General features: G+C 48.9%; 21 protein-coding genes and 3 non-coding genes across 63 annotated transcripts; 12 read left to right on the top strand and 12 right to left on the bottom strand.

The window, feature by feature from the left end:
- Window positions 1-2,757: 2,757 nt before the first annotated feature.
- On the bottom strand, window positions 2,758-7,011 carry LOC114801911 (galectin-9-like). Its single transcript, XM_029000416.1, has 10 exons — window positions 6,885-7,011; window positions 6,703-6,791; window positions 6,242-6,449; window positions 6,000-6,119; window positions 5,892-5,903; window positions 5,778-5,810; window positions 5,647-5,679; window positions 5,425-5,513; window positions 4,198-4,354; window positions 2,758-3,463 (listed from the first exon to the last, which is right to left on the bottom strand). The coding sequence occupies exons 1-10, from the start codon at window positions 6,918-6,920 to the stop codon at window positions 3,317-3,319; spliced, it is 924 nt and encodes a 307-aa protein (XP_028856249.1). The 5' UTR covers window positions 6,921-7,011; the 3' UTR covers window positions 2,758-3,316.
- A 1,100-nt stretch (window positions 7,012-8,111) lies between these two features.
- On the bottom strand, window positions 8,112-33,410 carry ksr1b (kinase suppressor of ras 1b). Of its 10 annotated transcripts, none has more exons than XM_029000186.1 (20): window positions 33,031-33,410; window positions 21,639-21,779; window positions 15,344-15,491; window positions 14,664-15,162; window positions 14,006-14,148; window positions 13,574-13,637; window positions 13,405-13,488; window positions 13,257-13,318; window positions 13,058-13,164; window positions 12,781-12,949; window positions 12,493-12,534; window positions 12,044-12,092; window positions 11,865-11,958; window positions 11,393-11,793; window positions 11,167-11,263; window positions 10,932-11,065; window positions 10,722-10,853; window positions 9,904-10,039; window positions 9,685-9,818; window positions 8,112-9,196 (listed from the first exon to the last, which is right to left on the bottom strand). In XM_029000186.1, the coding sequence occupies exons 1-20, from the start codon at window positions 33,262-33,264 to the stop codon at window positions 9,121-9,123; spliced, it is 2,946 nt and encodes a 981-aa protein (XP_028856019.1). In that variant the 5' UTR covers window positions 33,265-33,410; the 3' UTR covers window positions 8,112-9,120. The 10 variants fall into 10 exon arrangements, with proteins under 10 accessions (XP_028856019.1, XP_028856021.1, XP_028856023.1 ...); XM_029000188.1 differs by having other exon boundaries at window positions 8,112-8,943; window positions 33,031-33,409; XM_029000190.1 differs by lacking the exon at window positions 33,031-33,410 and adding an exon at window positions 22,868-24,066.
- A 4,132-nt stretch (window positions 33,411-37,542) lies between these two features.
- Window positions 37,543-48,130, bottom strand: wsb1 (WD repeat and SOCS box containing 1). Its single transcript, XM_029001625.1, has 9 exons — window positions 47,776-48,130; window positions 47,160-47,328; window positions 45,220-45,491; window positions 44,395-44,526; window positions 43,311-43,411; window positions 40,149-40,321; window positions 39,780-39,893; window positions 39,166-39,273; window positions 37,543-39,070 (listed from the first exon to the last, which is right to left on the bottom strand). The coding sequence occupies exons 1-9, from the start codon at window positions 47,813-47,815 to the stop codon at window positions 38,908-38,910; spliced, it is 1,272 nt and encodes a 423-aa protein (XP_028857458.1). The 5' UTR covers window positions 47,816-48,130; the 3' UTR covers window positions 37,543-38,907.
- A 911-nt stretch (window positions 48,131-49,041) lies between these two features.
- Window positions 49,042-65,096, bottom strand: cuedc1b (CUE domain containing 1b). 3 transcript variants are annotated; one of them, XM_029001692.1, is made up of 11 exons: window positions 64,914-65,096; window positions 55,352-55,877; window positions 53,781-53,908; window positions 53,464-53,590; window positions 52,531-52,750; window positions 52,365-52,412; window positions 51,916-52,005; window positions 51,738-51,831; window positions 51,583-51,641; window positions 51,415-51,484; window positions 49,042-51,157 (listed from the first exon to the last, which is right to left on the bottom strand). In XM_029001692.1, coding segments are annotated over exons 2-11 (1,128 nt in total). In that variant the 5' UTR covers window positions 55,643-55,877; window positions 64,914-65,096; the 3' UTR covers window positions 49,042-51,156. The 3 variants fall into 3 exon arrangements, with proteins under 3 accessions (XP_028857525.1, XP_028857526.1, XP_028857523.1); XM_029001693.1 differs by having other exon boundaries at window positions 51,415-51,481; XM_029001690.1 differs by lacking the exon at window positions 49,042-51,157 and having other exon boundaries at window positions 51,411-51,484.
- Window positions 65,097-68,217: 3,121 nt separating this feature from the next.
- On the top strand, window positions 68,218-72,038 carry LOC114802377 (GTPase IMAP family member 8-like). Its single transcript, XM_029001231.1, has 7 exons — window positions 68,218-68,438; window positions 68,535-68,607; window positions 68,698-69,396; window positions 69,484-70,185; window positions 70,751-70,857; window positions 70,951-71,608; window positions 71,692-72,038. Exons 2-7 carry the CDS (start codon window positions 68,586-68,588, stop codon window positions 71,883-71,885), a joined length of 2,382 nt encoding a protein of 793 aa, XP_028857064.1. The 5' UTR covers window positions 68,218-68,438; window positions 68,535-68,585; the 3' UTR covers window positions 71,886-72,038.
- A 1,487-nt stretch (window positions 72,039-73,525) lies between these two features.
- maml2 (mastermind like transcriptional coactivator 2) lies at window positions 73,526-105,967 on the top strand. Of its 5 annotated transcripts, none has more exons than XM_029001714.1 (6): window positions 73,526-73,726; window positions 73,841-74,388; window positions 94,167-95,408; window positions 103,049-103,198; window positions 103,598-103,709; window positions 104,223-105,967. In XM_029001714.1, the coding sequence occupies exons 2-6, from the start codon at window positions 74,032-74,034 to the stop codon at window positions 104,993-104,995; spliced, it is 2,634 nt and encodes an 877-aa protein (XP_028857547.1). In that variant the 5' UTR covers window positions 73,526-73,726; window positions 73,841-74,031; the 3' UTR covers window positions 104,996-105,967. The 5 variants fall into 5 exon arrangements, with proteins under 5 accessions (XP_028857547.1, XP_028857549.1, XP_028857548.1 ...); XM_029001716.1 differs by having other exon boundaries at window positions 73,526-74,388; window positions 104,223-105,028; window positions 105,442-105,967; XM_029001715.1 differs by having other exon boundaries at window positions 73,526-74,388; window positions 104,223-105,028; window positions 105,437-105,967.
- Window positions 105,968-107,079: 1,112 nt separating this feature from the next.
- Window positions 107,080-123,355, bottom strand: mindy4b (MINDY family member 4B). Of its 2 annotated transcripts, XM_029000165.1 has the most exons (13): window positions 123,092-123,355; window positions 113,609-113,715; window positions 113,494-113,518; window positions 112,797-112,970; window positions 112,180-112,299; window positions 110,760-110,857; window positions 109,412-109,577; window positions 109,275-109,340; window positions 109,123-109,193; window positions 108,538-108,610; window positions 108,256-108,432; window positions 107,715-107,895; window positions 107,080-107,644 (listed from the first exon to the last, which is right to left on the bottom strand). In XM_029000165.1, the coding sequence occupies exons 1-13, from the start codon at window positions 123,317-123,319 to the stop codon at window positions 107,502-107,504; spliced, it is 1,629 nt and encodes a 542-aa protein (XP_028855998.1). In that variant the 5' UTR covers window positions 123,320-123,355; the 3' UTR covers window positions 107,080-107,501. The 2 variants fall into 2 exon arrangements, with proteins under 2 accessions (XP_028855998.1, XP_028855999.1); XM_029000166.1 differs by lacking the exons at window positions 113,494-113,518; window positions 113,609-113,715; window positions 123,092-123,355 and adding an exon at window positions 113,083-113,471.
- clrn1 (clarin 1) lies at window positions 122,347-126,364 on the bottom strand. Its single transcript, XM_029000170.1, has 3 exons — window positions 126,087-126,364; window positions 124,726-124,905; window positions 122,347-124,028 (listed from the first exon to the last, which is right to left on the bottom strand). Exons 1-3 carry the CDS (start codon window positions 126,337-126,339, stop codon window positions 123,763-123,765), a joined length of 699 nt encoding a protein of 232 aa, XP_028856003.1. The 5' UTR covers window positions 126,340-126,364; the 3' UTR covers window positions 122,347-123,762.
- Window positions 126,365-128,403: 2,039 nt separating this feature from the next.
- On the bottom strand, window positions 128,404-130,521 carry gpr171 (G protein-coupled receptor 171). 2 transcript variants are annotated; one of them, XM_029000168.1, is made up of 2 exons: window positions 130,011-130,521; window positions 128,404-129,443 (listed from the first exon to the last, which is right to left on the bottom strand). In XM_029000168.1, the coding sequence occupies exon 2, from the start codon at window positions 129,408-129,410 to the stop codon at window positions 128,409-128,411; it is 1,002 nt and encodes a 333-aa protein (XP_028856001.1). In that variant the 5' UTR covers window positions 129,411-129,443; window positions 130,011-130,521; the 3' UTR covers window positions 128,404-128,408. The 2 variants fall into 2 exon arrangements, with proteins under 2 accessions (XP_028856001.1, XP_028856002.1); XM_029000169.1 differs by lacking the exon at window positions 130,011-130,521 and adding an exon at window positions 129,577-129,744.
- A 90-nt stretch (window positions 130,522-130,611) lies between these two features.
- On the bottom strand, window positions 130,612-132,979 carry gpr206 (P2Y purinoceptor 14). Its single transcript, XM_029000167.1, has 3 exons — window positions 132,907-132,979; window positions 131,879-132,276; window positions 130,612-131,283 (listed from the first exon to the last, which is right to left on the bottom strand). Exons 2-3 carry the CDS (start codon window positions 132,274-132,276, stop codon window positions 130,638-130,640), a joined length of 1,044 nt encoding a protein of 347 aa, XP_028856000.1. The 5' UTR covers window positions 132,907-132,979; the 3' UTR covers window positions 130,612-130,637.
- Window positions 132,980-135,127: 2,148 nt separating this feature from the next.
- trnag-gcc (transfer RNA glycine (anticodon GCC)) lies at window positions 135,128-135,198 on the top strand. The gene has a single exon. It is a non-coding gene; the product is annotated as a tRNA-Gly (tRNA).
- Window positions 135,199-136,140: 942 nt separating this feature from the next.
- mfsd14a1 (major facilitator superfamily domain containing 14A 1) lies at window positions 136,141-144,300 on the top strand. The gene is made up of 12 exons (XM_029001198.1): window positions 136,141-137,302; window positions 137,380-137,481; window positions 138,122-138,184; window positions 138,262-138,389; window positions 138,481-138,595; window positions 139,403-139,621; window positions 141,081-141,194; window positions 141,299-141,370; window positions 141,460-141,572; window positions 141,657-141,754; window positions 142,465-142,619; window positions 143,346-144,300. The coding sequence occupies exons 1-12, from the start codon at window positions 137,222-137,224 to the stop codon at window positions 143,538-143,540; spliced, it is 1,455 nt and encodes a 484-aa protein (XP_028857031.1). The 5' UTR covers window positions 136,141-137,221; the 3' UTR covers window positions 143,541-144,300.
- Window positions 136,195-136,267, top strand: trnar-acg (transfer RNA arginine (anticodon ACG)). Its single transcript has one exon. It is a non-coding gene; the product is annotated as a tRNA-Arg (tRNA).
- Window positions 136,578-136,649, top strand: trnag-ucc (transfer RNA glycine (anticodon UCC)). Its single transcript has one exon. It is a non-coding gene; the product is annotated as a tRNA-Gly (tRNA).
- A 562-nt stretch (window positions 144,301-144,862) lies between the features above and the next one.
- On the bottom strand, window positions 144,863-152,716 carry sass6 (SAS-6 centriolar assembly protein). Of its 2 annotated transcripts, XM_029001196.1 has the most exons (17): window positions 152,546-152,716; window positions 152,325-152,385; window positions 152,087-152,166; window positions 151,852-151,956; window positions 151,596-151,767; window positions 151,042-151,119; window positions 150,850-150,969; window positions 150,534-150,725; window positions 149,896-150,090; window positions 149,679-149,768; window positions 149,430-149,609; window positions 148,282-148,363; window positions 148,070-148,203; window positions 147,833-147,964; window positions 146,135-146,235; window positions 145,920-146,014; window positions 144,863-145,349 (listed from the first exon to the last, which is right to left on the bottom strand). In XM_029001196.1, exons 1-17 carry the CDS (start codon window positions 152,608-152,610, stop codon window positions 145,267-145,269), a joined length of 1,965 nt encoding a protein of 654 aa, XP_028857029.1. In that variant the 5' UTR covers window positions 152,611-152,716; the 3' UTR covers window positions 144,863-145,266. The 2 variants fall into 2 exon arrangements, with proteins under 2 accessions (XP_028857029.1, XP_028857030.1); XM_029001197.1 differs by lacking the exon at window positions 147,833-147,964.
- A 473-nt stretch (window positions 152,717-153,189) lies between these two features.
- trmt13 (tRNA methyltransferase 13) lies at window positions 153,190-157,760 on the top strand. Its single transcript, XM_029001727.1, has 11 exons — window positions 153,190-153,327; window positions 153,432-153,481; window positions 153,556-153,622; window positions 153,705-153,767; window positions 154,679-154,748; window positions 154,841-154,947; window positions 155,024-155,191; window positions 155,273-155,345; window positions 155,439-155,513; window positions 155,592-155,928; window positions 156,520-157,760. Exons 1-11 carry the CDS (start codon window positions 153,190-153,192, stop codon window positions 156,698-156,700), a joined length of 1,329 nt encoding a protein of 442 aa, XP_028857560.1. The 3' UTR covers window positions 156,701-157,760.
- On the bottom strand, window positions 156,749-160,646 carry lrrc39 (leucine rich repeat containing 39). Of its 8 annotated transcripts, XM_029001736.1 has the most exons (9): window positions 160,462-160,646; window positions 160,159-160,352; window positions 159,979-160,084; window positions 159,726-159,882; window positions 159,503-159,639; window positions 157,530-157,675; window positions 157,305-157,457; window positions 157,086-157,228; window positions 156,749-156,955 (listed from the first exon to the last, which is right to left on the bottom strand). In XM_029001736.1, the coding sequence occupies exons 2-9, from the start codon at window positions 160,284-160,286 to the stop codon at window positions 156,882-156,884; spliced, it is 1,044 nt and encodes a 347-aa protein (XP_028857569.1). In that variant the 5' UTR covers window positions 160,287-160,352; window positions 160,462-160,646; the 3' UTR covers window positions 156,749-156,881. The 8 variants fall into 8 exon arrangements, with proteins under 8 accessions (XP_028857569.1, XP_028857568.1, XP_028857567.1 ...); XM_029001735.1 differs by having other exon boundaries at window positions 156,749-157,228; XM_029001734.1 differs by having other exon boundaries at window positions 156,749-157,228; window positions 159,726-159,869; window positions 160,159-160,308.
- A 2,547-nt stretch (window positions 160,647-163,193) lies between these two features.
- dbt (dihydrolipoamide branched chain transacylase E2) lies at window positions 163,194-168,385 on the bottom strand. Of its 2 annotated transcripts, none has more exons than XM_029001826.1 (11): window positions 168,250-168,385; window positions 167,924-168,056; window positions 167,777-167,852; window positions 167,442-167,623; window positions 167,240-167,367; window positions 165,584-165,830; window positions 165,130-165,296; window positions 164,929-165,006; window positions 164,444-164,635; window positions 164,171-164,242; window positions 163,194-163,981 (listed from the first exon to the last, which is right to left on the bottom strand). In XM_029001826.1, the coding sequence occupies exons 1-11, from the start codon at window positions 168,298-168,300 to the stop codon at window positions 163,814-163,816; spliced, it is 1,494 nt and encodes a 497-aa protein (XP_028857659.1). In that variant the 5' UTR covers window positions 168,301-168,385; the 3' UTR covers window positions 163,194-163,813. The 2 variants fall into 2 exon arrangements, with proteins under 2 accessions (XP_028857659.1, XP_028857658.1); XM_029001825.1 differs by having other exon boundaries at window positions 168,151-168,337.
- Window positions 167,724-172,743, top strand: rtca (RNA 3'-terminal phosphate cyclase). 2 transcript variants are annotated; one of them, XM_029001828.1, is made up of 11 exons: window positions 167,724-169,196; window positions 169,305-169,396; window positions 169,965-170,108; window positions 170,276-170,399; window positions 170,511-170,569; window positions 170,643-170,784; window positions 170,899-171,020; window positions 171,098-171,156; window positions 171,387-171,481; window positions 171,623-171,727; window positions 171,814-172,743. In XM_029001828.1, exons 1-11 carry the CDS (start codon window positions 169,152-169,154, stop codon window positions 171,910-171,912), a joined length of 1,086 nt encoding a protein of 361 aa, XP_028857661.1. In that variant the 5' UTR covers window positions 167,724-169,151; the 3' UTR covers window positions 171,913-172,743. The 2 variants fall into 2 exon arrangements, with proteins under 2 accessions (XP_028857661.1, XP_028857660.1); XM_029001827.1 differs by having other exon boundaries at window positions 169,296-169,396.
- A 4,065-nt stretch (window positions 172,744-176,808) lies between these two features.
- On the top strand, window positions 176,809-201,678 carry cdc14ab (cell division cycle 14Ab). Of its 12 annotated transcripts, XR_003751645.1 has the most exons (17): window positions 176,810-177,323; window positions 177,461-177,536; window positions 179,053-179,100; window positions 180,391-180,483; window positions 183,164-183,243; window positions 188,703-188,769; window positions 192,261-192,323; window positions 193,128-193,215; window positions 193,515-193,745; window positions 194,277-194,415; window positions 195,044-195,203; window positions 195,288-195,385; window positions 196,783-196,830; window positions 197,498-197,629; window positions 198,280-198,667; window positions 200,157-200,260; window positions 200,397-201,678. XR_003751645.1 is itself a non-coding variant. In XM_029000401.1 (16 exons), exons 1-16 carry the CDS (start codon window positions 177,010-177,012, stop codon window positions 198,803-198,805), a joined length of 2,037 nt encoding a protein of 678 aa, XP_028856234.1. In that variant the 5' UTR covers window positions 176,809-177,009; the 3' UTR covers window positions 198,806-201,678. The 12 variants fall into 12 exon arrangements, 10 of the variants coding, with proteins under 10 accessions (XP_028856234.1, XP_028856238.1, XP_028856231.1 ...); XR_003751644.1 differs by having other exon boundaries at window positions 176,809-177,323; window positions 198,280-200,260; XM_029000401.1 differs by having other exon boundaries at window positions 176,809-177,106; window positions 177,233-177,323; window positions 198,280-201,678.
- Window positions 201,679-202,511: 833 nt separating this feature from the next.
- On the top strand, window positions 202,512-203,836 carry gpr88 (G protein-coupled receptor 88). Its single transcript, XM_029000408.1, has one exon. It carries the CDS (start codon window positions 202,575-202,577, stop codon window positions 203,529-203,531), a length of 957 nt encoding a protein of 318 aa, XP_028856241.1. The 5' UTR covers window positions 202,512-202,574; the 3' UTR covers window positions 203,532-203,836.
- Window positions 203,837-205,404: 1,568 nt separating this feature from the next.
- Window positions 205,405-213,476, top strand: vcam1b (vascular cell adhesion molecule 1b). Its single transcript, XM_029000924.1, has 10 exons — window positions 205,405-205,584; window positions 205,660-205,938; window positions 206,385-206,666; window positions 207,209-207,469; window positions 207,566-207,841; window positions 209,892-210,170; window positions 211,051-211,362; window positions 211,828-212,106; window positions 212,762-213,022; window positions 213,204-213,476. Exons 1-10 carry the CDS (start codon window positions 205,536-205,538, stop codon window positions 213,353-213,355), a joined length of 2,430 nt encoding a protein of 809 aa, XP_028856757.1. The 5' UTR covers window positions 205,405-205,535; the 3' UTR covers window positions 213,356-213,476.
- A 5,540-nt stretch (window positions 213,477-219,016) lies between these two features.
- slc30a7 (solute carrier family 30 member 7) lies at window positions 219,017-234,026 on the top strand. 2 transcript variants are annotated; one of them, XM_029001260.1, is made up of 11 exons: window positions 219,017-219,198; window positions 219,801-219,902; window positions 220,867-220,980; window positions 221,103-221,190; window positions 223,014-223,143; window positions 223,343-223,513; window positions 223,723-223,767; window positions 225,845-225,980; window positions 232,155-232,245; window positions 232,490-232,639; window positions 232,943-234,026. In XM_029001260.1, the coding sequence occupies exons 1-11, from the start codon at window positions 219,119-219,121 to the stop codon at window positions 232,988-232,990; spliced, it is 1,155 nt and encodes a 384-aa protein (XP_028857093.1). In that variant the 5' UTR covers window positions 219,017-219,118; the 3' UTR covers window positions 232,991-234,026. The 2 variants fall into 2 exon arrangements, with proteins under 2 accessions (XP_028857093.1, XP_028857094.1); XM_029001261.1 differs by lacking the exon at window positions 219,017-219,198 and having other exon boundaries at window positions 220,872-220,980.
- A 95-nt stretch (window positions 234,027-234,121) lies between these two features.
- dph5 (diphthamide biosynthesis 5) lies at window positions 234,122-241,522 on the bottom strand. Its single transcript, XM_029001262.1, has 7 exons — window positions 241,171-241,522; window positions 239,807-239,931; window positions 238,699-238,807; window positions 237,157-237,277; window positions 236,421-236,460; window positions 234,851-234,954; window positions 234,122-234,766 (listed from the first exon to the last, which is right to left on the bottom strand). The coding sequence occupies exons 1-7, from the start codon at window positions 241,303-241,305 to the stop codon at window positions 234,531-234,533; spliced, it is 870 nt and encodes a 289-aa protein (XP_028857095.1). The 5' UTR covers window positions 241,306-241,522; the 3' UTR covers window positions 234,122-234,530.
- Window positions 241,523-241,731: the final 209 nt, after the last annotated feature.

Below are 241,731 nucleotides of genomic sequence, written 5' to 3'. Positions count from 1 at the left end.
TTGAATGAAATGACCTGGTTAGCTCTTTTCATACTGCTGCACAGAGAGTATTAAATCAATATAAAGTAATAATGATGATAATGCATGGCGCGGATATTTTCTTTAGTGGGGGTTGAAACCAAATCCGAAAACGCTTAGAAGAGGCAGACTTGGCAACATTCTGGTTGCCGCCCGATGCGCATGCGCAGTTCCTGTTTGTCCTTGTCGGTCTTGAGTCTGATCGGCGCATCGTTCTGGATTTAATGAACGTCTCAGCATCTTCAAATATCTGTGTATATTGATTGTTGCGTAAGATTTCCTTATTTAGAACAAAAAAATTCAAACCGAATGTTTGCTTGTGTATTTCCTTTGATTGAACGAATGAACGTTTCCAAAGTGTGAGTTTATTCACACGCACACCCACACATTGGTCATAAAAAATATATATTTTATATATATATATATATATTATTGTTTCCCCATAATAAAAGTGCATGCGTGGGTGCATACAGATGAATGGTGTATTTCACACATTATTGTTTTGTGGTCGGACATAATAATCCTCAAATTGCTTAATGAAACAACTGACACATAAATACATGCATCACATGGGTGATAAGAGATACAGAAGTTAATACATACATTTTTCATTATATTACTTATATCATCTTAGGTTTGTGGTTATACTGAAGCTCTTGCTTCTTCTTTGTGGCTCCACTGCTCACTCAGGGTGATGGGTTAAATGCAGAGGACAAATTTCACTGTATGCATCGTGTGCTGTGCTGCTGTGTATCACATGTGACAATCACTTCATTAAACTGTAGTGTAAAATATGCATATCCTGTCTTCTGTTAGCATAACGAAAAAAATCATCTTGCATATTTTTCAGAGTTCAGATTTAATTTTGTAGTCAACCTGTATACACTGAATTCCTAAAGTTCTACCTTATTTCTTACATTTAAATTTTATATTTTGTATCATATTAGTATTTACAATTTGCTTTGGTGCAGGGACTGCATCTAATTTCAATAAAGATATTCTGATTCTCATTCCACAATTCATGCGCAGAAGTCTTTAAACACAAAAATGCATACACATTACGCACAGAGTTTTAATGCTGCAGGACATTTTGCAATATGAAAAGATTATTTCATAAATGTGCTGCAGGTGAGCACCACAGGTGAGCACCACAGGCTAGCACCACAATGACAAGGATTAGGCCGATGGTGGCATCAGTGGTGAGCATGCTGCTGGGCACGGGCCACAAGTCTTCATTCATGGTCTGAGAGCATTCGTCTCACCTATTTTGGACATGAGTTCTAGTTCTATGTAATGGTAGTGCTGAAAAGAGTACATATTTTTTCCTTTGTTAATGTAATATGTATAAACTGTCAGGATTTTGCGTAGGAATATAATGATGCACTCAAATTTGATACAGTTCACGGTTTATGTTCACTGCATGATTACAAATGATCTAAACTACCACTTTTATCTAAACTCAAAAAATTGCAATTTGTAACAAAAAAAACCTCTGTGTGTGTGTATGTATATATACAAAAAGTAGTGTGTGAGGACGTAACCTTGCACAAAAGACCTCAATGGCACCATGGCGGCTCAGGATTCGAACCCCTAACCTTCCAATTTGTGGTTCCCTTCCTTACCCGCCAGACTACCACTGGTGCCCACTTGTCTGGTCAGGCAAGGGACTGGTGTGCAATGACAAACTCTGTGCAAATGCGTGCTTACTAATGGTTTGGAAAGGTGAGTTTCATTTTGTTACATTTTTTGTCTCACTAAAACATTTTTTTTCATCATGCAATCCATTTTACGATGATAGTACACATTAAGGTGGTAGAAATATTATCCACAATCACATACACTGGTGCCAATGTTGACAAATGGTGTGCAGAAAATGCCACCCAAGGTGTAAAAGCAAAAGCCGAATCTGATCTAGAGTTGAGCATTTGGTACATCTATAAATTACGAATATTCCACAAAAGAGATGTTAGCATCTTCTAATCAGCGTTGTCACTTGTCAACGCCCCTTTACCCAGCCCCTCCCCTCTCAGCTCCTTGAACTAATCCAGACCCACCAGTGGGTGGCACTGCTGCACCAACATTCTCGGCAGGGTTTGAGGAGGAACAGTTTCTCACACGAGCACATGCCGATTCTTCAGTTGCACTTCCTCTGTGTGGAGTTGTTTTCGTCCCCATCTAACCTCTTGAGACATTTGACTGCATAAACATCTGCATATACTTTATGGAGAACAGAGCAGGTCATGCCCGTGGCTACCGTTAAGGACACCAAGGTCACGCCCTCAGTATTTCTTCATCCACTTTCATTTAATTCTTTCATGAAAAGATAATTATATGTGCATTAATGCTGCCGGTTGGCCATTATTTGAAAAATCCTGGCTACGGCCTTGGCGCAGGTTTGTATTCTTATTGATGGGGCAGTGGTGGCCTAGCGGTTAAGGAACCGGCCCTGTTATGAGAAGGTTGCCGGTTCGATTCCCGATCCGCCAGGGTGCCACTGAGGTGTCACTGAGCAAAGCACCATCCCCACACACTGCTCCCCGGGCGCCTGTCATGGCTGCCCACTGCTCACTCGGGGTGATGTGTTAAATGCAGAGGACAAATTTCACTGTGTGCACTGTGTGCGCTGTGCTGCTGTGTATCACGTGTGACAATCACTTCACTTTTACTTTTCACTTTCACTTTAAACTGAATCAGGGTGAAAAAGCATGACATGATTACAAAGAGCACGATATACAGCGGTTAGATGTTGTATGTTTTTAATTGTGAACTGATGCTATGGCAAAAAAAAAAAAAAAAAATGTAATCTTCAAAGCGAAATAAAATAAGACAGGTACAGGAGCACAACCAGGGTTGCCCGTAATGGAGAACGCAAGGGCAGGAAAACAGAGAGTTTAGCAGAATTTTAACAATTTTAACTGAATAGACTGGCTTTGTAGAGCGGCAGCGCACTGTTACAGATTCCCAATCCAGTAATTTGAGTCATTATTTGACATTTTAGGTGCAAACATTACAAATAGAGAAGTAAAAGCTCTGATAAAACACAAACTACAGATCCCATAATACAGTGCTTCAGTTGCCTTGCTGAATGTTGAATATTTAAACTGCAGCTAAATCTGTGCAGGAAAGTCGCCAAAGTCAAGTTTCCATGTCTCCAAGGGGGCTCAGTTTGTCACCAAAGTGCGCACTGCATTATGGGACCTGTAGTTTGTGTGTTATCAGCATGTTATAGAGCCGGGCAAAAATAATAGATCTTTTTAAAATGATCTCGAAGGATGTGGCCGAGTTTTACACATGTGGACTAAGCCATCACCGAGGTCAAGCTCAGGTCCCCGCTCACTTCCAAGACATCAATCTCCTGCAGGTTGTGGTGGCGGTGGTCGAAAGAGTGAACCTGGGCGCCATTCAGCATCACACTGTAGCCCTGAGGGTTGCAGATGACTGTGATCTGAAACACAAATAGGCTGTGAGGAAAAAATCTGACCACTTCTGGACCAAATACAGTCCCAGAAGTACCGTCCATCACCAGCCACTGCTGATTACTATATTAATAAGAAATGGTCTCTGACAATCGACATCATTTATCAGACGCCCTTATCCAGAGCGACTTACAGTCAGTAGTTACAGGGACAGTCCCCCCCCCTGGAGACACTCAGGGTTAAGTGTCTTGCTCAGGTAATAAGTGGGATTTGAACCTGGGTCTTCTGGTTCATAGGCGAGTGTGTTAGTCACTAGGCTACTAGCACCCACAATTGAACCCACATTGGCTGATGGGCCAGATAATCAACTACTGTGAATTTGTCCAGTTCGATCAGTGTTACTGTTTTCATTACAAAATGGTTTTCTAATAATCGATCGAGTTCTTCTTCTTAATCATTCCATCATTAACTGATATTTCCAGCTAACAGAACTGCCCGTTTGCGGTCACCATGACATTAAAATTCTAAGGAGGAAGTGTGATTCAGCCAAAGAAGTTAATCATGCAGCAAGAGGAAATATGTCAACAAAACCCATCTTTCATGGAAACAGGCAGCACATTCAGTCGGATTTCGGGAAATATCGCTTGAAAAGTTTACCAGTCAAATCCACAACCGAGGATCTGCTGGTGACGGCTCGTGCGCCCCCCCATCAGCAGCAAAATACATGAACACATGCAGGCACGGGGGGAGTTAAAATGTCTACCGTGAATGCATTTCCTCGGTGGAACGGCATCCCGCCCCCACGCTCCTCTGGACCCCATACCCCGCCCAGGAAGCTGTTGCGCACCACCACGTTCTCGTCGAAGCGGGGGTTGTAGTGCAGCACAATCCCAGCCCTGGACTGTAGGTTTACAGAAAACCTGACGGAAAGACAAATGTAAGTGAAAAAGTGAAAGTGAAGCGATTGTCATTGTCTAACACATCATATCGAAGCATACTGTGTGCGGGGACGGTACCTTGATCAAGGGGACAGGGATTTGAACACAACCTCCCAATTATGAGTCTGCATCCTGACCCGCTAGGTCACCATTGTCCCCAAACCGGAAGTGTCTGCTTGCTGGTTTTCTGTATGTTGGAGAGGAGGAACTAACCTCCCACCCAGAACCTTTTGTTGGTGTGTAATTGATCCCGACACCCAGAAGATGAACTTTAATTATGTTTTTGTGAACATCGTTTAAAAGGGGAAGAGCTTCTAGGTGTGATTGACAGCTCTCACACACCCTACTTTGCACCCTACTCTACATTTAGGTTTATGGCATTTATCAGATGCCCTTATCCAGAGCGCCTTACAGACAGTAGTGACAGCGACAGTCCCCCTGGAGACACTCAGGGTTAAGTGTCCTGCTCACGGACACAATGGTAGTAAGTGGGATTTGAACCTCGGACTTCGGCGAGTGTGTCAGCCACTAGGCTACTACCACCCTACCGCCCTCCTGTCAATACGTGACCCAGCGTCCATCTATATCAGCGCTATAATTAGTGTTCTGTCAGGTGAACTATTAACGTTGGTCATCACCGGTTCCACCTTAAACACCACAAACAGATCTGCAGCCTGTAAGCGAAGCCACAAAATGCATTGCAAGCATGTGAAGACCTTTTATATAGTAATGCAGCAACTTCTGCTTTGTGGTTAATGGTTGGTAATGGGTGGTAATATGGTTAATGGGTGGTAGTAGCCTAGTGGGTAGTCTGGTTCCCAGACCCAGGTTCAAATTCCACTTACTACCATTGTGTCCCTGAGCAAGACACTTGACCCTGAGTGTCTCCAGAGGGGGACTGTCCCTGTAACTAGTGATTGTAAGTCGCTCTGGATAAGGGCGCCTGATAAATGCTGCAAAAAATGCTGACAGTCTACATTTACATTAAGGCATTGGGATTTTATGAAAACACATTAGAGCAAATTAGAACCGGGTTCGAGGTCCATACAAACCTTTTAGCAGTGGGGTTGACGACACCTTGAATGTTGATGGTCTTCCCAGAGTAAAGTCCACCATTGATGATGGTTTTATAGGGCACCGCCTGTCATAAAGAGGGTCACGTGACATTCACGGCGCTCTTTATCCTTCTTATATTTTTGCGCTTTTTGAAAATTGCTTTTATGTATAGCACAACAATATTTTGAAGCAAGATTTCTTTATGCATAAGACCTTACATAGGCTGCAGGTGGTAGGAACGGAGGTGGATACTGTGGATAAAAGCACAGGAGAACACACGCAAGCCAGTGAAATCTCTCACTATTCATGAATGTACATTGAAATGATGAGCAAATCTTTGGCCACTTACTGGATTGCTTTGCGGAGGCTGGAAATATTGTGGCTAACAATTTAGGGGAAAAAGGGTCTTAGCTGCAATGGATTCGTCACGAGAAAAGTGGTGATTAAATGAGTTAATACTCACAGGAAATGCTGCCTGCGAAGGAAAAAAAAAACGGGAGGGAATAGATAAAGACGGCTTGAATAAACTCAGTAAAGACGCCCGCAGACAGTTTAGTTTTAACGCGCTTACCGAAGGGCCCTGGAACACTATGGAGTTCACCTCCACCTTTCCATCCACCACGATTGTGTCCACCGTATTGAATGGGACGCGGTGTCTGAACTCCATGAAATGGTTACCGTTTGTAGCTATCTGCAGGCAGAACGGTTTGTGGGCACTGTGACATGCTGCTGATGCGTCTTGAGCGTTAATGGCCAGAAAAAAAGGGCTCCACACGTTTTTGGCTGAAGAAGGCCGGATTCCGCTCCTCGTACCTTGTACGACTCCGGGGTCACCAGGATCATGAGGGTGAAGGGGCACCCTTGAGGAAAAGGTGACGGGGCCTTCCTCTCCTCCGACCCCCAGGAGCCCTGGAAGGCGTTGGCCACCACGTATCCAGAGGGGCCACTGTCATAGCGCGGGTTGCAGTGCAGTGCTATGACCGCCCCAGGCCACGAGCCACACTGCAGGTTCACATGGAACCTGGCGCGTTCGGAGCGGGAGAAGAACATGCATTTAAAAAAAAAAAAAAAAACTGAGCTGGGGAGGCGTCTTTCCACTTACAGATGTGAATAATGCATAAACTCTGAACTAATGCATCAGTAAAAGTCATTCCAAGCAGCAATGTAAACTAGAGTCGTCTTTATAAGCAGGAAAGCTGAAATCTGAGGTCATATTAAAGCGACAAAATGAATTTAAAACTGTAAACTGCAGCGGTTGATGTGTTATTTGGCACCTCTGCGCCCCGGGAAGGACTCTGCCCGTCACCACCACGCTTCTCCCGTCCTGCAGACCTCCCACGATCGAGCCCGTGAACGGGATTTTCTGCCGATAAAAAAAAAAGCCCCGTTTTTTTTTGTTTTTTTTTTTTACATCGTTAATAAACGCCCCGACGCAGCAGCGGCCGCCGCCACCTACCGGGTTGTAGAACGGGCCCTGCGGGAAGAGCGCCATCGCCGCCGGCCGAGGGGGGACAGGCGCGCCGCGGCGTCCGCTTTCACTTTTATCCACGGGGGACGCGGGGGGAGGATCCGACCGCGAGACAAAACTTAACGAACGTCGTGATCGGTCACTTTGTAACAACTCTCCACTCGTCATTATAACAAATGTTTCCATTTATATAGTCCGCCATCGCGGAAACCGGCGGGGAGTCCAGTTAAAACGTGTTAAAGCCGAGAGAACGAGTTGTTTTTGGGGGGTAGTAAAACGTTGTGGGTCCTACTGGGGCGCGTCGTGCAATCGTGCAAAACTTTTTTTTTTTTTTCACGTCAAGTTCACAAACGACGCATGAAATAATTGACTTAGTCGGTGTATTTATTTCTTCTCCTTTCAGGACCCTCACCACCCCTCATACGGCAGCAGTCAGAGCGCTTAATCCACCGCCATCACCGAAAAAAACCTGATAAACTCAACGACAATGCACTTCCTCTCGAGTCATTTTGCAAGTCTCAGCTCTTTTTGCACATGTTCGTGTTGAAATATCCAACTGATCCACTTACAAGCATCCTACACGATGCTGTCCAGTTACGTCCTGTTCGATCTGTTCATAGGACATAGAGATGACCTGTACAATATATTAGTTTTAGTTAGTATAGTTTAGTGTGTGTGTATATATTATATATATATATATTTTTTATATAATTGCATGATTTCAATACACGATATACAGTGTATACTGTCATACTGACAATAAACCAAATCTTGAATCTTGAATAATAAATCCAGCCCATTCGTGACTTTCGTCTGGCGGTTGTGGAGACCAAGACGGAGCCATTTTGAAGAATCCAATGCAAGAAACATACTTGTTGTATCAGGAGAAAGTGAAGTATGTTGGATGATTCTGTTTTTTTTTTTAATGTCATCATGAAAAGCCGCTGGACGAGATGCTCATGGACACGAGTGAATGATAAGAAGATGTTCAGCATAAAACCTTCAGGACCTTCAGGGAAGCGTCCCCGTTGTCCAACCTAAGAAGACCAGAGTGTGAAAGGCTGCCATCAAATGTTTTATTACATAGTCTTGTGTCTTCAGTTTTTTTTTTTTATGATGAAAGCGTGAAAACGTTTGGCTGGTGGTGCACATTTTCATAGCAGGAAACCTTGCACACCCACGTCAAACCACAGACTTTTTTTTTTTTTTTTGGCTTTTATTATTTTCCAGAGGAACACACACACACACACACACACACTGTACAAAAATAAGAATTCTCAAGAAACATATAAAACATTTTTAACCAATTGTTAATTGTACACTGTTCAATAGCATTTACACGTGAAAAAATATCGGTATAAAGATATCTGTACATCAACAGAGGTGGAGTACCTAACTCAAATTTTTGACAAATACAGCAAATGTGTGTGTGTGTGTGTGTGTGTGTGTATGTATGTGTGTGTGTGTGTGTGTGTGTGTGTGTGTGTATATATATATATATATATCTTTAAAAAAAAACATTCATACAAAACCAGAGAGAAACGGGGCTGTAGCTATACATTAAATAAAACCGGCATTTATAGATCCTATTTCGTTTCATCTCATCACGGTGAGAGCAACACTCGAGCACAGCAGACCTCCGCAGCATTCCCTCGATCGTCCCAGTACAGTACATTCAGCAAACACACACACACACACACACACACACACAATGCAAACACTAACGCAGAACCTAAAGAGTGTGTAGAGGTACGTTTCGAGTTATCACTGGAGAAGAAGAAGGATTCTTGAACAGCAGTTTGGAACGAACAGTCTAGTAAATCCCAGGCACATGCAGGAGTGACCGGTCAGAGACTCTCAGACGTCCACGCGGCATCGGCCGTAGGGGCCGTGCAGAGGAGCTACACTCGCGGCGGGCGGCTACAGTGACATTCGTCTCGTTATTACTGTTGTTATGGGCGTGTTTCGTGGCGGCCGCTGGACGCGCTCGGAGGAAGCAGCTGGAGAGGGTAAACGCGAGCTTCGACACGCAAGACAGGCTTACAACCTGCGGAGGCGAGAAAGACAGCAAGAGAGAGAGAGAGAGAGAGATTAACCGAGGGACAGAGAGACACACCAACAGACCAACCACAGGGTGACCAAAAAAAAAAAAAAAAAGGTGTGAAGCAGGAACAGAAGCCACCAGCAGCTCTACAGAGAAACACACGCAGCAAAACTCGGAGCCTCATTTGGACGTGAAGGGACAGCGGGAACGCAGGCCCTGGCTGCACTGTTCCCGCAGACAGTGGTGATGCCATGGTCTTTAGGGGACAACACAGGAAGAGGGAGGAAGCAGGAGAAGCAGGTCGCCCACGGAAGCAGCCAGTTCCATTTGAGGGGACAGGAAAGAAGCCGGAGGGAAGATGGACAGGAGGGGATAAGGGCATAATTAGCATCTGTAGTCAGAATCATCTGGAGAAACAGGGTGAAAGCTTATTAAACAGAAAAAAAGAGACATCCTAAGACACCACCTATTTCACCTTTCTTCTGGACTTTAGAGCTTTTAAGCACCATCTTTAATCGCAGCGTCCGTTTAAAGCGGCAGTGTTGCAGGTCCCTGGTGGACTAAGACTGGGTTGATGCCGTATTCCACACTATTCATACATGCTCTTGCTTGGAGACGACCAACTGCAGTCACGAAGCCACACATAACAGTAGTAATATTAATGAAAGGACTAAAGATCCTCCATCAGAGCGATGGAGGCGGGTCCCGGGAGGGTCTCTGTGGGATTGGCGTTACGATACGTACTCGGACGACTTCCAGAAGTGTCCAGGGTGCGAGAGGCGGCGGTTCAGCTTGGGCAGCTTCTCCAGCATGTCGGAGATCTGGGTGAACGGCGGTCTGACCTCCAGCTGGTACGACCAGCAGGCCGAGAGGATCTCCTGAAGAGGGCAAGAGGGATCTATGTACTTCATTTGACCCCAACGAACATGGAGAAGGCGTCGTGTCGTATCTAGGGACACTTACGGTGACCTCCTTGCCCAGGCTGACCTCTGACAGGACTCTTTTTATGCTGGTCCCACTGCCCACTAGCCAGATCAGGGACTCGGCAGGCTGCTTGGTGATTGGCCAGTCGCGCGCCTGCAGTTCATACCAGATTGTTCTGGGGAAAGACACCGGCCAGGTTAGTAATGATGAGAATCTCCACAGAAATGAATGTGTGTTATTGTAATGGCAGTATCTGTATGGTTGGTTATATTGTACATTGCATTGTGAGAATCAAGGTGACATTCTGAATACATTACATATATATAGAAAGCTCTTGACCTGGAATAAATACTTAATAATTATTTATCAGTGTTATTAAGCCGAACCCAAACGAACACAGAGAAGCAAGAGTATTTTTGACATTTAAAAATGCATGGGGTCTCTTAATAAAATATATGTTTCACTGTGTACACGGTCGTCCTCATGTTTAAAGGAACGGCCCCGTAATCAGAAGGCTGCCAGTTTGAATCTCAATCCGCCAAAGTGAAGTGATTGTCACATGTGATACACAGCAGCACAGCACACGGTGCACACAGTGAAATGTGTCCTCTGCATTTAACCATCACCCTTGGTGAGCAGTGGGCAGCCATGACAGGCGCCCTGGGAGCAGTGTGTGGGAAGGTTCGAATCCTGATCTGCCAAGGTGCCACTGAGGTGCCACTGAGCAAAGCAACGTCCCCACACACTGCTCCCCGGGCGCCTGTCATGGTGCCCACTGGTTAAATACAGAGGACACGTTTCACCGTGACACCGTGTGCTGGGCATCACAATGACAATCACTTCACTTTCAGTCTCACCCAAAAGCGTAAACGTCTGCAGCTTTGGAGAAGGGCAGGCTGTCCTCGTAGCTTCCAGGGGTCATCCTCCGTACGATCTCGGGGGCCAGGTAACAGATCCAGCCATGAGGCAGCTTCAGTTCATTCTCACGCCTGGCAAACACGCATATTAACAATGGCGCCATGAAAGAATACACAAAATCACGGGGCTACTTCATGTCATGTTCGTACCTTCCTTCCTGCACGACTCCAGACATCCCAAACAGGCCGAAGTCGGTTATGACCACCTTGTTACTGTCGTAAAACACGTTCTTGGACTTGAGATCTTTATGTACGATTCCTTTGGCATGAAGGTACCCCATTCCCTAAAAAAAAAAAAAAAAAAAAAAACACACACACATTCACCGTTCGACACAACTTGTCCCCGGAAACAGCCGAAAGCCTCGAGGTTTGAGCAGGTCTGTACCTTTACAATCTCCTGGGCGATCTGTCTGGTCTTGTTGAGGTCAAGGGTAAACTTGGAGTCTCTGACAGCCGAGAAGAGCGTCCTTCCCTTACAGAAACTAACCATTGGGATGAATTGGACAACACAAGTTATATTCCTCATACACATATGTAATAAATGTATATATAAATGTATTCACGTATAGGTGTATATAAATAAATACATAAATAAGGAAAGCACCACCGACCTGGTGATGATGGCCAGCTGCGGAGGGTTCATGCACGCCCCCATGAACAGGACCACGTTCTCGTGTCTCGTCTGCCGGTAGTTCATCACCTCCTTCTTGAAGAGTTTCAGGTGCTCCTGGATGGTGCCGTCGATCTCCATCAGCCGGACCGCCACCTCGCCGTGCCAGCGGCCGCGGTGGACCTTCCCCCAGCGCCCCTTCCCGATCAGCTCCCCGAGCTCCAGCTGGTCGAAGGGCACGTCCCACTCCTGCAGGTACACGCTGGTCTGGCTGGCCTTCCGCGAGATGGGCCCCCGCCAGCGGCTTCCCCGGCGGTTCGGCACGTCCTCCAGTTCACCGACATCGCTATCTTCTGAAGCGTCTTCCCCGTCCCCGTCGCCTCCCCCGTCTTCCTCTTCCTCCTGTAATACCGCGGACACACGGGGTCAGATCACGAATAAACTGCAGGCCAGATCCTCCTGGCAGGACTCACCGCCACGGCTTCCTCCTCCTCCTCCTCCTCCTCCTCCTGCTCCTCCTCCTGCTGCTCGTGGTGCTGCAGATCCGCCTCGCTCTGCTCCGGCTTGCTGCGGCAGACACACGGGCAGTTTCAGCACACCTGTAGCCGACCAGCGCCCCCTACAGGGATTGGGTTTTAATGTGAGCGCTCACCTCGGGCTGTGGTAGGTCTCTGGATGCTGCGCAGAACAACCGGACACGTCTGCAATGGAGCAAAATTATTTTACGTTTTTTTTCCCGGTCGTGTCATTAAAGGTCACATCTTTAGAACAGGGACAAGAAAGCAAACACCAAAACACAGACAGTAACAGACCCTTACAAATGTCCACACACACACACACACACACACACACACACTACTGTAGTACTGTAGAAGCATGCAGGAACTCACACACGCTACATTCAGTGCACGGTGGTACAATATTCTTTTAGGCGTGTCGGAGTGGGCATGGCCATCTTCTAAGCCCCACCCATAAATAAATAAATAAATAAATAAAAACTAATCACTAACTAAAAAAGAAGAAAATTAAACACACACACACACAAATTTAGCGGTGGGAGCAGAATTTAAGCCTCTCACACAGAGAACACCGTTAACTCACCGGGGAAGATAAACTGCTGTCTAGGCTGATAGTAGAAGACAGCTAACGTTTTGGGCGGATGGGGAGAAAGGTGTTGGAAGAGAAGAGTTAGGAGGCTGTTAACTTTGCCCTGTCGCTATGAAACCCTCTCTCTCTCACACACAGACATACACACACACACACACACACACACACACACACACACACACACACCGGCAGAAAAAACCTCACCAGATGAGGCCGAGCAGTCGGAGTAGACGATTAGAACGACGTTAGTGAAATGCGGATCTCCAGCACACTCCAGCTCACCTGGAAAATGGAACCTGCCATCGCGACCACCTTTGGGGGAGGGGTTAGGGGGTACCGGGGGTGGGGTCACGTTGCTGGTGTTGAAGGGGGCCGGGGATGAGGGCGTGGAGGATGTGGTGGAGGAGGGGTTACTGCTGGAGTCCAGCTGGGTCGGCAGAGGACTGGGTTCCTGAGACACACACACACACACACATTTATGAAAGTCTGTTAGCCACGCCTACATTTCACACTTGAAGTACAGAAAAAAAAACACTCGCTGCAGGCAATAAGTTCAAACCTTTTTGGTGACGACCTTGGGCAAGGTGCCGAACTGCTGAGGGTCGGACGGCCGGTCGGCGGTGGTGGTGTTAATGTCCGGGACAGATTCCGTCCGCCTGATTGGAACTGTATGAGGAAAGCGTTAGCTGCGTTGGCGCCAACCTTTCTGGCCACCATCTACTTTCGGTTTGAGGACACGACGGGAGGCACGAACTCACGAGTGAGAAGCGAAATCCGGCAGGGGGGCGCGTCTTTTGTACACCTGTTGTGGCACTTTAACCTGGGCCGACCAAAGCCAAAGGTGAGAAGAATCATGACTGGACCACACATGTGAGAATGAAATGTGGCATCACTGCACGCACTCACTTGCAGTGCTTACACTTCACTCCGAACATCATGTTCTTATGGCACACTTGGCACACTTGGGACAGCCAGGACTTGGTGGAAAACCTTTGGAAAGGAAGCAGATTTGACTACTTGCGGGGAGTTGTGGGCCGGAAACCGGTGAGGATGTTAAAATCTGACGCCGTCCCACCTGTGGGTGACCGGGAGGCCGATGTCCCTCCTGACTGTCTGAGGGGAGCTCCTGTGCAGGTTGTCTACAGACGGTAGAACGGCAAAGAGCGGTGAACACCGTGCGTTCGGCCAATTACCTCCGATTCTCGCTAATCAAGCGCCAGTGAATTCTGAGTAATGTCACAATGTTACAATTACACATCACTGTTCTGGTTGATTTCAGATTTAATTAAATGATCGGCCTTATTCCGCATACTGGTATCAATATTCTCTTCGTGTACCAATAATTGGAACATTTTCTTGACTTTCAATCAGATTGATTCAATGCTGGCATATGATTATCAAGATGATAAAGGTTCTTTATATTGGTAAAATGTCGTCCCCGGAGTCCCCTCTGGTTTTTAACGGTCGAACAGAGAAGAGTCGGGGCGGCTCCAGAAACAGGACTCACTCTTGCTGTCCTCCACCAGGGTGGGAGTGCTGGGGAGGACGAAGGAGGCGAGGCCGACGGGTGTGCGTGCGGAGAGGAGGGCCGAGTCTTCGGAAACACTCCCGCCGCAGCCGTTCAGAGTGGGCCTGTTCTTTTTCCCGGGCCTGGAGGAAAGCAGAGTGCACAGACGACACACATGCACTTAGAAAAATTACACCACAATTCACCTCAAGTTTCGGCAGTACTGTAAAAGTAGGAAACATGAGTAAGAGACCGGAGGAAAGTTGGCAAGAACGATTAGATTCCGGGTTCTATCGCCTGGCTCAGTTATTCTGACATCCTGGCTGAGGTCATGCTGGAACGCGCACATTTTTTCCAAGGAATGCAGTGGCTTTCAAACAAGCAGGATAAGATGAAAACTAGAATGTCTGCTCCTTGTTTAGTAGGTTTTTTTTTATATATATATATTGTCACCACCATGACAAGCCGCTACATTTTTAAAATTCAAATCACACACACAAAAAAGTTGGACTACAGCATTCCAGTGGCACATAACTCGTCCACATTTAGACCAAAGCAGAACTAGAACCAAAATGATTATTATTATCTCTCTCTCTCTCTCTATCTCTCTCTCACACACACACACACATCATCCACTGGGATTGAAGAGTGAACGCACTTGCTGGGTGGCGGCTCCTCGATGCGATTGGCCAGCTGGGACTCGTGGCTCTTGCTGCGGGTGATGCTCGGCAGCAGCTGTGCCAGCAGCATCCGTGACGGGGGTGGGGGCGTCCGCGGGGGCTTCAGTAAATTGCGCTTTTTGGAAGGCGGCGTCACTGGGGGCGTGGCCAGGTGTCCAAAGAAACGGCCCAGCTTTGGTGACGAAGGGAAGGGGTCCATGAGGCCGTTGTGGATGTAGACCTCCGGGGGCTCACTGCAGGGCAACCCCGACACGGACACGGAGCGCGAGTGGACGATGACTGGGGTGGTGGGGACACTGACTGTGGGTGTGGCTGGTGTACCAGGGGTGCTGGGTGTCAGCGAATGGGGGCTGGGGGGTCCTACTGGGCTCATGGGCTGGCAGGAAAGTTGGTCTATCAGGACCTGAGAGGCACCGTCCCCTGCCCGTGAGGTTGGCTCTACGATCCAAGGAATTCCATCCTCCTTCAGCTCCACTCCTACAGCGCAAAGAAATGAAATTCAAACTCAACACTTTTTTCCATCTTCACCGGCCCAGTACATTTACATTTATGGCATTTACCAGACGCCCTTATCAAGAATGCCTTACAAACAGTAGACAACTCAGGGTTAAGTGTCTTGCTTGGGGACACAATGGTTGCAAGTTTTGGGTCAGCCAACCTTGTTCAGTTGCACTTTTCAGACAGGAGAGGGCAGCACTGATGCGAGAACAGTCCTCTGAGCTGGTGCCCAGCTTCTTCATGGTCTCCCTCATCTGGGAGCTGGACATCTGCAGCAGAGTCTCTAGTGACAGCTGCTCTGGTACTGCCTGAAGAAGACATTTAGAGTAAAGTCGGTAAGTCTGAACGAGCAAGAGGGCACGTTCAATATTAAAAACCATGCAATGGTAAGCAGGAAGCCACCAAGCAGGAAAAAAAATAATTATACAGATGAACGGTTATATATCAAGTTTCATATGATGCCATCTTTTCCTGCCTGAACAAATTCCTGAACTTCCTATTCCTTCTGGCACTTGGTGACTAACAGCAAAAATGAGACACAGGTCAAAGGTCTTAACCCCAGCACAGTGCCTTGCAGCTTCAGCAGTATCTGCTCGGACGGGTACACGAGCTGAGGGCGCGATGCACGGTGCAAACGCACCGCCACCTGGCCGCCGTGGCACGGAGTGCCACTTCTTTTGAGTGGGTGGAGCATGATGCTTGACTTATTTTTTAAATCAGGTAATTCCTCAAACCTCTGCTGGAACTGGAGCCAAAGGCCCAGTCAAGGGCACGCTCACACAGACCGGGTCCTATTAAGTTTCCACAGAAACACTGGTTTTACTATTCCAGAACCGGCTAGGCCACTTTAGTGTATTCGGGTCAGCGATTTAAAAAACCCTTTCAAAGGGAAGGGACACAAGCGAGCCTGCTTTGACAATACGGGACGATATTTAGCTTGAAACAGTCAACAGAATAATCAGCCCAGAATGACCGACTCAGGGGCGACAGGGGAAATGGCCGCCGGTGATTAATTCTGTTTAAAGGTCTTACTAAGACCCATAACTGACCACGCGAGCGTCTTCCCTTTCATTGCCAGTATTTACAGGTTTCAGGCGTGACAAAGATCTAAAGGGGACCAGGATTAGCCTTTCAAAGAGCAAACCGAGCCCAACTCCCCGAAACCGCATTCCTGTGCTCCCCTAACAACCGGACAAAAAAAAAAAAAAAAAAGACCCTGGAGACGTTGGGAGAGGGTTTCCAAGGTAAACAAAGCCGGCAGGGATGGGCAGAGACCATCATAAAGCTACAAGACGGCAGATAACCGGTGATAAACCACAACCAGCAGAGTCGCACGCTGCCGCCAGCCGTAGGGACGCTGGTTGCATCATTGCAGCGCCTCCAAACGAATTTCGTTCGATCCTGCTTTAAAAAGCAGATCTTTTGAACCACGAACGTAAGGATTCAAACGGTCTTAAGAGCTTCACCAGTGCACAATATCGACCGTTGCGCTAAATTAGCTGGGCTTTGTTAAACAGCAGGGTCCACCCACGACCGCCAAAGAGCCGACCCATTGGCCTCTTCTGGCATGTGTGTGGGTGTTGGAGCTGTGGTGGCCACCAAGTCCAGGTGAAGGAGGACACCACTGGAGGCTCCCTCTGCATCGGCTGAATAGTTCTTTCCTGTCCTTACCGCCCGGTTTGTTTTCTGAATCGAGAGACCGGTGCACCTGTTTCACATGAACATGGGGGATTCTTGGAGCTGAGAGTGTCCTCCTTGGACACCTTTACAGTGCAAGGAAAGCCGAGCGTCAAGTTGTTTGCCGAGGAACGGTTTCGGTTGGCGACAGAGAGGGATTGTGCAAGGTGTCAGAGGTAAGCAGCACCCCCAAACTCCCCCCATCAAAACCAACAATCTGACCGGAGCTGAGGAGGCATCTTGGACAGAAATATCTTAAAAGGTCATTGTTATGAGGTCCACCTTGTCCACGTCCACATCCGGCGGGCGGTGGCAGGTTCCAGTCCTATTTTTAGCCCTACAACTATTAACCCTTTTGTCTCGCCTGCCAGAAATAAACCTGCTGTACCAGAATAAGAAGTTGGAAGGAAAACACCTGGGCGGCCACCGCTTTCCGGCTGACAACTGATCTTCTCTCACAGGGGTTCTCCAGAGATCTTCCAACTGTTGGATTGTAGGCATCTGCTCTTAATCGTCTTGTTTAGAAGACACACAAAAAAGATCAATAACGACAAAACTGAACGGATTGAATCCAGAATTGTCTTTTTGGATGTCAGGACCCAAAAGGTCAGGTTCTGGTACCCGTTCAGCTTTTTATGGACACCAGTGACCTTGACGTTTGAGTCATCCATTAGGTGTCTCTTGGGAGACAAGGAGTCTTGCTGGGTAGGACGGGACCTTCGGAAGTGTGGTGGAATGGAACAGTCTACAAAGTCTGATGGTTTTCATCCTTTAATAGGTCCAACTCTTCTACAAGCACAAAGGCTTGTGGGTGTTTTAGGAACCGGTAATATGCACAGATGGCAGGGACAGAGCTTACATTTACAGCATTTATCAGACGCCCTTATCCAGAGCGACGTACAATCAGTAATTAAAGGGACGGTCCCCCCCCTGGAGACACTCAGGGTTAAGTGTCTTGCTCAGGCACACGATGGTAGTAAGTGGGGTCTGAAACTGGGTCTTCTGGTTCATAGACGAGTGTGTTACCCGCTAGGCTACTACCACCCTGTCGGGATTTTATGATGTGGGACCAATCAACCAAAAGTGCAAATGTTGCATCATGAGGTCGCGGTGAGCGTGTTTCTCACCATTTTAGAACATGCACCGCCGCCAGGAACCAGACCTCGGATATACACGACAGGACCTGGTGCTGTCCTATCTGGACCATGCACCAGGACGAACCCAAGTGAGAAACACACACAGTGCTCCACTTGGGTTGTAGTAGCCTAGTGGGTAACACACTCACCTGTGAACCAGAAGACCCAGGTTCAAATCCCACTTACTACCATCGTGTCCCTGAGCAAGACACTTAACCCTGAGTGTCTCCAGGGGGGGGGACTGTCCCTGTAACTACTGATTGTAGGTTGCTCTGGATAATGGCGTCTGGTAAATGCTGTAAATGTAAAAATGTAAGATTACAGCGCTGACAATGTCCACTTAAATCCTGCGCTGGACCTGGCGGGCCCATCACACACCAGGACGATGAAGTGCAACCCGATTTGGGGCATTTTTTCGGGCACTGGAGCATTTGTTATGTAGGCAGGACGCGCCGGAGAGCTCAGGAGCAGCAAGCTGGGACACGGCGCGCGGCGTTCAGGTCGAAGGAATTCGGCTCGCAGGTGCGGCCGCAGCCGCTTTAACCGCTTAACTGCGCCGCCTCACACACGCAACGTTTGCCCACAACGCACACAGGTGACCTAATGTTGGTACTCGCACACAAACACACACACTTTGCATGACGCTCTGAAAAAAACAACGAAAAAAAAAAAAAAAAAAAAAAAAACCTCCCTCCGCCACCTGCAGCCTTCAGAACCGCGGGACGGAACCGGACGGAACCGCGGAGGTGACGCGGGTTCCTTCTGGAGGACGAGGGACAGCTTCGTTTGGTGAAACACACAGCTGTAGCTCGCGAGGTCTGGGCATGCCCGTCATGAGTGTGTTTTTAGATTACATAATCTCAGACAAACACACACACACACACACACATCATGGACTTCAACAGGTGCCTGTAGACTCCCGGTCTGCATTCCAGATACGAAACTACAGCTCAGCTGAGAAACCCCCGTCCTACATGCCCACTGCATGAAAACAAGAAACAGAAACTCACACATCATCATCTAAATAAAGCCTGAACACACACACACACACACACACACACACACACACACACACACACACACACTTAATGGAATCATACCACACGCTTCTGAAAGAGTCCGTGTTACATCCTGACCCCAGAATCTCACTTTGACCCCAAGCAGGAAGATGGTAGTACCATCTGGATGGAGCTTCCAGCAGAAGTAGTGCAGTCCTCACGCTCATAATCCAGCGCCGCGAACCACCAGCCCGGCACTCCGTCCACCGCCTCGGCTCCTTCCCTCCCTCTCTCCCTCCCTCCTCCCTCCCACTCTCCACCCCCCCTCTCTCTCTCTCTCTCTCACGCTCTTTTAGTCAGGGAGCCAGGACGTCTTCTCCCCGGCATTCCACGGCGCTCCCGCGGCAACGGCGGCGGCCGCCACGCCTCCCCGCGTTACAGGCCACGCGCATGCTTCTCCGCTCGGACCCCCATCCAGCTGCGTGTCAGGAAGCCGGGGTCCCGCCTCCCGCTTCCTGGGCCAGACCGCAGCTACGCCCGACTCGCCATTTCCCAGCATGCTCTCCAGCCTCTGACCTTTCACTTCTGGGACCGGGCGGGGTGGGCCGCGCGGCAAGCGGCGACAACACAAGCAGCGGCCAAGCCGCCCGCTTTTACGGCAGAAAACGCCGCCGGGTTCAGGCAAGGTTGACGCGGCAACGGAGGGCGTGACCGACGAGGCCCTCTGATGTGCGGGAAGACGACACTCCCCGGCCCAGAGGGGCATTCCTCCCCCACCGTCCCGGCTTCCATTCCACGGAAATCTGATTCCAGAAATGTTTGATTGGGTGCCGGGGTGGTTGATCCGGTTCAGAACCAGCGCACGGCGTCACAGCAACGGCGGCGTTCGCGCCGTAATGTCCCTCGTATCGATGACACGTGGGTGTGGCACCGACAGAGACGCTTCGTGGCATTATTCAGGAGGAACGCTGAGCAACGAGCTGGTCTCCACGCGCACTTAAAGCAGACCAAAGACGTGATGGACGTCCAACTAAAACCCCAAAAACATCTACAGCCACATCACTGCACACTTCTGATTACAGCAACTGGACTTGGAAAGGAAGGTGGCCGCCCGCTGCCGTCCTGCGTACGTACCTCTGGAAAACAGCCCCGCTAAGCCGCGGATCTCGCTCATCCCCTTCCCACAATCCCCTTTTATTGGAGTCCCGTTTCGCCCTCCGGGCCGGCGTCCGCGCGTCCTGTTCGGGCCGGTCGCGGTTTGTGAGGGTAAAAATAGGGCCGGCCGGGGGAGAGAACGTGAGTCAGCACATTCCCCGGATTAGCCGGCTGTATCGGGTGTGTGTCAGGAGCCCGGCTGGACTCACACACTGTTTACGTCCCTCCGCTTGGGATGGCCGTTGTCACGGAACGCTGCGAGATTCTTCCAACCCTCATCACTTAAGATTCCTGACAAGAAATTCATTGAGAGAAGTGATTGTCGTTGTAATGCACAGCGCACGGTGACACAACGAAATGTGTCCTCTGTATTTAACCGTCACCCTTTGGTGATCAGTAGCCGGGCATGACAGGCGCCCGGGGAGCAGCGTGTGGGGACGGTGCCTTGATCAAGGGGAACTGGCGGTTCGGGATTTGAACCCGTAACCCCTTCGAGTCCACTTCTTTACCCGCTAGACCACCGCGGCCCCCAATAATGGCAGGAAGTGTGAGCACGGGAAGGTATACGTCTAGTAGTGTTGGAGAAAGTATATGAGATTATCACGCAATCACCATGTATATCTTCATGGTGACACTTTTATTATCCTGCACATGCTTCCTTACATACGAAATATGATAGAGAACATGAGAGCTGATCTGATGGTGGCTGGTATCTCGCTGCACCATCAGGGAACCTCAGATGATAACAGACCAGACCCCTTTTGGGTGGGGCTGACAATGACGACTCAAGTTCAGTGAATTAACACAATGAAAGAAATTAGATTTGTGCATTATAGTCATGTTGTGACTAAATATGCTAAACCTGATGGGTTAAATTTACCGGATGGTCTATAACCAGATCTTTGGTAGTCAGCCTATTAGGATTTAGAAGCAGGAGGACCTGACCTAGGAACTGTCCCTAGCTGCACATAAATCAACTGAACGGTTTACAACGACTGTGTTCTGTGAAGTCGTTGTTCTCTCACGATACCTGGTGAGCTACCAGGTGAGTTCCAGGTGACCTTTGACTCTGACAAAGTTCCTCGGGTATGGACTCATAAACACGACGGCGGCCTCGAACACGCACCACATGGGGAAATGACTCATTAACCATGACGCTGTTAAGGCCCGACATTTTAATTTATTACTTTACATTAGGACAATTACCAATGCTGGACCTACACGCAGTGGGCCTAATGAAGATTCTCTCCTTTACTTAAGATCCCCTGCACACATAATCCTTTTCCCAATTTAAGAAGTAACTACTTAACCAAATTAAACCCAATCCAGCGATGCGGCAGTGTAACGTAACAATCCCAGGCCGATCCCCGGCACTCTGCATTGTGAGCATATGGCCCGGCGCGGATCGTGTTTCGGCCCCTCGCCTTGTTGTGATAGCCCTAAAGTGCTCTTTCGGGGAAGACGGTGACGGGCAGAAACGACGCCGTACCTCCAGCAGCTCGGGTTTCAGGTTGATGGTGCGAAGCCAGTCGCCCAGGCGCGGGTACCTGTCCAGGGCCGCCGTCCTCTCGCCCTCGGCCACCCTGCGCTTGCACTGCAGCTGCTTGCAGATGTAGTTCGTCAGCTTCACCTGCGGGGGGCAACAGCGGGGGGCAGGATGAAGCGCATGGTGCTAATGCACTGATGGAAACCAAACAGAACTATCGAGCCGAAAACGAAATGGACAAATGACATGACCGAGGGGACGAGGCTGCTCAGTCTTTGAATATTTTATGTTGACGGTTACAGGAACATCAGAACTGCTGCTCATACTCACCCATCAGCAGCGAAACCTGCCTTCGGCATATAAATATAAACCCAACAAACTAACCGCCTCCTCCGAGCAGGTTTTGTGTGTGTGTGTGTGTGTGTGTGTGTGTGTTTGGGGGGAGGTTGTTCGTGCTTTTATGCAAATCTCCGCGGAGAAGTGAGACAACACGAGCGTAAGGAAATCCCCACGTGTGAGCACACTGTTGTGCAGGTGGGCTGTGTAACCCGTCCGAAACATGAACATTTACATTTACAGAATTTATCAGACTTACAATCAGTAGTTACAGGGACAGTCCCCCCCTGGAGACACTCAGGGTTAAGTGTCTTGCTCAGGGACACAATGGTAGTAAGTGGGGTTTGAACCTGGGTCTTCTGGTTCATAGGCGAGTGTCTTACCCCACTAGGCTACTACCAGCCTACGTCCAAAAGGCTCACGGCCCACATTTACCACGGGGGGGCCTGTGGCCAGGGGGTTAAACGCCATTAAGGCGTCGTCGGGTCATCGCTTAACAGGGCCGCATTCATCGCATGGAGATGAAGAGAGAAAGGGAAGAGTGCGGCCAAAAGTCAGGGACTTTCCGGCATTTGCACCTACGGCTGTGCATGGAAACGTCGATAACATGTTTCATTACGAAACGCCGAGTGCCACCGGGCAGCTGGGAACACAGGGAGCATTTCTGGAAGACGCACACAATGTAAATGCAATAAAGCATTATATTAATAATCATGCATTACATTTTTTATTGTTATTGATTTTAAACAGGGATATAACAGGGTAAACATGTAATGTTTCAATACACTGTAAATTATATATTTTATAACCCCCTTATAAGCCCTATAGCACCCCCCTCCCCTCCCTGACTATAACTATAAATGTATATATAAAAAAATGAGGAAGGGCCCCCACACCTGTTGAAATTTCAAGTCTGAATAACGGATTGAGTAGTGAATCTTCTCCAGGGACAAACGGGACATCGTATCTCTGAGCCACTGGGCGTGAGTGGGTGACGTGGAATCCTTCCACTTGAATAGAAGAGAACGCCTGGCCAGGAGGGTCGCAAAAAGATAAAAAACGCCGTTTAGCTGGAGTTAGACGCTTATCCTCCTCTTCAGTGATACCAAAAAGAGCGATCAGAGGGTCTGGTTCAAGGTTGCATTTCAGTATGAAAGACAAGGTTTTAAAAACGTCCCTCCCGAATTTTTCCAAATTCGGGCATGTCCAGTACATATGAATAAGAGACGCCTCTCCGCTTTTACATTTATCACAGCAAGGACCGACGTCTGGGTACAAACGGGAGAGTTTAGGTTTTATTAAGTTAAACTGTAATAAAGAGTGGCGGGCACATAAGGAGGTTGAGTTGACAAGCTTAAGAATTGAATTCCAAGTATCATCTGAAAGTGACAAATTTAAATCTTTCTCCCAAGCAGTTTTAATTTTACACAAAGGGGTGTAACTCGAACCCATCAATCCACCATAAATAGTGGATATTAGGCCTTTACGCAGCGGGATCAAACAGAGGAGATTATCTAGGATGTTTACAGCAAGAGCCTCAGGGAAAACAGATCTTTGCAGAGCTTGATGGCCTTATTGTTCCATTCCTGAAACACTGAATCATGTGGAGAAGGTTGGAAGAGATGGTTGGAGACGATAGGACTGGACAGAGAGAAGCCCAGAAGGCCGTTGTGCTTTCTGAACTGAGCCCTAATAACTGAATTGTTGATTGGTTTAATTGAGGAGATGGGTAGTGCAGATCCAAGGAGTGCAGAGACGGAGAGATTTTTTACAGACTTTATCTCCATTTCCACCCAGGCAGGCCGATTAGGTTGATTATGAAAATATGCCCAGAAGATGACAGATCGAATGTTTGCTGCCCAGTAGGAAAACGAAAATTAGGCAGAGCCAAGCCGCCGTCTCTTTCAGATCTTTGAAGTAAGGACTTATTCAATCGTGGATGTTTACCTTTCCAAAGATAAGAAGATATAATTGAATCTAAAGCACCAAAGTAAGATTTGGGAATGAAAACAGGTACAGACTGGAAAAGATATAGAAATTTAGGAAGAGTACTCATTTTAACGGCATTAATACGTCCCACCAGGGACATGGACAGTGGTGACCATTGTCCCAAGTCCTTTTTCGTTTGGCTCAACAACCTAATGAAATTTTCTTTAAAAAAGGTGTTTATGTTTCCTTGTAATAATATGTTGGTTTGGTAGTAGCCTAGTGGGTAACACACTCGCCTGTGAAGAAGAAGACCCAGGTTCAAATCCCACTAACTACCATTGCATCCATGAGCAAGACACCTAACCCTAGGTTGCTCCAGGGGGGCTGTCCCTGTAAATACTGATTGTAAGTCACTCTGGATAAGGGCGTCTGATAAATGCTGTAAATGTAAATGTAATACCGAGATAGATAAACTGATTTTTCACTATTTTGAAAGGAAAATTGTGCATACCAGTTGTTAGTGCTATATTATTTAGCAGAAATTCAGCTTACATGCTGAAAAATAGCTAAATTCATTGAGCAATGACAGTACAGGTGGCAGGGAGGACATTGGATTTGATATAAAAAGTAGAAGGTCATCTGCGTAAAGGGAGACTTTATGTTCTTCTCCCTGCCTCCAAATCCCAGATTTATCCCTACACCTGCGGAATGCAATTGGTAGTGGCTCACTGGCCAGATTAAAGAATAATGGGCTAAGAGGACAACCCTGACGAGTTCCCCGCTGAAGGCCGAATGGTTGAGACGGCTGAGCATTTGTCAGAACTGAGGCAATGGGGCTTAAATATAATAATTTAACCCAAGTGATAAAACTTGGGCCGAAATTGAATTTTTCTAAAGCCCTAAATAAATACTCCCATTCCACACGATCAAAAGCCTTTTCAGCATCCAAAGACAGGACACACTCAGGGATCCCCTCTGATGGTGTGTACAGGATATCCATAAGGCGTCGAATGTTAAAATAAGAATAGCGGTTTTTGACAAAACCGATCTGGTCCTCAGATATAATTGAGGGTAGAACATTCTCTAATCTGCAAGCCAAGACTTTAGCAAGGATTTTAACATCCACATTGAGAAGAGAGATTGGTCTATATGAAGAGCACTCTGTTGGGTCTTTATCTCTCTTTACTATGAGGGTGATGCGAGCCTCATTAAATGACGCGGGCAGCCTACCTTGCCTAAAAGATTCAGATAAAACCAAATTTTTAAGAGAGAATTAAAGCAGCTTAACGTTTTGTTGAAAATCTGACATTATTTAAACCACCATCGTCCACAGAGCAGGGGCCGTCTATAAATAGCCATAATTATGGCAAGATGTCTCATGGGGGTTCTCCACGGCTGCCATGGCAACCCAGTGACACTGGAACACAGGCGTCGCCGCCGGGAGGCAGGCCTCGGTGACATCACAGACGCGGGCCAGGGTTCACCGCAAGGCTAGCGCCGGGGCTTTGCTCTTTCTTTAACCCAGAAACTTCGCGGTGCTCGCAGGAACGCTCCACAGCAGCGGCAAGAGCCGGCCTTACGGAAACGACAGGAAATCAACCGCTGAGCACACATCCAGTTCACTTTCCACCTGCACCTTGCGTCTATTGCATCGCATTAAAATAATCCCTGGCCACTGGAACACCGGTGGCAGAGGAGAGATTTATATAAATATAAATATATATAAAAAAAATTTTTTTCATCTACAGCCCAGGCGACCCATGAAACAGATAGAAGTGTTAAGCCCAGGGCGGAGTGAAGCGTCATTAATCTTTTAAAACAGCGCTGCGACCGTCTGAGCGGGAGATGGCTGGCAGGCTGATACCTGATTATATCCCAGCATGCCGCGGGGCTGATTTAATGCACAATGAGTGCATGAAACAGCCCTCCGAAGCCAAGGGTGTTGGCTTGCACAAGACAAGGATTGGCCCAGTTCGGAGGGAGCTCTCCTGTATTCTGTGTCTATCAGGTTCTTGAATCTGTCTTCTCAGTTTCCTCCCGTCAGGCAGTGTGAGGTGGGGTGGGAGGTGGGGGGGTGGGGGTCTGCGGTGCTGCAGATGCCCATGACCCCGCCCATCCCCCAACGCTGCAAGGTAACACCCTGCTGTCAAAGAAAGGTTTCTCCTCTCCTTTCACAAAAGTAGGAAGTCAGGTGTTTTAAGGTGTGTAATAGACAAAAATGCACCAACACTGCGTGTGTGTGCATGATTGTGAGTTTGTTTTGTGTCTGCTCTGCATTCGTGCATGTATGAATTGCTGTGGGTGTGTGTGTGTATATATATATATATATATGCAGGCTTCTTTGCACGAATGGGCGTGTTTTGTGCGCACGTGTGAGTGTCATATTCCGTGCGGAACGGTCTGTTTCTACCTGCGAGTGTGTTTAAGGGTACTAATGTTTGTGTTGCATGCACATGTGAGTGTGAGTGTGGGGAAAGGTGTTTCATGTACATGCCGGTGCTTGCACACACAAAGGTGTGCAATATTGACACTGGCGCTAAACGCTTCTGTGCTCCAAACAGACATTAAAACATAAAAAAAAAAAACATGTCCCACACATATATATCCACGAAATATTATAAAAACAGGCAAAAATAGACACAAAATGTGCGGCTCCTGCATCAAACACCTCCCAACCTGAGCAGAAGTAAATGAGGCGTTGAGGACGTGGCATTCGCTCGCCGACTGATTTCCCAAATGTGCATCCTAGGCCACCAGAATCCAGTCCTGGTCCACAAGATGGAATGCAGAGAGCAAGAAGCGGATTTGGACTGAGATTTAGACCAGTGAAAATTCCCACATGGACGGTTAAAAAAAAAATCGGTCAAAGGACCTGCCAGGATTGATTTTACTTAAATAAATTTAAATTAGAAGAATTTTCACTTCAGTTCAAGTTCTTGTGGCGTGATGATTGACCAGCATGTGCTGGGCTCTTCAGACATGGTCTTGGTGGCCACCCATCTGACAGATCTTCCACATTTTTAAAATAACATCAAAGCTGCTGTCTCTCGCCAACAGGACATACATACCATGTCCTCTTTACAATTCCGGAAAATATGCCGTCCTTTCCTAAATATGGACAAAAATCCTGAAAATCGGCATACTATTATTCCGTTATTCACTTCTATTGACGGATTATTGCCAATGATGAGGGTGGGTTGGGGTGGATTCGTTCGCAAGACAAGTTTGTCCAGCAACGTTAACTGTGGAACACGCACCTGCACGAGGCTACACAAGTTCTGGCGGTTTTATGAAGGCGCACGTACTGGTGAATAGTCTGTGCCTGACTCGCCCACAAAAGGTCAAGTTTCACTTAGGAGCAATCAGACAGATCTTCAGCAACTTTCCTTAACTTGGCTACCCAGTAGGTGTGAACAGGTACGCAAGCGAAGAGCCGAGAAACCAAGAGACCTGAGCGCCGCTGCTAAACCACACTGGGGATTTCCTGACACAATTCTTCCACTGCGCCGCAACGTCTGGGCCTTGGGTCGGTGACGCCACCCTTCAGTGGGACATCTTGAGCCAAAACTGGGTTAAAGTACAAGATAATGCACAAGAGCATTGTCTGAAATGTTGTCCTCCTCACAGAGGCCCCTCCACACCAGTAGGTGGCGCTGTGACGCCCCGCTCTCCTTGTTTGCCGTCTAGTTCTCCTCCGCAGCAATTTAACCTGTCGTTGTTCTCAAGTTCATGAGAAACGTTCCGCGTAGGGAGAATTTCTTTCAACCACAAACGTGTTATCCGCCATCGCTGTATGTAGGACACATTTGGGGTTAAAGGCCAGGTTATAGGTTGGGCTGATGAGTCAGCGTTTTCACCCCAAAAAAAGCCACTTTGCCGTTCACACGAATACCTACAAAAGAAAAATTCATTATAGAACCTGTTTTAGAAAAGAACGTTTCTGGGTCCCCTGAAACGCTGTCTCCGCGTGGACACAAGGCCAGATCGGATAGAAATACATCCTTGTGTGGACGGGGCCTTAATATCAATTAAGGGAAGGAAGAGAAGGAGGGTCCGTAATTAACACAAATGAAGGTTTTCGTACCCCTGTTAGTTAGTGTCGGCTAGCCAACACGACCAGCGTAAATGTACGTCATCACGCCGGTTGAGCAGGGCTCCACATTATACTAGTACGTGGCGTAGATCAGCAGAGACTCGCATTTTCAATTTCAACCAACAGATTACGGCTTCGTTACGAGTTGGTTGCCAGGTTTACAGATTCAAATCGTATCGTATTGATGGCGAAAATGCTCCAGAGTTGTAAGTCTGGTCTGGTCTCTTCTGTGCCGTTTTGTATTTTAGATGTTTGCTGAGCTCACCAATGGAGCCGCTCCTTTCCAGGAACACAAATCGCTTCGGTTCCCTGCAGGGAGACTCTGGTTGCAGATATCAGGATCTCTATGGAGATCACTCGGCCCCTTATCAGAGAAAAAGCTAAACAAACACAGAGGGGCATCCGAGGCCTGCGGTACCAACGGGACATCCAACAAAAGGGCCTTGTCATGGCCGCCGCACCAACACCAACATCAGAGTGCACCAACACCCTCTGCACTTTATCGGGTTAAGTGTATTATTTACAGTTTATTAAAATAACTCCATACATTCCACAACAGTTTACTTTGTTTTAAGATGACATTGTTTTATATGGTGTGCACACACTGGAACACTGTAGGGTTTGTTTGAGTCACCTGGGTGATTTCGGTTTTATTTCATGTTAATTTGGTTTGCAAATCTCAGCCACCATCGTCAGGCGATGCGTTTTAAATTGTCGCCAGAGAGATGCGAACGTGGAGGAGGTGAGGAGGTGCCGAGGAGGTGAATTGGAGACTAGACTTCTCTCCTGTCCTAGTTGTGGAGCAATGGCGAAGGCCTGAGTCTGAGCTTTCTGGGTAACGCCTCTTAACTTCGAGCATCACCACCAGATGGGCACCAGACCATGAAATCATGGTCAGGACATGGCCAGTCGCTCCTCAGCCCACAATGCAACTGTGCGGGTTACTTGGTGTCAGGCAAACAGAGCCTTGAAATCGTGGATAAGCCAACGTCGACTCATTAAGCAGAAGAACAAATCATAGTGAATAATGATTTTAAAATGATGCGGTCTGACTTCAGGTGGACTTTTGAAGACGAATCATTTTTAGCACAAGTGGGTAAAACTCTGGTTTGACTTGATGCAATATCACTAGTAAAAATGCATCTGCACAAGCACCAGCAATTCATCCACCTGTTTGCTTTCAGTTCAGAAGATGAGAGAAGATCAGATAATGTTGTTTAAGAGACTACGGTGATAAGAATCAGACAAGAGCATTACGCTCCTACACAAACTGTCAAAGCAACAAAAAAACGAGGGAAAGTGTGTTCACACACTCACAGGAAAGCATCAAATGTGCATTATTATGTGTTTATTGCAAAGTGTCCTCAAGGGACAAGGTCCAAGTCATAGAAAACAAAACTCTGGAATGGACACGGAATCTGGGTGTCTTATATATGGAATAGTAAAGGATAACAGTCAAATATCAAAGCACCATGTTGAATTAAGAGCAAGAACTTTTGGACACACCTTCTCATTCAACGTGTTTTCTTTATTTTCATGACCATTTACGTTGGTAGATTCTCAATGAAGGCATCAAAACTATGAATGAACACATGTGGAGTTATGTACTTAACAAAAAGTGGAGACCTGGCCTCCACAGTCACCGGACCTGAACCCAATCCAGATGGTTTGGGGTGAGCTGGACCCCAACAAGTGCTAAACACCTCTGGGAACTCCTTCAAGACTGTTGGAGAAGCATTTCAGGTGACGACCTCTTGAAGCTCATCGAGAGAATGCCAAGAGTGTGCAAAGCAGTAATCAGAGCAAAGAAACTAGAATATAAAACGTGTTTTCACTTATTTCACCTTTTTTTGTTAAGTACATAACTCCACACGTGTTCATTCATAGTTTTGATGCCTTCAGTGAGATTCTACCAATGTAGAAAACACATTGAATGAGATGGTGTCCAAACTTTTGGCCTGTACTGTATATCAGCACAGATGTTAACAATGCAACTGAGTGCGGATACGCATACGTAGCTCGCAGCAGGTATATTTCTGGCCTAACACGTTGCCACAGGCTCTTCGTCATACAAGGAAGCCCCACTAGATAAAGCTAGGGGTGTTGAAATTAATCGTATAATCGATGCATCGCGATGCAGACGTGGACAATTTTGCATCGATGCAGTGCAGAGCATAATCAATAATATCATGATGACGTGGAATTCAATTTCAGCCTGATCTGGGAACAGCGCCACTCCGGGTAGGAGTTTTACACTGCACGTATTTTCACGTGACCAATTTGGACATTACACGTACCAAATATTACTGCTTTTATGTAATACAAAATGAAATAATACAAGGACCTCGGTTCCTCTACTTGGTGGAGATGTCGATCTGCATCAGGACCGGGGCAGACGATTAACTCCGCCCACAACATAGTGCCGTGTGCATTTAAAGGAGAACTACCGGTATATACAACTGTTACAAGGTGAGTGCGGACGTAACAAGTTTTTCTGCTCTGGAGCAAATCAGAGCGTCCACAAAGGCGTACGAGACCGTGACTCTGGTATTTGGAAACATCATGTGACCATGTAGAAAATGGCTGGGATGCATCGCGATGCATCGATATCGAGGCACTGCTAATCGTAATCGAACCGAATCGTGAGACCAGTGAAGGTTCAGTGAAGGTTCTTGATAGAGCTGTAACTCGATGGAACTCAACTCCAACATTAGTATCGATGTTTTTATCATCCTCAGCGTTGGATTTTCACGTAGTTCTTCCAACGCCTGACCCGGGGCGGCGGACACGTTCATTACAACTAAAGATTGCAGGTTGAAGGGCAGCATCTGTGATCCACCCCGCACGTCACGACGATTAACGGGCCGGACCCGCCACACGGAGGGATCCGTGTAACCCTAATCCCGCCCGACTCGGCCGCGGCCTGGACGCTCGACAGAAGGCCCTATTGTTGGCGGACGGGGAGAGCGAGCGCGGCGGTGGAAAGGCCGCGTCTGTCCGTCCACCTGTCCCCTTTGTTCGGGGGTCCGTTGACTGACGGCACCTCCGGCTCAGGTGAACGTCCCCCGCCCACCCCCTGTTTACTGCGCCGCGGCCCTCGCGCTCTGGACGTGCACGGCGACGGGAGTTCTACGTTTAGCCGGAGCCGGAGACAACGTGCAACCACAAGCACGTCAGCTATTTCTCGAACGACCGGAGACGCACAACAGCCGCAAACCAGTCCTCCGGTTCCTGTAATATTCTGCACCGACCTGTTCCGCCTTGGCCTGCACACACACCAACATTTACATAGAAAGGGAGGCTGTAGAAATCAGTTCAAGTCGGTTCTATCCCGGTAGTGGGGTGCTGGTAGCCTAGTGGGGTACCACACTCGCCTGTGAACCAGAAGAGCCAGGTTCAAACCCCACTTACTACCATCGTGTCCCAGAGCAAGACACTTAACCCCGAGTGTCTCCAGGGAAGGGGGACTGTCCCCGTAACTACTGATTGTAAGTAAATCTAAATGTAAATATTACCGTCTCGTGGAAGTCGGGAAATTCTGCAAGAAATGTATTCGATCACGTTTTGAAATGGAGGTGTCACGCCTCAGACTGTAGGCTACGTCTTGTTAAAAGTTCTAAAAACACAAAACACATGCACTTGGACCATGTTTTTGCCAGATTTCCTCTTTAAAACTGTAAAAAGTGACTCTTTGCAAACCGGATTAACTCAAGTGGCTTCAACATTTGATGTTCATCAGACGTCTTTGGATTGGACGCCATCCCTTTCAGAAGACGGATACAGATTAGGTTTAGCCCGGTTCACATTTGAGGGACCACCTTGGACTCGTGTCGCCAACAGCATAGTCATCATCATCATCTTCATCATCATCCGCCACAAGTCCGGACCAGAATGGGGCAGTGGTGGCCTAGCGGTTAAGGAAGCGGCCCCGTAATCAGAAGGTTGCCGGTTCAAATCCCGATCCGCCAAGGTGCCACTGAGGTGCCACTTAGCAAAGCACCGTCCCCACACACTGCTCCCCGGGCGCCTGTCATGGCCGCCCACTGCTCACTCAGGGTGATGGGTTAAATGCAGAGGGCAAATTTCACTGTGTGCACCGTGTGCTGTGCTGCTGTGTATCACATGTGACAATCACTTCACTATTTAAGAATTGAAAAGCAGCCTGGCGAGCAGCCTCTAAGATGGCACTGGAAACCGGCCACCTCCACCACAACGGCCACCATGCGTCTCTGGGCCTGAGGAAACGCGCAAGTGCCGTAAAAAGCCACACAGCCAGTCGCTGGAGAGCCAAAGAGCCGATAAAGAGTCAGAGACACGGACGCCTGCTGGGTCTGTCGTCAGCGGCCAAAGGAAGTGGAGCGGGAAAAAATAACGAAACCTTCACTTCAGAAGCCTCGTATCCAAGCGGAGCTCCGCCCACCCATTTCCTGTTTCCTGCCGAGGAAGACGGATCGTGAGGCGCCGTGCCTCCTGCACCTCCTGTGACGATGACAAGAGACTCACGGAGCCGACGTGTCCTGGATTTAGTGTCCAACTTATCGTCTATGACCCCGCCCCCGCCTCCCCACAGACTCCCACTCTTATTCTAGAGTCGCCCCCGGGTCCAGGGAGGACGCTTTGGTCCAGGACAGCATTTGGAAAGTGTTGAAGGAACATGACCCGAATGACGACCAAATCAGAAGACGAAGACGCATTAATTGTCTTCTTAAATAACGTCTGTCCTCTACAAGACAACTTCTCAACAAGAAAAGGGGAAAAAGGTGAGAAGGTTTTTGCCCGGTCGCTGAGGTTAAATCTGCTGAGCTATGATCTTCTCCGCAGCGTGACAGAAAGTGCTGAGTCTGAAGGTCCAGGCCCTCAGAAAGCAGGAAGTTGCTTCATGACAAGCTCTTGTCCAAGTGCAGCGAGTGGGAGAAAGTGCGAGACCCCGGCGGATTACGGCCGGCTGATCCAATTAACGACCTAACAGCCCGAACGCAACATGTCAGCATGTTCCCCTCCCCTGTCCTGTCCTCTCCTGTCCTGTCCTCTCCTCACCTCCACGGTGCGGATCTCCTGCTGGGTGAGGTCGTTGGACGCGGCGCATTTGGTGCGGAGCCCCTGCAGGCTGGAGATGGAGATGTCGATCATGCTCTGGATGAGCTGGCACTGCTGCAGGGCGGCCGCCGCCGCCGCCGGCCCGCTGACCCCGCCTCTGTCCGGCCGGTCCTCACCTGCGGCCACGGCCCCGGCTCCGGCTCCGGCTCCGGCTCTAGCAGGCGCGCTGTCCATTCCTGGGCGTCTGCGGACGCATGGCGAGCCCGCCGCGGTCCCGGGGATGGTGGCGAGCTGGGGCTACTCCGCGTTCTCCGGAGCCACCATGCTCTGCGCTGACAGCTCTCTCTGTTCCCCCTCCCTTCGCCCGCAAGGGTTCGGCTTCAGCTGTGCGAAGCATCGCGGCGCGTTGCATCATGGGAACTGGAGTTTTTTTTTTTTTTTTTTTTTTTTTTTTCGACCGGCGTCAGGCCCGCGGCTGCATTTACTGCATAAATGTTCTTTTTTGTTGTTGTTCTTGTTTTTAAGCATTCTGAGCAACTGCGGATGTTCATGATTTCCTGACACCGTATTCCAATTTAAAAAACGTAATATATATTAATATAATATATACATACAATATTTTTTTTATATAGGCATAGGACCTTCAATTCGGCTTAAAATATAGTTCAAATACACATTTCTGGGGCCACGGTTGTAGGGGTTGAATGTTTGGTAACCATAGCAACGGTGACTCGAAGAGTAGAAAAGCATGGTCTCCATAAGGGCTAATAAAAAGACGTAAAAAAAAATAAGGTAAATTTTACTGTTTATTGGGTGTCATTTCCTAACAGCTCATATTTCATATTCTGGAAGCACAGAATATCGACCAGTTTCATTTTACATCATGCAATTAAGTGCATTTTATGTAAACATTTAAAACTGCCATTAGCAGGCATGTCATGATATTTTAACTCCACAGAATGTATTTCCAACCTGAGTCATTTCCACAAGTCCTTTCACTTCTTCGGTGAACATTTCACATAAATATAAACTATTTCAAAACAAATTACAATAGGTATAATGGGGTGTAAACCAGAGCAACTGTTTCTTTTATTCATTTTATTAATTGTTCAGATACACTGATGCAGATTTTCTGTGAAAACGCTGATGGCTCTTTCTCCTGTGATCCCAGTCTCCGCCGTATCAGCTGTAACTACACACACACACAGACACACACCTTAGCAGCTCGCCGCTGCATCGACTCAGTTTTCCCATGATGTCATCTCTCCAGCGGGCCTCACAGGTGCTGCACGCTCCTGGAGGAAGCATGGGGCTCCGTGATCAGGTTTTAAACCCACGCACAGCCGATTGGCTGCCCTGAGATTATTGTAAATAGGGCATGTCCTTCGGATCTACATGAGATCCGCCCCTCTTCTGTCCTCTCATGTATTAGAGCAAAATTTGGACTGTGGGGTAGCAGTTTGGTGGCAGTGCAAGGGCCAGGCATGCAGAAACACGCTCCCGCTCTTTCCCATGGGAAACAGAGTGAGTACGGTCTGGTTCCACAGAGAAAAGCCAACCGTCTCCCTCATCTGGCATCTGGAATGTGGCCTATATGACATGATTCTGGCTTCTGATCCCAAGATGAGTGGCTTGCAGAGGTGGAATAGACCGATATGCACAAAACTGAGCTGAAATCGGGAGTGTGGGAGACTAAACTATGTTAAACATGTTTTAGTGACTAAAATGTCTAGAATTTCCTGTTCTTAAACAAGAGAACACTGCCATCTGCTGGTAGAGAACCTTCTCTAATTCTTTCTTCCACACGTGTAATATAACATAACATAACATAACATAACATAACATAACATAATATAATATAATGAATAGTTGCATGTAATATGTATATGTGTATACATATATATATATATGTGTGTGTGTGTGTGTGTGTGTGCATCTCACTGTTTTTCAATGTCAAATCTGTGTTTTAAAAAGAAGAAATATAACAAAAAGTAGTATAATATAATCTTATATATAAAACCATATCCAGCTCTTCCCTCCTTTATTACAACTTCATCAATAAAATGAAAAAAATAAATTCTAACAAAGCTAATGAGCCAAATGCAAGTTTGGATGTTCAGAAGGGCATCTTTCAGGCTTGTGCAGGAAGTGACACCAAGATTCTGAGGCCACCGAACGGGAAGTGGAAACAATTGCAGGAAGAGGATACAGTGAGCATGGACATACGTCACCGATGAGGGGGTCCAGCCAGAAACGTCCCTGAAAACATTCCTGAAATAAACTCTCCCGTGCCCTGATCTTCTTGCATGGGACATTTGTGTGTGGCATGAACGGCAGAAGTGAGAAGAGAGTCCAGCTGGTGCTGACCATCACCTCTGACCTTATCCCTTTAGGGTGCATATTATACAGCACTGTACAGTACTGTCCACTTTCTGCCATGACGGCATAAATTTCCCAGTTGTAGGACTAATAAACCATCATCTTATCTTATCATGGAGTTGTCCACGGGTGGAGCTGGTCATGGTTGGTGTTGCCTTCATGACTCTGTTGATGAACGCAGTAAACCGGAATGTGGAATGTTGTGGAATTCCGACTGTGCTCCGCCGGATGAGCTGTACCAGCTCTGACCCCTGAATCACACACTCCATATGCTGCTCTGTATTCTTTAGATTCCAAGCCTCGTGTTCCCTTTGACTTTTATCTTGAGTAAATTTGGCCTTTGTCGTTCGTACCAGAGAGATAAACTGTGATAACCTCCATATTAAATATGGTGTAGTGCAGATACCAAACAAACACTGGATCGTGTTGGTGGTGATTGATATGTACGTTTATATAGCACTTTTTTATATAACACTGACCCTAATGGGGAGTCACATGGTCTTTAAAAATAAAAAAACGTAAGATCACCACGAGGTTAAAAATACCACCAGTTTCGGCTCAGTTTTTCACAAGGACAGACGTCCTCTCGCTTTTATATTTCCGTCGAAAAAGAAAGGCCACAATCAGAGCTGTGACCTCCATGTCACACACTGACAATCCATTGTGGGTTTTTGGAGACCTCCTTTCAGGCTTTTTATTGCTGATGCAATCGGAAGACGTGCTCGTTGTGCCCAGCAGGGGGCATCATCCTGTAAAAAGGTGCTGGGCCATGGATGAGATGACCTGAAGTTCTCCAGGATTGTGCCACCATGGCCCTTTGAACTCCAGTCACATTGTCCAGGTTTCCTTTTCATGCCTGCATTTCAAATGCACGATGGAACTTTTTAAAAGGTCCCCTATTACGACTTTTATTTTTATTTTTTTGCTTGTATAGTGTTCTTAGTGATTCCCTCATACTGTATCTGAAGTCTGAAGTCAAAATTCATATTCAATAATGTCATCAACACCATTCACCAACCAAAATTCCTGGTGCAAACAGGAAGTCGTGTCAGTGTTTTTTCCAGAAAAAAATAAAACGAACCCCCTGGAGTCGTGCGTGACGTAATTTAAAACATGAATTTGTCCTCATTTTCACATCCAATCGCCAAGCAACTGCAATGCTTCGCACGTTTAGAAGGGGAGCGGCGGGAAATTCTCTGGGCGGAAAAAGCATGAGAAACGGGAGGTAACCTTTCCCCTTATGACATCATAAGGAGACAAATTCCTGATCTCTCTGAAGCGCTCTTTACACGGATCGCCATTTCTAGCCACTGCAGGACCATAGACAGGCTCGAGGAACTCATATTAATGTTAAATAATCTAACAAAGTCACATTTTCATGTAATAAGGTCCCTTATTTAAATAATTTAAATAATTCTACATGAATACAGGAGTGAAGGTTGACCACTGGCTTTCCTTCATCCCATAATGCATCCTGTGCATTTTCTACTCTTCTCGTGGGCACCATCCTCCTTCGCCCCCTGATCCAGTTCTTGTCAGCTGTAGGGTGTCTGTGTGATCAGATGGGTTTTCCTGGTTCTCAACATTCTGCCTCGTGCACAGCGATTTTTGGTGAAACGTATGGCGTTTGGAGGTTCTGTTCTCTTTGACTGGGACTGGAGGGTGGAAATCAGGATACCGTGTCCCCACACTGAAGTACAACGAGCCAGTCCATTGTACCTCGGCCCCAAGGTCTCACGTCTTAATATTTAACCTGCCGGCATTAACCAGGCCTTGTCAATGATAAGCCAGCCCGCCCACCGCCCGGCGAGGGCGCAAGCTGCTCGGTTTGGACACGGTGAGGCAACGACGAGGCCGAAACCTCAGAGCCAGATGCCACGTAAACGAAACTCTGACCTCACACCCCTACACAGATCTTCATTGCAATAATGCCAAGAGTGACACCACCATAAGCATCATCTTGGATGAATATCTTTGCGTTACAGCTTGCTTGTTTAGCTTTATTTTTATTTTATTTGTTTCTATTACTTTAACTATGCACAGGATGCAGGATTCGCTGCGTGTTGTGTTGCAGGCAACAAATAAAAATCTTGAATCTTTTGAGGGGGGAAAATAAAAAAGGAACAGCTGGAGGTTATTTGGAATAAGCTTTTATTTCAACTGCAAAAACAAAAACAAAAAAAAATACATTCGCTTCTGAGCAGATATCGGATTGCTGCGGCAGGCATTCTTCAGCGCCAAGCCACAGGCTGCGTCCTTTTATGTCTGGATCAAGCACACGAGTGATCGAGTATTGGCGAACCACGGGAGGAAAGGAAAGTTCAACACTGACTGCCGCTCACAGGTCACACAGGACCCAGAAAGCAACTTTGGCCATCAGCTCAGGTAAATGAAAGAGCAGAACTATTATTGCCAAGATTGTTTAACCAGCAAAACAGGAGGAACAGAGAGAATGGGGCGAGGAGGAGAAGAAGAAGGAGGGAAGGAAGAGAGAAAAAAAAAAAAAAAAAAAAACTCCTTCACATTCTCAACTCGCCCATCCCACATTCGGTCCAATGAGAGCTGCTTGAAACCAGCTCAATAACGGGGCACCGCGCCAAGCACACGCCCATCACTACGGCACGGTCTCGCAGCCACACTGATTCCAGCAGTTTTGTTGGAGGTAGAAAATTCAAGGGATACAACGGTGAGGCTTTTATGGAAAAAGAACCCCTGGTTGCCTAGAACCACGTCCGCAGTGATGGGACTGATGGTCTAATGAGGAAATAAAAAAAAACAAAACAAAAAAAAAAACAGAACCTTAAAGAACCCCAATTCACACAACTTGTCTCACATTACAGACAGAAGCATCCATAATACTCATCAGATATAACAAAATAAGGTATATACACATGCACACATTGAAACGCCTTTACAAATTGTTTGTACATCATAGGAAACGTCCCCGCCCTCTTTAATTCTCTCTTCTTTTTTTTTTTAAACGATGCAGGACAGAACATGCCATACGCTGGAGGTGAGCTGGCGGAACAGAGTGCAGCACTGCGAGCAGCCCGGGCGATTTCAGCTCTGAGAGACGGACGGGGAAGGCACGGTCCCTCTACGAAGGGTCTAGGCACATGCCTACAGCAGAAGAGAGTTTTAAAAAAAAAAAAAAAAAAAAAAAAAAAAAAAAAAAAAATTCCCTCATAACGTTCACACGCTGTTTCAGCCCAGGATTCTCAGTCCTTCTAAAAGGAGGAGGAACTCCTTACTTTCTTTCACATTGCCTTCGTTGAAGGGATTTTTAAATCAGCTGTTAGGGGTTTGAGCCGGAATTGGATTGGTTATTAGGTGGAAAGCAGTGGCGTCGAACAGATATTCACTATTCAATAACGAGAAAATGGACACCTCAGTCAGAAGAATAAACGTACAAAAATAAATAAATACAAAAAAATTATTTTTCTTCTTCTCCTTTCTAGAAATGATATCGAGTTGCTTTGACAGCGTGCTGCCGGAGGGTCAGATGGTCTTGTAGGCCAGGTAGTCCTGCATGCAGGACGGGATGGGCAGCGAGCGGACCTGCTGCGTGGGCATGACCCGCCTCAGCGCCATCCGACACAGGTGCTGCAGGCTGGCGATGCCGCGTGGGCACGCCCAGAAATGCGCGCTGCCGTCTCGCGACCTGGAGAGGTGGAGAGAGAGAGAGGGGACAGCTGAAGATGACAACTGGCCACAGGACGGGTCAGAGGTTACCTCCCGACACACACACACGCTTACCCGGCTGCTAAGACGCTACCATCAGTAGAGAAGGCACAGCACAGGCCGTTGGCGAGGGGGCCGACCGCCTGGGGGGATTTCTCATCAATGCACCAGAATCGCACCAGCCTGCAAAAACCCACACACAGCTGATCCATCCATTACCTGTCGCATAATCATAATTAAAAATAATATGCATTTATCTGGGGTTCTTCACATGTCCCCCCCACCCCCCCACACACACACAAATAAAAAATCCTGTATTTAAAAAAAAAAAAAAAAAAAAAAAAAAAACTTTCCTATAGATCAACAACAACTTTCTTTCTCCTCCTGTCCGTCAGCCATTTTGTAAAGTGCCAGCACGCTGTTTTTCGGGCTTTCGAGGCTCCGCAAAGTTCTCCACGCCCCGACTCTGCAACAGCAGTCCAATCAGCATGGGGGAGTGGCGCAGAAAACGGGCGCCTCGCCATGATTAATGGTGGTCATGTGGGAGCCATGTGAGCCCCGGCCATAAACAGCAGACTGAGAGAGCCCCGCTGGAGGCGTTTCGCGGCAGATACCGGCCCCCGCGCTCGACTCCCTCCTCGGCGCTAAAACCTTTTAAAGGAAAACAGTTCCACGCAAAGACGCCTCACCTGTCATCCGTGATACTGGCGACGTGCCGCCCGTCATGGCAGAAGGCCACCGAGCGCACCCACCGGTCATTCGCACCCCCCGCAAAAATGGGCGAAGGGGGCGGGAACAGATGCCTGCGGAATTAAGAGGGAGACGTGAAAACGAATTTGCAGCAATTATCCAGCAGAACGAGTTCAGAAGAAGCTAAAGAGATTAAACTATTTATGTAGAGTTATAAATAACCGGTTAACCACCAGTCCTTGTTTTTCAAGGAGGAAGCCAGATTCCACGATTCTGTTTCCAAGCCTCAACTACGTGGCGAATGCCGGCAGTCCAGCGAAAAAGCCACCATGTTGGCATCCTGCACAAGCCAAAACTCCACTCCTCACCCCAACTCCTGCAGCGCCGTGCCCAGGTGAGGGTCCCAAACGATGACGCGGGTGTCGTAGGAGGCTGTGGCCAGCAGGGCCCCGTCGGGAGAGAACTCGCACGACACCACGTCGTGATGGTGGCCCTCCAGCCTCCGGATCAGCGTGTACTTGTCCATGTCCCACAGGAAGACCTGCAAGGCAAGAGGGGCACGTTATAGACCCGCTAAAAGCCACCAAGGCGCTTTACAAATGACATTTAAGATAAAAAAAACTGAAAACACAACTCCAGCACCAAGGCTATGTTAAATATACAAACTACACACTTTTTATCTCCAATTTAATTTACTACACATTACATGTCCAGGTAGAACTGGGTTTAACATCAATTACAAAGTTAGCACTACAGCCTAAAGCATGAGAACATTTACGTTAAATTACGTTTAACTTAACTACAACAAAAGCAAAAGGTTAAAAGTAAAATATACAAACAAGTAGTAACTTAAGGTAACATAATGTTACTCCACTGGCTTCCCCTTTCAGAGTTTTAGATCACTCGAGTTTACAAAAGGCTGTCGCCGCCGGCGGTAGCCTACGAAGAGAGACAGATACTGCAAGAGAAGAGAACATTTGATGGCCAAAAGGTACACGCCTTTGGCAAACACACACACACACACACAAAATAAATATTAAAAAAAAAAAAAAAAAAGGACACACACACATGCAAAATATGTGACAAGTGCAGAAACTCCCATTACAGCCATTAAAGCTACACAAAAGCTTCCCGTTTGCTGCAGTGCAACTTGTCTTCGCTCCAATCGATCGGCCGAATTAGTGAACAAACGGAGTGTAACTGCCCCGCCCCGGCTGACGGCGGGGTCGCCCCATGTGAACTCGGTTACTTATTACGGGGCTCTCGGACGGACGTTGCACTGGAGCGAACCTCGACGTTTCATTTTAAAAAGAAGCCGCATGTCTGAGCTTTCTCCTATTCTCCCTCTGCGGAATGAAAGGACTCCCGTGCCGGGGCCGCCGCCTGCACCGCAGTCCGGCCGCGCCGAGAAACCGGTTGTTTCCAGGGCCACGCCCTCGGCCGTGTGTGTGTGCGTAATCAGTCCGACTGGGCTCGGCTCGAATGGAACCGGTTCTTCCTGCCCTGAAGCGGCCCACAAGGGCGTTCTTAAACGACGCCAAATTGACTGCTGGGACCACGAGCCCTTTTTACGAGCCGGAGAGGGACGCGCATCGTGTTTGGCGGCGCAGCTTCGACAAAGGCGGACTTTATTGGAATGCAAACAGTCTGCCGAGGCACAAAGGAGCCCTTTCAGTTCGCATTAATGCCAACAATGATCCCTCCACGGCTAACTCCATTACAAAACAGGGCTAACTGAGACTTCTCAGGGGAGGAGAAGCAAATAAATAAAAACAGATAAAGTGGGCAAAAGTGGGCATCAGGGGCCGGGCGCTACGGTTACAGGGACAGGACACAAAAAATAACGCTAAACTAGAAAAGAGACGGGAATTACCCTTACCATAAAGGTATACTTCGTTAAGCAATACGCTAGTAAGACTTTCATTATAAATGCCCCCATTTTAAAATGTACGATTTGCGGGTGTAAGTGTAAACTAGGGAACTTTTACTACAAGGACGTACATTTTACTCTACACTGCGACTACATTACAAATGAGGCTGTGAGTACTGTTTAGTGTACAGGGTGGGTCATTTATATGGATACCCCTTAATAAAATGGGAATGGTTGGTGACATTAACGTCCTGTTTGTGGCACATTAGTATATGTGAGGGGGGCAAACTTTTCAAGATGGGTGGTGACCATAGTGGCCATTTTGAAGTCGGCCATCTTGGATCCAACTTTCGTTTTTTTTTCCCCCAATAGGAAGAGGGTCATGTGACACATCATATTTATTGGTAATTTCAAAAGAAAAACAATGGTGTGCTTGGTTTTAACGTAACTGTATTCTTTCATGAGTTATTTACAAGTATCTGACCACTTATAAAATGTGTTCAATGTCACCAAGCATTCCCATTTTATTAAGGTGTATCCATATAAATGGCCCACCCTGTAGTTATTTAACATGTGTGCTCCAGGAATTCTAACATACAAATATGAATACACATTGCATTTCCGATAGTCACAGTTTATGGTGACCTACCCTCTACGGGTTAGTAAACGTTTTTTGGAAGGGTGGGGATGGGGGAGGGTGTAATATTACTAATATTGTAGATTTTATTGACAAAACTGAAGAGAGAGAGAGAGAGAGAGAGAGAGAGGGGTGTAAAAAAAATAAAATAAATAAAAATAATAAAGTACATCTGCAGACAGCTTAGGTAGACAGATATGGAGGCAGCACCTACGTACGGTTCGCCTCGCGGGCAGGCGCAACGCTGCCCCCGTGGGCAGGGGCACGGGCACAAGAGTCCTGCGCGGCTCCATGGCAGCCGTGCCCCGCGGCTTGGCACCGGCTACGCTAAACGTCAGCGCGGCGCTCCACCAAACCACTCACACACTGAGCTCTGCCAACACCTGGGACAGGGAAAGCAAGACACTTATGGACACACAACCTGACAGTTGCTAACGGCTGTTGCCAGAGAGGGGGAGGCGGGACCGCTTTTTTTATCTTTCCTAAACCCCACATTCCCACATGGCTACGGTTAACTACGCCACTACGTGCTAAAGCCCCTCCTAACCCTCGTCTCTGCCTCGATCTGGTGACGAGTCCACCAGCGAAATGCTAGGCAAACTAGGTCAGAAGCATGCAAAAAAAAAGCAGATATGCTTCAAACTGGGTTCATCCAAAGGGTATGAAAACCCGTGGACTGGTAGAGGTGCGAAGCGGATGAGCACGAGCACAGACCCGTGCATCCTGGGACTAGCTGCAGGCTACATGTGCACGGCTCATCGATAATGAAGGCGTGAGGCAAAAAGTGAGAACCGAACAAAAAACAGGAAAAAGAAAAGAACAATAAAAAAAAAAATAATAATAAAGATTCTACAGGCAGGTTTATACAGGAATATGACACCGGGCAGTATGATTGGCATAGGATCATTCTGAGCTCTCACTGGCTTGGTCATTGCGGAACTAGGCACAAGCAATGGCAACACGCACAGCACAAACCCCACCCCTTTTTTTAAGACGGCAGAGACGGGAACGGGAGGAACGTACCGCTTTGCCGGCGCCGACGGAGCAGAGCACCGCAGAGTCGGGCGAGAAGGCACTGCAGTACACCCAGTTCTGGTGGCCGCGCAGAACTTTCACCATGTTACCTACAGGGGAAGGAAGACAGAAAAAAAAAAAACAAAACAAAACGCACGGTTAATATACAACATCTACATATAAACTGCAAAAAAAAAAAAAAAAAAAAAAAAAAAAAGTTAATACAACGGTTGTAACAACATATTCTATTCTTGATGTGCACACTTATGTACTGACTACTAAAAAATGAAAAATCACGTAACTGCTTGTTCACCAATACTCAATATCTAGCAGGAGATAGATAAATAAATAAATAAATATGAGATGATTACGATAAAAGAGATTGACAAAAATTCATCATAAAATCACTGCGTGTGGTGTAAGACGCGACCTCCCATTTCAGAATTTAAGGGTCGGAACGATCAATACTGTTAACACACATCACAACATGCCGCTGCATTTCTTTATCGTCGGAAAACAAAGATTATGCGCAACTTTTTCGGGGGTAGGTCGGGGCCGCACGGCTTCGGTCGCTTTCACAACCTTTCTTTCCAGCGCTGCCGTAATTTAGGTCACCGGAGAAAAACATCTCAGATTTGGGAGGAGGAGGAGAAAAAAAAAAATAATAAAAAAAAAAAAAAACACACACACACACACACACGAAATACATTTTTTGGAGGCGGTTTAACATTCCTCAGCCGCAGGGCAACGTGCCACGTCTCGTGGTTCCGATAAGGGACTTTACGGGGTGGAAACGATGCCAGCGCGGGGATTAGCTCTCCCCTCAAAGTGCGTCTGGTTAATAAGCCGAACGTCCGAAATCCTATAGTGGGGGTTTCGCCAGGATTTACTGCAGTCCGGCGCGGTAGGTGGAGACCCCACAAGCATGCTGATTGGCCGATAGGCAGCCAGCAACACCTGGGCTTTTGATGTGTATAACAGGAAAAAGGGAATAGATCCGCGCTGATCGAGGCGGAGCAAAGATGCGAAAGTTTGCCGGGATTCGTTTCTGGTCGCACGCGGTGAAATCGACACGGTGACGCGTGGAGCTCACCGTCGTCTTTCAGGTCCCAGACGCGTAGAGTTTTGTCTCTGGAGGCCGACACCAACACAAGGCTGCCATCGGGGGCGAACGTCAGGTCCCGGACGATGTCCGTATGGTCCATCAGGTTCAGCAGAAACTTCCCTGCAGGATGAAAAGCGAACAGAGCGGCCGTGATGATGACGATGGTCGCCTGTAACAGCGTCGGTCAGGTTCCAGCTGGAACGGTGCAGGCGCCCAGGGGCCAGATATCGCGGACAAAGCGCCTCGCTGGGGGAAGAACCGCGCCTCCCCAGACGGGCGGGAGGCCGATCGCGTTACCGGCTCGAACAAGAGACGGCACGCCCCGGGCGCTGCTGCTTTAGATGGAAACAGAATAATCGCCACTTACTCGCCTGATCCGGAACAAATCCCTGCAATTTGCCCCTTTTTCCAGATGACAATCGCAACATTATCGGCTTTCCGCGTTAAGAGACAAATTAAAGAAGCTACGTGTGAAATCTACGCCACTGGGCCTGAAAAAACGCCGAACGCTTTCACTCCGGGATTAAACCGGACCTATGAAACCGTACATATGAACATATATAGGTAGTGTATTATACCGCATGGCCAAGTTGGCAGAGCGACGGTCACCGTAACCCAGAAAGAATGTACAGCCAACGGCGGCACCGCTACACGACCAATCACGTCGCAGCACAGCTGGCAATTAATGGCCGGACCGGCATTCCAAGGCGCGCCCAGCGGCCAGAGACGAGGCTATCAGGAGAGCGGCTTACATAACCCGACCCGCAAAAAAAAAACACCAAACAGGAAGCTGCGAAGGGGCGGGTTCTGTACCCGTGTAGACGTCCCAGATCTTGATGCGGCCGTTGTTGAGGCCCGTGGCGAGCAGCAGCTGGTCCTGGCCGAACTTGAAGCGGTGCCACTCGATGTTGACGCAGCGGCTCTGCTTCTCGGGCACGGACGAGCCGAACGCCAGCCCCCAGACGATGTCGCCGCAGTCGATGGTGTGTTCGCGGGGCTCGCCGGGCGCCGGCTGCCCGCTGCTGTTCTGCCGGGAGAGGTGGCGCGGACTGGACCTGCTGGAGCGCTCCTCCTTCCTCACCGAGCTGGAAAAAAAATAAAATAAAAGGTGGACCGTCAGTCTCCTTGCAGCGTCTTAATAAGGCTTTCCGAGCGCCTATACAGTACGGTATGGTGACCGCAAGAAAATCGATTCTTTGCACGTTTGAAGCTTCTTGGAGACCTCTTTTCAATCACCTGTTAAAGAATTCGGATCATTGCAACGCTACTTAAAACCTTGTAGTCGTAGTGTAGGTGTTAATACACCACTTTTTATTTTATTCCATCATTTGTTTTCTCTCTAACCGATAGTGCTGACATTTGCAAACCTATTTACATTTACATTTTACATTTACAGCATTTATCAGATGCCCTTATCCAGAGCGACTTACAATCAGTAGGTACAGGGACAGTCCCCCCCCTGGAGCAACTTAGGGTTAAGTGTCTTGCTCAGGGACACGATGGTAGTAAGTGGGGTTTGAACCCGGGTCTTCTGGTTCATAGGCGAGCGTGTTACCCACTAGGCTACTACCACCCTATTTGTTCTCTATTGTCCCCATCACTCTTGCTATAAGTATCTTGGTGACTATATATATATTCATATTTGTGTTTCTATTGTCATTGTGTAAAGATTTATTCCTCCTGTTTTTTGCCTATGCACAGTGACGTGGTTGACTGCTGCTGTATTGAATCTATCTGAAGGAGACGTGTTTTTTGTGATTCTTTTTTTGCATGTCTGTAAACTGAAAAAATGACCTCAAATATAATGAAAATAAATAACTAAATAAATCATAAAAGAAGGTGGATCGTTCAAAGAAGCTCTGTCGCATTTCACAAAAGGAAGAAAGAAAATGAACAGTCCGGTTTTAACCTCCAAGCGAGATTAGCACTCGTTCAATAAACGGACAGAGCCGATATCACGCGCTCCAACGTTTCCTGCCGAGACGCCGGCGGCCCTGAAATATTACACATTAACCTCCGGCCCGCTGCCCTCTCCCCCCGTATCGGCGCTCACGAGAGCCCACAAAAACAGGGCCGGGTGGCTGTCGCGGGCGCTAACGGGCGCGGCGCCGCCGAAGCAGCACGCTCGGCCCTATGTGCCTCTTCCGCCGGGACGAGCAGAACGGCGAGCGTCGAGACAAACCGGGCCGTGACCAGGGAGACGGCGACCGAGAGCACGCCAGACAAGTATGCGGCGCGGAGCGGCTTCGCCAGCTGCAGCGACCGTCTGCGTTCATGTACAAGTTCTACACCCGCGGCGACTCGGCTTGGCTTTGTAGTGACAATTAACCACCAAAGTATTTCCTTTTGGCGTTGAAGTTTGACACGTTTTACGACTTGAGGGCCCGTTCTGTTGTGATAACGGAACTTATATGGCCTCCAGCTCTGTGGTCAAACGTTGGAAACCGGCCGCGCCGAAACTAGCGACAGCAGAGAAGCTCATTACCAAATATTCACATTCAGGGGAGAACAAGGGACACGCGCCACACCAGAAAATACCCGAGGGACACACGTCCCGCCAGAAACCCTCTAACAGGGAACGCCGGATGCTGGATGGGTGGTAGTAGCCTAGTGGGGTACCACACTCGCCTATGAACCAGAAGAGCCAGGTTCAGACCCCACTTACTACCATCGTGTCCCTGAGCAAGACACTTAACCCTGAGTGTCCCCAGGGCGTGGGGCGTCTGGTAAATGGCGTAAATGTAAATACTCACAAGTTGGTCAGGCATTTTGACCAGGGCACGAGCCTGACAACGCGGTGTCCCTGAGACCAGGCGAAGTAGGAACCATCCGGAGCGAAGGCCACCGTCCAGGTCTCGCGCCCGGACTTCTGGTCGAAGGGTGCAGCAGGAGGTATCAGTTCCCCGATGAACTTAGCCTTACCTGGGGGGCCGAAGGGGAACGTCAATAGGGCAACACATGACCACAATAAACAGTCTGCGGGGTCGAGTGTGACCCCGTCCTGATCCTCGCTCACATTATTGATGCACCATAAAATAAAAAAAAACAGAAAGAAAGCCACGTTAAAGGCTTACTGATTAAAAACAATTGACCCGGGCAAATGGCTAAAAACGACGCGCAGGTGAATGGTGGTCTATATTCGGGGTGGCGGTGGGGGAAGGGTGCGAAGTGTGGATGTGCATCCCGCTCTCGCCGGGATGGAGGACGAGGAGGAGGAGGGTGAACGCAGAACTCCCGGTTATTCATTTAAACTTCACGTTGCATCATCATCACAACAAAAACGCCATTTTTTCGCGCTAATTACTGAGCTGAGGATTCTGGGTCCCTTCGTTCAAACACGGAGAAATGAGTCCACAAAAACCCGCTCACCTATTTCATTTTCGTTTACAAACTCTGGGAAGCTTGCCATCTAAATCGGAACGGGTTTCTTGGAACGGACGCCGGGCTGGTATCGTAAAAAATAAAATAATAAAACGGCTACGCGGCCGTCTTCCCTTCCGCTGCTTCCCTCGTCAGGGGGTCCGGAACGCCGCCGGGAGGGAGGAGGCCGGCTGGGGTGCGGCCGTGAGGGTTTGAAGACCCAAGAACGACGAGACGAGACGCGCCGAAGTCCGGCGTGAGGAAGTCGGATTGCTCGGCGGTGTCCGTCCCCCGCTGTCGCAGCGATGCCACCAGCGTCGCGCCGTAAACACAATGGCTACCGAATCACACTGCGGGCGGCTGATATTGTGGTGGGCGGGCTTCGCAGCCCTACGTCACGGGTGTTTCCTAGGTAACGAAATACCCCCCACCCCTATCCGCCAGCAGTCGTGGGTGGGCGGGGCTTGCGTGATGACGTTCCTCGTTGGTGAACGCAGGGCGTACGTGCGGGAACGCGCCTTTAGGCCACGTACAGAATATACGCTTCGTTACAGGCATAATAAATGGGACACGTAGCTCATTCAAATGAAGAAATATCCCAAATTCCGGCCCATTTTCACTACTTACACAATTCGGAACCAATTCATTACATTGAGTCAAAGGTCAAATATGAGTCAAATATGTTTCCAAAAAGATGCATGGTATGCATGTATGTTATACACATAAACAGAAACTGGGTAAGAATGGGGCCCTGATTCAATAATTACCAAAACTCATTGCACTGACACCAGCTTGCTGATGATGTAGATATTTTATTTGCTCGCCCGTTTGCTTCGGAAATTCAGATTTGGCTTGTCTCAGTTCTCTCACGTTTTTCAAAGGTCTCCATTATAGTTCCTTAAAACGGTAATTTGTCATCATTTAAAAATATGAAAGCAGAAAATTCCTGCTATGTGACTTCCTCCATTTACAATTGTTTTCTCCACTTAGCAAATGAACAGAGCCTCTGGTTCGGAAACGCACCATATTAGCATCAGGAGTTGCACATGCAGCATGCACCCTGAAACAAGTCATGATGTGGGGGTTCGTTAACTATTCCTCAGATGAAACCGAAAAATCCATCTGTTGGAAAGTGTGACATTGGACACTGCCGTCATCTACTGGCTGCGGCATGTAAACACTGACAGCGCAGCACGGAAAGAAGTCACATAAATAATCTCGCCTGCTCGGAATAACTGCAGGTTATAACACACACACACACACACACAGCCAGAAAAGGGTACACACGTTTTTATTACTTAAGGAGCTAATAAACATTTCTGAATCATAAGAAACATTGTTTCTAGAAATAACCGTAAGAACTACAATCACATTAGGGACCTTTATGCTTTTCTGCAAGGAGCATTTCAGACACTTCCTTTTTTTTTTTTCTATTGGAAATTCTGTTCCAAATGACCGGGGACCGTTAACTAAAGTTTTTGCATGAATTTTCCTCAAAATTGAAATGCACTAAAGGAGGTACATTCGCATCAAAACATCACAAGAAATACAAAACGCTGTAAACAGTTCCCCCATGATGGTTTAGTCGGGATTCTCGTTCTGGAAGCCCGTGGACGACAGGACAAAAGGACTTCCACACACAGAGCTTTCACGGAAGATCAGAATCTACTATGGTCCATTGTGATACATAAAAACATTTTTTTTTTTGGTTTGACAGATGCTTCTACAGAAATGACGTGGGTCTAAGCAAAGAAATATTTTCTACACTTCAGGGGGAGGAATATGCCTCTGTTCTGATTCTTATTTTGTCATTGTGCTAATATCAGTAATTGTGGCTAAAAAGGAGACAAAATTCCCTGAGAGGATCATATATCTGCAAGGTCACCAGGGGTTAGAAGGACAAACAGCGACTGGTCGAACGGAAAATCATACAAACGTACAGAACTGCTGTCAGAGTGAAGAGATAAGCAAGATTTTCTGGGAACATATGGAGCACCTTCCCTCCGTTCCGAGTGGGATCTATGTTTTCATGGTACCGGCTGTGCGAATTGAATGTAAACGTGGTGACCCTACTCCAATCCGGCACCACCACTTATTTCACAAGGCCGGGACGGGCGTTTAAGACGAGGGGGAAATCATTAGCCTGGACGGGGCTCCGAGTTGGTGGAACGCCACATTCTGGACCATTGCAACACTAGACGCGCCTAACTCTCCAGGCTTAGCTGATGGAAGCAGACATACCACCAGAACTGGTTTGTTGTGAACAGGAAGGTAAGTGCCGGAGGACAAAGGTGTCCAGAAAAAAAGGGCCGAAATTAAAAAAAGAAGAAAACTAGAACATGATTAACACAATAAACTCTCCACTCACATACACACCTGGGATATGTAAAATTATGGGGCGGGGTAAGAAACGTAGTCTTTTCAACATGGTGTGATGCATTAAGAGAATTTCCCTTCCCTTCACATTTCTGCTCCGCTCTTGCTGGTAAATACTAACGGCAGGTGCCTGTATTCTCTATAAAACACGTTTTAATACCGTTTTTTTTTTTTTTTTTTAGAAATGTAACAGATATGGCAGTGTTATAGATTAGTGGCTGGAACAGTACGGCCAGCCACCAGGACGGAGGGTGCATTTGTAAACATGATACGGCTCGCGTCCCGCTTCCGAACACTAATCTTCCTCATCCCGCCGACTGAAATGGCGGGCCAGTCTGACGAAACCGGAGCTCCTCAGAGGAACACGTACGCTGGCTGGAAGGCATACTCGTGATGAGTGTAGAATAGCCAAGGTAATGTAGACAACGAAAGGATTAAGAATAAATAAATGAATAATATCTAAAAAGTGTACAAAATGAGCCAACAATGGTTTACGTTACATTTGGGCTGCTATACGTCACCCCAGTGTGCCAGAATTTCGGACCTGGGTTGGCTACATTGGCCGCGATCGGAGAAAACAGACTCACCGCCATGCGCTTGGGTCGTGTCTCAGGTTAATAATTGGCCTTTCTAATGCTAAAAGGGTCTCAGAATAAATGCTAGCCTTAAAACACGCCCTGCTAAGTGAATGGGTGACAATACACAATTTGTAAACAAAGTTTAGCTTTTACGTAATAATCTAATTAAAACAACTTTTTGAATGTATATATTATCAAATTGTTATAGTACATCAAATCATAATCAAATGCTGTTAATAGTAATTACAGGCCCATGTGAAGGCGGCCGTAGAATCACTGCACTTTCCCACCCGGTTAGAATGGGGGCGGGTTTCTGGTCCCCGCTGAACCTAAAATTGGCTGGTCCAGGGTTAACGGGTGGAGCCGGAGAGATCCACTGGCCTTCAGGTAGTTCCACGGTCATCATGGAAACCACATTACATTGCCTTCGGGGAAATCTGCAAGACATAGAATTCAGAAGTACGTAAGATTGATTATACCGCGATTATCACCACTAACATCACATCAACTCCACAGGGTGAACCTTCACATCGCCAGGAATGGACAGAAAGGGATGGAGAGCAGCCAGATGCTCCTCTCAGCCATTTCTTGTTCGTGTGAGCAGAACCCTCTCCATATGGAATAACATTCAAGAACCATTCACCATTCAGGCGATGCTACAAAGCCCCCTGAGGGCACTGCTCTCTCCACTCACCATGACAAGGGCTCTTTATAGGACTCGTCCTCTTTCTGATCAACTGATCTTTTGAGCTGGCTCTCCTCTTCTAGCACAAAACAGAGGTCTGTTATTCGCTGGACGTACAAACGAACAGATGAAACCTTTAAAAAAATGTAAAAAAAAAAAAAAAGGACAGATCATTACCACAGGGATTTCCGTCAACATCGTCTAGGAGGTTGGCTGTGGAGTTGGCAGTTCCCAATCTGAGAGGGCAGTCAAGGAAAAGCACACAAAGATAGAAGAGGGAAAAAAAAAAACCAAAACAAAACCACAATTCCAATGTTAAAAACCCAGGATACGAGTGGTGCTTTAACAGCGTTCTCCTCTTCGACTTCCTCCTCTTCGTCTTTTCGGAGAATGTTCTGGCGATTTCAAACAGCTTCTTCCTCGTGGCTGCAAGGAACAGACAGGTCACTCTGGCTACACCGCGGTCTGAAGCGAGACGGACAGACGATGGGACTGCACTACCGCACTTACATTTTCCCATGAGCTTCAGCTTGTCACGGAACATGGCATCGTCCGAGACGGCGGTGCACACCTCCGTAGAACCCGAGGAACAGTGGTCACCTGCAAGGTACGAGACGCTACATGAGTACATGCAAACAGTCCCGTACAGAACACGTACACTACATAAAAACGACCACATATACATGCACAAAATCCATTTATAGATTACAAACCTGTAAAATACAGCAGAATAAATACATAATTGAGGGGTATAGGAGGAGTAACAGTGGGTTTGGAAATGTAGCTCCACTTCACAGCTGACAACACTACGTAGGAGCTGATATTAGGACATTGTGGATTTAAAGAACAATAATTCTAAATGTTAGAAATATTAGTAAGATAATGCATCATCCCCCCCAACTGTTTGTCATTGTTCCTGCAACAGTGACAATAAAGAGGATTCTACTCAGGTACCCTACCTGATGAATGGGCAGACTTGGACTTTTTGGATTCATACTTCAAGCGATCTGAAACAGAAACCGGTTCACAAATTTCTCTCCAGATGAAAGACAGTGTGACTGCATGCAAATTCCTATGATTAAAAATGACTAGTGTTGGTTATGTAAGTTTTGTGTGGATCTCTACCTCTCTCCAGGGCGACGAGGAACTCGCGGTTCCGCTGGAGCTCCCTCATGAACTCTTCATTCTGCAAGAACAGTGCAATCCGCTCATCCTCCAGGTATTGCTTCAGCTTTTGTTCGGATGTCGACCCCGCTCCCTCGGAAGCCCTACTGTCGTGGGCTTCATGCTGCGACAGTGAAGAGGAGGTGGAGGAAGATGGCTGAGTGGCGTTGCTCTGGGACCTCTGTGGGACAAAAAGGTTCATTCAAAGGAGAACCCAGATTTTATTTATTCAGGTGAAACCAAATGCAGGAATAAAATGCATAAAAATTCAAATTTGATTGGGTGAATTGCACGATGCAACATTCGGAGCATCTTCAAGCAAAAGATCTATGGATATGAACTGCCTCTCACCCTCAAATGGCAGCTCTGTGAAGCTATTCTACATTTACGAGACATCCTTATCCAGAGTGACTTACAATCAGTAGTTACAGGGAAGGCCCCCCCTGGAGACACTCAGGGTTAAGTGTCCTGCTCAGGGACACGATGGTACTAAGTGGGGTTTGAACCTGGGTCTCCTGGTTCATAGGCGAGTGTGTTACTCACTAGGCTAATCTGACATCCTGCGAAGAATTTCAAGCAGAAACTCCAAAAATTCACAAGCTCAACGGATGCGGGAATTGTGAAGTTATCAAATAAGCAGTCTTATGCTAAACTTTTAAATTAAAAGTTTACACATTTGATTTCAGTTTTAATTTTTTCGTTTTTGAGAAAAAAACATACTGTTATCACTGATAGGGCTGAAACATCCAAATTATAGTTAAATGTTTGATAACTTGAACTCTATGCTGAATCATTTGCTTCGACTATTTAGGAAAAGCAGAGGAAACTACAATTTGCATAATACTGGAATGCTGTGCATATACAAATATATGTTGAACACGCTGACAGGATCACCTGCACGCTGTCCATCTGCTGAGGAAGGATGCGCAGGAAGTCGTCTGGAAGGTTGCCGAGTAACGGCGGGTTCCAGTTCCTGTAGGTCCGAACCGGTCTGTGCCCCGGAGGCGGCTGTGGTTCAAACCTGCACGGAAAGGAAAATTCAGCTTCTGGACGTCTACACACACACACACACACACACACAGCCAATCAGCCTCCCACGAGGTACAGCATCTGGCCATGCAGTCCTCATTCACCGACAGCAGGTGGCACCAAAAAGACAATTAATATGCAAATTAAAACCTGCATTACAATGGTAAAGACCTGGGTGTTACCTGGGTGGAGGACTGCGTGGAGAGGTGGGGTACTTCCTGTCGTAGATGTGCATGTCATATGTGGGTGGGGAATAGACAGGCGGCGGTTCCTCGTCTGAGCTGTCTGGTTCCAGCGTCCGCTCCAGAATCTGGAGGAGGGTTTAGGGAACACCAAACAAATACAGAGGGGTCACTGCCAGTCAGAGAACTATGGGACGGGACGGTTGGGACGAGCCTTCCAACAGTCACCATGGTGAATATATTAAATGCAACTTTCATATTTCACAATGTGAGCCTTCTGCATTGTTAGTACACTTCTGCTCAAAGGTTAAGGATCATTTAGAAAATCACATTGTTTTCCATGAGTTTCAATAGAATAGAATTTATTACTATTTTCCTAAAATGTCATTGACAAAAGACCCCTAGTGAGAATTTTCCGGTTTAATCGGCATAACTGCTTCCATTGTAGACCTTTGAATGGTAGTGTGCATGAATCAAAATAAAGAAATGAACCAAACGTGTAACAGAACTGTACATTTTGTTCTCTTGCTGGGAAAATGGTTTCAGATCCGCAAATTATGCAAGAAGCTAATTAATCTAAATCCGTCCTAAATCCCCTACGCTGACCTCTCCTGGCTATTCTGGGTCAGCGTGACTGACCCTAGCTGGCTGTGGTTGGCTTAAGGGAAACGGTCCCACCTATTAGCTTGATCGGTGCACGCTTGAAAATGCCGTTCATGTGCTTGGCTCCAAAAAAATAAAAAAATAAATAAAAACAAAGAAATATGCATACAAAGTAGGTGACGGATTTCTAATTTAGCAGTTTGCACCGCTGTTCTGTTAGACCGATGTCGCTCTGCTGCTGAAAGGAGGTCATATCTGTCTGTGCACGCCCCTCACCGGCACGATCAAAAGCCTCCCTCCGACACGGAGCGCAGGAGGAGTGTATTGATCGCAGCGTAGAGGGAGTGTTGAGGCGTCATAAAAGAAAAAAATATATATATAAAATATAATCTCCACTCAATCACGCTTCCTCAGACACAGACAGAGGCAGGGACCAGGCTTTAATAGTCCTGCTCCAGTACTGCTCGCCTGGTCCCTCCATCTCTGAAGGTAAAAGAAAGACGCTCATCTAGACTCTTCTCAGTCTTGGCCCCTCGTGGTGGAATGAACTTCTCCTCGAGGTCAGAACAGCTCAGTCACTGAGCACCTTCAAAACGACAGCTCAAGACCTTCCTCTTTAGAGAATATTTAGATGAACTTGTAACTTTCTTCTTGTCTGACTTCTGTATAGAAACTAGAACAGAGTGAATAAAAAGATTGTATTCATAGTTGGGGGTCCTAGTGAACCAGAACTGATCATTTCATCCATGGTAACATGGAAGCACGTTGTAAGTTGCTCTGGATAAGGGGATCTGCCAAATGCCTTGAATGTAAATGTTTAATATACATACTCTGATTCTATCAAATTCACTGATTAAAAATGGTATTATGAACAAGTAATATATTGAAGTAGTAATATTATGAAGAGAATAGGACGCAGAAAGGAGAGGCGATACAAGAAGGCGAGTGGCGAGGAGACTGCCGCCGACCTCCGGCAGGATGCTGTCGTCCGAGTCGGAGCTGTCGTCCGACCCCTGGCTGTCGATGCTCATCTGCAGGAGCTGGTCGATGGTGGCGTCCACCGCGCCGTTGTTGGAGCGGAGCACGCACTCGATGACCTCGTAGTCCATGCTGGGGAACATGGTCTTGAAGTCCTCCATGGCCTGGTTGAACTCCAGGCGCCGGACCTGCCGGGGCGGGCGGCTGTTGTTGAGTTCGCCGGGGCCCGAACCCCCCCGAGAGCCCCCATTGCTGCTGCTGCGCCGGAACAGGCTGGTCATCGTCCGCGAGACCAAAACCAGATATTTCAATGCTTCTCTCTTTCGTATCCTTGTGTCGTCTGAACTCGCTCTTCGCCTTCATCCACCCGGTCAGCCTCTCACCGCGCTTCACTCGAGCCAGTCCTCTGGCATGACTTTCTCTTCCTTTTGAGTGTTGTTCAGCTGCATCCGCTGGAAAAGGTGTGCAGGACGTCCTACCTCAACCTTCAATGTCCCTGCATGAGGTCTTCAGTATCTGAGAGACAGGAGAAAACGAGGAAAAAAAATGAACAAGGGACGCACACGATCCAATACGATCATCAGATATCGATAACACTGTCGATCTACATCCAGTTAAATTGTAGGTTCTTATACATATTTTTTATATTGTAGGGTAGTAGTAGCCTAGTGGGTAACACACTCGCCTGTGAACCAGAAGACCTGGGTTCGAATCCCACTTACTACCATTGTGTCCCTGAGCAAGACACTTAACCCCGAGTGTCTCCAGGGGGGGACGGTCCCTGTAAATACTGATTGTAAGTCGCTCTGGATAAGGGCGTCTGATAAATGCTGTAAATGTAAATGGGTAACACACTCGCCTATGAACCTGAAGACCCAGGTTCAAATCCCGCTTACTACCATTGCGTCCCTGAGCAAGACACTTAACCCAGAGTGTCTCCAGGGGGGGACGGTCCCTGTAAATACTGATTTTAAGTCGCTCTGGATAAGGGCGTCTGGTAAATGTAAATGTTATACAGGCATATAAATGGATGGCAACTGGATAAATATCTCAGTTTCCTCCCCACAGTGAGACATTTTATTCATTGTAACTCGGGAGAGACAGATGTCCAAACTATGGGTGGACAATATGTCAAATATAGTATAAATCCTAATGTTGCTGTTAAATGGACAGCATGCACTTCGCTCCGCTTTCCTGGCACATCCATGTTTTTGCACGGGGACCTATTGTGAGTAGACATCCACTTTTCCCCCCGGACATGTTCACTTTTCGAGACCTGGAATTTGCATTCGACTCGTGTTTGTCGATTGCATGCCAACAGCCCGCAAGTCCTCTTTTTCACAGGCTCACCATGGTCGCCATGGTTCTGTTATTTGGCAGTGGTTTGGATATCGCATTGAGGACATTGAGCAAAACCCATTACCACAAACGGCAGAAGAAACTTGTTTCATCAGCTGGGGCAAAGGACGGCCTAGCGGCTAAGGAAACAGAGCCGAAATCCAGAAGGTTCCCAAGCTGCCACTGGGGTCCCCTTCACGTCCCCACACACTGCTCCCCGGGCGCCTGTCATGGCTGCCCACCAAGGGCGATGGTTCAATACAGGCGACACGTTCCACCGTGTGCTTCACAATGACAGCCACTCCACATCTCCACCGTCACCAAATAAAGCGCAGCCGGGCCAGAAGCAAATCACTCTGGCTGCTTAGTAGCGCTGTATTCGTCAATGAAATTTATGATTAAATATCTTCAACGTTCGATCGCACAGATGATATCACTTCCTCAATTCCTGTTCGCGCATTAATTAGCTTTCAGGATAGGTGGGTTAGCAGATGGTTGGGAGAAAATGACAGCAACCTTTGGATGAACTTCCTTTACAAACAGAAAAGAAACCAGTGTTTGTAAGAGTTAACAATTGTGAGCCACTCCTCCACAAATGCAGATCTGTGGTGCAGCAGAACCCGTGAAACTTGTCTATATTATACTTTGGTTTAAAATAAAATGTACGATGCTAAACTTTGGTCACGTTCATTATGTATGCGTTTCATTCTCTGCAATAAAGGGCTGAATTGAACGTTTATACAGTAATTTAGAGGAAATTTCAAGATATGTACATATATATATATATACATTGTGCATCACAATATATATTTTAAATATTATCTTTTGGCCTAATCCAGGTGTTGTTTCAGACTCATTTCAACTTTACTTCCAGTTGTGGTTTAATCTTGCCTGTTAAAGACCAGATGTAGATCTCTAAATCTCTAGAAGAGCTACAAATAGGACCACACAAGAGTCGGTAGAGCCCAAAACATCTCCCCCCACAGCCTCGGCTCGCCCAAAACAACGTTAAGTAACGCCTGATTACAGCTATACCACTGCCTGCTGAGGCTCAATTACCACATTTCTCAGAGATGCAACGGCGAGCCAAGCCTGCGTAGAAGTGCCCGGCGACGGAATCTTCACCCACACCCGACCCCGCAGGACTCCTCGGAGAGTTGTTCAAATAAACTACGTCGCGGCCTTCACCCAGTGCTGGGGAGAGAAGTCCCTGCCCCTGACGAACAATGCGCTGCGGTGGAGCCACGGCGTGCCCACATGCCGGTGCCAGTCCCCGGCTGGCAACAAACACCACCCTCGCCAGCCCCTTCATCTGCATGCAGGCCCCCGTCCGCAGAATAAACACGATTCCCAACGGGGGGAAAAAACCCGGATACCTGCTACTTTTACCGAGTTTCAGAGGGACATGCACCTCTTGTTGTTCACCTCGGAAACAAGCGAAGCAAGTCGATGTGCTCTCGTCCTCACTGCGCACCACAGTCCAGATACCGAGCGACCGACCGGCAGACGTCTCCTCGGGTCTTTCATTTCCTCCGTTTCCATGAAAAACAGAACCGGTCCGTTTCCTCATTTAAACGCTGCACACATCCACAAATAGCCACGACTGCCTTCCCCCACTTTTCTACTTTCCAAAAGGAACAAGGTTATTTATTTGTCGTCTCTGGTAAGATCGCTCAACTCACTGGGACTAAAACAGGTGGAAACCTGAATCAGTGTCTAACCCAGTCCCAACCAGGACAGAGAGGACTGGGAGCGTCTTACCCCGCCCGGTTTAGCGCCACAGACGTACAGTTGTGCTTAGTGCTGCACGATTAATCTAATCGCAATCGCGATGTCAGTCTGTGAGATTACATGAACGCAAAAAGATGCGATTTAAATGATTAGTACATGGATTGGATCGGATATGTTGCCGATCCATTCTCATTCTCTCAAAGTTGGCAAGCTGACTGAAGTCTCACATCTCACATCTCAGTCGTATGTGACGTGTTTGGTCACATGACTTTCAATTCGGAGACATATGGGTAGACGCCGCATGACGAGCTGCATTGTACGCCAACGTCGCCGCCATATTGCGAGAGGCTCTGCAGTGGCGTGAAGCATATACATGTCTATGGAGAGAAGTGCAAAAAATGCCTCACTCTTGTGCTGCTTGGTAAAGTGAAGTGATTGTCACATGTGATACACAGCAGCACAGCACACGGTGCACACAGTAAAATTTGTCCTCTGCATTTATCCCATCACCCTGAGTGAGCAGTGGGCAGCCATGACAGGCGCCCGGGGAGCAGTGTGTGGGGACGGTGCTTTGCTCAGTGGCACCTCAGTGGCACCTTGGCGGATCGGGATTCGAACCAGCAACCTTCTGTTTACAGAGCCGCTTCCCTGGGGCTGTACAAACCGCTGTACGCTCCAAACCAGATCCCGGGGGATTACATTTCATAGGTAAAGCGGGACAATTGTTTTGAATATATTTGGCCATTATAAAATCCCGTTTTATAAGTCTTAACCTTAGCTAAGCTAGGCTAAGCAAGCGAAGCTATGCATTCCTGTGTTCAAGTCAGCCTCCAAACAACGTTTTGGCTAAACGTAGGCATTAACTATTTAGACTGTTCTTAGCTGTTTAGTTAACTTTTTTCAAACTTTGAAGGTTTCCTAAAGAAATTCACCTCAGTTTACAAATCTTAACCTTAGCTAAGCTAGCAGAGCTATGCATCCCTGTGTTCAAGTCAGCCTCCAAACAACGTTTTGGTTAAACGTAAGAACTATAATACAGGAAATATAATCAAAACAGTTGTTTAGCCTTACCAGGGTTTGTCATTCGACAGTAATGTAAAGAGTTTTTTGTGAAAATTTTATTTTTTTTGTGATTATTTTATATTTGTAGAATATTGTATTTTGAAAGCACTGGGCATTTCAGGTTGTTATAAGTAGTTTGTATGTTTCACTTTGAAATTAAACATTTCACTATTAGTTTGCGACTTTTCATTGATATACAAGCAAGTGTCCCTCATCATATCGCAATATGTCTTTTTCCCCAAATCGTGCAGCCCTAGTTGTGCTGTATTCAAACCAGCTAAAGTAATGATGTTGAATCTCCAGATCATATAAATCCTAAATTGCTGAATTATTAGAATATTAGAAACACAGAAACATGCAACCAGTACTGGGTTGGGGGAGAAATAAGTTAAACCGCTAACTTACTATACTATTTACATAACTCATGTCATTGTGGGACGCAGATGTGCCGAGACTCATGTCACGTACCCGACTGCATCTCAAAGTGGAGAAAAACCAAAAACACAACAGGTTGTGACGACCAAAAGAGACCCTGCAGGAAAGGAAGCGACCATGTCGGCTCCCCGGCCACCGCAGGACGCACAGACCCACCGCGGCGCTGCAGCCAGTTTACCAGCAAAACCATTCTAATACTTAAACGGTATCGTTTGACAATGGCAATAATATATATATATATATATAAACTTTACTTCACCTGCTTGATGCACAACTGGAATTTAAGCAAGATACCAGTGCTAATTGATACCAAAATCAATAAACTTTTGAGTATAAATAAGTGAGAATATATAGATTTTTTTTTTTTACGTCCCATCAGCAAATGTTTGCAGAGAGTAATAATAAAACCAAAAATAGATATTATTTGAAACATCAGAGGAGTCCCAGACAAAAGAGCTGCTGATTTTTCAAGGTTTTCACTACTCAACAGCTTTCAGTTGACTGGCGTAAATTCCATATATAAAATAATCGCGGTCGCAGTGACTCGATTCCGTCAAAATTTTATAAAGTTTAAACTTGATTCAAAACAAAATGTCGTGGGTACCTCTTCCACGGCTGAGCTGATATGGCCTTGCCACAACAGGAAAACATTCATGAAAGACCCTGATGGGGACCCTTCCGTCCAGTAGAGAACCACAGGAAGTCACATTACCGCTGCACCATTTACATTTAAGACATTTGGCAGACGGCCTTCCATGTTACCATGGATGAAGTGATCAGTTCTGGTTCACTAGGACCCCCAACTATGAATACAATCTTTTTATTCACTCTGTTCTAGTTTCTATACAGAAGTCAGACAAGAAGAAGGTTACAAGTTCATCTAAATATTCTTTAAAGAGGAAGGTCTTAAGCTGTCGTTTGAAAGTTCTCAGGGACTGAGCTGTTCTGACCTCGAGGGGAAGTTCATTCTACCACCGAGGGGCCAAGATGGAGAAGAGTCTAGATGAGAGATGGAGGGACCAGGCGAGCAGTACTGGAGGCTCGGAGTATACGAGGTGCAGTGCGAGGTGTAATAATGGTCGCCCATTTAAACGGAGGAGGTTTTTATATGTTTCCCTACAATGTTAGAATATTAATCAAATAATGCAAATAAAGAAATTGGCATCAAACAGTAAATACGAAGCGCTCTCAACACACAGGCCAAGCGGGGCTGCGGGAGGAATTTCCTGTGTTTTGATGGTTCTGCCAAGTCTCAACTCTTCCCTAAAATGGCGTGAGATCGTCCGAACGCGCTCGTCTCCACCCTCAGAATTTGTCCTTTTACCGTCAAGCGAATTTGCGGTCTGATTAAAGGCGGCGACGCTGCAGAGCCAGCGGAGCAGGTGGCGTAGCCTTCTGAGATGCGGCCATGATACTGGCGGATCAGACGCACGGGACTTCCTGACCGCTTTCGAGGCTTTACATCAGCCATTCTACGGGATCAGACCTCCATCGGGCCATTCTGGAAGGTTCTAACCACCAACTACCACGAAGACCCCCAACTGTGTCTCGTCTTACATCACAACCACGTCCTCCAGATGGACATTATAAATGAACGTTAATACCACGACCATTTACATTCGTTTACATTTACCAGACGTCCTTATCCAGAGCGACTTACAATCAGTAATTACAGGGACAGTCCCCCCCTGGAGACACTCAGGGTTAAGTGTCTTGCTCAGGGACACGATGGTAGTAAGTGGGGTTTGAACCTGGGTCTTCTGGTTCATAGGCGAGCGTGTTACCCGCTAGGCTAGAACCACGACCAAATCCAGGCACAGAGACGTACCCGCCACACATTCATTGACAGTCCCGCGCGGAAGGACAAAAACACTATGTTTACAGACATAAACAAGTCAATTAATAAAACACGTTTTGATGAAAGTCCCACATGGCGCACCATTAATATGAACAAAGCCAGCACCCTGTGGACTTCACGGCTCCAGAGCGGCGCCACTTCCACGGCAGGCCGCACGTAGGCGTGAGAATATGTCCGCCGGGCCGACACGTGGGCGTGTGAATTGGCCGGCGTCGGCCGCCGTGCCGTGAATGAGTGGGTCCGTCCTCTGACTGTTGCGTAATTCCAGTCACCACACGTCCCATTCTCGTACGTGCGGGGACGTTTTCCGACAGATGAGCACAGATGAGGTCTAATCTGGCTCCAAATCCCCTCTTAAAGGGACAGTTGGGTGGACAATCCAGACGTTTTACATTTTTACAGCAACTTCCACTCGGCAATCCCGGCCGCTTCGAGACCACGATGACCGAAAGCGTCCCCTGGACCCGACCCTCCCGTCCTCGGCTCTCCATCCGACCCTCGGCACGTTCCACCGAGCGGAAGAGCCTCGCTCGCTTTTTAATAAGCCAGGAGGCACGAAACCCCTCTGGTGGGAACCACGCATGGTTTACAGGCGCCGCGTTGAAATATTAAAGACTGCGGACGGAAGCCGAGAGCTGATGTTGGGACGTTATGGGAGACAGAAGGGTTAAAAAAAAAAAAAAAAAAACGCAAGAACGTTGAAATAATACATTGTTTTCTAAGATTCGATACGCTGTTAAATTATGATAAGTGGCGTCGGTAAGCCGCCGTGGTCTTCCTCCGCTTCCAGACAGCCCTCTCGCTCCCCAGCCACCTCCAACCAGCTCCTCAGACCAGACTGGAGATATCATTTCTCCAGCGGGTCCTGGGTGGACCTCCTGCCCGAAACATCTCCTCAGGGAGGTGTCCAGGAGGCATCCTGACATTTACAGCATTTACCAGACGTCCTTATCCAGAGCGACTTACAGGGGACAGTCCCCCCCCCTGGAGACACTCAGTGTCTTGCTCAGAGACACGATGGTAGTAAGCGGGATTTGAACCTGGGTCTTCTGGTTCATAGACGAGTGTGTTACCCACAAGACCACTACCACCGATGACCAGATGTGTCCCTGCCGAACGTCCAAGCTCCTCATCGCATCTCTAAGGCGCCGCCCGGCCATCCTACGGAGGAAACTCATTTCGGCCGCTTCTCGTATCCGCGATCTCGTTCATTCGGTCACTACCCGAAGCTCATGTCCACAGGTGAGGACTGGGATGCGAATCGGCCGGTAAAAATCGAGCGCTTTCTGTCTCGGCTCACCTCTTGACCAGGACAGACCGGTTCCGCGTCAGTCCGCCTGTCGATCTCCCGCTCGCTCCCTCACGAGTGCCATCTGTGGACGCAGGTGACAGCATTCCACGTTGGCGGTCCCAGGCCCGTCACGAAACGCATCTGGCATAGCATGGACGGAGAGGACAGTGGAACTTCGCTACGCCACGCGACTCTACGAATACGAGTTCACCAAAACACAGACAATAATTCATATTCTCGCTGTAGGAAAAGAACACGATATTTAAACCGGACATGGCGGTAATCTGGCCGTTCGTTAAGGGCTCTGAACCGGCCGATCTCACCGGGTGTCGGGACTAGGACAGCCGAGCATCGACGAGTCCAAATTAGCCGACAATTGATTGCGCGTTCACGTTCATTTAGTTGCTCCATCTGGGACGACGGAGAACTCGACGCAGTGCTGGCTTCCAGACTGGCGGGTCCTATCGACGAATAAAGTGACCGTGACGACTGCAGCGGGCCCTCCCAGCGCCGGGGGGGGACAGTTGTCAGCAGGCGTCCCCTGGGGAGGAAGGGCCGAACACAAAGAAAACTCCCAGCTAACTGAAGGCTTCAGAGCGGAGGTGACGTCACACAGGCGACGCTGGAAAACATCCGGAGCAGCGTTCCAAGCGGAAGCAAATAACGCGGTCGCGGTTCGCTTTAAGGCGCACGACAGACGTTAGAAGTCACCGTCCCTTCCAGCTCGGCGCTGAGAAATGTAAATATGAGTCCCTTTCGTGGTTCAAGTTGGACCAGACAAGGAATTAAACAAATGCGAAGAAATAATCAAATGAATTGATTGTCACATGTGATGCACAGCAGAGCAGTGCACACGGTGAAATTTGTCCTCTGCATTTAACCCATCACCCTTGGTGAGCAGTGGGCAGCCATGACAGGCGCCCGGAGAGCAGTGTGTGGGGACGGTGCTTTGCTCAGTGGCACCTTGGTGGACCGGGATTCAAACCGACGACCTTCTGATTACGGGGCCGATTCCTGGCGGGTATGACATGATATGATACGATATGACATGATACTAGGTGCTAGTAGCCTAGTGGGGTAAGACACTCGCCTATGAACCAGAAGACCCAGGTTCAAACCTCACTAACTACCATTGTGTCCCTGAGCAAGACACTTAACCCTGAGTGTCTCCAGGGGGGGGGGGGACTGTCCCTGTAACTACTGATTGTAAGTCGCTCAGGTAAACGCCGTCAATGTAAATGATAAACGCCACATGCCGAGTCGCGGGGTGTCACGCCCGGCCTGCAGACTTCCGTCCCGTAGAAACAATGAGACTCTTTTTAACCTTTACATTGATTATTTCCCACAAGCAGGACAGATAAAGCTCCGAACATGAATTCTTCAAGACCACAATCGGGCACAAAGTGACAGATGAGGGTCACTGAAGGACTCCGGGTGTCCCCATGAGGAAAAGGACCAAGGACCAACACTGAAAGGAGACCCTCCACACACGTGGGGTCGGTACAGGGGGACCAGGCGTCGGCGTGAAGGGTCCCAGATCAGGTCCCGGTGGCGGCCAGCCCGGAGGGGCCACGGGAGAACTGGCGCCGACACGCCGGAGGGAAAACAGGCCGCCGGCGCGACATTTCCACACGGAACCGCGGCGCAGGTCCCGGGCACCAGGAGGCGGGCGGGCGGGCGGACGGACGCAGTGTCCGTCCGTCCGTCCGTCCGTCCGTCCGTCCGGTTACATTGTTGCTGCTGGCGGGTCACTGTAACTTTACGCGACTTTCTCGGCGCCTCTCTCTCTCGGTCCCGGTTCTGGTCCAGCCAGCTGGACGGGGACCGTGTTACTTACCCCACCGGGCAGCCAGCCCGCGTTTTAATCCGCCGCTGGTGGGGAAAGGTCGCCCCCGCAGCAGCTCCGTCAGGCGACGCAGGAGAACGCGTGGAGGACGCGCCGCCGCCGAGGGCTTCCCGGAACCTGCATGGTCTGGGTTAAATCTGGGAGACGGGAAAATATCTGTCACGGCCAGATTTTGTCGGGGGGGGGAAGGGGAACAAAGAGCCTTAAAGCCCCCTAGCGGCTGAGCGCGGAGTACGCCGAGTCCCTACAGCCAATCAGAGAGGAGAGTGGAAACAGCGCTGTTGCCAGCGTCGAGTCTCCACATCCAATCAGAGACGGTGGTAGTAACAGCGCTGTTTCCAGCGCGGAGTTACTACAGCCAATCAAGAACGGTGGTGGAAACAGCGCTGTTATCAGCGCGGAGTTAATACAGCCAATCAGAGACGTTGGTGGAAACAGCGCTGTTTCCAGCGCAGAGTCCCTGGAGCCAATTAGAGACATCAGACGAATTAGTACTGTTATCGGCGCCGAGTCCCCACATCCAATCAGAGACGGCGATAGAAACAGCAATGTTGCCAGGTCCGCCTTTTTTAACGCGACATTTGGAAATACTCAGGAGACAAGAAAAAAAGCGCATGAATCGTTTGTGCACCTTGTTTTTTTTTCCACCTTCATTTTAGCAATCCTTTTAGATAACCGAGTGTTTTGTACAGCTAATTGTTTTTGCCTTTATCATTTGTGAAAATGGTAAAATATGTAAACTGCTGATTTCCACTACCACAACCCATACGTAAAAGTGGACACAGTATTAAAAGCAATACGTACAGTAAACAAAAAGGTGAAAACATGTTCATCTAATTTTGTAGTTTTGGAATGTAACAAAACCCCCAAAACCCTGTTACTCATTGATCAAACATTTACCTTTGGCGCTTATTGGGGAATTTCCTTCTCTTTATGAAACAATGACATGACGTGTGTACAAAAAGAGACTCTGAGCAGCAGCAATACAATATTATTTTCCATCTGTAGACTTTTGCTTGTAGGAGATCGTTCATGAGTTGGGAGCGACCAACATTCAGTTCTTCTAGAACACATCTGCATATCAACATTAACACTATTACCACATTCACTGTTTTAATCAGTATTTTCTGTGTGTTTCACACTTATCGACACGTTTTAGTCCCTTCCTGAACTGCTTCAGAGTTACAGTTGGGAATATGCAAAAATAACTTATCAGAGTTGGCGTTAAGTTCCACTACTGACTAAAACCTTTGCGCAGCACTGTACACACTCCTCCCTCGTGTGGTGTCCCCACACACTGCTCCCCGGCGCCTGTCATGGCTGTCCACTGCTCACCAAGGGTGGCGGTTAAATACAGAGGACACATTTCATCGCATCACCCATGTGCTGTGCTGTGTTTCACAATTCACTTTCATTAATTCATGTTCACTATACACAGAAAAATAAAGGTACAGGTACAAAACCGTTCCTTTTGTACCTCAAAAAGTACAGGACAGGCCCTTTGTGATCTCGTTTTCAAAAAGTACGTAATTGTACCCATGAACCTCACCACATGGAAATGGTCCCAATTAACCCCAATGTACCAACAAAAATGCTTGTAAATTGCTGGATTTCAGCTGCACAGTAGTGAGAGCATAACACGATCAAGGACAAAAGTGTGCAAGGTCTTTAACCCCCAGCTCTCTAGGCAACACATGCTGCCCTTTGCAGACCACTACATCATACTTATATGTAAATATAATTTTACACAATTGTGCCATAAATGGTACAGATGACCAAGGAACAAAGTACCTGACCAAGTACCTGCGAGAATAGGTGCAGTATTGTTCTCCAGAAGGGTACTGCCCCAGCGACAAGCATCTGTACCCATGCTTCCATTTCTCTGTGTGTATACACTGTGTTCAGTATTTAAGACATTTCCCAATGTGAAGTAATTGTTCAGTTGATCTACACTGTGCACCATCAGGAGCCATGTACCATAACGAATATACAAACACAAATACACAAAGGGCTTCAGACGTTGAGGGGAAACGACAAGCCTTTTAAATTGTCTGGTTGTTTTCCCATTTCTTGCACTTTAGCGACGACCCCTAAATAGGAGGAAAAGTGAAACGTTTCAGAACGATCGATCGGAGTATTCTCTTTATATCATCTGCGCCTGTCGTGGCTGCCCACCGCTCGGCAAGGGCGATGGTTAAATTACACAAAAGGACACATTTGTGTCCACATTTGTGTCTTTCACAGTGACAATCACTTCACTTTCACTCTTAGCGACACACGCCCCCTGCAGGCCACCAGCATGCAACACCCCAGCTCCCGAGGACCTCCTGTCTCATCTGTCTCTGTGCGTGTGTGTCATGTGTCCGTGGGTCGCCTCCACTTCCACCTCTTCTCTTACAGCCGAGCAGAACCCCAAATGGACCAGTAGCATTTCTTGGACAAACCGTCACCAACCCTGCACTGACACCACTTGCAGGCTCCCTCTACCCTGGAAGGGCGTCCCTCTCTGTATCACTCCTTCCCAACGTTTCTTCCTTTCTTTCTCTCTCTTAGAGTTTTTCCTTGTGCGCAGAAGGGTCAAGTGTGTGAGGAGCTACACTCCTGCACGCTCTCTCAGATCAGCAAATGAAAGGAGACTAAAAATTCCTTCTTCACGGGGTCTCCGATTCCAATCATCTCCGTTGTTGTCCCTGGCTGGTGGAACAACCTGCCCTCCTCCACACGACTAGCCGAGACTATCACCACTTTTAGAAGCAGGTGAAAACCCTCTTGTTAAAAAAGTATTACAGACAAATCTAACACTTACACACGCACATGCATACACATTGCACAAACAATACAAAAATGTATAAATACATTATAATTTTTTTCTTCGTCTAGCACCTAACAATCTCTGAGCATGCTCTTCACTGACAAGTTTGAGCCTTATCAGGGCTCTTAGTTTGTAAACTCGATATTCTATAGAAATCGAACGAGAATTGCTGGTGTCTTCCTCTTGTAAGTCGCTTTGGATAAAAGCGTTTGCTAAATAAAGTAAAGTAAATAAAGTAAAGTAAAGTGTGTGTGTGGGGGGGTCAACTGTGGGACCTGTCAAAGCCCGTTCAGACATACTGTATGTGATTTTGGGCGATATAAGAAATAAACGTTGTTGAATGCTGAAGGCAGCTTTACCGCATGGATCACCAATTGGAGAAGTCGATCCATTCACAACCAAAGGGAAGATAAGCTGCTTTGACTAAAAGGCCCTCGAACACGCTGGCAGCCTTCACGGGCACTTTGGCGATGATCCCTAAACTCAAAGAGCGAAAGTTCCCCCGAAGATCGGCATCGCAGAAGATCCGCATCGGAAGTGCAAGTTGCGCGATTAGGACGTATTCCGTGTGGTTAAAGGAAATAAGATCGTTTCATTGTGACCGCTCTCTCGGAATATTGCACTTGGTTCATTAATTCTCTCAAAGAGAAAGCAACCCGGTACAGAACCCGGAAGACCGATCGAGAAACTCATTGACTCACACGGTAAATGATTTTTATTCACAATAGTTGACAATATCGCACAGTTTCCTGCACTAAGCCATAATTAAATGTAATGTTCACCAACTTTTACATTCTTAGGTGTTTTTAAAAAGACTTTCTGGACGTGCAATGTAGGACTCGAAACAAGAGATGGCAACTGCTGAAACACTTGGTGGGTAAAAGTAGTATAAAAACGTTCAGATTGATTGAGTATTGGTGATTTATCATTATATAAGCTGCATTATTGTCGCCACTTTTGCAGACAACCCGAGGATTGTGCTGATTGGAGGTTATGACGAGGAATGCCAAGCAGGAAAGGCTGAGACTGCGAACGCAATCCTTGGACAAGAACGTTTTCCTGCTGGAAAAAGAATTGCACAGTCCGTCCGCGCCGATGCCGAAATATGTGGGAAGCACGTCGTCGTTGTTAACACACCAGGATGGTGGTGGCATTTTACACGTAAAGACTTTCCGGAACACGATCAGGTGGAACTGGTGTGCAGTGTAGACCTGTGTCCTCCTGGGCCACACGCCTTTCTCCTCGTCGTCCCGGTGGACATGTGTTTTATAGATGTTCATAAAGCTGCATTGGAGGAGAATCTTCATCCTTTTGGTGAGACCTTCTGGAGACACACTGTCGTGCTGTTTAGTTCCTGTGGCCCACACGACGGTGATAAATTTGAGAAACACCTCCGCCGTTGGCCATACCTCCGGTGGCTCCTTAAGAAGTGTGGCAACAGGCACCATGTTCTCGATATCCGAAGTGGCGACAGTGCTCAAGCTGCAATACTTCTAGATAAAATCGCAGACGTGGTAGAGTTCAATAATGGCCGGTATTATGAAGGTGCCGAGAACGTTGCTGTTGGGTTAGAAGCTTGGAGGCAGAAGATACGGAAGAGGGTTGGGAGAAGGAGGACTGTGGTAGAAGGACGAAGAATGGCGCACAGAGCATTGCTGCAAGGTAAGAAGGACACAATGTTGTTAAACCTTTACGACACCTCACTGTACTGTTTTTATATATATTTCTGTATTTATGATGGCCTTTCAGAGATGCGGATTGTTCTCCTTGGAGCGCAGTGGGCTGCAAGGAGCTCATCAGGGAACACGATTCTCGGAAGAGATGCGTTTGAGGTGAACAGTGATTGCCTCAACAGGACAGCTCGCTGTGTGGCTGAAAAAGGTGAAGTTGGTGGCACGTTTGTCACCATCGTCGACACTCCTGGCTGGTTCTACAGCAATCCTGTACAGAAAACGGCCAACTCTGATAAACTGCAGATAAAGAGAAGTGTGTCACTGTGTCCACCAGGACCACACGTTCTTCTCTTGACTGTTCCTCTCGCCACGGCGTACAACGAATTGTACCATAAAGCAGTAAAAGAACACGTTGCCCTCTTGGGTGAAGATGTCTGGAGGTTCGTGATTGTTCTGTTCACAAGAGGAGACTGGATTGGTGACACCACAGTTGAGGAATGGATTGAAAGTGAAGGGAAGAACCTCCGGTGGCTCGTGAACAAGTGTGACAACAGATACCACGTGTTCGACAACAAGAACAGAGCTGATAATGTCCAGGTGAGAGAACTTCTGAAGAAGATTGAAGGGCTGGTGGCAGTAAATGGAGGTGACTGCTACGAGCGTGACAGAGATGAAGATATAAGACTAAAAGAACAGGAGTTGTCAATAGTGGAGGAGGCCCAGAAGATGAGGATTACTGTGCAGAGAATTAGGACCACTCTTAAAGAACTCTTTAAAGGTAAGTATAGTCATTGCTTAGAAGCTCCAGACACTTACATTTACATTTAAGGCATTTGGCACATGCCCTTATCCATTAAATCATAAATCATTAAAACAGGCACCGAAGCGGCCCATAAATGTTGCGATGTGACGTCACCAAGCAGGCGGAGTGATCGGAAGAATATTACCACTCTTCCAGCTATATGGACGTCCACAGTAGTGGGGCGGTGGTGGCCGAGCGGTTAAGGAAGCGGCCCTGTAATCAGAAGGTTGCCGGTTCGTATCCCGATCCGCCAAGGTGCCACTGAGGTGCCACTGAGCAAAGCACCGTCACCACACACTGCTCCCCGGGCGCCTGTCATGGCTGCCCACTGCTCACTCAGAGGACAAATTTCACTGTGTGCACCGTGTGCTGTGCTGCTGTGAATCACAAGAGACTTTCACTTTCTTTCTTTTCTTTCTTTCACAGGAAGTAAAGTTAGAAAGTGCACTGAGAAAGAAGCGTATGAAGATATAAGGGCGTGGCCTGTGACTAGTGTGTTGAAGAAAGATAATAATAGACGTCCTTTTCCCAATTTGAACAGGTGAAACTCACAGGCCCTCAGAAGAACGGCTCGTTGTTCTGGGTCAGAGAGGAGTTGGAAAAAGTTCTGCATGCAACACCATTATGATGAAATCAGACATCACCAAGGTGATTTATTCTTGTATTGATTCTTATTATTCGTCATTCGTGTTTCTAGAAGATAATGGCAGGCCAGGTGACTCTACTCTGGTTTTATCATAGCCTATCAAACTCCACACAACAACAAAGTGTGTCCTGCAGAAGACAAATGTTCTCGGTAAAGAACTCACCATTGTGGACACACCAGGATGGACCTCACTGCAGGATTCACCTGCGTCCATGAGGGAAGAGATGATACAGAGCGTGTCGATGTGCTCGCCAGGTCCACACGTGTTCCTTCTGGTCGTCCCTGCAGACTCCCCGTTTTTAGAATGTGAGAAAAGGAACGTATATGAACACATGGGGCTTTTTGGCGAACGGGTCTGGAGACACACAGTGATTCTGTTCACCAACGGGGACTGGCTTGGGAGGAGACCCGTTGAAGAGCACATCGTGAGTGAGGGAGCAGCTCTCCAGGAGCTCGTGGAGAGGTGCGGGAACAGATACCACGTTCTCCGAAATTCTACCTGGGGTGATGGCTCACAGGTCAAAACACTGCTGGAGAAAATCGATGAGGTGATCGTGAGAAACAGAGGGGATCACTTCTCTCTAGAAGGGGATACATTTTCCGAAAAAGAAACTCTGTCTGAAGAACAGTGGAGGAAGAGAGAGGAAGAACTCATTGACAGGATGTTGAAAGCAGTGGTTGTAAATCCAGAACCTGAAATGGAGTCATTTGTCAGAAAAGTTGGAAGCATTGATATTCTCAACGTCCCAAACAGTAAGTTTTACTATTAATTCTTAAGAATTTCCGTATTAATTCTCCACAATGACTTATTAATTAAAATCTTGTAAACATTTCAGTGAGTGAGGAGACCACATCTGAACTGGGAAGCTCTATCAGAAGTGGCTATGAAAAGGTCAAGTGGTGGTTCAGAGAGCATTATCCTGCTTCCTCTGGAATTGGCAGCGTATCTGGTGCAGAAAGTGATACTGACTGCTCGGTGGAGGACCACAAGTTGGACATTATAGAGGAGGAATCGCCAACAACAATGTAAAAGAAGGCATTCGCTTTAAAATATGCATGCCTCGTGTGTGTTTTATACTTCATTACCACTAGACACTCATCTAGACTCTTCTCCGTCTTGGCCCCTCGGTGGTGGAATGAGGTCCGAACAGCTCACTCACTGAGTATTTTCAAATGTCAGCTCAAGACCTTCCTCTTTAGAGAATATTTAGATGAACTTGTAACCTTCTTATTGTCTGACTTCTGTATAGAAACAACAACAGAGTGAATAAAAAGATTGTATTCATATTTGTGAACCAGAACTGATCATTTCATCGATGGTAATGTGGAAGCACGTTGTAAGTCGCATCTGCCAAATGCCGTAAATGTAAATGTAAATGTAAATGATCACCATGAGTAAATTTCATGTTCCTTATGTATATGATTAGATTATTTTTATATTAAGGGGCTTGTATCTTAGAGTTTTTCTAACCGCTCTCAGCATGTCAACACCGAATGAATGTGACTAAACGAGATGGCGTAAAGGACTTCTGCATGTGTCATTATGCAGCGTTGTCTCCATTACAGAGGTTTGGTGAAACGTGCCCGTTATTCACAGCAGGGGGCAGCAAAGGTCTCATGAGGCACTAATGATGATGGCAATTACTACGTTATGCACTGAGGGAGACTCGACCGACGATCCATAATCACAATCATTATAATATGGAATAAAAAAGCTTATTTGCATATCTGTGTGTTTGACTGTAGTACTGACAGTGGATGGCAGGGAAAAATAATAATGGTTGAAAATTAAATCCTGAGTTCGAGTTACAAAACCCAAATAAACAGAATCACAGACCCTTCTAGTGTTCTCCCTAATTATTTTAATATTTGATACAACGAAATGTGTCCTCTGCATTTAACCATCACCCTTGGTGAGCAGTGGGCAACCATGAAAGACGGCCGGGGAGGCACCTTCATCAAGCAGACTCATAGTCAGAGGGTTGCAGGTTCGAATCCCAAACCACCAAAGTGCCACTGAGCACGATACCGTCCCCACACACTGCTCCCCGGGCACCTTTCATGGCTGCCCACTGTTCACCCAGTCCCCAGACTGGTTTTATGGGTGCTGCAGAATTTAGACCAGGTGTAATAAGCGAGTAACAGGGCGCCCGCGGGAACCATGGGTGGTAGTAGCCTAGTGGGTAACACACTTGGGCCAGTGGCGGCCTAGCGGTTAAGGAAGTGGCCACGTAATTAGAAGGTTTCCAGTTCGAATCCCGATCTGCCAAGGTGCCACTGAGGTGCCACTGAGCAAAGCACCGTCCCCACACACTGCTCCCCGGGCACCTGTCATGGCCGCCCACTGCTCACCAAGGGTGATGGGTTAAATGCAGAGGACAAATTTCACTGTGTGCACCGTGTGCTGTACTGCTGTGTATGACAATCACTTCACTTTCACTTAGCTTTTTCACTTGCCTATGAACCAGAAGACCCAGGTTCAAACCACACTGACTACCGTCGTGTCTCTGAGCAAGACACTTAACCCTGAGTGTCTCCAGGGGGGACTGTCCCTTGTAAGTCGCTCTGGATAAGGGCGTCTGGTAAATGCTGTAAATGTAAAACGCTGCCCTGCAGTTCCCGGCCGCGGCCGCCAGGGGTCGCGCAGGGGCGCGGCGCGCCTCCCGGGTCCGGCGCGGAGCCGCACAATGCGCGTCTTGTGGCGTGAAGCTGCGCGTCCCGCTCCGCTCCGCTCCTCGTCCACGCAGCCGACGGCGGGCGACGTGCGACGTGCGACCAGTCCCCTCCCGTCGGCGTCCCGCGGAGAGTCCGGCGGGTCTCCTGGCGCCGGTGGATTTACTCCGACTCGCCGTTTACGCCATGGCAGGAGCGGTACGTGCGTTCAGACGCGTTCGCGTTCGTCCGATCTTAAACCGAACTGAAGACCGTAGCCGATAATATTTAACAACATTTAACGTCTGCTGCTGTCTTTACCCGCGGCTCCAGCGGACGGGTTCTCGCCGCATTCCAGCCCGAAGGCAGGAAAAGTTCTGGCCGGCGGCTTCTCTGCTGAATGCCGGGGCGCGATGTGAGAAGCGGCCGGTTCTGGTTCTGTCCAATATCACGCCGTTGCGCTTGATTAATTAGTATTTCTTTGTTAATTGGCGTTCGCTGAGCGTTCCAAGTGGGTTCGGGCCATGGGCGAGGCAGCCCCAGCGGTGGGAGGGTTCGTGCCCATGTTGGGGTCCATGCCCAGTGGGACCCCCAGGGGGTCGGCGGTGCCACAGCTCCACAGTGCCATCGTGGAGCGGCTGCGGGCCCGGATCGAGCTGTGCCGCCGGCACCACTCCACCTGCGAGAGCCGCTACCAGCGGGGCCAGGCCGAGACCTCGGACCGGGAGCACGAGAGCACCCTGCACCTCCTCAGCCTGGTCCACCGGGGCCCGGGCGGCCGCAAGGCCAAAGGCGGCAGGGCCGCCCCGCAGCAGGCCAACGGGGAGCCGAAGGGCCAGAACCCGTCCGAGGCGGAACCCAAGAGCTCCACGCGGATAGCGGTGAGTCCCCCGCCACCCCAGAACCACGTTTCACGCTTTTACTCCCATTCTGATGTAAAACCCCCGTCTGGAAGCAGCAGGTCGTAGGTGGTGGAGGACCACAGCAGGCCTCGCCGGCGCATCTCACCGTCCATTCGGGGTTCGTTTTAACCCGAGCATCACCACAATAACAGAGACTTTAAAGGTTCGCCCAAACTGAGGATGCTTTTTTATTTTACTACTCTTTCACTGGGGCACAAGTGGGTTTCCATGACCGATAAAAGGTAAGGTTAAAAAGGGACTTTATTTATTCCGAGGGAAATTGCTCGATGCAGCAAGAGGAACAAGAGGAATAAATATATACAATAAGAATTGAAGAGAACAGAATATTACAGGGAGGGCCATTTATATCTAACCACCTTAATAAAATGGGAATGGCTGGTGACATTCAACACATTTTATAAGTGGTCAGAAACTTGTAAATAACTCATGAAAGAATAAAGTTACGTTAAAACCAATTTTCTTGTGAAATTACCAACAAATTTGATGTGTCACGTGACGCTCTTCCTATTGAAAAAAACAAAAGTTGGATCCAAGATGACCGACTTCAAAATGGCCACTATGGTCACCACCCATCTTGAAAAGTTTGCCCCCCTCACATATACTAATGTCCCCCAAACAGGACGTTAATGTCACCGACCGTTCCCGTTTTATTAAGGTGTATCCATATAAATGGCCCACCCTGTAGCATAGTGCAAATATCAAAAATAGCTCAAACTCAATAACAATAGTAATATTAACCATATCCGCCGAAATGCAGGTGATCACGCAAAGTGACCTCGCGTTTATGCAGCGGATAAAGAGAGAGTGTGACGGGGTGATGAAAACATACAGGCGAGAACAACAACTACCGTGGTATTAACCCTGAGAAAGTCACCTACAGAGCAAGGAAGAGCTGCACAGCGTAATAGCCCCGGGTAGGAGGGATCTCCTGCGGCGGTCGCTTCTGCATTTAGAGTCTTTTGCTCCGATGGGCCATCGTGGAGGCCCATATTCCAACATTCTGCCGGAATATTGACCTCCGGGTGACCTATTCCTGACCTCGTTTGCATCTCGTCTCACGTCATAAGGAACGTGGCTTGGGTGAAGCACCCTCGATCGTAATGCACTTTTTTCTTTCCTTTTTTGCGGACAGGGGCTGATCTCAGACCAGCAGGGCGTCGCCCTGGTTCCCGCGGTTCCTCAGGCCTTTTATCTTCCAATTTTATTTGGGTCGTGATAACGCGTCTGCGGGGGGATTCACCTCGAGCGCCGTTCGAACTGCGCGACCCCCCGCGCATGAATGTTTGGCCTCGCCGAATCCATTTCCTGCCCGTGTTTGCGCAGAGCCCTTGGAACAAGCGGCTTTGTGTGGCGCGGCGGCCTCGCGGCCCTCTCATTTCGGGGGCAGTGACAGACACGGGAACCGCGGCCTTTGTGCTTTTCGCTCCCGCGGATGTGGCCGTGTGTGATACGGGTGGCGTTTTTGCTTTCGGGGTTAAAGGGACAGTTCACCCCTAATTCCCCCCCGAAAATGCGCGGCTCCCCTGCGGCCTTCAGCGTTATCAGAGTTGTGGAGATAAGAAAAAGAAAGTACCGTATTGTACGCGCAGGGGAACAGCAGCGTGACACTTTCGGGGACTTACGTGTACCTTAAAGTGGCATTTGATGGTCACATGGGGATGAAATTAGTAGACCTGGAGGTACAGGAGCCCTGTTTCTATTTTTTTAGTGAAGTGATTGTCATTGTGATACACAGCAGCACAGCACCCGGTGCACACAGTGAAATGTGTCCTCTGTATTTAACCCGTCACCCTTGGTGAGCAGTGGGCACCATGACAGGCGCCCGGGGAGCAGTGTGTGGGGACGGTGGCCCCTATCTCTCTCTCTCTCTCTCTCTCTCTCTCTCTCTCTCTCACAGTAGTAGACAGAATTAGTCAGATGGACGTCACTATCTGACTATTATATTTCACGGTTTTTGCTGTTATTGTTGTTTTCAGTCAGAGTTTGAATTATTATTATGATTATTATTGTACTCGTTGCAAGTTGCTGCTTCCTGGCAGAAGTGTCCCCGGGGCGGCTGTAAAATGGGCAGAGCGGAGAACCCAGGGTGGGGTGGGAGCTGTTCGTAGCTTCGCACGGCACCGAATCGGAACAATTAGACGGCGGGGGGTGGGGGGGGGGGCAGATCGCAATAACGCCGAGCCCGGCGGTTCTTTCACACCGCAGCGCTGCTGTACAGTTTGGTGGTGCTTCGTGCGAACAAATGGAAGTTGCATTTCATACGACCGAATTGGTCAGGTGTCCCGGCTTCCATATTCCACGGGCCATCGCCGAGGTCCGCTGCCTTTTTATTGCGAGCGGAGGTGCGCAACTCCCCCACGGCGGCAATAACAGGCCGCCAACGGGGGGGTGGGGGGGGGGGAATGAAAGGGAAAAGTGCATCGCGAGGCAAGTTTTCCAGAAACTCCGGCAGCCGGGGCGCAGCGCGAGGAAATCAAAGGCATTCCTCTCTCGTGTGTCGTGTCCCTAATAGCAGCGTCTTTGTGAATCGCCGCACAGGCCGCCCCGCCCGTCCCATCCGGCTCCCCTGCACCCACCTCATGTTTTATTCACACCCCGAGTAAGGGGGACGGGGGGGACGGGGACAGGGGGGTGCTCGGGCCTTTTGAAGCCTCCGCCGCGGCCCGCACCTCCACGGCGGCGGCTGTTCCGGGGGAGGCGGGGCATCCTCGCCTTGATCCGGCGACCTGCTCGGCCCCTGTGGGGACCGAAATGTATCCCGGGCGATCGAGTGTGCGCCGATCGGCCTGATGTGGGTGCCCCGGCTCGCATGCGACTGATGTCAAGTCTTGTTTGTAGCATGCAGGGCACGAACCAATCAGATAACGTCGCCGCGAAAGCGCGGTAATGCATTTGGCAACGGTGCGGGTGTACAAAGGCCGCTTTCTGTATCGCGGTTAGAACGCGCAGCGCCGTCAGATCCTGCAAACCGTGGCCCTCTTGTATAAAAACCAGCGGCGCGGCGAGGGGCCGAAGACGAGGTCCGTTCGCGCTGTGTGTGTGTGTGTGTGAGAGAGAGAGAGAGAGAGAGAGAGAAGAGGGCGAGAGTGGTAGGGGTGGGGTTTCAGAGTGTGCGGCTCTCAACATTTTTTTTTTTTCGACGAGTGCTGTGCTTTTGTCAGACTCGCCTGAAATCGGACCCTTGTGGGAACCTGTAGCTTCAGGTGCACATGGGCCCAACGCTCCGGCACGAGCATCTCGCCGTAAAACAACCGTATCAAAATCTGCTCGCGATGCCAACGTTGGAAAGATGTCATTCCGTAAAGAGGTTTTTGTTGGTCACATGAACTTCTTTATTTCGCATAATGTTGGTAAGTTGGACCTTAAACCGATGGTCAAGTTGCCCTTTTGATTGAATGATTATGTGGACTGACATTTAAACCCAGAATGAAGTATCAAATGCACAAGCCCAATATAATATATAATAAAAATTATTTATATGTAAGGACAGTCAAGCGATTAAAAAAGTAATCAAATTAATCAGGATAAATCCTTAAAATCGTAAATGAGGCCATGCCCGAACATTTACAAGCTAATAAATTTATGGTGAACAACAACTGGTTGCTACTCCTGTGCTCCCTGCACAGCATTAGTAAGGGTGGCAGTAGCCTAGTGGGTAACACGCTCGCCTGTGAACCAGAAGACCCAGGTTCGAACCCCACTTACTACCATTGTGTCCCTGAGCAAGCGCTCTGGATAAGGTAAATTAAAATAAATGTAAATTAATTTTTCACAGTGATTTATTAGATGATTATTACGTAATTTCCTAGGCTGGTTAGATTTGTCAGTGGCCACGTAGTCATGAAATGGTGAAAGACTGGCTCCGGGTATAATAATGATCACTCGATCTGATCAGTTCTGGTTCACTAGGACCCCCAACTATGAATACAATCTTTTTATTCACTCTGTTCTAGTTTCTATACAGAAGTCAGACAATAAGAAAGTTACAAGTTCATCTAAATATGCTCTAAAGAGGAAGGTCTTGAGCTGCCGTGTGAAAGTTCTCAGTGACTGAGCTGTTCTGACCTCGAGGGGAAGTTCATTCCACCACGGAGGGGCCAAGACGGAGAAGAGTCTAGATGAGCGTCTTCATTTTACCTTCAGAGATGGAGGGACCAGGCGAGCAGTACTGTGTGTGGCTGTTGTGAAGGACTTCTCCACTCCGACAGGACCAGATTTCACTTGAAAGGCTTTGAAATGCGCCCCGTCCCACCCTCCCCCCCCGGCCAGGAAGTGGGAAAGTGGGCTCCTGAAGTCACTGACAAAAACCTTCTCGGCGGAATGTCGGGTCAGATTAGGGGGCTGCGAGCGAGATCAGAGTTCAGGCGTGTTTACATTGCAGCTCGGGATATTTCTCCCGGTCCCGGCCAAACTGCCGAGGTTCCCAGGCTCCGCCGGCGCAGCTCCCTCTTCCTTCCATCCCGCCGGCTCCACCATCGTCCTCTCCTGTGGTGGAGATCCAGCCTTGTTAAGGACACAGCCGCTTACCGGCTGGGATAATCTGTTGCTGACAGACTGATGTTCTTAGATTTCTGGCACTCATCAGACGCCCTTTTCCAGAGCAATTTGCAGTCGGTAGTGACAGGGACAGTCCCCCTGGAGACACTCAGGGTTCAGTGTCTTGCTCGGGGACACAATGGTACTAAGTGGGGTTTGAACCTGCTCTGTTCTGTTACTACCATGCCACGTTCTTCACCGGTTGAGGGTCTCACCACGCTGGATGCTGAACGTCCAGAGAGGGTCCTGAACATCCTGTCCCCAGTGGACATGCCGCTTTACCCTGGGAATGATCACGTTGTGGAAAACGGAGATTTATTGAATATGGTTGGACGATGGCTGTGGGGCGTGAAGGTGAGCCTGTACGGTCAGTGTTCTTCTGGGAAACCCTGGGTTCCTTCACCTGTTGGATGTGTTGGAAAAATGTGCTGAACCCACGGAAGCGCCACCCGAAAACAAGATCTGCTGCTGATGTTTTCAGAGGTCTTGGGTCTTGAGTGGGTCAGAAGAGTCTTGGTGGCCGAATGCTTCGCCTGGACAGATAGTTGCTCGCGTTTATTCTGTGTTATTCCGGTTTTTCCTGCACCGGCGGCACGTGGAGGTTTACCCTCGGCGCCGCTCTCGAGAACCAGCTTGCTGCCAGCTTGTTATTTTCCTCTCCTGCCTATGGGGGACCGCTGGATATCGGTTCCCGTCAGGAAAAAACAGCCCGACTTGCCTACCCTATTGTCTCCATTGTCCTCTGCCTTACTTTAGTTGTGAACGTCCCAAATGTCTGTTTATTTAAAAAATTGCAGAAATTCTCTTACTATCATTGTATAAACACAGCCATGCCATCTAGAGTTTGTCATGATTTAATGACTTGTTCATGGCCATATGTTGTGTATTCTCTTTGTTGGCACATCGATCAATATACAGGGTGGGCCATTTATATGGATACACCTTAATAAAATGGGAATGGTTGGTGACATTTAACACATTTTATAAGTGGTCAGAAACTTGTAAATAACTCATGAATAATGTTATATTAAAACCAAGCACACCATTGTTTTTCTTGTGAAATTACCAATAAATTTGATGTGTCACATGACCCTCTTCCTATTGAAAAAACAAAAGTTGGATCCAAGATGACCGACTTCAAAATGGCCACTATGGTCACCACCCATCTTGAAAAGTTTGCCCCCTCACATATACTAATGTCCCCCAAACAGGACGTTAATGTCACCAACCGTTCCATATAAATGGCCCACCCTGTAGCTAAACTGTTATTGGTGTCTTGATGTTTAAGACAGCAGATGACGGTGATGTTTTAAAAAATGATGCTCAAATCAAGGCTTCAAAGATTTTACTTCTACTATAAGGCAACGTGTCACGTCCACGAGCTGATGAGGGAAGGAAGCGCAGAGACGGGACATTCTGGCAAACAGGGATTTATTACAACACCAACAAAACCAGGCACGGCGGCCGAAAACGGGGGAAACAAAGGGCGTGTGGCGATTGCCAGAACTCAAAACGCTACCGAACAGTTGCCGGGTCCACAAAGAGTGTCACAGCCGCTGATGGGCGGCTGCATGGCGCCTTTTAACTGCTGTCCTGACGGCTGCAGCTGCGGCCAATCCTGACACAATGCGTTTTGGACATTGGTAAAAAATAAATAAATAGATAACAGAAGAAAAACCCTGAAGTGTCCGTATCTAAATCGGAATCCTGCGCCAGCTGACTGAAACTTGAGATGGCGTCCGACTGACCGCTCGAAACGCGCCTCGAAGCGAAGAGCGGCGTTTCCTCGCGGCGGATGCTCACTGGGTCCACGGCTCTCTCTAATAAACAAAATGCATCGTCATTGTGGCGTCCCCGTAAATAACGCGTCCGCTTCTTCATCCGCATCCCAGGAATGTCCGCGCCTAGCGGGTAACACACTCGCCTATGAACCAGAAGACCCAGGTTCAAACCCCACTTACTACCATCGTGTCCCTGAGCAGGACACTTAACCCTGAGTGTCTCCAGGGGGGGACTGTCCCTGTAACTACTGGGTGGTAGTAGCCTAGTGGGTAACACACTCGCCTATGAACCAGAAGACCCAGGTTCAAACCCCACTTACTACCATCGTGTCCCTGAGCAAGACACTTAACCCTGAGTGTCTCCAGGGGGGGGACTGTCCCTGTAACTACTGGTTGTAAGTCGCTCTGGATAAGGACGTCTGATAAATGCCGTAAATGTAAGAAGCGGAAACGCATGATGGATATTGCCCTGGCATGTTCCATTCCTGACAAGTTTGATATTTGCACTATTCTACTATTTTGTTCTTCTTCAATTCTTATTGTATATATTTATTCCTCTTGCTGCATCGAGCATGTTTTCGACAAAAGAATTTCCCTCGGGATAAATACAGTTCTTTCTTATCTTATCTTATCAGGGCTCTTAGTTTTGTAACTCAAAATCTATGGAAACCAAATGAGAATTGCTGGTGTCTTCCTCTTCCTCTAAAGTATTAGTTTTTGAGTCGTTTTGAGAACCAATTATCATTTTTTTTTACCTGAAATGATATAAACCCCCTTTAAATGGACTTGATACGTGATCTTTCACAGCCATGGACCAGTAGATAAGCGAGGTGACGTTTTGTTCTACCTGTTCTATGGCCGACGTAACAGCCGAGCTACAGGAAGCGCCCGTCAGTCCGGGGTCACCGCAGCCCCGCCCATCGCGCCACCCGGTAGCCGGGGTGCGCCGCGAAGTGGCCGAACACTGAGGGGTTTGTTGAGGTGCGGGTGGCTGGAATGTTTGTGCTGGTGCGGTGGGAGGCGTGTGACACCGTGGGTCCTCTCTCCGGCGCCTTGCTGGCCCCCTCATGGCACCGTGACTCATACACACACACACACACACACACACACACACACACCTGCAATGATCCAGTGAGGTCAGTTTTTTTTTTATTTTTTTTTTATTCAATTCTGCATTTCTAAATCCAATATCGGTCGGCGTGGGCCGCGGTTCCCCCTCCGAAGTCGTTTAACTGCTGACGCATCAGAACCAAAGATCTGCTGAACAGTACAATTCTGGAGAAGAGTGGAGTGGTTCTTGTACGGTGTCCTTCCTTAACTCTTTTAATATGTTGTCTTAAATATTCTCTGTTTTACTCAACCCCTTGTTTAATTCAAATTTCTGCATATTTTATTTCATTATATTTTTCTTTTGTTTTGTTCCTGGTAATTTAACGTATTTTTTATTTGAATGTACAGCACTTTGTTGTGTTGAAGTGCTTTATGAATGAATATGGTGTGGTAGAAAGCAGCGTGTGGGTGTGTGTTATCAGGGTCACTCGTACGCATCCCTGTCCCATACAGGAAGTGTGACGTGTCGTGACGTCATCACCATCATGAACCAATGATGCTTGTTCATATGGGAATTATCGTCTTTTGCAGAAACGTGATGAGTGTGTGTGTGTGTGTAAGTGGAAATGGAACATTCCTTTCTCGCTCCCGCTCTTCAGTACCCCCCATCCATCTCTCTCTCTCTCCACCCACAGCTTCCTTCCTGTTCTTTCTTTTTTTAGAGTCCATTGGATGTTTTTTTTTTTCCCCTTTCCCCCCTCCACATCCGGCAACAAAGAGAGTGTTGTGCCGTGTCCTAATAACACGGCTCGTCGTCAAATATTTTCATTTTCAATTCCTCGAACGCGGCGCTGTTCCTCTACTGATTACGATTTCCAACGGGAACGTGATCACGATGATCTTACTTCACCAAATTCACCACGGCCTGTTATGTACTCATCATAAATGATTTGCCTGGAATTCTCCTCTTTTGGGCTAGTTGAGGTCGTCACGTAGCTGCAATGTGAATATGGCCGTGTACATGTTTCATGCTGTCGAGTCGGGGCTCACCAGTCATACATAAACCCATCGGTTTTAATTCATAATTTATTATCATATCATTTTATTATCATAGATTACAAATGCTTTACAGCAGTAACAGAACTATCAATATATACCAAATGAATAATTCTTTGTATTTGTGCATCTAAGAAATCAATAAGACTGTGAAATTTGTTTTGGTTCTTTAACTTAAGATGTTAAAACTAGATTACTAGTTTTAGGCAAACACGTAAATTACTTTAAAAAGAAAATTGCTTTCAGGGTCGTGGGTGCTAACGTTGCTTCTCAGTTAGCCCGGAGGGTGGACTTATTGGAAGCGTGTAGATGTGTGTGAGCTCTGTTTATTCGGAGCCTCCCGCCACACCCTGACCCGCCGCTCACTTCGAAAACCTTCCCAAGGTGCGCGTGATTCAGGCCGCCGTGCTTTCTAACCACGGGCCCGGGGTCACGGACAGGTCTTCTGACAGTTAGACCACGTTTTCCATGAAGGAAACCCGGAGTAGAACACCAAGCACACTTGTAGGCACGCCCATCAGCCACTGCGTTCAAACCCCTGAGCGGTGATGTGAACAACATGGACTAATGTGTGTTGAGTGACTTTTGATTATTGTGCTACACAACCTGGTCAGAGGGTATTCCTGGGCAACATCTGAACTGGTGACATGCATATGCATGGTGACTAGAGCATGGACCAAGATCAGCTCTTCATGGATGGCAGCAGGATAATCGATTTTTTTGAGGAACCTTTCCCCAGATCTCAGAGTGATGGAGCATCTGTGGGACGTGCAGGGAACACTGGTCCTCACTGACACGTTCATTAGCAACTCTTGTGCTGTGAACAGCTGTAAGTCTGTTTCCTGCAGCCAGGTTGAGCTCATGGGTCTGGTGAGGAGGAATGGTTGGCACGGTTTGTTCACACACTCTGGACCATGGAGCAGAAAGAACAAAAGCATCTGCCCAGCTGCTCTTTACTCTGCTCTGGCATCCATTCACAGTAACATCAAATGTTCTGCTATTTATCTTCCTGCTAAAAGAAGACATTGGCTTGAAATGCTAATAAAACATCTACAAAATATCAACATGGTGAGACTCAAGTGGTACCAGCTTCGTGGTCATCCTCTGAAGAACCAATCATCTGGATACCAACCAAGCTGAACCTGGCCCACTCAAATATGCCATAGCCATAAATCTCGAAAGTCTACGGTTCTTCACTCACAAGCAAGTACAGATACTTGTGGTGAAGCAGACTCCGGTAATTGTTGAAGTACCGACTGAACACACAGCCCTGAAAATTCTGAAAGTAAAAAGAATCCTGTTGTATTGCCAAAGCAAAGCAGACCTCGTGTCAAATTCATGCAATTGTAAAGGGCCAGAAGGTTCATTTAATATCCGCCGAACGTGAATGAACGTGACTTAGAGCACATGTACAGGTGAACAAAGTGGAGATGAACAGAACAAGTTGTGTTTGCCATTTTTTCCCATTATAAGTGGCGACGCTCAACGCATCATTGTGAAATGGTTGCTGTTTTGTCAAGAAAAGATTCCCTTGCTGAGCTGCAGTAATGACGTATCTGTATTAGAGCTGTAGATCTTGGCCTGAGCTCGACCCGACTCATTAAGTTCAGGCTCAGTTTCCATTATGTTAGTCGGGTGGTCTGTTAGCTTGTGTGGTCTGGAGTTCCTGTACGAATCACATCTCGTAAATTTGCTACAGAGATTTTGCACCTTGTTGGGTGATGTGTTTTAATTATGGTGAGAGAGGTGGATGGAGAGAAAATGGATGCCGACGTGGTGAAACGGAGGCCAGACCGGGTTTTAAACCCGCGCTCGTCGCGTGAGAATAGAAAGCCGGGCTGTTAAAAAGCCGCACTTTTGTCGGATTCTCTTCAGGCACGATTACACCTCTGATCTGTGTGTTAATTAAGCCACCCGGAAATACGGCTACACGTCGCGCGCAACGGTGCAGTAGCATTAGCACTGGGACGCTTTGATAGGCGAAATGAAAGCGCGCTCTGAGAGGTGAGGCGAGTCCACTTAGCCGCTAATGTGATCTCGCGACGCCTGCGCCTTCCTCCCTCTCTCGCACCGGATGCATTATGGGACGCGCCGCAGTCCCCCCCCCCCTGCATTGCGTGCAGCGGCCGTCGTCTCTGCTCTGTCTGCTCGCTAGTTACCTCTGAGTGGGGTAAGAGGACTACCCCATCTAACTATCTAACTACCCCATCTTTTTTCCCCCGCCTTTATCTCTGATGTCCAGAAGATGAATTTTAATGATGTTTTACAAAAGGGGCGGAGCCTGTAGGCACGGTTTTAGGGGCAGCAGGTGGCCTAGCGGTTAAGGAAGCGACCCCGTAATCAGAAGGTTGCCGGTTCGAATCCCGATCCGCCAAGGTGCCACTGTGCAAAGCACCGTCCCCACACACTGCTCCCCGGGCACCTGTCCTGGCCGCCCACTGCTTACTCAGGGTGATGGTTAAATGCAGAGGACAAGTTTCACTATGTGCACCGTGTGCTGTGCTGCTGTGTATCACAATCACTTCGCTTCTTTTTCCTTTTTTTTGATTGACAGCTCTCACACACCCGATTTCCTCATCCTGGAGGATTTAAACAACCCTCCTGTCAATCCGTCACACGCCCAGGTGTCGCTCAGCGGCCGCGCCGCCTCTGCCCTTTTTCCTCCGTCTCCCCCCGCAGTGACCACGCCCACTACCAACGCCAACGCACCGCTGCTCTAATTCAAGCTCTCTGATGGGTGAACAGTGCGTGAAAACAGGACCCCGTATATCTTGATCTCCTGTGTGGGAAGTGGAGTCAGAGTTTGGCAGCAAAACGGCCCAAATATGTGGCCTTATTATTTTTTTGGTTTTTCGTACCGTCATCCATCATGCGTCTGGAGTCTGGGCCAGGCACTAAAGGCCCGGGGCTGCGACCCCTTGGGGAGATCAGGACGGATTTATATTTCTAAATGCCGCGCGGCGTCCAGCGTGGAGACGGACGTGTCCGTGCTCCGCGCGTCTCTCGTTTGTGGGAAAGTTGCGCGTCCCCGCCTGCCCGGGGCCTTGGTTGGGCGGGCGCTTGTGAGTCAGTGGGTCGTAAATATTTCTTACGTTGCCATGTTAGCCTTCTCGCCGGTGCCCCGCGCTTCGCTGTGATTGGATAATATCTCGGCGCATTAGAGAGACTAACAGAAACAGGAACGGCGTGGTCCTCCGGTGTTAAAAGAAGCGATGCGGTGAAACCGTGGGCCCAAATTAGCAGATACGCCACATTAGCTACCACCGCAGATGTTCCTGGGATTCGCGAGGCCTTCTCCCCCCCCCCCCGGCCGGGATACTCGGCATTCGCTGGAATCTCGCTCCGGTGTGTCGCAACTCATCGGCGACGGCGCACGCCCCCCCCCCCCCCCCCCCTCGCTCTGTACGGCACAGCTGCACACTCGAGAAGTGGCCAGATGTTGGGGCTGGCGAAACGAGCAGGAAGCGGGGCCTGCATGCCACAGGGCTCGTCTCTGAAAACAGGAAGGGAACTCGCGCCCCCCCCACCCCCACCCCGCTCGCGGCCCTCTTCCTGCGGCGGAGCCGGATCTGGGAAAAAGGTGGCGTGTGGAAATGGCCAGAAAAAAGGAGGGGGAAATAAATAAATAAATAAACAACCGTTGCTTGTCGAGATCGGCGCGTACGGAAGGCAAATCCTGCCCTTATCCTTTTTTTTTGTCCCCACCCCCCCCCCCCAGGAAAGTAGTTGAGCCGCCGTGGAGAAAGTGGCCGAGGGCTGAGCGGCGTGGGATAATGGCGGCCCGCGTCACGCCCTCGGACGGCCTGTTATTAGTTTACGGTGTTAATCTACTCAAGGCCGCGCGTGGTATTTTCTGCATTAGCAGAAGCCGCCGGCTTTTTTTCTTCGGGGTCGAGCCAGAGGGCGCTCTGACCCCTGGTGGCGAGCAAGCGGGGCCGGGCCTTGATATTTACATTTACATTTACAGCATTTACCAGACGCCCTTATCCAGAGCGACTTACAATCAGTAGTTATCAGTTGACTGGCTCAGGGTAGTAATAGCCTAGACTAGAAGAAGGGGATGGAAAAAAGAGAAACTCTAAATTGCATATTTATAGGGTGGTAGTGGCCTAGCGGGTAACACACTTGCCTATGAACCAGGAGACCCAGGTTCAAATCCCATTTACTACCATTGTGTCCCTGAGCAAGACACTTAACCCTGAGGGTCTCCAGGGGGGGACTGTCCCTGTAACTACTGATTATAAGTCGCAATTTAGAGTTTCTCTTTTTTCCGTCCCCTTCTTCTAGTCTAGGTACGTTGAATTTCCTTCTCCCTCCTTCCCGGTTTTGTTAATGTCACGCAAGGCGGTGATTAACATCTCTGTTCGGCCGGCTCGGCGGAGCGTGAGCGTCTAAGTCGGCGCCGTTGCCTCCAAATTAAACCCTTTCAGCGCGAGCGGGGAGCTTAAGCCCGCGCCCGGCTGACAGGCGGTGCCTGTACGGCGCTCCGGGAAGCGCTCGGAGGCGGAGGAGGGCCGGTGGGAGGTCTCTCAGATACCCTCACGTTTCAAATCCCGTCTTTAGACGGAGGGGCCTGGGAGAGAGAGAGAGGATTTGAGGTGGGTTTACGGCGGCTCGCCCGTAACCTTCGCAGTTGGGGACGCCTGGGCCCGCCTTCGTTCCAGCTGGAAATGCATAGCGTCAAATGGGATTCCACACGCATTCGGCTGTGGGTATTAATTATTTGGGGCAGCAGTGGTTAAGGAAGCGGCCCCGTAATCAGAAGGTTGCCGGTTCGAATCCCGATCTGCCAAGGTGCCACTGAGCAAAGCACCGTCCCCACACACTGCTCCCCGGGCGCCCGTCATGGCTGCCCACTGCTCACTCAGGGTGATGGGTTAAATGCAGAGGACAAATTTCACTGTGTGCACCGCGTGCTGTGCTGCTGTGTATCACTGTGAAGTGCTAATCACTTCACTTAATGTGGGGGAGATTCGTGGTTACGGCGGACTGTACTTATGGTGTGAGGTCCTCACAGAACGATAAACCAGATCTTGGACAGACAGAGGAAGACAGCTGGGAGCCCAGATCTGTCACAGATAAAACAAACGCACACCAGCACGATTCTTCTTAATAACTCGTTTTTTCCCGAATCTCACCATTGGAGGATTTCTGAAGGTGGCCGGTTTTATTACTGAGCTGCACCTTTTTACCCGAGTTGACAAGTCAACGATAACGAGAGAGTGGTACGTGTAGCCATGGCTCTGGATAAAAGGGTCAGGCGATGGTTACGACTGTCTTTAGCGCACCGATTCTCAAGGTGTGTGGCATGGCCGTGCAAAGCTGATGTTTAAAAGCAAGTCCTTATCACGCCAGAACAAAGAATTCAGAGGAGCCACCAAGCAAAGCACCGTCCCCACACGCTGCTCCCCGGGCGCCTGTCATGGCCGCCCACTGCTCACTCAGGGTGATGGTTAAATGCAGAGGACACATTTCACTGTGTGCACCGTGTGCTGTGCTGCTGTGCATCACATGTGACAATCACTTCACTTTCACTAAACAGCTGAAAACGTCACACTGTGTATCACTTAACATTGCACACTGCACTTTATGTACACTCTTATGTACACTCGTGGTATATTTGTTCATTTATACACACTTATTGAATTGAAAGTGAAGTGATTGTCACATGTGATACCCAGCAGCACAGCACACGGTGCACACAGTGAAATTTGTCCCATCACCCTGAGCAAGCAGTGGGCAGCCATGACAGGCGGATCGGGATTCTGTGCCCCGGCCCCGCTCGCCGAGAACTGGCGGCCGTTGTTTCCACTCCGCACAATGAAACGAAACACCAGCTCCAGCGCGGGCGCGGGCAGGAAGCGGCCCCGGAGAACACACTGCTCTTTCTGTGCGCCCGCCATTGTGAGCAGGGACACCATGGCGCTTTTGTTCGCCCCGGACTGGGATCGGCGCTCCCCTCGTTTTGTCGCTTTTTTTTTTTTTTTTTTTCGTTTTTTTTATTGGGAACCCGGTGCTGGCCGGGGCTCACGAGGACCCCCTGACTGCGTGTTAGGGGCACGGCACCTCGCCGGCGGGCCGGGCCCTCCGGCTCCCCAACGTCCCTGACAGTAGGAGCGGCGGTGAGATGCGAGGCGACAGCGGCGTCGCCCGCTGTATGAGCCAAGGCGGCATGGTGATGCGATGTGACGGGCTGTCAAACCAACTTCGACAGCTCCCAACCCCCTTCCCCAGCATCCGTGTGGCTGCTGTATTGTGCTGGGGTTCTGTGTGTGTGTGTGTGTGTGTGTGTGTGAGATGAGCTGTGGTTTGGCCAGGGTTCTGGTGTTGCACATGGGGATCATGTTTACCCACGTTCCTCAAAGAAGCTGCATGAACGTCTTCAGCGTCCTTCAGCACGTCCTTGCCAGGAGGCTCGGCTCCGCTGGTTATATCAATATCAGGTATATTTATATATTGTAATTAAACTACTGAAAACATAAGGTGCACAGAGTGCATGTGACATCTTCATTGATTCAGAAATAGTTCACAAACAGCAAAGCCTAATGTACTGTCGGAGCCTGCCAAAATAAGAAAAGAAAAAGACCAGATCGTCTCCCCCACAACCCGGTCTGAGCCTCTTTCCCACACTTGTCTTATGGCCCTTCAGAATTGATCATGTTTAATGTGTGATTCGTTTAATTGATTGAAAGTCCAAATGAAGACAATATGGCTGTAACCTGTGAGAAAAGTAATTTGCATAAAACGCCCATTGTCTGCATGACACCCCCTATCTGAGCCTCTTTCCCACACTTGTGTTTGGTTAAAATGTGCTTTACAGCAAGCTTTTGTCTTCAGGATTAGTCATGTTTAATTGGGATTAATGTTGGCTATACTGTCTTTTTACCAGCGACTGTCCTAATAAAGACATTATGCATGGAAACCACGAGAAAGGCACTGAACGCCAGGCCTTATACACGGTCGTCTGCTAGCATAGAATCTATTAGCATAAGTCTCCTGGTCTGAGGAGACACACATCTCCGCAGCTCCTGTCTCACATGTCTGGTTCTGCACAAAAGCTCATCCACAAGTGCCTGACTGACACACTTTATCCCGTCTGCTGCAGGCTTAGTGAAGATTTGAATTCGAATGCAAGGGCGCCAGGGCATTGTCGGATGTGACATAAGTTGGGGGGAGGGCGGTGGCGTCCCCTCATCACATGAGAGGGTCCTGCCTCCTGCCAGTTTGTATGGGCGCGGAGAGGCGAGTTACAGGTTTAATAACGCCGGGCCCCGGTAAACATAATGGACGCCTTCCGCTGTGCTCCCAAAGCTGCTCGGATTGCCTCCTCCGCCCGGCTCCGAGGGGACCTGCCCACCCGCCCGCCTCACTCCTCTCTCAATGGCTGCTGATCGTCCCTCCCCGGAGGCTCAGCTTCAATCTAATTCTCCACGAGGAAGCGCGGCGGTGGAGAGCGCTGATGAGCGCAGGGCCCGGCTCCCGACACGCGCCCGATTAATTACAAAGCCGCGAATCGAACTCCCAACGTTCCATTCAGGTGCCTGTCACATTCTTTTCACGGAATAGTCACATGGCTTTCTGATGGCTCCGTTCTCTTCCTCTTTTTTTTTTTTTTACACAGAACTGTAAAAAACTGATTTCTGAGGAGGATATGAGAACTGCAGCAAGGTAATAAGGACAACACACACCAACAGAAACCTTCCCGTGTGTGAGGAGGAGAACACACCACACGTCTTGGTAGACCCTCTCCTAAGCATAATGTAGTTCATTTAAAGTAGATCAAGCTGTACATAAACCATGTATTTAAGCTCTCAGTTGCGAGGGTTTGTCGTTATTCAGCGCTGGACCTGTCTTGGACGGTCTCCACGAGACGTGGATCAAGAGTACAGGAGTCCAAATTAATTTAATGTACAATTTATTAAAATATTATCCAATTTATTAAAATATTATCCAAATACGTTTCAACTGCGAGCATTAGAGGAGAGCAAAACACATTCAGAACTGAGATTGTGTGAAGGAGCATGCGTGTGCAGGAGAACTCTTTAAAAATGCATTACATCAGTCTTCGCTTCCACAGCCGGAATGTAGTCATGGTAATTGAGTGCGGAAATTGCGCTTATTCTATTAGGGACGAGAGCCATCAGCGGAGTGTGTTGCATCCTGTAACAAGTGCATTCGAGAAAAGAACCCAATTAGTTCTCATACAGGGAGCTGTGATTGTGGGATAAAAAAACGACCATGACTTAAAAACCCAGGCCAAAGATTTCCCCGTCACCGTACCGCGGAACCGTGTAAACATTTTGTCTCCCTGGGAACACAACAGCATCATTTTTTTGTTTGTTGTTCCCCTTCTTTCGTGCTTTTTTTGAGTCCTGGCGTAGGTTAAAGCGTGTGTGCGCTCTGCCGAATGGATTGAATAGCAGCAAGATGAGTCCTCATCTGCAGATGCACACAAAGTGGGGCTGTATCACACACAGACACACACACACACACACACACACACAGAGTTCTAGGGCACCGTCAGATGTGCCACAGGTCTGACAGATGCCACCAGGAGGCTGACTGTCACGTCCTGTGCCCTGCTCACCCGGAGCCCCATCCACAGTGCTCAGCGTCACGGGGCTGCAGCCTGTCTGAAGCCGACCCCGGCCCCGGCAGGAGCACCCAGGCCGGCCTGTCACCACCGAGGACGTGGCCTTTCGTCCTCTGACAGTAGAGCCCTCTGACAGAACACACACACACACAGCAGAGGTGCCTGTTTTATAACGCCGTGCTGGATTTTCGGGGCGCCTGACCTCAAAACAACATTCGTGGCGCTGATCCGGACCCTTCGCCACCAGGCCGTAGGTGACATGGTTTAATGTGTGCTCGCTGAAAGGGGTTAAGCAGAAAATTGTGCGGTTTGTTCCGGGCTCGTAAATGCACGTCCTCCGAGACGCATCCACCTCCCTGTACGGCAGGAGTCACTTTCAAAGTGATCCCGAGCTTCCGAGCTCATTAAATCCTAATCAGAATGCCTATTTTTGGAGCGCCGAGACGTGTCATGAGGATTCCTCTTAATATGGAGGCCACCCCTGCTCCTCTCCCTGACCTGAAAACCCACGGACCACCGGCTTCACTTGCCAGCTCACAGCTTCCCGCTCTTTCCCAGTTGAGTCAAAAAAAGACCCCCTCCAAGGTGAAGATTTATTAGACGTCCTCTGTCGTTCTGCTGAAGTCCCCGCGAACGGCGTGACGTGGAGACTGTGGCACGTGCGGCAGGCCGCCAAACGGTAGTGTTTGCTGAGCCTGCACTGGGTGCAGCTCGCTTGGCTTGGATTGGTCCGCCGCATGTTCGGAAAGGAGGACGCGTTTTTGTTTTAATATAAATAAACGGATGATCTGCACGAGTCGTGGGGTAATATTGGAAAGGTGGCTGGCCACCGATTGTGTCCCTGAGCAGGACACTTAACCCTACGTTGCTCCGGGGGGGGGGGGGGAACTGTCCCTGTTACTACTGATTGTAAGTCGCTCTGGATAAGGGCGTCTGATAAAATGTTGTAAAATGTAAATGTGATGTGCGGCCCGTGAGTGGCTGGAATCGGTACGAGGCACTTCGCCTTCGTGCGGACTGGCACCGATGCACATTATCAGCTCCGCCTGATGTAAAATAACTCGGAGATGAGCGATGTGCGACCGCATGGGCAACGGTACACCAACGCCGAAACGCCGTAATTTGTCTAATTTAATAAGCATGTGAAATTTGGACATGTATGAGAGAGAGAGAGAGAGAGAGATATCTCTCTCTCTCTCTCTCTCTCTCTCTCTCTCTCTCTGTAGCTCAGTGGTAACCATGGGGTTCCATGAGGAGGGTCTCTTTTATTGGGAAGTTATTTATATGAGGTTCCCAAATACTTGCTTCCAGCTAAATTTTGCGTTGCGCATCACTGTTCCAGGTCTAATTAACATAAATTAAGACACGAAGAACAAAGGGAGAGATCTCCTCGCCGACTTGATAAGCACGGCCGAGCAGATGAGGAAAAGAAAGGAAGAAAGAAAGGAGAGAACGCTGCTATCTTTGCTGCAAGCCAACAGGGAGAAATATTATTCATGCAAATGAGCGAGGCAGATAAAAGCTTCCTTTGTTTGAGCACTCTATCTATCTGATCCCTAAACGAATCGCTCGGGCTAATGCTGGTGTGCGGAGCACATTTCCAACATCGTCTCCACAGGCAGTTACGTTGTGGATTTGGGTAATGCTTCGTTACAAAGGCGTCTGTTTCTTGTTTGCTTCTTTCCTGTTCCATTTATCAATTGGACTGTTTTCTGCGTCATAAAATGTCATCGATAAAATGCAGGTCTTCTGTTCGGCATGACGGTAGCGAAAAATTAATAATGTTAGTCTTCCCTGAACGTACAAATCGGTCAGGAGAACAAGGTTCCAAAGCCTTGGAGCAAATGGCAAAATTGGATAAATTTCCATAAAGAGAAGCAGTGTGTAAAGATAACTCGCTTTTTTTTTTTTCTTACACTGATACTTGGAGCTCTCATCGTAATTTTAATTGGTTTGCTACATCAAAGCGTGTTGTTGATAAGAGTTCATTAATTATATTCGGAAGGTCCTGTTACGTTAAATACGCTTTTCTTCTGGCGGCTCTGCAACTGGCCCGGCTCGAGTTTTTGCAGGAGCAGAAGAAAGACTTTTGAATGAACGCATTTCACTTGTTTTGGTGTGCGTGTGGAGGGTCGAACCTTCACTGGTCTCACGGTTTTGACTGGATTGATTCAATTCGATTACGAATATCAATGGGCCGATTATCAATGCATCACAATGCGTCCCATAGATTTTTTTTTCATTACTTCACGTCATGTTTTCAAATACGTCAGCAAGGTGAGAGATGAGAGGTGAGAGAGACGTCTGAACCAGGCGTTTTTATGCCGTCAAATAAACGAGTATGGCGTTCAGACGGCCACATCCGCGTGGATGAGTCCAAACTCCTATAATTGATCATGTTTTACATTGCATTTTAGACGCAGAGTTGTCCACGTCTGCATCGCGATGCGTAAAATCCATTTGGTAGGTGGGTGAAAACACTCGCCTGTGAACCAGAAGATCCAGGTTCAAGCCCCACTTACTACCATTGTGTCCCTGAGCAGGACACTTAACGCTGAGTGTCTCCACGGGGGGACTGTCCCTGTAACTGCTGATTATAAGTCGCTCTAGATAAGGGAGTTTTGTAAATGCCGTAAATGTAAACACCCCTAGTTTTTTGTGTGTAGCTTTAAAATTCACAAATGATCTCAAACGTGCACTTTTTGGTTTTGTCTCTTCAGCTACAGGGGTCTTTGAGGAGGAAGATTGAAGGACATCCTGCCGAGTACAAGCCAAATGGCATGTCGTGTGGGCCACCAGGGCCTGACTTTAAACGGATTCGAGTGGACGTTGGAAGGCTTCCACCAGGGTCCTGTTCTCTTGGGGGCGGTCAGTCCCAGAGCCATATGAGCTCATGCTCTTTGGGACACAACCATTGCCGGAAAGACCCCTACATGATACCCCATGGTGTGGGGAGTGACATCTTCAACATGACCCTCAGAGATATGAAGAAGGAGCCGGATGAGGTACAGACATGCAGCCAGTCGTCCATAGAGGCTGGCATGATGATGTTTGAATTCAAAGACGAGCCGGGAGGTCAGATCGACCCTGAGCTGCAAGACCTGTTTGATGAACTCACCAAGTCAGTGCCCTCGCTCAACGACCCAGAGTTTGAGAAGATGCTGAAGCAGGATGACACATTTGGCCTGGACCTGGGAAGACCCAACTCAGCTGGAATGGGAAACCCTTGCCCCCTCATGGACAAGCCCATCAAAACCGAGTACTCTCCAGATTTCAGCCAGAACCCGAGGCCGGCTTCAGCTGGCCCATCGTTCTCAATGACCACCTCCAGTATTTCTTCAGTGCAGCTGGGTCATGGCCAGGTCTCCCAGGCTTCAGCTGGACCCTCCAGAGCCCTCCCTGGCTGGCCAGAGGTCTCCCATGCTGAGCAGCTGAAACAAATGGCTGCTAACCAGCTCCAGCCAAACGGCTTGCTCCATCACTCCCATCAGAACCAGCAATTGAGCTGGTCCTTGGCTATGGGAAGCCATTCTCCTGGCTCCTTCACACAGGAGAAGCTACCCAGTTCCACCACACTGTGCCCTCAACGCATCAGCCCTCAGAGCAACGGTCAGAGCAAGACCATGAACAACTGCCTTTTCAAGCCTCAGCGTTTCAATGGCTCCAACCAGGCAGAAATGAAGGTCCTCAGCTCCAAACCCATGCTGCAGTTCACACCCAAGGCAACTGCCACAGTGGGCCAACAAGGGCCACACATCTCCAGTCCTCACAATAAGGCGACTCAACCGCAACAGCCCAGCCCCGGTCAGAACCAGAACCATTCTCACGGTGGACTCCACTTCCAGAGCCCACCACTCCCGTTGGCCACGTCACCGTGCCACCCGCCCAAACCACTGCCCTCACGACCTCCGGTCAACCAGCAAGCCCCTGGGATGCACTTCAAAATGGGCCAGCAGAGACCGGTAAGATCTTTCACTGTAAAAATCAAATGTCAAGTTGGTTCATTCATTCTGGTGGCCAATTTTTAAAAAGGGGACGAGTCTGTAGGCACGATTGACAGCTCTCACACACCATACACACGATACTATAGGCAAAAAGAAACAAACAAACAAATATATAAATAAATAATCATGTAAATAAAGAATATTTTTAGAATGTTTTTAATACAGTCAGAACATATATAAGTTACGTAAGTCTTGTGTTGCATTCCGCGTTAAAGCGTGCCACGCGAAATTCGCTGAGGGATTTGGTTTGGCGGCGTTACGTTATACAGTTGAGCTGGATCGAGATGAGTCGGTGAGTCCCAGCTACGTTGCACCAATACGCCGGCTCTGCCGTCCACACGGTGACGCGGAAAAGAGAAATTCAGCCTGGAGCCGTTCGTCTCACGTGCTTTAACACTATTAAAATATTCATATTACGTTTGAACAACAACGTTACTCCCCTCTTGGAGTGATGATTTGCTCGAATTTAAGCACTTTTTGCAGCTTCATCCGGTTGGCATCCAAAATACTTCCAGACGCCGCTCTTGCATTTTACATTTTACAGCAATATTGGTGCTGCAGAATTACATTTTCACCGCTCCTGTCAATACGTGACACGCCCAGGCGTAACGCAGCGGCGTCCGTCTCCTCCCGTTCTCCCGCTTCCCTCCGTTCGCCACGCTCCTGATCCCACACAATGGACGTCGGTGGGCGTGGCGGGAGTGACCACGCCCACTAACGGCGCCAACTAGTCCGCCAGTTAGTGAACATGCCCCATATGCTAGTTCTTCTGTGGTGCTCTTTCTTTTAACGATTTCGTATCTACTACAAATGCATACCTATATGAATGATGTAATGCACTTTATTCCACACGCTGAAGACATCTTCTCTCAGCCCTTGTCGTTGATGTGGTTTTGTGCTCGTTCTCGACATGATTGCTGTTTGTGTCCGCTTGAATATGTATATCCCCCCCTTAAAGCGGTTTGACGAGCCGGCCCGGACTGAAGCAGCGCGGCAGATTAACATGAAAGGCTCCTAATTTCTCCGCCTGCCACGGTCCCTCGGCGCCGGGCCGTGGACGCGCTCAGCGGGATTTGCTAATTGGAGGCTGTTCGCTGCGAGGGACAAGCCGTGGAAGACGACAGTAATCTGCTCGGCCCGGCGCTGGTCGAGCCGCTGGTTCCTCGCGACTCGGAGACGCCGCCCTGTCCGAATGGTAATGGGAGCCTCGTTGGAGGTCCCGGGGAAAGCCCGCCTCCGGCCACATTTTGGTTGTTATCAAAGAAACTCATTAGGCTGCCTGGCGAGGGGGGTTTTTTGTTTGCAGGCATCGAGGTCCCATTGTGAAGGGGCGTTCTGCCAAATTCCTGAGCCGGGTTTGAGTCCTTTGCGATGGACAGAATGTCCTATCACGGTCCAACCTATGAAGGATCGCTAACCAGAACCACCGATCGTATTTTATAACCACATTCCAGGGATCAGACAGTATATGGAAATTCGGTGTGTCACCGTGTTACATTTTGACCTGCACCGTTCATCATTAGCAATTTCTTTTTTTGATTTACGTGATCTTATTCAAATTCAAATTTTATTTGCCACATACACAGTCATACACGGTATGAGATGCAGGGAAATGCTTGTAAAAAAAAATCCTGCAGAGCGGCCACCGATTGGTCCATCCAGCGTGCCACGGTTTTAAAGGCTGGAAATGATTTTTTTTTCAGTTCACCCACCATCGGCAGATGGATCAAAAAGTTAATTTTGGATCCTGACTGGGATTAATACGTGCTGATTATAACTAAAAAGACGTTGAGCCCCGTATTCTGTACCAAAGCAAATCATCCCATAAATACTATATTCAGATGAACTGAAAGAGAACCCGAAAAAGATGCAGAGGGAAGGATTCTGGGTAAGTGGGATATTCGGCTGCAAACCCACGGCGGCAGGGATGGGGTTAAGCGTTGAAGGCGAGCTCCTCCGAGAGGAGGAGCAGCGTGCAGGAGAGAAAGAAAAAGAGAGAGAGAGAGGCCAGAAAACCAGAGCCGCATCTCTTCCCACACTGCTCCGAATTAGTAATGCCGTGGAAATAAAGGTCCCAAAACGGTGCCGTGAACCCCTCTGGAGCACCAGCGAGCGCCGCCCAACGTCCTCCCACTGGGAGCGGCTTCCAGAAGCGTTTCTGGAGGAGCGGGAGCGTGGCTAATGATCGCTGGTTAACCGGGCCCGCGCCAGGCTCATGCCCAGATCTCCTCCCGTTTGTCTGTCGGGGGCCATTTTTCTTTTTCCTTTTGAAACTCCCAGCCACTTTCATCCAGCGTGGAGTCGCTGAGTCTCAGAATAGCAGCTTTAAGGTCCACAGTCATGTCATTGCTGCCGGGGCACATCGGTAAAAGAGCCGGCAGGTTGAACCAGGAGGGTCGCCGAGCCGTGGTGGGGGAAGCACTGAGATGTGCTCCAGTAAAACCCTTTTACAGATTCTTTTTTTTTTTTTTTTTTTTTAGTTTCAACAATATTTTTACTGATTTTAAACAGGGACATAACAGGGTAAACATGTAATGTTTCAATCTCTGAGCATGCTCTTCATTGACAAGTCTGAGCCTTATCAGGGCTCTTAGTTTGTAAACTCAATATTCTATAGAAATCAAACGAGAATTGCTGGTGTCTTCCTCTTGTAAGTCGCTTTGGATAAAAGCATCTGCTAAATAAAGTAAAGTAATGTTTCAATATACTGTAAATTATATATTTTATAACCCCCTTATAAACCCTATAGCACCCCCCTCCCCTCCCTGACTCCAAGCCAGCTTTACATGCATAAGAAAGGTTAGATGCCAGGCATTTAAAGAAAAAAAAGGACTTTGGAAATGGAATTTTTTTTGGTCCTGTATGCAAAAGAAACAAAAAAAAACCTAAAAGAAAACAATCATACAAACAATTAAATAAGAAGGGAATCAAACTATAAATGTATATGAAAAAAAACGGAGGAAGGGCCTCCACACCTGTTGAAATTTCAAGTCTGAATAGCGGATTGAGTAGTGAATCTTCTCCAGGGACAAACAGGACATAACATCTCTGAGCCCCTTTTAAAGATCCTGAACGTATTCTGTGACCGCGGCCTGGGCGTATGTGGAGTTCTTTTGTGTTAGTTTAATGCCGTTCATGTGTTTTATGTCGGGAGATGGTCACGTTCTACGAGAGGTTCCAGGATGGTCCGGAAGAGGGCATCTGATGCGGTGTGATTTTTACTGTATTGTACGTGTATAAAACCGTCGGGCCCTTTTCTCCGGCTCCCCGCTTCGGTCGGTGAGCATGTGGCGCGGCGTCCCTGCGCCGTGGGGGCTGGGTGGGAATGCCAGGTCGCTCTGGCCTGCGCTGTGAAGGGAGCGCTTGTTCCCTGGGAAAGAGCCGCGCGGCCAAATCCAGATGCCGAGGCCTATCCCCTGGGACCGCGCCCGGACTCCGGCTTACAGGAAGTGCAGTGTGAGAGTCGGAGGGAGGGAGGGAGGACGAGAAAGACGAGGCCCTGGATGGTAGTCAGCTGGTCGTAGCGGCGTAAGCGGGCGAAGCTGCTTTATAAAGTCCGACGAGGCATGTGGCTTTCATTTGCGCACAACTTCTGAGGGGCGGGGGGGGCGGGTGGCGAGGAGATGGGAAACAGCTTCATGACATATCGCGATGACAAAGGGAAAGAAATCTCCCTTTCCGCCTCGCCTTATAAACAAAGACGTCTGAACAGAGCAGGGAGATGTTTAGTGGTGATATGGGATGCAACTTTTGAGGAAATTAACATGTTGGAGAGGAGGGACTAATTACCCACCCATTCCCTGTTGTTGGTGTGTAATTATTTCTGGCAACCAGAAGGTGAACTTTAGTGACGTTCTTATGAGGATTAAAAGGGGGAGGGGCCTGTAGGCATGATTTAACCCTCCCCTCCGGTCAATAAGTCACACGCCAGGTGTAGCACAGCATCCACCTCCTCCCTTTCTCCTCCGTTTCTGCTCCTTTCCCCCTATGTACACAGGGAATGCCAGTGGGCGTGGCAGACGTGACCACGCCCACTATCAACACCAGCATTACATTTACAGCATTTACCGGACGCCCTTATCCTGAGCGACTTACAGTCAGTAGTTACAGGGACAGTCCCCCCCTGGAGACACTCAGGGTTAAGTGTCCTGCTCAGGGACACGATGGTAGTAAGTGGGGTTTGAACCTGGGTCTTCTGGTGTCTGCACTTTAATTCATGTTTTATTAAGTACTAGCAAAACAATCATACAATTATTTTTGTGTGTATATCCCTTTTCTCATTACAAATATGAAATATTTGTTACTGTACGCTACTCGGCCTTCTCCCACTGTCTGATAGCGTCTGCTCCGTGAACTTGTCAGATGTGGTTACATAAAAATGTCTGGTTGGGGTCGGTGGCAGGAGCCTTTGTGTTTAATGGTGGGAACAGGTCCCTCCTCTTGGCCATGTTAGTTCCCAGAGCGAAGAGTCTCCCCCTAATAACAGACTGCGCGCTGTCACCCTGGGAAAGCTTGTGTGCCAACGTGGTGTGACGGGCGGCGTGTGTAAACCCGGCATATTCCCATATGAGGAACGGTAAATGGCCTGCCGGGGAGACATTTTGGTCCAGTGGCTCTGACACAGTGCGGTACAGTAAGAGCCACTGCTGCATCCTGACTAACCCACATATCGATTATTTATTCCATTATGCCATAAATGCTTTTCGGGGTACTGGGCAGTACGTTTCACTGTATTTTGTAGTATTAGCAGCTGCTGTATCCCACTATACATGTCCCAATGCGTTACCCTTATATATCCCCTAATATAAGATGATGTTTTTACTATAGTATTTTAGTCATTGTCACGCTGCACGGCATACGGGTGACAGCAGACACGAGTTGATGGACAGTCTGTCGTAAACAGGGCCACGACGGGGCCACCTGGACACACACACACAACGAGACACTAGGAACAGTGAGACGGAGCCACGGCGCTCTGCAGACGCAGCGTTGCGTATTAGAGATGGGTGGGTGGAGCAGCGTACTGGTGATCCATCCGAGCGACGATAAACACTACTGGTATTTATCACCTTCTCGTGGACCCACAGCGGCATTATTAAAGTCATTATTCCTCGACAACATTTGCATTGCTCCATATTCGATATTAGGGGTGTTGAAAATAATCTCATAATCGATGCATCGTGATGGAGTCGTGGACAATTCTGTATCGATCCAGTGCAGAACACAATCGACTATTTCATAATGACGTTCCTCGCCCACACAGATGTTTGAAACTAACGTCCTCTGAATGGCATTATCCAGAAAAAAAAACGCCTGCCGCCTTAACTCCCATCTCAATGACGTGTTCGAAAACATAATGTGAAGTAATGTGGAAAAATTGATGGGATGCATCATGATGCGTGTACAATCGTAATCGAATCGTGAGACCAGTGAAGGCTCATTTGGAGATGATCTGGATGTTCACATGGATGTAGTTTCCAGACCTGGGTTGCTTGAACAGAAGTAAATCAGAATCAGAAAACTTTATTAATCTCGAAGTGAAACTGCTTTTGCGACAACTGCACAGAGGGCAAGACACACAATGTACATACAATCTATGTACAAGACACAAACAAGGTTCACAGAAGGTTCCTGGTTCGAATCCCGATCCGCCAAGGTGCCCCTTGATGAAGGGACCGTCCCCACACACATGGCTGCCCGCTGCTCACCAAGGGTGATGGTTAAAAGCAGAGGACACATTTCACTGTGTCACCGTGTGCTGTGCTGCAGTAAAAAAACAGCAAGAGGAGAGAGTTGCACAGAAGAACAGCAGCAGAAGGATCATATTGCACAACCCCATGTTGTTTACAGACTTACAGATAGTGAGTGTAAGGTAGAGAGAGAGAGAGAGAGAGAGGGGGCAACTTATTGTGTGAGTGAGTGGCAGAGGGGCGAGTTAAAAAGTCTGATAGCTGTGGGAAGGAAGGGATTTCCTGTGGTGTTCAGTGGAGCATTTCAAACTTGTTAGTCTATTGCTGAAAAAAAAAAAAAAACATTTTCAATAATAGACCGCAGCTTTCCCAGCATCCTTTGCTCCGCCACAGTCTCCAGCGTGTCCACTTTTACTCCCACCACGCTGCCAGCCTTCTTGATCAGCTTGTTTAGCCCGTTCTTATCGGCCACTTTCATGCTGGTCCCCCAGCACACCACAGCACAGATGGCACTGGCCACTATGGAGTCATAGAACATCCGTAGCGTGACGTTACAGACCCCAAAGGACCTTAGTCCACGCAGGAAGCACAGCCTTCCTGTATGTGACCAGTCCATACTGTTGGTGTAGGCCTCTGGGGGGGCTATGCTGGAGCGATGTGAATTCCAACTCTGAAGAGTAACGTGAAGACGGGCATCTGCCGTCGAAGGGCCTTTTGGAAACCGCTATTGTAATGATTCGTGTTCCATTGTGTTGTATGGATTATACGGCGCCTAATACGCGTCCAAACAACCCAACTGTTGTTCTGTATTGGAAAGAAACCGTGCTCCTCTAATCACGGAGGTCTTCTAAATACTCGATTCATTCGGTCCCTGTGCCCTCCCTGGGCGATCGCCGCTGGCTTATCTCACCCTAGATGGGTCATGAGCGGGGTTCGACTGTGACGGCAGGCGGCAGGGACCCAGCTCCGCAGTGGTGGCACGTGGGTAACCTGCCCAGAAGTCTGCAAGGACGCAGGCCACAAAAATACAATGAAGCTGCGACTTAATTCTTTATCAAAAAAAAGTCTCTGTAGCATTCGCTCGAGTTGAAATTCAGACGTTTGTCACTTATGCAATGACCCGTATTCGCATGTGTCGCCAGGCAGGTTTCAATATGCAGGTTTGCTGAGAAATAGTAGTTTTTTTTATATTGCATAAATGTTTAATTGTGGTTAAAGTCAAGTCCACACACGTTTCGTACGGTACACGCATGCGTGAAGATTATAGCGAAAGGCAGTGAGGCGCTGGCTTTAAAATGGGTGCAACTGCAGCGTACAAGTCAGGGAGTTCTGCGACGGGGACCTGCCATGAAGTGTCAGCGCGGACCTCGTTTAACACCCCAGTAATGAACGGTTTCCTCAGAAATAAAAAAATAAAAGAAATAAAAATAACAGATGGCAGCCAAGTGCCATTTGCAGCTGGGCACCTCGAGGCGCGTGGAGAGACGAGAGCGCTCAGCTGAGGTTTAGTCCACGCTGGTCCACGCTGCGCATGGACCCTCAGGGAACTTTGAGGGAGATTAGAGACCTTCCTGCCGGAGTACATTTGCGTGGGCCTGAGGAGTGATTGAGTAGGAGCTTGGCGTGCCGAGGGTTGAAGGAGTAAAGCAGAGAGAGAGCTTTCCAGAGCTTATCTCCTGCTGGCGTCTGGTCTCCGGGAGGGGACGGGTTACAAAATCTCACATTTTTATCTCTGGTCAGGCGGCCGGTCATCCCGTCCGCTTCGATTGGCCCCTGACCCTCTGCATGTTGGGTTAGGGGTGGGTTCGGTCACGGCAGGCCTCGCCACTCTTTGCCGAGCCTTCCACCTAGTGGCGGCGTGCGGAGGTGCGCTTTTCACCAATGACGCTGCTGCGAACCGCCTTCCAGGTCTTGCCGTCCGTCAGCAGAGCGGCGGAAGCCCCGGCTCAGAACCAACCGCCGCTGCCGTCGGCAGAGGCCAGCAGCCAGTCGAAGGCGGCGGGGAAGAGCGTGGCCTTGCAGCGGCCAATGAGGCAGCAGCTGCAGCTGGCCGACACGGTGCGTATTCCTTTAACTCCACGTCCTAACAATGGAACATTGTTCATTCGCACTCGCTCTGCACACGAAGCGTCCGAATACGTTGGGAACAAAAGAACAACATGCTGCTTATTAATAACTTCCAGCTGTACCACAAACACGCTCAAAACATTAATTTACTTTACTTTACTTTACTTTATTTTGTGCGTATGTAAGTGTTAGATTTGTCAAAAGGCATCAAACACTAAATTGCGTGGGGCGTCGCTCCTCGTTCCTCGCCCCTCCGCCGGGGGCCGTCCCTGTCGGACCAGGCCTGCTACGAGAACGGCAGGAGACGGCAGACCCCTCGCAGTCGGGTCAGAATGAGCCTTTGTAGCCCCGCCTCCTGAATCATTCACCAGACTGACTTCGTGTCCGCAGGATAAGGCAGGAGGCGCCCAGGACCAGTTCAGTCGTCACCTCACCAGACCGCCACCCGACTACAAACAGCCGAGGAGCGCGGGCGGAGTCCAGCAGTCCCACCTGTATGCAGGTACGGAGCTCGTGTACCTCATTACAGTGTTAAAACACAAAAACGAGACAATGAAATATTCTTATTAAATAAGTTGTTCTGTACAACGTGCTGACGACAAAATCACAAAAAAATTATCAATGGGAAGCTATCGCGTTTTTCCAGAGAGTTCTTGCTCGCCACGTTACGTTTGTCAAGGAAATGTTGTTTCTACATTTACAGCATTTACCAGACGCCCTTATCCAGAGCGACTTAGTAGTTACAGGGACAGTCCCCCCTGGAGACACTCAGGGTTAAGTGTCTTGCTCAGGGACACAATGGTAGTAAGTGGGATTTGAACCTGGGTCTTCTGGTTCATAGGCGAGTGTGTTACCCACTAGGCTACTACCACCCCACGCCCCAGATGTGGCCCGTGGGCCGGAGTTTGCTCACTCTTGGTGTACGGCGTTCGGAAATGCAAGGCGGTCTATGCTATTCATACATGTTCATATTTGCTATTTTATACCGGATTAACAGTTCACGTTGTTCCTACAGGTATAAACTCCTCTCAGCCACTGACAAGCAAGGGACAGGACCAGAGTGACCTCCGGTCCATGTCCTGCCAGCTCTCAAACAGCCAGGCGGCTAAGATGATAGACAGGAGGTTTGGAAGTGGCCAGGACCCTCACCCGGGCTCCTGCCAGCTGCGACAGCCTCTGCAGGGCAGCAACCGCAGCAGGATGGGCCTGCATCCCGGTAAGGGCCTGTTCCAGGGGAGCCACGGCCCTGGCATGACCTTCGGCAGGACATCAGTGGGTCAGGAGGGGTTGCTGGGAAAGGAGTTGAGTAGCATGACCAGTGTGGAGGCTGGTATGAGTTGGACACCGGGCCCCAGGCAGCCGGGGCTGGACGTGAAGAGGGTCCCTGGCGCCGTGCCGCCCCAGGGGGCGCAGGTGGATATGGGCGGCCACACTTTTACCCAGAGACCCATTGCCCCGCCCAACCAGGTGCCTCCAAATGCTGGACTGCTGCTCCCCAGGCCTGCAGTAGGAGGTGCAGGGTCCGCTCCCAGACCCTGCCCGCCCCGCATGCCTCCTCTGCCAGGCTCCTTCCCCACCTCCGACCACAACCCCGGAAACTTCCAGACCCTCGGCGGCAGCGGCCGCCCCGGCCGGCTCACCTTCGACTTCCTCCCGGAAGGGGACAACACGGTCCCGGGCATCAACACCGAGTCGGACTTCATCGACTCGCTGCTGAAGTCGGGGACGGGGAACGACGACTGGATGAAGGACATCAACCTGGAGGAGATCCTGGGTGGTCACTCTTAACCAGCTGGTGTTGCTGTGGAGGGACTCGCTACGGTGAGCTGGGGTCCACACCAGCCCAGTGCATTTTGATATAAAACATGTTTATGTACTCCAGTATTTATCTCATAGTGTGTTATTTAGGGGTGCGTCAATGAATTTCTGGGCAGACAACGATTTTTAAAATAACCATCTGATAATATACGAAATATTTCAGTTTGTTTTTGCACTCATTGCTCTCTACTGCCACCTATTGGATCTTGTGTAGCTGGGGTTGTCTTCATTTACATTACATTTACATGTCTACTGGTCCCTCACAGAAAATTTGAATAATGGTCATTTGGTTTCGTAATTTAAAAAAAAAAAAAGTAAACCTTCAACTATTGAACCCCAAAATACTGGCTGTATAAACTACGACACTTTTGTTATAAATTGGAAGATTACCTTTTCCATTTCTTTTTTAAGCACAGAACTGATGCCGAGCCCAGTCTGCCCCGGTGAACGTCAGCCGATACCAGTGGAAGGCCAACGTATCGGTGCACCCCTAATTCTTTTTTCTGACCACTGTGCTTTATTGGCCAATGAGCTTCATCGTGCATTCTAAACGACCCAGATGTAAGGGTGCTGCAAAAAAAAAAAAAAGCTCCTGCATCAATTTTGCATTTTAACATTTCCTCTCTAGAGTCTTTCATAGTTGGATTGTATGAATTGTCTGTTGTGTATCATGATATAAATTGAAAAAAGGACTCTTGTTATTGCTGTACAGTACGGTGGACCTTGTTATCGTTGAACAGACGTGTCAAGTATGTTTTGCTTAAGTAACTCCATTAATATTGTATTTATATTTCATGGTTTGAGTTCATTGTTAAATGGTTATATTTTATATGACATCTGTCTTCCTAATGCTGAAGCTATATTGTAAATGTGTATACCCAAAGCAGAATGATGTCAAATATGCCTTTAACTACCAACAATAAAATATTATACAAAAGTGTACTTTGGATTTATGTTTATTAACTATGACCTAGGTTTTGGTGCATAATACCAATGTTCTAAAATATAAATCTAAATCCCGTAATAAAAAAAGAGGGAATAAATGCTGTTATGTAAATGAGTCTTCTCAAATGTCATTACTAACAGTTATTTAACTTCAATGGAACATGAACAGTCCTGGATATGAATGAAAAATTAAAGACCATGAACTGTTCTTCTGGACATGGCTTCTACCTGAAACAACTGCACAGAGGATAATGAACAGCTCGATAGCAGTCGCAGTCTTGATGTTCATATCCTTTATTATTGCGTGAATATCATGACATTTACTTGTGGTAGAAAGTACCATACTTCCATTATCCGTCGGACAGTGAGACACCATTATGTATTTATGTAGGTGTTATTTAGTGGCGATAATTTATTTTTTTTATAATGGATTCAGTGGTACGTCGTAGCCAACACTGATGTTCTGTTGACTTAATAACCGTGGCAGGTGAGCTCCAGGTTGGAACCTGGCTCCGAAGTGGGACGGCAGATGGGATGGGATTGTAGGTCCACTCCTCCCGGTGACATTGTCAACGGAACATCTGATTCATCTGAACGTTAATTTGCAGGCTCATCATGATAACGAATCATCCGCATGGATAGTCAACGTTCAAACAAATCAGATCATTTAAATGATGGAAAAACAAAATACAATCCGTGTGATGCTGAACCCAAAGTCAAACACATATTACCCTCTATTCAGCATTTTTACAATCGAAAACTCAAAAGATATTACGAGAACTTTCACTGAATAAAAATAATAATATAAAACTCATGGGCCGTGTTAACATTAAACTTTTATATCATTTTGTGGGCATCAAAATATCATCCCAAGGGCCACGATTTTGAGAGCCCTGATCTCTGCTAGGGGCAGGGATCCGCCAAGGTGCCACTGGGCAAAGTGGGCACTGAGGCCACTGAGGTGCCACTGAAGCACCGTCCCCACACACTGCTTCCCGGGCGCCTGTCATGGTACCCACTGCTCACTCAGGGTGATGGTTAAATGCAGAGGACACATTTCACTGTGTGCACCGTGTGCTGTGCTGCTGTGTATGACAAGTGACAATCACTTCACTTTAATTTTAATTCATTTAATTGATCTAGAATTAAATTTGCATGAAAATAGTGCCTCTCAGAGGCCTGGCAGTAAACTGTATGAACTGTATTACATTTTGTAAAGTGGCTTGTACATATCATGAGGGGAATATGTAAATGGAGATATCATCATCTGTAAAGACCACATAATGTACTGTAATTGTCCCATACACCTTCTGCTGTTTCACAATAAAAAATTCAAATGAGGCCAGTTGGGGGGTTTCTGATGCAACATGATTCACACTTTGGGTCACAGATTCAGTTTATTTAATATTCTTTTTCTGTAAAATATGTTAATGTGGAATTGTTAATATGTTTTATGTATCTATGTGTTGCGGAGGGCGCCAGAGGGGGTGTTTTTTTTTCACAATGCAATTTATTCAGTGCAAACAAGTTGTCAGTAGAAAGGCACGGTGCCGTTCCAGCTGATGGCAGCCCCCGCCCATTTGGTTCTGATGGTCATCTCGAGAGAGGGGAACCTCTTCTCCAGGTCCTCCACGCCATCCTTGCTGTCCTCCTCCCAGTGGTGGGAGTGGGTGTCTGATATGATATGATAAAGATTAAGCACTTTAACACGTGGATGCACAGCAACATCCGCCCGCTGGCGTACCTATGGTCAGCTGTGCTGTGGTTTCCTGGCCCGGCTGGCCGTTGTAGAAATACAGGTGGAACAGATGCTCCATCTTCCAGTCGGAGAGCAGCGAGCGGTTGGGGCTGAAGAGGACGCTGAAGGTGCCGTTGATGCTGCAAAGCCAGATGGGCAGCCTGGGTGTCTTCAGCATGCTGCCCACCTGAATGCAGGAGGACAACAAAATAGGTATTATTTGATATAAAAGGTATTATATCAATCAAATCAATCAAATTTATTTATAAAGCAAATTTAAAACTTCTTCTGGTGACCAAAGTGCTGCACAAGTGTAAGACAATAAGTCAGCAGGTACTTCCCAGCATGTGTACTTAATATACATGGCACATTATTACAATAAACCGCAAGGTATAAATCATTAAAATAAATTAAAAGAATAATAAAAACAGAGATAGATAAGATTTGTCTTGTATGTCATATAAACAAAATTTACAGTACACCTGTTGATCTGTATGCATATTGAACATCTGGAGCTCCCAGATCTGAGAGCAGGAGAAGCACGTACCGCAGGCAGCTTGCCGTGGTCCTGCTGCTCGCGGCTCCAGTGCAGGTACCCGACGTCGCTGCGTGCCAGCACCCCGTGGAGGGGCTTCTCCAGGGGGCGACCGCGCTCATCACAGGGCGCCGTGCCGTTGAACACGTTAGGACTGGCCCGTCCTGTCAGCAGCAGGTTTAACAGCGCCTGTTCGCGTTGCATACCCGCTGAACAGCCAGCTCTTCTAGAACATCTCTACATACCAACATCAACATTATAAAGACGACGGGAACAGTGTTTTACATACTTTACCTGTCGACACACGAAGTTACCCAGGCCAAAGTGTAAAAGGTGTGTCGTTGTACTGTCCAGGTCTTCCTTAAGCCTGTAATGAAGAAATAATGTCTATTATTTGGGGTGTCTTATTAATTGGTTGTGGCTCCTACGCTCCCTGCATGTTAGAAACACCCAGTAGCTGCATTAACAGCATTCATTTATTTTAGTGTTGCAGTGAATTTGCATCAGTTTTGACAGCCTTCTTTACTATGTACAATGTGGCTTAATAGCAGAACAAACACGTTTAGTGAAATGATTTTCGTCGTGAAACACTACAGCACATGGTGACACAGCGAAATGTGTCCTCTGTATTTAACCATCACCCTTGGTGAATAGTGGCCACCATGACAGGTGTGTGTGTGTGTGTGTGTGGACGGTGCTTTCCTCAGTGGCACCTTGGCGGCTCGGGATTCGAACCGGCAACCTTCTGGTTACGGGGCCGCTTCCTTAACCCCATAGTCCTTTTAAAGGCTCAGAAAGTCGTAAAAAAACCACTGGAACTCTGCTGTTCAGATGATCTGGGAAGAAACTTCATCCCACAGAGACTTTATTGGCTCCTACCGGTCAATAGTCCTGGAGAAGACAAGGCTGTAGAGGAACAGGATAACCCCATGGCTCCCCTCCTCTTTAAACTGCGTGAAAAGAGAAGACCCCTGTTCCACCAGGCATTATAAGTTGTATGAACATGAAGAGACTGAGAAGGTCTCACTCACACACTGGATGTGCTCGTAGATGAATTTCTGCGCCTCTTCCTTATTATCGAAGCCGAAAAGCTGAAGCTGGGAATGCAGGGTGGAATTAATAAAAAGAAAGTCAGAGCTGAGATCCACCCAGTGCTGGGAGTCAGTACCCTCTCTGTGAAATTGTCCAGTTTGTAGTCCAGGTGGGGGGTGAAGCAGCGCTCTGAGGTCACCAGGGTGACGGTGGCAGAGGTGTCCTCACCAGCGGTCCACAAGATGTGCGTCAGTGCAGCGGCCAGGGCGTGCTCCTGTTCCTTCTGTCCCGCCTGGACCAGACTGGACAACATTGGTTTCATTAAACAATCATTACTGTACATTAAAAAAGACTAAAGTGCTTCATAGAACATGACGTAAGCAAATATGATAATAATAAGTTTAAAGGACAGTACAGTAATATACTTAAAAGCAATATAGAGAAAATATTCAATTAAAATTAAATTTACCCTGTACGTGTTAACCTGTGATAACCAGACAAATCATTTCCAGCTTCTTCCTTCTACGGCATTTGTTACTGACTGTTTAAAGATGTATTGACATGTGCAGTTTAAAAAAAATCCAGGGTGAGGAAGTAGCGTGTGTCAGAGCTGTCAATCATCAGGCTCCTCCCATTTAAAAATCATTATTTATGAGGACCTTTAGGCTGGTGAACAATCCCCATTTATATTACGGCATCCAGAGAGCCTTACAATCAGTAGTGACAGGGACAGTCCCCCTTGGAGGCACTCAGGATTAAGGACATGATGGTGGTAAGTGGGGTTTGAACCTGGGGCTTCTGGTTAATGGGTGTTACCCACTAGGCTACTTGTTACTTGTTTTGTTTTTTTTCGGTGTGTGTGTCTGTTCTGTGTTTGTGTTGTGTTTGCAGGCCCCCCTAGCGTTTCCTGATTCCATCACTTCCGGCTTCCCCTGCGCTTCCCCTAGGTGGCGACGCAAATTGTTGTGTCTGCCTGCTTTTCGGTCTTTGTTTGTTTTTCTATTTTTTTCCCCGTTTTGTTTGTTGTTATTCGTTGTAATTCGATTCGTAAGTATTTCTTCTTTATTTACTTGTTTTTTTGTTAATAAAATGCTTGTGAAATTTGTCTGTTTCGTCTTAGTATGTTTTTGTCTTGTTTTTTCTTTTGTTATGTATGAGGGGCCGTTTAGGAAATATTTCAGACTTTTGTTACACAAACACATGTGAAACACACACACATTCACATATGAAACTGACAAGCATGCATTTATACTACTGAAAACTCGCGCACACACATATGAAATGCTCACACAGATACAGGTGAAAAGCACACACACACACATAGGAAATGCTCACACAGATACAGGTGAAAAGCACACACACACACATATGAAATGCTCACACAGACACATGTGAAAAGCACACACACACACACACACATATGAAATGCTCACACAGATACATGTGATGGACTCTTAGGTAACAAACAAAAATTAAACTCTCACCTCCGCATGCCACAGCAATCAGGGTCGGCCTGTCGCTTGAAGAGCAGGTATTTGATGATGTTGGCTTGAACCGCCATCTGAATGGCACGACATCCCCCCTGCAGGCATAGCCCATCTCAAACGTCCAAAATCCGCTAAAGATCCGAAACTCACAAGTCAAACAGCCATGAAGACTTAAATATACATCAAGGACAGGACTGAGGACGGAATCCAGGTGTCCTCTGAAAGTAAATAGTTTTTGTCATTGTGATGCATAGCACAGAACACAGTGACACAGTGAAATGTGTCCTCTGTGTTTAACCCTTGGGTGTTACGGGCAGCCATGACAGGCGCCCCGGGGAGCAGTGTGTAGGGACGGGACTTTGATCGAGAAGACCTTTGGCGCTTTGGGATTTTCTTGCCCGCTAGGCCACCCACTGCCCCACTCGAACACTCTGACACACCCAACAAGATTGAGGTAGTGGTGGCCTAGCGGTTAAGGAAGCGGCCCCGTAATCAGAGGGTCGCCAGTTCGAATCCCGATCCGCCAAGGTGCCACTGAGGTGCCACTGAGCAAAGCACCGTCCCCAGACACTGCTCCCCGGGCGCCTGTCATGGCTGCCCACTACTCACCAATGGTGATGGGTTACATGCAGAGGGCACATTTCACTGTGTGCACCGTGTGCTGTGCTGCTGTGTATCACAAGTGACAATCACTTAACTTTTAAAAAAAATGAAGCAGCCCAGTGGTTAACTAGTTTAATTACATAAATCAGTTAAATCCACAGAGTTCGTGATTAATGTTCTGAACGTGTCGCTCTAGGGGAACTGAAACTGTAATGAGAGACTGAAGACGCTCCAGAGACAAGCGGGAGATTAATAAACGTTAACGCAACCTGCCCGTTTTTCCTGTGGTGCCAAACCAGCAGCAGAGGAGCAGGAGACGCCAAATGAAACCCGCCTCTTAACTCCTCACCGGTTAGTGGCTGAGTTTGACTGGCTCAGCACGCCCATGCATTAAACCACGAGTCAAAAGACAAGCAGCTGATGGAAAGAAGCCGACACCTTCCCTCTGGCAGGTCAAGTGGCCTGTGCTTAACTCCAACCGGCGGCCATTTACAGGAGAGTTCCACTCCGAGCTTCCAGTAAGATGTAATCCTGTCCACAACTAAGTGCAGAGACGGTATATTTCAGCTGAGCAGCATAAAAGAGCTGCTTCTTTACAGATATCGCAGAGGCGTGCAGGTCTAAAAACAAAAGACTGCAACCGGGCCGCATCACTGTAGTGGTTAGTATGGTTTGGTCCGCATCACCATTTTCCTGTAAAGTCTTTTATGGGTTAGACATCAGAAGCAGCGATGCACTTATCGACTGTTCGTGTGAACGTGGCCGTTTTAAGATGTGTGCAGTGATCCGTGACCCCCGTGACCCCAGCACTCACCCGCTCTGCCTCCAGGCCATAAGACAGGTCCGAAAATGGCTCTCTGAACTTGAAGCAGGACTTCTTCCACTCGTAGTTGAAAATGTAAAAGGTGTTCCCAAACAGAATCCTCCTCACACTCTGAGGACCGGGAAACAAATATCATGATTATTCCGTGAAAAAACGACTTAATAATATTAAACGAACAGATTAAACAGAGGGCGTGGCGGAAAGGATTGTCAACAATGGCAGGGACAAGCAGCCCAGCGTATCTGATTTCCTTTTGACCAGAAACAAAAGCAACCTGATCGGAATACCGCCTCGTCAGTCTGTATGGAATAAAGCTCAGCTCTGTTCCACAACATTATCAGTCACACTTACCGCGAGAATTGTGCAAAGGAATAGAAAAATGCATTGGAATAGCATAGCAAAAAACGGCAATGGAAGCATAACACACTCTGAAGCAGCAACGCAAACTCGACTGTATTTCTGTTATTAAAACGCATTAGAGCAGCGCACTGCTTCAGAGACTCATGAATTAATGACCGGGTCTGTATGATGTCGGCTCTGGTGGGGCATGTGCGCACACAGTTTAGAGTCGCCCGTATTGGGTGACGGGCTCGTGTTGCCCGACTCACCGTGGCGGTGTCGGGAGAGATGGGGAGACCCCCCGAGCCGGGGGATACGGCCAGCGATCGGGGGATGGAGTACGGGACCGTCGGCTGGCTGACAAGTCCATGGGCGGGCTGGGAGGAAGAGGGCGGTCTGGAACCGTCATCGTCCTCCTCCGGTTTCCCCCTGTCCGGAGGCCTCTGGAAGAGACGAGAGAGAGAGAGAGAGAGAGAGCAGGACAGGTTTTAAAAACTATTTTTTATGCCGGTAAATTATCCAAACTGGTCTGATCTGCAGCATTAAAACACTCACATTCTGGTTCCGGGTCACCTCCTCCTGAAGCAGCTCAATGTAGCTCAACATGTGCTCACAATCATCCATTTCATGATCTAAAGGCACCTGAGTGACACTCTACCTCTCAGTCTGACAGGTGGAGCTCAGAACACACACACCCACACACACACTCACACACACACACACACACACACACACACACACACACAGTGGAGGTGGGAGGAGTGGGGTGGAATACACATCCGCACACACACCTTCTTGAAGTTGTCCCGGAGGGATCCAGGAATAAAGCACAGACACACACGCCTCTAATCCACGACTAAATGGAAATGAGACTCCGTTACACGAATTTATACGAAAAGTGCCACCAAGAAAGAATGTTCTGGCTTCTGTTGTAAGAACTAATGCCATAAAAACCACCAGATTTACCTTAATTATGCCCTTTAATTCCAGACTGCAGGAAAGAAAGCAAGGTCACGTCAGAATTTGCTCTGGCGAATGTCATGAGGGTGTGATGGCGGCTGAGTGGCAGCGTGCGACAGACCCGCGGGCGTTGAAGATCTCCCTCCACCGGTCCAAGTCTGCGATCTGCTGCAGGATGTCGTCCAGCTCTGCACTGGCGTGTCCTGCGCTGCCGGCCTCGTCTCCCATCTGCAAGTGACACGCGCCTGCGGGTGACTGAGCGTGTAACACAACCCCCCCCCACTCGTGGCGCTCCAGTTTAACAAGGCCGGCACACCGAAAACGCAGCACACTGATGCTGCGGCGGATGCCGTGGACGCCAGGAGATATACTGTAGATGCCAGGAGGTATAGGGTAGAGCTGTAAATCTTCTCTACCAGCTCAATCTCTACATGTTTATTCATGTAGAGGGTGGTAGATGCCCTGAGTGTCTCCAGGGGGGGACTGTCCCTGTAACTACTGATTGAAAGTCGCTCTGGATAAGGGCGTCTGGTAAATGCTGTAAATGTAAATATTCAGGGTCGGGTCGCACCGTAAATGGCCAGACAGCAAACGCAAACTTCTGGTCTATAGTACCTATTCTTTCCGTACGGTTCGCTTCTTGTGAATTTGTTTTATTGAATGTCAATTTTTTTGTGAAATGTCAATTTGTTTTGCAATTCTCAGCCGCGAGTCTGCCAATTGTGTTTGAAACCCACTTATTTATCCCCTCACATTTCCTTTCCCTCTTAGTCTAGTGCTTGTAGCACACAGAGAAAGTCAGGCTTTTTACAACTGTACTTCAGGGCCCTTCAAACAGATGACACATGGAGATGTCCCTGAGCAAGACACTTAACCCCTAAGTTGCTCCAGGGAGACTGTCCCTGTCACTACTGATTGTAAGTTGCTCTGGATAAGGGCGTCTGGTAAATGCTGTAAATGTAAATGTAAACCAGATGCTCTGACCAATCAGCACGCAGAAACACCTCAACCAAACCCAGGTTGATTTGCCCTGTCCTATGTCCCGTTCACAGATTCTGCGGTATCAGATGGTGTGCACCCTCTGTGGCTCTTCATGTACTGCGCCATTACGAACCGTACAGCATCGCGGGCCAATAATTTTCATCCACTGTCAGTACAGCAGTCAAACACACGGTATATTCAAAATAATAACCAAAACACATTTAAATGCATCCGCTGCTAAAAAAAAATATGAAAATGTCTTGGCAAACCACCAGAGGAAGCCCAAAAACCGCCCGTTTAAGCACCAATGTGTACGGCGTGACAGAGCTGCCCTGATTCACAGTTCGTACAGTACTCACTACCTGCAGTACTAAACCTGCATGTTACGCTGTCTCAGCGTTTAAAATGCTAATAATTAATCATTTGTATTACAATTAAATTACCATTAAACATATACTTTTCCCACCACTGTTGATTTCATTCATATTGTCATTCCCAATTTAAAGCCATTGAATAAACTATTTAAAATACTAATAAAAACGTGTGATCTTGTGACCACATGTAGTTTCTTATATCTTATACAGTGAACGTTAGGACACCCCTCACATTTTTGTAAATCATCACTGAGGATATGACACTTTAACGCGATGCGAAGTAGTCAGAGTCCAGCTTGTATAACGGTGTAAATTTACTGTCCCCTCAAAAACACTAAACACACAGACATTAATGTCTAAACTGCTGGGAACAGAAGTGAGAACACCCCCTACACTGTTATACAAACTGTACGGTGACAAATTTACATTCTATCAAAGTATCATATCACACCCATCGTGGGGAGTGTCACCCCCACAGCTCAACACCTCAAAGGCCGAGGAAGTGGTGGTAGATTTCAAAGCCCAGACCAAGTCCACAACTAGTTCAGGATACTTCACCTCAAGTCCAGAACCAGCAGACCTGTCCCAAATGCCATCAGGAGGGGGAACAGATGGACAGAGCAGGAGGGGGAGGAGGCAGGAACAATTAATTAAACAAACTAGACAATCAGTCCCTGTCCCGCGTCCCTGATAATTACTGACTGTGCAATTACATTTACATTTACATTTACAGCATTTATCAGACGCCCTTATCCAGTGCGACGTACAATCAGTAGTTACAGGGACAGTCCCCCCCTGGAGACACTCAGGGTTAAGTGTCTTGCTCAGGGACACAATGGTAGTAAGTGGGATTTGAACCTGGGTCTTCTGGTTCATAGGCGAGCGTGTTGCCCACTAGGCTACTACCACACAATTATTATTTGATCTGTGTGATTGCTGCTATTTTTTTAAAAATATTTTTAATATATCTTGTGTAATTATCATTTCCTCTTTAGACTCTATGCCAGCGTACTGCTGCTGGAAACTATATTTCCCAGACCGACCTTCCTCAGGAATTAATAAAGTTCTACCTACCTACCTGCCTATCTTCAGTGTTGTCTCAAGGGAAGATATATTAAAATGTGACTGGTTTGGACATTTAAACTGTCAGAAAGACTTAGGGCGGAACCAGATTTGGTTAGTTGTTTCTATCTGGTCCGGTTAGAGTGTGACACCTAATGAGCCACGCTTATTTTTCACATGTAAATGTGTGCGTTCATGACTGAAAGTAAGTGCTGATGAGCGTTGTTCATGCTCATGTGTTCGATTGTTTATCCTTTCACACTGTTTTATATGCAGAGAGAGAGTTTGTAATGTTTGGGAATTATTTAATACTTATGCTAATTTCCGCCTGCTATTAGCGCTAAGCTAACGGGGTTCAATAATGTTCCTGTTTGTTTTAGCTGCCTGTATTTATATTCTAGGGAATATGTTCTAGTGCTGGTTAGCTGCTTATGTAGGACTGTATTGTCTGTTTCATGTTAGATTAGTGTAAGCAGTGTTATTAATCAGTGTTGTGTATCATATGTTCTGTGGAGTGTTTGCTTATGTATGCTTTCTCTGTTTCTTGTAGACCACACACACACACACACACATACTTCGTTAATAAATAAGATAATTGATAAGCTGGCCTCCAGGCTCCTGATTCTCTGACCGGAATCAGATCCGATTGTCGCTTCACCAGTGTAACACGTCGTGGGAGTGGAATCTACACGACATTTGATGGTCCTTCGAGCCGGATGAAGCAATAAAGGACAATATGGATCACGCAGCGACAGATGCACCGACCAGACCCACCAGAGTGAGTCGTCTCCCCCTCCACTTAGCAGAATATGAGGTTAGTTACTGTCCCTCAGATGCTCGCCCTCCAACGCCTTCCACCTGTTCTAATGACACACAAGGAAGCAACACGAGGAAAACATCTCACAGTGCACGCACCTCTAGTTCACGATCAACAAGGAAGACCTCTTGCTCTACTGGGTTCTATCCAGCTCAATCATTGTCCGCTGTACAAGCTGCATTCCTGGAGGAAAATATTAAACAGCATCAACTCCAGAACCTCCGTCAGGAGATGGAAGATGACCTACTGGCCGAATTACAACACCAACAGCTGCAGGCCCAAGTGAAAGCAGCGCAGCAGGCTCAAGAGGAGGCACTGCAGGCCAGAGAGGCCTTAACTAAACGACTGGAGAGAAATCGTCGCTTGAAGCAAGCAGAGACTGATCTTCAGATTGCCAAACTTGTAACCTCAATGCTATCAGCAGACCCCAGTGCAGATACACTGGAACCCCCATCATCACCAGCAGCAGGCTTCAACCCACATTTTCCTACCGGTGCACCACTCGGGACAGTAACACCTACACCACAGAGTCCGGTTAGGACACACCTCAATACACTGGCTGCAGTGCCACCGCCACTCACAGTTACCACAGCTATGACGTCAACCACTGTGAATACAATGGCGCTATCTTCAGCTGCACCTGTACAAGTTCCATTTGTAGTTTCCAGCACAATGAATCAGACACCATCATCATCTCTGGATCCACATACAGCAACAACAGCAGTAATTCCTTCCAGGGCTGAGGTGAGGTCACAACCCTGTCACAGCTTAGCAGCGCAGCACCCTGTACCCATCAGCACGCAGCCATGTGAGGTACCTTCTCCCTTTAACCCAGCATTACATGCTGCCACCTGGCAGCCATCACCTAATCATTTAGTGCTACCCATATCAGACCCTCAGCAGAGGAACACAGCACTAAATGACACAAATCACCATATCCCGATGTACCCAACAGTAGCGGTTCCCCAATCTGGCTTACCACCACAACCCGGAACAGAGCTACTACTGGCCTCAGCATATGGCATCCCAAGGCCCACACTGCCAGTGTTTGAGAGCGGCCGTGAAAGTGAGTTTACTCTCCTGAAAATGGCACTAGACAATCTGTTAAATGGCCATAGTCACCTCAGTGAGCAATACAAATATCAGGTGTTACTTAGTCACCTGAAACTTCCTAGTGCTGTTCAATTGGCAAAGGCTTACATGTACGATTCAAGCCCATATACTGCTGCACTCCAAGCACTGCAAGACAAATATGGCCAACCACGACAGCTGTCCAATCAGAGCTGGGTGCCATCCTGAACACTCCAGCTCTCAGAATGGGCGACACAAATGCCTTTGACTCCTTCGCTTTGTCAGTTCAGTCACTAGTGGGCATGCTGCAGACTCTTGAAGGTCAAAATGGTTATGAGCTCATGTGCGGCTCTCACGTGGACAGGCTGCTCTGCAAACTGCCACCTTCATACAGAGACAGTTTTGTTGAATTCTGTATCAACCGAGGCATCCTGCAGTCTGGTACAAACAGAACTTACACACTTCCTGACCTAGCTGCCTGGCTACAAATTAAGTCACAGGTCAAGCGTATAGCCAGTTGTGCCACAGCACTCTCCTCAGGTGACCCTCCTAAATTCACCAAGAATGAGCGGAAGGGCCCATACCACAAAGAGCGCTCAACACCTGTCTTGTTCACAGTTAAGGAGGCTACTCCAGCTGAGCCTACTCATAGCAGGATCACCCCCAAACCCAAGCCTTACTGTCCTTACTGCGATAGCAGAGATCACTACCTCAATTACTGTGAGAATTTCAAGAAACTCAACACAAGACAAGTCATTGCCTGGATTAATGACTGTAAACGGTGCCAGAGGTGCGGGCGTAGCCATTCGATCGAAAGCTGCAACCTCAGACGGCCCTGCAAGATTTGTAAAGAGGTGCACCTTACTGTACTGCACCATGCCTTTCACGATAGTTCAAACACAGTTCTCATGGTGAGTTCACCAGACTCTAAGGTCTACCTTGACCGCCCGAACCGGTCCCAGAGAGTCATGCTTAAGGTTGTGAAGGTTCTCATCCACAACGGCCACCGGTCTATGGAGGCCTATGCTATCCTAGATGATGGCTCAGAAAGAACTATTGTTCTCTCACCTGTCGTACAGGACCTCAGGATCAGTGGAACTCCTGAGACTCTCCCTCTTCAGACAGTCCACCAGAAGGTGAAGCAGCTACATGGCCGGACGGTCTCCTTTGAGGTCTCACCTATATCCAGGCCTACTGAGAAGCATAAAGTTTCAAATGCTTTCACAGCCCAAGAGTTAAGCCTAGCCAAACATGACTATCCTGTCGCAGCTCTCCAGAGAGCCTATCATCATCTAAGCGGTCTTCCACTGCTTCCGGTAGAGCATGTGCAACCGTTGCTCCTCATTGGATCGGACATGCCACATCTACTTTCTCCCATTGAGCCCATTCGCCAAGGTCCAACCGGAGGGCCTATAGCAGTCTGCACTCGATTAGGCTGGTCACTCCAAGGTCCAATGATCCCCATTCAGAGCCCATGTAGTGGACATCAGCAGTGCCTGCATATTACCACGGCCTCAGCTGATGTTGAGCTACTCCAGCACGTACAACGCTTATGGCAGATGGATACAGTGCCTTTCTGTGCGAAAGAAGTAACCCGATCAAAGCTAGACCAGCAAGCTTACAACTTGTTGCAAACCACCACTACTCAAGTCAGTGTGGATGGCAGACAGCGCTATGCAACCCCGCTGCTTCGTCGCACTCCTATCAGTATCCTTCATGCACCAGAAGAAGCTGTGTTACCGAGTCTCCGCCGAATAGAACGCCAGCTCGATCGGGATCCACTTAAGGCCAAGGATTACTGCTCTGAAATTCTCAAGCTGGAGGAAGCAGGATACGTAGCTAAAGTCTCACCAGAGGAAGCACGTAAGACTGCTGAATCGTGGTACATTCCCCACCATATGGTTCAACACAATGGCAAGAACAGGATAGTCTTCAACTGTTCCTTTCAGTACCATGGCCAATCACTTAATGAACAATTGCAGCCTGGTCCGTCCTTAGGGCCCTCCTTGCTTGGTGTCCTCATGAGGTTTCGTCAGCATACAGTTGCTGTCAGCGGCGACATAAAGGGCATGTTTCATCAAGTGCGCTTGTTACCACAAGACCGACCAATTCTGCGTTTTCTGTGGAGAAATATGCACAGGGACGAAGAGCCGACCATCTATGAATGGCAGGTACTCCCGTTTGGGACAACATGCAGTCCATGCTGCGCAATATATGCACTACAGCACCACGTTGAACATCTGAAATCCGACACTGCTGGCATTGCTGAGGTAGTCACCCAGGCCTTCTATGTCGACAACTGCCTTTACAGCACCCCAGATCCAGATGAAGCCAAGGTTGTGGTGGACGGCCTGAGACAGCTCCTGGCTGAGGGAGGATTTGAAATCAGACAGTGGGCGAGTAGTTTACCTTCAGTCATCAAACATCTCCCACCGGAGGCCAGGTCTCCTAGTAGCGAGTTATGGCTGTCACGGAGCACCTCCGACATCCAAGAGCCAACGCTTGGCTTGCAGTGGAACTGCATCAGTGACACACTAAGCTTTAAGCATCGCACCCCAGAGAATCTTCAGCCTACCATGAGGAACCTGTATAAGACCCTGGCCAGCCAGTATGACCCGCTGGGTTTCATCGTGCCATTCACTACCAGGGCTAAGGTCCTTATCCAAGACCTCTGGAAGCAAGAGCAGGGATGGGATGACCTGATCAAGCCGCAGACTTTGCGAGACCAATGGCTCACATGGGTCAGTGAACTCAAGTACCTCACTCAGGTACAGTTTCCACGACCATATGCGCCAGCCTGTGCAGATACCCACACAGCTGTGAGAGAACTCCATATCTTCTGTGACGCGTCGGAGAGAGCTTATGGTTCAGTTGCCTATCTACGCACCCTGGACGATGACTCTAATGTACACATAGCCTTTATCTTAGCCAGGTCTCGTGTTGCACCCAAGAAGTGTCTCTCCATGCCCCGCCTGGAGCTGAGTGCAGCACTAACCGGAGCTCAGCTAGCTAAAGTGATCCAGACCGAGCTGACAATTCCTATAAGACAGGTCGTCTGTTGGTCAGACTCCACTACTGTGCTGCATTGGCTAGGTTCGGAGTCCTGCCGCTACAAGGTCTTTGTGGGGACGCGGGTAGCAGAAATCCAGAGCCTAACCGACGTGGCGAGCTGGAGGTACGTGAATTCAGCCCACAATCCGGCAGACCACATCACTAGGGGGTTACCATTACAGGCGTTAGTGCAGCCTCATCAGTGGAGATCGGGTCCCAAATTCTTACTGCAGTCACCTGCCCAGTGGCCTACTATGCCCAGCACATGTCCCGAACCAGACCTAGGTGAGCTTCGGAAAGGTTCCTTTGTCGGAGCTACTTCAGTAGTGAATACTTCAGCCCAGGACCTTGAGCAGTACCCAACTTGGCGAGAGCTCATCCATGCCACAGTGAAGGCACCACACGAGGCGGCTGTTCCCTCCAGCGACAGTACGTACGAGGCGGCCGACTACATTGCTGCTGAGAGGAGCCTCTTAGCACGAGCTCAAGAGGAATCATTCCCACATGAGTTCAAGGCCCTCAAGGCCAACCGATCTGTAGCACCAGACAGTCGGTTGAGTGCTTTGGCACCAGAATACGATGAGGCTGTTGGACTGATCAGGGTTGGAGGGAGACTTCGACGTGTCTCTGACTTGGAAGTCGACATGATTCATCCAATTGTCCTCGACCCGAGACATCACGTCACTATGGCCTGTAGGGACTGTGACTGAGACCTTTCCTGGTCCAGACGGCCGAGTGCGTACTGCTACCGTTGAAGCACATGGTAAGATCTTCAAGCGCCCAGTCACTCGACTGATTCGCCTTCCCCAGCTCAGCGAGGATGATCGCAGTTTGGATAGTCTTTCTGGATGAGGTACAATTCTCCTAGAGGACAATTGGGGGCGGCTGTGTCAGAAAGACTTAGGGCGGAACCAGATTTGGTTAGTTGTTTCTATCTGGTCCGGTTAGAGTGTGACACCTAATGAGCCACGCTTATTTTTCACATGTAAATGTGTGCGTTCATGACTGAAAGTAAGTGCTGATGAGCGTTGTTCATGCTCATGTGTTCGATTGTTTATCCTTTCACACTGTTTTATATGCAGAGAGAGAGTTTGTAATGTTTGGGAATTATTTAATACTTATGCTAATTTCCGCCTGCTATTAGCGCTAAGCTAACGGGGTTCAATAATGTTCCTGTTTGTTTTAGCTGCCTGTATTTATATTCTAGGGAATATGTTCTAGTGCTGGTTAGCTGCTTATGTAGGACTGTATTGTCTGTTTCATGTTAGATTAGTGTAAGCAGTGTTATTAATCAGTGTTGTGTATCATATGTTCTGTGGAGTGTTTGCTTATGTATGCTTTCTCTGTTTCTTGTAGACCACACACACACACACACACACACACATACTTCGTTAATAAATAAGATAATTGATAAGCTGGCCTCCAGGCTCCTGATTCTCTGACCGGAATCAGATCCGATTGTCGCTTCACCAGTGTAACACGTCGTGGGAGTGGAATCTACACGACATAAACATTATTAACTTTATTCTCGTACTCTACAAACTTTATTAATAGCCAGGAAATGATAAATCAAGGTGCACCTTGACAGCAACTGAGTACAAAAACACAGGGGTCACGTTTTGACAGATCTGGAAGATCTGAATACCTTCTCTGGGAATTACACAATCTTAGCAAAAAAGGGGATTTTATGCAGGGCAAACTCAAGTCTATACACAAGCACTAAAGTACAACGCATTTCTCACGAATTCCACAAATTATTCCACAAATCTGATTCATTCCATCCCTCCCCATTCAGGATTGCAGGCAAAGCCCTGCGGGTTTACTTGATTAAATACTTCAATCTAATACATCATCTAAAACAGGGGTCGGCAACCCGCGGCTCTTTCATCCGTGTGCTGTGGCTCCCGGTGGCTTCGGAAAAGAAATCCTCAGTTAAGTGTATTATATTTTTATGTAGTTTGAATTTTGAAGATTCAAAGAAATATTTTCTAAATTTCACAGGCAACATATTGACTATTTTTTTTATACATAGCATGAAAGTAAAAATAATATATGCAGTGTTATCTTTATTTTACACTGCTGAAAAGAATCAAGCAGCTCCTGTTGCTTTCTCTTTTGTGGAAACCGGGTCCAAATGGCTCTTTGACTGTTAAAGGCTGCCGACCCCTGATCTAAAATAATAACATGCAATTTATATGTTAAATACATTTATTGAGACTTAAACCCATGTTAGATGTTAGTAACGTACCTGCTGTTCCCTAGTCAGTCCAGGCAGCGCAAATGAAGGAAGGCGTTTAAATGCAAGCGTATATAAAACTTTATCCTGAATATTAATTAGGGGGTGATGGTCAGCGTTGTGTTTGTGGGAGGAGCATCCAGGTGTCCTGACTACATCACCATGACAACAATCTATTGAAAAGTGTGAATTCAGCCTTCTAAGCATTGCATTATGTAATATTTCAACTTTAACACACATAACAATTTCTGTCTCAATGCTACTGCTGTTGCTTAGAACTCATTCATTTCTGTAGATACAATAGATTGAAACCTAAAAACCAACAAAACGTATACAAAGTCTAAAATCACCCATCAAAATTGTACAAAAATCTTTTCATTGTTTCAATTGGTCATTGGCACGTGGTGATTTTTCAATTCGATAATTTTCAATAATTTCTAACAAAAATCCTGTCTGTAGCCCAGCAGGCGAGGCCTTTTAACCATGAAAATACCCGAGCCACACAATCTTCTGCCAAGAAGAAAGCCAAGCCCAGGAAGTGCATCCATGTTTTGCATTTTCTGAAAGGAAAGACCAGGCTTAAGAGGCTCGGATGTTCCTCCCCTTTTCAGTAGTGAAGACACCTGAACAACGGAGACGCGCTAATGGCCGCGGTTCCGATGTCGTCGAGGGGGGGCGTCCGCTCAGTACATGAGGTCCGCCGCCCCCGTGTTCACGTCGGACTCTTTGGCCTCCTGGAAGGGGAACTGGATTCCGGCCAGGCGGATGAGCAGGACGTTGAGGCCGTGCACAAGGAAGGTGAGGAAGATGAGCCAGAAGGAGCGGTCGAACTTCTCCGCGTGCGTCTTGTAGAGGAAGCTGGCCTCGTTGTAGTTGGCGATCCTCTCCGACAGGCGATGGATCCTCACCTCCGAGGCGAACAGGATCATGACCAGGCAGCTGCAGAAACCTGGGAGGAGAGTGGAGTGAACGGCTGGTCTCAACACACGTTTCCATCACGGGACGGACCACTGGACAACAAAGCTCAAAACCTACCTACGCTCGGGTCTTTAAATTTACCTTCTTTTGGGTATAATAAACCCAACAGAGCTGCACATTTACATTTACAGCATTTACCAGACGCCCTTATCCAGAGCGACTTAAAATCAGTAGTTACAGGGAGCAATTCAGGGTTAAGTGTCTTGCTCAGGGACATGATGGTAGTAAGTGGGATTTGAACCTGGGTCTCCTGGTTCATCGGCGAGTGTGTTACCCACTAGGCTACTACACACCCTGAGCCAGTCAAGTGCCGTTAAACGAGCCGCAGTGGTGACTGTGTGACTACGGCGATGGTGAAAGGAACACCTACTGTACGGTAAATGATCTTCGTCTGTTCATAGACGCTCCTGTCTTGGAGCAATTACGCGCGCTCATGGGGAGGGTTCAGGTGGCCCAGTGAGCCCCGAGTGTCCAGGAGCGGCTGAATAACGGACATCCGACACTGGATTGGGGAAGTCTGGGTTTTTTTAACAAACCTGTCACTTCTCTCCGAGGCCATTTTCCATCGTGGCAGAAGGAGGACATTTTAAATATTTCACCGCTCTTTAAAAAAATAAGGGGTGATGACGGAACGGCGAGTGTGCGAGAGAGCGAGGGACAATGCCTACAGCAGATCGCGTTCCACAGGTACAGCCCGAGGGGGCCGTGCAGCGTCTCGTAGGGGCTGCCGAAGGCGTTGTACATGGAGAAGGCCGTGCAGACGCAGGAGAAGAGGATGAGCACGCCGCAGAAGAAGATCACGCTCACGTGGAGGCTGACCGGGATCGCTTCAAGCAGGTCGGGAAAAACTGTGCAGAGAGACACACGCAATTCATCGACAAAAAGCAACAACACTGCAACATATCCGGCATGCAAATCTGTTTTATTAGATGTGTCCAGAAAGGTCACGGCCATGTGTTGTCCCCTGTGCAGCTGCAGCATTTGAAGTGAAAATTAAGTGAGCGATACTGTGATACACTGCAGCACAGCACACAGTGAAACGTGTCCTCTGCATTTAACCATCACTTTTGGTGACAGGAGCCCAGGGAGCAGTGTGAGTTTTGCTCAGTGGCACCTTAGTGGCACCTCGGTGGATCTGGATTCGAACCGGCAACCTTCGGATTGCGGGGCCGCTTCCTTAACCGCTAGGCCACCACTGCTCATTAGCGCACGATTGTACAGCCTTTAATGAGCTTTTTTTCATCGCATCAATTAGTGAAAGATTGCACGCAGCAATGACGACATTGTGTGCAATACAACAAAAGCCATGAATGCATCCTGCCAGCGGGATGAGGACCGCCATTAATGGCCTGCCAACAGTCGGCCCCTTCGCCGCACGACACGTGGAGGCCAAGCGGAGCGGACACCATTCTCCTTTCATAGCTGGACTCATTAGTGCTCAGGACTTTACACTGAGGTCCACTTCAGGACTTTCACCCTTCTGGGTTTTTATTTTATTCGTCCCCAGTGGTTCTAAAAAGCTTCCAGGAACAGGGCGGAACTGTCATCTGCACCCCGTCATTAAATTATCTACAGAATCTGGATAAGAATTTAATAATTGAATAAACATGAAGCTTTATCCTGACACTGTATAAGGAAACCCAATCTGCAACTGTCTCGGCTTTTTTTATCTAACAGATCGTCTTCGCGTAACGGCAGTCAAGTCATTTGCCTTCAAAAGCGCATGTAAGACAGTTTGTTTTTTTTTAAATATGATCCAACTGCTTCATCGTGTTGTTATTCGTGCACGAAGCGCCATTCCTGGACAGAAGCATCAAGAACCGGGAACCCGAAACCGCAAACGGGAACTGTACCTGGACGAAGTTGCCAGGTCCGTCCAATTTAAACCATCTGGGGGGAAAACCTCGCAGAAACGGCGGAAGACCTGGCAACTCGATCATATCTATATATTTTTATATCGTTCACGAAACGGAGACGCCTGGCGCGCAGTAGCGGACGCCCCGGCGTCCCTGGAGCGTTTCCTACTCACACGAGAAGCGGAACGGCCTCCCGCCCAGTCCGCACTGCTTGACGCGCTGGCCGTGGAAGAGCCCGTAGCTCACCCGGCCGATGAACTTCTCCAGCTCCGGCTCGCTGGCGTTCACCAGCTGCGCGCCGGTCTTGCACAGGACCGTCCCCTTCACCCAGGACTGCGTGCCCACGGCGGCCGCCGCCAGCAGCGCGCAGGCGAAGCTCAGCGCCCCGGCCGCGGAGAACAGGACCCTCTTCTGCCGGCCCGCCATCGTGCGCCCGGATCTGCATGTTCGCGGTGCGGCGGCGCAGGTGCGCGCTGCGTAACGGGGAGCTGCTGCGCGTCCCCGGGGGGTGTTGGGTTTCCCCGCTGCTGGGACCTCTAGTGGCCTGCGGTCCCTCGGCAGGGTGACCTTAAGGCTGATTGCTTCTGCGTTAATGTCACGCCAGGCATCTGCCGCTGCGATTTATGGGACGCTGGGGCCCTTTTGGGTCCCGCTGCAGTCGTTCTGGACATTTCTGACAAAGGTTTCATTACGCTTCTCCATTTAAAGGATTTTTGGCTACAGCATTTACATTTACAACAGACGCCCTTATCCAGAGCGACTTACAATCAGTAGTTAGAGGGAGACACTCAGGGTTAAGTGAAAGTGAAGTGATTGTCACTTGTGATACACAGCAGAACAGCACACAGTGAAATTTGTCCTCTGCATTTAAGCCGTCACCCTGAGTGAGCAGTGGGCACCATGACAGGCGCCCGGGGAGCAGTGTGTGGGGACGGTGCTTTGCTCAGTGGCACCTTGGCGGATCGGGATTCAAACCGGCAACCTTCTGATTACAGGGCCGCTTCCTTAGGCCGCTACTGCCCCACTTGCTCAGGGACACGATGGTAGTAAGTGGCATTTGAACCTGGGTCTTCTGGTTCATAAGCGAGTGTGTTACCCACTAGGCTACTACCAGCCCAATAAAAGCCCACCACCCAGAGATAAAATTTTTCTTCTGCAGCAGATCTAATTTCTGGCCTTGTGTGCTTCACTGTGGCTTCCCTACATACATTTACGCCCAAGCAACTTACAATCAGTAGTTACAGGGACAGTCCCCCACCAGAGACACTCAGGGTTAAGTGTCTTGCTCAGGGACACAATGTGAGTGGGGTTTGAACCCGGGTCTTCTAGTCGGTAGGCGAGTGTGTTACCTCACTAGCCCATTACCACCCTACAAGCTACAAGATACCCGTGGCACCTGGATTGTTCTTCTCTATAAGCCACAAAGTACTGGATGGTTCAGCTCTCGCAGAAGAAAATCTATTATTTATTAAAGTGTTTGATTCGTAGATTTTGCGTTTGGACCTTTCCAAAACCAAAATGAGTTTTGAAATCGTGCTGTTTCTGTTCCTTCCAGGTTCTTTGTCGTGCCTCGGCTGGAAAGGGCTGGGTGAGCTGTTGGGTTGGTGCCGCGATGCTTGACCGAAGATCTTCACTGGCATGTGTCGGTTCTTAACAACATGGAACACAGCAGCCAGGGTCACGAGCGACTGACCCTTCCTGGACGTTTTTACGGAACCAGGAGCCCGGAGTGAATGTTGGTGGGTTGGTCAGCACATCAGTAAACTCCGCCCAGGTTTTTGTTGTTGTTGTTTTTTTTTTTTTGCATCTCATCTTGTGGTCTTGCCAGCTAATTTCATTGTCCAGCTAACTGTACGATGACTATAAATCTTGATGTCTGAAGTCTGGAAGAAACAGCAGGCAGGAGCAGAACAAAAGATCGTCGAGCGAGACTTCTTCTCTACGACCACAAGTAATGACAAATGACACGGCGTGGCGGACCAGCTTGTGCAGCATAATGTCATTACAATGTCTTTTACTAATATACATTTTGAATATATTTAGAATAAATTCTGATTTATAACCAGGACAAACCGACAAACCATTGTACAGTGTGGGCCATTTATATGGATCCACCTTAATAAAACGGGAATGGTTGGTGACATTAACGTCCTGTTTGTGGCACATTAGTATATGTGAGGGGGCAAACTTTTCAAGATGGGTGGTGACCATAGTGGCCATTTTGACGTTTTGTTTTTTCACTAGGAACAGGGTCATGTGACACATCAAATTTATTGGTAATTTCACAAGAAAAACTATTGGTTTTAACGAAACTTTATTCTGTCATGAGTTATTTACAAGTTTCTGACCACTTATAAAATGTGTTCAATGTCACCAACCATTCCCATTTTATTAAGGTGTATCCATATAAATGGCCCACCATGTATATTATGCAATATTCTTTTTCTGTGCTTTTAATACCAAAGGAAAGACACCGATCCGCTCCCTACGCCATTTCATTTCTCTTTATTTGGTGTGTTTGGCTCCGACGTTGCCGGTTCCTGGAGCTGAAGGTGCAGCTCCTGCTCGTGGCCGGAGAACGTCTCGGGGACCCGCACCGTGGACGAGCTGGACAGGCAGAAGTAGAGGAGCGGGTCGAAGCACAGGTGCAGGATGGCCAGCAGCAGGGTGGCCTCCTTAGCCAGGAAGAGGCGGCGGCGCACCGGGCAGTCGTTGACGAGCACCTTGGTCTGGGTGAAGGTGTAGGGCATGCGCACGGCGTGGTACGGCACGAAGCAGAGCACATAGGCCGCGGTCACCGCCGCGATGTGGAAGGTGGCGTGCCGGACGGCGGCCCGGCGCTCGGGGTCGGCGCCGCGCCGGCCCCACAGCTGCCGCAGCGCCAGGCCGTTGGAGAGCAGCACGGCGACGGAGGCGTTGAGGAAGATGGCCGCGCCCAGGAAGACGGACAGCGTGTGCCAGTGACGGCCCACCTCCTGTTTCAGGTCGGCGCAGGTCAGCGCCGGCGTGTCCGGCACGTTCTCCGCGATGGGAATGGCCATGTTGGGCACCTTGATGAAAAGCACCAGCACCCAGACCACGGCCGACATGACCACCGCGAAGCACACCTCCTGGAGGCGGAGCAGCTGGGAGCTCTGGGTGACCTGGAGGTAGCGGTGGACGCTGACGAGGGCGAGGAAGATGATGGAGACGTACATGTTGATGTAGATGAGCACGGCACTGCACTGGCAGTGGAAGACGGTCAGCCGCTGCGAGTGCACGCCCAGGTCCTTGGTGATCTTGACGGGCAGCGCCAGCATCAGCAGGAAGTCGGAGACCAGCAGGTTGACCAGGTAGACGTTCAGGCACCTCTTGAAGACGCGCCTCCGGAGGGACGCCCACAGCGCCACCAGGCTGCCCGCCATCCCCGCCAGGAAGATGAAGGTGTAGAGGACGGCGAACGGCTTCATCTGGTCGTTGACGACGCACGACTCCGCCGTGGAGTTCTCAGAAGCCATTCTTCAGGAGATCAAGCGCGCGTCAGTGTTGCTCTGCGGGGAAACAGAACGTAAAGGATGAGCTCAGAGATGAATTTCCCCACGCTGACTCATACCACCACGGAACGTTCTAGAACGTCCGATCGCACGATACGTGTTCGCTTTCGTACGGTTAAAAAAGATGTACCGATAGCAAAGCACGCAACAGGAAGGAAGGTCATTTTATAAAGTGTCCCGGGCGAATGATCCCACGAGATGATCGAGCACCCGGCACGTTTCGCGACTGACGGAGCCGAGCGGCAGGGTCACGGCAGGATGTGGCTTCCTCGGTTCCGTGTACGCACACACTCTCAACGCCGCCTGTACGTGAGTCACTCACCGCCCTTTAAAGACGGTTATCGAGGAACGTGGGGAACCGACCTGCCGAAAACAGAGCAAGACTCGGCTGAACGTGGCCTAAACCCCCCCGGCTCTGGCCTCAGGCCTCAAATCGTGTTCAGCGAAAGAAATGGATTTACGTCACGAATACACGTAATTCGTGAGGAGCACGCTAGGTTCTTTTACGAGAAAAATGACCATTTTGGTGAAAAGGAGGCCTTAAGATTAGTTTAAGATTAGCACCTCGAAAACCGCAGCCGAGACGAGACGAAGCCACCTGCCGGAGACATGTCTCCTTCTTCAGCCTCGCCAGGACGAAGGCGCTCCTCCACCTCGCGGGGACAGGCGACGTGACGCAAACCAGAGCTGTCCGAGCTCGAGACACGCACAGGTGGCGTCGGGTGCCGTGCCGTGCCGCGCCGCACTCCTCGCTTCCTTCTGCCGGAGAAGCTGCTGAGAAGGTCCACCTCCGCCCCCCCCTGTTCCTCTGCGGCTTCCTCTTCCAGTACAACGCGGTGATTGTTATCGGCAGGCGCCGCGGGATCCGAACATTTACATCAGACCTACTTCCTGCTTCGCGGGCCACTGCGACCACGCACCTCCCAGAAGGCCGTGCGTCAACCACACCGTAGGCTGCGCGCGTCTGAGAAGACCTCTGCCGACTCACCGGTTGTGTGGGATCTACTCGTAAATGGGACGCATCGGGCGGAAATACGCGCTTTTTCCCCTTTTGACTCACGGTGCGAACATAACCAAAAGTTAGAAAGCTCGTCTTGTCTGCTGATCTACAGGAGGTTCGGTGATGGTGGTGTGGAAGGGTTTTGGGGGTCCGGGAGAATCTGAGGGCGCACGAGGGTGTGTTTCCTGGTCTCAGAACGTGCTCTCCCGTCTCCTGGCCTCTGTGGTGGCCAGGCTGGTGGTTGGACTCTGGGACCCGCGCAGCCCCAGCTGGGCCCTGAAGGCCTTGCTGAAGAAGAAGTAGATCAGCGGGTCCAGGCAAGCGTTGAAGGCCGAGAGGAGCACGGTCACCTCCTTGGCGGTGTAGAAGGAGCCGGCCCAGGAGTAGCAGCCGAGTTGGCCCTTGAGGAAGGCGTAGGGCAGCCGCACCAGGTGGTACGGCACGAAGCAGACGCAGAACACGCAGACCAGCACCAGCATGTTGCGCTTGGACCTGGCCAGCTTCCCACAGCCACGCTTCTCCGGCCTGACCCGCTGCGCCTGGCTCAGCCGCCGTGCGATGGAGCAGTAGAACAACACCAGGGACACGAGCACGAAGGAGAAGATGCCGGCGGAGATGAGGTGGATGGCCTGGTAGAGCTTCTTGGCCTGGTCGCTGTGCAGAGCCTCGCAGCCGACACTGTCCCCCTCGTACTGAGGGACCCCGGTGGACTGGAGGATGACCATGTAGGTGAGCGCCGCCGCCACCAGGAAGGCCCAGGTGACGCCAGAGGTGACGCGGGCAGAGTGGATCGCCTGTAGAGGGTTGGTCTCCAGAGGCCGGACGATTTTCAGATACCTTGGAAGGCAGAAAGAATATGAAAGTGATACACACAGTGAAATGTGTCCTCTGCATTTAACCCATCACCCTGAGTGAGCAGTGGGCAGCCATGACAGGTGCCCAGGGAGCAGTGTGTGGGGACACACACTGGCGGATTGGGATTCGAACCGGCTTCGATCGGGATTCTAATTACGGGGCCGCTTTCTTGCAATGAAGTGCAATGAAGTGAAGTTTGTCACATGTGATGCACAGCACACGGTGCACACAGTGAAATTTGTCCTCTGCATTTAACCCATCACCCTGAGTGAGCAGTGGGCAGGCGGATCGGGATTCGAACCGGCTTCGATCGGGACAGAATCAATCGGGATTCTGATTACGGGGCCGCTTTCTTGCAATGAAGTGCAATGAAGTGAAGTTTGTCACATGTGATGCACAGCACACGGTGCACACAGTGAAATTTGTCCTCTGCATTTAACCCATCACCCTGAGTGAGCCATGACAGGCGCCCGGGGAGCAGTGTGTGGGGACGGTGTGGGGCAACCTTCTGATTATGGGGCCGCTTCCTTAACCACTAGGCCACCACTGCCCCACAATATTGTACCCAAAATTGTACCTGTTGGCGGCGATGTATTCCATGAACAGGATGCTGGCGTACATGTTGAGGTAGAACGCAGAGGCCCCGCAGCTGCAGTAGACGTGGCGCACGACCGGCACGCTGCTGGCGTAGTTGGCGATGCGCAGCGGCAGGCACAGGCTGAGGAAGAGGTCGGCGACGGCCAGGTTCCTCAGGAACACGGTCACGCTGGAGCTGTGGCGCCGGGGCCGGCAGAAATAGGCCCGGAGGGCCACGCCGTTCAGCGCCACGCTCACCAGGAACACGAGCGCGTAGGCGATTGCGAAGAACGGCGAGGCTTCGTCTCTGGACCGCGCGCATTCAGACCCATTAGACACTTTGCTGGCGTTAAGCGTGGCCGCCGGCGTGGCAGATATTCCTGGATCGGAGATTTCCATCTGACCGCAGGAGGAAAAACAAAAAAAAAAACAGAAGTTGGAAGACATGAGCTGCATGGGGAACTATGCAGTTCATCCTTTGTTGCAAAAAGAAAGGGCAGAAATTGTTTTTTTTTTTTTTTTTTTTTTAAAGGTGTGACAGACCTAATGTCCTGTTTAGCGATACCAGTAAAAAGTTCCCGGGACGTAGTCTCAAAACCCGACTTCCACCAACTGAAATGTAATGTAAAATAAGTGCAGTCATGTACAGGCCTGTCTGCATTTTGTTCTCTTTTGTTCAAATTAGATTATACATTAGATTATAGAAATGTTATATATTACTGTATTTCACCTCTTCTGGTTTTCCGTGAAAGCGAAATGTATATATATTTTGTATATATTCTATTATTCTGTTGTACTATCTTCTTTTAATCTCAAAGGCATTCTATTCTAACAGTGACCCAGCCGCTTCAGTATTTCCCGCTCTGAGCTTTATATCCAGTGTGACTGTAGCCTGCATAACCAGCTTTTATATGAGCTGTATCAATAAATATCAACATGGCGCGAATAAAATGGAATTGTATGTGTGAATGTATGGGCTGTGAGCTGGGTGTGAGGTTCTGCAGTGGGAATAGTCTGAGTTCTACTCACCCCCTGGCTGTTCTCGGCTGCCTTCTGGAACACGGCCTGCGAGTGAAGCTGTAATGAGTGTGCAAAAAAAAAAAAAAAAAACTTCCGCTGAGCAGCCGCGGTTGATGGTTTTGCAATTCGTGGCAATTAAATGCGTTCAGTTCAGCTTAAATGAAAAACATTCAATGACGCGTAATGAAAGTGGGCCGACGTTCATTGTGAACAGATGCGCAGGTAAATAATGTCCGTATTATTTCTCCTTTCGCACGATATTTGCAAGGCAAATTTCAATCCCGTTTCTTAGCTGCACTCCTGACGCCATGCTGAGGTCCATTACAGGCAGGTCCCCCTCAATATTGCATTTTGCAATATTACATTCGGACGCTGTTCCCCCCCGCTAAATACTTCAGTTTGTTTTTTTAGTTTTATAGCAGCTGTGTGGGATTGTGGTCAGTAGGTTACTGTTCTACCTCTTTGCTTCCTGTAACGTTCACGATTTCCCCTCTCTAGCATTCTGGTTCATGATGACCCCAGGGGCACGTTCTTCTCGAAAGGGCCCCGGACCTCCCTTTACTGCACATGTATATTCGTAATTCATAAGTGTAGCGTGAACTACTACATTAGTTAAAAAATATACAGGCGAGATTTACAATATTTGCAAATAATTAGTACACATTACTGCAGAGGTCTGAGGGAACATAAAAACATTTCAAACATCAATCACCAATTCAAGTGCATATGTATAAATATATTTATTTCCATGGGTTACTCAAACGGCAAAATCAGCATGAAAGGTTGTTTAAAATATGTCATGATGTGATCTGAAAGTATGATGAATTTACATGGAATGTAGAAGGGAATGTGATACTTTTTTCTCTCTTCTGTCTCATAAAAGGGAGACTTTTGAAACTGCTCCCAGGTCATCTCTGCCTGCAAATCCTCTACATGGTACAAAGAATAGACTTTTGCAGGACAGTAAATGCAACACCAGCCAAACCAGAATGTATATGGAGGCTGCAGCGGTAAGTGGCAGAATGTACACAGACGTGCAGTGGGATACTTTTGACCTTTCTAGTTCCTGTTGGAAGAAATGAGTAGCAGCTAAGTCCTGGAAACTCATCCTGGGATCAGTGAGACCATCACCAAGGATGCAGGATTTTGCCTGGCCACATGCAAGACAATTCCTTGTGGTAATTTTTTGTTGTTGCTGTTGTAGTGCCTGCTGCCACTCCACAATTTCCTTCACCATGCTTTCTACATCATCTCTTGTCAGAGATGACCCTGGCACTGGGGGACTGCTGGTGGGAGGGTTAAATTCTGCTGTTAAATTGTGCCGCCACCTTGACCGCCTCACCTCCTGTAGCAAGATGCTGCCACAGGTCCTGAGTCTCCCGGAGCCTCTCCTCGCTTGTGCTCAGTATACCGTGCAGGGCTGTCCTTTTTTCATTCGACCAGAGCAGAGTTTATTCCTCCAAAATGGACTGTTTGTCCCGACAAAGGTAAATTCTTTGTACTGCAGACCGGAAAAAAAGGCGAAACAGCGCCAGACCTCGCAGTGGCCGGAAATATATTACATCCGTACTGTTAATCACGAGCGTTGAAAATGAATGGGGCGAGTTAAGGGGAGTTAAACTTAACACTATACAACCGTGGAGACGGCTGCAGAAACGCCAAGCATAGTAGTAAATACACCTCTGCTTTACTTTACTTTACTTGGCAGACTTACGAGGAGCGACTTACAAGCAGAAGACACCAGCAATGCCCATTCGGTTTCTGACGTTATATTATATACATCTGGGGAATGATTCGGAAGACGTGGTTTAATTCCACACATATTAAGGAGATTGTTTGTGTTGTTTTTATTTTATTTTTTTCCATTTTTATTTAACCAGATTTGTACTGCCTGAGCATGGATGCTGTAACCATTTCTAATACACCTTTCAAACAATATGCTGAAGAATGTGAATAATTAAGAAAAAAATAACTAATAACTCAGCACACATTTATAAAGAAACGACGCGTTTCATCAGTGGTACATTTGATTGTGGATTGGAAAACTGGAGTTCGGGTTCTCCACTGAGAATGTCTTGGTGGCTTTACTTTACTTTACTTAGCAGACGCTTTTATCCAAAGCGACTTACAAGAGGCAGCTGTTGTTTTAAACACAAATTAAGAAATCCACCTTGTCTTTTGATTGAAACCCCTTCTTCGAATTAGATTTTGGTATCGTGAGTGTATTCAGGCATTGGTGGTTCAGTGGTAGAATTCTCGCCTGCCACGCGGGAGGCCCGGGTTCGATTCCCGGCCAATGCACACTTCGTTTTTTTTTTTTTTTTTTTTTCTCTCTTTCTTCCCCTGTGGTTTTCACCGATATTTCCCCGTCAGTCCGACACGAAGTGAACAAGACAGTCCTGCCATTTCCGAAAGCGGTGCAAACACAAATCCGAACAGTGCGAACGGTAGGGGCGAAACAGCCAATCACTTGTGGCCTGACGTCGGCCAGTCCAATTGGCCGGGACTGTGATGACGCACCTGTCACGGTCCTGGCGTTTACATTCAAGGCATTTGTTACCATTTACATTACATTTACATTTACAGCATTTATCGATGAAGTTACCGTCGATGAAGTGATCAGTTCCGGTTCACTAGGAGCCCCAACTATTAATATAACCTTTTTATTCACTCTGTTGTAGTTTCTAAAGGTAAGTCAGACAATAGGAAGGATACAAGTTCATCTAAATATTCTCTAAAGAGGAAGGTCTTGAGCTGCCGTTGGCTTTGTAGGCCAGCATCAGTATTTTGAAACATAAAAGTGTAATATTTGGTTATGTTTGCATTATTTGCATATTGGTTCACTTGAATAGTTGCAATATTGAGGTGTATAGCAGTCGCTAAGCATTTCACAGCATATCATACCGCGCATGACTGTATACGTGACAAATACAATTTTTAAATGGAAAAAACTGAAGAAACGCTGGGTGAAGGAGAGAGAATCCATCTCCACTGACGAACACAAGCAGACAGTGGAGCGTCTTGTTGGACCTTAGCAGCTGCCCGTGGTGCTGTCGTCGATTCTCCAATCTTCCCACACCTACAGTTGACCGAACCCAGGATCCATAAGTACGAATCTACAACTCTTCTCTGCCGCTCTCTCCTCCGAACATGTAACAGGCTGTTAAATAATCACGCGAAGTGACATTTTCCACGACAGGGGACCGGGGTGGACGTTGGGGTGGCCACAGCGCCCCCCGGCACCCTTCGCCGGTTACCTCTGGTCGTAAGGGAGCGTGTACACGTCCCGCCGCGGCCGGGCCAGTGGCGCAATGGATAACGCGTCTGACTACGGATCAGAAGATTCTAGGTTCGACTCCTGGCTGGCTCGTTGCAAGGCCCATTTTTTCTATTTTGTTTTATGGAAGTGGTGACGATAAAGATCCTACGATCGGAGGCTCAAGGACCACTGTGTGGCGGCGTGGCAAGAACTGGACCGGTCCGGATAAACTCTCCTTTTAATGGGCCGAACTGGCGAGAAAATGTCCGATCCGGCAACAGAGAGCAACGGTGCAAATGCATCACCTCTTCCGCTGGACGTGCGAATAAACGTCAAAACAGAAGCGATACAAAACGATTATATTCACATTTAAACAATAACAATATGTATATTGACTAAATGGTAGCAGAAGACCGAGCACGCGTTGGTGGTATAGTGGTTAGCATAGCTGCCTTCCAAGCAGTTGACCCGGGTTCGATTCCCGGCCAACGCAACTTACATTTTAATACGTGTTTCTTTTAATGCATGTGAGGGAAATTACTATTTAAAGAACTTAGAGTGTGTGTGTGCGCGTGCGTGTGTATATATATAATGTCTATATAAATAACGATATTTTTCTTTTTGGATTTTCCGTCAATAAAGTCGACGTCGAGTTGAAGAGTCGTTTGGTGACGTCATCACGCAACAACGTAACGTCTTGCGGATTACTGCAGGTCACCGCGCTGTTTGTGTGTCCATAAAATATAAATATGAAAAAAATAGAAAAAAAAATTGTTTGTGAACATGCACGTGCTGCCGATGAAAGCGGAAGTCGGGCAGGAGGGGGCGGAGTCCGTGACGTCGGTACAAATCAGCGCCCCAAAAAGAGAGGAATCGCATGATGTGACGTCATCACGTCCTGCTTGTGGTCGTTTTCGCGTAAATGGCGGCGGCTGAGTGAACGGTCGGCGGGGGCCGCTCCTTTTCTCTCTTTCTGTTTTAACCTCCCTCCCTCCCTCCCTCCATCTTTTTAATTCCGTTTTTTAATAAAGTTCCCCCGGAGACGGAGCACTAGGATGGTCAGACATGACTCAGAGCAAGAAGAAGAAGCGGCCGAGCCGCAGCCTGCTGCTGGCGAAGAAGATCATCATTAAGGACGGCGGGACGGTGAGTTTCCACACCCCGGTCGGCTTCCTGCCCCGGTGTCCGCGGGTTCCCTGACGCCCTCTCCGCTCGCCCCGCAGGCGCAGGGCTTCGGCCCCGGCTCGCCCAGCGTCTACCATGCAGTGGTCGTCATCTTCCTGGAGTTTTTCGCGTGGGGTCTGCTGACGGCGCCCACGCTGGTGGTGAGTTGCGGCGCCGCGCACCGACATACTTGCGGGCTCACCTGCGGGCACCTCGCAGCGACGACGGACCTGTGGTGCCAGTTAAACGGCCTCTGGGCTGGTAATAGCCTGGCGGCTAACACACACGCCTATGAACCAGAAGACCCAGGTTCGAACCCCACTTACTACCATTGTGTCTCTGAGCAAGACACTGAACCCTAAAATTGCTCCAGGGGGGACTGTCCCTGTAACTACGCGGGGCAGTGGTGGCCTAGCGGTTAAGGAAGCGGCCCCTTAATCAGAAGGTCGCCGGTTCGAATCCCGATCCGCAAAGGTGCCACTGAGCAAAGCACCGTCCCCACACACTGCTCCCCGGGCGCCTGTCATGGCTGCCCACTGCTCACTCAGGGTGATGGGTTAAATCTCCGTGTGCTGCTGTGTATCATTTCACTTTAAGGATAAGGGTTAAGGGCGTCTGGTAAGTGCTGTCAATGAACCAGAAGACCCAGGTTCGAATCCCACTTACTACCATCGTGTCCCTGAGCAAGACACTTAACCCTGAGTGTCTCCAGGGGGGTACTGTCCCTGTAACTACTGGATTAGGGTGTCTGGTAAATGCTGTAAATGTAAAAGCTGTTTATTTCTTTGTTCTGCTTTACAGGTTTTGCACGAAACATTCCCAAAGCACACGTTCCTCATGAATGGCCTGATCCAGGGGGTGAAGGTAGTAGAACGTCTCGCGTCGGCCCGTTTGTGGCGGATGGATGTGTTGTGAGTTGTCTGTCTGTCTGGAACCCGCAGGGCCTGCTGTCGTTCCTCAGCGCGCCCCTGATCGGCGCCCTCTCGGACGTCTGGGGGAGGAAGTCCTTCCTGCTGCTCACGGTGTTCTTCACCTGCGCCCCGATCCCCCTCATGAAGATCAGTCCCTGGTAGGTTAAAGGGCAGTTAGCTCCTCCCACGAGACCCCCACCTGACCCGCCTGAGAAACTGTCTGACCGCAGTGTCCTGCTTCTGTGTCAGGTGGTACTTTGCGGTCATCTCCGTGTCGGGCGTGTTCGCGGTGACTTTCTCCGTGATCTTCGCCTACGTGGCCGACATCACCCAGGAGCACGAGCGCAGCATGGCGTACGGCCTGGTACGTACTCACTTCCTGTTATATACACACACACACTTCCTTTTTATCATCCTGGGGTTGGGGATTATATATGGCTTGCCGTATGGGCGTGTTCGCTAGTGTCACATTCGCTGCCAGTGCTGGTAAATCTCTTTATCTTTCCCCATCAGAACGGTTGTATGAAAAACGCAGTTTTTATGGAAGTAAACCACTAACGCACCCTGTGCGCAAGAGGTGTCAGGGGTGTAGATGGACCTGGAAAAGTTGTGGAGTACGAAATTAAGTTCTAAAAAAGCTTTTGCCGAATTTTTTGACGGACCTGATGGGCTCCGCTTTCCACTCAGGCGAAACTGGAGGAAGAAACTTTTCACGGTTCTCGTAAATTCAGTTTGACTATATTTTGGTGATTTTTTTTCCCTCCTCAAATTTGCACAAAGATTTCAGAGAAGATATGGTCATGAAGTAATTGAAAAGTCGCGGAAATGTTTTTGTAAAAATTTGTAAGGACTCTGGGGGTTGAAATAATACAGAATGAAGAAGTATTGTGTATGAGAGCTGTCAATCAGGCTCCGCCCCCCTTTTTAAAATAATACAGAATGAAGAAGTAGTGTGTATGAGAGCCGTCAATCATGCCGGTCAGGCTCCTCCCCCTTTTTAAAATTAGTTTGTAACGGCATCATTAAAGTGTGGAAAGGACCGGCTACTAGTTGTCACTTCACGTCTGATTATTCTAGTAAGTCCAGGCCTACTCGATGTGACATTAGCGAACGCCACGCCTGTTCTAGCGCCATGGAGTCTCGTGTAACGCCGACCGCGTTGCTCTGCCAGGTCTCGGCCACTTTCGCCGCCAGCTTGGTGACCAGTCCGGCCATCGGCGCGTACCTTGGGCGGGCGTACGGCGACAGCCTGGTGGTGGTTCTGGCCTCGGCCATCGCCATGCTGGACATCTGCTTCATCTTGGTGGCGGTGCCCGAGTCGCTGCCGGAGAAGATGAGGCCGGCGTCGTGGGGAGCTCCCATCTCCTGGGAGCAGGCGGACCCGTTTGCCGTGAGTCCGCTGCTTTCTTCTCTTCCACCAGAGCCACTTTGTGGGCTTTGCAGCGTAACTTTGTGCCGCCTGGATGTTCAAAACGGTCAACTTTACGATTTAAACAAGCCGCTCTGGATAAGGGCGTCTGCCAAATGCCTTAAATGTAAATATCCGCAGAGGTCGTCCATTTAAAGGACTCTCACGAGCCGTTTTGTACGAAGACAGTGTCTCATCTAAGGTCCGTGTCGGCAATTTAAAATGTGCGGGACGTTGTCGAGGTCAGCGTTCCGGTGCCACGCCCCGCCTCTTCCCTGTAGGGAGACATTGTAGCGCCCGTGGCTTAAACATTTACAGCATTTACCAGACGCCCTTATCCAGAGCGCCTTACAATCAGTAGTTACAGGGACAGTCCCCCCCCTGGAGACACTCAGGGTTAAGTGTCTTGCTCATGATGGTACAGGGACATGATGGTAGTAAGTGGGGTTTGAACCTGGGCCTTCTGGTTCATAGGCAAGTGTGTTACACACTGTTACCCATCAGCATCACCCTCAACTTTAGCATCTTTCTGGGCGGCCTAGTGGTGGCCTAGCGGTTAAGGAAGTGGCCCCGTAATCAGAAGGTTGCCACTGAGGTGCCACTGAGCAAAGCACCGTCCCCACACACTGCTCCCCGGGCGCCTGTCCTGGCTGCCCACTGCTCACTCAGGGTGATGGGTTAAATGCAGAGGACAAATTTCACTGTGTGCACTGTGTGCTGTGCTGCTGTGTATCACATGTGACAATCACTACACTTTACACATTGTCCTCTACACATAAATGCAGAGGACAAATTTCACTGTGTGCATTTCACTACCACCCATGATGCTTGTCCAGGTGATTCTACTATAGTCACAGCACCCACAGTACAGTGGAAGTAGCGTAGTGGGGAAAAAAAAGTTTACGACCCCACTTACTTCCATTACTACCATTTACCAGACGCCCTTATCCAGAGCGACTTAAAATCAGTAGTTACAGGGAGCAATTTAGGGTTAAGTGTCTTGCTCAGGGACACGATGGTAGTAAGTGGGATTTGAAGCTGGGTCTTCTGGTTCATAGGCGAGTGTGTTACCCGCTAGGCTACTACCAGCCTACCCCAATAACGTAGCCTACTGGCTCAATAATAATAATAAAAAAAAAAAACATTTCTGTTACGCTCCCAGATTTTCATCGGTTTACGAAACCTCGTAAACTTCCTGTTGCTTTTGAATGCCAGTTTTCCAGGGAGGGATGAAAACGCGGAACCTAATAGTTCACGGCGGGATCGGAGCCGGAGACGCGCCGAGCTCCGTTCTCGTTCCTTTTGTTTTCGGGCTCACAACATTAGCCGACGGGCAGGGAGAGTGGTGTTGCCTAGCAACGCAGGCAACAGCTGGACTGTGGAGGGAAGTTTGCGGTAACGGCGCCCGCCTCTCTCTCTCTCTCTCTCTCTCTCCCTGCAGTCGCTGCGGAAGGTGGGCCAGGACTCCACCGTGCTGCTGATCTGTATAACGGTGTTCCTCTCCTACCTGCCCGAGGCCGGCCAGTACTCCAGCTTCTTCCTCTACCTGCGGCAGGTCGGCTCGCTCCCGCCGCCGCCGCCTTTCTGTCTGACTTTCCGCAAACGATGACGGCGGGGGCGCAAAGTTCTTATTACCGTTTTGACTTGTTTTCTTTTCAGATAATGGGCTTCTCCCCGGAAAGCGTCGCGGCGTTCATCGCGGTTCTCGGCCTGCTTTCCATCGTCGCGCAGGTCCGTATCTTCCGGTCGGTAAGCGGCGTGGCGTTTGAGATCCTGCCGCGTGACTCCGCTTCTCTCCTCTTCATCTTTTGTTGTTGTAGACCGTAGTGTTAAGTTTACTGATGCGCTCCATCGGGAACAAGAACACGATACTGCTGGGCCTGGGCTTTCAGATCCTGCAGCTGGCCTGGTACGGGTTCGGCTCGGAACCGTGGTGAGTTCTGCCGACCTCGGCACATGGGCGGCCCGGAGTCGGGGGGTTTCCTGTCTGTGAAATGTGCCCGTTTTCCCGTGTCAGGATGATGTGGGCCGCAGGAGCCGTAGCCGCCATGTCCAGCATCACGTTTCCTGCCGTCAGCGCGCTGATTTCCCGCACAGCAGACCCGGACCAGCAGGGTTGGTCTCCTCTCCTCTGGTCACCCCTACTTCCTCCTCCTCTCCTCTGGTCACCCCTACTTCCTCCTCCTCTCCTCTGGTCACCCCTACTTCCTCCTCCTCTCCTCTGGTCACCTCTACTTCTTCCTCCTCCTCTCCTCTGGTCACCTCTACTTCTTCCTCCTCCTCTCCTCTGGTCACCTCTACTTCTTCCTCCTCCTCTCCTCTGGTCACCTCTACTTCTTCCTCCTCCTCTCCTCTGGTCACCTCTACTTCTTCCTCCTCCTCTCCTCTGGTCACCTCTACTTCTTCCTCCTCCTTTCCTCTGGTCACCTCTACTTCTTCCTCCTCCTTTCCTCTGGTCACCTCTACTTCTTCCTCCTCCTTTCCTCTGGTCACCTCTACTTCTTCCTCCTCCTTTCCTCTGGTCACCCCTACTTCCTCCTCCTTTCCTCTGGTCACCCCTACTTCCACTTCCTCCTCCTCTCCTCTGGTCACCTCTACTTCCACTTCCTCCTCTTCTCCTCTGGTCACCTCTACTTCCACTTCCTCCTCTTCTCCTCTGGTCACCTCTACTTCCACTTCCTCCTCTTCTCCTCTCCTCTGGTCACCTCTACTTCCACTTCCTCCTCTTCTCCTCTCCTCTGGTCACCTCTACTTCCACTTCCTCTCCTCGGTCTTCATGTCGTGAGTAACCTGTCCGGCTCTTCCTTTCCCCCCCTCCCATACAGGCGTGGGTCAGGGTATGATCACAGGCATCCGTGGGCTGTGCAACGGCCTCGGCCCCGCCCTCTACGGCTTCATCTTCTACATCTTTCACGTGGAGCTGGACGAGGTGCCCGAGCGCGGCATCACTACGCAGCATCACTTGGAAATCCATCAGGAGGTGAGTCGTAAGACACACGCACCCCGACGAGACGACTTTACCGTACCGTACTTTACTTTACTTGCCAGACGCTTTTATCCAAAGCGACTTACAAGAGGAAGACGCCAGCAGTTCCCATTCGGTTTCTATAGATTTTGAGTTTACAAAACTGAGAGCCCTGATAAGGCCGAACTTGTCAGGAATAGAACATGCTAGAACTGTTGAGTGCTAGACGAATAATCTTTTATTGTGTGCGTGACTCGTTTGAAATACTTTTTAAACAAGTGGGTTTTCAACTTCTTCCTAAAGGTGTCTGTAGTCTCGGCTAGTCGAACTAAAGTCCGAGATGTGAATTAAAGCGTGTTCCATGAACACGAATCGCTGCCCGTACGGCGTAGCTCTCTGGTCCGGCGTTAGCCCCGCCCCTTCCTCGCCACAGATTGTCGAGTCTATTTACATTTACAGCGTTTTATCCAGAGTGACTTACAATCAGTAGTTACAGGGACAGTCTCCCTGGAGACACTCAGGGTTAAGTGTCTTGTTCAGGGACACGATGGTAGTAAGTTGGATTTGAACCTGGGTCTTCTGGTTCATAGGCGAGTGTGTTACCCACTAGGCTACTACCACCCTCTAGTAATGGAGGTATTGGCGGTGGGCGGGGTTTAGTAACGACCCCGCCTTTTAATAATCTGAGCGCGTCGCGGGTCACCTGCTGAATAAAAACCCCTCTTCCTCTCCCCGCGGCAGAGCGCCGTGATCCCCGGGCCGCCCTTCCTGTTCGGCGCCTGCTCGGTGCTGCTGGCGCTGCTGGTGGCGCTCTTCATCCCCGAGCACGCCAGCCCGGGCGGCCGGAAGAAGCACGCCTCGCCCCACGGCCACCCGCACGGCCCGCAGCCCGCCGGGGACGCCAAGGAGCCGCTGCTGCAGGACACCAACGTGTGACGTGAGCTGCGGGCGCCGCGAATGATCACGTGTTTTATAAAGGAAATAAATGTATATAGTGGTACATATATTTAACGGTGGCGCTAGCGCGGCGGCACGTATTTATTCTGGTTTTATGACGTTTCGGTTTGTTACGCGACGATGTACCGAATCACTCAGGAATGTTTCCGAAGGGACCCGGCCGCAGTGCTTGGGGGACTGGCCGTCGTCACGCGTGTCCTGCGAAGGAAAAATCAAAACGAAACAAACAAAAAAAAGCGCCTTAAGTGACGATCGAACCGTTCGGAGTTCGTAAACGGTGCCTTTCCCGACGGTCGGCAGCGTCGGTGCGGAGAGGGCGGTTGGCCGAAGGGACCGGACGGAGGACCCCTGACCTCTTTCTGGAGTTCCATTTTACTTTTTTTTTTTTTTTTTTTTTTCCTCCCCCCCTTTCAAGAACCACGTTGACGCCATCGGCCTTAGCCCTGCTCGCCAGTGGCCTCCTTACGAACCGTGTCTCCCCTGCGAAGGACGTTCAGCGCTGAGATGTAACATTTGACCAAATAACCACAGAGAGAGAGACTTTTATTGCGCATTTTGCGGTCGCGTGAAATAACTAGTTGTGTGCTCTGCTTATTTAAGAATATCGTGTGCCCGCCTTGGTCCCCTCTTGTTCCGTGTTTGCTGCCTTTTTATTTGAATTTTATTATGTTGTATGCCTGTACATAGTATTGAAAGTATACAGATGTGCATTTCAATAAAGTCTGATCTTTTGATTGTACAGCGTTTTGCCGTGATATGTGATAAACTGTCTGTCCTCTGCGTTTAACCATCACCGTGGTGGACAATGGTAGTAAGTGGGGTTTGAACCTGGGCCTTCTGGTTCATAGGCGAGTGTGTTACACGCTGTTACCCATCAGCCTCACCCTCAACTTTAGCATCTTTCTGGGGCAGTGGTGGCCTAGCGGCTACGTAACCAGGTCGCCGGTTCGAATCCTGATCCGCCAAGGTGCCACTGAGCAAAGTACCGTCCCCGCACCCTGCTGCGGTGGATCAGTGACCAAAACCACCTTCAATTCCACTGAAGTTTCTCGTTGCATGTTTAGAAATTACTGAAACAGCTTAATTCATATTTATGAGCAAAACACCCGGCTGCCTGTCATAGTGCCCACTGCTCACGAAGGGTGATGGGTTAAATGCAGAGGACACATTTCACTGTGCTGCAGTGTATCACTTCACATTATCATGTGCCTTCATCTTGCCATAATTCATTCAGTAAAGGATAGTGAAGGTGTAAATTCATACATCTCAAATGCTATCTTCAGATGAAAACCAGAGACCGGTTATTGCAAATATTTTACTCACACACACAGCTTTTCAGCAAACACATGTATATACAAATACACTGCACTCATTCATTTACATATATACACACAGACACACTGTAATTCAGAATTTGTAGCCTTGTGCATTATTATTAAGAAGTGTATGAATATTGACTTGATCAAGTGCCCTCTGTCTGGGAAATAAATGGTTATAAACGGCTCCGGACGTAAACAAATGAACACCATAAGCCGGCTGTATGTCCAGCTTGGCCACACGTCTGTGTGACAATCTCTCACGCCCCAGAATATCAGACGGAGTGGTGAGAGATAAATGAAGTAGTTAAGAGCCCTGGTTTAATAAATAAAAACATGGAACAGATTTTGCGCACGGAGTGGAATCCTTGTGGAGAACCTGTGTCCCATCATCCTGGGAAGTAGGCGGAAGGTGCGGACGGCGGTCCAGACTTGATAGGAGGCGCAGGTTTTGTCGACGGCATTGGAATATCTGCAGAAAAGAGAAAAAATAAAAATAAAAAAAATTCCATTTGTATCATGATCTGCACGTATAGGGCATCTGTTCTCTAATCATCCAATCAGGGGATTTCAGCAAACACACACACACACACTCAAGCAAGCCTTTCCTGGATGAGTGACCACCCCTGACCTCAGGCATACAGTCTAGCTTTCTCAAACTTGCAAGTCAAAGCAATTTAAAAGCAAAAGCGACAGAACAAGCACGACATTCAATTTTTAGAAAGAGGGAAAAAAAAAAAAAAAAAAAAAAAAAAAAGTTAAAATATATACAGGGTGGGCCATTTGTATGGATACACCTTTATAAGTGGTCAGAAACTTGTAAATAACTCATGAAAGAATAAAGTTACGTTACCATGCACACCATTGTTTTTCTTGTGAAATATGTGATGTCACATGACCCTCTTCCTATTGAAAAAACTAAAGTTGGATCCAAGATGGCCGACTTCAAAACGGCCACCACCCATCTTGAAAAGTTTGCCCCCTCGCATATACCTATATACCTGTTCAAACCTATAAATGAATGAAAGGAAAAAGTAGTCACCTCTGTTGAGATGCATGCTGGGAATCAGGCCACGTAGAGGAATGCTATCATCTCGCCGCTCAAAGTACTTGGATTCCAGTCCCGCAGGTTCCCCACTAAGACAACAAAAGAGCTCGTGGTTAACAGATCATAAACCTGATAGCACCGTGGTGGTGGTGGTGGGGGGGAAAGACCATGGTTAAAAACATACAAGCTGCGGGAGTGGGAAAACTCACTTCTCTTTGTTGGCAAGCTGGCCGCGGTGTACAGGGGGGCTGCCTTCCTTTGCCTCTATCGGAGAAAGACCGGGCTTGGGCACCACTGGATGAAACTGGACCTGACGAACGGCAAAAAGTTCCACGGTTTTTCATCCCGAAATTGCCAGATCGGTCACCCAAACGCAGTTGCACAACCACGTAAAAGTGTAATACTTGGTTCTGTTTGCAATATTTGCATATTGGTTCATTGTTTACTTGCAACATGTGCAATACTGTGGTCTGTAGCAGTTGCAGAAAGCATTTCACTGCACATCATACCATGTATGACTGTGTATGTGACAAATAAAATAAGAATTTGAATTTGATTAGCTGATCCACAGATAACCTGCGAGAGTTGTTTTTTGATGAATCGGCCAATCAGGTACCGCTGGGCAAAGAAGTATTTGGCAGCCAGGAAACTCACATTGTAAGACATTTAAAGAATTTAATCATATATGGCGCAGAAAATAAGTATTTAGCACCTACAAAACAAGCAAGAATTCTTGCCCACAGAACCTTTACTTCTTCGCCATCCTTCACTCGTCTACCCTTCACTGTCTAAGGACACAAGGGACACGATTATACACCTGCACAAGACTGGGACGAGCCAATCTACACCAGGCAAGCAGCTCGGTGAGAAGAGATCCACTGGTGGAGATGTTATTAGAAAACTGGAATCACGGACAATCTCCCTCGACCTGGGACTCCATGCAAGACCTCACCTCATGCGGTACAAATGATCTTGAAAACGGTGAGGAAACAGCCCAGAACTACACTGCGGGAGGTGGCCATGAAGAGAGCTGGGACCACAGTAACAAAGGCTACTATTAGAAACACCCGACGTAATCATGGGCCAAAATCCTGCAGCGCTCGAAAGGTCCCCATGCTTAAGCCAGCACATGTCCAGGGCTGTCTAAAGATACCATCTGGAAGATCCAGAGGAGGATTGGGAGAAGGTCACGTGGTCAGATGAGAGGGGGGAGAATGCAGACTTCCCCGCTGTGAAGCATGGGGGTGGAAACATCATGCTTTGGGGGATAGGACGACTGATCCGTATTCAGGAAAGGGAGAATGAGGCCATGTGTCGTGAGATTTTTGGTGAGAGCATCTTCAGTGACAGCAGCGACGAGGATCACAAAACACAATGCCAGGGCAATGAAGGCACGGCTACGTAAAAAGCATTACAAGGTTCTGGAGATCCAGTCTCCTGACCTCAATCCAATAGAGAATCTGAGCCCAGCGACACCCCCAGAACACCAAAGATCTAGAGAAGATCTGCATGGAAGAATAGGCCACGGTTACATTACAAGATTACATTGAGGTGAACTTTTGCTATTGACCAAATACTTTTTTTTCTGCACCATTATGCAAATATATTCTTTAAAATTATACAATGTGATTAGTGTAATTTTTTGCCCCACTGTTCATTCTGTTTGACGAAGTGCAGGTCGGGCGAATTCTTTAACCAGTGGAAGGCATTTCCGAATTTTTACCCAGTCAATATTAAAGTACAGCCAGGGTGCAAACAATGTGTGCTGTGGATCATCTTCATTATTCATCTTAACACTCTCAAGCAAATCGTTTAGGTAAATAACTACAGTAATAAGAGCCTGGAATGAGAAGCCCGACTGCACGTGAAAAACTCAGGAGGGAGGTGAGAAGAAGAGAGAGGCCTGCCTTGGGTCCAGAGCTCTGGCAGTGTGAGACCGGGCGGGGTCCCGCACTCAGAGGGAAGGAAAGTTTGGAGTTTAGGGTGGAAGTAATGGGGTAGCCCTGTCCACTGGACGGAGGGAAAGATCGACTACCGAGCTGAGGGAAGAGGTGAGAAAAAAAAAAAAAAAAGAGAGTTACACCCAGCACGCACATATTAAAACCCGGCACGCCGAACCGAAGCAGCCGGGGAAAAATAATTACCAAGTTGTGGGAAGTGCTGCCCATTCTCAAGCCAGCTCCAGAAGACGGTGCCGGCGGCGTCTCGAACGCTCCTGCGTTCTCCTGTTTCCTAGACAACTGGTTCTCGTTCAGCTGCTTGTTCAGCCACGTTATGACTGAGGGGGAAGATGAAGGAGAAAGTCGTAACCCAGCGTCCGGGCGGAAGCTGCAGAAGTATAAGTGTACTCGCGTACCGTTCTCGTTGGTCTTCAGCACCTCTCTGCTCTCGTCCAGCTTCTGCACTGTTGCCTCCAGCTGCTCCTTTAACTTTGACACCTAAGAATTGAATTCATTCAAATAAAATGAATGAATGGATGGATGGTTACAGCATTAAATTAAACTGGATTCTCGACAAAATTCTGAATTTGCAAATGATTTGCAGTGTATTTTACTGAGGAGCAAGTGACAGCGATAACGACTCAACAGTTGCAAATGGTTGTAATATTGAATTTGAGACTAAACGTCGTCGTGGTGGTCTTCTTCCACTTATCCGGGTCACAATCCTAAGTAGGGAGTCCCAGACAGCCCTCTCTCTCCCCAGCCACCTCCACCAGCTCCTCCAGCAGGACCCCAAGGCATTCCCAGACCAGACTGGAGATATAGGGTGTCCTGGGTCGACCTGGGGGCCTCCTGCCCGAAACGCCTCCCCAGGGAGGAGTCCAGGAGGCATCCTGACTAGATGGCCCGACAACTGGCTCCTCTCGATGTGGAGGAGCAGCGGTTCTACTCGGAGTCCCTAAGGCTGCACCCTACGGAGGAAACTCAATCGGCTTCTTCTTGAACAGTCACCTTATCGTGGTGGAGGAGTTTGAGAGCCCTAATGATCCTAGGATCTGTGTTGTCTGGGGCACTTGGTGCCCCTGGTAGGGTCACCCATGACAAATTGGTCTTAGGTAAAGGGTGAGACAAAGAAGGGTTCAGAAGACCTTTCATGGAAGAAACAACAAAGAGCCAGCGTACCCGGCCCAGAGGGTTACCGGGATCCCACCCTGAAGCCAGGCCGGGGTTTGGGGCCCGGGCCCAGCCTGAACCGAATACATGGGCTCATCCAACTGTGGACCCACCACCCGCAGGAGGAACATGAAGGGTCCGGTGCAATGTGGATCGGGTGGCAGACCGAGGTGGGAGCTTCGGCGGTCCGATCACCGGACAAGGAAACTGGCTATTGGGACATGAGACCAAATATATTCTCCAAAAAATAAAATAAAAATGTAAAAAAAAAAAAAAAGTCCACGGCTCCTATCATAAGGTGCTGGGATAGACGCCTGTCGCCATAAATATTAGACTTCAATATAGATTATTAAATCCACAAATGTGTGAGCAGGTTATTAGATGAACACACCTCCTCCTCTCTCTGTCTGAGCAGCTGCTGTGTCTCCTGAAGCTCCTTCTGCTCCCTGTGCAGCGTCTCTGCGGTCTCCTGCAGCAGCTTCTCCTGGGACACGGTCACCGTGTTCTTCACCTTGATCTTGCCCACCAGGGCCTTCATGTCCCCCTGCAGCTTCTTGATGATGCCGTTCGCCTGGGTTCATTAGAGCAATTAGCCACTCGCACGTTAAGACTAAAACCGCTGAGCGTTCAAATCGCCAACCTTGATGAGCTCCTCAGACAAGGACTTCACAGTGGCCTCCAACTTTGAAATCTGGAGCTGTTTACCTTCAACATTACCTTCCACGGTGTTCTAGCAAATTAAATAAAAACAGCAAAAATTATTCAGGCCACAAAATATTCCTATAAAAACAACAAAAAATGTGACACTATGGAAGCAATGACGTGCCAGCAAATGCGTAGATGAAGGCATTACGCACCTTCTGCTGCTGAGTGGCGTCCAGCACTTCCTTCGTGCGGAGGACCAACTGGTCCTTGTCTTTGATCTCCTGCTCGAGGACGGCGACGCGTGTGTGCAGCTGGTTGACGAGTCGCTCTTTTTCGTGACACTCGGTATCCAGCGTGCCGTTCTCCCTCCGCAGCGACAGGACCTGCTGTTTGGCCCGCTGGGACTCCTGCTCCGGGGGGGGGGGGGGGGGGGGGGGGGGGGGGGGTGGGGGGGTTGGGGGGGAATAAAAAAACCCGTTACGCCGTTTCACCGAAGCCGCCATACGGCCAACAGGGGCGGTAGGCAAGCGTGTTACCCGCCCGGCGACAGGTCACAGGTTCGAATCCCTGAGCAAGACACTTAACCCTCAGCTTATACACCAGCGCTGTTTTTACATGTACAGTATCACAATATCGTATTGTGACCCGTGTTTTGTGATACGTATCGTATCACGAGATCCTTGCCAATACACATCCCTAATCAACAGTATTTGTGATATCATTTATAAGACATTACAAACTCTGTTAAATTGATTTGATTTAATTAAAATATTTAATGCATTATGGGATTCTCTGTGATTCCCACCCCTAGTCATTATTGTGGGACGGACAGGGTTCTATATTTCCTCACCTCCTCCAAGCCAACCAGCTTGGCCTTCAGGTCTCGGATGGCGGAGTCGCTCTTGTACTTCTTCTCGGTCAGATCGCGGTTGGAGGACTCCAGCTCGGCCAGGCGGTCCTGCAGCTGCTGCGTGTTCCTCAGGTGGGCAGACTCCAGCTCCCGGCGCAGCTGCTCGTTCTGCTGCTGCAGCCGCGTCTGGGTCTGCGTGGTCAGATGAGGTCAGCAGGCGCGCGGGATTACGCGACACGTGTGATAACTACGGTTACGGGAAAAAAAAAAAAAAGCCAGCCAATGACGCATGTCTTGTTTCTGCTGCGGCTTTCACCTCAAGAGCCTTCTCTCGCTCGGCAGTCATGTCTTGCGAGTGTCTGCTGGAGAGGGATGTGGTCTGGGCGGTCCACTCCGACCGCAGCTTGTCCAGCTCCCTGCTCTTTTCCGACAGGGTCTGTGGGACGAGGGCATTAACATGAACGTCAGTGACCAGCCCAGGACTGCCGCATTGCACATTTAATGGTACCTGTTGAGTGTAGCTGAGCTGCCTGGACAAATCCTCTTCGGTCTGCCTCAGCTTCTGCTCCAAAAGAAGTTTCTCTTCCTGTTAAAAACCAGACAAGAAAATCACCTTTGGACCTCTCCAAATTACTCGTTCTATAAGGGCACGAACCACACTCATGTGTGTTAGGTAACCCTACAGCTGTACACATAGTGTCTCATTTAAGCTGCTGACTAAGGACAGAAATCAGTCTTGGTGATGCAGTTTCTTTTAGACTTGACTATTGAAGTGATTGTCATTGTGACACACAGCACGGTGTCCCCGGTTTTTAACCATCACCATTGGTGAGCAGTGGGCAGCCGTGACAGGCGCCCTGGGGAGCAGTGTGGGGGGACAGTGCTTTACTCAGTGGCCGGCAACCTTCTGATTACGGGGCCGCTTCCTTAACCGCTAGGCCACCGCTGACCCTCCACTGACTACTAATACCAATTCTCTGATCTTCATACTGAATTGGCAACAGATGATCCGTGGTCACAAACTGACTCCAGCGTCCAGCGTGAAATCAAACACTTGGCTACCTTCACGCTGGCCAGACAAGAGGCCAGGAACTTCTTGATCTCCACATCAGTCCCATGGAGAAGCTTGAGGGAGAGGTGTGTGAGGTGCTTGAAAGCATTAGTCTCCACAATATTAAGGCTGGCAGGACCATGGCCTAACGTCGTGGAGGGACAGCACAGCTGCAGTAAAAACCTATGTGAAAACCAAAACGTAATCGAAATTGCGGTTACAAGCCAGGTCTGATAAACGGGGATAAATTAATACACCTTCTCTTACCGTGGGTTATCTTTGCCTTGCTCTGTAATGCATTGGTCTAACAGGTCGATAAACTTTTGAGGAAAGGACGCAAAGTCGATCAGCAGTCCTTGCTGGACTTTCAAACTGTCGGAAGAACGAGGGCGAGACTTTTAGCAGAACAGCTGCACGTAGTTTGCATCAAAAAAATGACATTCTACGTTTAGAAATGTGGATACAGCCGTTAGGAAACGTGGGTTATTTCTTCATGCATCACCTTTGAAAGTCCTCCTCTGAGATGATCAGGTTGTACAAAAAGTAAAGATCTGCATCATCAGTCAACCTTACAATGAGGTCCTGTGCAGGAGATATATATATATATATTTTTTTTTTTTTATAGTAATCAGGTTCCAACAAAAAAACAGTTGGTTTGAGACATTTAATACAAATCCATTAAACCTCAACACACAAAGATTTATAAGAGTTTTATAAAAGATTAATAAAAGTGTTCTTACTCTTCGGTGGACTGGATTACTGTTGAACTGTAGTTCAATGCAAATGCGCACAGTCGAACGTCTGGAATCACAGAGGAAATGGTGAACATTCTTTATGTTTTTCATCATTATTATTATTATCATCATCGCGATTTGCAGGCGTGCAGTCCTGACGTCAGGCAGGCCCTGAGCTAGCCTGCTAGTCAGCCGCGTCGCGTTAACAGCACCGGCCACACGCTCACCTGTCGTCGCAGTCTTTACATTTCACCAGCACGTGTAGCGCCTTGTTGAACAGAATTTCGGTCATGGCTGTTTCATGTTCCACGTTAGTCCCCCGGGCCTGAAAGCGTCGAGACTCGGCGTCCCCGTTCACAACTCGGCTCGCCCGGTTTCGAGTTTGGCGCTCCTCTCGCGCGAACGGCCGTTGCGAACGAACGGTTCTTTTTGAGCGGCTCGCTGCGACGAACGGAGTGAGTCGGATCTTTTCACCGAACTATCACTTTTACGTTTAATTAATGTTCCAGCGTGTAAAAAAAAAAAAAAACGTCACTTGGAATTAAATATGTACCGGTTTAGTTTAAAGAAACTATGCATGGTCACGCAAATTATGATCGATCATTTTGTTTGGTATTTGAATGATTCGGACCTTTGAGGAATCGAAAAGAGCACAGACACCGGAAGTTCCGATCTTTTCCTAAAACCCAAAATAAGACGAATTCCGTGGACGTATCCTTCATCGCATCGCCTATACGTTTTTACTCCGCTGATTTGAAACGAATTTAGATACGTTTGCTGTAACCAAATCCGTTTTGTGTTCGGTAACCATTGGTAACCGGCGTTCCAGCGCGCGCGTCGTGACGTAGAATTAAAGTGCCCGGGAAGAAAAATGGCGTCGGTCGCGGTGGCGGACGGCGTGTCCGCGCCTCTGCCGGGGAGGTGTTGCTTTTTCGTGGAGAAAAAGAGGCGCTACTGCAAAATGGTGGTCGGCGGCCGTAAAACATTTTGTGGCGAACACGCGAACGCCGTGAGTGACGGACGGGGAAGCTCGCCGCTGTTGTCATTTCAGCAAACTTGTGTGCGACTCTTTAAAAAGAAAAAAAAATGTCTGTTTTCCTGCTGCTGCAACAGGACCAGGACAGTCCGAGGAATAGGATACCCTGCCCGTTGGACCCAAAGCAGTAAGTCGACAAATGCACAAAGCATTTAATGTCATGAGCAATTCATAAGCGGCCATACCGTGTCTCCTGGTCAGCACTGTGTATGAAGACAGTTTGGCGAAACACTTGAAGAAATGTAACGCAAAGGAGAAGCCTAAACCTGTAAGTGCTTTAAACCCGTCACCTCGATCCTTTCCGCGAATCTTTCACATTAAAAATAACAACAACTTTGTCTTCAAAACAGGTTTACTACGTGAAGGACGTTAATGCTGGAACAGTGGGTGACGAGGAAGCAATAACTAATGAGGTCACTAAAATTATATTCCAAGTACTAGGTACTAATGTAAAAAAATTATCTAGGTTAAAAAAGTGGTAGGGAAAAACGAGGTGGTAGAAGAATAAATAAAAAAAACTTGTCATGTGACATGAGGGATGTGAAGCAGCAGGAGGAGGACGTTCTCCAGCAGCATGTTGATGATGCCTTCCAAAAGTGAAACTGTAGTTATCGAAAGTGAAGTGATTGTCATTGTGAAACAGTGCAGCACAGCACATGGTGAAACATGAAATGTGTCCTCTGTATTTAGCCATCACCATTAGTGAGCAGTGGGCAGCCATGACAGGCCCCCGGGGAGCAGTGTGTGGGGACTTCGAACCAGCAAGCTTTGTGATAAACTGCAGCACAGCACACAGTGAAATGTGTCCTCTGTATTTAACCATCACCCTTTGTGAGCAATGGGCAGACATGACAGGTGCCCGAGGAGCAAGATAAGATAAGATGATCCTTTATTAGTCCCACAAGTGGGAAATGTACAAAAGTACAGCAGTGTTTGTGGACATTGTTTTGCTCAGTGGACTCAAACTGGCAACCTTCTGATTACGGGTCCGCTTCCTTACCCGTTAGGCCAGCTCTTCCCAGTCCCTCACTAATTTTGTGGGCGCCATGCTGACTAAGAATCTTTGTGACATGCAAAGTTATGCCGCAAACTTTTAAACGTTACAGGCATGAATTAAAAACCTACTTGGTACTGTATAAGGTCTACTTCCTTGTGCTTCACGTCCAGTAGGTCTCAGAACAGGACGCTTGGATCGTCACATCATTTTTTTTTTTCCTACCACTTTTCAACCTAAATGTTTTTTCTTCTACATGACCCCTAGGGGGCTTCATACTAATGCTCTGCAGTTTGATGCAAAATATACTGTGTGTGTATTTGCTCCCAGGTACCACTCACTGACCGCACCAGAGCAGAGCTGGACCTTCTCATCCAAAAACTTAAAAATGCAATTAAAGGTGAATGGAGGCTAAGAATATTTCCTGGTTTTGTTTGCTAGCAAATACCTGTTATTGTGTTAATTTTTTCCCCCATATCTTCCATTACGTAGGACTAAATTTAAAGCACAAGGAAAACATACTGTCCCACCCGGCTCTTTGTGGACCCCTCAGCGACCCGAAGAATGGAGACTTTGCTTCCAAACATCTCAAGCAGCAGGTAATGCTCACGCAGAAAAATCGCAGCACTGATTTGAATTCCGGCACACTGCCTGACTTCACGGCCGCTGTAACAGGCGTCCATTCTGGGGAACATGGAAGCTTTAAACCTGCTCGGGCCAAACCGATGTGTTGTCGAGTTCGGAGCTGGGAAAGGGAAGCTGTCTCACTGGATCGACGCGGCTCTCAAAGGAGCAGAGGACGTCCACTTTCTTCTTGTGGAAAGGTCCAGCACCCGATTTAAAGTACGCCCTTGCCAGGCTCTTGCAGGTAGGACCACAGCAGCGTGTCTGGAAATTGACAATCAGTTTCGCGCCTGTTTTAAGGTCGACGGGAAACACAGGAGCGCCGACTCCACGTTTGAGAGGCTTCAGGTGGATATTCAGCACCTTGATTTAAGTGAGCATTGCAAATTTATTTTTATTCAGACATTAGACCTGCACATTTACCAGTAAAACAGTTACGTGATGTGTTCATAATGTTTTCTCTCAGATAGAGTCCCGTTCCTGAGGGAGAGAGCGCTTCCTGTGGTCGGAGTGGGAAAACATCTTTGTGGGACGGCAACAGGTAAAAAAAAAAAAAAAAAAAAAAGACATGGAACTTTCTGAAATCCCTGCTCACCGTCCACTCGCTAATCCTCAACAGACCTGGCTTTGAGGTGCTTGATGGAAGAAAGGGACACGCCTGAGGGTGCTGACCGGCCACCAAGCAAACGGGTAAAACTGCAGGACTCCAGCCCGACGGCGGTGTCCGGGGTGGCCATTGCCCTGTGTTGCCACCACCGCTGCGACTGGAGGCACTATGTCGGCAAAGAGTTCTTCAGGGAGCGAGGCCTGGGAGCTGCAGAGTTCTCGGCCTTCCGACGCATGTCCAGCTGGGCTACCTGCGGCTTTATCAAAGGCCGTGCCGTTTCTCAGGAGGACATTGTCGAGGAAGAAGAGCATGAGCAGGTGGATGAAGCTCCGCCGGACAGACTGGATGAGTGAGTAGTTGGGTCAACCTTCTTAAAAGTCCCCTGACATTAATGTTTTTTTGCTTTTATATCACTCCCTAGTACTGTATCTGGAAACGGCCACTTTGATCCAGTCCCACAATGTGATTTCTCAGGACGCACCGTTTCACCGTCTGTAGCTTTAAATGCTAATGAGGAGGAGAGAGGCGGGTGATTGGTGAAATCAACACCAATCACCAACCACAATGTTTGGTGCAGACGGGAAGTCGTGTCCACGATTTTCCAGAATAAAAAAATTCTCCTTGTGACGACATCATATGGGGACACACACACACACACACACACACACACACACACACACACACATATATATATATATATATATATATATATATATATATATATATATATTACACATATATACACACACACACACACACACACACACACACGGGTTTTAGTAGCCTAGTGGGTAACACACTCGCCTATGAACCAGAAGACCCAGGTTCAAATCCCACTTACTACCATCGTGTCCCTGAGCAAGACACTTAACCCTAAGTTATATAAATATATATATATATACACACACACACATATATTAATTATTTATTTATTTTGTAGGTCCATTTCAGCAGAGGAGCGTGAGCACATAGGACGGCTGTGCAAGCTCCTGATCGATTACGGACGAGTGCGTTACCTGCGGCAAAAAGGCTTCGACTCCGGCCTGTGCTACTACACCAGCAGAGACGTGTCCCTGGAAAACGTGCTCTTAACCGCAGTCCCTGTCTATGCCCAAGAATGATGGGACCAACATCTTGACCAGGCATGGAATGGAGAGCCTTATAATTCATATGGCAAAATTGTTCTATATTTAAAAACGTTAAGGGGGGGGCAGACAGACTACAACAGAAGACGACAAACACTGACAAGACTGGCGGAAGCTTGTAGCATGACAGGACTGCAGACGAGGACATGGAGGACGGTCACAGGGACACTGCTGACTCTGGTGCTCCTTCCAGCGTCACATTTAGAACAGACGTGTACATGTCCCCAGACGCTGCAATACACACGGTGAAAAAACGTCATGAAACCGGAACACTTCAACAGCTCTCTAGTCCATATATGTGAAGGAACGTTATTTTGCTGCTGTCATCTGTGCACACAGTGCACATTAAGTACGGCGTAACCTCGTTTCCGCGACTCGTTGATGTAATGGTGCATGAAGTCGCGGCCGAACATCTCCCGGTCGTCGTCTTCCTCGCCGAGCGCGGCGTTCGCGTCAGGCAGGGACACTTCTAACGTCAGAGGGTTGTCTCGGAAATTCACAAACCTGCGAAATGAAATGCCAGCCTGTTTTTTTTTATTATATATATATATAATGTAGTATATTTGAACCGCGGTTTTACCTGAGGTTGCTCATGCCCTCCATTAATCCAGGAATATCGCGCAGCCTGTTGCTGCTGAGCACCAGGGTGTCCAGACTCCGCATCCGACTGATGTTGTCGGGCAGGTACTCCAGCTCGTTCCTCTGCAGCCAGAGGGTGTGCAGCTTGTCCATCCTGCACCGCGAGCACACGGACCTTAGAAACGACGCGGGGAACGTTCGGCGCTGTGCGTGTCGCGGGGCGCACCTGTGGAGGTCGTCGGGCAGCCTCTGGATCTGGTTGCTGCCCATGTCCAGCCACTCCAGGGCCGGCAGGCTCACTACACAGTCCGGGATTTCGGTGAACTGGTTCATGGAAAGATCCAAGTGGAACAGCTTCTTGAGATTGCCGAGCTGAAGGAAATGGATTTGAGGACTTATTATTTGGGCTGATTGTTTTTGCCGTTTTTATTTATCCTTCATTAAAACTAGAAGAGAAGTTGCTGCTTTATTCTTTAATGGAAACATATGTTAAAAAAAAGTGAAAGTGATTGTCATTGTGAAACACTGCAGCACAGCACACCGTCACGCGGTGACACAGTGAAATGTGTCCTCTGCTTTTAACCATCACCCTTGGTGAGCAGTGTGTGAGGACGTGGCGGATCAGGATTCCAACCAGCAAGCTTCTGATTACGGGGCCGCTTCCTTAACCGCTAGGCCGCCACTGCCCCAGAGGTCCCATGAAATGAAATTTCTTTGCTTTTATATGGGTCTTAGTGTCCCCTAATATTCTATCTGAGTCTTCTTTCCGAATTTCCGAAGTCCCACAATGACATTTCCCAGGACGCACCGTTCCGGTGTCTGTTGCTTTAAATGCTAATGAGGCGGGACGGGGAGGAGAGCAGCTATTCGTGGAAATGACATCACCAACACCATTCACCAGAGACAATGTTTGGCACAGACAGGAAGTCGTGTCGTCATTCTTCCATAAAAATAAAATGAACCCACTGGTTCTTCAGAGCCTCACGTGACAGAACGTTTTTACATCCAGTCACCGAGCAACTGCAATGCTTTGAGCGTTTCGAAGCCATGATGGTCGGTAAAGTTCCCTTTTTAGGGGAGGGCCGGGAAATTCTCTGGGTGGAAAGAGCATGAGAAACGGGAGGTAACCTTTCCCCTTACGATGTCATAAGGGGACTATTTTCCAGGTCCGACCTCTCTGAAAGGCGAAGCAGAACGACCAAAACACTCTTTACACCTATCGTTATTTCTAGCCACATCAGGACCACAGACAGGCTAGGGGAGTGTCACAAAGTGACATTTTCATAATAGGGGAACGTTAAAAGCGCCATATCTGGCTGTTGGAGCTGGGGCTGTGCTGTTACAGGAAGATGCGGATGGAGTTGATCATCCCATCTGCTTCTTCTCAAAAAAGTTCTTAAAACATCAGGTGAACTACAGCACCATTGAAAAGGAGGCGCTAGCACTGATTTTAGCATTGCAACATTTTGAAGTATACATTGGGTCTACCGCACAACCTGTTTTAGTTTTTACTGACCACAATCCCCTGGTGTTTTTATCTCGGATGAAAAACACAAATCAGCGTATTATGCGCTGGTCCTTGGTTTTGCACGGTTTCAATTTAGAGATTAAGTACAAACGTGGGACGGACAACGTTTTGGCTGATGCCTTGTCACGGGCTTTTTAGTTTTTTTTTGGGTGAATCAACATAGTACGTTGATTTTTGGTGGTGGGGGTGTGACGTCCCGTGACAGACTATGGGTGTTTTCTGTTGTGTTTGTGTGTGTGTCTCTCTCTTTCTTTCTGTGTAATGTTGCAGGGTGGCTCCTCATCAGCCATGATTGGACTCCTCCCACTTCCTGCCGTGATTGGTGGGCTGTAATCAGGAAGAGGGTTCAAAATGGTGGCTGCTTTGGTGAAGAGAAGAGAGTTGGTGAAAAGAGGAGGAGAGTGTTTGTGGAAGATAGACTGTTGTTGGTAGAGAAGAATGTTGTTGGTGAAGTGAAGGATTAGGACGAGAAGATAGGTCTTAGACTGCCCAGACCTGTTTTGTGTTTCTGTTGTTGTTTAAATGTCTTCGTTTGTAATAAAAGATTAGCCTTAAGTGTTGTTGCGTCGTTTTGGAGTTTATACTCATATGTCCCATTTGTTTTGTCCCTGACCCTAGACCGGGGACGTAACACCACTCATACCTGTTTAAGCAGCTAGGTCTGCCGGTACCTGAGATGGAAGCTCGTCCAGGTTCCGGTTCATTGCCAGCTCCAGCTTCTCCAGGTTCTCGCAGCAGCCCAGCTCCTCCGGGACACTGTTGACCCGGTTGTAGCTCACCAGCAGCTCTCGGAGCCTGGTCAGCTTTCCTGGACCGCAGGACAATACGCGATTTAAACACAGAGGAATTCAGTTCGTATATTAAGACGTGCGCTGAAACCCATGGGTCACAGACCAATCTCTTTGGGGATCTCTGTGATTGCGTTTCGAGACAGGTCCAGGACTATGAGGTTTTCAAAGCTGCCAATGAAATGCGGGATCTTCTGTAGGCCTACGCGGTGCAGCTGCCACTCCTGAAGCTGGATGATCTGCACCAAAGCTGGAGGCAGAGTCTGTCAGCGTTACAACATAAACCGTCCGGGTGAGATGCTGAAGGGTCACCAGCACGTTGCTTTCAGACGAGAAGATCATTAGATAAGATCAGATACCTTCCATTCTTCCTTCTCTATCCGCAAGATGAGCCGACCTTCTTCTGTGTACACTCTTTCTTTCAACTTGGCAAGCGTTATCCGATCCTCCCACGCTCCGGTCAGCCTAGAGGGTCAAAAACAAAGAGAAATGTCTTCCTTTTTGTTAAAAATAATTGTTCAGGAATGATCTTCGCTCACCTCCCCACCGCTGCCTTGTCTCTCAAGTCTCTCTGCTTCTGCAGGTCCTCCTTGCTTTTTTTGATCCTTGTTTCCCAGAGAGCCTTGATGGAGCTGACCGATCCAAAGCATGCCGCCACCCCTGTCATGGTGAGGGGGAGCCCAGGCGGGCTGGATACGGGAAAGCAAGGCTGCCCACTGTTACCAGGTCAACCCTGGGCCGAGACGGGGAAACTTCTTCTGAGCTAACTTTACTATTCTTTTCTGATACGTGCACGTAACATCCACATTTCTGCCGTGGTAAAGATAAAAACCAGAACTTACCTTTGTCATGATGTGGCTGTGACACTTGTCACCCCGACCCAGAGTGGCCTTCAAAAATCTCTTTACAGCTCCCAAGTTGCACTAACCAGTCCTGTTTCTGTGCACATTAACTTCTCCCTTCTGTGTCTGTCATTGGCCTGCTCCTGAGAAGCGGAACTCTGTGCGGGTCTGGTCTAATTTTAGCATGGAATAACACTGGGAATAGCGAGGGTCACATGCCACAGTTGGCACAAATCAGCTGTCCCCCGATGCATGCTGCTGGAAGAGGTTTGGCGACAGGGTACTTTAGTAAATGTGGATGTATGTTAATTTATAGCATTTTTCAGACAGTGGCCTTTATCCTGAGCGACTTACAGCCAGTAGTTACAGGAAAAGTTTGTCTGAATTTACATTGTTTACATCATGACAAAAGTGAGGCAATAAGATATAATGCAAGTTTTTCAATTACACTACAAAACGTTCACAAACAACATTGTTGAAATTTTTTTATTCAAGATCACATCTGGCAAGCTGCAGAGAAAATGAGACGGTACTACATTTCACATCGCACTGGAGCAGATGCAGAATAATAATGATCATTACATTTGAACAGGTTCATCTGGTAATAATTTGACGCCACGACGTCCGACAGGGGGCGATATAGTCCGCAGGAAGACGAACGCGTTGTTGCCAGTTCCGCTGTTTGTACGCACATATAAAACGATTTTTTAAAATCAGCAGCAACTGTTACTTTAAAGCAATATGATAATAACAGTGGTGTCAAAAGTAAGACTGATGCTGCTTGTTATCGTTACTACTTGTATAGGAGCAGAGTGAGAGTTCCTGCATCGACGTCTGGCAACCTACTCGTGGTAAACCGGGAGCGGTTCTTGAACAAGTACTCGGCGAAAGTGTCCGCGGCGGAGCTCCACGGCCACGAAGCACACGAGTTTGTGCAGCTCGCACCGCAGAGCCTTGCCTCTCCTCCGCCACGGCCTTCATCGCGGGTGTCTCCGGGACGGGCTGGTGCTCTTCTCGGCCCTGTGCGCCGCCTTGCCCCTGGGCTTTACCCCTCCAACCCGCCGGGGGACGCGCTTCTCCCGCTGCATGGCTGCAGAACCCGGGAAATTTATTCACTAACGTTTTTAAAACGAGCAGATGAGGAGATTCGTGTGCTATGGTCGCTGGGTCTGCCGCTACTCGTTTAGTCTGGACTGACTCAGGCTTAAATAAAGCTGTAATATGTGGCTGTAGGACGTTTTTACAACGCCCATAATAAAGGATGACGTCATCACTGCACTGTCACCACTTACAGGGTCAATCTACCCTGTATCACTACTTTCCAAGGTTCCTTCCCTTCTTTCTTTCTCTCTCCTAGAGTTTTTTTTGTGTGGGGTTTTTCCTTGTGTGCAGAAGGGTCAAGTGTGGGGGGGGGGGGTCAACTGCAGGGTCCGTCAAAGCCCATTGAGACATACTGTATGTGACTTTGGGGTACATAAGAAATAAATGTTGTTGTTAATAGGCGAGCGTGTTACCCCCTCGGCTACTACCACCCTGCATCCAAGATGCCCTCAATTATTTTTTTTAAAGTGAAGTGATTGTCACATGTGATACACAGCAGCACAGCACACGGTGCACACAGTGAAATTTGTCCTCTGCATTTAACCCATCACCCTGAGTGAGCAGTGGGCAGCCATGACCAGCGCCCGGGGAGCAGTGTGTGGGGACGGTGCTTTGCTCAGTGGCACCTCAGTGGCACCTTGGCGGATCAGGATTCGAACCGGCAACCTTCTGATTACGAGGCCGCTTCCTTAACCGCTATAGACATATGACATTCCAAATCTGTGTTTATACACGAATTGTGCACTAATTATACCTTGAATAACCATTCAAGGCTCTCTCTCTCTCTCTATATATATATATATATATATATATGAAGCAATGACATGATGTGTGTAGATGAAGTGACTCTGTTCTCTTGTTCTCCATCTGTAGACTTTTGCTTGTAGGAGATCATTCGTTATTTTACAGAGTTGGGGGAGACCGACAACCAGTTCTTCACTGGGCCAGTGGTGGCATAGCCAGTAAGGAAGCAGACCTGTAATCACTGATTCGAATCCCAAACAACCGAGGTGCCACTGAGCAAAGCACCGTTCCCACACACTGGCTGCCCACTGCTCACCAGGGGTGATGGGTTAAAAGCAGAGGACACATGTCACCGTGTGCTGTGCTTCACTTTCGCCTTTCAGTTCCATAAAATATAAAAGTTAAATAAGCAACATGAGTCTCCAGGAGGCTGGTTAATGTTTTCGGTCCACGTTTTACACCAGCAAACAGGCTTCCAGACAGACGAGGCCTCTAGAACAGGGGTGTTAATCTCGTGGCTCACGGGCCACCGCATACGGATACACGATTATGGCCCAGTGACATGAAGCAGCGACAACAAACTACAGATGTCTGCAAAGTGCGCACTGCATTATGGGATCCGAGTTTGACACGTGTGCTCTAGGGCATATTACACAGACTACGAAACTTTAAACCAAAATATGCGTTGGTGCAATAAGAAACATTATGGTTTTCACTCTTTACTTTATAAAATAGGACTTGAGCGTACATGAATGCTTTCTTATTTGTAAATACATTTTAAAATGTGCCTTATTAGTGCTATAGATTATCCGGGTTACGGAACATACGAGCAATGCAATGTTTTAAATTGGAAAAAAAAAAAACAAACAAACTTTTATTTCGTCAAGATCCACACACACACATCTGAAAGAGAAGAGTGACTGGTTTTCTGGTTGACATGATCTACGTGAGCCACTCTTTAAACTCACCAACACTGATCATACAGGGAGAAGAGATTTTACCACCTTAGAGAAAAATCGCCTCACCGAGACGTAACGGTTGATCACCACAACCAACCAAGTGACCTCTGCATAACAGGAGCTTGAATGGACATCAAACAAACAATAAAAATATTATCATCATTATAATAACGCTGTGCTAGGGGACACAAAGTTCTCTAAATAATCTAGTGTTGTCATATGAGCTACATATGAGTTCTTCTCATTCCCCCCACGTCCAGCATCTTCTAAAGTGTAACCGTTAAATTTCAGTAAGGCAACCAGGGAAGACCTCATATCATATTAGCACACAGAGACGAACGAATGGCTGTTAAATACGACTTCCACAAGTCCGTGAGTGACACCGTGTCCTTATGAGTGTGCCGCCACCTGTGTAACGGCTGGGCGGTGGAGAGGGAGGAGTTAAAAGACGAACAGGGGCGCGGTAACCGCGTCGGGGCGGCAGGGCATCATGTAACTGATGTAGAAACGCCGCCGGGCGGGGCTCCCTGTGCAAGCGCAGCCTCCGCTCATTTCAAATCCAGGACCATGGCGGCCGGGTTCTCCAGGTAGGACCGCCAAAGGTTGGAGAACCTGCTCATGGTGGCGCCGTCGACGATCCTGTGATCCGCAGACCAGCTCACGTTCATGATATGGGCTTTGACTACTTCGTCCTTGGAGTTGAACCTGGGCAAGATCTGTGGATAAATGTATTAAACGCATGTTTTAAAGGCAAATTCGCAAAGAACGTCCCACACACAGTGTCCTGGAAGCCTTGATGCTTTTATCGGGCCAGTGGTAGCCTAAACCCGTAATCGGGAGGTCGCCGAGGTGCGAATGATGAAGGTACAGTCCCCACACACGGCTGGCCACTGCTCACTACTAACCTGGACCTTTCCCAGAGCGCCAATGGCCACCTCAGGCGGTAGGATGACCGGTTTAGCATACGTGCCTCCAATCTAGCGCAAACAAGAAGAACATTTTTTTTTTAAAAAAATCAATAAACTTTAAAACCCAAAATTCACAAATCCTAAAGCACCTCTGAGTGAACGAAGGAAGAGCAAAATTAAATTGAAAGAAACCAAAAATGACATTGTATTATTTAGAAACATTTCGAAACACCACACCACCAGCGTAGGCCCACGAAGGACGACACCCACCGATCCGATGTTGGAGAGGGTGAAGGTGCCGCCGGTGAGGTCCGCCGTGCCCAGCTGCCCCGAGGCTCCCAGGGCCTGCAGTCGGTTGAGCTCCACCGCGATGTCGAACACACTCAGCACCTGGACATTCTTCACGTTTGGCACCAGCAGACCCTGGCTTGTGTCCATGGCCAGGCCGATGTTATGAGCAGCCTGAGGACACATCAGGGGAGAAATTCACTTTTTACCAACACATTAGGGGTGTCTTCAAACTGAAATTGCAAACAGGAAAAAAAAAAAAAATGTTCACGTTCACATGAAATTATATTAGAAAATGGCATATTTCACAAAACCACAATTTACAGGTCACATGATGTAAAACGTTCCAATCATTATAGGAGAGAAGTGAACACATTTCGGTAGAAATACGGCCTTTGGTTTTGCACAAATTTTTTATGGAAGCACCGCTGTATATTTCACACATGCACACAAACCTAAAATCACACCTTGTAAGTGATGTTCTGGCAGCCTTCATCGACAGAGGCGTTGAGGATGGGGAAGTGGAGAAGGCCCAGCGAAGCCGCCTGTTCAGATGACATTAAAATAAAAAAATACACGTCATCACCCCTGGACGTCACATATCATGCCATTTTCCAGCAAAAAAAACAAAACAAAAAAAACCCCAATAAATTCTAGTGGCGTCGCACCTTGATGAAAAAGGGCATGAAGCTGAGCTTCACCCCACGGGCCTTGGCCACGTCCTTCAGGTCGGCGCGCAGGCGTGCCAGCTGGGTCACGTCCACCTCGTCACAGTAGCCGAAGTGTGGGATCTTCAGAGCGGCAGTCATGGTCCTCACCATCGCCTTATGGAAACCTGTTCACACGGGGAACGAGGCCTCAGAAACATTTACATTTACAGCATTTATCAGACGCCCTTATCCAGAGCGACTTACAATCAGTATTTACAGGGACAGTCTCCCTGGAGCAACTTAGGGTTAAGTGTCTTGCTCAGGGACACGATGGTAGCAAGTGGGGTTTGAACCCGGGTCTTCTGGTTCATAGGCGAGTGTGTTACCCGCTAGGCTACTACCACCCTATTTATAAGCCTTCTGGCGCTTGCCGCCTTCTGGCTTATAAACAGAACCGGCGCCGTGCAGCTACCTTTGAGGGGCTCCGTGTGGTCCTTCCCGGTGAAGACTGGCTTGGGGGCTACAGGCTGAGGGGCCGATGGGAGCCCCTTCTCTCTGGGTTTGGAGAGAGCGGCGGGCGCCGGCGTCAGGGGCGGGGGGGGCGGCCGGATCTCCTGGTGGGGCAGGATGGCCCCCGTCTGTTTCGACAGGAAGTTGAGGATGTCTTCTTTAAGGATGCGTCCATCTCTCCCGGTGCCGAGCACTTCACTCAGTTTTATCTGGATGGGGGGGTTAAGAGTCGAGAGTCAATCCTAGAAAGGAACCACCGGACACCCGCCCCTGTTGTCACAACAAACGGACCCCTGGGGCCTTCTGACCACACCCACATTCATGTGCGGCACGCTGTTTGCTGTGAAAACAGACAGATCGAACACTTGTCGAAAACTTTAAAGCCGCTCACTTCCATCGGTTGCGTTTAGGATCAGGCGCCGTGCGGCGGCCCGTGGTTAAATACGACACAGGTTCGCGCCGGAACATCTTCGATCCCTTCCATTCAGCCCTTAGCCGTGGCAACCGCGTCTCCACAGCGGCCAACGTCGAGCCTTTGATGGAGTGATGGGGGAATTTTATTTTCCACTCCCCACATTTCAGCCAAGCGGCACCGTCCATCCCAGTTGGCCCGGCAACCTGCCGGTTCGCGACGTTTATAAACAGCCTAGTGGGTTAGACACCAGAAGACCCAGGTTCAAATCCCGCTTACTACCATCGTGTCCATGAGCAAGTCTAGATTTAAATTTATTTTTTTTTTTTTTAAATAAATAAATGAAGTGATTGTCACTTGTGGTACACAGCAGCACACGGTGCACACAGTGAAATTTGTCCTCTGCATTTAACCATCACCCTTGGTGAACAGTGGGCAGCCATGACAGGCGCCCGCAGAGCAGTTTGTGAGGGGACGGCGCAAGTGGCACCTTGGCGGGTCGGAATTCGAACCGGCAACCTTCCTTAACCGCTAGGCCACCGCTGCCCCATTTAGTGGCAACAGGCACACAGAAAATCCAGCTCAGCAAATACACGACGTAGTTTTCTTAACACTAAGAATGTGCAGAAAATGTGCATATTAATAACATTTTACTTTGTCCGGCGCGTCTCGAGCTGCTAGAGTCTCATCGTCGTAGGGCAGCGTTGGCCTAGCGGGCACAGGGCGCGTGATCGGAAGGTTGCCGGTCCAGTATGTGTAACACACTCGCCTATAAACCAGAAGAACCGGGTTCAAATCCCACTTACTATCATCGTGTCCCTGAGCGAGACACTTAACCCTGAGTGTCTCCAGGGGGGGGACTGTCCCTGTAACTACTGATTGTAAGTCGCTCTGGATAAGGCCGTAAACAGAAGGTTGCCGGTTCGAATCCCGATCCGCCGAGGTGCCACTGAGCAAAGCACCGTCCCCACACACTGGTCCCCGGGCGCCTGTCATGGCCGCCCACTGCTCACTCCTGTGTGCACCGTGTGCTGTGCTGCTGTGTATCACATGTGACGATCACTTCACTTTAAATGCCGTAAATGTAATAGTATCACATTGCTTAAAAAGAACAATTGTTTTGGTCCGGCTTGCGTGCTGAATCTTCCTCATTCCATTGGCGAGCCTGCAGGTTCGCCACGGCCGCCACGGCGCTCAAATGCTCACATTGTTCTCCATCGCGAGGCGTCGCACGGCAGGCGTGGCTTGTGTCTTGAGGCCTTTGATTTCCTGGTGGGTATGTTCGTCCAGCGACACGGCAGGCGTCTCCACCACATCCTTCTCTGGGGCAACCTCTGCAGGGAAGAAGCGTATCGAATGTCAGCGGGACGTTCGGTCAAAAACGCACCGTCCTCAGGCGAGCACGCACCGTGCCCTGGGTCCGTTTCGATGTCGACAAGCGGCGATCCCACCAGGGCAATGGTGTCCACGTCATAATAGAGCTTGCGGATGACGCCGTCGTACCGGCTGGTGATGGTAACGGACGCCTTGTCACTTTGCACCTCACAGATGCTGTCAAACTGGGAAACCTTATCGCCCTCTTTCACATACCTAGGAAAACATTGGGCGCAAAGGATGAACAAAAAAATGTTTCACTTAACCATCAACCATGACGCCTATAGCGCCCCCTTGTGAAATGCGGGGGGTACCGCAATGGAAACGTCTTCACTAAAATGCACCTACGAAGAGGTTTGAAATACGTACCATTCTTTCACAGTCACCTCCATGATTCCCTCGCCGATATCGGAGAGTTTGAACTGCAGCACCGGTCCGCCTGCGGCTGAGGAGAGACGCGGAGTAAACGCCCGGAACCCCTGAAGGACAGACGCAGACGAGCGGGCCGCCGCTTACCGTAACTCGTCCTGAAGCACCGCCGGGGCTGCGGGAGGGCAGCGGGGAGGCCGCGGGGAACCACGACGACGACGGGACGCGCCGCCGCCTGGACCCGGGGGCAGCAGGGCCGGTACCGGTGACGCGACGACACCTAGAGCACACGGTGCAATTAAACCGAAAAACAAATTCACCACGAAAGACCAGCGTTCGACTAAAATACGAACTGATTAAACCACGAAACGTGCCAGTGACGAGCTGCGGGTGACCGTACACGTAGCCGGCTGGCAGACAGGAAGCTCGGAGCCGCGACATTTCGGGTTACGAGTGACGGGACCGGGACGTACCAGGCGCCGCATCGACGTGAATGGGCCTCGCACGGTGAACGCCGCCGCCATGTTTACCGCGATGGGTCCCCGCGGCGGACGTGGCGTCGCCGTCCCGCCCGCGTCGGCGGCCAACCGGGAGGCGAGCGGCGGGGGCACGCCGAGGCGGAGACGGGTTGCCAGGTCGGCTCGTTTCGCGTGGGCTGCATTTGCGGTCGTGGCTTTTAAACACCGACGCTTCTCGTTGGAGCGTTCGCGGGAGTTGCGTTGTATTCGCTCCGCGCTCTGGACAACTAGAGAGTATGCAGGGGAGCCACGTATGTTTTAGTTTGTTTCTCCGTAATCTGGCAACCCTGAAGCCGAACGAACCAACAGCAATAAGAGCTTCAGTTGGTCGATTCTGCGTGTGCTGCTTTTATTCTGTTGCAAACGAGCCCGCCTTGCGTCAACCCCAAAGGCGATGGTGTTAAATAGTGGGGTGGGGGGGGGTGCGACGTTATTAACGAAGAAGGCGGAGTCCCGCAGCGCAATGTAAATGATATAGTTACTGTTAGTGCGAGACATAACTTCCCCATAACAATGCGACGCGAGCGGCGTCTGCGCATGCGCGGCCGGTGCAGCGCGGTCCGCGTATTTAAGGAGGGGGCGAGGACTCGCACCCAAAACCTCGCTGCGTCGGGACGGTTCCCGGAGGGGGGTGGGTCGAGCGTCGCATCAGCACCTGCCGCTTTCCGGCCTGTTGTGTTGTTGTTTTTTTTTTCTCAAGTTGGCGGTCGCGACTCTCGGCTGCCGGTTACCATCGTGTTATTGTTATTATTGTTAATATTATTAGCGTCGCCGCGGAGCTGTCCGGCCAGGGCGGCCTTCACCGGGGTCGCTGATAAAGTTTACGATCAAGTGGTGCCATTCTCTACCGGCGAAAAATGGCCGCGACGGCGTTGGATGTGGACGGAAGCGTGATGGAGGGGGTGAGTAAAACGCGACCAGAACCGCACAGTCGGGTGCTTTTATTATTCCTATTCTAACGATTTTTTTTCCCCATTTTTTTTCTCGGCCGCCGCTCCAAGGGGGGACAGATTTTGCGGGCGTCCGCGGCTCTCGGCTGCGTCCACGGCGCCGCCGTCAAAATCCAGAAGATCCGGGCGGGCAGGAGCACCCCGGGCCTGAGGTAAAGCCGCAAAAGCCCGAGCTCGGACCTTTCCGTGGGGGGGAAGAAAAGTTGCGGGGTCCCGGCCGGCGTCCCCCTTCACCCCGCGTCCCGGTTTCCGCCTCGCTTTCCGCGCCCCTAATATATATATATTTTTAAACGTCCCGTCGGCCCTCTTCGCCCTCCGGGTTGTTGTTGGGGTTTATTTCGCCCGTTTTGGGGGTCCCCGGGGCCGCTCCCCGTCCGCTTTTCGCGGCCTCCTTTGTTAGTTGACCGGGAAGCACATGGCTACTTTGTTACAGCGACTGCGTTTCCATTCCCTCGTCCCACGATTTCCCACCCTCCCTTCGTTCATCGGTGCCAAGAATTTTCTTTTTATTTTATTATTTTTTTTTAACGAGCAGCAGAACTTTTATTAAATTCTTATTTAAGCTCGCTGTTACGTCGAGTGGAAAGACTTTTATTTTGACGGCTTTTTTTTTTTTTGTTGTTTTTGTTTTTTCGTCGGACGGTGTTAAGTTCTCGTTCTGTTTAACAGCAGCCGCTTTTTGTCTCTCCCTCCTGCACCCCCCCCCCCTCGCCTCGCCAGGCCCCAGCATCTGTTAGGGTTGGAGCTGGTGAGGGACATGTGCGATGGGAATCTGGAGGGGGCCGTGGTGGGCTCCTCGGAAGTCACCCTCACCCCTGGGAAAATCAAGGGTGGCAATCACGTCGCCGACACACAGACGGCCGGGTGAGACGCGTACCCCCCCTATTTTCACCTCCTTGTTTTGAATTGCCCGTGTTGGTTATTAATAATTACTAATAAAAGTCGTATGTTTGAGTTTGGGCAACGGTTCCTTTTTTTTCATCCCATGGTTTTCCCTTTCTGGCCACCTGGTGCGATCGGTATCTCTTCAGGAGTGTGAGTCTGCTGCTCCAGGTCTCCCTGCCTTGCGCTCTGTTTGCTGAGGGGCCATCGGAACTCTGTCTGAAGGGTGGCACCAACGCGGAGATGGCCCCACAAATCGACTACACACTCAAGGTCTGGAACTGATGTATATTTCAGTAGATTAAAAGTAAATAGTACAATATTTGTGTGTGTGTGTGTGTGTGTGTGTATGTATATATATATAATATTTGTTTTTGTTTGTAGGTGTTTAAGCCCATCGTGGAGAAGTTTGGAGTGCGCTTTGACTGTGATCTGAAGATGAGGTATGTCATGTGACTCCTGTACACGACCTGTTACCTGAAGAAACGGTGTCACCTCATTGTGGTCGTTCGACAGGGGCTACTACCCTAAAGGTGGCGGTGAAGTGCTCGTGAAGGTCAACCCGGTGAAGGAGCTGAGCCCCATCAACATGACCGAGCGGGGCAACATCACGAAGATCTACGGCAGGGCGTTCGTGGCTGGCGTCCTCCCTTCCAAGGTACATTTAACTCCACCTCTTTTTATGAGTTGGTAATAAGGAAGTCGTCTTGGGATTTTAATAGATTAGAACGTGTCTGTGGGCGGTAACCCTAATCTTCTCTCCACCCCCTAGTTGGCGAAGGACATGTCAACAGCGGCGGTCCGTGCCATCAGGAAAGAGATAAAGGACCTGTACATCAACATCCAGTCGCTGCAGGAGAAGGACAAGGCCTGCGGGAATGGCAACGGCATCATGTGAGTGGGCCTCCGCTTATCTGCGCGTGATCCGCGGCCGCCAGTGAGTCACTCTTTCCCCCTCTGCACCGTTACAGCATCATCGCCGAGTCCTCCACCGGCTGTATATTTGCTGGCTCAGCCCTGGGGAAGAAAGGTGAGTCGGCTCCAGGGCTTTTGTTTTTGGTGATTTCCGTCACAGAGTCGGTGTCGTTCCGTGTCATGGCTGTACCGGCGTGACCTTTCGGAGCGCACAGTGCGTGCTTTTGGCCACTAGTGGGCGACACATTACAGATAACAGCAGTGCGGTACTGTGCACGTGTATAAAATAATACCTTTTTTATAAAGGCCGGATCAGAATATGAGATGTGATTTGTTGTTGTGTAGGCGTCTACGCTGATAAAGTGGGCATTGAGGCGGCGGAGATGCTCCTCAGGAACATCAGGCACAATGGCTGCGTGGATGAGTTCTTGCAAGACCAGGTCTGTGGCTTCAAAAAAAATTTTGTTCCAAGTGCAATAATATGAAGTCGGGGTTGCCTTCCTTTCACATTTATCTAAATTTTAATTATTATTATTCTTATTTATTTATTTATTTATTTTTATTTTTTTTTGCTTTTGTAGCTCATTGTCTTCATGGCCTTAGCAAAAGGCACATCCCGAATGCGGACTGGACCGATCACCCTCCACACACAGACAGCAATTCATGTCGCTGAGCTGCTCACCAAGGTAAACCCACGTATCCACAGTCCAAGTGTTGTCGTGCTGCGGTGTGTGTGCGTGCATAGTTACGTTCGTAATGTTCATGTTCACAGGCTAAGTTTGCGATACACAAGGCGGAGGATGAAAATGCCAACAATGACACCTACATCATCGAGTGCCAGGGCGTTGGCATGGACAACCTTAATTTTTGACCCGCTGCTGCTGCCACGTCCCCTCTCCGTGTGTCGGGCGGGGAAGGTACCGGGGCTTGAGGACTTTTTAGCACGAAACACTACTGCGATTCGCCTGGTAGGCTGGCCGAATATTTGAGTTTGGATTGATCCGTCGTACCGAGTGCCAGTTTTACGCCCGTGCTTCTCCTCTGCATTAATGGTTCTTGCCCTCTGTGCCTCTGTTACTCAGGGTATTGCCTTACACTGTAATTTATTAGGCTTTTTTTTTTTTTTTTTTTTTTTTTCATTTTACCTTTTTATTTTTTTTTTTTTTTTCCTCAATCCATCTTCTTTAGCTCACTGCTCAATCCATGTGCCGTTCACGCGTAGGTAATGTTGAAAATGCAGTGCTCTGTGTGTACGCGGGCAAAAGTTGCGGCCTCCACATAGCGGCTTTATTCCTAGTAAATTATTGAAGGGTTTTTTTTTTTTTTTTTTTTTTGCGTGTGCCTCGGTCCACGCGGTCTACTCAGAAGCACGTAGCTTTATTCCTTGAAGATCTGCCTTGGTGGGGGGGGATCCCCGTTGAAAGCAGAGATTTTCAATGTGGGTGTTTACATATTATTTATAATTGTTGGGCAGGTTTTTTTTCTTCTTTAGTAAAGTTTATTGTAGGAAATGCATTTTTTTTTTCCCCCCACTTGGCTTCTGAAATTGAGAGTCTGAGTAATAATAAAATCAGAAAGTTCTTGTGTGGCCTCCAAAGAAGCTGTTTTTTTCACCAGAAATATGAACTTTATAGCAAATAGTCTTGAAACCATGTATGTAACTTTTGTTCACCTTCTTTCATAAAATATTGGCAACAACGAATGATTCTCTGAGGAGGTGTTTTCTTTGCTTTTGTAGGTCTGATTTAAAGTTATAACCAAGATAACCTTATTAATAATTTTTTTTTTTTCCTCTGTAAGTCAAGTTCACTGTTACTCAAAGGATTTTGTTTTATTTCCCCTCCACAACAGAGGGGTTGTGGTGGGATGAGAAAAGGAAAAACGTAACCCCCTCCATACACAGCTTGTCCCCTTCAGCCCCATTGTCCCTCCGTCTCAGCACCATTAGGCTGGCAGATGCAGGGACAATGGGTGGAAAGAATGGGCGAAGTCATGTGATAATGAATGAATATGCAAAGTGTTGCAGCGGGGTCTGGGAAGGGCGGGCAGACATTGTTCGGCCGGGGGGGAGTCTCCGTGGGGAAGTGGGCGGGGCCGCATTCAGGCCACTGTCACTCAAAGCGCAGGCTGTCTTCTACATCTGTTGCCTTCGCGGCCCTCTGGCCTCCTCGCCTCCCAAACAAGTTCCCTTTTATCGAGAGTGGCGACGGAACGGTGGATTTCATCGGCTTGTCCGGCAGCGTTTCACGGACTCGGTCCTGTCGCTGAGCCGCCCGGCCCCTGCCTCAGAAAGGCCGTTACGTAACGCGGGACCTGATCAGTGGCGACCAGCCGCCCTGCTTCCGGCTCCTCCACTAAGCCACCTTCCCACACTTGAGCGGCGAGCGCCTCCGTCTTGGGTGGAGTTTGTTTGTACGGTGGTTTGTTGAGCTTAGTTTGTCACACGGTGATCTGTTTAAAAGAGTCCAGGCTTTTGTGCCGATCATAAGAAAGGAATGAAAAGGCCAATGCGAGGTTATTGTGGGACAGGTATGCAGAGAACTATGCACGTTCCATTGTGCTGGGATCATTTTTTTTTTTTATTTAAAAGACTGACCTGTAATAAGCAGCAAGTTGTTAAAGTAGACATTTGGTGCTCGTAGTGAATTATTTTGCCACTGAAGATTACCCAGCCAGGGTAAGACACGACCCCCTCCAGAAGTGACATTTATTTTAAGGTCCTGCGCTGAAAATATTTATGCTCTGTGGTTCTGAATGCTTACAAGTTGTGAAAAGTTTTATTTATTGTCATTTCCACCGTCTCAGCCATACACAATGGAATGAAAAGATGGTGCAAAAAGTGTAAATGTTTTCAATGAACATCGTGCAATCAAGCAGTTACAACTAGTGATGTAATTACTGTTTAAAAAAAAATGTAAAAAAAATTATACTTTGGTTACCAAAGTTGTCTATGGGGGGGGGAATTGCATTACGAATGGACAATAGCAAAAAAAGAAGCCCATTAAAGAAAGATCCTTACCGGTATCTCCAGAACTGGTTTCCCGTGAGGATTTGTCTGCAGCATGCAGTACAGGCCAAAAGTTTGGGCACACCTTCTTATTCAGTGTGTGTGTGTTTTTCGTTTTTTTTTTTTTTTTTTTCTTTCCCCAATGCCTTCAGTGATAATCTACCAATGTAAATAGCCATCTGGACTGGGTTCAGGTCTGGTGACTGTAGAGGCCAGGTCTCCACTTTTTGTTAAGTACAGAACTCCACATGTGTTCATTCATAGTTTTGATGCCTTCAGTGAGAATCTAGATAAAGAAAACATGTTGAATGAGAAGGTGTGTCCGAACTTTTGGCCTGTACTGTATGCAAAGTTACTATTTTAGTGTTTAGTACACTTACAGCATTTACCAGATGCCCTTATCCAGAACACCTTACGATCAGTAGTTACAGGGACAGTACAGGGACAGGGGTGACTATAGTAGAATCGCCCCTGGACAAGCATGGCTGATAGTAGCCTAGCGGGTAACACACTCGCCTGTGAACCAGACGACCCAGGTTCAAACCCCACTTACTACCATTGTGTCCCCGAGCAAGACACTTAACCCTGAGTGTCTCCAGGGGGGGACTGTCCCTGTAACTACTGATGGTAAGTCGGTCTGGATAAGGGCGTCTGGTAAATGCAGCGAGGAAGCGACTGTTTTGAGGCCGACGAATCGGAGGCTGGAAATTCACACCTCGCCCCGGGCCGTAACCGGAGCGCCGTGTGCGGACACCCGAGAGCGTCGCGGGGGGGTCGTGTTCCACTGTGCCGCTGCACGTGGGTCCGGAGGAACAACAGCGCGGCGCCGCGTTCCGCTGCCACCGGGAGCCCCGTTAACGGCGGCATGTCGGACTCTCCGTCCTGGAAGGGCCAGGGGGAGGGCGAGTGGGGCCGGGCGCCCTCCGCTGCGCACAGGGTGTGGATCTCCCTCGTAGCAGGTGAGCGTTCCACTCGCCGAATCGAACGAGCAACCTGAATCCCGCGGAGAACCAAGCGACGCGTAAATCCGAAGGAAACTGTCCCGAGTGGGGACGAAGTTTGCGCGGTGACGGTTCAGGTTCCAGTTTTGTCCGCATGAATTTTTAACGCGGTTCAAGAAAATTCACACGGACGCCGAGAAGCCTGCGATCTAAACCCCGGCGTTGGTGGCCCGAGCTCGACATTTACGACGCACCGTGACACCAAGAAATGCAAATAGCTGCACCAGGACAGCTATTATACAGCATGATCTATGCTTTAATGTGGCGGTCTAAATCATGCCAAAAGAAATGTGGTTGTAGGAGAGTCCAGAAAGTGAAGGCAGCGCATCTACAGACGTTTCTTAACCTGCCTTGAACAGATCCACCCCCCACAGAAATGGTGCACATAAAAAAAAACAATGCATTCTGGAAAAAAGGGGTGCTGTCTGATCCGAGAGTCATTGAGAACTATTAGATCCTGTCCGGGTTCGGCTGTGGAAATCTGTCCCGCTGTCGTTCCCAAAAAAGGGGGGTGCCACGTGACCCGTGTGTCACCTGTAGACAAGTTCTGGGTCTGCAGCTGAAGGAGAAGCATCAGATCGGACCAGGACCTCACGACTGCGCTTTAGTTGGGTTGTGAAATGAGGCAAAGTGGAATTACATTTACATTTAACATTTATGGCATTTGGCACACGCCCTTATCCAGAGAAACTTACGTGCTTTCAAGTTATCATCATTTACATTTAGAGCATTTACCAGACGCCCTTATCCAGAGCGCCTTACAAAAAGTAGTTACAGGGACAGTCCCCCTGGAGCAACTTAGGGTTAAGTGTCTTGCTCAGGGACACAAGGGTAGTAAGTGGGGTTTGAACCTGGGTCTTCTGGTTCATAGGCGAGTGTGTTACCCACTAGGCTACTACCACCAATGAAGTGATCAGTTCTGGTTCACTAGGACCCCCAACTATGAATACAATCTTTTTATTCACTCTGTTGTAGTTTCTATACAGAAGTCAGACAATAAGAAGGTTACAAGTTCATCTAAATATTCTCTGAAGAGGAAGGTGTTGAGCTGCCGTGTGAAGGTGCTCAGTGACTGAGCTGTTCTGACCTCGAGGGGAAGTTCATTCCACCACCGAGGGGCCAAGACGGAGAAGAGTCTAGATGAGCGTCTTCCTTTTACCTTCAGAGATGGAGGGACCGGGCGAGCAGTACTGGAGGCTTGGAGTATGCGATGTATAATTCGGAAGCAAAACTAATATAACTAATAGCTCAACCATCGGGGGACATTTTAAATGAAGTTAAAAATGCATTTTTCTGTTTTCCGATTCAACAGAATTGTTGTTGTTCCGCGGGAAAACGCTTTTAAAAACGCCACTTTGTTCACGGAAGCCCTCGCCGCGGCCGCGCTGCGCTCCTCGGCCTCCGATTGGCCGCCGCCGCGCCCCGCCCCCTGGCGACGCTTCCCCGCCGCGTGATTGGCTGCGCGGTCGCCGGGGCGCCCGGTCCCTTTAAGACGTTCTCCCCTGCGCGTCCGCGGCCATGGCCGCAGGGAGGCTCCTCGCTCGGCGGGCGGCAGGGCTGTTCCGCCGTTAGTGACGCCGCGCGTCTTGTTTAGCGCCGCCGGCTCCGCCGCCGCCATCGTTCCGGGGCGTGTTCGCCGCAGTCCGCGCAGCGCTCCTCGCCGCCGCGGGCCGAAGTTTCGCCGCCGCCGCGGCGGCTCCGCACTTTTCCGGGCTGTTTTTTTTTTTTTTTTTTTCCTCTCGTTTTTTTTTTCTTCCCTTCTTCATCTCGCGGAGGCGGCGGGTAAACGATGATCTCTCCGGGCCGCGGGAGAGTGCCGTCCGATGCGCCCAAGTTGCCCGTCCGCCGCGGAACTCTCGGCTGATGCGGAGTCGTGTTTTTAGCGGTTCGTCATTGATATTTATATTTTATTTTTAATTTAAATTTTTTTTTAAAAGTTGAGCGTCGCGGCTCCGCGTCGATGTCGCTCGACCACCTGAAACACTCGGCGATCCTCTCGACTTTGTTTAAAATGGCAGACGAGCACGACGTGACGGGCGCCGCGGAGATTATCAGAGGTAAAGAGGCGCTAAAACCCGCGCCGCTTTCTCGACGCCTTTTAAAACTTGTGACGCAGGAGTGTCGTCTTCACGCCCGGGAACTTTTCCCCCCCGTTTCCCTCCTTCTTATTCTTCCTCCTCCAGATCGGCTGTATTTCGCCACCCTCCGGAGCAAGCCGAAAAGCACGGCGAACACGCACTACTTCTGCACGGACGACGAGCTCGTCTACGAGAAGTAAGTTCCTCCGGAGCTTCGGGTCCCCCGTGTGCTGGGATTTATTATTTTTTTTATTATAAGTTTTGGCCCGGCGTGGCGTGGATTTGCGTCGCTGTCGCCCATCGCGGCTTCATTGTGGAATGTGGTGCTTTCAGCTTCTACGCAGACTTCGGACCCCTGAACCTGGCCATGCTGTACCGATACTGCTGCAAACTCAACAAGAAGCTGAAGGTACGTCCCAGAGGAATCCGTCCTCGCCGCCTCGCCCGTGGGGACGCGTCCGTTCTGAGGGTGAAGTGATTGTCACATGTGATGCACAGCACACGGTGCACACAGCGAAGCGTGTCCTCTGCATTTAACCCATCACCCTTGGTGAGCAGCGGGCGGCCATGACGGGCGCCCGGGGAGCAGCGTGTGGGGACGGCGCTTTGCTCGGTGGCACCTCGGCAGATCGGGATTCGAACCGGCGACCTTCTGATTTACATTTACATTTACAGCATTTATCAGACGCCCTTATCCAGAGCGACTTACAATCTGTATTTACAGGGACAGACCCCCTGGAGACACTTAGGTTTAAGTGTCTTGCTCAGGGACACAATGGTAGTAAGTGGGATTTGAACCTGGGTCTTCTGGTTCACAGGCGAGTGTCTTACCCACTAGGCTACTACCACCTTACGGGGCCGCTTCCTTAACCGCTAGGCCCCTTAAAGAACCGAGAATGTGGCCCATCTGAGGTGCGTCGGGGAAGTTTAGCCGCCTGTAACCTCACGTCCCTCCACACTTCTTGACTCAGACCGACGTCCCCGCGACCCCCTTGACCCCTCTGGCGGCCAGATCGCAAGACCAATCCGATTTTAAGAGGTGGAACGTGTGTGGCAGGACGCCGCAGAACCTCCCGCCGAACTCCAACCCCCACCCCCTGTCCGAACAGGACAGGAGGACGCGTGGGGACGGCGCGCTGGACACCGAGCTCTTTGTTCGTTGCGGGATTACTTCGTGAGGGAAGGCGGGCGCGGAGCAGGGGAGCACTCGGCGCCGTTCGGTCCGAACCCGGGACGAAGAGGCGGCGTCCTGCCCACGCGTCTCGCGCCCCAGTCCGTCCTCCTGGCGCGGGAGCCGCGTCCCCGCTGGGCTCCTCTCTGGCTAGATGAGTACGAGGCCGCGTGTGAAGCAGGAAACGAGTGCCAAGCCGACTGGCTATTTGCAATTTCCCCGCTCGTGGGACTAATAAAGGTTCGTCTTCTCTTATCTGGTGGAGAGATTCGATTCGAGCGTATTTTCTGTCCTGCCGCGGTCTCGCGCCCGCCGAGAAGATATCGAGCCCTAGTTCCGTCCACCCGTCCCGGTTAATTAGGCTGCCTTAATTTAGAAGGTGCCACCCAGGACGAAGCCCAGAGCGTTTATAGTGGCCGCGTCTCCGGTCTCTTAAAGTGAAGTGATCGTCACATGTGATGCACAGCACACGGTGCACACAGCGAGCTGTGTCCTCTGCATTTAACAGTCACCCTTGGGGAGCAGTGTGTGGGGACGGTGCTTTGCTCAGTGGCACTTTGGCAGATCGGGATTCGAACCGGCGACCTCCTGATTACAGGGCCACCGCTAGGCCACCACTGCCCCGGGTCTCGTCTTTTGTGTGTGTGTTTTGTGTCTCTTTTTTATTTAAAGTTTTTATTTGTTTTTTTTTCTGGAGGAGGTGGGGGACAATAACGCTGCTTCTGTCTCTGTGTTCTGTCCCGTGTCCCCGAAGCTGGCGAGCTGTAGTACGTTCGCGTGTCCATGTATGGGAATGTTGCAGGTAAAGTCCCCTGCATGGTGTGTCCCCGTCCCGCGTCCCTCGCTCCCCACCCTTTTCCCCGCCCTGCATCGCCGTGGGGCGTGGCCCGCACGTCCAGAGTTTTATTTATTTGATTATTTGTTTGTTTGTTTTGCCCGACAGCGCAGACGCTCGGGCCGGCGCTCCGCCCGCTCCCCACTCGCTTTTCTTGCTGAAGCAGGAGCCTCGCTGCTGCGCCCCGCCCCCTGCCCCGCCCCGCCCCGCTACCACGTGATCCCCATGCATGCGTATGCGTCTTAACACTCCTGCTCGCCTGCAGCCTCGCAGGGCGTTCTGGCAAAAACGCTCAACGTGTTCATTTTTGTTTTGGACGCCGGCGGTCTCGGCGGAGCGTCCCGAAGTCGCAGTTTTATAAACGCGTCTACCAAGCCGCGCCCAGGAGGGGAGTCGAGACGGACTTATATTCGTCCGGAGCGTGTAAATACAGGAGGAAATTCTTCTTCTTTATTATTATTATTATTATTTAGTTTCCTGCTCGTTTTAGTCGCGCCAGTTAGCGGCGTGAACCTTCACCGGCCTCGCGGTTCGATCCGATTACCAACTACCTTCCCACCGATGCACTTTTATGCACAACTCCTGTACTTAAAAAAATAAATAACGCCGTGACCGTACGTACGGCACTGATGAGCAGAAAAGCGGCTGCTTCAGACGTCCGCGCCGTCAGGTGAACGCGGCAGAAAATGGACGAGATGAGATGATCCTTCAACAAGGTGAACAAGTACAAGATGAGGGGGGAAAAAAATATGAACAGCGCAGAGAATATGCTGCCGTGGTTAATTCCAACTCCTGGTAAGGTGGTAAAAGGCGTTCCCGAGAGCGATAAGTTGCGGTATTTGGCATGCGGCCGTGCCCAGAGCGCCTTGCACCGCGCTTTCAAGTTACCATCGATGAAGAGATCAGTTGCCGTACTGATTGTGCTTCGATTCCGCTGAAAGTTAATTCATGTTAGTGGGTAATAATTACACAGCAGGCTGCAGCTTCCCTTTGGCCTGGCGGTAGCGCCGCTGTAGGGCCGCGGCAGATGTGATGTTTCGTCCAGATGTGCGTCGCCCTGTAGCGAGCTGCAGCTTCCTGCGTGGTTTTTTTTTTTTGGTTTCCGTTGCTCCTCCCCCTCCGCTCATTTCCACGACCTGATCAGTCCGATTAACTGTGGAGCGTGACCAGTTTTACACTAACGGGCGTGAACTTATCGGCCCCGCCCCCCCCCGCTCTCCCGCCGCGACGTTAACGCCGCTGTCGCTGTCTCCGCAGTCTTTCACGCTGACCAGGAAGAGGATCGTGCACTACACCAGCTTCGACCAGCGGAAGAGGGCCAACGCCGCCGTCCTCGTCGGCGCCTACGCCGTGAGTATCCGCCGCCCCGCCCCCTCCCTCCCCGCAGCCAGAGTCCGCTGTTCCGCGGCCCGCTTCTGGTCGGCAGATTACATTTACGCCATTTACCGGACGCCCTTGTCCAGAGCGCCTTACAACCAGTAGTTACAGGGACAGTCCCCCCCCTGGAGACACTCAGGGCTAAGTGTCTTGCTCAGGGACACGATGGTAGTAAGTGGGATTTGAACCTGGGTCTTCTGGTTCACAGGCGAGTGTGTTACCCACTAGGCTACTACCACCCTACTTACAATCAGTAGTTACAGGGACAGTCCCCCCTCGGAGACACTCAGGGTTAAGTGTCCTGCTCAGGGACATGATGGTAGTAAGTGGGATTTGAACCTGGGTCTTCTGGTTCACAGGCGAGTGTCTTACACACTAGGCTACTACCATGAACTAATATGGATCAGACTGGCCACAGTATACCAGTATACCCACTAGGCCACTAGCAGCCTTTCAGATTAAAAAGTACTTTTAAAATTTTTATCTATTTATTTATTTATTTGTTTGTTTATTCATTTGCTTCTCTCCTGAGAGCTTCTAGCCAGGTGCCAGTGTGGACACTGAACCCCGAGTGTCTCCGGGGGGGGGGGGACTGTCCCCGTATCTGCGCATGGTGCTCCGGATAAGTGCGTCTAGTGAGTGCAGAGAGCGTAAACGCAAGTCAGAAGAAGCTCGTCGTGCATTCGATCGTGCGAGAGGCGCATCTGGCCATGCGTGAAGATGAGCCGTGTAGGAAGGGCGTTTTTTTTTTTTTTTTTTACACGCGCCCACGGAGCATCTGATCGCTGCGGGGTCGTGACACGCTTCTGACTCGCCGCGGTCGCGCCGCGTTTTTATATTGCGTGATCTGCGAGGTTCCTTTTTCTACAGCGCGGCCACGCCCTTCGTTACTCGTTAGCGTTCGCCGTTCTAACATCTAGAAACATTTGCGAGCTTCACACGAATATTTATTTTTATTTTTTTATTTTTTTGGTTATTACAATCGGCAGCGCCGGCTTCGGTGAGCGTGTCCATTTAAACACACAGGCTGAAGGAGCCCTTACGAAGACGAGGGTCACGATGGAAACAGATTCCCTCGAGACATCGACACGGCTCCTGCGCGGACCGCTCGGTTAAAATAGTTCCGTTTCCGTTAACTAACCCGCTGCGCCTGAAAGGATTGTCGTTGTCATTGTGATACACAGCAGCACAGCACACGGTGCACACAGTGAAATTTGTCCTCTGCATTTAACCCATCACCCTGAGTGAGCAGTGGGCGGCCATGACAGGCGCCCGGGGAGCAGTGTGTGGGGACGGTGCTTTGCTCAGTGGCACCTCGGCGGATTGGGATTCGAACCGGCAACCTTCTGATTTCGGGGCCGCTTCCTTAACCGCTGATTGTGCGTCTCGAAGGGTTGAAACGCCGGCACGCTTCGATTCCGCTGAAAATGAATTAACATGAATTAATAATGATTTCAACAGCCCTCCTGTCTGTGTGAAAACACGCCCCCTCATTAAAGCTGCTTCCTACACGGCTCATCTTAACGCATTACCAAAAACGACCTGCTGGCGCGTCCTCGTCCCCGGCTGTGGCGAGCGCGTCGGCCTCCGGCCGGTTCCCCGCTCGGCTTGTCGCGGCAGCGCGTGACAGGAGGCCCCCACGTAAAGCTTCCGCCACGTACTCGCGAAGCGTCTCCCGGGACGACGGGAGGGGACCACTGGCCGCCTAAAATTAGGACGAAGTCCGACCCTGTCGCTGAATTAACGTTCTTTTCTGGGCGGGAGATGAGGATGAAGATGATGATGATGATAGTCGACCTTTAGGGTCCTGCTGGGGGCTCAGTGTAGACGGGTGTGGTTCTATATAAATCTATATATAAATCTATGTAGGTTAATGAAACCCGTTATGAGTGTGTGTGTGTGTGTGTAGACAGCTCGTCCAAGGCCGGGCTCGGGAATTCCGCCTTTCCTCTTTATTCCTCCCACGCGGAGCGCTGGTCCGACTCGCGGCGGAGTTGTAATGTGCCGCGTTTCAGAGTCGTCCGATTGTCCCGGCCGATGAATATTTCATGAGGTGGAGGTGCCGCGTGCGTTCTCTGATCGTACGTCACCCCCACCCAGGGCCCCGCAGCCTGGAAAGCCACGCGGATTTTAACACGACCAGCCGGCAGTCGTGTGTGTGTGTGTGTGTGTGTGTGTAAGACCCCATCGCTGGCAGCTCGGCAGCCTGTAATTTAGCGAGGAGACGTTCCGTCGTGCTCCCCCACCGAATTAGATCATCTGTGACTGTGGCGCTCCATTATTTGTTGGTTTTGTCCCAGGCCCGGGGTCCTTGACTTCTTCATCTTTTCACGGTTGATCTTGATGTGCTTTATAGGGTTCTAGTAGCCTAGTGGGTAACACACTCACCTATGAAGCAGAAGACCCAGGTTCTACCATTGTGTCCCTGAGCAGGACACTTAACCCTGAGTGTCTCCAGGGGGGGACTGTCCCTGTAACTACTGATTGTAAACTGAGGGGGCTCAGTTTTGTAACTCAAAATCTATGAAACCGAACAAGAATTGCTGGCGTCTTCCTCTTGTAAGTCGCTTTGGATAAAAGCGTGTGCCAAGTAAAGTAAAGTCTCTGTCTCTCTCTGTCTCTGTCTGTCTCTGTCTCTCTCTGTGTCTGGCAGGTCATCTATCTGAAGAAAACTCCAGAGGAGGCGTACAGGGCGCTGATCTCCGGCTCCAACGCCTCATATCTCCCCTTCAGGTAAGAGGATCCCGACGGCCGTCCTCACCTTCTCACTCCTCCAGGAGGACAGAAACTGGGACAGAGGACAGGGACTATACACACACACACACACACACACACACACACACACACACACACTCTCTCCCTGACTGGATCTCACAGCTCTCGCGTGCGTGCGTGTGTGACTTGGATGGGATGTCCCGGTCTGCGGCTCAGCCTCGAGGCTTCGCGCGTCCCCCCGCTTGTTTGTGTCACCCGAGCCGGGGACGTGGCAAAGACGCTCGGCCGCCTATAATTGCCCTCTGGTTCCACCAAGGAAACAAAGACCGAGAACATCGCTGACCTTTGACACACCCCGGCGCGTGCGGCTCTGCACGCTGCTCGCGTTTGTTTGGGACCGAATGGGGACCGGGTTACTTTCGCGGGGTGCGAGACGGCCGACGAGTTCCCCGCAACATGTTGAAATTCAAATTTCATTTGTCCCGTACGCAGTCGTACGCGGTATGAAATGCAGTGAGATGCTTTAGCGGCTGATACGGACCGCAGTATAGCAAATATTGCAAGTAAACAATGAACCAATATGCAAATATTGCAAACATAACTTAATATTACTCTTTTACGTCTTTAACATAAAACATAAAATATGTCTAACAGGTAGAGTGAAGGTGTGGAGTCAAAGTATAAAGTGAAAAGTAAAAAAAAAAAAAAAGTTTGTGCAAGGATTCTTTGGGGGGGGGGGGGGTTTGAGTGAGTCCAGAAGCACCGCTCTCCAAATCCCGAACGTTGGCGAGGTGCCACGCCCTTTTAAATCCCCGTGCGGAGTCTTGTTTACACACACGGGCAGTTTGCGCTCATCCGGATGACGCGAGGCCGGGCGGAGATTATCTCGCCCGGGCGCCCCCTTCGTCTTTAATTCGGGATTATTTTGGAGAACGACCTAATCCCGCATCGTTTATTTATTTTATTTATTTTATTTATTTTATTCCCCGAATCCTGCTCCGCCCTCGGCCGCGTCAGCGACGCCGCGTTACCGAAAAATGGGAAAAGGAGAGAGCAGCTGGGTGCACGGCGCTCACCCGCTTTACCGGATTTGTGAAGGGCACCGAATGACGCCTCCCCGGATCACGCGCGCCGAAATCGCATCAGTCGTGTAGTCATCGCCCCGAAATAACGTTTCCGGTACTTCAGTACTGACCGGCCGCTTATTGTGCCGTCAGAGCTCCCGGCAGGAGGCCTACGGAAACTTAGCAGCCCCTTGTTGATGAAATAAGTCATGTGAGAAAAATAACTCTGTGGGAAATTCGCAACTTTCCCGAATGTGAATTGAACCCAAATCTCTAATTAATCACAGAATATTTTTCTCCCCCCGTAGTTTTTAAGTAAATTTAAATTTATTTATTTATTTATTTTTTTGCCAGTTAGAAAGATCAATATCGCGCCGATCGGAACGCTGTGGACCTTCTTTGTGAGGGATGTCTGGTTTAAACGGCGTCCAGCGCTGACCGCCACTAATCCCGACCGCCCCCGTCCCGCTGGCTGCTGACCCAGAAACTGTCCGGCGGCCCCGCGACCGGCAGGGAGGGTTAATCGGGGCGGCGGAGGCGCTGGTCATGTGACGCGCCTCGTTCTATGGAGGCTTCAGTGCGCGCCGAGGGATTTCCCTTCAGCCTCGAAAAATGGCTTCACGCGGTCCTGCAATCGGCGGAAGGTATTAGCTGCTTGAAGGGTTAAAAAATGTAACATGGCACGTATAAAAATGAAGAATAGAGCGTCCCGCCCATCTGTGCGGTTACGCAAGCCGCGGCCGAGTTTAAAAACCCTGCGCTTTGGAGTCAGCCGAGTCCTTTGCCCTCCTCTAGTGTGAGAGGACGCGGCCACTTGGCTCCCCGCCGAAGACTTTTTATGTTTATCGAGGTAATTTTTCCATTTCACAGACGTGCAAAATAAACCAAAACCACAAAGCGCATCTCTTTCAGATAGATTCAGTACAGCAGTCAAAAACAGGAGGAATAAACCTTTACACCATGTAACATTGTGAATAATAATGACAAGAGAAACACAAATATGAATATATATGGTCACCAAGATACTTATGGCAAGAGTGATGGGGACAATAGAGGACAAATAGGTTTACAAATGTCCGCACTATCGATAACTTTCACAGGCTTTGTAAACGTTCCCCGTCCAGCTGTGATGAAAGGAAATTTGAAATTTACATTTACAGCATTTATCAGACGCTCTTATCCAGAGTGACTTACAATCAGTAGTTACGTGGACAATCCCCCCCTGGAGACACTCAGGGTTAAGTGTCCTGCTCAGGGACACGATGGTAGTAAGTGGGGTTTGAACCCGGGTCTTCTGGTTCACAGGCGAGTGTGTTACCCGCTTGGCCACCACCACCCCTTGGAAATGAAATGATAAAAACATAGTTGGATTGAAAATGGCAGCGCCGGCTACCGCACCGTACGGGGTCGGTCTGAGCATGTCCCTCGTCACTGCCAGTCTCCTGGAGGGTCCAAAAAAAAAAAAAAAAAAAAAGAGCCAATGATTGGGATTGTGCTCTTCCCGGCGTTTAGACACAGTCCTTCCCCGGGCCAGACGGTTTACCGTCTCTCCGTCCAGCTCTCCGTGCCGCGCCACAAAGCCTCTCTTGTTTCCAGCCCGGGGACGGGAAGAAAAAGGGGCTTTTGTTGAGCTCGGCTGGCCCGGTTGTTACTCGAGCTAAAACTTAAAAAAACATCCAGAGAAAGAAATTCGGAAAACTGTGTTCGGCACGGAACTTGCAGATTTAAAGCTTTATTTTGCGAGAAATAAACTCTGGACGGGATTTTACGCTCGTGAGTCTGCGCCTTTTCTAAAATAAAAGTGAAGCTTCACACTTTCCGGGGATCGTTGGAGGCTTTTTACAGCTCGGCGTGTTTTTTAGGGGGTTCTATTTTTAAAGCTCCCCGTTCGCCTCGTCCACGGTGGGTCGTTAACGTGCATTTCCCGGAGAACGCAGGCCTCTGCCGTGGACCGTACGGAGGCTCCACAGGAGCAGAATGGGCTTTGGCTAATCCAGATTATCCCAATTCCCTTCTAACGTTACAGACGCCATCTCGGGTTTTTTTTTTTGTTTTTTTTTTTTCAATGCAAACATTTGCAACATATTTTTTTTTCATTATTATTGTATTAATTCCAATCATGCACTAGGGTCAAATGTCCAAAATATTTACTAAACCAGATTTTTACATTTTGCCCTTTATCTGGATTATATAGTCCGAGAGCTTTTGTCTCTTAATGTTCCATGTGGGGGTGGAAGTGCTGAAAAATACCTTTCCTTTTTGAAAGCGAGAGGATGAGTTGTTGCCCAACTCCCATCAGCAGAAAAGAAAACACGCTCTCACACACACACACACACACACACACACACAAAACCTCCTTAATCTGGTGTAGATCGTTCTGGCCATCGTTCTGCAAGTCCCCGGTTCCGCTTGCGTAAGAACTTTGCAGCAGAAAACGTTCAGCGTGTAGTGTACATGCCTGGGAGGAAGTAAAGGCCGGGTCAGTCTGATGGGGCGTGGCTTGACTGAGCGTGCCACGCCCCCCCACCCCCTCACGCCACTCATACATTCGTTATGAAGGAGGGAAGGATGGTGGGAGCTGATGGGTGTGTTATGTAAGGATGCTTTGGGGGGGGGGACGGGGGGGGGGACGGCTGAGGTTGTCCTGCTGGGTGCTGGACAACAGGGAGAACAGGGTTTTGATTTGTGAAGAGACTCTGGGGGGGAAAATGGCTCCAATACGGACTTCCTCAACATCGGTAAAGCTGACTATTGCGTGGTGCTGGTACGTGGCCACTAATAAAACCACGCTGGAGCCGCTAGCGTTACTGATAATTAACAGCAATTGTGATTTTTATTATATCTACATCCCATGGGGCAGTTCAGGTTAAAAAGTTCCCAACAGAGCTGATCCACTATGATATTTTATGCCGTAAATTGTCAACATTTGTCTAATCTAAGGCAACCAAATACTGTCAGAAAATGGTTGGGATCTCATGGGTTTGGTTTTGTGTGTGAAGGTGTAACCAGATTCTAATCTCCACCGTGCCGCTGCTTTCTGCTGATGGCTCGAGTCCCGGCGTTCCCGGCCCGCGCTCCGTGGAAGCGCGCCGTTGCGTAAGCGCGGGGACGTTTGGTTTTGTGTAATTGGTGCGAGACGGGGGGGGTGCTTCCTGTTCCCGCCGCGTCCGTTTTTGGCTGCTGCCCCGGCGCCGTGTGATGCGACAGCCGATCGGGGAGAGCGAGGCAGCGGCAGGAAGGCGACTCTGAAGAGAGCAGACGTTCGTCTAGACTGACTGAAGAGGGAGGAGCGGGGAAAGATCTTCCTGCAGTGGAACCGGATCGCTCGGGGGTTTTATACATTTTAAAGTTCCCCGTGTGTCCATAAATATTCACTATATTCAATGATCAGGATGTAAATCTCCCAGGGGGGAGTGGGGCAGCGGTGGCCTAGCGGTTAAGGAAGTGGCCCCGTAATCAGAAGGTTGCCGGTTCGAATCCCGATCCGCCAAGGTGCCACTGAGGTGCCACTGAGCAAAGCACCGTCCCCACACACTGCTCCCCGTGCGCCTGTCATGGCTGCCCACTGCTCACTCAGTTACTACCATTGTGTCCCTGAGCAAGACACTTAACCCTAAGTTGCTCCAGGGAGACTGTCCCTGTAACTACTGATTGTAAGTCGCTCTGGATAAGGGCGTCTGATAAATGCCATAAATGTAAATGTTAAATGCAGACGACAAATTGCACTGTGTGCACCGTGTGCTGTGCTGCTGTGTATCACATGTGACAATCACTTCACTTTACACACTTTACAGAGTGCACCCTGACCAGCACAGTCAGTTTGTTTTGTGGGCAGCTCTGACAGTCTGGTGCTTGTGGGTGTAAAGCAGAAAGAAAGGTCTCTCTCTCACTCTCTCTCTCTCTCTCTCTCTCACACACACACACACACACACACTCACACTCACAGACAAACAGACCGAAGGGAACAGCAGGGCTGTCAGGAATCTGACCCACTTTTACAGCCGCCGTACGACAGCGTGCAAATGAAACGAGGAATTAACTCGCACGAGGGTGTCGTTCGGCCGCGTGTATGAGGAACTTCACCGACCAGGGGCCACATTAATGAGCTCAGTATGACACCACGGGGTCCGCAAGTCGTCCCGGCCACGTTCGTGGTAATTAATTCGCCGCGAACGAGACCGGCACAAAGAGACGACGCACGGCGGTGACCTCATACTCGGGAACCGAGGGAGGGACCAATGAACCATCTACGTACAAGATAGTCGGTCTATGTAATACACAGAATTCATAACCCTTTTAATAGGACAAATTTAGACTTAAGTACGGTGTAATGAGCGGACGTGCGTGCATGTCCTGGCCGAGGTGTATATATTTAATATCTCTGATCCGTTTCATTCTGTCTGCTTTTTACAGGGACGCCTCTTTTGGAAATTGCACATACAACCTAACCGTCCTCGACTGCCTGCACGGAATCAGGAAGGTGAGGTTTTCCCCGTCCCCACACGCGGCCGAACAACATCTAACGGCGTCTTCTGCGCAGCATCTTTACCGGCGTCCGGCGCCTGTGTGCGATTATGATCCAACCCCGGCGTGTTCACGCGTTTTCCGATGCGCTCAGCAGGCCTCTCTTGACCCCCCCATGATAAGCGCGAAGGATCCGAAGGCGCTGTTGTTTTCGCGGCCGTGTGTGCATGTGTGTGTGTTTGTTTAAGTATCAGTATGATCTCATCTGCCGTTCTGAACAGACTTGTTCAGTGACATTAGGGCACGAACGTCATAGTTCGTTCCTCTCAACATTCCCCTGCTGCCCCTCCCGCTGTCCCTACAGTTGGTCCGCTGTCACCCGACTAGGGCTGGGCCAGATTTTTAAGCTATAGCAGGATACGCTAAATATATATCTTGATGCCTAGAAATTTCCCCTAAATCGCTGTATAGATGCAAAATTGGTGTCTTTATTTTATAGAATGACACCAATATAATGAATTTAATGTGTAATATAGAAAACTTCATTTAAAGCCCACATTTTCTGTGGATGGATTTTCAGGTGCTGCAACCATGTGACATGCTTCACTGACAGCTGTAAAGTGTAGTGATTGTCACATGTGATACACAGCAGCACAGCACACGATGCGCACAGTGAAATGTGTCCTCTGCATTTAACCCATCACCCTGAGTGAGCAGTGGGCAGCCATGACAGTGAATGTCTTTGGGCTTCCACTTTGCAGATTTGCGTCTCTCTGCGGTTACTTCGGTGCAAAACGTTCATTCGCCAGGAGAGTTTTCTGGGTGGGCGGACTTTTCTGGGTAGCCTCGAAAAGCAAAGTACATGCTGTCTGTCTTACTCTAAAGTTAGTATTTGTACTCGAGGCTCACGACAGTCATTTACTTGCCCTTCCTGCCACCGCTGGCCACTCCCACTCACCTTTATGCGGGGCAGTGGTGGCCTAGCAGTTAAGGAAGTGGCCCCGTAATCAGAAGGTTGCCGGTTCGAATCCCAGTCCGCCAAGGTGCCACCGAGCAAAGCGCCGTCCCCACACACTGCTCCCCGCGCGCCTGTCATGGCTGCCCACTGCTCACTCAGGGTGATGGGTTAAATGCAGAGGACAAATTTCACTGTGTGCACCGTGTGCTGTGCTGCTGTGTAACCCATGTGACAATCACTTCACTTTATCTGTCCATCGTCCGCTTTCCCACCAACTCGTCCAGCTCTGATCTTCTCTGGAGTCGCAGCTTCAGCTGCCTCCGCTGAGCAGTGATTTAACACTCCGGCGTGATGAATTAGTGACGGGCCTCTCTGATCCTGTGACCGAAAGCCTCTTCTGGAGCAGCATGGGCGTGTAGTTGTCTGACCCCATCACTTTGACTTTCAATTCCAGGTGGGAAATTTGTCAATTGTCTGGGACGTTTTTAGTTGGAACTCTTGGGGGTACAACGCATGAACCAAAGAAAAGGCAAAACCCACCTACACAAAACAGGAAAATTTAAATACATAAGAAATACATTCGATACAAAACTGCAAAGAACCTGGTGTGTGCCTCTCACGCCGGAAGTGACTGCAAGAGGACATCTCATCCTGAGAGGACCGTAGCTCTGGTCACGTTTGTGATCTCTCACCGATTGGATTATCAGCGAATAACGCAAAGAGATCAGATCAAATTTCACGTTTTATTTGTCACATACAGAGTCATACGCGGTATGATATGCAGTGAAATACTTTTAGCGACTGCTACAGACCACAGTATTGCAAATATTGCAAGTGTACAATGAACCAATGTGTTCACTATTTCTGTTTCGGTAATAATAAAAAAAAAAATCATCATCCCATCATCACCAATCAGATATAAAGGGTTATGTCGTATGGGTCACAAAAGTGGAACATCCTTTCCGAGGAACAATGGGGCGTTTATGCCAGTTGCCTGCAGTTCTGACCACCTTGTCCAATTACCAGTGGTTTATGGAGGTCTGAGGGCGAGACTTGATTTGAAGATGGCCAAAAGGATGTCCTGCATAAGGCTAGAATGAAGGACGTCCCTTTTTCGTCTTTGTCTTTATAAGGAAACAAACCAGTGAAAGCACGATAAGAACATTTTTTTTGAGTAGTTTTGTTAGCCTGAAGTTGCTCCTGCAACTGCCGTGGACCCGTATGAAGCTCCGGTCTGGTCCAGTTCACGCCACGTGACCCCGTACCTCCTCCGTATCCCGCCGGTGCACAACATTTTCAGCATTTACCAGACGTCCTTATCCAGAGCGACTTACAATCAGTAGTTACAGGGACAGTCCCCCCCTGGAGACACTCAGGGTTAAGTGTCCTGCTCAGGGACACGATGGTAGTAAGTGGGATTTGAACCTGGGTACCCCTCTAGGCTACAACAACCTGCAACACGGTCACGCCGGCGAAAAGCATCTTGCTTCGTGTCCGAGCAAATCGGGGGTAAACTCCATAAACTCCATAAATAAAAAGTAGCTTATTACGCGGCCTAGTGGAACTGCGTTGAGACCAAGTGTCCCCGGGAGCGCCGCGCACGTACGTTTCCCGCCGTGCGTCTTTCACCAGCGACCAATTTACAAACAGCCACCGTTTACAAGCAGCTGTGCGTGTTGTTGGCCAACGCAGGCGGCGGAATTGCTTGCCGAGTCTTTCCATGGAGAGTCTGGGCCGCCAGGTGATGGCCAGAGTGTTTTACGTTTCGGTCTGAACTGGGCCCAATAAAGACCTCCGGCTCGCCGTGCCGGAAATGAAAGGTAGCCGGTAGCCAGTTCGCCATTGTGTCTTATCGGAAAACCTGTTTATTTTGGGCTATTCTGGGAACGGCGGGACTTGCGTGGCTGTTGATGTATGTTGAGCATTTTGGCTGCTGAATTATGTCCACGGGTCCACTCGTAGGGCCAATCCCGAGTGCACCTTTGACCTTTATTCAGTCAAGCTTCGCGCAAAGTGCTACGCTTGGTCCCGGTTTGAAAGCGGTGCCCGTAGTGTATTTGGTGTATACAGAGTGATCCTAACATGGAGTCGGTGCAGCCTGCTTTGTCCTGGGCATGGGCTCCACTAGACCTGTGAAGTCACGCTGTGGTCACCTGGCAGTCCGCGTAATCTGGAATCCTTCTCAAATCCCGTCTTATTCTATGTGATGCGCCGTTGTGACACATTCAACTGCCAGGTGCCACCGGTACAAGCTATTTAAAGTGAAGTGAAGTGATACTTGTGATACACGGTGCACACAGTGAAATTTGTCCTCTGCATTTAACCCATCACCCTTGGTGAGAGGTGGGCAGCCATGACAGGCGCCCGGGGAGCGGTGTGTGGGCACAGTGGCACCTTGGCTGATCAGGATTTGAACCTGCAACCTTCTGATTACGGGGGGCGCTTCTTTAACCACTAGGCCACCACTGCCCCACCGCATGTTCTCCACATCACCTTGTATCTTATTGTTATGGATCTCTGTGTTTAATCTCCCCCCTTCTCCGTTTTAGGCCCTGCAGCACGGATTCTTTGATTTCGAGGCCTTCGACGTGAACGAGTATGAGCACTACGAGGTAATCCTGCCCCCGTCACCCCGTTAATCCCGACAGCGGGGGATCTGAGAACCGAGGACGCCGCGCTCGTTACGTAACGCGGCTGGTTCGAAAGCGCGCAATCGTCCTCATCCGCCAGGTCACGCACCGCAGTACCTGTGCGCGCACCGCGTCAGCGCTCCAAATGTGACGTGGGTGCTGGGACTAATCCCGGTGTAGGCCGTGATTCACCGACACATCCGCATTTACGGTATTTACCAGGTGCCCTTATTCCAGAGCACATTGCAGTCAGTAGTGACTGGGACAGTCCCCCCCCCCTGGAGACACTTACGGTTAACAATGGCAGTAAGTGGGGTTTGTACCTGGAACTTTGTGGTCTTCTTGTTCAGAGACGAGTGTGTTTTGTCCTGGGCATGGGCTCCGGGTGGTAGTAGCCTAGTAACATACTTGCCTATGAACCAGAAGACCCGGGTTCAAATCCCACTTACTACCATCCTTGTAACTACTGATTGTAAGTCGCTCTGGATAAGGGCGTCTGGTAAATGCTGTAAATGTAAATGTTTTTTTTTCCCCCCACTAGGATACCACCACCCAATGCACTTTCATCCGCACGTCCCTTTAGGGACCTCTGCTGATCCCAGGGCTGGGACCAGGTGTACCTGTTTCCACTTTGGCCCTTTTATGAAGATGTTTTTCCTCCATTGTGCACCCCGTTTACTGTGTATGATGCCCTGGTTGTAAAAAAAAAAAAAAAAAAAGATTTTGATTTGGTGTTTTTGCTGTGCTAGATGCTCTGTTTCAGAGTTATTTTCTTTTCTCTGCCAGAGGGTGGAAAATGGCGACTTCAACTGGGTCGTACCAGGAAAGTTCCTTGCCTTCAGTGGACCACACCCCAAGAGTAAAATCGAAAATGGTGAGGAGACGCAGGAACTGGACCTTTTTTTCACAATTGGGCCATTAGGTGGTGCCATTGTAGCGCCACAGAGACTAATGTCATTCCTCAGTGGGTAAAACTGCCTCCGTGTAGACTCTTCCACGGTTACAGGCCTTATCAGGGCTCTTAGTTTTGTAAACTCAATCTATAGAAATCGAACGAGAATTGCTGGTGTCTTCCTCCTGTATAAAAGCGTCTGTAAAGTAAAATAAAGTTATAAGGGAACAAATAAACAGACAAAACCTAAGATTGAGCGATTTTTCCTCTCCCTGCCTCAGGCTACCCCCTCCATGCTCCTGAGGCCTACTTCCCGTACTTCCGCAAGCACCACGTGACCACCGTAATACGGCTCAACAAGAAGATCTACGACGGCAGGCGCTTCACGGACGCTGGCTTCGACCACTGCGACCTGTTCTTCGTGGACGGCAGCACGCCCAGCGACGCCATCACGCAGCGCTTCCTGCACATAAGCGAGAGCACCGACGGCGCCGTGGCGGTCCACTGCAAGGGTGCGTACAGATCCGGTCTTCGCGCCCTTTATGTCCCTGTACACACCACTTACCTGCTTCCCACTTTAATTCATTTAATGAGTGTGAAAACAGGACATTATGGGGGCAGAGAAGCATTTTAATGATAATTTCTTCGGTCATTTGGACAGACACTCTTTACCTTTTTAATAAAATTTTAACTGGATCGGTGCAGAATCCCTATTTGTCCATATGGGGGCAGTCTTGGTTCAACATGGTGAGGATTTGGTGGCAAGTTCGGTTCGGCCCTTCACGTTCACTTCTTGGTTCTGTGCTGGACCCAATGTCAATCCTTCCCTTGCCTTTGCCAGAAGACCCGGGTTCAAACCCCACTTACTACCATCGTGTCCCTGAGCAGGACACTTAACCCTGAGTGTCTCCAGGGGGGGACACTGTCCCTGTCACTACTGATTGTAAGTCGCTCTGGATAAGGGTGTCTGGTAAATGCTGTAAATGTAAATGTTGGTCGCTGTAGCTGTAAATAACGGTGCTGTGGGACTCTCTTCGTTTCAGCGGGTCTGGGGCGAACCGGCACCCTCATCGGCTGCTACTTGATGAAGCACTACCGCTTCACGGCGGCGGAGGCCATCGCCTGGATCCGTATCTGCCGACCGGGCTCCATTATCGGACCGCAGCAGCACTTCCTGGAGGAGTAAGTAGCGGCGAACCGGCCTCGGCCGTCCCTGTAGAGCTGCGAGCGGGGTTAAAAGGTGTGGCCCGACTTGACAAGCGCGGCCTTTTAAAACTCAAACTAAGACGGTTCCTCAGTTTCTTGCTCGTATGGTTTTTAGTAAAAAAAAAAAAAAAGGCGAGGGAGGGATTTCTCTGACCGCCCGCGCCCTCAACCCAGCATGTAGGAGATCTCGGCGGCGTCCCCGCGAGGCTCTGCGCAGGAAGCCCGTCGGAATGGGACGCGTAGGGGAGGACGGGAGAACCTGTCACGCCTGACGCCTACCAGACCGCTCGTCCCGCTATCTGCTATTGTTCGGTTAATCTCGGCTCCGCGCCGCTGAGCGAAGGGGCCGGGGAGAGTGGCCGGCGTGCCGGAATGACCGGACCTCCGCAGGACCTGGTTTCGGTCCATTCCGGGCGAGGTGACGTCTTATCAGTTGGCATAGTTTCCCTCTGAGGCTACGCATCGCGTGTGAGGCTCGGAATGTCCGCGGCCTCAGCGTTTGGGACGTGCGAGGGTAGGCCGCGATGTCAGGTCCCCAGTGGTGACGATCACATCTCCGTCCCTGCCGTCCATCCTTTTTTTTTTTCTCCTCTCAACTCCGCAGGAAGCAGAGCAGCTTGTGGCTGCAGGGCGACGCGCAGCGTTCCAAGCAGAAGCACCGCATGGTGGAGGACCGGGCCGTGTCCCACCTCATCTCCACCATGGACGACCTGACCCTGAGCACCAGCATCCTCAGGTCCAGCAGCGTGGACCACATGGACGAGGTCAGCCCCCTTAACGCTGCTGTGCGCGTTCGTTTGATGTGAAAACGGGATCTGTGCACTGATTCGCTGCTTCGTACCGCGCAGAATGACCACGAAAATGGCCTCGTCATGACTCAGGGGGACAAACTTCGTGCCTTAAAGGGTCGGCGCCAGCCCAGATCTGCCACCACGGGGGCTCTCAGGTAAAGCCAGCCTTCAGACCACACAGGGCCACAGGCCTGCGAGCTGCTTCCAGGCGTCACGGAAGCTTAAAAAAAAAAAAAAAAAAGTTGCATTTGCGGTATTTAAACAAGTGGAATTTTTATACTTTCGGTTTTGCTGCTTTTGTTACTCCAGAGAAAGTGAAAGCAGATAAATTCCCAGATACTATAAGCATTCTTTTACTCCCCAGCAGCGCTCATAAATAACCATCAGCACTTCACCTCTTGTGTTTCTTGGCACACCATCCATATTCAGGACATTTAACTTAACTTTTTCGTTTGTCACTTTCATTTGTATATAATGGATTTATGTTATGAGGCACGTTCCCAAGTCTCAGAGCAGGATCTCATTTTTAACATGAAGATGCCTTTATTGTGACCTGTACATACATACAGTGGCCATCACAGTCCTATTAAATGTTCAAATCACAAAACCACCACAAAACTAGATAAACTTCTTTCAAATGACTAAAAAGAATTCAAATTTACATTTACAGCATTTATCAGACGCCCTTATCCAAAGCGACTTACAATCAGTAGTTACAGGGACAGTCCCCCTGGAGACACTCAGGGTTAAATGTCTTGCTCAGAGACACGATGGTAGTAAGTGGGATTTGAACCTGGGTCTTCTGGTTCATAGGCGAGTGTTTTACCCACTAGGCTACTACCACCCCCTATGTAAAGCTTAATGAGTGCAATTTACAGTAGTAATGGTTTATATTAGTCAGACTGACTGGAAACTGACTTTCCAGCAGCACGTTTCGAACGTTCCTGCTGACCAGGATGAGAAGTGTCCTTAAGGATGTCATCCTAAGTTTGAGTGCCGATGTTCTTGGTTTACATTAGCCCCCAACTTGTCCAGAAAGTCTTGATGCTTCTGTAACGCTGAGTTTACAGGTTTATATTTACATTTTTATGGCATTTTATGGTTAGTGACAGTCCCCCAGGAGACACTCTGGTAGTAAGTGGGGTACATGCGTGAACCCCGGGACTTTGCTGGTTCATATGCAAGAGTCTTACCTACTAGGCTACAAACAGCAAGTGTGTTTGCAGCTACGCTGCACGGTGTGCAAGATGCGTTGGCATGGGAACAGGCTGGCTTGCGTTTCTTTTGCTTTTATGCTCTGGACCGGCGCATCTTGTAAATGGAGTCGTCATTTCGCGCGGCCACGTGACCCGTCTTCTACAACGGCGCTCTCGTTATCTACCTCTCAGCTCCTCTGGCTCTTTGATCCCCCACGTCCATCTTCTGTCGGACGGTCACTTGCTGGTGCTCCGGCAGCGTGGCGGCCACTCTTGCTTTTAAAGACGGAATGCCCCTGTGTTTTGTCTGACTTTGATCTCGTCGTTTTTTTTCTCCCCTCCCTCTTTGGTTTTAGGCTGGACGAGATGAAAATGCACACCAGGTCCCCGTCCCAGCCTTTCAGGTAATTGCCGATGTGGCCGTTAGCGTGTACCTTTTCGGCAGTTTAGAAAGGGGTTTTGATGATGTGATTCCCACCAGTGTCACTCCCACTTACTGTCCGGTTGTTCATTTGCGACGGCGTGAAAGCCGCTCATCACACCTGGCGCTGTAACAACTCACGTACCGTCCATTGTGCTCTATATGAAGCCCCAAAAGAAAAAGACGCCCTTCTGAGACCTTAACCGGTCTCTTTGTGCGGTTACTTTAAAGTCAACATTGCAGCATGGCTGATTTTGTACGCCGTCTCTCTCTGGGATTTTCCGGCAAATTCCCTGCCTCATTTCCCAAATTGAAAGCTTGAACACTGCTTGATTAGCTCTGGGAGAATGTCCTTGATCTAATCTTGGGATGTTAAAGGGGAGTTTTATTTGGGATTGTTTTAGCATGGCATGGGTGTTTTGGGGGGGATGCTGGAAGGGCGTTGGTTTTAAAAAAAAAAAAAAAAAAAAAAAATCAATTTGTAGGGAATACACTAGAACTCAGATCCATAATAATGGACGTGTAACAATTAATGAATACACTACATGTGTGGGTTTTACATCTAAAACGGTTCTCAACCAGTCCCATAATCAGGACTAGTTCATTTTAACTGGTGTGTGTGTGTGTGTGTGTGTGTGTGTGTGTTCCAGAATGACCCCTGGAGTTACTGCTCAGAGTTCCATCTCGCCCCTCAAGTCATCTAAAATTGGCACCACTCTGTCCGCTTCGGCGAAGAGGATCAGCCGTGGTTCCTCCTCCTCTTCCTCCACCAGCCTGAAAAGGTGACACCCTGACCCCCCCCCTGTCCCCAACACGGCCTTCAGCTCAATCCTTCTCCCTTTATTCTGCACCTACTGTCTCCTCCATCACATCTGAAAGCGGCACTTCTGTGTGTTTTTTTTTTTTTTTTTTTTTCACGCTGCATTTTCTGTCCTGCGGAATCTCCTGCTGCTGCTTCTGGCCTGCGGGTTCCCTTGTTTTATAATTCTCTCTCTTTTTCTTCCTTCCCATCTTTCTTCCACTATGTCTCCTGTGTTGTCTCGTCAGCCCTCTGGTGGTCTTCCTGCCCACTTTGTGAATGAACCCCGCCCCCTTGTGCTCGTCTGTTGACTCTGCCCTCTGATTGGCTGCCTGGCTCTCTGTAGCGTCTGTCCTGCGTTAAAACACGTTTTTTTTTTTTTTTTAATTTCCTCCCCATCAGGCGAGTGAATGTAATTCAGACCACACCTTTACGGACTTTTCCCCTATTTAAATAGTTTGAACCTTTTACGTTGTTTTTCTGACCCCTGTAGGCCACGTTAATGAGGGTAGGGGCTGTATCCCTTCGTGTGTGTGTGTATGTGTGTGTGTGTCACTCCTGTGGCATGTTGGTGACCACGATGTCTTGCCACTTGTCCCTCCTTGTTTTGTGTGCCTCCCTCCCGAAATCCAGCTCCATGAATTGCAGGTTAGCCGCTTCCTTAGGGAACCTGTGTGATGTCGGCGACAACTCCAGCGGCCAAGGGCACCCGCCGTCTCCTTCCTCGTCTCCCCCCTTCTCCTCCCGGTCCTCTACCACCGTCCCTCCGCTCCGTGGTGGGTACGTTACCCACGGCCACCAGCCCGGCCCGAATTACCACTATGAGATCAACAACAACACTCAATATAAAAGCACGTCCACCACCACCGGCAGCCTCGGCAGAAGCCCTCAGTCCTTCAACCACAACCACGGCGCCAGCGCCACCTCCAGCCCGCCGGGGGGCGCTGCAGGCAGGCCAGGGGCCGAGGGCTTCACGGGCCTGACCGGCCCGTCGGGGCGTTACCTCAGCCGCTCCATCCCTGTAAGTCCCTCCACACCCAGCAGCAGCAGCAGCATCCTGCATCCTCGCTCCTCCTCTTCACCTCTGTCCTGCTCCATCGCCCTGAATCTCCTGATTAACTATTCGCGCAGATCCCGGTTTGGTTCTGATTTGCACTAAAAATATCACCATCGGCTTTTCCACACACATTGTTCAACAAGAAATTCTAATTTTGGGGTTTAACCAGCTGTGTGGCTAATCTGGACCAATTAGAAAAGGTCATCGGGGTCCAGATCGACACTGTCCTGGACTCCTGACCCCAACCTTTTATTTTATTTTATTTAAAAAATTAAATAAAATTTATAAAATTTTATTTAAATACGTCATCAAAGCTATTGGCCCTCCAACCAAAACCTGGAACCTGTGGCGTCACTGGCTTTTGAATGTAGAGTGGAAAATTGCCTCGCCATCATTGTAATTATGATTTATAAGTATTATTTTTATTATTATGGTCATTAGTGGATTTTGTACTAAACCCTCCAGCTTTCCGTGCTCGGCGTTTGAGAGCATGCCTATTTGGCATCGGCGAGCGTGCTTCGGGTGGAGTGCCCCCCCCCTCTGATGCCTTTCTGGCTCTTTATTAAAACCTCTACCTCTCTGCCGCCTTTGCTGTAAAACTCGCCTTAAAAAAAAAAGCAGCACTAACAGCACCGCGCGAGCACTAACGCCCGTTCCAATGCTGCTGTTCGATGCTCAGGGCCAAAAGGGCGGGAGAAGCGCTGGATGAAGCGGAGAAAGGAGACGGCCGAATGTAGGTTGTCCTTAGCAACACGACGTTCTCGATTATGAGAGAGGGAAAGAAATAATCATTTAAAAAGAATAAAGTTTTTCATGTTTTTTGGTCCTCTGACATGCTTGGTCTGGAGATATGGGGTGGTAGTAGCCTAGCGGGTAACACACCCACCTATGAACCAGAAGACCCAGGTTCAAATCCCACTGACCAGGACACTTAACCCTAAATTGCTTCAGGGAGGGACTGTCCCTGTAACTACTGATTGCAAGTCGCTCTGTAAAAAGGCGTCTAATAAATGCTGTAAATGTTATATGTATAAATATACACACACACACAAAATCCTATTCTGATAGTCCATTTGGGACCATTTCCTGGAGCTGGTTTCCTTTTTAAACAGGCCGGTACCAATAATTTGTTCTAGATTGGAAACTCCAGAGTGAAAAGGAAGTCCCCCTGTAACGGTTCCAAGGCTTTGTGTTGGGCTTCCAGATCCGTATCTCGCTCCGCCTCCAGTAGCTCCTGGTCCTACAGATCTTCAGCTCCACGCTGCCAAAAAAAAAAAAAAAAAAAGAGAGAGAAGGGTAGCACATTAATTGGTATTATACGAGAAACATTTTCTTTCTATGATTCAGAAAATCTTGTGAATTTCTGTTCGTTGTGAACTTTTAATTAAGATTTTGTAGCTTATGATTTATATTACAGATGTTGAGCCTGATCTTCTGTCTCGTCCCCACACAGAATTGAAGCGTGTTCTGGTGAATTTTCCCCCCTCTTCACAGCCCCTCGTCTTTTCCTGACCTTTACCTGCGTCCTCCCAGTTAAATGGACTCTTGACCACGCAGGTCCGGGCTCTACAGTAGATCATTTCAGCTCGATTCCTGCTGCCGCTGGCGTCCTTTAACGTCAGCAGCGTTTTTTTTCCCATCCTGCGTATGTGGGTTTTTGTCCTCATTTGTTGTCCTCTCTCTCTTTCTACAGTCCCTTCAGTCTGAGTATGTTCAGTACTAAGGCCGCCGCTCTGCAGTGACTGCGTAACCTGTGGAACAGACCTGACCTTTTAACCCTTGAACCGTCATAACCCCCTGTTCACATCACTTAAGAAGGGAACTGGTTAAAAGTGGAACTGATGTTTTTTTTGTTTTTTTTTTTGTCTCTGTACATATCACACATTTAACATGTTTTGCTGTCTCTGCGACAGATGAAATGGCTGTTTGTCGCTATTATTGTTCATTATTTACTCATTTCTGTGTATCCATGTGTACCGGGGACTGTACTGCAAGAAGACTTTTATTTTTTCAGCTGAACATTTTATTTCCACGCAAGGCGCGGCCCGTTTTATTTTGTGTGCATGTTGAGACCGTGTCCTCGCTCACGACCGGCTGAGTCCGCGGCGTGGGCCTGCGTACGCTGTGTGTGTGTGTGTGTGTGTGGGAGAGAGAGAGAGTGAACCCTGCTCTACGGACGAGCTTCGCCTCTTCTATAAACGGACCCCCGCTTTTTTTTAAGCTGAAGTGTCATTGGCTGCCCAAGTCGTTGAGGCGTTGGAGAGCCTCTTCATGATGCTGCTCTTCAGCTGGACACACACACACACACACACATTTATAATAACTGCAGCTTGCTGCTTTTATATCATGAGCTGAAATTAGTTTCTTCTTTTTAAACCCATTGTGATGGGAGTTTGTATATCAGGAAAAATCTGATTCAGAACCAGCCTGAGTGCTTTTCAGCAGTAAGAATGTAGACTCCAGGAGCGCAACTTGCTTTTTACTGTCATTTATTATTATTATTATTATTGATTATTTTGCGAGTGGGTCGAGCGCAGACCTCCGGCCGAAGAAGATTTGTCACCGTTCCCGGCCATCAAATCCCACCGAATGCCAATGAAATTATGAGTGGCGCTCCTGAGGTCATGACTGTTTCTTTGTCACTCTGTACATTCCAGATTGGCTAAAAAAAGTTTTTTCTTCTTCTTCTCTTTGGGGGAGAACTTTTTGATTTTGAAGTATTCTACCTCTTTGAAGTAAACTGAGAATTGCTGTAAAATATTCTCGTAAACATTTATATATTTTTGGCAGTATGTAAAGGGGAAAGAAATTCTCTTGCTAATATAACTAGTATCAGTATTTTGCTTTTATTTTGTGAGCACAGATGTTGTAAAATGACTGTAAAGTACATTTTGGGTTTTACACTGTAAGTCAGTCGCAAATGAAAGGAGCAAAGTAATAATTATTATTATTAAAAAGACTAATTTTCACAGATTTGTGGTGTGTAGCTCTGCTTTACTGACTCCCTCTCATCTCTCTCCTTCGACAAAGCAGCAGGAACCGTGGAGGCGTCTCATAAGAAGAATTAAGTCATAAACCGGCCAATAAATCATATCAGTTTATAGAGTAATCAACCGCCAAATAAGTCATATTGGTTTATCGAGAAGTAAACCGGCATGTAAATTGTTTTGGATTATCGTGTAATAAATGCTGTGTAGTGTGTAATTATCGTGTAATAAACGGCATGTAAACCGCCGTATAAAATCGTGTCTGATTATCGCGTGAAACCGCCTTGTAAAATCGTGTAATAAACCACCATGTAAATAGTTTCGGATTATCGTGTAACAATCAACCAGCCTGCTAGTTGCCTGTGAACCAGAAGACCCGGGTTCGAATCCCACTTACTACCATCGTGTCCCTGAGCAAGACACTTAACCCTGAGTGTCTCCAGGGGGGGACTGTCCCTGTAACTACTGATTGTAAGTCGCTCTGGATAAGGGCGTCTGGTAAATTGCCGTAAATGTAAATAGTGTCGAATTATCGTGTAATAAACCGCCGCGTAAAATCGTATCGTTTTCCGGCCTTGGGAAGTGACGCATGGGATGGAATATTTTGAAGGGATTAAAACGCACTTTTCAACAAACTAGTTGATCTGCGGACCCTGGACGTGGTGATGATGAGAGATTAATATTGCGTTAATTGCACGAGTCCGAGCGCGCAGCGCGCGTGTGTCGCCGCCGTCACGTGCGTCGCAGAGCGACGCTCCCGGGCGGAGACGCGCGTCGCGCCGCGCCGCGCCGCGAACAGCCCGCGGCAGCCGTGCGTCATGCGGAGCGCCGAGTGCGCGGCCGGACGCGGAGCCCGGCTCTCCCTGGCCGCGCTGTACGCCGCGATGGGCGCCGCGGGCGTCGCGCCCAACCTGCTCGTCATCTACCTGGCGCTGCGCGTCCGGAAGCTGCGCACGGCGACCAACGCCTTCATCGCGAACGGCTGCGCCGCCAACCTGCTGGTGTGCGCCTTCTGGATGCCCCACGAGGCGGCGGCCGTGTCCGGCGTGGGTCCCGCGGCGCCGGGCTACCACGCGTTCCGGGAGGCGCTGCTGCTCGTGGGCGTCGCCGCGTCGCTGCTGTCGCACTCGCTCGTCGCGGTCAACAGGTACGTGCTGATCACCAAGGCGCCCGCCACCTACCAGAACCTGTACCAGAAGCGCCGCGCCGAGTGGATGATCGGCGCGTCGTGGCTGGTGGCGCTCGGCTGCGCGGCGCCGTGGGTGACGTCGGCCGGGCGCGCCGCGGACCGGGGCCCCTGCGCCAACGCCACGTCCCGGTACGCGTCCGCGCTCTCCGAGCCGCGGGCGGCGGCCACGCTGGCGCTGTGCATCGTGGGACAGACGCCCGTGGTGCTGTACTGCTACTTCAAGATATTCCGCCGGGTGCAGGTCAGCGTGAAGAGGGTGAGCGTCCTGAACTTCCAGGTCGTCACCAACCTGCCCTACTCCTTCCCCAGGAGGGACAAGCGCCTGGGCCGGTACGTGCTGGCCGTCTGCTTCGCCTTCTGCCTCGCCACCCAGCCCCTGCTGTGGGTGCTGGTGGCCGGGCTCTTCGTGGAGGTGCCCGGCGCGCTCCGGACCTCCCTCTGGCTGCTCTTCTGCACCCTCTTCGTCACCAACCCCTTCCTCTACACCTGGAAGAACGAGGAGTTCCGCAAGTCCCTCCGGGCGGTGGTGAGGGGGGAGCACTGGAGGGGCTCGGCGGTGGGAGCGGAGCCGGCGGCGGCGGCGGTCAGCGCCGTGTCGCACGTCTTCCCCAGACAGAACAGCCGGCGAGCCTTCCTGGAGGAGATGAACTGAGGAGGTCATGATGCTGATCGTGAAGGCCTGGGCCTCATGAAGGTCTTTCGTCCGAGGTGGGAAAGCGGGTGGACGAGCTTGGAGATGCCTTACAGAATATGACTTTTTCTCTCTCTCTGTCTATATACAAAAGTATTTTTTGTAAAAAGTTGTTCGGAATTTTTGCTGTGGTGAATTTGTTCATCTGCACGGGCATAAATTTGACAAAGAATATCCGTTCAAGGCGCAACGTGGTAATTTCAGGTACACACGCTTACTTGTATTTTGAAATAAAAAAATTGCATATGTTGGTAATAAAATTTTGCTATGTCCTGTGTCCTTGTTCCTGATGCATCTAATTTTGACCTTTGCATGAAAAAGGTTATTTTCAGTTGTGCACTAGCTCCCCATGCATCATTTACATTTACAGCATTTATCAGACGCCCATATCCAGAGCAACTTACAATCAATAGTTACAGGGGCATCAGTGACCTTTGACCCCCCAGGATCCTGTTACTGATTTTCCGCTCTTTTTAAAAAATGCAGACCAGGAACCTCAAATATTTTACTTCCAACATCGACCTCAAGGAGAAAATGTTCACATGCTGCCTGATAAAATCAGCGATATTGACTTCATCTGGTCGCAAAGTTATGGCTAATATACACAGTTCTCTCTCTCCATCTTTCACTCACTCACTCACTCACTCACTCTCCCTCCTTAACCACTTAGTCCTGTTAACTCAAGAGTCTCTGCACTGGGCACAGGGCATGGACTCGATAGGGCGGGGCAACGGCCCACTGCAGCACACACACACCTACAGACAATTCAAGGTTCAAGAGTAGTTTATTGTCAGTTGAAATAATGTTTTCACACATGACGTCATATCACATCTCGTCATTCCCACTCCCTGAAGCTCCAGCAGGTCAGCGTGTCCTGCTGCAGCTCCAGCTCCCTTCGTGGTCCAACTTCATGGCCGTTTCACGCGCCTAAAGACGTACTCGGAAATGGGACGCGAACAAATGAAAGCACAGGAGCGGGAAGTTTTTTTTTTTTAGCTCAAAGATTTTCACTTTCGTCCCGTCAATCAAGTGCAAAAACGCAGCTCGGGCGAAAGTAAAAGCGTTCTGGTGATTAATCATCCCCCATCTGACCCCCCATCTTTCCTGGGAAAGTGGTCATGAGGAACGACCCCGAGAGCCAGAACTTGACAATAACGGCCCAGGAAAGGAAACGATGGCTTTCATATCCTTTGGCGATTGGTTCATTTTGCTCCTTGATCAAATCTTGATGTACTTGAAGCGTCGATTGAACGAGACTCAGTATTGTTCTCCATCTGCAGGCTTTTGTTCGTAGGAGATCGTTCATGAGTTGAGAAACATCTCTACATGCCGACATTTTAATCAGGATTATTGGTGTGTTTTACAGCGGGGATTTGGTGGCCGGGTTCGGGACCGCTCTGTCGGGCTTGTCCCGGCCTGCCTGTGTCCTTCTTTCTTCTTGCAGGTGTCTCTTCTGGGGTGAAGCCCCTGGGCCGTGGGCTCCCGAGCACCCCGATAAAAGTCCGGGTGGTTTGGTTTGCCTTTGCTCTGTTCTGTTTTCACGATAGGTTAAAAGCAGAGGACACCTTTTGTCATTCGTCACCGTGTGCTGTGCCATGCAGTGTGTCACAATCACTTTCACTTTTTAAATTTCACTTTTAGTGAAAACCATTTCAGATTAAACACATTTAACAAGGTTGACTGCAGACTAAAACTTTGCGCAGTGCTCTATGTGTGTTTACTGGTATATCACGCTGCAGAACTCCTTCTGGCCAATAGGTGGCGCACTTCCGACACAAGTTCATTTTCACTCAACGCCCACAAACTTCACACGGGCCAGACCGGGGGGAAGCCCAATCCACATGGACGGCCCTCCCACCACCCATCGGCCATATAAAAGAAGCCGGCGGGGGGACAGAGGTCGTCTGGCCAACACAAGACCCCAAGACAGCTGTGGGTTTGTGCTCTCTCGTGTGCTTTTTAAACATGGCTTTGAAAGCAGTCGCCGTTCTGATGGTGCTGGCAGCAGCAACAGGTAAGATTCATAATGAATGTCATGTCTTTAATCCGATCATGTGTGCATATTCCAACGCCTCACTTGTGCTTCCAGTCGGGGCTTTTCATGTCGAGGTGCAGCCCAGAGGGGTCCTCTTTTTCAGGAAAGGTGACAGACAGGAAATCCGATGTGTGGTTAAGAACTGCGGCAAGACGTCTTCCATCACCTGGTCGGTGCTGAAGGACATGCCAGCCTACGCCAGCTTCAGCGGCAACTCCACGGTCTACTCCATAATCTTTGATCCCGTTATGGAAGTTCACGGCCAGGAATTTGTGTGCAAAGTCAAGTGCGGGACGGAGAACAAACAGGGGAAGGCTCGTGTCAAGGTCTACTGTAAGTAGCTGCGATTAGTTTTATAAAAATTATTAAAATCATTTACATTTACTCTTACAGCATTTTCCAGATGCCCTTGTCCAGAGCGTTTTACAATCAGTAGTTACAGGGACAGTCCCCCCCCCGGAGACACTCAGGGTTAAGTGTCTTGCTCAGGGACATGATGGTAGTAAGTGGGATTTGAACCTGGGTCTTCTGGTTCATAGGCGAGTGTGTTACCCACAAGGCTACTACCACCCTTAATAATACTATGAGATTTAGTTTTTCCACAACTTGGCAACCTTTCTTCACACGATTAATTTCAGCCACTTATGATGTCATTTTAATGAAAGGGATTCTGATGAAAGTTACTTTTTTTTATAAAATCAAATAATGAATTCAGTAAATGCTACTCTTTTTTTCCTGCTTTTAAATAAAACACAGTGACTGGAAATCTGTTTTCCCAGCTTTTCCCACAGATCCAGTCATTCAGGGCCACACCAGTTTGAATCTGAACGGGTCCAACACCTTGGGGTGCTCAGTGCCGGACGTCTACCCCCGGGAATTCCTGGAGGTCCAGTGGCTGCAGGACGGCGTCGTTCTGCAGACACACTCCTCACAATACACGTTCCCGGCCCTCACGGCCGAGGACAACGGAAGGTCCGTCACCTGCCGGGCCACCCTTGGCTTAGAGGGTCTGGCCAGCGATCAAAGCACCAGGGAGACCACTGTGTCACTCTCCGTACTTTGTAAGCTTCATGCTTTAGTCTTATCCGTTTCTCCTTATCTTATCTGTGCATAATTACCATTTAAGCGGGACATTTTTGGACAATATGAAGTGTTAAGGCCACTGGTTTATAGTGAAAGTCCAGCATTGTTTTTTTTTTCAAAGGCCAAGTAGGGTCACTTCTTGTGCTCTTACAGCTTAGTTTCCTTTCCGTTTCGATTTAAACACGCAGAGAGAGCCGAAAGAGAAACTATCCCAGGTTCCCCCCAGCATGGGGCAGCGGTGGCCTAGCGGTTAAGGAAGCGGCCCCGTAATCAGAAGGTTACTGGTTCGAATCCAACAAGGTGCCACTAGGTGCCACTGAGCAAAGTCACCGTCCCCACATACTGCTCCCCGGGCACCTGTCATGGCTGCCCACTGCTCACCAAGGGTGATAGTTCAATGCAGAGGACAAATTTCACTGTGTGCACCGTGAGCTGTGCTGCTGTCACACAAGTGACAATCACTTCACACTAACATGGACGTTCTGGTTTCGGTTTCTGCCGCTCCGTACCTCCTCTGCAGATCCACCGCGCTTCACCCGCTTGCCCAGCTCGGCCTCAGTGGGACTGGGGGAAGGCGTCGCGCTCGCATGCGAAGCCGAGGGACACCCTGAACCCGCTGTTACGTGGACAGCCTTCCGACAGGACGGCCCGCCCCTCGTGGTTGGGCAAGGCAACGAGCTCGTTCTGACCAACGTGACCCGCTCCCATGCCGGCATATACCAGTGCCAGGCCAGTAACAGTGTCTCCCGAATCGGCCATCAGGTGGCTGTCACTGTGCAAGGTAAGAGCAAATTGACCATCTTTTTACCTGGAAATTTCCTTAATAAAAAATGCAGCGGTTCATGTCATCAGGAGCGTGGTCGCTTTTTCATGGCAGCTCCTCCCACAAACACATCCATGGTGGTCAGTCCCCAAGGACCCATCATGGAAGGCGAACGGGTCACCATATCCTGCCGTGCCGACAGCCTTCAAGGTGGCAGCCTGGGCATCTTCAGGGTGTCCGACGGCCAGAGGACGCCGCTGCAGCGCAGCGACGAAAGCTGGACCTCTTTCACCCTCCCCAACGTCCTGCTGGCCGACTCTGGTCCGTACGAGTGCGGGGCCGTCAACGACTACGGCGCCGAAACGGCCACTGCCGTCCTCGCGGTCCAAGGTTGGTCCGCAACTCACAGTGCATTTACTAATACGACATGAAATGCATCAGATTATTCAGAGATTGCAGGTAAGCATTAGGATACTGCCGTCTCGTCCACATTATCTGACTTTGGAATTTTTTTAGTCCGGCCCATTCATGCTGGGGCGGTGGTGGCCTAGTGGTGAGGAGGCGGATTTGTTGTCGGAAGGTGGCATGTTCGAATTCACCAGCCACCACACTGCTCCCCGGGCGCTCCCCACACTGCTCAGTCCAGGGGCAGTGGTGTCCTAACGTGTAAGGAAACGGACTCATAATTGGACGATCCGCTAAGGTGCCACTGAGGTGCCACTGAGCAAATCACCGTCCCCACACACTGCTCCCCGGGCGCCTGTCATGGCTGCCCACTGCTCACCAAGGGCGATGGTTAAATACAGAGGACACATTTCACTCTGCCACCGTGTGCTGTGCCGCAGTGTCTCACAATGACAGTCACTTCACTTTCACTAAGTGTGATGGTTAAATGCACAGGACACGTTTCATCGTGTCACTTTCACTTTCATATTTTATGCATATTTTGATGCCGATATGCAAAAAGCACAGATGCATTTCAAACATGCATTTAACGGTGATTCTCAATACATTACCTTCTTTGTGCACTGTAATGGAATTCATTACTGAATAGACACACGCAAAAATGTGTTTGTTACTTGCCCAAAACCTGGTTACAACCTCTTTTTTGTCATTTGTAACTTTAAAACATTATGAAGAGAATGATTGTCTTTGAAATGCCTTACACAATGAACTTTAAGTTCTAATTTACGACGTATAAGGTTGCAAATATGAACATGAATGTGATGAGGCTTAATGATGCTTAAAAAAATGCCTCCCAATGACCTTGTGAGATGTGTTCACTCCCAAGATTCCAAAAAGAATGCTGTTAGAAGGCTATGCGGGAAATAAATATGTTTTTTTTAATGCCTTGATCAGCTGAATAAGGTTTCGCATGTTTTCATTTATAGGCGTCATGACCAGCTGACCGGTGAACTTATTCTCCCAACGGAGGAAGTATTCGAGCGCTGTTTTATACTCACAGACTCCTCGTAGTTTAGCTGTGCAGTTAACAGCAGGAGACATCATCACATCCTGCTTCTATTAAAGAGGCTGTGGGAGGCCAGATGAGAAAGTATGTGAAGGAGTTTGATTTCCTGCGCTGGGGATTCCTTCAGCTCGGGTTATTTCATTGTTTTGACTTAAGGTCAAAAGCTTTGCTGGCTATCTAAAATTTGCACGGGTTGTGGACACTCCTACTATATATGGAGGCTTTTTTGAAGAATCTGATAAATCAAATCTGTTTGATGACGTCACCTCTCTTTTACCTTTATGAGGTCCCGTGACATGAAAATGTCACTTTGTGAGATGATTTAACAGTAATACGAGTTCCCCCAAACTCAATTCTATGGTCCTGCAGTGGCTAGAAATGGCGATAGGTGTAAAGAAAGTGCTTTGGTAATTCTGCTTCGCCGTTCAGAGAGAGGCAGCTCAGACGGTCGGGTCTGGAATTTGTCCCCTTATGACGTCATAAGGGGAATTTTTCTATTATGGAAAAGTGCTGATACATCTTCCTGTCTGTGTCAAACATTGTCGTTGATGAATGGTGTTGATGACGTCATTTCTGCGAATGCCCCTCAAGTTCTACAGGCCGCTCTCACCCTCGTCCCGCCTCCCTCCTCCTCATTAGCATTTGATTCTACAGACACCGAAACGGCTCGATAACAGTAGCTGTAATTCTGCACCAAGGCTGAGTTTTGAAAAAGAGACTTCAGATACAGTATAAGGGGACACTAAGACTGATATAAAATCATGTCAGGGGACCCTTAATGTCATCGTCATATGCAGCTTCAGAACATTCACACGAGTGAAGTCTAGGAACTCTTGTTGGAAAGCCATCTCTGTTGCCAAACTTCACCAGTTTGAGGAGCAAAAAAATTTGAAAAAAATGTGTTTACAACAGCAGCTCCTTAAACTAAAGCAATGATAGTTTAATTATTGTCCACTTTTGTCCCCACAGTTCATCCTCTGGACGTCGAGCTGTCTCCGAAGGAGGACATAATCGCTGCTGAGATTGGTTCCAGCCTGCTACTGTCCTGCCACGCCTCTGGCTGCCCCGACCCCGAGGTCGTCTGGAAGGATCCACAAGGCTTTCCTGTCCGCAGCTCACCCGAAGGAGGCGGCTCCGTTTCCCGGCTCTATCTCAGTCCCGTGGCGCTGACAGACGAGGGCGTCCACACCTGCCAGGTCAAGTGTGGCTCCGTCATGAAGTCCAGGCAGGCCGAGGTGAAAGTCTTCTGTAAGTACCTCACTGCTCTCTTGCGATGTGGGTGAAGCTCTGGCTCGGACTGGTGGAGAAGTCCAAATGCTACCTCTGTACATTACATTTTACATTTACGGAATTTACCAGATGCCCTTTATCCAGAGCGCCTTACAATCAGTAGTTACAGGGACCTGTTTTTCCCACTAGGCTGCTACCACCACTGTGGAGCTCCAACATTGTCCTGTCATAAATCTGAGAAGATCACATTATGGTCCTTAGCCCTGTGATGCATTTCATGATGCATGTTCTGTCCTAATGAAAAAGGGATTAAGATGAGAACGTGAGCAGGACGTCGTCCTCCCACGTCTGCCGTTGCTGTGTGTCATTCCATTTCATTTGGGGGGGAACATTCGGCGCTCCTCTGATCTCCATGTAGAAACATTCCAGATGCTGACTCTGGGGACGGGGTCAGAGGACCTGCTGTGACTGGATGGAATATGATCTGCTGAGCCGCTTTGGAAGGGGCTCGCTGTTCTTGGTCTTCCTGTCAAAAATTCTGCATGGCATGTTAACCCAGAGTTAGTTTTACTGCCGAACGGGCAAATCATCTTCCATTAGCGGTTCAAAGTGGGGCGGTAGCGGGTAAGGAAGCGGACTCGTAATCGGAAGGTTGAGGGTTCAAATCCTGAACTGCCGAGGTGCCAGGAAGGTCCCCTTGTTCAAGGCACCGTCCCCACACACTGCTCTCCAGGTGCCTGTCATGGCCGCCCACTGCTCACCAAGGGTGATGGTTAAATACAGATGACACATTTCACCATGTCATTGTGTGCTGTGCTGCTGTGTTTCGCAATCACAAAAAATATCAACTTTACTTTCAGCGGCCGAAACAACTCTGTATTTTTCTTTTATCCCACAGCTTTCCCCGGCAGTCCAGTCATCACGAGCTCCGGTCCCTCTCTGGCTGGCCAGGCGGCAGCGTTCCACTGCACGGTGTACCGCGTTTACCCGTCCGAACACTTCCAGGTGGACTGGTTCGGCGGGGGCGAGAGGCTGGGCTCACACAATGGCTCCGCCACCAGCGCTGTCCAGAACATGACCGTAACTCTGTCCGCTGGCGCTCGGGTGGCTGACCAGGGCCGACGACTCACCTGCAGAGTCACGTTTCGGATGGACGGCGTGCCGAACGAGCAGAGAGAAAAATCGGCGGAGACTTTGATGATCGTACACTGTAAGTCAAATTCAAATTCAAATTGTATTTGTCACATACATAGTCATACACGGTATGATATGCAGTGAAATGCTTTTTGCGACTGCTACAGACCACAGTATTGCAAATGATGCAAGTGTACAATGAACCAATATGCAAATATTACAAACATAACCAAATATTACACTTTTAGGCCTTTAACATAAAATATGTGTAACTGGTAGGGTGAGGGTGTGCAAATGAGTGAAAGACAATGTTTAAAGAAAAGAGCCATAAAAAAAAAAGAGCAGTAAAGTAAAAAGCGCAAAGATTTTGTGCAAAGTGATTTTGTGCAAAGAGTCCAGAGTGATTGAAGGTGAAAGTGCTGGAGTTCTGTGTACTGTGGTTGTTGAGAGCTCGGACAGCCTGCGGGAAGAAGCTCCTCCTCATTCTCTCTGTGTCATTATTGTCGTGACCACTGACCTGCTTTATTTTTGACTAATTCAGATCCTCCGCAAAACACCTCCATCACAGCCAACCCCAGTGGTGACCTGAAGGAAGGGGACTCGTTGTCCATCTCCTGCAGGGCTGACGGCCGTCCGGTGGGCGGCCTTCGCCTGTTCAGAGTGTCTGACGGCCAGAGGACGATGCTGGAGTCCAGTTCCGAGGGCTGGCGGCTCTCCGTCACCCTGCCCTCCGTCCTTCTGCAGGACGCTGGCCTGTACGAGTGCGAGGCCGTCAACCAGTACGGCTCTGAGAAGGCCAGCGCCAGGGTTGCTGTCAAATGTGAGTCTCAGTTTTGGTGCAGAACCTTTGTTTTAATTTGCTTGACCAGAGTGTAACTTTTCCATTTCTCACCCAGTAACTTTATCATTTAGAAAGAAACAGCACCAGCTACCCACTTCACTTATAATATAAATTCAAAATCAAATTTTATTTGTCACATACACAGTTGTACACGGTATGATACGCAGTGAAATTCTTTGGCGACTGCTACAGACCACAGTATTGCAAATATGACAATTATACAATGATTACCAATATGCAAATATTGCAAACGTAACCAAATACTAAACTTTTAAGTCTTTAACATAAAATATGTGTAACAGCAAGGTATAAAGTTAAAAATTTGTGCAATAGTAAAAAAAAAAAAGAAAAAAGAGTAAAGTGGAAGTGAAAGTGAAAGTGCTGGAGTGTATTGGAGTTCTATGAAGTAACGTGGTTGTTGAGAGCTCGTATAGCCTGCGGGAAGAAGCTCCTCCTCATTCTCTCTGTGGAGCGGAAGCGCAAAGCTCTTAACATCTACACAACTTGATTATAAATATCTACTGAGGAGTTGTTATTGGGTTTGTTAAAAAGGTTTCTGAACAACCTACTTCAGTTGTTTTCAGTTTAATTCGTTTTCCATTTGAATGGTTTAATTGATGCCCCCTGTTCCCAGCACCGCCCAGGAACACCACAGTGGAAGTCTTCCCCTCCACTCGGGTCCTGGAGGGCCAGAACGTCACCATCTGCTGCCGCTTCGTGAGCTTCCCTCCCCCCGCCGTGGTCCTCAGCAAGGTGGGGAACGGCGCGACGCTCTCCTCCCCCAGCGGCACCTTCGTCCTCTCCAACCTCGGCCCCAGCGACGCCGGCTTGTACCAGGTCAACGTCACCAACGATCTGGGCTGCCAGACCGAGATCTTCACCATCAGCGTGATATGTGAGTGCAAGTGGTTCCTCAAATTCATCTTCTTCAATAAGCCACTGGTCACATTTATCATCTGAAATTGGTATAAAAAGATAACTAAAGCAACTAACGAAAGATATACAGATTGCAGCTCATCACTTTTAATGCTGAAATAACGGAACAATAAATGTTGTGTTTTGTGTCTCCCGTTCAGCATTATCTACAGTTCGTCCGCTCGATTTTGTCGTCCCGGCCATCGGACTGGGAGCCATGCTCGCCTCCGCCGGACTGCTTCTCGAGTTCGTGAGGAGGGCCAGAAGGAAGGGCTCATATATGCTCACCAAATGCACCTCCAGCTCCGTGTAGGGGCTCGTCGGACGGGACACTGCGCCCCGCGGGCCGACTGGGCGGCTTCCGGTGGCCAAATTTTACGGCCCGGTTGTGGACAGCAGCCGAAAGACTGTGCAGCACTCCATGCAAATTATTATCGTGCAGATACTGTGGCAGTTAGCACAACACGGCAGTGGTGCACCATGGGAGTAAAACCCTTGCATGTCCCTGCAGCCCTGGACGCTGTCAGCTTATCTTTAGCGTTTCCGCGAAGCTGTTTGTATTTGTGGCCGTAATCGCCGTTGTACAAACAGACCACGTGTGCAGAAAGAGTGGGAGCAGGAAGGGGAGTAAAGAGTTGGATTGTCTGTTGTCATGTATTTGTACGAGCATCATGTTGAACGAGTGTGTGTGTGTGTGTTGAAATTGAAATAAACTTTTTGCCAGTTTTACACACGCAGCAGCCGCTGGATGTTGATGGGTCACGTTCCAGCTTCCGCTTTCTCAGGAACGCCGCTGGGTTCTTCTGTGAATGAATCAAGAAACCAGAATTTCACACATGCTACTGGTGAAACATTAACATTTACAGCATTTACCAGACGCCCTTATCCAGTCCCCCCCCCCGGAGACACTCAGGGTTAAGTGTCTTGCTCAGGGACACGATGGTAGTAAGTGGGGTTTGAACCTGGGTCTTCTGGTTCATAGGCGAGTCAAATTTCACTGTGTGCACCGTGTGCTGTGCTGCTGTGTATCACATGTGACAATCACTTCACTTTCTTCTTATCCTTGTAAAAATGAAACATTCATTTTTACCCAGCGTTTCCTTCTGAGGGGCCACCATCTTTCCACTGTTACTCCCACTGCCGGGAGCCAAGCACCTCTGCTCGGCCATGGATCTCAGGTGTCACGGTGGAAATGTGATCCTCGAGTCTTTCATGTCACAGAGGGGGGCCAAGGGTCTGGGGGTGTCACGTGCATTAAAAATAATGTACAAAACTGAATTAAATTTCAAATGAATGGGGGTGCTCGCTGAATACTGTCATCTGAAAACGCCCCCGCCTCCCGATCACACGTCTCGATGTGTTTAATGAGTCGAGGGAACATCCTAACAAGCCTGGATCGTGTTCGGTTCTCCTTCTTGCTTCTGTAATGGGTGGTTGTCATGGAGACTGTCCAGATGCCGTGCTTCAAGGGAAGAAGCGTCTGGGTGTGAAAGGCAACATGTCAGCATGGCCAGCGGCAATGATCTGTTCTACTTGCACCCCGTATCTGCGCGTCAGATCAAGCGAGTTGCTCGCACGATATTTCGAAAGGCAAGAACATTAACCAGCATCTTCAACTCCCGATACGATGCCCGATCTTTACGTCTTTATCATTCGATGGAATCTTACTGTGCTTAAAGTGCATGGAAGCCTGTACCATGAGATGTTCTCCAGGCTGTTGGGGGAGGTTTATCTTTGGGGAGTAACTGTCCTGCAAGTCTGAGATGGAATACGTGAGACGTGGAAACAAGGTTCTAGGACTCCAGGTTGGAAATTGGGAATGAATCAAGAAACCAAAATTTCACGGCAGTGGCCTAGCGGTTAAGGAAGCGGCCCTGTAATCAGAAGGTTGCCGGAATCCCGATCCGCCGAGGTGCCACTGAGCAAAGCATTGTCCCCACATGGCTGCCCACTGCTCACTCAGGGTGATGGGTTAAATGCAGAGGACAAATTTCACTGTGTGCACCGTGAAACATTCAGTTCTTTTCCAGCTTTTTTTCATGTAAGGTCTCATTTAGAGGTGTCACTTGGTAACATAGACATCTGTTTTATTAGGCAGAAGGATGTTGTCCATCAGAAGAGGAACATCTTGTCTGGGATTTCTGCTGGCTCTCGTCACTTTCACCCGACTGAACTTGTCGGCATTTCCGGGCAGCGGGAGGGCGGCTTGTTTGTGTGTTTCTTCTTGAGAGTCTTGCTGGAGAGAGTCTGCTTAATAGCTGTTGAGTTTGTTTGATTACCACCATGCGATAAGAATATTTCTGGAACGGACCCCCAGGTCCTGCAGATGTTGGCTGACCCGCGGGCTGCGGATTCGTAGGGAACATCCTCTAACCTCTCAGAAACCTCGCAAATTATCAGCTAATATCAGCATTTTCTGTTGTCCCTACATTGTCTCCTTCTTTCTCCGACACGGCAGAATCTAATCTTGCGTGTAATTTACACACGCGCGCGCACAACACACGTGACCCGGCGTGTTCCCAGCCCTCGGAATCCGCTCTTCGCGGCATTAATGCACGCTCCCTCCATCCAAGTGTAGACAGAACTACAACGGTGGAAATTCTCAGCAGAGCGCCTGAGCTCATCTGCAGTCTGAATAATAATAGGAAAACTGTGTTGCCCCCCCTCTAGGCTTTCAGATTCCCCCAAAACTATACTCAGCAGGGGGGTGCAGGAAATCTGCGTAAAACATAGCAGGAACTCATTTTGAAAAAGAAAGTTTTTTTTGGAGCAGATCTGAATCCCATGGGATGTTAGGCTTGCAGCATGGTTTCAAAGGTGTGATGACAGATAAGAGGAATAGAGGAAAATACAATCAAGACAAACTAGGGGGCAAGAACTTTTCACTCTTCATGGTACTCCAGTTGGTGAAATGTGGATTTTGGTCATCTGGGTCTCTGGTAACTGAGCTTCAAATGAGGATATAAAAGAATTCTTAAAAATGAGGGTTATTTCACAGAAACATAAGGCAGCCAGCTGGGTCCCTGCGTGGAAAAGCAGGGGATTTTTGTTTCTGTAGGAGCATAACAGTCCTCTGATGTTAAACTTGCATCCTCCCACTTCATTTTCAGTGAAGCAAATGAAGCGAAAATAATGAGCGTCAGTCAATCCACGGCATTCATTATTCAGTTAAATGCAATTCAATTATTAAACAATTTAGCTCTTTGTGTTAATGACTTGTACGCACACACAAAACGTCCCAGATGAAAAGATACTCGTTGGTATTGTTGCTAAGCAACAGCAATGAGACGGTTGTCAGGTGAGTAGGAGGGGCTTCTCATTTCGTGTTATCCTGTAATCGCAAAAAAATAATAATAATTTAATAATAATAAAAATAAAACTTACGAGGCAAGGTGTTAAAATGAAGGAATGTGATTGTAAAAACTATATTTAACCAAAAATGGTAGTAGCCTAGTGGGTTAGACACTCACCTATGAACCAGAAGGTCACAGGTTCAAGCCCCACCTTCTACCATTGTTTCCCTGTAACTACTGTAAGTCACTCTGGATATTACACACACACACACACACACACACACACACACACACACACACAAATAAACAACGGCAGAGGGATTTATGTGACGCTTGTTGTGCTTCAGTTCATCCCCCTGACTATGCACCCACATAATGCCCTACTGTCTGTTCTGTCATGTGGTTTTTGTTTACAGCCCACGAAGGCCCTGCTTTTATCAGAACGCCCTTTGAATCCTTCACAATCTTGAGATTTCGGCCAAAGTTTTGGTCAGCGTTGGTCAGAGTTTTTTTTTTTTTTTGTGACTCAGATCACAGCACATATTGTACTACAGCATCTTGTGCTTGCATAAGTGGAATTTTAAAAAGCGGTGTTTCTTTTCAGGGCTTTGTTGGCATTATGAGGAAGGTAAGGGAGCAGAATTTCAATGAGATCTCAGATCCTTTCTGTTGCTGGACAAGCACCTATTTGCCAAGCCACAGAGTTGTGAGATATCCATTAATAACAGCAGTCCCATTATCACGGTCGCATGCAAAGCAATAATACATATTCATTATTCAATTCAACCAAGAGTCGTGCTCGTCTTTGAAGATTTGTGTTACTTTGAAGGTCTGTTCTTGACCCAGATATTGTTAAAAAAAAATTTTAATAAAACGCCAACATCATGGTCTAAGTGCTAGTTTGCATTAAATGCATTTAGAGTGGTGAACTCGTATTAGGTAGTTTATAAGCCACCTTGTGAAATGCACAACTCTCTTGCGCATTTGGGCCTGAGGAGCCTGTTACCATGGGAACGTTTCTATTCTTATGGTAGTAAAGCTTGTTTGTTCAGCATTTTTTAATCCTTTATCATTTTTTTTCAGAGAGATGTCCATTGACAGAGTGCATTAGTTGTCAGGCATCGCATGAACCATGACTGCGATCTCTAGTTTAGGAGGGTTGTTACGAGAGGTCATTCTGCCCTGTTCTACTCTAAACTCCTTATTCCTGGGGTTGTTGCAAATTTTGAACGAATCCCCCACCTGTAGGCAAACATAGATTCACTACAGTTCATGCTTATATGGGACTAAATCAACTCCCTTTCCATTTCATTTGACTGGGACGTGTCTGTGAGATGGAATGCTTTGTGGTGAAAATGTTGTTCAGGAAAGTGTGACTTGCTGAGATTTTTGTGCATTTCTAATTTCTCAGAACAGGCTGGCTGACTATAGCGTTCCTTGGGTGACATCTAGTGATCTACACTGTGTGCTGCATATGGAAAGGACGTTTGACGTTTCAGCCTTTCAAACACCTTTTCAATGTTTTTATGTTAGCAAGTTTTGAATCCATGCATTGTGTGGGCCTGTCTGTGTGAATTATTGGAATGGGCGGAGCCCGTGATTCTGTTGATTCTGATCGGGTCATATTCTGAAAACACAGATTATGAAAATGTAATAAGATTACACTTATTATACTAGGTGGTGATAGCCTAGTGGTTAACACACTCGCCTATGAACCAGAAAACCCAGGTTCAAATCCCGCTTACTACCATTGTGTCCCTGAACAAGACACTTAACCCTAAGTTGCTCCAGGGGGGGACTGTCCCTGTAACTACTGATTGTAAATCGCTCTGGATAAGGGGCGTCTGATAAATGTCGTAAAAATCATTGGTTTTGTCTTTCCTGTTTGTCTTGATTATCATTTGATCATTAGCTGGCTAAATGCACGCAGGCCGCATGCTGACCTCACTTGACCACAGAAATGTTTATGGTACATATGCATCCTATACAATACATCACAACTCGAGTGCAACCCAGTCAGACGAATATTGGACAGAGAAGATAGGTGGTTTGAGAGGTGGAGGCCTCAGACATAACTTATCTTCAGCCTATAATGCTGCCCTTTCATCCATCCCCAGGAAAATCAGGCCCAATTCACACGTCCACCAGGTTGGTCACACTTAATGACTGTCTTAACAGTGAGCACTGTCACATCTACCCACCCCCTTCCCCGGCTTTTGTTTCACTTAACAAGCCCATTCAAGGCAGGAGTGGGGTGAAACCAACCTGGAGGGTACATTTGTGATCACAAGCCAACTTCCCTCAGATTGACAAAGTTCTGTGGATGGAGAATGAAACGTATCTACCTTAAAGAAGGAAAGTCCAGTTGCCACGACTCTACTTTCAGACCATTTTTACATGGATAACTGAGAATCTTCACAGACAACCCGGTTAATATTCTTAACGATTAGACGCATGCGGTCGCCGCCGGCGTCATAGCAGCGCCCCCTGCTGACCTCAGTTGACCCCCACGTCACAGAACTGTTTATGGTACATATGCATCCTAAACAATGCATTACAACTCGAGTGCAACCCTATGAGGGGCCGTTCAGGAAATATTTCAGACTCCAGTTAATGTTCTTAACACGCTCGATTAGACTCGTGCGGTCGCCGCCGGCGTCACATCAGCGCCCCCTGCTGACCGGAAGCGCGCCGCCGCGAACCGTGCACCGGCCAGTCGAGCAGCAGAACCCGTCCGCTCCCGACTGGCGATCCCACTTCACGGCGTGTGGCTGCCGGCTAAGATGTTGCCTTTATCCGTCAAAGATGACGAGTACAAGCCGGCCAAGTTCAACTTCGTCCACAAGCTGTCCGGGTGGTTCAGGTAGACGCTCGTCTCCTCCAGGCAGGCTAACGCTAGCATGTAGCATTAGCTTATGTCATCCAGTTTGTCATTCGGTCGCTCTAGACAGTGTAAAAAAATAGAAATATATGTTTTTTTCTTCATTCACTAAATAAAATACATTTCGGCTCGCAGGATCCGCTGACATTTTCCACGTGACGTGTCACGGTGGCGTTGAGCCGCGTCGGTTGCTAATGCTAGCCACCCCGCACCGCAAACCCGCAGAAGTCTTCTGGGAAGCTGAAACTTTTTTTTTAAAAGGGGGACGAACGAGAAACTTTTCGAGCGAATGCATCGTTTCACGGCGGTTTTTGTCGGTTGTTGGTAATCGCCTGTCTTTCGTCGGTCCCCACGCTCTCATTACCCCGACGTGTGAGCTAACAACTTCAAGCGGCTAACGTCAGCCGTCCGGCCCGTCCCGAGCGAGGATTTGTATTTTTTTTGCGTACCATATTATTATTATTATTGGTGCTTTTATTTTATGATGATGATGATGATGATGATTTTTTGTTGCACCGTAAAACGTGCTGCACGCAGCTTGCTGCTCGGACAGCCGCGACTCCAGACTGCGCTTCTGTTCGCAGGTCGATCCTCGCCGACAAGACCTCTCGGAATCTCTTCTTCTTCCTCTGCCTGAACCTGTCGTTCGCGTTCGTGGAGCTGCTCTACGGCATATGGAGTAACAGGTAAGCGTGTGGCCGACGCGCCGCCACCGGGAAGCCGGGACATGCCACGTAGCCTCGAACGGCGGCGTGGTTCTGTGTGTGTTTTTTAAGGTGGCGTGGCAGGACATCTCTTACACCCACGCGTGTATTTTATTTCCCCCTTTTTTACTCCCTCCCGTTGAGCCTCGACCCGATTTAAAGAGTTAACAGCGCGACTGGGCCGCAGCAGTGACGTCACGCACCTGTCCTAAAGTCAGTAGTTAGAGGAGGAACCACGCCTCGACAAATTACCATTAAACCCTCCGAGTGTAAACATGGTGGATCCTTCGCGGATTTAAGAGAATTGAACCTTAAGGCCAACAGGTCGTGGTTTACCTTTGGATCTGGTCATCTGTTGACCGTCCTCTCAAACCGGTCTGAAGTAAGCTTGATTTTTAAAATGCCGGTGGATAATTAATTCGTAGACACGCCAGTCCTGCTATAACCCTGGAATGTTTTGTCTAGTGCGCAAAAAAAGTCAAATTGATCCTGTACAGCGCTGCCAGTCTTATTGCAGAACTTCCTTGTTTTCATGAAACGGAGGAGGAACTGTGCGGAAAAAGACTTTCGAGCTGCGTTTGGAGATGTGGAGACTGCCTGTAGTAAATCATGTGACTGTAGGACCAGCAACAGCAAAAAAAAAAACAAACAAACATGCTGTAGCTGGCTGGCTGGATTGTGTTGAACTGTACAAAGTGACAAGTCCTGCATCCGATTCTCCAAGAAGTGCAGACCGTTGCACATCGGAACATCTCCCACGCATCGACGAGCCTGGTGTAATTACTTAGGCGATATGAGGTTGTCATGTACAAATTGCAAGCGATTTCACTGCATTCACGTTGGTTTTATTTCCTCGCTGCTGATTTGAAGCGGTGATAAATGACTCTGCACGTTGGTCCATCTGCTGTGTCTTAGGAGTTTTCCTTCCTGTTCCCTTATCCCTCAGTTTAGGCTTGATATCAGATTCCTTTCACATGTTCTTTGACTGCACGGCGCTCCTGGCGGGTCTAGCAGCCTCAGTCATTTCTCGGTGGAGGTCCAACGACTCATTTTCTTACGGGTAAGAGCACTACCTCCAGCCATCACTCAGACCCGGAAAGGTCTTTTGTCACCCGTGGCGTATTGCGACGTGGCAGCAGCTGCATGTGGAGGAGCTTTTTGGACTGTGCCTGTGTGTTGCAGGTACGTGAGGGCGGAAGTGTTGGCGGGGTTCGTCAACGGCCTCTTCCTCATCTTCACCGCATTCTTTATCTTCTCCGAAGGAGTAGAGGTATGTCCGAGAACATCACAATGTCTTCATTTTAGACAGAAAAGCTAATGGAGACCATACTCACTACATAAGTGTGGGTTGGAGATGCCTACTGGGTAACACACTCACCTATGAACCAGAAGTCCCAGGTTCAAACCCCTCTTACTACCACTGTGTTCCTGAGCAAGACACTTACATTTGCATTTAAGGCATTTAGCAGACGCCCTTATCCAGAGCAACTTACATCGTGCTTCCATGTTACCATGGATGAAGTGATCAGTTCTGGTTCACTAGGACCCCCAACTATGAATACAACCTTTTTATTCACTCTGTTCTAGTTTCTATACATGTTAGAAAATAAGAAGGTTACAAGTTCATCTAAATATTCTCTAAAGAGGAAGGTCTTGAGCTGCAGTTTGAAGGTGCTCAGTGACTGAGCTGTTCTGACCTCGAGGGGAAGTTCATTCCACCACCGAGGGGCCAAGATGGAGAAGAGTCTAGATGAGCGTCTTCCTTTTACCTTCAGAGATGGAGGGACCAGGCGAGCAGTACTGGAGGCTCGGAGTATACGAGGTGCAGTGTGAGGTGTAACAAGGGCTGTGAGGTAGGATGGGGCTACTCCATGTTTGGCTTTGTAGGCCAGCATCAGTATTTTGAACCTGATGCGTGCAGCTACTGGGAGCTAGTGGAGGGAACGTAGCAGAGGGGCGGTGTGGGAGAATTTGGGAAGGTTGAAGATCAGTCATGCTGCTGCATTTTGTATGAGTTGTAGAGGTCGAATGGTACATAGTGGTAGACCAGCTAGAAGGGAGTTACAGTAGTCCAGTCTTGAGATTACTAAGGACTGAACCAGGATCTGGGTGGCCTGGGTTGACAGATAAGGGCGGATTCGTCTGATATTGTATAGAAGGAATCTACATGAGCGGGAAAGACTGCTGATGTGAGTCAAGAAGGAGAGTTGGTTGTTGGTCTATTGTTACTCCAAGGTTGCGGGCTGTTGTAGAAGGAGAGAGCTGTGAGTTGTCCAGGTAAATAGCATGATCTTGACCTAGCACCGAACCTTGAGGGACACCAGTGGCGAGACTACGTGAGGTAGAGGTGGATCCTTTGGTGGATTGCTCATCAAAGTAGGAAGCAAACCACTGCCATGCTGAGCCCCGAATTCAAAGCCTCTTCAGGATTGACAAGAGAGTCTTGTGGTTAACTGTGTCAGATGCTGCAGAGGGGTCGAGGAGAATAAGAACCAATGACCGTTTTGCCAATCTGGCTGCATGTAGCTGCTCGGTAACAGCTAGAAGGGCAGTCTCTGTTGAAAGAGCTGTTCTGAAGGCAGACTGGTTAGGATCCAGGAGGTTCTTCTGTGATAGATGAAGTGATAGCTGATTGTAGACACAGCGCTCAAGATTTTTAGAAAGAAATGAGAGAAGGGAAACTGGTCTGTAGTTGTTGATATCTGTAGGATCAGCGGTGGGTTTCTTCAGGATTGGAAGAACCCTGGCTTTTTTAAAGGCAGATGGTACATGGCCAGATGAGAGTAAGCCGTTTATGATGTAAGCAATGAAAGGGGTGAGGTCAGGGGAGATGGTTTGTATCTTTGCAGAAGGGATTGGATCTAGCGGACAGGTGGTTGAATTGCCTGTAGATATTATCTGAGTGATTTTATCAGATGTGAACTTAGAAAATTGATTTAGAGCACTTAACCCTGAGTGTCTCCGGGGGGACTGTCCCTGTAACTACTGACTGTAAGGCGCTCTGGAAAAGGGCGTCTGATAGATGCCGTAATTGTAAGCAAGGGAAGGCATTTTGCATTTATGTTCTGAATTCTGTGCCATTCCCTCCTGTAGAGGGCGCTGGAGCCACCTGACGTGCACCATGAGCGTCTACTTCCTGTGTCCATTGCTGGGCTGCTGGTCAACCTGGTGGGGATATTTGTTTTCCAGCATGGAGGCCATGGCCACTCCCATGGAGGCGAGGGTAAGACTGCGATACAGTAGAGATCTGATCTCAAATTATTTGCTGAACATTTTTACTACTCAATTCCTTGAAATTTCCTCGAAATCACTGTTTATCAATGCTAAATAGTGCAAAAAGACACCGTACAACGAACTTAACAAAGTTTAGGGGTCTCGAGGATCATGCAGTCAGTCTGATTGAGACTTCCTCTCACTTGCAGGTCACGGTCACAGCCACTCTCTGTTCAATGGCAGCGCAGGCCACGGTGGGCACAGCCACGGTGGGCATAGCCACGGCGGCCACGGACACAGCCACGAGTCCAAACACAGCCACGGGCACAGTCATGAGCACGGGCACAGCCATGGCCATTCATACGAAGAACACTGCCATGGTAAATATCCGGCCGTGCGGTCGTCATCTGTTTGAAACATCTTGCATTATTCGCGACAAAAGTTGGTGATTCGACACGAATAATTAGCGTGGATTGGATGAATTTGTTGAATGATGAATTGGATGAATTGATGCAATCGCAACATCACAAATTCTGGGAGGGGGACTAATTTATAATAATCAATTGAAGTCTTAAATGTTTTGTTTCAGATAACCATGAACATACAGCCGGGTCCAGCAAGCAGATTTTGGAAGGTAGGTGGTGTGTGTGTGTGTGTGTGTGTGTGTGTGTGTGGTTTATACAGCTGTCCACTGGGTGGTGCTATATGAGTGAATGTTCTAGTGCTCATTTCACAGCTGTTCAGGTAGAGTTTTTGCAAACTTGTAGTTGTAAAATGGACCCAGAAGCGATTCCTCCTCCTGTTTTCAACCAGCCACGGCTAAATGACTAGTTATACTGTGAGTGCCGTGGCGTATGGTAGGATATGTTTTTGTGCCACGAGACCCCTGCTGTGAACCTTGAGGGACACTGGCATGTAGGAGCTGTTGTAGTGAGGTGGTTGACGTTCAAACCCGTGATCCAACTTTTAGGGCCCTATAATATCAGTTTTCTTTTTCCCTAAATTCCCAAAATTTTTATTCTTCTGAATACCATGTTTTCCATTACAAACATGTCCCATATCATAGTGTAATATGTAAATAATGCAAAGAACTATTTCACAATATCATGCATTCTTCCTTTTGAAAATTAAAAGTGCTTCACGACAAAAAAATGTATCAAATAAACATTGGAAAATTGGAATACAAAAAAAGTTGTTCCCACTTGCATAGTGAACTACAACCACCATAATAAAATCGCGTTTTGAATCAGCTGATTTGTTGCGTGAGCGGCTCGCGCTTCTTTTCTCTGCTTCTGATATTGTTTTTGACTTGTTTGTTTGTGGTGGTCACATACGCTCCTACAAAAGAGTTGTTCTGCCACTTCTACCAGCTTTTGTTCCGCTGTAAGGGTGGAATTCTGTAATTTTCTGCTGGAATTGCGTAATAACAGTCGCTCGCGCGTGGAACCGATCGAACGAGTGGTGTGGTTTCGGCACGGCTCTCCGTCATCGGCTCAGAATTCCGCAGATTCCGTCTTGTTTGATTCTGAGACTCCAGCTCGTCATTCAGAAACCGGTGCGTGATTTATTGCCCGGGGGGGCGCGGCGTAGCCGTGGCCACGGGGGGGTTAACGGCCTGGCGAGGATAGAATAGGGCCTTCTGAAGCGCCGTCACTTTAAACTGCTTTTGTCCCTGGATCTGTGGGAAAGGACGGAGAAGAGAAAGTGGCTTGTCCACTTCACCCCGGCACACAGAGCCAGAGAGAGAGAGAGAGGAGGGGGAGAGAGCGCGGGTCTTTCGGGAGGCCACCGCCGGGGAGGGGGCGATGAAAGGAGGAGGAGGCGGGGCGACGGTGCAAAAGGTCGCCCGTGGGCTCCTCTGTGCTTACGGATCGCTGGCCACGGCGCTTCTTTTTGCCCGCCGTGACGTGGCCGGAGTAAACGGCGAGGGGCTTGTACCCGTTTGTGTGTGTGTGTGTGTGTGTGTGTGTGTGTGTGTGTGTTTTGACCACTGATAGTCCCTTTGGAGAATATAGTAATGTAGCGGGCCGGTGTGAATCCCAGTCAACGGGAAAATATGGTATTAGCCTAGTGGTGCTAGTAGTCTAGTGGGTAACACACTCGCCTATGAACCAGAAGAGCCAGGTTCAAATCCCACTTACTACCATCGTGTCCCTGTGCAGGACACTTAACCCTGAGTGTCTCCGGGGGGGGACTGTCCCTGTAACTACTGATTGTAAGTCGCTCTGGAGTTGCTGAGAGATGTGCATGCTGTGTGTTTGAAGTGTGTGTTTTAATGATTTAATTACTAGATATAAAGAAACCGATCAAATCATTTAAACACACACACACTTCAAGGTTTCTTAATATCTAGTCGTACAAAGGTATGAAAAATTCATGCATTTTCATGCACCACATAAGTATGCCCAGTGAAAGTCAACAAAGGTTTGAAATTCTAAAACGATTTTTAATAATTTTTCATGGTCTTTTTTTACATTTACAGCATTTTATCAGACACTCTTATCCAGAGTGACTTACAATTAGTAGTTACAGGGACAGTCCCCCCTGGAGACTGGAGGTTAAGTGTCCTGGTCAGGGGCACAGTGGTAGTAAGTGGGGTTTGAACCTGGGTCTTCTGGTTCATAGGCGAGTGTGTAAATACAAAATAGAAATAGGATACACGTGTGTGTTTCTGTGTTGGTTGGCCTGGCTTTGAGTGTTTTTGTGGACAGGTGTCTTCTTGCACATCGTGGCGGACACCCTGGGCAGCATCGGCGTCATCATCTCCGCGATCCTCATGCAGAAGTACAATCTGATGATCGCCGATCCGATCTGCTCCATGCTCATCGCAATCCTCATCGGGATCAGGTGAGTGTTGACTCGTGCACGCCCACACACACACACACACACACACACACACACACACAAGGCAGTGCCGCAGCTGTGCCGTTGTCGGGTCACAGTTCACCCCATCTTCTCTATTCTGAATTTAGTTTAATAGAAAATGTGACGTTGGATGTGCTCTGATCAAAACACAGCGATCCATCCGCGACCCCACCCTGCGTCCACAGTAGCGGCGCCCGCTGTCGGTCGGACCACGCCCCTCCGCCCCGGCCGCGTCCTCAAAGCCACTTCAAACTGGCCGGCAGCGGCCGCTTTCTCGTGAGCCCCCCAATTACAGGCCAGCCGGCGAGCGGAGGGTGGCGCCGGCGCGGACGTCCCACAATGCCGTGCGCTCTGGCCTCTCATGTGGCGACACCGGCAGCCGTTCCGTGCAGCGGCCATGTTTACACTGCCGAGGCCCGTCGTCTTTTTTTTCTGCGGCCGCGGGTTGAAGCGCATGTCACGCGGTCCTGTTCCCTGCATGGTGTCATGACTGAAGGTCGGGAGTTCTGGAGAACGTGGGAGCCTTCTCCTTCGTTGTGTAGATAAATACATATTTTGATAAAAGTGAAGTGATCGTCACGTGTGATACACAGCAGCACAGCACACGGTGCACACTGTGAAATTTGTCCTCTGCATTTAACCCATCACCCTGAGTGAGCAGTGGGCAGCCATGACAGGCGCCCGGGGAGCAGTGTGTGGGGACGGTGCTTTGCTCGGTGGCACCTTGGCAGATCGGGATTCGAACCGGCAACCTTCTGATTACGGGGCCGCTTCCTTAACCACTAGGCCACCGCCGCCCCATATACGTTTACATATACGTTTATATGTAAACGCAACTCCACATATACATTTACACATATATTTTCCAATACATACATCCATATTTTGTGTACATCTTTTACTTTATTGTTTTGTTTTTTGTTTTTTTTTCATGTTTTTTACATTTTTTCGCTGATCTTACCGTTGATCTATCCACTTTCTGCCATGACGATGCAATATCCCGCTTGTGGGACTAATAAAGGTTCATCTTATCTTATATGAAACCAGAACCGGTCCTCCATTTACTGCATTTATCAGACGCCCTCATGCAGAGGTCCTCCGTCATGCTCTATACGCTCGAGCCCAAATCCAGGAGCTCGTCTAATTCCTGGGAACCTCGGAGGTTCCTGTCAGCGGTGAACGTGCAGCTCCTCGTCGACGGCGCGAACGGAAACGCCGCCGCGACAGGATTCTCCCCTCTCGCTGTTCTCTTCATCTTTGCTGTCGTTCGTTCTTCTGGATTTTAAGCGGAGTGGAGGGAACACCGGTGGCTTCTGGAGGGTCCGCCTGCTCTTATTACCGTTAACCGGATGGAATAGTGAGGACCAGGGGAAACTGGTGAACTCGACTCGCGGCGTGGGTGCAGATGTTCTCTTCTCCTTCTTCTCTACTTCTCTTTGAAGAGGGTCGCGGTCATGGTGACATGGTGTGTGTGTGGATTCGATTAGTATTTTGCACCGGCCGCTATTATACGACGGTTTCGCGTGCCTTACAGACGTGGCTTGGCTCAGCAGCGGACTGTGATTGGTGATGCGGTGGGGCGCTGGGCGGGGCCAGTGGACGCTCTGTGGTTTTGGGAGCTTGTGTGCTCTGGCCCCCGTCCTGCTGCTGCTCCGCTGGTGGACGGGTGGATGTAGTTTGTGCGACGTTGACTCCGGACCCGGGTCCGGACTGCTTATTGGGACAACAGGAGGCCGGAGCGCCGAACGGGGCAGACACGTGACTTGCTCGTTCGCAAATATCACCGATAAAGACATATTGATCAGCGGTGGCCTAGCGGGTAAGGAAGTGGACACGTACCTGAAGGGTTACGGGTCCCAATCCCGAGCCACCAAGGTGCCACTGAGCAAAGCGCCGTCCCCACACACTGCTCCCCGGGCACCTGTCATGGCCGCCCACCGTTCACCAAGGGCGATGGGTTAAATGCAGGGGACACATTTCACTGTGTGCACCGCGTGCTGTGCTGCTGTGTATCACAAGTGACAATCACTTCACTTCACTGATCATGGTACCGTCCCCACACCCTGCTGCGGTGGATCACAGTGACAAAAACAACCACCTTCAATTCGACTGAAGTTTGCTTGAAGGTCCGTGTACGGGTTCAAGCTTCCGTGCAGTTACCACTGAACCAGAATTACTTTTCTCTTGTCTTTCTTTTTTCGTATGAGCACACATTGCTCTGGGAATCGTGGATATTTCTGCCCGTCCCTTCTCTCTCTGAGGGGGCTTGCGTATGATGGCTGCCATGCGGCGCAAGCTGGCCCGCTGGCCGCCGCGGAGGTTTTCGAGCTGCGGCTCTCACGTGAAACCGGAACCGGTCCTCCGTCATGCTTTGTACACTCGAGCCCGAAGAACCCGGAGCTCGTCTGGTCTTCATGGGAACGTCGGGTGTTCCGGTCGGCCTCACCGTTCGGCGTTTAATGAATCTGCCGTTCATTATGGAGGACCAGGAACGCGGGTCGGCCGGAGACCGGGTCCGGTGGGACTCGTTTAATTAGGGGGACCGACTTGCCGCCGCCGGGGTGTAGTGTAATGACAGATGTTTGTTGTGCAGCTGGTCTGACTGCTGTGTCGTCTCTGTTGTGGGGGGCGGAGACTCGACTCTTAATGAGGCACCGCGCCCGACGCGGCTCTCTGCGCTTTGATTGGATCCCGACTCCCTTAATGACAGGCCGCGGGGTTTGGAGCTTTGTGGATGTTTTTATTTCGGGCCGGCACCGCCTATTCGGGGCTGCACTTGTCATATGACACATGTCTCCTTCCTGCACATGTGACCACAAATACAGATTTTATTTTATTTTTTTTATGCTCCCCTCCCCTTTAATTCTTATATTATTCTATTTTTGTGCACAGCCTGCTCTGTATTCGCTCTACTATGTGTATTTAAAACCAGTGACCTCACACACCTACACTGGGGTGAAGTAGGTTGGTAGTAGCGTAGTGGGTAAAACACACGCTTATGAACCGGAAGACCCAGGTTCAAGTCCCACTTACTACCATTGTGTCCCTGAACAAGACACTTAACCCTGAGTGTCTCCTGGGGGGGACTGTCTCTGTAACTACTGTCCTGTAAGTCACTCTGGATAAGGGCGTCTGGTAAATGTGGTGAAGTGATTGTCACATGTGATACACAGCAGCACGACACACTGTGCACACAGTGAAATTTGTCCTCTGCATTTAACCATCACCCTGAGTGAGCAGTGGGCGGCCATGACAGGCGCCCGGGGAGCAGTGTGTGGGGACGGTGCTTTGCTCAGTGGCACCTTGGCAGATCGGGATTCGAACCTGCGACCTTCTGATTACGGCCACCACTGCCCCCTCTCTCTGTGTGGCTCACACCAGTTGAAGTTTTAAATTTAATCTTCAGTGTTCATAGTTGTCCTTATCCTGATACCTCTTCAACGGTTTATTATTATTATTAATCTAACACCTACACACGCACACACTGCACAAAATTTTAAAAAAGGAATAATTATTATTGTTTACTTAGCAGACGCTTTTATCCAAAGCGACTTACAAGACGAAGACACCAGCAATTCTCGTTCAATTTCTACAGATTTTGAGTTTACAAAACTAAGAGCCCTGATAAGCAGTTTTCAACTGCTTCTTGAAGGTGGTGGTAGTCTCGGCTAGTCGAATGGAGCAGGACAAGTTGTCCCACCAGCCAGGGACAACAAAGGAGAACAGAGTCGGTTGGAATCGGAGACCCCGTGAAGAGGGAATTTTTAAGTCTCGTTTCATTTGCAGATCTGAGAGGGCGTGCAGGAGTGTAACTGGCTAGTAGTGTGTTGGTGTAAGAGGGAGAACTTCCATTTACAGCCCTGTAGGCAGCATCATGGACTTGAACTCGGTTCAGACGGTTGGTGGATGGTTAACTACATCCTGCCCGCAGGACTCACCGCTGACGTCCAGGCTACTGGTTCTGTACTTTCCCCCAGTTATACTGCTGTGAGTGAGAGTTGAGTGTGTGTGTGTGTGTGTGTGTGTGTGTCGGGGCTGTGACCTTGACTCTGGATGTGTGAGAAGTACAGGCAGCGCGGTGACTCAGTTTCACTGTGTTGGGGGGTGGGGGCGTGGCCGGTGTGAGGTGGTCCCAGTTGCTCGGTACGACATCCCAGGCCGCACAGGAAGAGCGGGAACAATGGCATGATGTCAGAGCGGCGCTGGCTCCCGTTCGCTGGGCATTTCCTGTTTTCTGAGCGGGCAGCGCAGGGACGCCCTGTGACAGGTACACAGTCCTCAGGCTGTAACGTGGATCGGGAATGGTGGCAGCTGCCCTTGGTGCAGAATTCACGTGAATCAATAACATTTATGATAAAATACCTTTTGATGTGATTTAAATCGAGACATAAATGATGGGACTATAACGGAATGTATCATGTTATATTGTTGACTAATAAAAATTACATCAAAAATTACAAAAAAAATAAAAACTGCTAAAATGTCTAGACTCTCGTTTAGTCGCGGTATTATATTGCGGTTTCGGTCACCTGCCGTAGTCGTGGCGTTAATTTGATTTCAATTGGGAGCGTCTTCCGAGTCTGGAGGGGATGTCGAGCATATCAAGTAACAGTAATTTAAGTAAATGTTGTTCTTGTCTGTTCTACCAGGTCCTTGACTGGGTTATAAATAGAATTGCATTACTGACTAGAATGAGACTAAAACGTCAGCCGTTCTCATTGACTAAATTATTCGTGGGTAAAATTGCCCCCGTTCTTTATCCCGGAAGAATAAACAGCCGCCTGCGTCTGATTGGTTACCGGCCTTGTTTAGTAGAACCGCGTCCATTAAACCCAGGCCGCGGCGCTCCCGTCTCGACACTAAGCAGACCGCAGGGACTTTACCGGCCGGGAATGCTGAGGTGTGGGGAATGAAGGCCATTACACGGGTTCCTGACACGGGTGGGGGGACGACGACGTGGTTTTTAAACTCCAGCAGCAGGAGGAGGAGGAGTGACTGCTGAGAGGTGCTGCCAGGCCGCACCCATGAACGATCTCGTGGCTTTCGCATGTGGTGGTGGTGGACCTGGCCAGAGGGCGGGGCCTGTCCCGGTGGCACGTTCTTTCCCTCGTTTAACCCCAAACGATAAAGTGCTTCCAGGTTTAGTTCGGCTCCGTTGTTGATCTAGTGAATGGTTGGGATCTTCCTCCGGCTGGTTCTGAAGCCCCTGTGGTGGTCTGGTCTTTCAGGTCATGCATTGGACATGTCTCCTCATTTACCTGTGAAGAGAAAGTAGCAGGATGCACTATGGGAAAAGGAGGCAGCATTGTGGAGGGGGATGTTTTGACATGAACCACATGCCTGTAGGTTGTTTCGGTTTGAGGAATATCTGTGGACGTTGTCTTCAGACATGAGCTGTTCGATTCATGGAGGACTTGAAAGGACGTCACCCTGATGTCCAGATACCTTGGTTTAGTGGTTTTAATGTATTGGCAGAGTGTTGGATTTACGGCTGTTGTGGCGGTAACGACTCGTGCTGAGAGGTGCTTTCACGTTTTAAATATTTAATCTGTTCTTCGGCAACGTCATTGCGGCACCAGCTGGTCATGTGATCGTTACAAAGCAGATTTGGGAATGAATGTCACTCCCAGGATTCGTGAGTTTTGCTGTTCTTTCTCCTTCCTCCTGCTGCTGTTTCTCAGAGCCTAGATCACACTCACACACACACACACACACACACACACACACACTCTCTCTCTCTCTCTCTCCATGACCTCACAGGAACGTCGCGCCACCGTCTTTCACGAGACCAAGGTGCTCTGACCAGACGCCGCTGTGGGTGGCGTCCTCGCGATTATTTCTACAAATTATAAACAGGAACGGGACCCGTCACATCGTCGCTGTTGACACAGGTCTCGGCCCCCCAGCTCCGCTATCCGGTGGATAATAAACAGTCCCTCCCCGGGGCGAGCGGGCCGCCTCATTGTGGTGAAATTCATATTGTCTGGCCTGACCCCTTACCTCCACCCCTGCTCTGCGGCACAACACGCCCTTTGGCCCGACTCGCCATTCCAGGGCCCGCCGGGTTAATAACGGCGGTCCCAAGGGAACAGGAAACCCGGGAGGGAGGAAGTCCTGCTGACCTCTACCCCCCCCATCTCTCTCTCTCTCTCCTAGTGTCGTCCCCCTCCTCAGACAGTCCATCGGGATCCTGATGCAGAGGACGCCGCCCAGCCTGGATCACACGCTGCCCGAGTGCTACCAGCGGGTGAGTCACACCGGCAGGAGGGTGACACACCCGAGTGACACCAGACCAGTCATGCAGTCTGGGGTTTAGTCTGTCTGTCCTGTGGTGGTGGCGGCGGTGGTGTAATAGGATTTTCCAGTGTTTTGTATCTGATATAATAAAAACTCCAGCCTCTCTCTTTATATCATTTTATTTCAATTAATTTTTTTTTCTCTCTCTCTCCACCCGGATTGTCCCCGACGTTGTCCGCTGCTTGGGGCCGCAGGTGCAGCAGCTGCAGGGCGTGTATAACCTGCAGGAGCCGCACTTCTGGACGCTCTGCACGGACGTCTACATCGGCACGCTGAAGCTGCTGGTGGCCCCCGACGCCGACGCCCGCTGGATCCTCAGCCAGACGCACAACATCTTCACTCAGGTGAGCGCCATGACGCACCCACGATGCCCGGGTCTCGTGTTCTCTTTATTCTATTTTTATGACATCAAATCACTGCTTTTGTTGATGTATAATACGCCTGGAGAATTGTTATATTGATAACTGTGGTACTTGGCACTAGAATGAAATGCAGTTTTTTTTTTTTTTGTGGTAATAAGTTGCCTTCAGGAAACGTGGTCTGGAGCCCAGATAACGTGCTGAGCTGCTCATCAGCCTCTCGCTGTTTTTCAGACGCTCGTCACACTCAAGCGTTTTGTCTGTTGTTCTCTTTGGCCGAACGTGCAGGTGGGGGTGCGGCAGCTCTACGTCCAGATCGAAGTCGCTGCCATGTGAGGGAGCCTCCTCCTCGCCTTCTCTGTGGAGGAGACCAGGGACCAAAGCCCTCTGTGCTGCTGTGGATGTGGAGGGAGGTGGACCTCTCTCTCTCTCTCTCTTACTCTCTCTCTCTCTCTCTCTCTTATTCTCTCTCTGTCTCTCTCTACCCGCTCCCTCCAAACCATGCCCACCTCGGCGCTCAGATGTTCCAAGTTAGGACCAAGTGAGCTCAGCAACAGGACTCAACTGACTCTTACCAAGAAAAGTAAAGAACCACCACAGGAACTTTTATAAAAACTTGCCAATGACCATGTAATGATGATTATCATCAGAGGAACTGTATTAATGTCTGCCAACACGGAACCTCTTCATTTATACCATTTGGTCCATTCTGAGTGGGTTTTTTCTTTTTTAAGATTTAATTGCTTTCTGGTATGAGTGTATTTTTAACACTTACACCCTTCAGCAGTATACGGTTGTTATATTTTTTTTTCCCCCCTTCGCTCTTTATTAGTCCAGACGAGTTTTTCCATGCGGATTTGAGCCAATATTCTGTATCTGGTTTCTTAAGTGCCTTTTCAATTAGACCATGGACATCTTATTAGATGGCATCGCCATGACCATCATTTGGGAAATGCCTTTTGGGGCGGAGCTGTGTTCCCTCTGAATAGGATGGTTCAACTGGGTAATATATTGATTTTATTTTATTTTTTTGAAGGCAGAAGCATCACTGAAATGAAGCCATGAAACCCTAAACTCCCTCTGTGTCTGTCATTGGCCAGCTTTATATTTAATCTGAAGTGTAATAAATGGTTTTACTGCAGATTCTTTGAGGGATCTGATAATGTTCATCACAGGTACTGTTAAAAAAAAAAATCCATTCCTTTTAAAAACGTGATGCTGAAGCATTTGCTTTTAAGACTATGATTGTCTGGACCAGTATTTTGGCATTATGAACCGTGAAATACCCGAATTTCAGCAGTAGAGTAAATTCAGTGGAGGGACCGGTTACATCAGCGCGTATTGCTGATTAAAAAGTTTTTTGTTAATGAAACGGTGTTGTTGATCTTTTTATATAGATTTTGGGGGAACCATAGGTGAGTGTGAACCATCACATTCCACACGAATGGAATCCAACGGAAAGACTTGAGTGTTTCAAAAATGCTATTTTTATTATGGATCTTCCATACTTGTGCAATGAAAGCCTTGACGATGTTTCTCATACTTCTTCTCATGAACTTAAAGTCCATGATATCAAATTACAGTAGCCTTACAAGACCCTTATTTAACCCAGATGCCACCTTCCTGTAATTATAATTACGCTTCTGGTCACGTGATGCAGGGCACTTTACATAGAGCTCATCTGGTGGACAGCGACCTCAGTCAGAGGCGCTTAAATGGGATTTTTCCCGGAGACTGACGGCCCCTCTGGGAGACTTGGTTCGGGGTTTATTCAATCTGCTGCACCGCTTGTGTCACCCCTCCCCATCCATAATCCCGTCAGACCACATGATCATTAACTCAAGGGAGCGGAAAAACGGTCCCTCGCCTGTCCCGTTTACGAGACGCACGTGGAGCCGTCCATCGTCCTCAGGCTCTGCAGCCCACTGGGCCCGGAGGTGAAGAGGCGGAGCATGTCGACCTCCAGAGGGTGCAGGTGTCCCGTCACGATCACAGAGTGCAGGGGTCCACCCAGGTCGCACGATGCCAGCTCACGTAGTGTCCCTGCCCGGATGGCCTGGTCCTCCGCTCCGACTCGGGCCAGTCCCACACACACGGTGTCTTCTGTGACCGCTTTACATACGAAAAGGAGAAATCAGCATTCACGCAGGTTATAATCTCTTATGCATTCAGGGCCTGTGGCCATTTTCCACTCACCCAGCTCCTCTCCTTTCTCCCTCCGGTTCTGCACGATCTCCAGGAGCTGGCCGGCTGCCTGGGCCGCACTCATGTACCGCGCCGGTTCGAAAATCTTACGACCTCTTCAGGAAAAACGGACATGTTATTACCAATGCTAAATTACGCCCTCTGCCCGGGGTTCTGTGGTCTGTGCAGAAGAATGTGCTGGAACGCGGTCCCTTCCCCAGCAAGAACCGTCATATATATATATATAAAGTCAATTACGCAGGGAATTATTCCTGACTGATTCCGATCGGAAGGTCTGAAATCACACGTGAATTAAATTCAGATTCTGGTTTTAGGCTTTTTGAGCTCGAGCTCATACGCCACTTAGCAACGAAGCCGTTCAAATAGCGGAGTGAAGTGCAGAACAGCACGCTGTGCTAGAATTACCCACACGGCTCTATGGTCAAATGCAAATGTAAAGAGATGAAAGAGTGCAGTTGATAAAGCCACAGATGAATGTTCTATAGATTATTAAAACCAGGACCGGAGTAACAGAAGCTCTGGAACGTAAACACAGGCCTACTGGCCGGGCTGAAGCCTGAACTCACAACATCTACATTTACATTTGCTTATCCAGAGCAAGTTACAGTAGTTACAGGGACAGTCCCCCCCTGGAGACACTCAGGGTTAAGTGTCCTGCTCAGGGACACAATGGTAGTAAGTGGGGTTCGAACCTGGGTCTTCTGGTTCATAGGCGAGTGTGTTACCCACTAGGCTACTTCCACCTACCTAGTGGCATTTCTCTGCTCCTTGCATATCATACTGTAATATCTGCACAGCACTTCAGTCCTCACCAACTTTTTTTTATCTTACTTATATTAAACTGACCCAAACTCGGCACTGTATGTGGACAGGAAAGAAAGAGAAATGTAATTTCTACCACACAAAGGACATTAAATCCTTCGGAAGTCTTTGAATCCTTCACTGATTAGTGGCAGCGGAATCCAGCAGCCGCAACAGGAAAAATGCAGCAGATTTCTTGGCCTGACGTGGAAGAACGGTGGCCCGACCCCCCCGTACCACGCGTCACCCATGTCATCGGGCAAACATCTCACTTCGACCAAAATCGCAGAGCGAGCGTTTACACCATTTCCTAGTAATGGCATACGTGCGCCAATAAATCTGGGAGGAATTAGGGCGCCTTCCAGCGAGAAGCACGCAGCCGTGCCCTCCCGAAACCCATCTGGGGCTCGTCGGAACCCCAGATATAAAGTTACTCGGGGCCGAGGGAGCGTAATTAGGGGTTCGCCGGCGAGGAGTTTACGGCCTTCCTGCCGAGGTAAATGATGGCCGGGGTCGCGCCGCTCCGCGGCCGGAAAAAAAAAAAAAGCGTCCTGGACAAAGGGGGCCGTGTTCGGCGTGGGGGCTAAATCATCTTTCCCGGCCGGACCGGAGAGATAACACGTCGGGACGGCCCAGAGCGGCCAACCGAGCGTCTGTGGTAAACCTCAGGAACGCCATCGGATTGCCGAGCTTCCAGAAAGCGCCGCGCGGGTGTAAATCAGCCCCCGGCGGAGAGGAGGAAGAGGAGGAGGAGGCTCACCTCATTAAGTTCTCCGTGGACTGCTCCTTCACTTTGATATCTGGAAGAGAGGGGAGCAGAAGAGCCGGTTTAAAATGCACGCCGGCTCGTCGCCGGAGGGGGGCGGAGCGCCCCACCTGCCACTCCAACAGCGTCATTATGATAACGCGCCGGTGCCTTTGTCATGGAAACAAGGCGCCCAGGTCTCTCGTTGTCCCCGGTAATAACCGAAAGAGCGCGGACCACTCCGCCCAGATTGGCGAGGTAATAAACGTGGGCCGCTCGGCCCCTCCCCAGCTGAGACCTTCTCCCCCAGTGTCCCCTCCCCTCCGTCCCAAGGGCCAGTCCCCCGAAATGCTCTGCCCAGAAACACCAGGGAACACGGGGCCAAGCGGTGGATCAATGGGGGCGTCCTCGCGACAAGGAGCCGCTAAACGTAAATTATTTGGGCCATCTGTACCGCGCCGTTCCCTTCCAAAACACACACGCACTGTGTGTGTTTGAACGAGGCTGGTTGTTCTACACACTCCCCTGGGGGGGGAAGGAGCTCATAACTCGGGGCAGAGGGCGCAGGTGATGGATTATGGGAGCTGGGGGTCGTTTATCCCACCTGAAGTGAATGGGTGGGTGGAGAGGAGAAAGAGAACGCAGACACTCCCGGGTCCAGACGGACATGTGACCTGGGCACCTTTACGGGCTCATTGCTAACGTGTATGAAATACGGTACCGACAGGGTCTGTAACACACACACACTCACCCAGCAGACACAGAGTGTGCATCCCCATGTCACGGTTCCTCTTGATTTTGTCATAAAAGCTCTCTGGCTTCCATGTGTCCGTCCAGAACACAATGGACACCGTCTCTCCGAAATTGTACAGCTGCCAAAACAAACACATGGCACGTTATTAGGCACACGTTCTTACTTTTACCGCCTTTCTGTTGGCAGACGGACATAATGAGGCTGGCGGGGAGTCTCTCACACACACACGACTGACCAAACAAACCCGCCCCCTACCTTTAATTGTGTAACTTTTACAATCATGCTCCAAATCACCTGCAAAAGTCCCGTAAATCACGGTGCAACACGCCGTTTACATAATTATGGCGTGTAAATGGCTGATTATTTGCCTGATTCAATTTCAATAAAAGACCTAAAGTAGATTAACTATATAATGATGTGTCAAGCATTTATTGATCGTTATTAATATGTAACAGCTACGTATGTAATTAGTTATATTGGCATATTAGGTATATGCTGACATCAATAAATCTGATTTTTTTTTTTGTGTATCTTTGACCTTTTATTCTAAAAAGCAATACAACGTGGTTAACCATGCAAGGAAAGAACTTGACAAACTGAATAACAAATTAGATCAAATTTTTAATCATAATATTAAATTTATCAAAAAAAAAAAAAATTTGCCAACACTTCATGCTCTCTTCCTCGGCTGCAGAACTTTGGATGGTTTGTAGCATATTTAGCGTTTTCTTTTGCAGATGAGCCTTGAAAAATACATTTCTGCACTTCCACAATGTTCCTCGGGTGGTAAAAAGCTTCATCAGATGTGAGCCACACCCACATTTTTCAGTAAAAGGCCCAAGCAGTTTTTGTGCCAGCGACTTATGAAGAAGTAAGAAAACACTGATTGACATCAGAATGTGAATATATTCAGATGACCCCGCCCATCCGTTGAGAGTTTTTGTCAAAGCTGCCGGGATTGACGGACGTCTCCACGCAGCGTGTATTGTGTGCTTAATGGTCCCCTGACATGAAAGTTATTTTTGCTTTTATACCTAGTGGTCCCCTAATATTGTATCTGAAAACTTTCCCCCTAATGACGTAATAAGGGGACAAATTCCAGGTCTGACCGTCCGACCCGCCTCTCTCTGAACGGTGAAGCAGAATGACCAAAGCACTCTTTACACCTATCGCAATTCTAGCCACTGCAGGACCCTAGACAGGCTCGGGGAACTCGTATTAATGTTAAATAAGGTGTTATTTTCATGTCGGGGGACGTTTAAAGAGTAGAAACCGCACTGCTCGCCAGCCTAACCCATGGCGGGAAGGGGGCGGGGCTGTGGTTGGGGCCCGTTTCCCCAGCCTGACAATACCCGCCCTGACAGGTCAATACGCAGAGACATTATTGATGGGCCGCGCCCGGCATTCAGGCTGATTGGCCCCGCTCTCATTTCTCACTTCGTAGACCCTCCACCACCCACGGCGCCAATTGCGGCAGTTCACTCCTCTCCCCTCTCATCTCCCGCCCACACGAGGAGGGTCTCTCCAGATCCACTCTACCTGCAGGCCGCAGCAGCCCACTGCGCTCATGATGGAGGCGTTGTGCACGACCCGGTATTCTATCCCAGCAGTCACCGCCCTCAGCACCAGGTCACTGTGGGTCGTAGCTCTGGAAGGGAAAAGGGACAAAGAGCTCAAGTTTGGAAGCCTGACCGGCGCACATTCGTGTTGTTTTAACACGCCGCTGAACATTATTGTTGTAACTGATCAGGAACTGGACGCTTTACGCGGCGCTCTCGTCCAAACCTCAAAAGTTTATCCGCGCTCTCACAATATGCCATTAAACTTTATTAGAACCAAGCGGCGCTCGCTGCATAGCGTGACCATGACGGAAAATGCACCTCCCCCCCCCCGCCATTCATGTGGCTTGTGGTGGTTCTGGACCCAGAAGAGCTGAGCCGAGCATTCCGCACCGATCCGCAGGTCCTGCATCTTCAGACCAGGCAGCAGCAGAAGCCCCTCCAGCCCTACAGCGCTTGAATGATTCAGCGGGGCCCAAGCGCTGATAGGGGAAGAGAGGCCGGCCCCGCTGAGGTTTCCGTGGTTGAGCGTCATGGCAACCAGCGGTACTGCGCTGGGATGTTTTAAATCCGCATTATGAGAACCTCAGAGACGGGGAGCCGCGTAGGTTTTTCCAGGAATGATCTGGTGTCCGCTGCGGTGTTGATATGGAACACCCGCCACACAGTAACCCCACCATGAAAGAATGGGGGCCCAACCGCAAGCTTCGTAGTTCGAGGCCACGTGGACAATTACTACACGAAGATCTGGGTTTTTTTTATCTATTCAAATGAAAGCTGCTCTTTTAATCTGCTTTTAAATTTAACACATCCTATCTCATTATATAACATTAATATTGTAATGTACAGACTTTTGGTTAATTGTTAACATTTTCAATTGCTTGTAACTTTTTTTATTTTAATGTCTGTGACCCAGTCACATTTTCGTAAACACGTAGTTAATACTTAGTTTAATTTATTCCAGTTTTATTTCTTACTCGCCATCCAATCCGATTTGCCTCTTTATGCACTTGCCCATTAAAAAGCTTCACCTTCCAGATTTATTCTGAAGGCATCAGTAGTTAAACCACATGTTTCTGATGCCTCACCCAAACGGGTCGCCCACAACCAGAAAGGCCACGTCACTGACGTCCGCGTCTTTCAGGATACCGTCAGCCTCCTGCTCCACCATGTCCCTGTCTGCAAGCAGCAGCTCCCGCCCGTAGAACTCCTCCTGAGCACCGACACAAATCACCATCATGAGAACATTTCATCTACCAACACTGCAGAACACGAGCAAAGATACCGTATAATTACACAAAGAAATCCATACAGTATCAGCACAGAATTTATAATAATTGTAAGTACTTTTATAATAAGAACAAAAAAAAATAGTAGTATTAAAGGTCCCCTGACATTAATTTTTTTGCCTTTTATATCTGCCTTAGTGTCCTCTAATTCTGTATCTGACGTCTCTTTCCGAAATTCAGCCGTGGTGCAGAATTACAGCCACTTTAAACCAGTCCCACAATGAGATCATTCCGGTGTCTGTAGCTTTAAAAGCTAATGAGGAGGAGAGTGAAGTGATTGTCACATGTGATACACAGCCGCACACAGCACAGAACACGGTGCACACAGTGAAATTTGTCCTTTGCATTTAACCCATCACCCTGAGTGAGCAGAGGGCACCATGAGCAGTGTGTGGGGACGGAGCTTTGCTCAGTGGCACCTTGGCGGATCGGGATTCGAACTGGCAACCTTCTGATTACAGGGCCGCTTCCTTAACCGCTAGGCCACCACTGCCCCCCCAAAGGGGCAGGACGAGGAGGAGAAGGGCCTATAGAAGTTAAAATGACGTCAACACCACCATTCACCAACCACAATGTTTGCTGCAGACAGGAAGTCGTGTTGATGGAACTAAATAAATGTGGAGATAATGTTTTAGGGGAGCAGCTGGAAATTCTCTGGGCAGAAAAAGTATGAGAAATGGGAGGCAACCTTTCCCCTTATGACATCAAAAGGGGACAAATTACTGATATGACCGTCTGAGCTGCGCTGAAGCAGAATTACCAAAACACTCTTTACACCTATCGCTATTTCTGGTCACCGCAGGACCATAGACAGGCTGGGGGAACTTGTATTAATGTTAAATAATCTTACAAAGTCACATTTTCATGTCAGGGGACGTTTAAAACAGGGACTAACAGACAAAACAGAATGACACTTAATTTTCACCTCCAATTCAATTTCTATTCTAGTGCGATAAAGATTCACGTGCAACACCTACCTGTTTCTTACATTTAAATTTTATATTGTATTATTTATATTATATATCAGGGACTGCACTTTATGGCAAAAAAAATATTCTGATTTGGCTGTTTTTATCAGTATTACTCGTGTGTTTTACTGTTTGGGAGGATAAGACTCAGCCTTTAATTCACTTCACTGATGCCCTGATATCAACATCACCTACCAACGCTCCCTTCCCGACAGTCAGCATGGACGTGTAGGCCTCGAGGTACACGCGGCTGCACCTCCGGACGATTTCCAGCCCCTTCACGGTGATGTCGGTGGCGTCGCCCAGACCCAGTCCGATCAGGTACAGCATGGCTTTAAACAGCGGCTCGGCCTGTTAGCCGCTAGCTAAGCCGCTCAAACACACGTTCTCCCTTACTGCGGAAAACGCACGCGACACAAACGATCAGGAACGATAATAATCGATTGTGTGGCCGAGGCGTCACGACGCGTCATGACCCGTTTTCATAACCCGGTCCGCCTCGACAGGGTGTACACAGGAATCACACGTTGCTCCACACGAGGAATTGAAACACGGCAGCGGGAAAATGACGCCGTTTTACGACACTGTCGTAAAGCGCGTTCTTAACGCGCTTTCGTCAAAGCGTTCATAAATATGTTAGATTTCGTGACATTCTAAATACTTTTTGTGTACACTTGCTATTAGAATAAAGACAACATGAGATGTAACGTGTATGCATGTTAATAGCTGATGAGAATGCTGCGCCTTTTCACTTCG

The sequence above is a fragment of the Denticeps clupeoides genome, chromosome 13, assembly GCF_900700375.1.
Source record: "Denticeps clupeoides chromosome 13, fDenClu1.1, whole genome shotgun sequence".
NCBI lineage: Eukaryota > Metazoa > Chordata > Actinopteri > Clupeiformes > Denticipitidae > Denticeps > Denticeps clupeoides.
Note: the sequence above shows the minus strand (reverse complement) of the source record. Positions and strands in the feature narration are given on the sequence as shown.

Coding starts and splice junctions, on each gene's coding strand:
- LOC114801911 (XM_029000416.1), bottom strand. CDS start 6,920: ATGGCGCTCTTCCCGCAGGGCCCGTTCTACAACCCG. Junction 5,680..5,777: donor AGCCTCCGCAAAGCAATCCA/GTAAGTGGCCAA, acceptor TTTTATCCACAG/TATCCACCTCCGTTCCTACC. Junction 3,464..4,197: donor ACCGAGGAAATGCATTCACG/GTAGACATTTTA, acceptor TTTGTGTTTCAG/ATCACAGTCATCTGCAACCC.
- ksr1b (XM_029000186.1), bottom strand. CDS start 33,264: ATGGACAGCGCGCCTGCTAGAGCCGGAGCCGGAGCCGGAGCCGGGGCC. Junction 13,319..13,404: donor GTGAAGTGTAAGCACTGCAA/GTGAGTGCGTGC, acceptor TGGTCGGCCCAG/GTTAAAGTGCCACAACAGGT. Junction 11,794..11,864: donor AGGAGGAGGAAGCCGTGGCG/GTGAGTCCTGCC, acceptor GCGGTATTACAG/GAGGAAGAGGAAGACGGGGG.
- wsb1 (XM_029001625.1), bottom strand. CDS start 47,815: ATGGCAAGCTTCCCAGAGTTTGTAAACGAAAATGAAATAG. Junction 39,274..39,779: donor GCCAGTATCACGGATGACAG/GTGAGGCGTCTT, acceptor GGGTTTTTGCAG/GCTGGTGCGATTCTGGTGCA. Junction 39,071..39,165: donor GGTAGCGTCTTAGCAGCCGG/GTAAGCGTGTGT, acceptor CCACCTCTCCAG/GTCGCGAGACGGCAGCGCGC.
- cuedc1b (XM_029001690.1), bottom strand. CDS start 55,642: ATGACCAGCCTGTTCCGGCGCAGCAGCAGCAATGGGGGCTCTCGGGGG. Junction 51,832..51,915: donor GCTGAAGCTCATGGGAAAAT/GTAAGTGCGGTA, acceptor TGTTCCTTGCAG/CCACGAGGAAGAAGCTGTTT. Junction 51,485..51,582: donor TGTTGACGGAAATCCCTGTG/GTAATGATCTGT, acceptor GTTTTGTGCTAG/AAGAGGAGAGCCAGCTCAAA.
- LOC114802377 (XM_029001231.1), top strand. CDS start 68,586: ATGGCAACTGCTGAAACACTTG. Junction 69,397..69,483: donor GCACAGAGCATTGCTGCAAG/GTAAGAAGGACA, acceptor ATGGCCTTTCAG/AGATGCGGATTGTTCTCCTT. Junction 70,186..70,750: donor TCTTAAAGAACTCTTTAAAG/GTAAGTATAGTC, acceptor CAATTTGAACAG/GTGAAACTCACAGGCCCTCA.
- maml2 (XM_029001714.1), top strand. CDS start 74,032: ATGGGCGAGGCAGCCCCAGCGGTGGGAGGGTTCGTGCCCATGTTGGGG. Junction 74,389..94,166: donor AGAGCTCCACGCGGATAGCG/GTGAGTCCCCCG, acceptor TTGTCTCTTCAG/CTACAGGGGTCTTTGAGGAG. Junction 103,710..104,222: donor GCAGTCCCACCTGTATGCAG/GTACGGAGCTCG, acceptor TTGTTCCTACAG/GTATAAACTCCTCTCAGCCA.
- mindy4b (XM_029000165.1), bottom strand. CDS start 123,319: ATGTGTGTTAAAGTTGAAATATTACATAATGCAATGCTTAGAAGGCTG. Junction 109,341..109,411: donor TGGACAATTTCACAGAGAGG/GTACTGACTCCC, acceptor CTGCATTCCCAG/CTTCAGCTTTTCGGCTTCGA. Junction 108,611..109,122: donor TTCTCCAGGACTATTGACCG/GTAGGAGCCAAT, acceptor TCTTCATTACAG/GCTTAAGGAAGACCTGGACA.
- clrn1 (XM_029000170.1), bottom strand. CDS start 126,339: ATGGCGGGCCGGCAGAAGAGGGTCCTGTTCTCCGCGGCCGGGGCGCTG. Junction 124,906..126,086: donor GAGGCCGTTCCGCTTCTCGT/GTGAGTAGGAAA, acceptor CTCTCTGCACAG/TTTTTCCCGACCTGCTTGAA. Junction 124,029..124,725: donor CCTGTGGAACGCGATCTGCT/GTAGGCATTGTC, acceptor CTCTCCTCCCAG/GTTTCTGCAGCTGCCTGGTC.
- gpr171 (XM_029000168.1), bottom strand. CDS start 129,410: ATGGCTTCTGAGAACTCCACGGCGGAGTCGTGCGTCGTCAACGACCAG.
- gpr206 (XM_029000167.1), bottom strand. CDS start 132,276: ATGGAAATCTCCGATCCAGGAATATCTGCCACGCCGGCGGCCACGCTT. Junction 131,284..131,878: donor GAATACATCGCCGCCAACAG/GTACAATTTTGG, acceptor CTGCCTTCCAAG/GTATCTGAAAATCGTCCGGC.
- mfsd14a1 (XM_029001198.1), top strand. CDS start 137,222: ATGACTCAGAGCAAGAAGAAGAAGCGGCCGAGCCGCAGCCTGCTGCTG. Junction 138,185..138,261: donor GCCTGATCCAGGGGGTGAAG/GTAGTAGAACGT, acceptor TGGAACCCGCAG/GGCCTGCTGTCGTTCCTCAG. Junction 142,620..143,345: donor ACTTGGAAATCCATCAGGAG/GTGAGTCGTAAG, acceptor TCCCCGCGGCAG/AGCGCCGTGATCCCCGGGCC.
- sass6 (XM_029001196.1), bottom strand. CDS start 152,610: ATGACCGAAATTCTGTTCAACAAGGCGCTACACGTGCTGGTGAAATGT. Junction 150,970..151,041: donor AGCTCAGCTACACTCAACAG/GTACCATTAAAT, acceptor CTCGTCCCACAG/ACCCTGTCGGAAAAGAGCAG. Junction 150,091..150,533: donor AGCTGGTTGGCTTGGAGGAG/GTGAGGAAATAT, acceptor CCCCCGGAGCAG/GAGTCCCAGCGGGCCAAACA.
- trmt13 (XM_029001727.1), top strand. CDS start 153,190: ATGGCGTCGGTCGCGGTGGCGGACGGCGTGTCCGCGCCTCTGCCGGGG. Junction 153,328..153,431: donor GTGGCGAACACGCGAACGCC/GTGAGTGACGGA, acceptor CTGCTGCAACAG/GACCAGGACAGTCCGAGGAA. Junction 153,482..153,555: donor TGCCCGTTGGACCCAAAGCA/GTAAGTCGACAA, acceptor TCTCCTGGTCAG/CACTGTGTATGAAGACAGTT.
- lrrc39 (XM_029001729.1), bottom strand. Junction 159,870..159,978: donor TAGAGAAGGAAGAATGGAAG/GTATCTGATCTT, acceptor CTCTGCCTCCAG/CTTTGGTGCAGATCATCCAG. Junction 157,676..159,502: donor TGGACGAGCTTCCATCTCAG/GTACCGGCAGAC, acceptor CATTTCCTTCAG/CTCGGCAATCTCAAGAAGCT.
- dbt (XM_029001825.1), bottom strand. CDS start 168,300: ATGGCGGCGGCGTTCACCGTGCGAGGCCCATTCACGTCGATGCGGCGC. Junction 165,297..165,583: donor CCACACGGAGCCCCTCAAAG/GTAGCTGCACGG, acceptor CCGTGTGAACAG/GTTTCCATAAGGCGATGGTG. Junction 164,243..164,443: donor CCCTCTCCAACATCGGATCG/GTGGGTGTCGTC, acceptor TGTTTGCGCTAG/ATTGGAGGCACGTATGCTAA.
- rtca (XM_029001827.1), top strand. CDS start 169,152: ATGGCCGCGACGGCGTTGGATGTGGACGGAAGCGTGATGGAGGGG. Junction 169,397..169,964: donor AGGAGCACCCCGGGCCTGAG/GTAAAGCCGCAA, acceptor TCGCCTCGCCAG/GCCCCAGCATCTGTTAGGGT. Junction 170,109..170,275: donor GCCGACACACAGACGGCCGG/GTGAGACGCGTA, acceptor GTATCTCTTCAG/GAGTGTGAGTCTGCTGCTCC.
- cdc14ab (XM_029000398.1), top strand. CDS start 177,010: ATGTCGCTCGACCACCTGAAACACTCGGCGATCCTCTCGACTTTGTTT. Junction 177,537..179,052: donor AACTCAACAAGAAGCTGAAG/GTACGTCCCAGA, acceptor GTGTCCCCGAAG/CTGGCGAGCTGTAGTACGTT. Junction 197,630..198,279: donor TCCTCCACCAGCCTGAAAAG/GTGACACCCTGA, acceptor CCCGAAATCCAG/CTCCATGAATTGCAGGTTAG.
- gpr88 (XM_029000408.1), top strand. CDS start 202,575: ATGGGCGCCGCGGGCGTCGCGCCCAACCTGCTCGTCATCTACCTGGCG.
- vcam1b (XM_029000924.1), top strand. CDS start 205,536: ATGGCTTTGAAAGCAGTCGCCGTTCTGATGGTGCTGGCAGCAGCAACA. Junction 205,939..206,384: donor GGCTCGTGTCAAGGTCTACT/GTAAGTAGCTGC, acceptor CTGTTTTCCCAG/CTTTTCCCACAGATCCAGTC. Junction 207,842..209,891: donor TGCCGTCCTCGCGGTCCAAG/GTTGGTCCGCAA, acceptor TTGTCCCCACAG/TTCATCCTCTGGACGTCGAG.
- slc30a7 (XM_029001260.1), top strand. CDS start 219,119: ATGTTGCCTTTATCCGTCAAAGATGACGAGTACAAGCCGGCCAAGTTC. Junction 223,144..223,342: donor CCACTCCCATGGAGGCGAGG/GTAAGACTGCGA, acceptor TCTCACTTGCAG/GTCACGGTCACAGCCACTCT. Junction 223,514..223,722: donor ATACGAAGAACACTGCCATG/GTAAATATCCGG, acceptor GTTTTGTTTCAG/ATAACCATGAACATACAGCC.
- dph5 (XM_029001262.1), bottom strand. CDS start 241,305: ATGCTGTACCTGATCGGACTGGGTCTGGGCGACGCCACCGACATCACC. Junction 239,932..241,170: donor CTGTCGGGAAGGGAGCGTTG/GTAGGTGATGTT, acceptor GTCGGTGCTCAG/GAGGAGTTCTACGGGCGGGA. Junction 234,955..236,420: donor TCCACGGAGAACTTAATGAG/GTGAGCCTCCTC, acceptor TTTTTCCTGAAG/AGGTCGTAAGATTTTCGAAC.